At 49.5% G+C, this 288,358-nt stretch overlaps 14 protein-coding genes across 22 annotated transcripts; 5 read left to right on the top strand and 9 right to left on the bottom strand.

Moving 5' to 3' along the window:
- Positions 1–19,305: 19,305 nt before the first annotated feature.
- On the bottom strand, positions 19,306–21,340 carry LOC140104631 (vomeronasal type-2 receptor 26-like). Its single transcript, XM_072128249.1, has 4 exons — positions 21,296–21,340; positions 20,985–21,212; positions 20,418–20,541; positions 19,306–20,201 (listed from the first exon to the last, which is right to left on the bottom strand). Exons 1-4 carry the CDS (start codon positions 21,338–21,340, stop codon positions 19,306–19,308), a joined length of 1,293 nt encoding a protein of 430 aa, XP_071984350.1.
- Positions 21,341–27,185: 5,845 nt separating this feature from the next.
- On the bottom strand, positions 27,186–36,657 carry LOC140103810 (extracellular calcium-sensing receptor-like). Its single transcript, XM_072127054.1, has 6 exons — positions 36,480–36,657; positions 35,594–35,888; positions 34,115–34,927; positions 29,046–29,273; positions 28,846–28,969; positions 27,186–28,198 (listed from the first exon to the last, which is right to left on the bottom strand). Exons 2-6 carry the CDS (start codon positions 35,879–35,881, stop codon positions 27,282–27,284), a joined length of 2,370 nt encoding a protein of 789 aa, XP_071983155.1. The 5' UTR covers positions 35,882–35,888; positions 36,480–36,657; the 3' UTR covers positions 27,186–27,281.
- Positions 36,658–85,389: 48,732 nt separating this feature from the next.
- On the top strand, positions 85,390–86,370 carry LOC140104630 (olfactory receptor 4E2-like). The gene has a single exon (XM_072128248.1). It carries the CDS (start codon positions 85,390–85,392, stop codon positions 86,368–86,370), a length of 981 nt encoding a protein of 326 aa, XP_071984349.1.
- A 721-nt stretch (positions 86,371–87,091) lies between these two features.
- LOC140103840 (inter-alpha-trypsin inhibitor heavy chain H3-like) lies at positions 87,092–109,544 on the bottom strand. 2 transcript variants are annotated; one of them, XM_072127098.1, is made up of 24 exons: positions 109,388–109,543; positions 108,047–108,204; positions 107,815–107,919; positions 106,705–106,867; positions 106,522–106,632; positions 103,621–103,749; positions 102,909–103,025; positions 102,652–102,820; positions 102,068–102,193; positions 101,467–101,648; positions 101,013–101,198; positions 100,338–100,477; positions 99,746–99,903; positions 97,609–97,626; positions 97,228–97,248; positions 96,879–96,899; positions 95,495–95,515; positions 95,369–95,386; positions 93,607–93,639; positions 93,003–93,116; positions 92,005–92,173; positions 91,686–91,831; positions 87,804–87,879; positions 87,092–87,514 (listed from the first exon to the last, which is right to left on the bottom strand). In XM_072127098.1, exons 1-24 carry the CDS (start codon positions 109,466–109,468, stop codon positions 87,382–87,384), a joined length of 2,595 nt encoding a protein of 864 aa, XP_071983199.1. In that variant the 5' UTR covers positions 109,469–109,543; the 3' UTR covers positions 87,092–87,381. The 2 variants fall into 2 exon arrangements, with proteins under 2 accessions (XP_071983199.1, XP_071983200.1); XM_072127099.1 differs by lacking the exons at positions 95,369–95,386; positions 95,495–95,515; positions 96,879–96,899 and having other exon boundaries at positions 109,388–109,544.
- A 2,853-nt stretch (positions 109,545–112,397) lies between these two features.
- Positions 112,398–118,985, bottom strand: WDR82 (WD repeat domain 82). Its single transcript, XM_072129123.1, has 9 exons — positions 118,498–118,985; positions 117,936–118,033; positions 115,616–115,682; positions 115,439–115,538; positions 115,239–115,355; positions 114,775–114,930; positions 114,625–114,694; positions 114,405–114,547; positions 112,398–114,006 (listed from the first exon to the last, which is right to left on the bottom strand). The coding sequence occupies exons 1-9, from the start codon at positions 118,656–118,658 to the stop codon at positions 113,977–113,979; spliced, it is 942 nt and encodes a 313-aa protein (XP_071985224.1). The 5' UTR covers positions 118,659–118,985; the 3' UTR covers positions 112,398–113,976.
- An 86-nt stretch (positions 118,986–119,071) lies between these two features.
- Positions 119,072–123,480, top strand: GLYCTK (glycerate kinase). Of its 4 annotated transcripts, none has more exons than XM_072129120.1 (6): positions 119,072–119,127; positions 119,551–119,649; positions 119,841–120,219; positions 121,468–121,619; positions 121,929–122,104; positions 122,401–123,480. In XM_072129120.1, exons 3-6 carry the CDS (start codon positions 119,858–119,860, stop codon positions 123,265–123,267), a joined length of 1,557 nt encoding a protein of 518 aa, XP_071985221.1. In that variant the 5' UTR covers positions 119,072–119,127; positions 119,551–119,649; positions 119,841–119,857; the 3' UTR covers positions 123,268–123,480. The 4 variants fall into 4 exon arrangements, with proteins under 4 accessions (XP_071985221.1, XP_071985220.1, XP_071985223.1 ...); XM_072129119.1 differs by having other exon boundaries at positions 119,077–119,127; positions 119,538–119,649; XM_072129122.1 differs by lacking the exon at positions 119,072–119,127 and adding an exon at positions 119,154–119,304.
- Positions 123,481–132,277: 8,797 nt separating this feature from the next.
- On the top strand, positions 132,278–189,628 carry DNAH1 (dynein axonemal heavy chain 1). The gene is made up of 78 exons (XM_072127938.1): positions 132,278–132,376; positions 133,154–133,345; positions 133,423–133,495; positions 133,806–133,980; positions 137,807–137,948; positions 138,035–138,167; positions 138,875–139,018; positions 139,317–139,569; positions 141,010–141,167; positions 143,088–143,299; positions 144,800–145,098; positions 156,542–156,692; positions 156,796–156,989; positions 157,134–157,359; positions 165,652–165,771; positions 165,889–165,971; positions 166,053–166,194; positions 166,356–166,511; positions 166,616–166,814; positions 167,058–167,311; positions 167,386–167,598; positions 167,823–167,987; positions 168,097–168,218; positions 168,449–168,554; positions 168,712–168,891; positions 168,978–169,118; positions 169,253–169,416; positions 169,519–169,632; positions 169,712–169,900; positions 169,986–170,091; positions 170,220–170,333; positions 170,416–170,565; positions 170,926–171,012; positions 175,328–175,514; positions 175,620–175,711; positions 175,806–175,960; positions 176,050–176,227; positions 176,309–176,503; positions 176,950–177,069; positions 177,207–177,365; positions 177,659–177,763; positions 177,840–177,980; positions 178,059–178,219; positions 178,309–178,466; positions 178,613–178,786; positions 179,137–179,315; positions 179,403–179,633; positions 179,764–179,960; positions 180,039–180,174; positions 180,259–180,467; positions 180,541–180,712; positions 180,787–180,978; positions 181,231–181,341; positions 181,429–181,614; positions 181,730–181,921; positions 181,997–182,164; positions 182,742–182,933; positions 183,010–183,141; positions 183,239–183,364; positions 183,476–183,595; positions 183,684–183,833; positions 184,164–184,324; positions 184,497–184,722; positions 184,807–185,002; positions 185,168–185,319; positions 185,618–185,814; positions 185,918–186,062; positions 186,144–186,302; positions 186,416–186,547; positions 186,625–186,795; positions 186,876–187,055; positions 187,135–187,311; positions 187,914–188,081; positions 188,155–188,285; positions 188,360–188,504; positions 188,595–188,801; positions 188,904–189,138; positions 189,220–189,628. Exons 2-78 carry the CDS (start codon positions 133,157–133,159, stop codon positions 189,339–189,341), a joined length of 12,576 nt encoding a protein of 4,191 aa, XP_071984039.1. The 5' UTR covers positions 132,278–132,376; positions 133,154–133,156; the 3' UTR covers positions 189,342–189,628.
- BAP1 (BRCA1 associated deubiquitinase 1) lies at positions 189,564–199,298 on the bottom strand. Its single transcript, XM_072127937.1, has 17 exons — positions 199,118–199,298; positions 197,435–197,464; positions 197,177–197,231; positions 196,829–196,961; positions 196,633–196,752; positions 196,500–196,561; positions 196,116–196,258; positions 195,924–196,002; positions 195,714–195,837; positions 195,499–195,634; positions 195,170–195,309; positions 194,917–195,038; positions 194,301–194,731; positions 193,053–193,174; positions 192,874–192,966; positions 190,129–190,201; positions 189,564–190,052 (listed from the first exon to the last, which is right to left on the bottom strand). The coding sequence occupies exons 1-17, from the start codon at positions 199,218–199,220 to the stop codon at positions 189,919–189,921; spliced, it is 2,100 nt and encodes a 699-aa protein (XP_071984038.1). The 5' UTR covers positions 199,221–199,298; the 3' UTR covers positions 189,564–189,918.
- Positions 199,299–203,134: 3,836 nt separating this feature from the next.
- ACY1 (aminoacylase 1) lies at positions 203,135–216,787 on the bottom strand. 3 transcript variants are annotated; one of them, XM_072127079.1, is made up of 15 exons: positions 216,659–216,787; positions 208,617–208,701; positions 207,599–207,663; positions 207,369–207,473; positions 207,204–207,298; positions 207,045–207,121; positions 206,878–206,967; positions 206,731–206,787; positions 205,779–205,852; positions 205,643–205,692; positions 205,262–205,406; positions 205,123–205,191; positions 204,967–205,046; positions 204,826–204,886; positions 203,135–203,576 (listed from the first exon to the last, which is right to left on the bottom strand). In XM_072127079.1, exons 2-15 carry the CDS (start codon positions 208,699–208,701, stop codon positions 203,406–203,408), a joined length of 1,224 nt encoding a protein of 407 aa, XP_071983180.1. In that variant the 5' UTR covers positions 216,659–216,787; the 3' UTR covers positions 203,135–203,405. The 3 variants fall into 3 exon arrangements, with proteins under 3 accessions (XP_071983180.1, XP_071983178.1, XP_071983179.1); XM_072127077.1 differs by lacking the exon at positions 216,659–216,787 and adding an exon at positions 209,027–209,233; XM_072127078.1 differs by lacking the exon at positions 216,659–216,787 and adding an exon at positions 209,020–209,062.
- Positions 216,788–225,927: 9,140 nt separating this feature from the next.
- Positions 225,928–232,736, bottom strand: LOC140104687 (protein ABHD14A-like). The gene is made up of 4 exons (XM_072128324.1): positions 232,353–232,736; positions 231,869–231,984; positions 229,686–229,921; positions 225,928–226,340 (listed from the first exon to the last, which is right to left on the bottom strand). Exons 1-4 carry the CDS (start codon positions 232,724–232,726, stop codon positions 226,161–226,163), a joined length of 906 nt encoding a protein of 301 aa, XP_071984425.1. The 5' UTR covers positions 232,727–232,736; the 3' UTR covers positions 225,928–226,160.
- Positions 232,737–235,279: 2,543 nt separating this feature from the next.
- LOC140104688 (putative protein-lysine deacylase ABHD14B) lies at positions 235,280–244,429 on the top strand. 2 transcript variants are annotated; one of them, XM_072128326.1, is made up of 4 exons: positions 235,280–235,505; positions 237,456–237,724; positions 243,838–244,079; positions 244,182–244,429. In XM_072128326.1, the coding sequence occupies exons 2-4, from the start codon at positions 237,517–237,519 to the stop codon at positions 244,362–244,364; spliced, it is 633 nt and encodes a 210-aa protein (XP_071984427.1). In that variant the 5' UTR covers positions 235,280–235,505; positions 237,456–237,516; the 3' UTR covers positions 244,365–244,429. The 2 variants fall into 2 exon arrangements, with proteins under 2 accessions (XP_071984427.1, XP_071984426.1); XM_072128325.1 differs by lacking the exon at positions 235,280–235,505 and adding an exon at positions 236,503–236,656.
- A 706-nt stretch (positions 244,430–245,135) lies between these two features.
- On the bottom strand, positions 245,136–252,387 carry PARP3 (poly(ADP-ribose) polymerase family member 3). 2 transcript variants are annotated; one of them, XR_011850381.1, is made up of 12 exons: positions 252,141–252,387; positions 250,125–250,369; positions 249,919–250,053; positions 249,518–249,715; positions 249,272–249,398; positions 248,978–249,201; positions 248,613–248,771; positions 248,350–248,436; positions 247,631–247,808; positions 246,837–246,983; positions 246,044–246,751; positions 245,136–245,900 (listed from the first exon to the last, which is right to left on the bottom strand). XR_011850381.1 is itself a non-coding variant. In XM_072128323.1 (11 exons), exons 2-11 carry the CDS (start codon positions 250,341–250,343, stop codon positions 246,582–246,584), a joined length of 1,644 nt encoding a protein of 547 aa, XP_071984424.1. In that variant the 5' UTR covers positions 250,344–250,369; positions 252,141–252,387; the 3' UTR covers positions 245,136–246,581. The 2 variants fall into 2 exon arrangements, 1 of the variants encoding a protein (XP_071984424.1); XM_072128323.1 differs by having other exon boundaries at positions 245,136–246,751.
- A 4,541-nt stretch (positions 252,388–256,928) lies between these two features.
- Positions 256,929–264,213, top strand: RRP9 (ribosomal RNA processing 9, U3 small nucleolar RNA binding protein). The gene is made up of 15 exons (XM_072129134.1): positions 256,929–257,085; positions 257,963–258,039; positions 258,934–259,040; positions 259,127–259,188; positions 259,270–259,311; positions 259,505–259,631; positions 261,141–261,265; positions 261,347–261,439; positions 261,523–261,623; positions 261,718–261,852; positions 262,017–262,079; positions 262,180–262,325; positions 262,413–262,492; positions 263,867–263,940; positions 264,032–264,213. The coding sequence occupies exons 1-15, from the start codon at positions 257,023–257,025 to the stop codon at positions 264,117–264,119; spliced, it is 1,383 nt and encodes a 460-aa protein (XP_071985235.1). The 5' UTR covers positions 256,929–257,022; the 3' UTR covers positions 264,120–264,213.
- Positions 264,214–273,689: 9,476 nt separating this feature from the next.
- Positions 273,690–287,890, bottom strand: LOC140104629 (metabotropic glutamate receptor 2-like). The gene is made up of 7 exons (XM_072128247.1): positions 287,212–287,890; positions 281,002–281,435; positions 278,604–279,207; positions 278,012–278,203; positions 275,425–276,485; positions 274,804–274,912; positions 273,690–273,815 (listed from the first exon to the last, which is right to left on the bottom strand). The coding sequence occupies exons 1-7, from the start codon at positions 287,888–287,890 to the stop codon at positions 273,757–273,759; spliced, it is 3,138 nt and encodes a 1,045-aa protein (XP_071984348.1). The 3' UTR covers positions 273,690–273,756.
- Positions 287,891–288,358: the final 468 nt, after the last annotated feature.

Genomic DNA, 288,358 nt, shown 5'->3' with positions numbered 1-288,358 from the left:
ACTCTGCAGACACTAGAACATATAATAGATACATTAGATACTCTGCAGACACTGGTACATATAATAGATACATTAGATACACTGCAGACACTAGAACATATAATAGATACATTAGATACTCTGCAGACACTGGTACATATAATAGATACATTACATACACTGCAGACACTGGAACATATAATAGATACATTAGATACTCTGCAGACACTGGAACATATAATAGATACATTAGATACACTGCAGACACTAGAACATATAATAGATACATTACATACACTGCAGACACTGGAACATATAATAGATACATTAGATACACTGCAGACACTGGAACATATAATAGATACATTAGATACTCTGCAGACACTGGAACATATAATAGATACATTAGATACTCTGCAGACACTAGAACAGATAATAGATACATTAGATACTCTGCAGACACTAGAACATATAATAGATACATTAGATACTCTGCAGACACTGGTACATATAATAGATACATTACATACACTGCAGACACTGGAACATATAATAGATACATTAGATACACTGCAGACACTAGAACATATAATAGATACATTAGATACTCTGCAGACACTGGTACATATAATAGATACATTAGATACATTACAGACACTGGAACATATAATAGATACATTAGATACACTGCAGACACTAGAACATATAATAGATACATTAGATACTCTGCAGACACTAGAACATATAATAGATACATTAGATACATTACAGACACTGGAACATATAATAGATACATTACATACACTGCAGACACTAGAACATATAATAGATACATTAGATACTCTGCAGACACTAGAACATATAATAGATACATTACATACACTGCAGACACTAGAACATATAATAGATACATTAGATACACTGCAGACACTGGTACATATAATAGATACATTAGATACACTGCAGACACTAGAACATATAATAGATACATTAGATACACTGCAGACACTAGAACATATAATAGATACATTAGATACTCTGCAGACACTAGAACAGATAATAGATACATTAGATACACTGCAGACACTAGAACATATAATAGATACATTAGATACACTGCAGACACTAGAACATATAATAGATACATTAGATACTCTGCAGACACTAGAACAGATAATAGATACATTAGATACTCTGCAGACACTAGAACATATAATAGATACATTACATACACTGCAGACACTGGAACATATAATAGATACATTACATACACTGCAGACACTAGTACATATAATAGATACATTATATACTCTGCAGACACTAGAACAGATAATAGATACATTAGATACTCTGCAGACACTAGAACATATAATAGATACATTACATACACTGCAGACACTGGAACATATAATAGATACATTACATACACTGCAGACACTGGAACATATAATAGATACATTAGATACACTGCAGACACTAGAACATATAATAGATACATTAGATACACTGCAGACACTAGAACATATAATAGATACATTAGATACACTGCAGACACTAGAACATATAATAGATACATTAGATACTCTGCAGACACTAGTACATATAATAGATACATTAGATACTCTGCAGACACTAGAACAGATAATAGATACATTAGATACACTGCAGACACTAGAACATATAATACAGACATTAGATACTCTGCAGACACTAGTACATATAATAGATACATTAGATACTCTGCAGACACTAGAACATATAATAGATACATTACATACACTGCAGACACTAGAACATATAATAGATACATTAGATACTCTGCAGACACTAGAACAGATAATAGATACATTACATACACTGCAGACACTGGAACATATAATAGATACATTAGATACTCTGCAGACACTGGAACATATAATAGATACATTAGATACACTGCAGACACTAGAACATATAATAGATACATTAGATACTCTGCAGACACTGGAACATATAATAGATACATTAGATACTCTGCAGACACTAGAACAGATAATAGATACATTAGATACTCTGCAGACACTAGAACATATAATAGATACATGAGATACACTGCAGACACTAGAACATATAATAGATACATTAGATACTCTGCAGACACTGGTACATATAATAGATACATTAGATACACTGCAGACACTAGAACATATAATAGATACATTAGATACACTGCAGGCACTAGTACATATAATAGATACATTAGATACACTGCAGACACTAGAACATATAATAGATACATTAGATACTCTGCAGACACTGGAACATATAATAGATACATTAGATACACTGCAGACACTGGTACATATAATAGATACATTAGATACACTGCAGACACTGGTACATATAATAGATACATTAGATACACTGCAGACACTGGAACATATAATAGATACATTAGATACACTGCAGACACTAGAACATATAATAGATACATTAGATACTCTGCAGACACTAGAACATATAATAGATACATTAGATACACTGCAGACACTGGAACATATAATAGATACATTAGATACACTGCAGACACTGGAACATATAATAGATACATTAGATACTCTGCAGACACTAGTACATATAATAGATACATTAGATACACTGCAGACACTAGTACATATAATAGATACAATTAGATACTCTGCAGACACTAGAACATATAATAGATACATTAGATACACTACAGACACTAGAACATATAATAGATACATTAGATACACTGCAGACACTGGAACATATAATAGATACATTAGATACACTGCAGACACTGGAACATATAATAGATACATTAGATACTCTGCAGACACTAGAACATATAATAGATACATTAGATACTCTGCAGACACTGGTACATATAATAGATACATTAGATACTCTGCAGACACTAGTACATATAATAGATACATTAGATACACTGCAGACACTAGAACATATAATAGATACATTAGATACACTGCAGACACTAGAACATATAATAGATACATTAGATACACTGCAGACACTAGAACATATAATAGATACATTAGATACTCTGCAGACACTAGTACATATAATAGATACATTAGATACACTGCAGACACTAGAACATCTAATAGATACATTAGATACTCTGCAGACACTAGAACATATAATAGATACATTAGATACACTGCAGACACTGGAACATATAATTGATACATTAGATACACTGCAGACACTAGAACATATAATAGATACATTAGATACACTGCAGACACTAGAACATCTAATAGATACATTAGATACTCTGCAGACACTAGAACATATAATAGATACATTAGATACACTGCAGACACTGGAACATATAATTGATACATTAGATACACTGCAGACACTAGAACAGATAATAGATACATTAGATACTCTGCAGACACTAGAACAGATAATAGATACATTAGATACTCTGCAGACACTAGAACATATAATAGATACATGAGATACACTGCAGACACTAGAACATATAATAGATACATTAGATACACTGCAGACACTGGAACATATAATTGATACATTAGATACACTGCAGACACTAGAACATATAATAGATACATTAGATACACTGCAGACACTAGAACATCTAATAGATACATTAGATACTCTGCAGACACTAGAACATATAATAGATACATTAGATACACTGTAGACACTGGAACATATAATTGATACATTAGATACACTGCAGACACTGGTACATATAATAGATACATTAGATACTCTGCAGACACTGGAACATATAATAGATACATTAGATACACTGCAGACACTGGTACATATAATAGATACATTAGATACACTGCAGACACTGGTACATATAATAGATACATTAGATACACTGCAGACACTGGAACATATAATAGATACATTAGATACACTGCAGACACTAGAACATATAATAGATACATTAGATACTCTGCAGACACTAGAACATATAATAGATACATTAGATACACTGCAGACACTGGAACATATAATAGATACATTAGATACACTGCAGACACTGGAACATATAATAGATACATTAGATACTCTGCAGACACTGGAACATATAATAGATACATTAGATACACTGCAGGCACTAGTACATATAATAGATACATTAGATACACTGCAGACACTAGAACATATAATAGATACATTAGATACTCTGCAGACACTGGAACATATAATAGATACATTAGATACACTGCAGACACTGGTACATATAATAGATACATTAGATACACTGCAGACACTGGTACATATAATAGATACATTAGATACACTGCAGACACTGGAACATATAATAGATACATTAGATACACTGCAGACACTAGAACATATAATAGATACATTAGATACTCTGCAGACACTAGAACATATAATAGATACATTAGATACACTGCAGACACTGGAACATATAATAGATACATTAGATACACTGCAGACACTGGAACATATAATAGATACATTAGATACTCTGCAGACACTAGTACATATAATAGATACATTAGATACACTGCAGACACTAGTACATATAATAGATACAATTAGATACTCTGCAGACACTAGAACATATAATAGATACATTAGATACACTACAGACACTAGAACATATAATAGATACATTAGATACACTGCAGACACTGGAACATATAATAGATACATTAGATACACTGCAGACACTGGAACATATAATAGATACATTAGATACTCTGCAGACACTAGAACATATAATAGATACATTAGATACTCTGCAGACACTGGTACATATAATAGATACATTAGATACTCTGCAGACACTAGTACATATAATAGATACATTAGATACACTGCAGACACTAGAACATATAATAGATACATTAGATACTCTGCAGACACTAGTACATATAATAGATACATTAGATACACTGCAGACACTAGAACATCTAATAGATACATTAGATACTCTGCAGACACTAGAACATATAATAGATACATTAGATACACTGCAGACACTGGAACATATAATTGATACATTAGATACACTGCAGACACTAGAACATATAATAGATACATTAGATACTCTGCAGACACTAGTACATATAATAGATACATTAGATACACTGCAGACACTAGAACATATAATAGATACATTAGATACACTGCAGACACTAGAACATATAATAGATACATTAGATACACTGCAGACACTAGAACATATAATAGATACATTAGATACTCTGCAGACACTAGTACATATAATAGATACATTAGATACACTGCAGACACTAGAACATCTAATAGATACATTAGATACTCTGCAGACACTAGAACATATAATAGATACATTAGATACACTGCAGACACTGGAACATATAATAGATACATTAGATACACTGCAGACACTAGAACATATAATAGATACATTAGATACTCTGCAGACACTAGTACAGATAATAGATACATTAGATACTCTGCAGACACTAGAACATATAATAGATACATTAGATACACTGCAGACACTGGAACATATAATAGATACATTAGATACACTGCAGACACTAGAACATATAATAGATACATTAGATACTCTGCAGACACTAGTACAGATAATAGATACATTAGATACTCTGCAGACACTGGAACATATAATAGATACATTAGATACACTGCAGACACTAGAACATATAATAGATACATTAGATACTCTGCAGACACTAGAACATCTAATAGATACATTAGATATACTGCAGACACTGGTACATATAATAGATACATTAGATACACTGCAGACACTGGTACATATAATAGATACATTAGATACACTGCAGACACTAGAACATATAATAGATACATTAGATATACTGCAGACACTGGTACATATAATAGATACATTAGATACACTGCAGACACTGGTACATATAATAGATACATTAGATACACTGCAGACACTGGAACATATAATAGATACATTAGATACTCTGCAGACACTAGAACATATAATAGATACATTAGATACACTGCAGACACTGGAACATATAATAGATACATTACATACACTGCAGACACTAGAACATATAATAGATACATTAGATACACTGCAGACACTAGTACATATAATAGATACATTAGATACACTGCAGACACTAGAACATATAATAGATACATTAGATACACTGCAGACACTAGTACATATAATAGATACATTAGATACTCTGCAGACACTGGAACATATAATAGATACATTACATACACTGCAGACACTAGAACATATAATAGATACATTACATACACTGCAGACACTGGAACATATAATAGATACATTACATACACTGCAGACACTAGAACATATAATAGATACATTAGATACACTGCAGACACTGGAACATATAATAGATACATTACATACACTGCAGACACTAGAACATATAATAGATACATTAGATACATTGCAGACACTGGAACATATAATAGATACATTAGATACACTGCAGACACTGGTACATATAATAGATACATTAGATACACTGCAGACACTAGAACATATAATAGATACATTAGATACTCTGCAGACACTGGAACATATAATAGATACATTAGATACTCTGCAGACACTAGAACATATAATAGATACATTAGATACTCTGCAGACACTGGAACATATAATAGATACATTAGATACTCTGCAGACACTAGAACATATAATAGATACATTAGATACTCTGCAGACACTGGAACATATAATAGATACATTAGATACACTGCAGACACTGGAACATATAATAGATACATTAGATACACTGCAGACACTGGAACATATAATAGATACATTAGATACACTGCAGACACTGGTACATATAATAGATACATTAGATACACTGCAGACACTGGTACATATAATAGATACATTAGATACACTACAGACACTGGAACATATAATAGATACATTACATACACTGCAGACACTAGAACATATAATAGATACATTAGATACACTGCAGACACTAGAACATATAATAGATACATTAGATACACTGCAGACACTAGAACATATAATAGATACATTAGATACACTGCAGACACTAGAACATATAATAGATACATTAGATACACTGCAGACACTGGAACATATAATAGATACATTAGATACTCTGCAGACACTAGAACATATAATAGATACATTAGATACTCTGCAGACACTAGAACATATAATAGATACATTAGATACACTGCAGACACTAGAACATATAATAGATACATTATATACTCTGCAGACACTAGAACAGATAATAGATACATTAGATACACTGCAGACACTGGAACATATAATAGATACATTAGATACTCTGCAGACACTGGAACATATAATAGATACATTACATACACTGCAGACACTAGAACATATAATAGATACATTAGATACTCTGCAGACACTGGAACATATAATAGATACATTAGATACTCTGCAGACACTAGAACATATAATAGATACATTAGATACTCTGCAGACACTAGAACATATAATAGATACATTAGATACTCTGCAGACACTGGTACATATAATAGATACATTACATACACTGCAGACACTAGAACATATAATAGATACATTAGATACTCTGCAGACACTAGTACATATAATAGATACATTAGATACTCTGCAGACACTGGAACATATAATAGATACATTAGATACACTGCAGACACTAGAACATATAATAGATACATTAGATACATTACAGACACTAGAACAGATAATACAGACATTACATACACTGCAGACACTAGAACATATAATAGATACATTAGATACTCTGCAGACACTGGAACATATAATAGATACATTAGATACTCTGCAGACACTAGAACAGATAATAGATACATTAGATACACTGCAGACACTAGAACATATAATAGATACATTAGATACTCTGCAGACACTAGAACAGATAATAGATACATTAGATACTCTGCAGACACTAGAACAGATAATAGATACATTAGATACTCTGCAGACACTAGAACAGATAATAGATACATTAGATACACTGCAGACACTGGAACATATAATAGATACATTAGATACTCTGCAGACACTGGAACATATAATAGATACATTAGATACTCTGCAGACACTGGGACATATAATAGATACATTAGATACACTGCAGACACTAGAACATATAATAGATACATTAGATACACTGCAGACACTGGAACATATAATAGATACATTAGATACTCTGCAGACACTAGAACATATAATAGATACATTAGATACACTGCAGACACTGGTACAGATAATAGATACATTAGATACACTGCAGACACTGGTACATATAATAGATACATTAGATACATTGCAGACACTGGTACATATAATAGATACATTACATACACTGCAGACACTAGAACATATAATAGATACATTAGATACACTGCAGACACTAGTACATATAATAGATACATTAGATACTCTGCAGACACTAGAACATATAATAGATACATTAGATACTCTGCAGACACTAGAACATATAATAGATACATTAGATACACTGCAGACACTGGTACATATAATAGATACATTACATACACTGCAGACACTAGAACATATAATAGATACATTAGATACACTGCAGACACTAGTACATATAATAGATACATTAGATACTCTGCAGACACTAGAACATATAATAGATACATTAGATACTCTGCAGACACTAGAACATATAATAGATACATTAGATACTCTGCAGACACTAGAACATATAATAGATACATTAGATACACTGCAGACACTGGTACATATAATAGATACATTAGATACACTGCAGACACTGGTACATATAATAGATACATTAGATACACTGCAGACACTGGTACATATAATAGATACATTACATACACTGCAGACACTAGAACATATAATAGATACATTAGATACACTGCAGACACTAGAACATATAATAGATACATTAGATACACTGCAGACACTGGAACATATAATAGATACATTAGATACTCTGCAGACACTGGAACATATAATAGATACATTAGATACACTGCAGACACTGGTACATATAATAGATACATTAGATACACTGCAGACACTGGAACATATAATAGATACATAAGATACTCTGCAGACACTGGAACATATAATAGATACATTAGATACACTGCAGACACTAGAACATATAATAGATACATTAGATACACTGCAGACACTAGAACATATAATAGATACATTAGATACTCTGCAGACACTAGTACATATAATAGATACATTAGATACTCTGCAGACACTAGAACATATAATAGATACATTACATACACTGCAGACACTAGAACATATAATAGATACATTAGATACACTGCAGACACTAGAACATATAATAGATACATTAGATACTCTGCAGACACTGGTACATATAATAGATACATTAGATACTCTGCAGACACTAGAACATATAATAGATACATTACATACACTGCAGACACTAGAACATATAATAGATACATTAGATACACTGCAGACACTGGAACATATAATAGATACATTAGATACACTGCAGACACTGGAACATATAATAGATACATTAGATACTCTGCAGACACTAGTACAGATAATAGATACATTAGATACTCTGCAGACACTGGTACATATAATAGATACATTAGATACTCTGCAGACACTGGAACATATAATAGATACATTAGATACACTGCAGACACTGGAACATATAATAGATACATTAGATACTCTGCAGACACTGGAACATATAATAGATACAATTAGATACACTGCAGACACTGGAACATATAATAGATACATTAGATACACTGCAGACACTGGAACATATAATAGATACATTAGATACTCTGCAGACACTGGAACATATAATAGATACATTAGATACACTGCAGACACTGGAACATATAATAGATACATTAGATACTCTGCAGACACTGGAACATATAATAGATACATTACATACACTGCAGACACTATTACATATAATAGATACATTAGATACACTGCAGACACTAGAACATATAATAGATACATTAGATACACTGCAGACACTGGAACATATAATAGATACATTAGATACACTGCAGACACTAGAACATATAATAGATACATTAGATACACTGCAGACACTGGTACATATAATAGATACATTAGATACACTGCAGACACTGGAACATATAATAGATACATAAGATACTCTGCAGACACTGGAACATATAATAGATACATTAGATACACTGCAGACACTAGAACATCTAATAGATACATTAGATACACTGCAGACACTAGAACATCTAATAGATACATTAGATACTCTGCAGACACTAGAACATATAATAGATACATTAGATACACTGCAGACACTGGTACATATAATAGATACATTACATACACTGCAGACACTGGAACATATAATAGATACATTAGATACACTGCAGACACTGGAACATATAATAGATACATTAGATACACTGCAGACACTAGAACATATAATAGATACATTAGATACACTGCAGACACTAGTACATATAATAGATACATTAGATACACTGCAGACACTAGAACATATAATAGATACATTAGATACACTGCAGACACTAGAACATATAATAGATACATAAGATACTCTGCAGACACTAGTACATATAATAGATACATTAGATACACTGCAGACACTAGAACATATAATAGATACATTAGATACACTGCAGACACTAGAACATATAATAGATACATTAGATACACTGCAGACACTAGAACATATAATAGATACATTAGATACACTGCAGACACTAGAACATATAATAGATACATTAGATACTCTGCAGACACTGGAACATATAATAGATACATTAGATACACTGCAGACACTAGTACATAGAATAGATACATTAGATACACTGCAGACACTAGAACATCTAATAGATACATTAGATACTCTGCAGACACTGGAACATATAATAGATACATTAGATACACTGCAGACACTGGAACATATAATAGATACATTAGATACTCTGCAGACACTAGAACAGATAATAGATACATTAGATACACTGCAGACACTGGTACATATAATAGATACATAAGATACTCTGCAGACAGGAGCTGCAGACTATTTACAGTTCATCACCTTCTATTTACAAAATATTCTGCAAACTCCTGAGCTCAGAGCAAGAGAGAAGAGAACTTTGCACAAGTTTGCAGAATGTAGCAGATACTACAAACAAGTGTCCCCCATGTAATTCTGCACAGTGTCTGAGGGGGATATTGTGCAGAATTACAGGGGTGCAGCAGGAGACCAGCACTGGGGGATCCCCTCCAGGAGAAGCCCCTGCTGAGGAGGTCACTGGGTGCTGGGTGTCACACACCTGGGTGCTGCTGAGGAGGTCACTGGGTGCTGGGTGTCACACACCTGGGTGCTGCTGTGAGTGTTATCTTCATTCTGGGCTGTGGGAGAAGCAGAGAGGAGCTTGTAGCAGGATGACATGTAAGTGCCTGAATCTAACATTGCGTCTATACTGTGTTAAAGTAAAGTGATTAATAAGAGGCAGAAAATTACCTTATCACAGAGGGTTGTAGCTTGTGATAATTCTGGCAAAACAGAGCAACTACTACACTTAGGCGCACAAAAGTAATAAATGTGGCCCATAATGTATGGGGCAGATTGATTAATCTGTATGTAGTGATCTCCCCCTAGTGGTGGTGTATAATATGTATGTAGTGAGCTCCCCCTAGTGGTGGTGTATAATGTGTATGTAGTGATCTCCTCCTAGTACTGGTGTATAATATGTATGTAGTGATCTCCTCCTAGTGGTGGTGTATAATGTGTATGTAGTGATCTCCCCCTAGTGGTGGTGTATAATGTGTATGTAGTGATCTCCTCCTAGTGGTGGTGTATAATGTGTATGTAGTGATCTCCTCCTAGTGGTGGTGTATAATGTGTATGTAGTGATCTCCCCCTAGTGGTGGTGTATAATGTGTATGTAGTGATCTCCTCCTAGTGGTGGTGTATAATGTGTATGTAGTGATCTCCTCCTAGTACTGGTGTATAATCTGTATGTAGTGATCTCCTCCTAGTGGTGGTGTATAATCTGTATGTAGTGATCTCCTCCTAGTGGTGGTGTATAATATGTATGTAGTGATCTCCTCCTAGTGGTGGTGTATAATGTGTATGTAGTGATCTCCCCCTAGTGGTGGTGTATAATGTGTATGTAGTGATCTCCTCCTAGTGGTGGTGTATAATGTGTATGTAGTGATCTCCCCCTAGTGGTGGTGTATAATGTGTATGTAGTGATCTCCTCCTAGTGGTGGTGTATAATCTGTATGTAGTGATCTCCCCCTAGTGGTGGTGTATAATCTGTATGTAGTGATCTCCTCCTAGTGGTGGTGTATAATGTGTATGTAGTGATCTCCTCCTAGTGGTGGTGTATAATCTGTATGTAGTGATCTCCCCCTAGTGGTGGTGTATAATGTGTATGTAGTGATCTCCTCCTAGTACTGTGTATAATATGTATGTAGTGATCTCCTCCTAGTGGTGGTGTATAATGTGTATGTAGTGATCTCCCCCTAGTGGTGGTGTATAATGTGTATGTAGTGATCTCCTCCTAGTGGTGGTGTATAATGTGTATGTAGTGATCTCCTCCTTGTGGTGGTGTATAATGTGTATGTAGTGATCTCCCCCTAGTGGTGGTGTATAATCTGTATGTAGTGATCTCCCCCTAGTGGTGGTGTATAATCTGTATGTAGTGATCTCCTCCTAGTGGTGGTGTATAATGTGTATGTAGTGATCTCCTCCTAGTGGTGGTGTATAATGTGTATGTAGTGATCTCCCCCTAGTGGTGGTGTATAATATGTATGTAGTGATCTCCTCCTAGTGGTGGTGTATAATGTGTATGTAGTGATCTCCCCCTAGTGGTGGTGTATAATATGTATGTAGTGACCTCCCCCTAGTGGTGGTGTATAATGTGTATGTAGTGATCTCCTCCGAGTGGTGGTGTATAATGTGTATGTAGTGATCTCCCCCTAGTGGTGGTGTATAATGTGTATGTAGTGATCTCCTCCTAGTACTGGTGTATAATATGTATGTAGTGATCTCCTCCTAGTGGTGGTGTATAATGTGTATGTAGTGATCTCCCCCTAGTGGTGGTGTATAATCTGTATGTAGTGATCTCCTCCTAGTGGTGGTGTATAATGTGTATGTAGTGATCTCCTCCTAGTGGTGGTGTATAATGTGTATGTAGTGATCTCCCCCTAGTGGTGGTGTATAATGTGTATGTAGTGATCTCCCCCTAGTGGTGGTGTATAATCTGTATGTAGTGATCTCCCCCTAGTGGTGGTGTATAATCTGTATGTAGTGATCTCCTCCTAGTGGTGGTGTATAATGTGTATGTAGTGATCTCCTCCTAGTGGTGGTGTATAATGTGTATGTAGTGATCTCCTCCTAGTGGTGGTGTATAATCTGTATGTAGTGATCTCCTCCTAGTGGTGGTGTATAATGTGTATGTAGTGATCTCCTCCTAGTGGTGGTGTATAATCTGTATGTAGTGATCTCCTCCTAGTGGTGGTGTATAATGTGTATGTAGTGATCTCCTCCTAGTGGTGGTGTATAATGTGTATGTAGTGATCTCCTCCTAGTGGTGGTGTATAATGTGTATGTAGTGACCTCCCCCTAGTGGTGGTGTATAATGTGTATGTAGTGATCTCCTCCGAGTGGTGGTGTATAATGTGTATGTAGTGATCTCCCCCTAGTGGTGGTGTATAATGTGTATGTAGTGATCTCCTCCTAGTACTGGTGTATAATATGTATGTAGTGATCTCCTCCTAGTGGTGGTGTATAATGTGTATGTAGTGATCTCCCCCTAGTGGTGGTGTATAATCTGTATGTAGTGATCTCCTCCTAGTGGTGGTGTATAATGTGTATGTAGTGATCTCCTCCTAGTGGTGGTGTATAATGTGTATGTAGTGATCTCCCCCTAGTGGTGGTGTATAATGTGTATGTAGTGATCTCCCCCTAGTGGTGGTGTATAATGTGTATGTAGTGATCTCCTCCTAGTGGTGGTGTATAATATGTATGTAGTGATCTCCTCCTAGTGGTGGTGTATAATATGTATGTAGTGAGCTCCCCCTAGTGGTGGTGTATAATGTGTATGTAGTGATCTCCCCCTAGTGGTGGTGTATAATGTGTATGTAGTGATCTCCCCCTAGTGGTGGTGTATAATGTGTATGTAGTGATCTCCCCCTAGTGGTGGTGTATAATGTGTATGTAGTAATCTCCCCCTAGTGGTGGTGTATAATGTGTATGTAGTGATCTCCCCCTAGTGGTGGTGTATAATGTGTATGTAGTGATCTCCCCCTAGTGGTGGTGTATAATGTGTATGTAGTGATCTCCCCCTAGTGGTGGTGTATAATCTGTATGTAGTGATCTCCTCCTAGTGGTGGTGTATAATATGTATGTAGTGAGCTCCCCCTAGTGGTGGTGTATAATGTGTATGTAGTGAGCTCCCCCTAGTGGTGGTGTATAATGTGTATGTAGTGAGCTCCCCCTAGTGGTGGTGTATAATGTGTATGTAGTGATCTCCTCCTAGTGGTGGTGTATAATGTGTATGTAGTGATCTCCCCCTAAGGGTGGTGTATAATGTGTATGTAGTGAGCTCCCCCTAGTGGTGGTGTATAATGTGTATGTAGTGAGCTCCCCCTAGTGGTGGTGTATAATGTGTATGTAGTGATCTCCCCCTAGTGGTGGTGTATAATGTGTATGTAGTGATCTCCCCCTAGTGGTGGTGTATAATGTTTATGTAGTAATCTCCCCCTAGTGGTGGTGTATAATGTGTATGTAGTGATCTCCCCCTAGTGGTGGTGTATAATCTGTATGTAGTGATCTCCCCTTAGTGGTGGTGTATAATGTGTATGTAGTGATCTCCCCCTAGTGGTGGTGTATAATGTGTATGTAGTGATCTCCTCCTAGTGGTGGTGTATAATGTGTATGTAGTGATCTCCTCCTAGTGGTGATGTATAATGTGTATGTAGTGATCTCCCCCTAGTGGTGGTGTATAATGTGTATGTAGTGATCTCCTCCTAGTGGTGGTGTATAATGTGTATGTAGTGATCTCCTCCTAGTGGTGGTGTATAATGTGTATGTAGTGATCTCCTCCTAGTGGTGGTGTATAATGTGTATGTAGTGATCTCCCCCTAGTGGTGGTGTATAATGTGTATGTAGTGATCTCCCCCTAGTGGTGGTGTATAATGTGTATGTAGTGATCTCCCCCTAGTGGTGGTGTATAATATGTATGTAGTGATCTCCTCCTAGTGGTGGTGTATAATATGTATGTAGTGAGCTCCCCCTAGTGGTGGTGTATTATCTGTATGTAGTGATCTCCTCCAAGTGGTGGTGTATAATATGTATGTAGTGAGCTCCCCCTAGTGGTGGTGTATAATGTGTATGTAGTGATCTCCCCCTAGTGGTGGTGTATAATGTGTATGTAGTGATCTCCCCCTAGTGGTGGTGTATAATGTGTATGTAGTAATCTCCCCCTAGTGGTGGTGTATAATGTGTATGTAGTGATCTCCCCCTAGTGGTGGTGTATAATGTGTATGTAGTGATCTCCCCCTAGTGGTGGTGTATAATGTGTATGTAGTGATCTCCCCCTAGTGGTGGTGTATAATCTGTATGTAGTGATCTCCTCCTAGTGGTGGTGTATAATATGTATGTAGTGAGCTCCCCCTAGTGGTGGTGTATAATGTGTATGTAGTGAGCTCCCCCTAGTGGTGGTGTATAATGTGTATGTAGTGAGCTCCCCCTAGTGGTGGTGTATAATGTGTATGTAGTGATCTCCTCCTAGTGGTGGTGTATAATGTGTATGTAGTGATCTCCCCCTAGTGGTGGTGTATAATGTGTATGTAGTGAGCTCCCCCTAGTGGTGGTGTATAATGTGTATGTAGTGATCTCCCCCTAGTGGTGGTGTATAATGTGTATGTAGTGATCTCCCCCTAGTGGTGGTGTATAATGTTTATGTAGTAATCTCCCCCTAGTGGTGGTGTATAATGTGTATGTAGTGATCTCCCCCTAGTGGTGGTGTATAATCTGTATGTAGTGATCTCCCCTTAGTGGTGGTGTATAATGTGTATGTAGTGATCTCCCCCTAGTGGTGGTGTATAATGTGTATGTAGTGATCTCCTCCTAGTGGTGGTGTATAATGTGTATGTAGTGATCTCCTCCTAGTGGTGATGTATAATGTGTATGTAGTGAGCTCCCCCTAGTGGTGGTGTATAATGTGTATGTAGTGATCTCCCCCTAGTGGTGGTGTATAATGTGTATGTAGTGATCTCCCCCTAGTGGTGGTGTATAATGTTTATGTAGTAATCTCCCCCTAGTGGTGGTGTATAATGTGTATGTAGTGATCTCCCCCTAGTGGTGGTGTATAATCTGTATGTAGTGATCTCCCCTTAGTGGTGGTGTATAATGTGTATGTAGTGATCTCCCCCTAGTGGTGGTGTATAATGTGTATGTAGTGATCTCCTCCTAGTGGTGGTGTATAATGTGTATGTAGTGATCTCCTCCTAGTGGTGATGTATAATGTGTATGTAGTGATCTCCCCCTAGTGGTGGTGTATAATGTGTATGTAGTGATCTCCTCCTAGTGGTGGTGTATAATGTGTATGTAGTGATCTCCCCCTAGTGGTGGTGTATAATGTGTATGTAGTGATCTCCCTCTAGTGGTGGTGTACAATCTGTATGTAGTGATCTCCCCCTAGTGGTGGTGTACAATGTGTATGTAGTAACCTCCCCCTAGTGGTGGTGTATAATCTGTATGTAGTGATCTCTTCCTAGTGGTGGTGTATAATGTGTATGTAGTGATCTCCCCCTAGTGGTGGTGTATAATGTGTATGTAGTGATCTCCCCCTAGTGGTGGTGTATAATCTGTATGTAGTGATCTCCTCCTAGTGGTGGTGTATAATGTGTATGTAGGGATCTCCTCCTAGTGGTGGTGTATAATCTGTATGTAGTGATCTCCTCCTAGTGGTGGTGTATAATGTGTATGTAGTGATCTCCTCCTAGTGGTGGTGTATAATGTGTATGTAGTGATCTCCTCCTAGTGGTGGTGTATAATGTGTATGTAGTGATCTCCTCCTAGTGGTGGTGTATAATATGTATGTAGTGATCTCCTCCTAGTGGTGGTGTATAATGTGTATGTAGTGATCTCCCCCTAGTGGTGTTGTATAATGTGTATGTAGTGATCTCCTCCTAGTGGTGGTGTATAATGTGTATGTAGTGATCTCCTCCTAGTGGTGGTGTATAATGTGTATGTAGTGATCTCCCCCTAGTGGTGGTGTATAATGTGTATGTAGTGATCTCCTCCTAGTGGTGGTGTATAATGTGTATGTAGTGATCTCCTCCTAGTGGTGGTGTATAATGTGTATGTAGTGATCTCCCCCTAGTGGTGGTGTATAATGTGTATGTAGTGATCTCCCTCTAGTGGTGGTGTATAATCTGTATGTAGTGATCTCCCCCTAGTGGTGGTGTACAATGTGTATGTAGTAACCTCCCCCTAGTGGTGGTGTATAATCTGTATGTAGTGATCTCTTCCTAGTGGTGGTGTATAATGTGTATGTAGTGATCTCCCCCTAGTGGTGGTGTATAATGTGTATGTAGTGATCTCCCCCTAGTGGTGGTGTATAATCTGTATGTAGTGATCTCCTCCTAGTGGTGGTGTATAATGTGTATGTAGGGATCTCCTCCTAGTGGTGGTGTATAATGTGTATGTAGTGATCTCCCCCTAGTGGTGGTGTATAATGTGTATGTAGTGATCTCCTCCTAGTGGTGGTGTATAATGTGTATGTAGTGATCTCCTCCTAGTGGTGGTGTATAATGTGTATGTAGTGATCTCCCCCTAGTGGTGGTGTATAATGTGTATGTAGTGACCTCCTCCTAGTGGTGGTGTATAATCTGTATGTAGTGATCTCCTCCTAGTGGTGGTGTATAATGTGTATGTAGTGATCTCCTCCTAGTGGTGGTGTATAATCTGTATGTAGTGATCTCCTCCTAGTGGTGGTGTATAATCTGTATGTAGTGATCTCTTCCTAGTGGTGGTGTATAATGTGTATGTAGTGATCTCCCCCTAGTGGTGGTGTATAATGTGTATGTAGTGATCTCCCCCTAGTGGTGGTGTATAATCTGTATGTAGTGATCTCCTCCTAGTGGTGGTGTATAATGTGTATGTAGGGATCTCCTCCTAGTGGTGGTGTATAATGTGTATGTAGTGATCTCCCCCTAGTGGTGGTGTATAATGTGTATGTAGTGATCTCCTCCTAGTGGTGGTGTATAATGTGTATGTAGTGATCTCCTCCTAGTGGTGGTGTATAATGTGTATGTAGTGATCTCCCCCTAGTGGTGTTGTATAATGTGTATGTAGTGAGCTCCCCCTAGTGGTGGTGTATAATGTGTATGTAGTGATCTCCCCCTAGTGGTGGTGTATAATGTGTATGTAGTGATCTCCCCCTAGTGGTGGTGTATAATGTGTATGTAGTGATCTCCTCCTAGTGGTGGTGTATAATGTGTATGTAGTGATCTCCTCCTAGTGGTGGTGTATAATCTGTATGTAGTGATCTCCTCCTAGTGGTGGTGTATAATCTGTATGTAGTGATCTCCTCCTAGTGGTGGTGTATAATCTGTATGTAGTGATCTCCTCCTAGTGGTGGTGTATAATGTGTATGTAGTGATCTCCTCCTAGTGGTGGTGTATAATCTGTATGTAGTGAGCTCCCCCTAGTGGTGGTGTATAATGTGTATGTAATGAGCTCCCCCTAGTGGTGGTGTATAATGTGTATGCAGTGAGCTCGCCCCTAGTGGTGGCGTCTAGTGTGTATGCAGTGAGCTCGCCCTAGTGGTGGCGTCTAGTGTGTATGCAGTGAGCTCGCCCTAGTTGTGGCGTCTAGTGTGTATGCAGTGAGCTCGCCCTAGTGGTGGTGTCTAGTGTGTATGTAGTGAGCTCGCCCTAGTGGTGGCTGTAGACAGACAGAATTGAACATGCAATTTTATAATTAGTGGAGTCAAGGAGATATATTTTCACAGTTTGATGTCCCTGAATTATGATCTATTAACTACACAGCAAATGTGAACAACTAGCGAAGCTTTATAGTTTTCAAGGAGAAAAGAATCTTAGCTGGAGTTGTGATACAATAAGAAATTAGGGGCCTCGTGTTCAGAAGGTCCTTTGGTTTGAGAACATGAACATGAAGACCTTTACTGAGAAGGACACAGATGACATTTGGGTGGCACAGGTCACGGCCTCCCCCGCACGTACTGCTTTGTGTTCATGTCTGGTCTATACATGATGATGTAACATTTAGGAAAAAAGAGACATCCCAGAAGACCAGCGCTGGAGGCCAAGATGGCGAACACTTCAACCACAACCAGGTTCTTCCCCTCAGCGCTCAGGTACGCTGGAATAAAACATATCCAGACGCTGAGGAACACAAACATACTGAAGGTGATGTATTGGCCCTCGTTGAAGCTGTCCGGGAGCCGCCTGGACATGAACGCCACGATGAAGCTCACGGTGGCCAAAAGTCCCATATAACCCAACATCCCACAGAAGAAGAGGTTGGAGCCCTCGTTGCATTCTGCTATTATTGTGTCGGGCTTAGACTTCATGTTTAGTTCTGGGTAAGGTGGAGATGTCCCGAGCCAGACGATGCAGATAATGACCTGGAGCAGAGGACATGTGAACATGACCCCCTTAGAGATTCGGGAGTCAAAGCGTTTACCAATTGAGTTGGGCTTGGTGGACTGGAAGATAAGGATGACCGTAATTGTCTTGGTCAACATCCCCGAGACAACAATGGAAAAGGACACACCAAACACAACCTGGCGGAGGAGGCAGATGAACCCCAGGGGATAGCCAATAAACACGAGGGAGGAGAGGAAACACACCGCGAGTCCTACAAGGATGACGTAGCTGAGGCTTCGGTTGTTGGCTTTCACCACCGGCGTGTCGGAGAACTTTCTGAAGATGCATAAAACTAATAGGGTTATACTGGAGAAGGAAATGGAGGCAGCAGCCAAGGAAACCCCCATCAGCTCTTCGTAGGACAGGAACTGAACCATCTTCTTGAGGCAGCCATCTTGCTTCTCATTGGGCCACATATCTTCAGGGCATTTTATACAAACGGCAGCATCTAAAATCAGTCAGGATTCATTAATGACCAGAGAGAAACATGTAACACAGAAGCTTTAAAGAACACTCCAGGCAACGGTGCGCTGCGCTCCGAGGGGGAGGAACAATGATAATCATGGGCGTTCCCTGAGTTATGCTCCACCCACAAAGACCCATACAATGATACACGTGAGTCACCCAGCTTTCCAGAATGCTGATATTTAATATCCCCCATTACCAGTTTCATTGGTAATTTCTCCCATCGAGCATGGGACGCACTGGAAGCAGCACTGCGGACGCCCCTCCATGGAGATTTTACGGTTTCCTCGTTGACAACTTTCACTGCAAACCGAATGTGGAACCTGAACGTTGCGGAAATATAAAACATCTTGTAACAACAGTTTGTAGGTTTCAAGGGTTTAACACTTTCAGTCTTCTAGACCATGTGAGATGCAGACATTAACCCTATAACTGCTCCATACGACCTGATATGCAGACATTAACCCCTTCTTGCAGGAAAGTTATCATTAACCCAATTATTACTGTAGACCAGCAAAGATATAAATATCACTAAATATTACTACAACTACCAACGGTGTAAACAGTTACCCCGTTACTGAAATGGACCCCCAGGTATGTTTAACTCCATAATGTCCCCAGTAATGTTACCACGAAACCCTTGACTACCCTAGGTCCATGAGACAAGTGTCTGCTTCTTATGGATGATGCATTACATACGTGTACAAAGATATAAAGGAATGGAGTCTGTATAGAGTTAGGAGCCCCAGCATGGGAATACAGTCACCTCCGTAAACTCCTGGTTCCAGTTGATGGCCCCAATATCCAGGGAGATCTGCTGAGTGGTGGTGGCCCAGGACTCGTATCTCCCCACCTTCACCAATCTGTACTGATTATTAGGAAATATCTGCAGGTTCATTATATCGAATGTGGCTGGAACTTCCCCGACGTCATTAAAGAAGATGTCCTCTCCTGAAGGAGTCTCAAAGGAAATGCTCTTCAGATAGCGGTAAACCTGGAAGAGCGACAACCAGAGGTCACATGACAGACGCAAGATGACCAGAACCAGTGACAAAACTCCTAGTGCCAAGCTCTGACTGAAAGGTCGGTGTCACAATCCCAGATAACCCCCAAATCTACCATAATGACATAAAAAGGTGAAGCCCAATCCCATCATCTACAGCTCATACGTAGTGTAAAAAGCTCCAAATATGACCGACCCATTCAACATACATTACCCAGACCATCTATTCTCCATGAACTTTCATTAGGATAATGGTTGATTTGGGACCCTAAACCAACTTAAGGACCTGTGGTTTACAGTCCCAAATCGACCTGTATGAGGGCTGTACGTGGACAATATTTTCAAAAATAAACTTTTATACCTAGAAGTGACTCTGATGAGGAACATTGAACTTACATCTTCAGATCCCGTGCCGGCACCTCTTCCGATGCAGGAAGTGAATCTGGGACAGTATCCCAGCTTCACTGCACATGGGCCGTACAAGGTGTACTACATTGGCTTCACTGCACATGGGCCGTACAAGGAGTACTACATTGGCTTCACTGCACATGGGCCGTACAAGGTGTACTACATTGGCTTCACTGCACATGGGCCGTACAAGGTGTACTACATTGGCTTCACTGCACATGGGCCGTACAAGTTGTACTACATTGGCTTCACTGCACATGGGCTGTACAAGGTGTACTACATTGGCTTTACTGCACGTGGGCCGTACAAGGAGTACTACATTGGCTTCACTGCACGTGGGCCGTACAAGGTGTACTACATTGGCTTCACTGCGCATGGGCCGTACAAGGTGTACTACATTGGCTTCACTGCGCATGGGCCGTACAAGGTGTACTACATTGGCTTCACTGCGCATGGGCCGTACAAGGTGTACTACATCGGCTTCACTGCGCATGGGCCGTACAAGGTGTACTACATCGGCTTCACTGCGCATGGGCCGTACAAGGTGTACTACATCGGCTTCACTGCGCATGGGACGTACAAGGTGTACTACATCGGCTTCACTGCGCATGGGACGTACAAGGTTTACTACATTGGTTTCACTGCGCATGGGCCATACAAGGTGTACTGCATCGGCTTCACTACGCATGGGTCTTACCTACGGGGATTGTACAGTGAAGCCAGGGCGTACTACATCGGCTTCACTTGCTGCAAAGCGTAGATGCCAAGGTAATGAGGGACAAGGTGTAAAGGTGTAAAGTTAGGTTTTTTATAATCCAATGAAAAAAACATACAATATGATTTGGCATACTAAACCACTGGTCCAAAATTACCTGTAGGTGGTTTATTGGTCCAAATTGCCCTGACAGGTTCCCGTTAAGTCTAATGCATATGAATAACCTCCCCCTATGGTTACAAGCCCTTCCTGTCAATGTCCCAAGTATTTCATGGTTATAGCCCCATGACTCCTTTTATCTACTGATCCTATGCATCCAACATGTACCAAAGAGCAACGATCCTCATGCAAGACACCCTGTCGTTTTGTGTATGCAGCCCTGTAGAGTCCAACCAAGCAAGTTTATGTGATCAAGACCGAGGTGAGGGAGGATCAGGCTGCACAAGCTTTGTTTGTAGAGACTCGTAGCTCCGCTTAGGGGCTGTAGACACAAATGGTAGGAGATTTATAGTCAAGATGGTCGAGCTGCTTCAATTCCAGAAAAATTTGAAATGCAACTCTTCAAACTTTATTCAGGACCTCATCATGAGGTCAGCATCACATGACAATGAGGAACAGATTATACACCTTGGACTTTTAGTGAGCTGAGGACGTACCTGCCAGGGCAGAGGATGGTCTTCTCCGCATTTGTTGGAGCTCTGTTCCAGGCTCGTCCCATGCAGGAGGTTGTGAAGAGCATAAGCAAAGGCGTAAACCGCAATGTAAGCCTGGAAGGTGTAACTCAGATCTCCGAGCTCAAACAAACACTCCACCATGTCCTCCAAGTCTTCTTCCCCCGTGCAGTACACAACATCTTCAGTACCATTAGCTGGAGGATGACTGGGGGGCCATCTGCAATCAAATGCCATTTCCCAAAACTCCTTGATGTAAATGTCATTGGGGTATTTGTATGGGTGGATCTGTCGGAGGTAGTTGTCAAACTGGGGCAGAGGCTCACTATGGAGGACCAGACCTATTGAGCCGTTCAGTAACCTGGAAGTTCGTTCGGAGAACATACCTGGAATGAAGGTGAAGCTCAGTGTGTAGACCCAGATCTTAACCCTTGTCCCAACCGCTGACATCATATCTAGAAGAGGCTTAACGTGCATCTCCTCACAATACACCACGACCACAGCCGCCGTAGAGTTCACAACAATGTCATGAATTTTCTTGATTCTATCCATGGGATAGCGGTAATGGATCTTCTCCAGGAAATCCACACAGCCTTGGTTGCGACTGATTTCTTCTTTCAAATTTTGGCCATCTAGTGCCCCCAGATCATCATCTCTGGTCAAGATGCCCACCCACGTCCATCCAAGATGCTTCAGCAGCTGGGAGATGGCTGTGTTCTGGATGTTCTCATTGGGCACAGTGCGAAGAAATGTTGGGAATTGTTGTCTGTCATCTAAGTCTGGATCAAAAGCTCCAAAGCTTATCTAAAAAAGTGGAGAACAACGTGTCACTCAATGTCTCCAGAACAGAGAAGGGTCTTCCAACCAGGCTTCACCTTTCCATATAGGCAAAATCTCTATGAATGTCACTGTCCCCCATTGGCCCCCTCAAACATCATGGTGTGGGCATGACTGCTCCCTCTACAGTATTTAATGTATTGCCCTTAAATGATCAGTATGCATCATTACATTGCCTGCCTACAAGATACCTAAGAAATTTAGGCAGAAGAGTTGGTTACTTCTACCCATGTGTCACTAGCATCTTATAGACCTAAACCGATACCTGTGGGTAATGGTACGGACCAAGTATCCTGGCAATGGGGATGGCCAATGTGGACATGGAGTCTCCAACAATCCCAGCCAAGAACGGCTCCTTCCAGCTCCTAGTCGCCTCATAATATGGGACCTTCTCCTCCCAAAGAAGCATCAGGGTGGCCTGGATGGCCCTGGCCTCTGACACACAGGAATCAAAGATATGGAACCCAAGGGTGAGGTTTGGCAGGAGATGATTGTTCTGATTGATATTTTCTATGGCAAATATCACGGCCAGGACATCTCTGTAATACCTGATGAGAAAACTGGAGAGAAAAATGTTATCTTACATCACTGTATATTGGTCACATGGGAGGGTCTACAGTCTCACTGCATGAGTCTCCATTTTACAGAGGGTCTACAGTCTCACTCCATGGGTCTACAGTCTACACGGGGTCTACAGTCACATTGCATAGGTCTACATTCTACAGGGGGTCTACAGTCTATAGACACTTAACAGTCTACACTGGGTCTTCAGTCACATTGCATAGGTCTACTTTCTACAAAGGGTCTACAGTCACCTAGAAGAGTCTTTCGTCACACTGGATGAATCTACAGTCACTCTGGATTGGTCCCCAATCTACAGAGGGTCTACAATCACATTGGATGGGTCTACAATCACATTGGATGGGTCTACAATCACACTGGAAGGGTCTACAGTCGCATAAGATGGTCTACAATCACATTGGATGGGTCCACAATCTACAGAGGGTCTACAATCACATAAGAGGGTCTACAATCACATTGGATGGGTCTACAATCACATTGGATGGGTCTACAATCTATAGAGGGTCTACAGTCACATAAGAGGGTTTACAATCACATTGGATGGGTCTACAATCACACTGGAAGGGTCTACAGTCCCATAAGAGGGTCTACAATCACATTGGATGGATCTACAATCACACTGGAAGGGTCTACAGTCCCATAAGAGGGTCTACAATCACATTGGATGGATCTACAATCACACTGGAAGGATCTACAGTCACATACGAGGGTCTACAATCACATTGGATGGGTCTACAATCACACTGGAAGGGTCTACAGTCACATAAGAGGGTCTACAATCACATTGGATGGGTCCACAATCTACAGAGGGTCTACAATCACATTGGATGGGTCCACAATCTACAGAGGGTCTACAATCACATTGGATGGGTCCACAATCTACAGAGGGTCTACAGTCACATAAGAGGGTCTACAATCACATTGGATGGGTCTACAATCACACTGGAAGGGTCTACAGTCACATAAGAGGGTCTACAATCACATTGGATGGGTCTATAATCACACTGGAAAGGTCTACAGTCACATAAGAGGGTCTACAATCACACTGGATGGGTCTACAATCACACTGGAAGGGTCTACAGTAACATAAGAGGGTCTACAATCACATTGGATGGGTCTACAATCACACTGGAAGGGTCTACAGTCACATAAGAGGGTCTACAATCACATTGGATGGGTCTATAATCACACTGGAAAGGTCTACAGTCACATAAGAGGGTCTACAATCACACTGGATGGGTCCACAATCTTCAGAGGGTCTACAGTCACATAAGAGGGTCTACAATCACATTGGATGGGTTTACAATCACACTGGAAGTGTCTACAGTCACATAAGAGGGTCTACAATCACATTGGATGGGTCTATAATCACACTGGAAGGGTCTACAGTCACATAAGAGGGTCTACAATCACACTGGATGGGTCCACAATCTTCAGAGGGTCTACAGTCACATAAGAGGGTCCACAATCACATTGGATGGGTCTACAATTACACTGGATGGGTCTACAGTCCCATAAGAGGGTCTACAATCACATTGGCTGGATCTACAATCACACTGGAAGGCTCTACAGTCACATAAGATGGTCTACAATCACACTAGATGGGTCCACAATCTTCAGAGGGTCTACAGTCACATAAGAGGGTCTACAATCACACTGGATGGTTCCACAATCTTCAGAGGATCTACAGTCACATAAGAGGGTCCACAATCACATTGGAAGGGTCTACAATTACACTGGGTGGGTCTACAGTCCCATAAGAGGGTCTACAATCACATTGGATGGGTCTACAATTACACTGAATGGGTCTACAGTCACCATGGATGTACAGATTATATAGAGCATCAAATGACATGAAATATGGAAGAACAAAGTCGTAATTTTACAGAGTCGTTAGCAAATTCTGCACTAAGTGTAAGGAATGAGCTCTGATAATTATTAGATATAGAGATAATAGATAGAATATTCTCCATTGGTTAGATGACCGGAGATGACATCTTACTCTTCGCAGGTCGCAGCCTCTGGTTTCACCCGGTAAGTGATGTACGGCTGGTATATGGTGGAGTGTATGAGGGTGATGACCCCAAGGACAATGTCTCCTCTGGAGGAGAAAGACTCCACACTTTGCTTCTCCACGTAACATCGGTTTTGGGAAGACTCTTGGACGACTGTAATTAACCCTAGAAAGACCAAGATCTTGGATAACCTCATGGGGAGGTTGGAGGCTTTCCAGCGACTGATCAGACTCATGTGTGTGGTGACTTGGAGGGGCCGCACCTCCATCCGAATCGAGCAGCGAGGCCAGACTTATATCACATCCTCCGTCATGATCCACTCCGGTCAATTACCCACCGCGTGACAATATAATTGAGATGTTATAATGAGATAATTGAGGAAAATTGGACAAAATTGATGGAATTATAATGGGCGCGTTTCCAACGGATGATTCTATTCCTGGCGGATCTGCAGAAAGCTCCAGAGGAATGTCCAATGTTGTCCTCCTCCTCCAGGACCGTCTTGGAGACTCGTTACATCCGGACATCTGAGAATTCCACTTTTTTTGTTTTTTTATTTGAGGACACAGAGGAGCGAGACGATGATGGAAGATGAGGAGGAAGGAGACCGTCTCACAGAGTATCGTAACGACCTGGAAATGTACAGTATTAAGAAATAACAAGAAGACGAGTAGATGGTGGACAGTGATACTTTATTAGAAGTAAATCTAAAAAAGAACAAGTCCGGCACATGACATTTTATGGAATCATTTCTTTTCTCATTTATACTGTATATACTTTCCTGGGGGCGGCCATATTGGGGGTGAAACTCCATTGTCCAATAGATTATTCTCTAGATTTTATTCCCAATTTGACTCTTTGATATTAAATACTCCCTTGTGTTCATATGAGGCTTCAGGATGATTATGTGACATTTTGGGGCGAAAATGCAACAAATCAAACCAAGGCTGGATGACAGGATGGCAAAAATTTCCACGGCCACCATGTACTTGCCCTTGGTGCTGACATAGGCCGGGATGAAGGAGATCCAGACACTGGTGAACACCAACATGCTGAAGGTGATGAACTTGGTCTCGTTGAAACCATCTGGAAGGTTCCGAGCTAGAAAGGCAATGACTAAGGTCAGGAGTGCTAAGAACCCTAAGAACCCCAACATGATGTAGAAGAAGGCGATGGAGCCATCCCCGCACTCCACTGTTATGACTCCCTTTGTTGCCTTCATGTTGAGCACTGGAGATGATGGATACATGATGACCCAGGACAGGCAGATCACACTCTGGATGCTGGAACCTGTGAGGATCATGGAGTTGGGAATTGAAGACCCCACCCACCTCCGAAGGGGGCTGTTGGGTTTGGTGGCACTGAATGCAATTACAACAGTAATAGTCTTGGCAAAAATACAGGACACGCAAAGGGAAAAAATTGTCCCGAAGACGGCTTGGCGGATGAGGCAGGTGATGATGGCAGGACGGCCAATGAACAAGAAGGAGCAGAGGAAACAGAGGAGCAGGGCCACCAGCAGAAGATAGCTCAGGCTCCTGTTGTTGGCCTTTACCAATGGAGTCTCGCGGAAACGGATGAAGATGCAGAGAACTGAGATGGTAAGGAGCGAGCAGGCGCTGGTGATGGTGGACAACGCTATGCCCAGGGGTTCTTCAAAGGACAGGAACTCTATCACCTTGGGGATGCACTTGACTCGGTTCTCGTTGGACCACTGATCCTCTGGGCACCTCATGCAGTCAGCGGTGTCTGGAGAGACACAGGATTCAGAGAGTGACACAAAGTAACAAGAGATCCATCAGCTAACATTCTATAGGAATTCTATAGGAAAATAGGTCAACGTCCCAGTCCTAGGGACACAGGTGACCATCGATATGGACTCCAGAAGACCAAGATGGTGGCTTCAAACATAACCCTAGGATTATAATCTGGAGTAAGGTCTAACCTCACTACAATCACCGCCCATTGGGGCACATTGACCTATAATGTAACCAATGCAATTACTTTCGAGCACGGAGATGAGGAGGTTCCCATATAGATCCTAGATATCATGGGTGAATCGGGCAAGAGCTCCTTGTATAAGGTTATTAGGATGTTATTAGTGGAGCTCTGGTGGAGGTCCCAGAGGACATCACCACCAATGTGACTGTGTGTCCTATAAACCTGCCATCACCTTATAGATGGAAACATTGAGGAACAGGCAGGAGGCAATTGTTCTGTATATTAGTGCCACCTAGTGGTAGAGGCAGATATGTGGCAGTATATTCAGTAGTTGTACAAGTAGTAGTTTTAGTTTATTAAATATTTGGAAAGTTCATTTTTTTAACCCTTTGCATAGATTCTCAGATCATTTGGGTCATTATTAGGAGAATGTAGGTAGGTGATGGAGGACGCACCCGTCTGGTTGGAGATTTCTCCCTCTGAGCAGAGATGACAGTCATAGCAGCAGAAGGGCTGCCCCTCACGAGGAGCCTTCCTGAATCCCGGGGGGCAGCTGTCACAGCACACAGATGGGGGCACCTGGGGAGAGACAGGCATTGGTTTAGCATGCTGGGAGTTGTAGTTACATGAATGAATTAGAGCAAGATGCGTTCACCTCCTTGTATCTCTCGCCCCACACTATGCCCTTCTCATTCAGGACCAGCTTTGCACCATGGGGACCCCAGTCATCGAAGATCCCCACTTTGACGAGTTCTCCCCTCAGGTCAGGAGACACCTGCCAGTTCAGGACATCATACAGTCCCTTCAGTTCTCCCTTCTCATCAAAGGCGACCCGCTCCCCGGCCGAATTCAGGAAGTGCACTCGCTTAATGTATTGGAAAAGCTGGAAGAGGAGGAATGGGGAGATACATTGTATATATGTTATGTTATGCTGTATATAGGATATTACATTGTATATAGGATGTTACATTGTATATAGGATGTTCTGCTGTATATAGGATGTTACATTGTATATAGGATGTTACATTGTATATAGGATGTTCTGCTGTATATAGGATGTTACATTGTATATAGGATGCTACATTGTATATAGGATATTACATTGTATATAGGATGTTACATTGTATATAGGATGTTACATTGTATATAGGATGTTCTGCTGTATATAGGATGTTACATTGTATATAGGATGTTACATTGTATATAGGATATTACATTGTATATAGGATGTTACATTGTATATAGGATGGTCTGCTGTATATAGGATGTTACATTGTATATAGGATGTTCTGCTGTATATAGGATGTTACATTGTATATAGGATATTACATTGTATATAGGATGTTACATTGTATATAGGATGTTACATTGTATATAGGATGTTCTGCTGTATATAGGATGTTACATTGTATATAGGATATTACATTGTATATAGGATGTTACATTGTATATAGGATGTTACATTGTATATAGGATGTTCTGCTGTATATAGGATGTTACATTGTATATAGGATATTACATTGTATATAGGATGTTACATTGTATATAGGATGTTACATTGTATATAGGATGTTCTGCTGTATATAGGATGTTACATTGTATATAGGATATTACATTGTATATAGGATGTTCTGCTCTATATAGGATGTTACATTGTATATAGGATATTACATTGTATATAGGATGTTACATTGTATATAGAATGTTATGTTATGATGTATATAGGATGTTACATTGTATATAGCAGTGATGGCGAAGCTTTTAGAGCCCGAGTGCCCAAACTTCAACCAAAAGCCACTTATTTATTGCAAAGTGCCAGGGCAGCAAATTAAGCAGTAATTTATTTCTCCTCGTTCTTTGACAACTTTTAATTGTTCTGCCTCCTAAAGACACAAATGCATTTAAAAGGGGGAGGGCAAATTCCCCTATCATTGTAGGAAGATTCTATAGGAGTCCTGTCTGGTGAACTTCATGCTGGGGTGATGACCTGGGTGCCCACAGAGAGGGCTCAGAGTGCCGCCTCTGGCACCAGTGCCATAGGTTCACCACCACTGGTATATAGGATATTACATTGCATATAGGATGTTACATTGTATATAGGATGTTACACTGTATATAGGATGTTACATTGTATGTAGGATGTTACATTGTATGTAGGATATTACACTGTATATAGGATGTTACATTGTATATAGGATGTTACACTGTATATAGGATGTTACATTGTATGTAGGATGTTACATTGTATGTAGGATATTACACTGTATATAGGATGTTACATTGTATATAGGATGTTACACTGTATATAGGATGTTACATTGTATGTAGGATGTTACATTGTATGTAGGATATTACACTGTATATAGGATGTTACATTGTATATAGGATGTTACACTGTATATAGGATGTTACAATGTATGTAGGATATTACACTGTATATAGGATGTTACATTGTATATAGGATGTTACACTGTATATAGGATATTACACTGTATATAGGATGTAACATTGTATATAGGACATTACATTGTATATAGGATATTACATTGCATATAGGATGTTACATTGTATATAGGATGTTACACTGTATATAGGATATTACACTGTATATAGGACATTACATTGTATATAGGATATTACATTGCATATAGGATGTTACATTGTATATAGGATGTTACATTGTATGTAGGATATTACACTGTATATAGGATGTAACATTGTGTATAAGATTTTACACTGTATGTACATCGTGTTACATTGTATGTAGGATGTTACACTGTATCTATAGGATGGTGAATTGTATCTATAATATGATTGTTGTCTTATATAGGATGGTATATTCTATCTACAGGTTCATTGTATGTGTATAGAAAATACTTTGTAATGACAGGTTGTTACATTGTATACGGGATGGTACATTCAGGAGCGTAACTAGAAGAGGCAGGACCCCGTAGCAGACTTCTAAATGGGCCCCCCCTTACCCCTTAAAAACTATAGTCATATTTGAATACTCACACATGTGAGTTACAATCACACACAGTATAAACACACCATACATACATACATACAGTATAGACAAATACTTACAATACCAAATGTAGTACACACACATACAAATACAACGGCACACAGTGACCAGTCATCCAGAAGACACTTAGCAGAGGTCAGGAACATATAATAACAGATGGAAAAGCACAAAGCATAATATCACTACTACTATTACTGTTATATTACAGAACAGCGAGAATAAGATTATATAGAGTAACACATGATATAATAAAGTATAGCACTGAAGAAGATCACATAGAGTATATATATATATAGCCTCCTCCAGAGGTCGCACTAACATTTTTCCAGAAGGGTAAAGAATGATACTCCTCTCACCATTTTTGAGGAGTATTTTTACCCGAGGAGGAGTATGAAAATTTCGGTAATTCACATAGCACTCACACAACACACACACTCACAACTCACACTCCCCACTCACAGCACACAACACCGCACACACTCCCCACTCACAGCACACACTCACGGCACACACCACAACACCGCACACAACACACACTCACAGCACACACCACAACACCGCACACAACACACACTCACAGCGCACACTCTGCACACACTCACAGCACTGCACACACTACACTCACAACACACACTCACACTGCACTGCTCTTAGGCCCCGTCGATCACAAACGCAGGCAGCTGCGGGCAGGTAGAGATGGAGCATGACGGGGAACAGCAGCTTCGTGGCCCACATGCAGTGGCGTAACTAGAAGAGGCTGGGCCCCATGACAAACTTCTGCATGGGGCCCCCCTTCCCCTTAGGGCGACGTGTGCGCCGTCGTGTGCACAGCGGGCACACGGGACAGGAGGAGGGGGTGAGTGCAGCTTACCCCCTCATACATACAGCATGTACACACATACAGTATATACAGACACGCTGCATACACAAAACAAATACGCATACGTACAGCATAAACACACACAGCATATTCATACACTCACAGTGCACACACACCCGCACACACCATACACTCACACAGCATATTCATATACTCACAGTGCACACACACCATACACTCACACAGCATATTCATACACGCACAGTGCACACACACCATACACTCACACAGCATATTCATACACTCACAGTGCACACACACCCGCACACACCATACACTCACACAGCATATTCATATACTCACAGTGCACACACACCATACACTCACACAGCATATTCATACACGCACAGTGCACACACACCATACACTCACACAGCATATTCATACACTCACAGTGCACACACACCATACACTCACACAGCATATTCATACACTCACAGTGCACACACACCATACACTCACACAGCATATTCATACACTCACAGTGCACACACACCATACACTCACACAGCATATTCATACACTCACAGTGCACACACACCATTCACTCACACAGCATATTCATACACGCACAGTGCACACACACCCGCACACACCATACACTCACACAGCATATTCATACACTCACAGTGCACACACACCCGCACACGCCATACACTCACACAGCATATTCATACACTCACAGTGCACACACACCCGCACACGCCATACACTCACACAGCATATTCATACACTCACAGTGCACACACACCCGCACACGCCATACACTCACACAGCATATTCATACACTCACAGTGCACACACACCCGCACACGCCATACACTCACACAGCATATTCATACACTCACAGTGCACACACACCCGCACACGGCATACACTCACACAGCATATTCATACACTCACAGTGCACACACACCATACACTCACACAGCATATTCATACACTCACAGTGCACACACACCCGCACACGCCATACACTCACACAGCATATTCATACACTCACAGTGCACACACACCATACACTCACACAGCATATTCATACACTCACAGTGCACACACACCTGCACACGCCATACACTCACACAGCATATTCATACACGCACAGTGCACACACACCGTACACTCACACAGCATATTCATACACGCACAGTGCACACACACCGTCCACTCACAGTGCAACTGCACATACCATGCACAAACAGCCCATACTCTCACAGGGTGCACACACACCATATACACAACACAGCACACACATACACCACAGCACACACACACACCACAGCACACACACAGACACAACACACACACAGACACAACACAGCACATGCACAACACATACATAGAGGGACTTACAGTCGGCTGTCTGTCGCATTCGGGCGCAGGAGCCGGGAAGCAGAGAAGCCGAGGGGAGCGGAGGAGCTAAGCAGCGGACGAGGGGGGAGGGGGTCAGGGGATAGGGGGGAGCTGGGGAAAGAGCGGCATTGGTGACAGCCCCGCCCCCCCTTCTGATGTGCCCGGTCCCAACGGCGACCGCGGACGGTACGCCACTGCCCACATGTCTCCCCTGGGGCGGGTGCTCTCACTCCGGCCCGCCCCCAGTCACGTGTCCCGCTGAGCGGTCCAGCGCGCGCTGTGATCGCGCTACTGACATTTAACTCATTTGCAGCGCGCACTGAACCGCTCAGCCTGCGCGCTACAGGGAATAATTGCCAAGCGTAACTTTACGCATGGCAATTATTTTGGGGGGTAATGGCGCCTCATCACGCGTCTATGACGCGTGGTGAGGCGTTAATGCGACCTCTGGCCTCCTCCTTACCTGCCATGGTTGGAAATCCTCATAGTTTGCGCACATGCCGTTACGGAAGGGTGCGGCGCCCCCCTGGCAGGACAACATGTCATGTAGGGCATGCGCCACGGCATACACAGCATTGTACACGGACACGGATAATCTGAAGTTGGTGGTGTCATACACTGACTTGTCCACCTTGGTGAGGTCCTCTGCGCCGGTGCAGGACGTGACATTGGTGACGTTATTCATTCTCCACTTACAGGAAAACACCTGTTCCCAAAATTCCCTGATGAATATATCGTTGGGGTACTTTGCAGGGTGTATGGTGTACAGGAAGTCCTGAAAGCCCGGGATATTGGAGCTGTATTTGGCCAAACCAATGGTCCCATTAAGAATGGCCCAAAGATCTTTCTGGGTAAAGACGGCTGAGGGCAACCAACTTCCCACAGCAACCCAGACCTTTCCGGAGATCTTCCTGGCCACAACGGCCTGCAGGAAGGCGATGAGCTCGGTGGCGTAAGCGTACAGGACAATGACATTGGGCTTGCTTCTGAGGATGGAGTCAATGATGCTTTCTAGACTCTCTTTGCTCGGTGGAGTATTCAGGCTCTTGGCAAAAGCCACACAAATGCCGTTCTTTGCCATCTCCAGCTTCAGTTTCTGGGTTCCTTGGTCTCCATAGTCATTATTAGAAGACACGATGCCGACCCAGGACCAATTAAAATGCTTGATCAACTGAACCACAGCGACGGGCTGAGAGTCCACTGTGCCCACTGTACGAACAAAAGAAGGGAATTGGGTCTTATCAGCCAAGGTGGGAAGAGCCGAGGCGTAGCTGATCTGCCGAGAGAACCATGGAGATAGTGAGAACCTCCACCAGGGCCAACCATGACCATCACTACATGTAGGTACGGAAAGTCCATTGTCCAGAACCTACCACCAGCATCAAACTATCTGCATTGCCCCTCTAGGTACGTCATTAAGTCAGGGATCAATCTAGTTGCATGTCTGGATCAATCCTTAGTAGTTTCCCATTGGATCAACATAGAAGCTATTTAGTATCAATCAATTTGATTTCACATCTGGATCAATCTTGTTCAATGAATTTGCCATTTGAATCCATCATGTTGCCCTCGGGTGTCAGTCTAGTTGCCTACTTTGGTCAATATCCAGTAGTTTTCTGTCTGTTGTTCCCTGCTGCATCAATCTAGTCTTCTAGATACATTCTAGATACATTCTAGATGCATTCTAGGTACATTCTAGATATATTGATAGCAGATTCCCCACTTGTAAGAGCTGAGATTCCCATCTGGATCTATAAATTGCCCTCCGATATCCATCTCGTTTCCCATCAGTCTCAATGTAGTCGATGTAGTTGTGCACCCGTCACCTACCTGCCTACCTACCTGTGCCCCTCCTCAGCCTCCCGCCCTTCCCATAGTGCATTGCACCCATCACCGACTAAATCACAGACCTTTGTAATGTATTTTTCTGCTTCCTCTTTACCTGCGGGAAATTCGTGAGTCCCAGGATCCGAGCGATGGCGACCGATCCAGACGATGGCGAGTCTCCGACCACGGCGGATAATTTAGGTGGAGTTGAGCGACAGCTGTAATTGGGCACCTTGGATTGATGCCCCGACAGATAACACATGACCCCATCCAGAGCGGCCATGTCCGAGTAACAGGAGTCATAGACCTCATATCCCAGCGACACATTGGGCAGCAGCAGCGGGTTGGCGTTGATTTCATCGATGGCGTATAACATGGCGAGGACGTACTGGTATTTCTCCATGTAAAATCTGATGGAAAACACATGACAGGTAAAATGAAATGTAAGCCGAGACAATGGGGCAGATTTACTTACCCGGTCCCTTCGCGATCCAGTGGCATGTTCTCTGTGGTGGATTCGGGTCTTCTGGCGATTCACTAAGGCAGTTCCTTCGACGTAGACCAGGTGTCGCTGCTGCGCTGAAGTCCGACGAGGTCCGCCGGAGTTCACGATCCTATTCCTGGTGAAGGTAAGCGTGACCCTTTTTTTAAAAAAATGCGGCGTTTTTTCTGAATCCATCGGGTTTTCGTTCGGCCACGCCCCCTGATTTCCGCCGCGTACATGCCGGCGCCACAATCCGATCGCGTGCGCCCAAATCAGGGAAAATCGGCGCAAATCGGAAATATTCAGGTAACACGTCGGGAAAACGCGAATCGGGCCCTTAGTAAATGACCCCCACTGTATCATCCCATCATTCAGACTGGATACAATTGTATCTACTTCTCAGCTAAAGGGTTAACACGCATTTCCTATTTTCTCCAGGATAATGGAGAAGGGAGAATCTATTATAGGGATAATCACAATGTAATGTCAAGGTGAATACAATCAGGGGTTCACTTACTTTTCGCACACCCGGGGCGGGGGCTTTGCTGTGAAGTTTACTGATAGTTTGACAGTTTTCTCGTGCACAGGGATGAGGCCTCCGATGATAATCTGTCCATCATATTTATACGCTGCTAATGGAGGGTCAGAGGACTGACAGGAAGGGGGCGCCGCAGGGATCCGAATGACCCAGGACAGAACAAGCATCATCTGAGCGAAACGGGAAAAATATTGCAAAAAATTTAAAAGCGACAGAATCATTATTAAAAAAACTTCACTTTTCAAGAAAGAAAGATATGAGATAGATAGATGGATGATGGATAAAGAAGGTAGATACGTTATAAATGAGATAGATAATACATAGATATGAGATAGGAGATGATGTAATAATTGGATGCGCTATATCATTATTATATTGTTATAGTTAAAGAAGAAAATTGTTACTGAATTACAATAAATAAGGTTGGAGAAAAAAATTTGGAATTCACTTTTTTAGGATTTCTGTGTAAAATATTGTAAAACCTGGACCATCGATCATCGTACTGTTTATATAACAAAATCCTCCAAAAATCATTTGTAAACTATTGTTATTATAGACTGATTTTGCCTTTTTTTGGGCAAAAACGTGGCGATGTTAGTTAATACTGGTGCATTTTTGCAAACTTTTTCAGGCACACGTCAAAGTTCAGCACTTAGTGGTTTTGAGTGTCTGCCCCTTATCTGACACAGTGGGGCTCATTTACTAAGGGTCCCGCAGCCGCATTTTCATTGTGTTTCCCGCGAGGGGGAAGGGCCGACAAATTCGGACTGAGCGCGGGATTTAACATTTAAATTTGTGTCACATCCAATGCACTTACATGCACCGGGAGGAAGAAGGTGAACTCACAGGGCAGGGCGTCATTGTCGGAGAGTCTGGACCAGGGAACGCGACTCGGACGGGTAAGTAAATGAGCCCCAGTGAGCGGCTGTTACACTGATGTTTGTGCGGCATCTATCACTAATTTGCGCCTAAAAAGTTGCAAAAAAAATATCTACTCTGAGCAGCTGCACTTAAAAAAAATTCACTTTTCATTCCTTAGAACAAAGGTTTTCGCTTCCCAAATGAAAAATTCCCTCTACGCACCATGGAAAATCCTTCAGCTCAGTTATAAAATGTAACATTTCCCCAGTAAGGACTTCACCATTGTCTATGGGATCATCACTGTGAGTGATCATTGTCTATAGGATCATCTCTGGGAGTGATTACTGTCTATGGGATCATCTCTGGGAGTGATTACTGTCTATGGGATCATCTCTGGGAGTGATCATTGTCTATGGGATCATCTCTGGGAGTGATTATTGTCTATGGGATCATCTCTGGGAGTGATTACTGTCTATGGGATCATCTCTGGGAGTGATCATTGTCTATGGGATCATCTCTGGGAGTGATTATCGCCTATGGGATCATCTCTGGGAGTGATTACTGTCTATGGGATCATCTCTGGGAGTGATTATTGTCTATGGGATCATCTCTGGGAGTGATTAGTGTCTATGGGATCATCTCTGGGAGTGATTATTGTCTATGGGATCATCTCTGGGAGTGATTACTGTCTATGGGATCATCTCTGGGAGTGATTATTGTCTATGGGATCATCTCTGGGAGTGATTATAGTCTATGGGATCATCTCTGGGAGTGATCATTGTCTATGGGATCATCTCTGGGAGTGATTATTGTCTATGGGATCATCTCTGGGAGTGATCATTGTCTATAGGATCATCTCTGGGAGTGATTACTGTCTATGGGATCATCTCTGGGAGTGATTACTGTCTATGGGATCATCTCTGGGAGTGATCATTGTCTATGGGATCATCTCTGGGAGTGATTATTGTCTATGGGATCATCTCTGGGAGTGATCATTGTCTATGGGATCATCTCTGGGAGTGATTACTGTCTATGGGATCATCTCTGGGAGTGATTACTGTCTATGGGATCATCTCTGGGAGTGATCATTGTCTATGGGACCATCTCTGGGAGTGATCATTGTCTATGGGATCATCTCTGGGAGTGATTATTGTCTATGGGATCATCTCTGGGAATGATTATTGTCTATGGGATCATCTCTGGGAGTGATTATTGTCTATGGGATCATCTCTGGGAGTGATTATTGTCTATGGGATCATCTCTGGGAATGATTATTGTCTATGGGATCATCTCTGGGAGTGATTATTGTCTATGGGATCATCTCTGGGAGTGATTATTGTCTATGGGATCATCTCTGGGAGTGATTACTGTCTATGGGATCATCTCTGGGAGTGATTATTGTCTATGGGATCATCTCTGGGAGTGATTATTGTCTATGGGATCATCTCTGGGAGTAATTATTGTCTATGGGATCATCTCTGGGAGTGATTATTGTCTATGGGATCATCTCTGGGAGGGATTATCGTCTATGGGATCATCTCTGGGAGTGATTATTGTCTATGGGATCATCTCTGGGAGTGATTATTGTCTATGGGATCATCTCTGGGAGTGATTATTGTCTATGGGATCATCTCTGGGAGTGATTAGTGTCTATGGGATCATCTCTGGGAGTGATTAGTGTCTATGGGATCATCTCTGGGAGTGATTATTGTCTATGGGATCATCTCTGGGAGTGATTATTGTCTATGGGATCATCTCTGGGAGTGATTATTGTCTATAGGATCATCTCTGGGAGTGATTATTGTCTATGGGATCATCTCTGGGAGTGATTATTGTCTATGGGATCATCTCTGGGAGTGATTATTGTCTATGGGATCATCTCTGGGAGTGATTATTGTCTATGGGATCATCTCTGGGAGTGATTATTGTCTATGGGATCATCTCTGGGAGTGATCATTGTCTATAGGATCATCTCTGGGAGTGATTACTGTCTATGGGATCATCTCTGGGAGTGATTATTGTCTATGGGATCATCTCTGGGAGTGATTATTGTCTATGGGATCATCTCTGGGAGTGATCATTGTCTATGGGATCATCTCTGGGTGATTATTGTCTATGTGATCATCTCTGGGAGTGATTATTGTCTATGGGATCATCTCTGGGAGTGATTATTGTCTATGGGATCATCTCTGGGAGTGATTATTGTCTATGGGATCATCTCTGGGAGGGATTATCGTCTATGGGATCATCTCTGGGAGTGATTATTGTCTATGGGATCATCTCTGGGAGTGATTATTGTCTATGTGATCATCTCTGGGAGTGATTATTGTCTATGGGATCATCTCTGGGAGTGATTATTGTCTATGGGATCATCTCTGGGAGTGATTACTGTCTATGGGATCATCTCTGGGAGGGATTATCGTCTATGGGATCATCTCTGGGAGTGATTATTGTCTATGGGATCATCTCTGGGAGGGATTATCGTCTATGGGATCATCTCTGGGAGTGATTATTGTCTATGGGATCATCTCTGGGAGTGATTATTGTCTCTGGGATCATCTCTGGGAGTGATTATTGTCTATGGGATCATCTCTGGGAGTGATTATTGTCTATGGGATCATCTCTGGGAGTGATTACTGTCTATGGGATCATCTCTGGGAGTGATTATTGTCTATGGGATCATCTCTGGGAGTGATTATTGTCTATGGGATCATCTCTGGGAGTGATTACTGTCTATGGGATCATCTCTGGGAGTGATTACTGTCTATGGGATCATCTCTGGGAGTGATTATTGTCTATGGGATCATCTCTGGGAGTGATTATCGTCTATGGGATCATCTCTGGGAGCGATTATCGTCTTATTGTACAGATCTGAGAATATTATCAGACGCCATTTCCTGTACATTGTAATAAAAAAAGGCAAAGACTCATCGGAGCAAGAATTTTTTTTTCCATCTCTGTGACTTTTAGTCCCTGCAGTTACATCACCATGTGCTCCGGACATTGTACAAGCTGAGACTTTATGTGCACAGATTTTTTTTTTTTTTCTTATTTTTGTTTTTACAAAATACACAAATATATAGTTCCAAAAGCTGAACAAAAGGTAAACGGCAATTGCATTTCAATTTGTTGCATATCATGCACATTTCATGCAATGTTCACTGCGCCGTATAAGAGGTAGAAGATGTAAGAAAAGACAAGAAGAGAGTAAAAGAGAGTAAAAACAGAAGAGAAAAAAAAAAATAATATATATATATATATACATATTTTATAATTACCGTATATACTCGAGTATAAGCCGACCCGAGTATAAGCCGAGGCCACTAATTTTACCACAAAATACTGGGAAAACCTATTGACTCGAGTATAAGCCGAGGGTGGGAAATGCATTGGTCACAGCCTCCCCAGTATATAGCCAGCCAGGCTCTGCCTCAGTGTATATAGCCAGCCAGCCCCTGCCCCAGTGTATATAGCCAGCCAGCCCCTGTCCCAGTGTATATAGCCTGCCAGCCCCTGCCCCAGTGTATATAGCCTGCCAGACCCTGCCCCAGTGTATATAGCCAGCCAGCCCCTGCCCCAGTGTATATAGCCAGCCAGCCCCTGCCCCAGTGTATATAGCCAGCCAGACCCTGCCCCAGTGTATATAGCCAGCCAGCCCCTGCCCCAGTGTATATATCCAGCCAGCCCCTGCCCCAGTGTATATAGCCTGCCAGCCCCTGCCCCAGTGTATATAGCCTGCCAGCCCCTGCCCCAGTGTATATAGCCTGCCAGCCCCTGCCCCAGTGTATATAGCCTGCCAGCCCCTGCCCCAGTGTATATAGCCTGCCAGCCCCTGCCCCAGTGTATATAGCCAGCCAGCCCCTGCCCCAGTGTATATAGCCTGCCAGACCCTGCCCCAGTGTATATAGCCTGCCAGACCCTGCCCCAGTGTATATAGCCTGCCAGACCCTGCCCCAGTGTATATAGCCTGCCAGCCCCTGCCCCAGTGTATATAGCCTGCCAGACCCTGCCCCAGTGTATATAGCCTGCCAGACCCTGCCCCAGTGTATATAGCCAGCCAGACCCTGCCCCAGTGTATATAGCCTGCCAGCCCCTGCCCCAGTGTGTATAGCCTGCCAGACCCTGCAGCAGTGTATATATCCAGCCAGCCCCTGCCCCAGTGTATATAGCCTGCCAGACCCTGCCCCAGTGTATATAGCCAGCCAGCCCCTGCCCCAGTGTATATAGCCTGCCAGACCCTGTCCCAGTGTATATAGCCTGCCAGACCCTGCCCCAGTGTATATAGCCTGCCAGACCCTGCCCCAGTGTATATAGCCAGCCAGCCCCTGCCCCAGTGTATATAGCCAGCCAGCCCCTGCTCCAGTGTATATAGCCTGCCAGACCCTGTCCCAGTGTATATAGCCTGCCAGACCCTGCCCCAGTGTATATAGCCTGCCAGACCCTGCCCCAGTGTATATAGCCAGCCAGACCCTGCCCCAGTGTATATAGCCTGCCAGACCCTGCCCCAGTGTATATAGCCTGCCAGACCCTGCCCCAGTGTATATAGCCAGCCAGCCCCTGCCCCAGTGTATATAGCCAGCCAGCCCCTGCCCCAGTGTATATAGCCAGCCAGCCCCTGCCCCAGTGTATATAGCCAGCCAGACCCTGCCCCAGTGTATATAGCCTGCCAGCCCCTGCCCCTGTGTATATAGCCTGACAGCCCCTGCCCCTGTGTATATAGCCTGCCAGACCCTGCCCCAGTGTATATAGCCAGCCAGACCCTGCCCCAGTGTATATAGCCTTCCAGACCCTGCCCCAGTGTATATAGCCTGACAGCCCCTGCCCCAGTGTATATAGCCTGCCAGACCCTGCCCCAGTGTATATAGCCTGCCAGACCCTGCCCCAGTGTATATAGCCTGCCAGACCCTGCCCCAGTGTATATAGCCTGCCAGACCCTGCCCCAGTGTATATAGCCAGCCAGCCCCTGCCCCAGTGTATATAGCCAGCCAGCCCCTGCCCCAGTGTATATAGCCTGCCAGACACTGCCCCAGTGTATATAGCCTGCCAGCCCCTGCCCCAGTGTATATAGCCTGCCAGACCCTGCCCCAGTGTATATAGCCTGCCAGACCCTGCCCCAGTGTATATAGCCTGCCAGACCCGGCCCCAGTGTATATAGCCTGCCAGCCCCTGCCCCAGTGTATATAGCCAGCCAGCCCCTGCCCCAGTGTATATAGCCAGCCAGACCCTGCCCCAGTGTATATAGCCTGCCAGACCCTGCCCCAGTGTATATAGCCTGCCAGACCCTGCCCCAGTGTATATAGCCTGCCAGACCCTGTCCCAGTGTATATAGCCTGCCAGACCCTGTCCCAGTGTATATAGCCTGCCAGACCCTGCCCCAGTGTATATAGCCTGCCAGACCCTGCCCCAGTGTATATAGCCTGCCGCCGCTGCCGGACAGATCGCACAGAAGATATACAGGGGTCACCGGAAAGGTGAGTTTAGATATATTTATTTTTTTGACTCGAGTTATAAGCCGAGTTTGGGTTTTTCAGCACATTTTTTGTGCTGAAAAACTAGGCTTATACTCGAGTATATAAGGTAACTCTCTGGTGTCACCATCAAATATGAAAGAGATTTTAGGCAGTGTTCCTTTCATAGCCTGGCCATGATTTCCACAATTCGTCAAAATCATGAATCTTTATAATACCTTGTTCCCCAAGACATTTTTCCATTCTCCATGTGGAATTAACTAAAGAAATCATTTCAGTAATAGTCGGGCTGCCTTCATCCTTCCATAACTATAGCTGCTGTCAAGATTTTATTAATAACCCATTTATATTTGTGCATTTTTTTTAGTAGGTCCCTTGACACAGTGGGGGTCATTTACTAAGGGCCCGATTCGCGGTTTCCCGACGTGTTACCCGAATATTTCCAATTTGCGCCGATTGTACCTGAATTGCCCCTAGATTTTGGCGCACGCGATCGGATTGTGGTGCATCGGCGCTGGCATGCACACGACGGAAATCGGGGGGGGCGTGGCCGAACGAAAACCCAACGGATTCGGAAAAACCGCCGCATTTTAGAACGAAAAATGTGTTGCTCGGGACGCGCTTACCTTCAATCAGCCCGAGCCGGTGAACTCCAGTGCGTTCAGATGCTTTTCAGCGCAGCAGCGCCACCTGGTGGACGGGGGAGGAACTACCTTATTAAATCCCGGCCGGACCCGAATCCACCGCAGAGAAAGCGCCGCCGGATCGCGAATGGACCGGGTAAGAGTCCAAGGGAAACCCCAGCTACCAATTCTATAATTTTTCCAACACCCCTCCAGTAGCTACTTAGCTTGGGGCATGACCACAATACATGGCATAGGGTTGCTTTTTTTCCACAACGTCTCCAACATAAGTCAGATTGGTCAGAAAACATATTAGCAATTCGTGCAGGAGGAGTATACCATCCAGTGTGAATCTTAATTAAAATCTCATAATAATTTAAAGGGCACCTACCACCCCGATTCTACCTATAAAGGTAGAAGGGGTGGTAGGTGGATGGATGGGATGTGAGGATAGACCTTTTTTTGTCTTTTACAAAACTTTATTACATGTATATGCTAATTTTTTTATGCGGCTCCGGGGCCGGAACTACTGCGCATGCGCAGTAGCTGGGGGACTCAGACAAGGGCCGAAGATTACCTGCTAGGCGGAGTGACGTGGCTACTGGGGTGTGGAGTAGCTGCGACTAGTAGCCTCATGTCCGGCTACTCCACGCCCCAGTAGCCGCATAAAAAAATTAGCATATGCATGTAATAAAGTTTTGTAAAAGACGCCCGGGACGTGAGGATTAGTCCAAAAAAGGGCTCTCCTCCCGTCCCATCCATCCACCTACCACCCCTTCTACCTTTATAGGTACAATCGGGGTGGTAGGTGCCCTTTAAGCAGAACAAATGAGATCAAATCGTTTGAGGCAAATTTGGCGCAAATTTAGACGCAAATGAATCAAACATGCCACAATTCCAAAACGCATTTACTAAGGCAAAACTAAATCCTTCATAGAACCTGACACCCACTATGATTAATGTTCCCCTAAATCACAATAATTTCAGTTCCCTGCCACCATTCCATGACTCGTTCTCTTATATTCAGTCATTTCTTTTAATTGAAGGAAAATCTAAGACTTTTCTACATTTTTATGTTCTTGAACATAAACCTTATTATATAAATCTTTAACATTTTCATGATCTATGTTTGCGAATTTCTTAAAATTGGTCCCTGACATGATATAAAAATTATTCAGATTGAAGGAAATTTTTCCTTCTGATGTTTAAGAAACGATGAAAAGAGAAAAATGTGACTGAATTCTTGCAAACAAAACTTTTTCCTTTGATGAAATGATCTTTTTTACCTTCTTTTACACTTTACAGTTTTTATAGATTGACTTTTATATTTAATCTTTGGTTTGTTTGAAAAGAGAAATAATAAGGAAAAATTTTTCCTAAATCTTGATTTTATCTTGTTTTATTTAGGTAATTATTTTGTATTATTATAATTATTATTACCGGTATTATTTTATCTATTTATAAACTTTTACTCCATTTTTGTCAATATTATTTATATTAATAAAATATTATATATTATACATATTAACATTATTATCTATTAAAATTCACTTACTTTTTATCTACTGAAGTCAAATTATCTCAAAATGTTTGATAATATTAAATAATCTTCAACTGTCCCTCAATGTATTTTTGATATTTGTTAAAGTTTTTCACTTCCATCGCAGATAATAAAAAAAGCACCATTTTAAATTGGAATTTGGACATTTGAAATTAAAATCAGCAAATAAATGTTATTTTTCTAAAGTTTTAAGCATGTTAAAGAAATAATTCTCACGTGCAATTGAAAAGTGCAGAAAATAATCATAGAAAATGCAAAATGTCATCAGTTATTTGTAAATATTTGAAGGTTTCTATTGTTATTGTTACTATTTGAATATTTCTATTGTTATTATAATTTGCCATAAATCTGAATATAGAGACCTGGTATATAATGCAGGACTCACCATGTGACGCGGGGGGCAGGGGCTCCGCACGGGCATCGTTCCGTCTCCTGCAGAGCATCGCACGTTTCCTCATCATTTATAGGTTTTCCTTCTCCTCCAGGAAATCATTTGGTTTTTGTCCATCTGAGCTTTTCACTATAATGTCAGGTTCCGCTAATAACAAGGTGAGGAAGATGATTATATGGCGGATAATTACCCCTGATATACATCCCCTTCCCCATGGAGAATGTACAGATAATTCTATAACAATATATAATAACAGTTATTACACAGGAAGGAGAGAAGAAAATTAGAAGTAAATTCTGACAAACGGATTCGGGTTCCTTTAATGATGAAAATTTGGTAAAAGTTTTGGTAAGAATAAAAATGTTGTCCTGCTCCCCCCCCCACCCCCCCCCCCCCCGGCCGCAGACACAATGGGGGTCATTTTACTACATGTACAAGCAGTTTGCAGGTTTGTTCTAGTACAAATCAGAGGGAAAACTGCTGCAGCCAGAATAATAGATCTCAGGCGATGTCACACCATGCACTTACTTTGGGTTGTGAATTGCATTTCAAGTTCATCAAGTTTAGAGTGAAATGCATTCTGTAATTGGAAACACGTGTTTTGCAGCATTGCTTAGTTACCGGACGCAAGGTCTAAACATGTACATGTTCTGGTAAGAGAAGCTCCGAATGTGCGTGATATACAATTCAAGCGCATTGTGTGAACAAAGCCTTAGGAAACAGAATTAGGTAGGAACTCTTATTAAAAGCAATCAGTGCCTCTGTCATCTCCCCCTTATATTATGGCCTCTGTCATCTCCCCCTCATATTGTGGCCTCTAATCTCTTCCTCAAATTGTGGACGCACATCTCTTCCTTACATTGTAGCCTCTTATGTGCTCCTCCTATTGTGGCCCTATGGTCACCTCCCCCTCAGATTGTGGCCTCTCATCTCCTCCTCATATTGTGGCCCTTCCTCTCCCCCTCATATTGTGGCCTCTCATCTCCTCCTCATATTGTGGCCTCTCATCTCCCCCTCATATTGTGACCTCTCATCTCCTCCTCATATTGTGTCCTCTCATCTCCCCCTCATATTGTGGCCTCTCATCTGCTCCTCATATTGTGTCCTCTCATCTCCTCCTCATATTGTGACCTCTCATCTCCTCCTCATATTGTGTCCTCTCATCTCCCCCTCATATTGTGGCCTCTCATCTCCTCCTCATATTGTGACCTCTCATCTCCCCCTCATATTGTGGCCTCTCATCTCCCCCTCATATTGTGGCCTCTCATCTCCCCCTCATATTGTGACCTCTCATCTCCCCCTCATATTGTGTCCTCTCATCTCCCCCTCATATTGTGGCCACTCATCTCCTCCTCATATTGTGATCTCTCATCTCCCCCTCATATTGTGGCCTCTCATGTCCCCCTCATATTGTGACCTCTCATCTCCTCCTCATATTGTGGCCTCTCATCTCCTCCTCATATTGTGTCCTCTCATCTCCCCCTCATATTGTGTCCTCTCATCTCCCCCTCATATTGTGGCCTCTCATCTCCTCCTCATATTGTGGCCTCTCATCTCCCCCTCATATTGTGACCTCTCATCTCCCCCTCATATTGTGGCCTCTAATCTCTTCCTCAAATTGTGGACGCACATCTCTTCCTTACATTGTAGCCTCTTATGTGCTCCTCCTATTGTGGCCCTATGATCACCTCCCCCTCAGATTGTGGCCTCTCATCTCCTCCTCATATTGTGGCCTCTCATCTCCTCCTCATATTGTGGCCCTTCCTCTCCCCCTCATATTGTGGCCTCTCATCTCCCCCTCATATTGTGACCTCTCATCTCCTCCTCATATTGTGACCTCTCATCTCCCCCTCATATTGTGGCCTCTCCTCTCCCCCTCATATTGTGGCCTCTCATCTCCCCCTCATATTGTGGCCTATCATCTCCCACTCAAATTGTGGCCTCTCATCTCCTCCTCATATTGTGGCCTCTCCTCTCCCCCTCATATTGTGGCCTCTCCTCTCCCCCTCATATTGTGGCCTCTCATCTCCCCCTCATATTGTGGCCTCTCATCTCCCCCTCATATTGTGACCTCTCATCTCCTCCTCATATTGTGACCTCTCATCTCCTCCTCATATTGTGGCCCCTCTCATCTCCTCCTCATATTGTGATCTCTCATCTCCGGCTCATATTGTGGCCTCTCATCTCCTCCTCATATTGTGGCCTCTCATCTCCTCCTCATATTGTGGCCTCTCATCTCCTCCTCATATTGTGGCCTCTCATCTCTCCCTCATATTGTGTCCTCTCATCTCCCCCTCATATTGTGGCCTCTCATCTCCTCCTCATATTGTGGCCTCTCATCTCTCCCTCATATTGTGTCCTCTCATCTCCTCCTCATATTATATCCCTTCTCATCCCCCCCTCATATTGTGGCCCCTCACCTCCCCCTCATATTGTGGCCTCACATCTACCCCTCATATTATATCCCTTCTCATCCCCCCCTCATATTGTGGCCCCTCACCTCCCCCTCATATTGTGGTCTCTCATCTCCCCCTCATATTGTGTCCTCTCATCTCCTCCTCATATTGTGGCCTCTCATCTCCTCATATTGTGGCCTCGCATCTCCTCCTCATATTGTGGCCTCTCATCTCCCCTCATATTGTATCCCCTCTCATCTCCCCCTCATATTGTGGCCTCTCATCTCTCCCTCATATTGTGGCCTCTCATCTCCTCCTCATATTGTGGCCTCGCATCTCCTCCTCATATTGTGGCCTCTCATCTTCTCCTCATATTGTGGCCTCTCATCTTCTCCTCATATTGTGGCCTCTCATCTCCTCATATTGTGGCCTCTCATCTCCCCTCATATTGTATCCCCTCTCATCTCCCCCTCATATTGTGGTCTCTCATCTCCCCCTCATATTGTGACCTCTCATCTCCTTCTCATATTGTGGCCTCTCATCTCCTCCTCATATTGTGGCCTCTCATCTCCCCCTCATATTGCGGCCTCTCATTTCCTCCTCATATTTTGGACTATCTTCTCCCACTCTTATTCTGGCCTCTCATCTCCCTCTCATATTGTGGCCTCTCATCTCCCCCTCATATTGTGGCCACTCCTTTCCCCCTCATATTGTGGCCTCTCATCTCCCCCTCATATTGTGGCCCCTCTCATCTCCTCCTCATATTGTGACCTCTCATATCCTACTCATATTGTGACCTCTCATCTCCCCCTCATATTGTGTCCTCTCATCTCCCCCTCATATTGTGGCCTCTCATCTACTCCTCATACTGTGGCCTTTCATCTCCCCCTCATATTGTGGCCTCTCATCTCCCCCTCATATTGTGGCCTCTCATCTACTCCTCATATTGTGGCTTCTCATCTCCCCCTCATATTGTATCCCCTCTCATCTTCTCCTCATATTGTGTCCTCTCATCTCCCCCTCATATTGTATCCCCTCTCATCTCCTCCTCATATTGTGGCCTCTCATATCCTCCTCATATTGTGGCCTCTCATCTCCCCCTCATATTGTGGCCTCTCATCTCCCCCTCATATTGTGGCCTCTCATCTCCTCCTCATATTGTGGCCTCTCATCTCCCCCTCATATTGTGCCCCCTCATCTCCCCCTCATATTGTGGCCTCTCATCTATCCCTCATATTGTGGCCCCTCTCAAATCTCCTACATATTGTGGCCTCTCATCTCCCCCTCATATTGTTCTACCATCACCATAGAAAGGGGGCATCCTCTACACCTAGAGGAGAGGAGGTTCTACCATCACCATAGACAGGGGACTTCCTCTACACCTAGAGGAGAGGAGGTTCTACCATCACCATAGACAGGGGGCATCCTCTACACCTAGAGGAGAGGAGGTTCTACCATCACCATAGACAGGGGGCATCCTCTACACCTAGAGGAGAGGAGGTTCTACCATCACCATAGACAGGGGGCATCCTCTACACCTAGAGGAGAAGAGGTTCTACCATCACCATAGACAGGAGGCATCCTCTACACCTAGAGGAGAGGAGGTGCTACCATCACCATAGACAGGGACATCCTCTACACCTAGAGGAGAGGAGGTACTACCATCACCATAGACAGGGGGCATCCTCTACACCTAGAGGAGAGGAGGTTCTACCATCACCATAGACAGCGGGCATCCTCTACACCTAGAGGAGAGGAGGTTCTACCATCACCATAGACAGGAGGCATCCTCTACACCTAGAGGAGAGGAGGTTCTACCATCACCATAGACAGGGGGCATCCTCTACACCTAGTGGAGAGGAGGTTCTACCATCACCATAGACAGGGGACATCCTCTACACCTAGAGGAGAGGAGGTTCTATCATCACCATAGACAGGGGACATCTTCCACACCTAGAGGAGAGGAGGTTCTATCATCACCATAGACAGGGGGCATTCTCTACACCTAGAGGAGAGGAGGTTCTATCATCACCATAGACAGGGGACATCCTCTACACCTAGAGGAGAGAAGGTTCTACCATCACTATAGACAGGAGGCATCCTCTACACCTAGAGGAGAGGAGGTTCTACCATCACCATAGACAGGGGGCATCCTCTACACCTAGAGGAGAGGAGGTTCTACCATCACCATAGACAGGGGGCATCCTCTACACCTAGAGGAGAGGAGGTTCTACCATCACCATAGACAGGGGACATCCTCTACACCTAGAGGAGAGGAGGCTCTACCATCACCATAGACAGGGGACATCCTCTACACCTAGAGGAGAGCAGGTTCTACCATCACCATAGACAGGGGGCATCCTCTACACCTAGAGGAGAGGAGGCTCTACCATTACCATAGACAGGGCACATCCTATACACCTAGAGGAGAGGAGGTTCTACCATTACCATAGACAGGGCACATCCTATACACCTAGAGGAGAGGAGGTTCTACCATCACCATAGACAGGGGTATCCTCTACACCTAGAGGAGAGGAGGTTCTACAATCACCATAGAAAGGGGGACATCCTCTACACCTAGAGCTGAGGAGGGTCTACCATCACCATAGACAGGGGGACATCCTCTACACCTAGAGGAGAGGAGGTTGTGCCATCACCATAGACAGGGGGATCCTCTACACCTAGAGGAGAGCAGGTTCTACCATCACCATAGCCAGGGGGCATCCTCTACACCTAGAGAAGAGGAGGTTCTACCATCACCATAGACAGGAGGCATCCTCTACACCTAGAGGAGAGCAGGTTCTACCATCACCATAGACAGCGGGCATCCTCTACACCTAGAGGAGAGCAGGTTCTACCATCACCATAGACAGGGGGCATCCTCTACACCTAGAGGAGAGGAGGTTCTACCATCACCATAGACAGGAGGCATCCTCTACACCTAGAGGAGAGGAGGTTCTACCATCACCATAGACAGGGGAGATCCTCTACACCTAGAGGAGAGGAGGTTCTACCATCACCATAGACAGGGGACATCCTCTACACCTAGAGGAGAGGAGGTTCTTCCATCACCATAGACAGGGGGCATCCTCTACACCTAGAGGAGAGGAGGTTCTACCATCACCATAGAAAGGGTGCATCCTCTACACCTAGAGGAGAGGAGGTTCTACCATCACCATAAACAGGGGGCAACCTCTACACCTAGAGGAGAGGAGGGTCTATCATCACCATAGACAGGGGAATCCTCTACACCTAGAGGAGAGGAGGTTCTTCCATCACCATAGACAGGGGGCATCCTCTACACCTGGAGGAGAGCAGATTCTACCATCACCATAGACAGAGGGCATCATCTACACCTAGAGGAGAGGAGGTTCTACCATCACCATACACAGGGGGCATCCTCTACACCTAGAGGAGAGGAGGTTCTACCATCACCATAGGCGGGGTCATCCTCTACACCTAGAGGAGAGGAGGTTCTACCATCACCATAGACAGGGGGCATCCTCTACACCTAGAGGAGAGGAGGTTCTATCATCACCATAGACAGGGGGCATCCTCTACACCTAGAGGAGCGTAGGTTCTATCATCACCATACGCAGGGGGCGTCCTCTACACCTAGAGGAGAGGAGGTTCTACCATCACCATAGACAGGGGGCATCCTCTACACCTAGAGGAGAGGAGGTTCTACCATCACCATAGACAGGGGGGATCCTCTACACCTAGAGGAGAGGAGGTTCTACCATCACCATAGACAGGGGAATCCTCTACACCTAGAGGAGAGAAGGTTCTACCATCACCATAGACAGGGGGCATCCTCTACAACTAGAGGAGAGGAGGTTCTACCATCACCATAGACAGGAGGCATCCTCTACACCTAGAGGAGAGGAGGTTCTACCATCACCATAGACAGGGGGCATCCTCTACACCTAGAGGAGAGGAGGTTCTACCATCTCCATAGACAGGGGGATCCACTACACCTAGAGGAGAGGAGGTTCTACCATCACCATAGACAGGGGGCATCCTCTACACCTAGAGGAGAGGAGGTTCTACCATCACCATAGACAGGGGGATCCACTACACCTAGAGGAAAGGAGGTTCTACCATCACCATAGACAGGGGGCATCCTCTACACCTAGAGGAGGGGAGGTTCTACCATCACCATAGACAGGGGGCATCCTATACACCTAGAGGAGAGTAGGTTCTACCATCACCATAGACAGGAGGCATCCTCTACACCTAGAGGAGAGGAGGTTCTACCATCACCCTAGAGAGGGGGCATCCTCTACACCTAGAGGAGACGAGGTTCTACCATCACCATAGACAGGGGCATCCTCTACACCTAGAGGAGATGAGGTTTTACCATCACCATAGGCAGGGGGCATCCTCTACACCTAGAGGAGAGGAGGTTCTACCATCACCCTAGAGAGGGGGCATCCTCTACACCTAGAGGAGACGAGGTTCTACCATCACCATAGACAGGGGCATCCTCTACACCTAGAGGAGACGAGGTTTTACCATCACCATAGGCAGGGGGCATCCTCTACACCTAGAGGAGAGGAGGTTCTACCATCACCATAGACAGGGGGCATCCTCTACACCTAGAGGAGAGGAGGGTCTATCATCACCATAGACAGGGGCATCCTCTACACCTAGAGGAGAGGAGGTTCTACCATCACCATAGACAGGGGCATCCTCTACACCTAGAGGGGAGGGGGTTCTACCATCACCATAGCAAGGGGGCATCCTCTACACCTAGAGGAGAGGAGGTTCTACCATCACCATAGACAGGGGGCATCCTCTACACCTAGAGGAGAGCAGGTTCTACCATCACCATAGACAGGGGGCATCCTCTACACCTAGAGGAGAGGAGGTTCTACCATCACCATAGACAGGGGGCATCCTCTACACCTAGAGGGGAGGGGGTTCTACCATCACCATAGCCAGGGGGCATCCTCTAAACCTAGAGGAGAGGAGGTTCTCCCATCACCATAGACAGGGGGCATCCTCTACACCTAGAGGAGAGCAGGTTCTACCATCACCATAGACAGGGGGCATCCTCTACACCTAGAGGAGAGCAGGTTCTACCATCACCATAGACAGGGGGCATCCTCTACACCTAGAGGGGAGGGGGTTCTACCATCACCATAGCCAGGGGGCATCCTCTACACCTAGAGGAGAGGAGGTTCTACCATCACCATAGACAGGGGGCATCCTCTATACCTAGAGGAGAGGAGGTTCTTCCATCACCATAGACAGGGGGCATCCTCCACACCTAGAGGAGATGAGGCTCTACCATCACCATAGTCAGGGGGCATCCTCTACACCTAGAGGAGAGCAGGTTCTACCATCACCATAGACAGGGAACATCCTCTACACCTAGAGGGGAGGGGGTTCTACCATCACCATAGCCAGGGGGCATCCTCTACACCTAGAGGAGAGGAGGTTCTACCATCACCATAGACATGGGGCATCCTCTACACTTAGAGGAAAGGAGGTTCTATCATCACCATAGACAGGGGGCATCCTCTACACCTAGAGGAGAGGAGGTTCTACCATCACCATAGACAGGGGGCATCCTCTACACCTAGAGGAGAGGAGGTTCTACCATCACCATAGACAGGGGGCATCCTCTACACCTAGAGGAGAGGAGGTTCTACCACCACCATAGACAGGGGGCATCCTCTACACCTAGAGGAGATGAGGCTCTACCATCACCATAGACGGGGGGCATCCTCTACACCTAGAGGAGAGGAGGTTCCACCATCACCATAGACAGGAGGCATCCTCTACTCCTAGAGGAGAGAAGGTTCTACCCTCACCATAGACAGGGGGCAGCCTCTACACCTAGAGGAGAGGAGGATCTACCATCACCATAGACAGGGGGCATCCTCTATACCTAGAGGAGAGGAGGTTCTACCATCACCATAGGCAGGGGGCATCCTCTACACCTAGAGGGGAGGAGGTTCTACCATCACCATAGACAGGGGGCATCCTCTACTCCTAGAGGAGAGCAGGTTCTACCATCACCATAGACAGGGGGCATCCTCTACACCTAGAGAAGAGGAGGTTCTACCATCACCATAGACATGGGACATCCTCTACACCTAGAGGAGAGGAGGTTCTAACATCACCATAGACAGGGGGCGTCCTCTACACCTAGAGGAGAGGAGGTTCTACCATCACCATAGACAGGGGGCATCCTCTACACCTAGAGGAGAGGAGGTTCTACCATCACCATAGACAGGGGGCATCCTCTACACCTAGAGGAGAGGAGGGTCTACCATCACCATAGACAGGGGCATCCTCTACACCTAGAGGAAAGGAGGTTCTACCATCACCATAGACAGGGGGCATCCTCTACACCTAGAGGAGAGGAGGTTCTACCATTACCATAGACAGGGGGCATCCTCTACTCCTAGAGGAGAGCAGGTTCTACCATCACCATAGACAGGGGGCATCCTCTACACCTAGAGGAGAGGAGGTTCTACCATCACCATAGACAGGGGCATCCTCTACACCTAGAGGAGAGGAGATTCTACCATCACCATAGACAGGGGGCATCCTCTACACCTAGAGGAGAGGAGGTTCTACCATCACCATAGACAGGGGGCATCCTCTACACCTAGAGGAGAGGAGGTTCTACCATCACCATAGACAGGGGGCATCCTCTACACCTAGAGGAGAGGAGGTTCTACCATCACCATAGACAGGGGGCATTATCTACACCTAGAGGAGAGGAGGTTCTACCATCACCAAAGACAGGGGGCATCCTCTACACCTAGAGGAGAGGAGGTTCTACCATCACCATAGACAGGGGGCATCCTCTACACCTAGAGGAGAGGAGGTTCTACCATCACCATAGACAGGGGGCATCCTCTACACCTAGAGGAGAGGAGGTTCTACCATCACCATAGACAGGGAGCATCCTCTACACCTAGAGGAGAGGAGGTTCTACCATCACCATAGACAGGGGAGATCCTCTACACCTAGAGGAGAGGAGGCTCTACCATCACCATAGACAGGGGGCATCCTCTACACCTAGAGGAGAGGAGGTTCTACCATCACCATAGACAGGGGGCATTCTCTACACCTAGAGGAGATGAGGTTATACCATCACCATAGACAGGGGACATCCTCTACACCTAGAGGAGAGGAGGTTCTACCATCACCATAGACAGGGGGTATCCTCTACACCTAGAGGAGATTCTACCTTCACCATAGACAGGGGGCATTCTCTACACCTAGAGGAGATGAGGTTATACCATCACCATAGACAGGGGACATCCTCTACACCTAGAGGAGAGGAGGTTCTACCATCACCATAGACAGGGGGCATCCTCTACACCTAGAGGAGAGGAGTTGCTACCATCACCATAGACAGGGGACATCCTCTACACCTAGAGGAGAGGAGGTTCTATCATCACCATAGATAGGGGAGATCCTCTACACCTAGAGGAGAGGAGGCTCTACCATCACCATAGACAGGGGACATCCTCTACACCTAGAGGAGAGGAGGTGCTACCATCACCATAGACAGGGGACATCCTCTACACCTAGAGGAGAGGAGGTTCTACCATCACCATAGACAGCGGGCATCCTCTACACCTAGAGGAGAGCAGGTTCTACCATCACCATAGACAGGGGGCATCCTCTACACCTAGAGGAGAGGAGGTTCTACCATCACCATAGACAGGAGGCATCCTCTACACCTAGAGGAGAGGAGGTTCTACCATCACCATAGACAGGGGAGATCCTCTACACCTAGAGGAGAGGAGGTTCTACCATCACCATAGACAGGGGACATCCTCTACACCTAGAGGAGAGGAGGTTCTTCCATCACCATAGACAGGGGGCATCCTCTACACCTAGAGGAGAGGAGGTTCTACCATCACCATAGAAAGGGTGCATCCTCTACACCTAGAGGAGAGGAGGTTCTACCATCACCATAAACAGGGGGCATCCTCTACACCTAGAGGAGAGGAGGGTCTATCATCACCATAGACAGGGGAATCCTCTACACCTAGAGGAGAGGAGGTTCTTCCATCACCATAGACAGGGGGCATCCTCTACACCTGGAGGAGAGCAGGTTCTACCATCACCATAGACAGAGGGCATCATCTACACCTAGAGGAGAGGAGGTTCTACCATCACCATACACAGGGGGCATCCTCTACACCTAGAGGAGAGGAGGTTCTACCATCACCATAGGCGGGGTCATCCTCTACACCTAGAGGAGAGGAGGATCTACCATCACCATAGACAGGGGGCATCCTCTACACCTAGAGGAGAGGAGGTTCTATCATCACCATAGACAGGGGGCATCCTCTACACCTAGAGGAGCGTAGGTTCTATCATCACCATACGCAGGGGGCGTCCTCTACACCTAGAGGAGAGGAGGTTCTACCATCACCATAGACAGGGGGCATCCTCTACACCTAGAGGAGAGGAGGTTCTAGCATCACCATAGACAGGGGGCATCCTCTACACCTAGAGGAGAGGAGGTTCTACCATCACCATAGACAGGGGACACCCTCTATGCCTAGAGGAGAGGAGGTTCTACCATCACCATAGACAGGGGGGATCCTCTACACCTAGAGGAGAGGAGGTTCTACCATCACCATAGACAGGGGAATCCTCTACACCTAGAGGAGAGAAGGTTCTACCATCACCATAGACAGGGGGCATCCTCTACAACTAGAGGAGAGGAGGTTCTACCATCACCATAGACAGGAGGCATCCTCTACACCTAGAGGAGAGGAGGTTCTACCATCACCATAGACAGGGGGCATCCTCTACACCTAGAGGAGAGGAGGTTCTACCATCACCATAGACAGGGGGATCCACTACACCTAGAGGAGAGGAGGTTCTACCATCACCATAGACAGGGGGCATCCTCTACACCTAGAGGAGAGGAGGTTCTACCATCACCATAGACAGGGGGATCCACTACACCTAGAGGAAAGGAGGTTCTACCATCACCATAGACAGGGGGCATCCTCTACACCTAGAGGAGGGGAGGTTCTACCATCACCATAGACAGGGGGCATCCTATACACCTAGAGGAGAGTAGGTTCTACCATCACCATAGACAGGAGGCATCCTCTACACCTAGAGGAGAGGAGGTTCTACCATCACCATAGAAAGGGTGCATCCTCTACACCTAGAGGAGAGGAGGTTCTACCATCACCATAAACAGGGGGCATCCTCTACACCTAGAGGAGAGGAGGGTCTATCATCACCATAGACAGGTGGCATCCTCTACACCTAGAGGAGAGGAGGTTCTACCATCACCATAGACAGGGGGCATCCTCTACACCTAGAGGGGAGGGGGTTCTACCATCACCATAGACAGGGGAATCCTCTACACCTAGAGGAGAGGAGGTTCTTCCATCACCATAGACAGGGGGCATCCTCTACACCTGGAGGAGAGCAGGTTCTACCATCACCATAGACAGAGGGCATCCTCTACACCTAGAGGAGAGGAGGTTCTACCATCACCATAGGCGGGGTCATCCTCTACACCTAGAGGAGAGGAGGTTCTACCATCACCATAGACAGGGGGCATCCTCTACACCTAGAGGAGAGGAGGTTCTATCATCACCATAGACAGGGGGCATCCTCTACACCTAGAGGAGCGTAGGTTCTATCATCACCATACGCAGGGGGCGTCCTCTACACCTAGAGGAGAGGAGGTTCTACCATCACCATAGACAGGGGGCATCCTCTACACCTAGAGGAGAGGAGGTTCTACCATCACCATAGACAGGGGGCATCCTCTACACCTAGAGGAGAGGAGGTTCTACCATCACCATAGACAGGGGACACCCTCTATGCCTAGAGGAGAGGAGGTTCTACCATCACCATAGACAGGGGGGATCCTCTACACCTAGAGGAGAGGAGGTTCTACCATCACCATAGACAGGGGAATCCTCTACACCTAGAGGAGAGAAGGTTCTACCATCACCATAGACAGGGGGCATCCTCTACACCTAGAGGAGAGGAGGTTCTACCATCACCATAGACAGCGGGCATCCTATGCTCCTACAGGAGAGGAGGGTCTACCATCACCATAGACAGGAGGCATCCTCTACAACTAGAGGAGAGGAGGTTCTACCATCACCATAGACAGGAGGCATCCTCTACACCTAGAGGAGAGGAGGTTCTACCATCACCATAGACAGGGGGCATCCTCTACACCTAGAGGAGAGGAGGTTCTACCATCACCATAGACAGGGGGATCCACTACACCTAGAGGAGAGGAGGTTCTACCATCACCATAGACAGGGGGCATCCTCTACACCTAGAGGAGAGGAGGTTCTACCATCACCATAGACAGGGGGATCCACTACACCTAGAGGAAAGGAGGTTCTACCATCACCATAGACAGGAGGCATCCTCTACACCTAGAGGAGGGGAGGTTCTACCATCACCATAGACAGGGGGCATCCTATACACCTAGAGGAGAGTAGGTTCTACCATCACCATAGACAGGAGGCATCCTCTACACCTAGAGGAGAGGAGGTTCTACCATCACCCTAGAGAGGGGGCATCCTCTACACCTAGAGGAGACGAGGTTCTACCATCACCATAGACAGGGGCATCCTCTACACCTAGAGGAGATGAGGTTTTACCATCACCATAGGCAGGGGGCATCCTCTACACCTAGAGGAGAGGAGGTTCTACCATCACCCTAGAGAGGGGGCATCCTCTACACCTAGAGGAGACGAGGTTCTACCATCACCATAGACAGGGGCATCCTCTACACCTAGAGGAGACGAGGTTTTACCATCACCATAGGCAGGGGGCATCCTCTACACCTAGAGGAGAGGAGGTTCTACCATCACCATAGACAGGGGGCATCCTCTACACCTAGAGGAGAGGAGGGTCTATCATCACCATAGACAGGGGAATCCTCTACACCTAGAGGAGAGCAGGTTCTACCATCACCATAGACAGGGGGCATCCTCTACACCTAGAGGGGAGGGGGTTCTACCATCACCATAGCCAGGGGGCATCCTCTACACCTAGAGGAGAGGAGGTTCTCCCATCACCATAGACAGGGGGCATCCTCTACACCTAGAGGAGAGCAGGTTCTACCATCACCATAGACAGGGGGCATCCTCTACACCTAGAGGAGAGGAGGTTCTACCATCACCATAGACAGGGGGCATCCTCTACACCTAGAGGGGAGGGGGTTCTACCATCACCATAGCCAGGGGGCATCCTCTACACCTAGAGGAGAGGAGGTTCTCCCATCACCATAGACAGGGGGCATCCTCTACACCTAGAGGAGAGCAGGTTCTACCATCACCATAGACAGGGGGCATCCTCTACACCTAGAGGAGAGCAGGTTCTACCATCACCATAGACAGGGGGCATCCTCTACACCTAGAGGGGAGGGGGTTCTACCATCACCATAGCCAGGGGGCATCCTCTACACCTAGAGGAGAGGAGGTTCTACCATCACCATAGACAGGGGGCATCCTCTATACCTAGAGGAGAGGAGGTTCTTCCATCACCATAGACAGGGGGCATCCTCCACACCTAGAGGAGATGAGGCTCTACCATCACCATAGTCAGGGGGCATCCTCTACACCTAGAGGAGAGCAGGTTCTACCATCACCATAGACAGGGAACATCCTCTACACCTAGAGGGGAGGGGGTTCTACCATCACCATAGCCAGGGGGCATCCTCTACACCTAGAGGAGAGGAGGTTCTACCATCACCATAGACATGGGGCATCCTCTACACCTAGAGGAAAGGAGGTTCTATCATCACCATAGACAGGGGGCATCCTCTACACCTAGAGGAGAGGAGGTTCTACCATCACCATAGACAGGGGGCATCCTCTACACCTAGAGGAGAGGAGGTTCTACCATCACCATAGACAGGGGGCATCCTCTACACCTAGAGGAGAGGAGGTTCTACCACCACCATAGACAGGGGGCATCCTCTACACCTAGAGGAGATGAGGCTCTACCATCACCATAGACGGGGGGCATCCTCTACACCTAGAGGAGAGGAGGTGCTACCATCACCATAGACAGGGGGCATCCTCTACTCCTAGAGGAGAGAAGGTTCTACCCTCACCATAGACAGGGGGCAGCCTCTACACCTAGAGGAGAGGAGGATCTACCATCACCATAGAAAGGGGGCATCCTCTATACCTAGAGGAGAGGAGGTTCTACCATCACCATAGGCAGGGGGCATCCTCTACACCTAGAGGGGAGGAGGTTCTACCATCACCATAGACAGGGGGCATCCTCTACTCCTAGAGGAGAGCAGGTTCTACCATCACCATAGACAGGGGGCATCCTCTACACCTAGAGAAGAGGAGGTTCTACCATCACCTTAGACATGGGACATCCTCTACACCTAGAGGAGAGGAGGTTCTACCATCACCATAGACAGGGGGCGTCCTCTACACCTAGAGGAGAGGAGGTTCTACCATCACCATAGACAGGGGGCATCCTCTACACCTAGAGGAGAGGAGGTTCTACCATCACCATAGACAGGGGGCATCCTCTACACCTAGAGGAGAGGAGGGTCTACCATCACCATAGACAGGGGCATCCTCTACACCTAGAGGAAAGGAGGTTCTACCATCACCATAGACAGGGGGCATCCTCTACACCTAGAGGAGAGGAGGTTCTACCATTACCATAGACAGGGGGCATCCTCTACTCCTAGAGGAGAGCAGGTTCTACCATCACCATAGACAGGGGGCATCCTCTACACCTAGAGGAGAGGAGGTTCTACCATCACCATAGACAGGGGCATCCTCTACACCTAGAGGAGAGGAGATTCTACCTTCACCATAGACAGGGGGCATCCTCTACACCTAGAGGAGAGGAGGTTCTACCATCACCATAGACAGGGGGCATCCTCTACACCTAGAGGAGAGGAGGTTCTACCATCACCATAGACAGGGGGCATCCTCTACACCTAGAGGAGAGGAGGTTCTACCATCACCATAGACAGGGGGCATTATCTACACCTAGAGGAGAGGAGGTTCTACCATCACCAAAGACAGGGGGCATCCTCTACACCTAGAGGAGAGGAGGTTCTACCATCACCATAGACAGGGGGCATCCTCTACACCTAGAGGAGAGGAGGTTCTACCATCACCATAGACAGGGGGCATCCTCTACACCTAGAGGAGAGGAGGTTCTACCATCACCATAGACAGGGAGCATCCTCTACACCTAGAGGAGAGGAGGTTCTACCATCACCATAGACAGGGGAGATCCTCTACACCTAGAGGAGAGGAGGTTCTACCATCACCATAGACAGGGGGCATCCTCTACACCTAGAGGAGAGGAGGCTCCACCATCACCATAGACAGGGGGCATCCTCTACACCTAGAGGAGAGGAGGTTCTACCATCACCATAGACAGGGGGCATCCTCTACACCTAGAGGAGAGGAGGTTCTACCATCACCATAGACAGGGGGCATTCTCTACACCTAGAGGAGATGAGGTTATACCATCACCATAGACAGGGGACATCCTCTACACCTAGAGGAGAGGAGGTTCTACCATCACCATAGACAGGGGGTATCCTCTACACCTAGAGGAGATTCTACCTTCACCATAGACAGGGGGCATTCTCTACACCTAGAGGAGATGAGGTTATACCATCACCATAGACAGGGGACATCCTCTACACCTAGAGGAGAGGAGGTTCTACCATCACCATAGACAGGGGGCATCCTCTACACCTAGAGGAGAGGAGTTGCTACCATCACCATAGACAGGGGACATCCTCTACACCTAGAGGAGAGGAGGTTCTATCATCACCATAGATAGGGGAGATCCTCTACACCTAGAGGAGAGGAGGCTCTACCATCACCATAGACAGGGGACATCCTCTACACCTAGAGGAGAGGAGGTGCTACCATCACCATAGACAGGGGACATCCTCTACACCTAGAGGAGAGGAGGTTCTACCATCACCATAGACAGCGGGCATCCTCTACACCTAGAGGAGAGCAGGTTCTACCATCACCATAGACAGGGGGCATCCTCTACACCTAGAGGAGAGGAGGTTCTACCATCACCATAGACAGGAGGCATCCTCTACACCTAGAGGAGAGGAGGTTCTACCATCACCATAGACAGGGGAGATCCTCTACACCTAGAGGAGAGGAGGTTCTACCATCACCATAGACAGGGGACATCCTCTACACCTAGAGGAGAGGAGGTTCTTCCATCACCATAGACAGGGGGCATCCTCTACACCTAGAGGAGAGGAGGTTCTACCATCACCATAGAAAGGGTGCATCCTCTACACCTAGAGGAGAGGAGGTTCTACCATCACCATAAACAGGGGGCATCCTCTACACCTAGAGGAGAGGAGGGTCTATCATCACCATAGACAGGGGAATCCTCTACACCTAGAGGAGAGGAGGTTCTTCCATCACCATAGACAGGGGGCATCCTCTACACCTGGAGGAGAGCAGGTTCTACCATCACCATAGACAGAGGGCATCATCTACACCTAGAGGAGAGGAGGTTCTACCATCACCATACACAGGGGGCATCCTCTACACCTAGAGGAGAGGAGGTTCTACCATCACCATAGGCGGGGTCATCCTCTACACCTAGAGGAGAGGAGGATCTACCATCACCATAGACAGGGGGCATCCTCTACACCTAGAGGAGAGGAGGTTCTATCATCACCATAGACAGGGGGCATCCTCTACACCTAGAGGAGCGTAGGTTCTATCATCACCATACGCAGGGGGCGTCCTCTACACCTAGAGGAGAGGAGGTTCTACCATCACCATAGACAGGGGGCATCCTCTACACCTAGAGGAGAGGAGGTTCTAGCATCACCATAGACAGGGGGCATCCTCTACACCTAGAGGAGAGGAGGTTCTACCATCACCATAGACAGGGGACACCCTCTATGCCTAGAGGAGAGGAGGTTCTACCATCACCATAGACAGGGGGGATCCTCTACACCTAGAGGAGAGGAGGTTCTACCATCACCATAGACAGGGGAATCCTCTACACCTAGAGGAGAGAAGGTTCTACCATCACCATAGACAGGGGGCATCCTCTACAACTAGAGGAGAGGAGGTTCTACCATCACCATAGACAGGAGGCATCCTCTACACCTAGAGGAGAGGAGGTTCTACCATCACCATAGACAGGGGGCATCCTCTACACCTAGAGGAGAGGAGGTTCTACCATCACCATAGACAGGGGGATCCACTACACCTAGAGGAGAGGAGGTTCTACCATCACCATAGACAGGGGGCATCCTCTACACCTAGAGGAGAGGAGGTTCTACCATCACCATAGACAGGGGGATCCACTACACCTAGAGGAAAGGAGGTTCTACCATCACCATAGACAGGGGGCATCCTCTACACCTAGAGGAGGGGAGGTTCTACCATCACCATAGACAGGGGGCATCCTATACACCTAGAGGAGAGTAGGTTCTACCATCACCATAGACAGGAGGCATCCTCTACACCTAGAGGAGAGGAGGTTCTACCATCACCATAGAAAGGGTGCATCCTCTACACCTAGAGGAGAGGAGGTTCTACCATCACCATAAACAGGGGGCATCCTCTACACCTAGAGGAGAGGAGGGTCTATCATCACCATAGACAGGTGGCATCCTCTACACCTAGAGGAGAGGAGGTTCTACCATCACCATAGACAGGGGGCATCCTCTACACCTAGAGGGGAGGGGGTTCTACCATCACCATAGACAGGGGAATCCTCTACACCTAGAGGAGAGGAGGTTCTTCCATCACCATAGACAGGGGGCATCCTCTACACCTGGAGGAGAGCAGGTTCTACCATCACCATAGACAGAGGGCATCCTCTACACCTAGAGGAGAGGAGGTTCTACCATCACCATAGGCGGGGTCATCCTCTACACCTAGAGGAGAGGAGGTTCTACCATCACCATAGACAGGGGGCATCCTCTACACCTAGAGGAGAGGAGGTTCTATCATCACCATAGACAGGGGGCATCCTCTACACCTAGAGGAGCGTAGGTTCTATCATCACCATACGCAGGGGGCGTCCTCTACACCTAGAGGAGAGGAGGTTCTACCATCACCATAGACAGGGGGCATCCTCTACACCTAGAGGAGAGGAGGTTCTACCATCACCATAGACAGGGGACACCCTCTATGCCTAGAGGAGAGGAGGTTCTACCATCACCATAGACAGGGGGGATCCTCTACACCTAGAGGAGAGGAGGTTCTACCATCACCATAGACAGGGGAATCCTCTACACCTAGAGGAGAGAAGGTTCTACCATCACCATAGACAGGGGGCATCCTCTACAACTAGAGGAGAGGAGGTTCTACCATCACCATAGACAGGAGGCATCCTCTACACCTAGAGGAGAGGAGGTTCTACCATCACCATAGACAGGGGGCATCCTCTACACCTAGAGGAGAGGAGGTTCTACCATCACCATAGACAGGGGGATCCACTACACCTAGAGGAGAGGAGGTTCTACCATCACCATAGACAGGGGGCATCCTCTACACCTAGAGGAGAGGAGGTTCTACCATCACCATAGACAGGGGGATCCACTACACCTAGAGGAAAGGAGGTTCTACCATCACCATAGACAGGAGGCATCCTCTACACCTAGAGGAGGGGAGGTTCTACCATCACCATAGACAGGGGGCATCCTATACACCTAGAGGAGAGTAGGTTCTACCATCACCATAGACAGGAGGCATCCTCTACACCTAGAGGAGAGGAGGTTCTACCATCACCCTAGAGAGGGGGCATCCTCTACACCTAGAGGAGACGAGGTTCTACCATCACCATAGACAGGGGCATCCTCTACACCTAGAGGAGATGAGGTTTTACCATCACCATAGGCAGGGGGCATCCTCTACACCTAGAGGAGAGGAGGTTCTACCATCACCCTAGAGAGGGGGCATCCTCTACACCTAGAGGAGACGAGGTTCTACCATCACCATAGACAGGGGCATCCTCTACACCTAGAGGAGACGAGGTTTTACCATCACCATAGGCAGGGGGCATCCTCTACACCTAGAGGAGAGGAGGTTCTACCATCACCATAGACAGGGGGCATCCTCTACACCTAGAGGAGAGGAGGGTCTATCATCACCATAGACAGGGGAATCCTCTACACCTAGAGGAGAGCAGGTTCTACCATCACCATAGACAGGGGGCATCCTCTACACCTAGAGGGGAGGGGGTTCTACCATCACCATAGCCAGGGGGCATCCTCTACACCTAGAGGAGAGGAGGTTCTCCCATCACCATAGACAGGGGGCATCCTCTACACCTAGAGGAGAGCAGGTTCTACCATCACCATAGACAGGGGGCATCCTCTACACCTAGAGGAGAGGAGGTTCTACCATCACCATAGACAGGGGGCATCCTCTACACCTAGAGGGGAGGGGGTTCTACCATCACCATAGCCAGGGGGCATCCTCTACACCTAGAGGAGAGGAGGTTCTCCCATCACCATAGACAGGGGGCATCCTCTACACCTAGAGGAGAGCAGGTTCTACCATCACCATAGACAGGGGGCATCCTCTACACCTAGAGGAGAGCAGGTTCTACCATCACCATAGACAGGGGGCATCCTCTACACCTAGAGGGGAGGGGGTTCTACCATCACCATAGCCAGGGGGCATCCTCTACACCTAGAGGAGAGGAGGTTCTACCATCACCATAGACAGGGGGCATCCTCTATACCTAGAGGAGAGGAGGTTCTTCCATCACCATAGACAGGGGGCATCCTCCACACCTAGAGGAGATGAGGCTCTACCATCACCATAGTCAGGGGGCATCCTCTACACCTAGAGGAGAGCAGGTTCTACCATCACCATAGACAGGGAACATCCTCTACACCTAGAGGGGAGGGGGTTCTACCATCACCATAGCCAGGGGGCATCCTCTACACCTAGAGGAGAGGAGGTTCTACCATCACCATAGACATGGGGCATCCTCTACACCTAGAGGAAAGGAGGTTCTATCATCACCATAGACAGGGGGCATCCTCTACACCTAGAGGAGAGGAGGTTCTACCATCACCATAGACAGGGGGCATCCTCTACACCTAGAGGAGAGGAGGTTCTACCATCACCATAGACAGGGGGCATCCTCTACACCTAGAGGAGAGGAGGTTCTACCACCACCATAGACAGGGGGCATCCTCTACACCTAGAGGAGATGAGGCTCTACCATCACCATAGACGGGGGGCATCCTCTACACCTAGAGGAGAGGAGGTGCTACCATCACCATAGACAGGGGGCATCCTCTACTCCTAGAGGAGAGAAGGTTCTACCCTCACCATAGACAGGGGGCAGCCTCTACACCTAGAGGAGAGGAGGATCTACCATCACCATAGAAAGGGGGCATCCTCTATACCTAGAGGAGAGGAGGTTCTACCATCACCATAGGCAGGGGGCATCCTCTACACCTAGAGGGGAGGAGGTTCTACCATCACCATAGACAGGGGGCATCCTCTACTCCTAGAGGAGAGCAGGTTCTACCATCACCATAGACAGGGGGCATCCTCTACACCTAGAGAAGAGGAGGTTCTACCATCACCTTAGACATGGGACATCCTCTACACCTAGAGGAGAGGAGGTTCTACCATCACCATAGACAGGGGGCGTCCTCTACACCTAGAGGAGAGGAGGTTCTACCATCACCATAGACAGGGGGCATCCTCTACACCTAGAGGAGAGGAGGTTCTACCATCACCATAGACAGGGGGCATCCTCTACACCTAGAGGAGAGGAGGGTCTACCATCACCATAGACAGGGGCATCCTCTACACCTAGAGGAAAGGAGGTTCTACCATCACCATAGACAGGGGCATCCTCTACACCTAGAGGAGACGAGGTTTTACCATCACCATAGCCAGGGGGCATCCTCTACACCTAGAGGAGAGGAGGTTCTACCATCACCATAGACAGGGGGCATCCTCTACACCTAGAGGAGAAGAGGTTCTACCATCACCATAGACAGGAGGCATCCTCTACACCTAGAGGAGAGGAGGTTCTACCATCACCATAGACAGGGGGCATCCTCTACACCTAGAGGAGAGGAGGGTCTATCATCACCATAGACAGGGGAATCCTCTACACCTAGAGGAGAGCAGGTTCTACCATCACCATAGACAGGGGGCATCCTCTACACCTAGAGGGGAGGGGGTTCTACCATCACCATAGCCAGGGGGCATCCTCTACACCTAGAGGAGAGGAGGTTCTCCCATCACCATAGACAGGGGGCATCCTCTACACCTAGAGGAGAGCAGGTTCTACCATCACCATAGACAGGGGGCATCCTCTACACCTAGAGGAGAGCAGGTTCTACCATCACCATAGACAGGGGGCATCCTCTACACCTAGAGGGGAGGGGGTTCTACCATCACCATAGCCAGGGGGGCATCCTCTACACCTAGAGGAGAGGAGGTTCTACCATCACCATAGACAGGGGGCATCCTCTATACCTAGAGGAGAGGAGGTTCTTCCATCACCATAGACAGGGGGCATCCTCCACACCTAGAGGAGAGGAGGTTCTACCATCACCACAGACAGGGGGCATCCTCTACACCTAGAGGAGAGCAGGTTCTACCATCACCATAGACAGGGAACATCCTCTACACCTAGAGGGGAGGGGGTTCTACCATCACCATAGCCAGGGGGCATCCTCTACACCTAGAGGAGAGGAGGTTCTACCATCACCATAGACATGGGGCATCCTCTACACCTAGAGGAAAGGAGGTTCTATCATCACCATAGACAGGGGGCATCCTCTACACCTAGAGGAGAGGAGGTTCTACCATCACCATAGACAGGGGGCATCCTCTACACCTAGAGGAGAGGAGGTTCTACCATCACCATAGACAGGGGGCATCCTCTACACCTAGAGGAGAGGAGGTTCTACCACCACCATAGACAGGGGGCATCCTCTACACCTAGAGGAGATGAGGCTCTACCATCACCATAGACGGGGGGCATCCTCTACACCTAGAGGAGAGGAGGTGCTACCATCACCATAGACGGGGGGCATCCCCTACACCTAGAGGAGAGGAGGTTCTACCATCACCATAGACAGGGGGCATCCTCTACACCTAGAGGAGAGGAGGTTCTACCATCACCATAGACAGGGGGCATCCTCTACACCTAAAGGAGAGGAGGTTCTACCATCACCATAGACAGGAGGCATCCTCTACACCTAGAGAAGAGGAGGTTCTACCATAACCATAGACAGGGGCATCCTCTACACCTAGAGGAGATGAGGCTCTACCATCACCATAGACAGGGGGCATCCTCTACACCTAGAGGAGAGGAGGCTCTACCATCACCATAGACAGGGGGCATCCTCTACACCTAGAGGAGAGCAGGTTCTACCATCACCATAGACAGGGGGCATCCTCTACTCCTAGAGGAGAGAAGGTTCTACCCTCACCATAGACAGGGGGCAGCCTCTACACCTAGAGGAGAGGAGGATCTACCATCACCATAGACAGGGGGCATCCTCTACACCTAGAGGAGAGGAGGTTCTACCATCACCATAGGCAGGGGGCATCCTCTACACCTAGAGGGGAGGAGGTTCTACCATCACCATAGACAGGGGGCATCCTCTACTCCTAGAGGAGAGCAGGTTCTACCATCACCATAGACAGGGGGCATCCTCTACACCTAGAGAAGAGGAGGTTCTACCATCACCATAGACATGGGACATCCTCTACACCTAGAGGAGAGGAGGTTCTACCATCACCATAGACAGGGGGCGTCCTCTACACCTAGAGGAGAGGAGGTTCTACCATCACCATAGACAGGGGGCATCCTCTACACCTAGAGGAGAGGAGGTTCTACCATCACCATAGACAGGGGGCATCCTCTACACCTAGAGGAGAGGAGGGTCTACCATCACCATAGACAGGGGCATCCTCTACACCTAGAGGAAAGGAGGTTCTACCATCACCATAGACAGGGGGCATCCTCTACACCTAGAGGAGAGGAGGTTCTACCATCACCATAGACAGGGGGCATCCTCTACTCCTAGAGGAGAGCAGGTTCTACCATCACCATAGACAGGGGGCATCCTCTACACCTAGAGGAGAGGAGGTTCTACCATCACCATAGACAGGGGCATCCTCTACACCTAGAGGAGAGGAGATTCTACCATCACCATAGACAGGGGGCATCCTCTACACCTAGAGGAGAGGAGGTTCTACCATCACCATAGACAGGGGGCATCCTCTACACCTAGAGGAGAGGAGGTTCTACCATCACCATAGACAGGGGGCATCCTCTACACCTAGAGGAGAGGAGGTTCTACCATCACCATAGACAGGGGGCATTATCTACACCTAGAGGAGAGGAGGTTCTACCATCACCAAAGACAGGGGGCATCCTCTACACCTAGAGGAGAGGAGGTTCTACCATCACCATAGACAGGGGGCATCCTCTACACCTAGAGGAGAGGAGGTTCTACCATCACCATAGACAGGGGGCATCCTCTACACCTAGAGGAGAGGAGGTTCTACCATCACCATAGACAGGGAGCATCCTCTACACCTAGAGGAGAGGAGGTTCTACCATCACCATAGACAGGGGAGATCCTCTACACCTAGAGGAGAGGAGGCTCTACCATCACCATAGACAGGGGGCATCCTCTACACCTAGAGGAGAGGAGGTTCTACCATCACCATAGACAGGGGGCATTCTCTACACCTAGAGGAGATGAGGTTATACCATCACCATAGACAGGGGACATCCTCTACACCTAGAGGAGAGGAGGTTCTACCATCACCATAGACAGGGGGTATCCTCTACACCTAGAGGAGATTCTACCTTCACCATAGACAGGGGGCATTCTCTACACCTAGAGGAGATGAGGTTATACCATCACCATAGACAGGGGACATCCTCTACACCTAGAGGAGAGGAGGTTCTACCATCACCATAGACAGGGGGCATCCTCTACACCTAGAGGAGAGGAGTTGCTACCATCACCATAGACAGGGGACATCCTCTACACCTAGAGGAGAGCAGGTTCTACCATCACCATAGACAGGGGGCATCCTCTACTCCTAGAGGAGAGAAGGTTCTACCCTCACCATAGACAGGGGCATCCTCTACACCTAGAGGAAAGGAGGTTCTACCATCACCATAGACAGGGGGCATCCTCTACACCTAGAGGAGAGGAGGTTCTACCATCACCATAGACAGGGGGCATCCTCTACTCCTAGAGGAGAGCAGGTTCTACCATCACCATAGACAGGGGGCATCCTCTACACCTAGAGGAGAGGAGGTTCTACCATCACCATAGACAGGGGCATCCTCTACACCTAGAGGAGAGGAGATTCTACCATCACCATAGACAGGGGGCATCCTCTACACCTAGAGGAGAGGAGGTTCTACCATCACCATAGACAGGGGGCATCCTCTACACCTAGAGGAGAGGAGGTTCTACCATCACCATAGACAGGGGGCATCCTCTACACCTAGAGGAGAGGAGGTTCTACCATCACCATAGACAGGGGGCATTATCTACACCTAGAGGAGAGGAGGTTCTACCATCACCAAAGACAGGGGGCATCCTCTACACTTAGAGGAGAGGAGGTTCTACCATCACCATAGACAGGGGGCATCCTCTACACCTAGAGGAGAGGAGGTTCTACCATCACCATAGACAGGGGGCATCCTCTACACCTAGAGGAGAGGAGGTTCTACCATCACCATAGACAGGGAGCATCCTCTACACCTAGAGGAGAGGAGGTTCTACCATCACCATAGACAGGGGAGATCCTCTACACCTAGAGGAGAGGAGGCTCTACCATCACCATAGACAGGGGGCATCCTCTACACCTAGAGGAGAGGAGGTTCTACCATCACCATAGACAGGGGGCATTCTCTACACCTAGAGGAGATGAGGTTATACCATCACCATAGACAGGGGACATCCTCTACACCTAGAGGAGAGGAGGTTCTACCATCACCATAGACAGGGGGTATCCTCTACACCTAGAGGAGATTCTACCTTCACCATAGACAGGGGGCATTCTCTACACCTAGAGGAGATGAGGTTATACCATCACCATAGACAGGGGACATCCTCTACACCTAGAGGAGAGGAGGTTCTACCATCACCATAGACAGGGGGCATCCTCTACACCTAGAGGAGAGGAGTTGCTACCATCACCATAGACAGGGGACATCCTCTACACCTAGAGGAGAGGAGGTTCTACCATCACCATAGATAGGGGAGATCCTCTACACCTAGAGGAGAGGAGGCTCTACCATCACCATAGACAGGGGACATCCTCTACACCTAGAGGAGAGGAGGTGCTACCATCACCATAGACAGGGGACATCCTCTACACCTAGAGGAGAGGAGGTTCTACCATCACCATAGACAGCGGGCATCCTCTACACCTAGAGGAGAGCAGGTTCTACCATCACCATAGACAGGGGGCATCCTCTACACCTAGAGGAGAGGAGGTTCTACCATCACCATAGACAGGAGGCATCCTCTACACCTAGAGGAGAGGAGGTTCTACCATCACCATAGACAGGGGAGATCCTCTACACCTAGAGGAGAGGAGGTTCTACCATCACCATAGACAGGGGACATCCTCTACACCTAGAGGAGAGGAGGTTCTTCCATCACCATAGACAGGGGGCATCCTCTACACCTAGAGGAGAGGAGGTTCTACCATCACCATAGAAAGGGTGCATCCTCTACACCTAGAGGAGAGGAGGTTCTACCATCACCATAAACAGGGGGCATCCTCTACACCTAGAGGAGAGGAGGGTCTATCATCACCATAGACAGGGGAATCCTCTACACCTAGAGGAGAGGAGGTTCTTCCATCACCATAGACAGGGGGCATCCTCTACACCTGGAGGAGAGCAGGTTCTACCATCACCATAGACAGAGGGCATCATCTACACCTAGAGGAGAGGAGGTTCTACCATCACCATACACAGGGGGCATCCTCTACACCTAGAGGAGAGGAGGTTCTACCATCACCATAGGCGGGGTCATCCTCTACACCTAGAGGAGAGGAGGTGCTACCATCACCATAGACAGGGGGCATCCTCTACACCTAGAGGAGAGGAGGTTCTATCATCACCATAGACAGGGGGCATCCTCTACACCTAGAGGAGCGTAGGTTCTATCATCACCATACGCAGGGGGCGTCCTCTACACCTAGAGGAGAGGAGGTTCTACCATCACCATAGACAGGGGGCATCCTCTACACCTAGAGGAGAGGAGGTTCTACCATCACCATAGACAGGGGGCATCCTCTACACCTAGAGGAGAGGAGGTTCTACCATCACCATAGACAGGGGACACCCTCTACGCCTAGAGGAGAGGAGGTTCTACCATCACCATAGACAGGGGGGATCCTCTACACCTAGAGGAGAGGAGGTTCTACCATCACCATAGACAGGGGAATCCTCTACACCTAGAGGAGAGAAGGTTCTACCATCACCATAGACAGGGGGCATCCTCTACAACTAGAGGAGAGGAGGTTCTACCATCACCATAGACAGGAGGCATCCTCTACACCTAGAGGAGAGGAGGTTCTACCATCACCATAGACAGGGGGCATCCTCTACACCTAGAGGAGAGGAGGTTCTACCATCACCATAGACAGGGGGATCCACTACACCTAGAGGAGAGGAGGTTCTACCATCACCATAGACAGGGGGCATCCTCTACACCTAGAGGAGAGGAGGTTCTACCATCACTATAGACGGGGGGAATCCTCTACACCTAGAGGAGAGGAGGTTCTACCATCACCATAGACAGGGGGATCCACAACACCTAGAGGAAAGGAGGTTCTACCATCACCATAGACAGGGGGCATCCTCTACACCTAGAGGAGGGGAGGTTCTACCATCACCATAGACAGGGGGCATCCTATACACCTAGAGGAGAGTAGGTTCTACCATCACCATAGACAGGAGGCATCCTCTACACCTAGAGGAGAGGAGGTTCTACCATCACCCTAGAGAGGGGGCATCCTCTACACCTAGAGGAGACGAGGTTCTACCATCACCATAGACAGGGGCATCCTCTACACCTAGAGGAGATGAGGTTTTACCATCACCATAGGCAGGGGGCATCCTCTACACCTAGAGGAGAGGAGGTTCTACCATCACCCTAGAGAGGGGGCATCCTCTACACCTAGAGGAGACGAGGTTCTACCATCACCATAGACAGGGGCATCCTCTACACCTAGAGGAGACGAGGTTTTACCATCACCATAGGCAGGGGGCATCCTCTACACCTAGAGGAGAGGAGGTTCTACCATCACCATAGACAGGGGGCATCCTCTACACCTAGAGGAGAGGAGGGTCTATCATCACCATAGACAGGGGAATCCTCTACACCTAGAGGAGAGCAGGTTCTACCATCACCATAGACAGGGGGCATCCTCTACACCTAGAGGGGAGGGGGTTCTACCATCACCATAGCCAGGGGGCATCCTCTACACCTAGAGGAGAGGAGGTTCTCCCATCACCATAGACAGGGGGCATCCTCTACACCTAGAGGAGAGCAGGTTCTACCATCACCATAGACAGGGGGCATCCTCTACACCTAGAGGAGAGGAGGTTCTACCATCACCATAGACAGGGGGCATCCTCTACACCTAGAGGGGAGGGGGTTCTACCATCACCATAGCCAGGGGGCATCCTCTACACCTAGAGGAGAGGAGGTTCTCCCATCACCATAGACAGGGGGCATCCTCTACACCTAGAGGAGAGCAGGTTCTACCATCACCATAGACAGGGGGCATCCTCTACACCTAGAGAAGAGCAGGTTCTACCATCACCATAGACAGGGGGCATCCTCTACACCTAGAGGGGAGGGGGTTCTACCATCACCATAGCCAGGGGGCATCCTCTACACCTAGAGGAGAGGAGCTTCTACCATCACCATAGACAGGGGGCATCCTCTATACCTAGAGGAGAGGAGGTTCTTCCATCACCATAGACAGGGGGCATCCTCCACACCTAGAGGAGATGAGGCTCTACCATCACCATAGTCAGGGGGCATCCTCTACACCTAGAGGAGAGCAGGTTCTACCATCACCATAGACAGGGAACATCCTCTACACCTAGAGGGGAGGGGGTTCTACCATCACCATAGCCAGGGGGCATCCTCTACACCTAGAGGAGAGGAGGTTCTACCATCACCATAGACATGGGGCATCCTCTACACCTAGAGGAAAGGAGGTTCTATCATCACCATAGACAGGGGGCATCCTCTACACCTAGAGGAGAGGAGGTTCTACCATCACCATAGACAGGGGGCATCCTCTACACCTAGAGGAGAGGAGGTTCTACCACCACCATAGACAGGGGGCATCCTCTACACCTAGAGGAGATGAGGCTCTACCATCACCATAGACGGGGGGCATCCTCTACACCTAGAGGAGAGGAGGTGCTACCATCACCATAGACAGGGGGCATCCTCTACTCCTAGAGGAGAGAAGGTTCTACCCTCACCATAGACAGGGGGCAGCCTCTACACCTAGAGGAGAGGAGGATCTACCATCACCATAGACAGGGGGCATCCTCTATACCTAGAGGAGAGGAGGTTCTACCATCACCATAGGCAGGGGGCATCCTCTACACCTAGAGGGGAGGAGGTTCTACCATCACCATAGACAGGGGGCATCCTCTACTCCTAGAGGAGAGCAGGTTCTACCATCACCATAGACAGGGGGCATCCTCTACACCTAGAGAAGAGGAGGTTCTACCATCACCTTAGACATGGGACATCCTCTACACCTAGAGGAGAGGAGGTTCTACCATCACCATAGACAGGGGGCGTCCTCTACACCTAGAGGAGAGGAGGTTCTACCATCACCATAGACAGGGGGCATCCTCTACACCTAGAGGAGAGGAGGTTCTACCATCACCATAGACAGGGGGCATCCTCTACACCTAGAGGAGAGGAGGGTCTACCATCACCATAGACAGGGGCATCCTCTACACCTAGAGGAAAGGAGGTTCTACAATCACCATAGACAGGGGCATCCTCTACACCTAGAGGAGACGAGGTTTTACCATCACCATAGCCAGGGGGCATCCTCTACACCTAGAGGAGAGGAGGTTCTACCATCACCATAGACAGGGGGCATCCTCTACACCTAGAGGAGAAGAGGTTCTACCATCACCATAGACAGGAGGCATCCTCTACACCTAGAGGAGAGGAGGTTCTACCATCACCATAGACAGGGGGCATCCTCTACACCTAGAGGAGAGGAGGGTCTATCATCACCATAGACAGGGGAATCCTCTACACCTAGAGGAGAGCAGGTTCTACCATCACCATAGACAGGGGGCATCCTCTACACCTAGAGGGGAGGGGGTTCTACCATCACCATAGCCAGGGGGCATCTTCTACACCTAGAGGAGAGGAGGTTCTCCCATCACCATAGACAGGGGGCATCCTCTACACTTAGAGGAGAGCAGGTTCTACCATCACCATAGACAGGGGGCATCCTCTACACCTAGAGGAGAGAAGGTTCTACCATCACCATAGACAGGGGGCATCCTCTACACCTAGAGGGGAGGGGGTTCTACCATCACCATAGCCAGGGGGCATCCTCTACACCTAGAGGAGAGGAGGTTCTCCCATCACCATAGACAGGGGGCATCCTCTACACCTAGAGGAGAGCAGGTTCTACCATCACCATAGACAGGGGGCATCCTCTACACCTAGAGGAGAGCAGGTTCTACCATCACCATAGACAGGGGGCATCCTCTACACCTAGAGGGGAGGGGGTTCTACCATCACCATAGCCAGGGGGGCATCCTCTACACCTAGAGGAGAGGAGGTTCTACCATCACCATAGACAGGGGGCATCCTCTATACCTAGAGGAGAGGAGGTTCTTCCATCACCATAGACAGGGGGCATCCTCCACACCTAGAGGAGAGGAGGTTCTACCATCACCACAGACAGGGGGCATCCTCTACACCTAGAGGAGAGCAGGTTCTACCATCACCATAGACAGGGAACATCCTCTACACCTAGAGGGGAGGGGGTTCTACCATCACCATAGCCAGGGGGCATCCTCTACACCTAGAGGAGAGGAGGTTCTACCATCACCATAGACATGGGGCATCCTCTACACCTAGAGGAAAGGAGGTTCTATCATCACCATAGACAGGGGGCATCCTCTACACCTAGAGGAGAGGAGGTTCTACCATCACCATAGACAGGGGGCATCCTCTTCACCTAGAGGAGAGGAGGTTCTACCATCACCATAGACAGGGGGCATCCTCTACACCTAGAGGAGAGGAGGTTCTACCACCACCATAGACAGGGGGCATCCTCTACACCTAGAGGAGATGAGGCTCTACCATCACCATAGACGGGGGGCATCCTCTACACCTAGAGGAGAGGAGGTGCTACCATCACCATAGACGGGGGGCATCCCCTACACCTAGAGGAGAGGAGGTTCTACCATCACCATAGACAGGGGGCATCCTCTACACCTAGAGGAGAGGAGGTTCTACCATCACCATAGACAGGGGGCATCCTCTACACCTAAAGGAGAGGAGGTTCTACCATCACCATAGACAGGAGGCATCCTCTACACCTAGAGAAGAGGAGGTTCTACCATAACCATAGACAGGGGCATCCTCTACACCTAGAGGAGGTGAGGCTCTACCATCACCATAGACAGGGGGCATCCTCTACACCTAGAGGAGAGGAGGCTCTACCATCACCATAGACAGGGGGCATCCTCTACACCTAGAGGAGAGCAGGTTCTACCATCACCATAGACAGGGGGCATCCTCTACTCCTAGAGGAGAGAAGGTTCTACCCTCACCATAGACAGGGGGCAGCCTCTACACCTAAAGGAGAGGAGGATCTACCATCACCATAGACAGGGGGCATCCTCTACACCTAGAGGAGAGGAGGTTCTACCATCACCATAGGCAGGGGGCATCCTCTACACCTAGAGGGGAGGAGGTTCTACCATCACCATAGACAGGGGGCATCCTCTACTCCTAGCGGAGAGCAGGTTCTACCATCACCATAGACAGGGGGCATCCTCTACACCTAGAGAAGAGGAGGTTCTACCATCACCATAGACATGGGACATCCTCTACACCTAGAGGAGAGGAGGTTCTACCATCACCATAGACAGGGGGCGTCCTCTACACCTAGAGGAGAGGAGGTTCTACCATCACCATAGACAGGGGGCATCCTCTACACCTAGAGGAGAGGAGGTTCTACCATCACCATAGACAGGGGGCATCCTCTACACCTAGAGGAGAGGAGGTTCTACCATCACCATAGACAGGGGGCATCCTCTACACCTAGAGGAGAGGAGGGTCTACCATCACCATAGACAGGGGCATCCTCTACACCTAGAGGAAAGGAGGTTCTACCATCACCATAGACAGGGGGCATCCTCTACACCTAGAGGGGAGGAGGTTCTACCATCACCATAGACAGGGGGCATTATCTACACCTAGAGGAGAGGAGGTTCTACCATCACCATAGACAGGGGGCATCCTCTACTCCTAGAGGAGAGCAGGTTCTACCATCACCATAGACAGGGGGCATCCTCTACACCTAGAGGAGAGGAAATTCTACCATCACCATAGACAGGGGGCATCCTCTACACCTAGAGGAGAGGAGATTCTACCATCACCATAGACAGGGGGCATCCTCTACACCTAGAGGAGAGGAGGTTCTACCATCACCATAGACAGGGGGCATCCTCTACACCTAGAGGAGAGGAGGTTCTACCATCACCATAGACAGGGGGCATCCTCTACACCTAGAGGAGAGGAGGTTCTACCATCACCATAGACAGGGGGCATCCTCTACACCTAGAGGAGAGGAGGTTCTACCATCACCATAGACAGGGGACATCCTCTACACCTAGAGGAGAGGAGGTTCTACCATCACCATAGACAGGGGACATCCTCTACACCTAGAGGAGAGGAGGTTCTACCATCACCATAGACAGGGGGCATCCTCTACACCTAGAGGAGAGGAGGTTCTACCATCACCATAGACAGGAGACATCCTCTACACCTAGAGGAGAGGAGGTTCTACCATCACCATAGACAGGGGACATCCTCTACACCTAGAGGAGAGGAGGATCTACCATCACCATAGACAGGGGGCATCCTCTACACCTAGAGGAGAGGAGGTTCTACCATCACCATAGACAGGGGGCATCCTCTACACCTAGAGGAGAGGAGGTGCTACCATCACCATAGACAGGGGAGATCCTCTACACCTAGAGGAGAGGAGGTTCTACCATCACCATAGACAGGGGGCATCCTCTACACCTAGAGGAGAGGAGGTTCTACCATCACCATAGACAGGGGGTATCCTCTACACCTAGAGGAGAGGGGGTTCTACCATCACCATAGACAGGGGGCATCCTCTACACCTAGAGGAGAGGAGGATCTACCATCACCATAGACAGGGGGCATCCTCTACACCTAGAGGAGAGGAGGATCTACCATCACCATAGACAGGGGGCATCCTCTACACCTAGAGGAGAGGAGGTTCTACCATCACCATAGACAGGGGACATCCTCTACACCTAGAGGAGAGGAGGTTCTACCATCACCATAGACAGGGGGAATCCTCTGAACTAAACAATATTGTAGAGCACTACAGATCAGACTCTGCATCTCTAAAATTATTAAAGGGTCCGCATTTACTAGAAGATCAAGGCAGTGACATTAACTACAGGAAAACTGTGTCTCAGAGGTCCATGTGGCTGATGTGGATGATGTGGATGATGATGATGTGGATGATAATGATGATGTGGATGATGATGAAGATGTGGATGATGATGATGATGATGTGGATGATGATGATGATGATGTGGGTGGCCAACTCATCAGAAGTGATATAATGTAACTACAGAGCTGAGTGGATAATGATCCTGTAGGGATAATCACTAATTGTTAGTTTCCACCTGCGTCGCCTCATTATATAACGATAACCTCGGGGGCGGATAATTGGTGTTTACTCAGATTTATTAATAACTTGTCTAATTAAGAAGATTCTGCAGAGACGTAATTCCCACTGATCCCTATGGGTGTATATAAATGTAGGTTCTGATGACGATAGATTGTTCATGAAGATGGACCCCCCTCTGTCTGACTGACCCCCGGGATGAAGAGTCGTCTCAGTACTGACAGCAGAAGTCAATGGTCAAAAGGTAAAAACTCTCACACTGGATGTAAGGTAGAAACCTGTAAAAAGTACAGGAAATCATGCCCCTCCCCCACCACATCCCCCCATATATCCCCCTACAAGCATCAATTTACCTCATGTTAACCTTCCATCAACATCTCTTATACAACAACCAACCAAAACCAAACCCCTACCGAACATTGCACAGGCCCCGAACTGCACCGACAACTAGCAGAGGTCAGGGGTCAGCATGGGTGCTCTGACCCCTCTGTGACTACACCCCCCATACACAGCGAGCTGCCATGTCCTGTGTGTCCTGACACCTTTCTATCATAGCCAGCAGTGGTCAGGGGTCAGCATGGGCGCTCTGCCCCCTCTGTGACTACACCCCCCATACAAAGCGAGCTGCCATGTCCTGTGTGTCCTGACACCTTTCTATCATAGCCAACAGCGGTCAGGGGTCAGCATGGGTGCTCTGACCCCTCTGTGACTACACCCCCCATACACAGCGAGCTGCCATGTCCTGTGCCTGACACCTTTCTATCATAGCCAGCAGTGGTCAGGGGTCAGCATGGGTGCTCTGACCCCTCTGTGACTACTCCCCCCATACACAGCGAGCTGCCATGTCCTGTGTCTCCTGACACCTTTCTATCATAGCCAGCAGTGGTTAGGGGTCAGCATGGGTGATCTGACCTCTCTGTGACTACACCCCCCATACACAGCGAGCTGCCATGTCCTGTGTGTCCTGACACCTTTCTATCATAGCCAGCAGAGGTCAGGGGTCAGCATGGGTGCTCTGACCCCTCTGTGACTACACCCCCCATACACAGCGAGCTGCCATGTCCTGTGTCTCCTGACACCTTTCTATCATAGCCAGCAGTGGTCAGGGGTCAGCATGGGTGCTCTGACCCCTCTGTGACTACACCCCCCATACACAGCGAGCTGCCATGTCCTGTGCCTGACACCTTTCTATCATAGCCAGCAGTGGTCAGGGGTCAGCATGGGTGCTCTGACCCCTCTGTGACTACTCCCCCCATACACAGCGAGCTGCCATGTCCTGTGTCTCCTGACACCTTTCTATCATAGCCAGCAGTGGTTAGGGGTCAGCATGGGTGATCTGACCTCTCTGTGACTACACCCCCCATACACAGCGAGCTGCCATGTCCTGTGTGTCCTGACACCTTTCTATCATAGCCAGCAGAGGTCAGGGGTCAGCATGGGTGCTCTGACCCCTCTGTGACTACACCCCCCATACACAGCGAGCTGCCATGTCCTGTGTCTCCTGACACCTTTCTATCATAGCCAGCAGTGGTTAGGGGTCAGCATGGGTGATCTGACCTCTCTGTGACTACACCCCCCATACACAGCGAGCTGCCATGTCCTGTGTGTCCTGACACCTTTCTATCATAGCCAGCAGTGGTCAGGGGTCAGCATGGGCGCTCTGACCCCTCTGTGACTACACCCCCCATACACAGCGAGCTGCCATGTCCTGTATCCTGACACCTTTCTATCATAGCCAGCAGTGGTCAGGGGTCAGCATGGGTGCTCTGACCTCTCTGTGACTACACCCCCCATACACAGTGAGCTGCCATGTCCTGTGTCCTGACACCTTTCTATCATAGACAGCAGTGGTCAGGGGTCAGCATGGGTGCTCTGACCCCTCAGTGACTGCACCGCCCGTACACAGCGAGCTGCCATGTCCTGTGTGTCCTGACACCTTTCTATCATAGCCAGCAGTGGTCAGGGGTCAGCATGGGCGCTCTGACCCCTCTGTGACTACACCCCCCATACACAGCGAGCTGCCATGTCCTGTGTGTCCTAAAACCTTTCTATCATAGCCAGCAGTGGTCAGGGGTCAGCATGGGTGCTCTGACCTCTCTGTGACTACACCCCCCATACACAGCGAGCTGCCATGTCCTGTGTGTCCTGACACCTTTCTATCATAGCCAGCAGTGGTCAGGGGTCAGCATGGGTGCTCTGACCCCTCTGTGACTACACCCCCCATACACAGCGAGCTGCCATGTCCTGTGTGTCCTGACACCTTTCTATCATAGCCAGCAGTGGTCAGGGGTCAGCATGGGCGCTCTGACCCCTCTGTGACTACACACCCCATACACAGCGAGCTGCCATGTCCTGTGTGTCCTGACACCTTTCTATCACAGCCAGCAGTGGTCAGGGGTCAGCATGGGCGCTCTGACCCCTCTGTGACTACATCCCCCCCATACACAGCGAGCTGCCATGTCCTGTGTGTCCTGACACCTTTCTATCATAGCCAGCAGTGGTCAGGGGTCAGCATGGGCGCTCTGACCCCTCTGTGACTACACCCCCCATACACAGCGAGCTGCCATGTCCTGTGTGTCCTGACACCTTTCTATCATAGCCAGCAGTGGTCAGGGGTCAGCATGGGCGCTCTGACCCCTCTGTGACTACACCCCCCATACACAGCCAGCTACCATGTCCTGTGTCCTGACACCTTTCTATCATAGCCAGCAGTGGTCAGGGGTCAGCATGGGCGCTCTGACCCCTCTGTGACTACACCCCCCATACACAGCGAGCTGCCATGTCCTGTGTCCTGACACCTTTCTATCATAGCCAGCAGTGGTCAGCATGGGCGCTCTGACCCCTCTGTGACTACACGACTACACCCCCCATACACAGCGAGCTGCCATGTCCTGTGTGTCCTGACACCTTTCTATCATAGCCAGCAGTGGTCAGGGGTCAGCATGGGCGCTCTGACCCCTCTTTGACTACACCCCCCATACACAGCGAGCTGCCATGTCCTGTGTCCTGACACCTTTCTATCATAGCCAGCAGTGGTCAGCATGGGCGCTCTGACCCCTCTGTGACTACACCCCCCATACACAGCGAGCTGCCATGTCCTGTGTGTCCTGACACCTTTCTATCATAGCCAGCAGTGGTCAGGGGTCAGCATGGGCGCTCTGACCCCTCTGTGACTACACCCCCCATACACAGTGAGCTGCCATGTCCTGTGTCCTGACACCTTTCTATCATAGCCAGCAGTGGTCAGGGGTCAGCATGGGCGCTCTGACCCCTCTGTGACTACACCCCCCATACAAAGCGAGCTGCCATGTCCTGTGTCCTGACACCTTTCTATCATAGCCAGCAGTGGTCAGGGGTCAGCATGGGCGCTCTGACCCCTCTGTGACTATACCCCCCATACACAGCGAGCTGCCATGTCCTGTGTGTCCTGACACCTTTCTATCATAGCCAGCAGTGGTCAGGGGTCAGCATGGGCGCTCTGACCTCTCTGTGACTACACCCCCCATACACAGCGAGCTGCCATGTCCTGTGTGTCCTGACACCTTTCTATCATAGCCAGCAGTGGTCAGGGGTCAGCATGGGTGCTCTGACCTCTCTGTGACTACACCCCCCATACACAGCGAGCTGTCATGTCCTGTGACCTGACACCTTTCTATCATAGCCAGCAGTGGTCAGCATGGGCGCTCTGACCCCTCTGTGACTACACCCCCCATACACAGCGAGCTGCCATGTCCTGTGTGTCCTGACACCTTTCTATCATAGCCAGCAGTGGTCAGGGGTCAGCATGGGCGCTCTGACCTCTCTGTGACTACACCCCCCATACACAGCGAGCTGCCATGTCCTGTGTCCTGACACCTTTCTATCATAGCCAGCAGTGGTCAGGGGTCAGCATGGGTGCTCTGACCCCTCTGTGACTACACCCCCCATACACAGCGAGCTGCCATGTCCTGTGTCCTGACACCTTTCTATCATAGCCAGCAGTGGTCAGGGGTCAGCATGGGCGCTCTGCCCCCTCTGTGACTACACCCCCCATACACAGCGAGCTGCCATGTCCTGTGTCCTGACACCTTTCTATCATAGCCAGCAGTGGTCAGGGGTCAGCATGGCTCTCTGACCTCTCTGTGACTACACCCTCCATACACAGCGAGCTGCCATGTCCTGTGTCCTGACACCTTTCTATCATAGCCAGCAGTGGTCAGGGGTCAGCATGGGCGCTATGACCTCTCTGTGACTACATCCCCCATACACAGCGAGCTGCCATGTCCTGTGTGTCCTGACACCTTTCTATCATAGCCAGCAGTGGTCAGGGGTCAGCATGGGCGCTCTGACCCCTCTGTGACTACACCCCCCATACACAGGGAGCTGCCATGTCCTGTGTGTCCTGACACCTTTCTATCATAGCCAGCAGTGGTCAGGAGTCAGCATGGGCGCTCTGACCCCTCTGTGACTACACCCCCCATACACAGCGAGCTGCCATGTCCTGTGTGTCCTGACACCTTTCTATCATAGCCAGCAGTGGTCAGGGGTCAGCATGGGCGCTCTGACCCCTCTGTGACTACACCCCCCATACACAGGGAGCTGCCATGTCCTGTGTGTCCTGACACCTTTCTATCATAGCCAGCAGTGGTCAGGGGTCAGCATGGGCGCTCTGACCCCTCTGTGACTACATCCCCCATACACATGGAGCTGCCATGTCCTGTGTGTCCTGACACCTTTCTATCATAGCCAGCAGTGGTCAGGGGTCAGCATGGGCGCTCTGACCCCTCTGTGACTACACCCACCATACACAGCGAGCTGCCATGTCCTGTGTGTCCTGACACCTTTCTATTATAGCCAGCAGTGGTCAGGGGTCAGCATGGGCGCTCTGACCCCTCTGTGACTACACCCCCCATACAAAGCGAGCTGCCATGTCCTGTGTCCTGACACCTTTCTATCATAGCCAGCAGTGGTCAGGAGTCAGCATGGGCGCTCTGACCCCTCTGTGACTACACCCCCCATAAACAGCGAGCTGCCATGTCCTGTGTGTCCTGACACCTTTCTATCATAGCCAGCAGTGGTCAGGGGTCAGCATGGGCGCTCTGACCCCTCTGTGACTACACCCCCCATACACAGCGAGCTGCCATGTCCTGTGTGTCCTGACACCTTTCTATCATAGCCAGCAGTGGTCAGGGGTCAGCATGGGCGCTCTGACCCCTCTGTGACTACACCCCCCATACACAGGGAGCTGCCATGTCCTGTGTGTCCTGACACCTTTCTATCATAGCCAGCAGTGGTCAGGGGTCAGCATGGGTGCTCTGACCCCTCTGTGACTACACCCCCCATACACAGCGAGCTGTCATGTCCTGTGTCCTGACACCTTTCTATCATAGCCAGCAGTGGTCAGGGGTCAGCATGGGTGCTCTGACCCCTCTGTGACTACATCCCCCATACACATGGAGCTGCCATGTCCTGTGTGTCCTGACACCTTTCTATCATAGCCAGCAGTGGTCAGGGGTCAGCATGGGCGCTCTGACCCCTCTGTGACTACACCCACCATACACAGCGAGCTGCCATGTCCTGTGTGTCCTGACACCTTTCTATTATAGCCAGCAGTGGTCAGGGGTCAGCAGTGGTCACTGTAATAATACCGTAGATACTATGGCCCACATTTATTGAAGTGTCTGCACTAGTTTTCTGTCTCAGTTTGCACTGAAAAGAACATGGAAACTGCTTCACATGTACTTATGAAGCATGCGCACCAGTATTATGTCACGGACATGCCACAAAATTTTGCACCTAAAGACGGGGGGTTCTGTTGCAGAGTCGGACCCAGCACCACATTTATTACTACGACTCAAAAGATTTGTGTTGCACACTCCGGGCCCCATCTGTTATTGGTATCATGTGCAGTTTGCATGACTATCATGCAGCTGGTTCTTGTTGGACTTCCGACATAAATGTGGTCATGGTGTAAATGCGCAATGGAACGGCTCATGACACAAGAGCAGAAACACTTTATAAATACATGTGGGGGCGGCAGATTCATACGGATCGTGCATCAGTAATCTGGTGCCCCCTGCACACTCCACAGGCAAAGTGCAGATAACAACTTCATTTGATAAATGTGGCCCCAATATATAAGATTGAGGTCTAAAGGGCAGCGCAGTGGCTCAGTGGTTAGCACTACAGCCTTGCAGCACGGTGGCTCAGTGGTTAGCACTACAGCCTTGCAGCACGGTGGCTCAGTGGTTAGCACTACAGCCTTGCAGCACGGTGGCTCAGTGGTTAGCACTACAGCCTTGCAGCACGGTGGCTCAGTGGTTAGCACTACAGCCTTGCAGCACGGTGGCTCAGTGGTTAGCACTGCAGCCTTGCAGATCTGGGGTCCTGGGTTCAAGTCCCACCCAGGTCAACATCTGCATAGTGTTTGTATGTCCTCTGTGTGTGGGTTTCCTCCAAGTCCTCCAGTTTCCTCCCATGCTCCGAAAACATACTGGTAGGTTGATTAGATTGTGAGCCTCATTGGGGACAGAGACTGATTTGGCGGCTCTGTGCAGCGCTGCGTAATCTGTGTGCACTATATAAATAAAGAATTATTATTATTATTATAAATGTTTTGCTTTAATTTTTTGATCCTTTTTTCTTTAGATGAACCTTCATGAGTCTTTTGTAGACGTGAACCGGAGCTCCGTGCAGGAATTCATCCTCTCCAGTCCCTCCGTCTTTGAGCTCCAGATTGTCTTTTTCGTGAGTTTTCTCGCCTTCTACCTCCTGACACTGCTGGGCAATGCTCTGATCCTGGTGGTGGTCCGGCTGGACGTGGGTCTCCACACTCCCATGTACCTGTTCCTGAGTCACCTGTCCTTGCTGGATATCTGTTACTCCTCGGTGACGGTCCCTAAGCTGCTGGATATCCTCTCGTCGGATGAGCGCAGGATCTCCTTCTATGGCTGCATCGCTCAGATGTACTTCTTCCATGTCCTGGGGAGCTCGGAGATGTTCCTCCTGGCCGCCATGGCTTATGATCGCTTTGTGGCCATATGTAACCCCTTGCGATACGCAGTCCTCATGCGGAAGGTGGTCTTCGTACCTTTGGCCGGTTGCGCCTGGTTCGGGGGTTTCGCCCATTCCACGTTCCACACCGGCTTCCTCCTGAGACTTTCCTTCTGTGGACCCAATCAGCTGGATAACTTCTTCTGCGACGCCACGCCGCTCCTGAAACTGTCGTGCTCAGACACAAGGGTGGATGAGATCCTGCTGATCGCCACGCCGGGGGTCCTGGGGCCCACATGCTTCACCCTCATCCTGATCTCCTACAGCCGCATAGTGAGGAGCATCCTGAGGATCAGCTCCCGCGAGGGCCGGCACAAGTCCTTCTCCACCTGCGCCTCACATATCATAGTGGTCTCCATCTTCTACGGGACGGGGATCATTGTGTACGTGCAGCCCATGTCCATCTACGCGTCAGCAAACCAATTCATCACCGTGTTCTACGCCGTGATCACGCCCATGATCAACCCCCTCATCTACACTCTAAGGAACAAGGAGGTCAAGGGGGCCCTACGGAAACTAATGATACCCCCTAAGACACCCCAGATAAAGAGCAGCAGAATAAGCAGCATCTTCTAATGCTCCAGTCACATCCAAAGCTGTAACATATACTGCATTCACCTCCAAAGCTGCTGATACAATTCCATTTCTGTGTTATACTCTTATCACATGTAAAGCTGCAGGCTAGCAGAGAACTCAGCTCCCACAATGCACTGCAATTCAATAATTGGTCTATACATTGTATAATAAGATCTAACTATTGGTTATTAAATGTCATTATAAATTAGAATTATTATAAAATTATTATCAATTTTATATTTTAAATAAAAAATCTAAAATAGAATAAAAGGGAATTATTTAAAAATAAAATGTAGTAAAGAGTCTTATTATATATTATTATTATTGCACTGATGTTACTGTGTGGACCACGGACCCCCTGATACTGATGGAGACCCCCTTCCGCTTCAGATAAGATCCACTGATCCCATTGGAAGAAGAACCCAAAAGTCGCCGTGTAGGAATCCAATTCTTTGGTCAACGAGGGGTTAATTATTTCCAGTTATTTTGTACTTCTTGGAGTCAGTGAGCGCAGCTCTGGAGGACACATACTTAATGCTGCCGGCTGGTGTATACAATGTAGTAACAGGACTAATCCTAGCAGGTCACATGACCGGCTGTCTCCACCACCGACGGTTCTCACCCAACTTTCCTAAACCCTTAAATGGAAAAGCTGAGTGATCTACAAGCTGTCACCCTTCCAGGATAAGTGGAAAACACAGAACCTTATTAAAACAATGGATCGGGTCTCTAAAACTTTATTCAGGGGTCAGAGGTCACAACGCGTTTCAGGCATAAGTCACATGGACAAGTGTCATTCAGATCCTCAGTTCTCCCCCTATTGGATTATTCGCGGGGGTGCATTGTTGTTTACATTCGGTAAATGTTTAGGCCTAATCTCTGCTGGGGGTTTGTTACAATGTTACAGGATGGTTTCTAGACAAGAGAGAAACACAGAAGAACAGCAACAGCAAAGGAGGAAGAGACATAGCACCCAGGATAAGACAGGGGGGTATACAATGTATCAGGGCATTACTGAGGGGGGGTGAAGATGTCTGACACAATGTATCCGGCTCCTCCCAGCAGGTTGTCGGGCCGGAGGCGGGCGTGCTGGCACTGGCCCTGGCGAGCCTCCCCATGGGGTGTGAAATCACAGCTGCTGGCCCTAAAAACAAGATGTTACAGATGAATGTGATATCCCTGGTCACATGGTCTGTGCAGGGGACATAGGACTGGATGGTGTCTACCTCCCATCTATAGGGGGCAGGAGGGGCTAACCCCGGGAGTCACAGGTCACAACCTTTACATTCCGGGTACAGATCAATCCTCTATACTGAAAAGCAAAATCAGAGGACTGGGCCCCGCCCCACTGGAAACGCCCCTTTCAATCTGAGCCCCGCCCCCTGATTTATAACCCCAAACATGTGGAAATATTAATAATGTGATGCTTGTACCTGTTTAATGGGATGACCTGAGCCCCAATGCTGTAAGAACCTGAGCTCCGTCTGACATCAACATTAACAAACTGACCTGAAAATCAAGAAGCGATAAATAACAATTTTGTTATATTCTCATTAGAGGAAACCGTCAGCAGGAGTCATACTGACTGCAGCCAGTGCTATGTACTGTCCCTGGAGAGATGTGTAATCAGACCTCACACTGCTGTGCTCTGTGCTCTCTGCAGCCAGTGTTATGTAATGTCCCTGGAGAGATGTGTAATCAGACCTCACACTGCTGTGCTCTGTGCTCTCTGCAGCCAGTGTTATGTATTGTCCCTGGAGAGATGTGTAATCAGACCTCACACTGCTGTGCTCTGTGCTCTCTGCAGCCAGTGTTATGTACTGTCCCTGGAGAGATGTGTAATCAGACCTCACACTGCTGTGCTCTGTGCTCTCTGCAGCCAGTGTTATGTATTGTCCCTGGAGAGATGTGTAATCAGACCTCACACTGCTGTGCTCTGTGCTCTCTGCAGCCAGTGCTATGTATTATCCCTGGAGAGATGTGTGATCAGACCTCACACTGCTGTGCTCTGTGCTCTCTGCAGCCAGTGTTATATACCGTCCCTGGAGAGATGTGTAATCAGTCCTCACACTGCTGTGCTCTGTGCTCTCTGCAGCCAGTGTTTTGTATTGTCCCTAGAGAGATGTGTAATCAGAACTCACACTGCTGTGCTCTGTGCTCTCTGCAGCCAGTGTTATGTATTATCCCTGGAGAGATGTGTAATCAGACCTCACACTGCTGTGCTCTGTGCTCTCTGCAGCCAGTGTTATGTATTGTCCCTGGAGAGATGTGTAATCAGACCTCACACTGCTGTGCTCTGTGCTCTCTGCAGCCAGTGCTATGTATTATCCCTGGAGAGATGTGTGATCAGACCTCACACTGCTGTGCTCTGTGCTCTCTGCAGCCAGTGTTATATACCGTCCCTGGAGAGATGTGTAATCAGTCCTCACACTGCTGTGCTCTGTGCTCTCTGCAGCCAGTGTTTTGTATTGTCCCTGGAGAGATGTGTAATCAGAACTCACACTGCTGTGCTCTGTGCTCTGTGCAGCCAGTGTTATGTATTATCCCTGGAGAGATGTGTAATCAGACCTCACACTGCTGTGCTCTGTGCTCTGTGCAGCCAGTGTTATGTATTGTCCCTGGAGAGATGTGTAATCAGACCTCACACTGCTGTGCTCTGTGCTCTGTGCAGCCAGTGCTATGTATTGTCCCTGGAGAGATATGTAATCAGACATCACACTGCTGTGCTCTGTGCTCTCTGCAGCCAGTGTTATGTATTGTCCCTGGAGAGACGAGTAATCAGACCTCACACTGCTGTCCTCTGTGCTCTCTGCAGCCAGTGTTATGTATTGTCCCTGGAGAGATGTGTAATCAGACCTCACACTGCTGTGCTCTGTGCTCTCTGCAGCCAGTGTTATGTATTTTCCCTGGAGAGATGTGTAATAATACCTCACACTGCTGGGCAGCCAGTGTTATGTATTGTCCCTGGAGAGATGTGTAATCAGACCTCACACTGCTGTGCTCTGTGCTCTCTGCATCTAGTGTTATGTATTGTCCATGGGGAGATGTGTAATCAGACCTCACACTGCTGTGCTCTGTGCTCTCTGCAGCCAGTGTTATGTATTGTCCCTGGAGAGATGTGTAATCAGACCTCACACTGCTATGCTCTGTGCTCTGTGCAGCCAGTGTTATGTATTGTCCCTGGAGAGATGTGTAATCAGACCTCACACTGCTGTGCTCTGTGCAGCCAGTGCTATGTATTGTCCCTGGAGAGATATGTAATCAGACATCACACTGCTGTGCTCTGTGCTCTCTGCAGCCAGTGTTATGTATTGTCCCTGGAGAGACGAGTAATCAGACCTCACACTGCTGTCCTCTGTGCTCTCTGCAGCCAGTGTTATGTATTGTCCCTGGAGAGATATGTAATCAGACATCACACTGCTGTGCTCTGTGCTCTCTGCAGCCAGTGTTATGTATTGTCCCTGGAGAGATGTGTAATCAGACCTCACACTGCTGTGCTCTGTGCTCTCTGCAGCCAGTGTTATGTATTGTCCCTGGAGAGACGAGTAATCAGACCTCACACTGCTGTGCTCTGTGCTCTCTGCAGCTAGTGTTATGTATTGTCCCTGGAGAGATGTGTAATCAGACCTCACACTGCTGTGCTCTGTGCTCTCTGCAGCCAGTGTTATGTATTGTCCCTGGAGAGGTGTGTAATCAGACCTCACACTGCTGTGCTCTGTGCTCTCTGCAGCCAGTGTTATGTATTGTCCCTGGAGAGATGTGTAATCAGACCTCACACTGTTGTGCTCTGTGCAGCCAGTGTTATGTATTGTCCCTGGAGAGATGTGTAATCAGACCTCACACTGCTGTGCTCTGTGCTCTCTGCATCCAGTGTTATGTATTGTCCCTGGAGAGATGTGTAATCAGACCTCACACTGCTGTGCTCTGTGCAGCCAGTGTTATATAATGTGCCTGGAGAGATGTGTAATCAGACCTCACACTGCTGTGCTCTGTGCTCTCTGCAGCCAGTGTTATGTACTGTCTCTGGAGAGATGTGTAATCAGACCTCACACTGCTGTGCTCTGTGCTCCCTGCAGCCAGTGTTATGTATTGTCCCTGGAGAGATGTGTAATCAGACCTCACACTGCTGTGCTCTGTGCTCTCAGCAGCCAGTGTTATGTATTGTCCCTGGAGAGATGTGTAATCAGACCTCACACTGCTGTGCTCTGTGCTCTCTGCAGCCAGTGTTATGTATTGTCCCTGGAGAGACGAGTAATCAGACCTCACACTGCTGTGCTCTGTGCTCTCTGCAGCCAGTGTTATGTATTGTCCCTGGAGAGATGTGTAATCAGACCTCACACTGCTGTGCTCTGTGCTCTCTGCAGCCAGTGTTATGTATTGTCCCTGGAGAGGTGTGTAATCAGACCTCACACTGCTGTGCTCTGTGCTCTCTGCAGCCAGTGTTATGTATTGTCCCTGGAGAGATGTGTAATCAGACCTCACACTGTTGTGCTCTGTGCAGCCAGTGTTATGTATTGTCCCTGGAGAGATGTGTAATCAGACCTCACACTGCTGTGCTCTGTGCTCTCTGCATCCAGTGTTATGTATTGTCCCTGGAGAGATGTGTAATCAGACCTCACACTGCTGTGCTCTGTGCTCTGTGCAGCCAGTGTTATATAATGTGCCTGGAGAGATGTGTATGCTGTTAGTAGCAGCAGGACTGTGATATATGGATTTATATTCCAGGATTGCACTGTGGGTGTCCTCACACTGCTGTGCTTTTGAATTAGCTACAATCCTGGAACATAAATCCATATTTCACACAGAAGTATGGTTACAAATCTCTTGGACAATACATAACACTGGCTGCAGAGAGCACAGAGCACAGCAGTGTGAGGTCTGATTACACATCTCTCCAGGGACAATACATAACACTGGCTGCAGAGAGTACAGAGCACAGCAGTGTGAGGTCTGATTACACATCTCTCCAGGGACAATACATAACACTGGCTGCAGAGTGCACAGAGCACAGCAGTGTGAGGTCTGATTACACATCTCTCCAGGGACAATACATAACACTGGCTGCAGAGAGTACAGAGCACAGCAGTGTGAGGTCTGATTACACATCTCTCCAGGGACAATACATAACACTGGCTGCAGAGAGCACAGAGCACAGCAGTGTGAGGACACGCCCCCAGTGCGCTCGGAGAAGCTACAATCCTGGAACAAAATAACCTGTTCCCATGTATCTTCCTCTCCATCCATCACCTGCTTGGCCCCTCCTTTCTGCCCCTTTACTCCTCCCATCACCTGTGTGTATTTTGGGTACCACTTACCGATGACCCCGCTGGTGTGATTCCCCGCTGAGTACGTGTTGTCTATGTAGAAGGACGGGTGCAGTGAGTTCCCGCTGAGGGAGATGGTGACGTTGGCCCCGACATCCAGGGGAAAGGTCAGCCGTTTCTGGTTTGTTTTCCGAATTCTACAAAAAAACCCACAAATCATAAATCTTCAGACAGTAAAACAAAAGACCAGCAGGGGGCAGAGCGAGGCGTGAGCAGACACCCTGTCCATCCAGTCTGTCCGCTATCCCACTGCAGTACCACATGCAGCCTGTGGACAGGGGTGGCGCTGTCCATGGAATGAGATACTGACCCCGGGCTGTCAATGGCTGCCGTCCAGGCGTAGGTGTCGCTGCGCTGCCCCTGTGTGACGCTTATATTGTCTGCGCTGACATCAACCTTCAGCTTCTCCATCTTATTCTCCAGACCAAACCGGACAAATCCTGCTCCGTCCTCGCTCAGCTGCCCGTTCACCGCAACGCCTGGGGAGAAGACGGGGGGAGAGAGGTCACCATCACCTGCCCCCTTATAGTCAGGGGATAAGCGGCGCCGGGGGATCAGTGTCTCCTGTCTATATACAGATTCAGAGGAGGAGGTGACAGCGCACCCTCTACAGCAGTGATGGCAAACCTTTTAGAGACCGAGTGCCCAAACTACAACAAAGACCCGCTTATTTATCGCAAAGTGCCAACACAGAAATGTAATTAGTGATTTATACTCCCTTCTCTGTCACAGCTTTCATTGATACCAGCCCCTGAGGACACCAATAAAGCAGAAAATAGTCTCAGGTAGAGCTGTCACTTTAAAATAGCTCCGTGCACAGCAAGTCCTGGGCTGTCTGGGACTGCAGGAAGATACCTGGAGTCATCTCTGGTGATGGCCTGAGTGCCCACAGAAAGGACTCCGAGTGCCACCTCGGGCACCAGCGCCATAGGTTAGCCATCACTGCTCTACAGTAACACTGCTTCCCCAGAATGTGCTGGGTACCCCTCCTCCTTCTAATTTGTGGGTGCTAGGGATTCCCCTACAATGTGTGAGTGCTGGGGATCCCCCCGGAATGTGTGAGTGCTGGGTAACCCCCCTCCCCCCAGCAATGTGTGGGTGCTGGGGATCCTTGCAGAATTTGTGAGTGTTGGGTACCCTTCCCCCCCTGTAATGTGTGACTGCTGGGAATCCCCCTGGAATGTGTGAGTGCTGGGTAACCCCCCTCCCCCCTACAATGTGCGAGTGCTGGGTATCCCCCTGGAATGTGAGTGGTGCAGGTCCCCCTGCAATATGTGAGTGCTGGGGATCCCACACATTCTCACTTACCGGTCTTGTCATTGTTATACAAGTTGACTGTAACATTCTGGGCCTCGGTGATTCTGAAGCAGATTCTTTCCAGGTCTCCCGGATTCCCTAATAAAACCTGGAAAGTCTCACAAACTGGAGGAAAAAGAGGGCAAAAGAAAAGTCACATGTGCAGCTTCCCCACTGGGGGGCAGTGTTTGGGGGCAGAGCCTGAATATATAGAACTGTTCTGTCTAGAATGTTCTGAGCGGCCAACCAAAGACAACCTGCAAAGCCTCAGGAAACTGCCAAAAGTTATTCCATAATGTAAACAAAATGACTTAACCCTTAGGTTACAAACCGACGGACACATAAATGATGCACATGGTAGAGACCTATGCTCGCTACGTGGTGGTGGTACCCTGCAGTCTTACAACGGGGAATAATTATAGTCATATGGATCCTGGAAATGTAAAGATAGGACACTTGATTGAGGAGCGCAGCGGGGGGATCATTCCCATTAGGTTTCTTTGACAAGAACTTCAGGACTAAATTTAGTTAGGGCGAGTATATTACACATGGATGCCCCTCCTCCTTGTATGTAATCTTCAGTAATAGTTGTATATACAGACATAATAGAACTTACACTGCTCCGCTAGCCCCACGTCCATGATGAGCTCTACAACAGAGAAGGAGAGAGAAGATGACAACGGCGTCCACATTGAGAAACACCTCCTCCAGGTCCTGAGGCTTCATTCTCTTCCTGGTCCTAAGGCTACACTGTACTCCTGGTCCTGAAGCCCTCCTCCTGGTCCTGAAGCCCCTCCTCCTGGTCCTGAAGCCCCTCCTCCTGGTCCTGAGGCTTCACCCTACTCCTGGTCCGGAGACCCCAACCTCCTCCTTATCCTGAGGTTCCACCCTCTTCCTTTACCTGAGTCTCCACCCTACTCCTATTCCTGAGGCTCCACCCTATTCCTATTCCTGAGGCTCCACCCTACTCCTATTCCTGAGGCTCCACCCTCCTCCTATTCCTAAGGCTCCACCCTCCTCCTATTCCTGAGTCTCCACCCTACTCCTATTCCTGAGGCTCCACCCTACTCCTATTCCTGAGGCTCCACCCTACTCCTATTCCTGAGGCTCCACCCTACTCCTATTCCTGAGGCTCCACCCTACTCCTATTCCTGAGGCTCCACCCTACTCCTATTCCTGAGGCTCCACCCTACTCCTATTCCTGAGGCTCCACCCTACTCCTAGTCCTGAGGCTCCACCCTACTCCTAGTCCTGAGGCTCCACCCTACTCCTAGTCCTGAGGCTCCACCCTACTCCTAGTCCTGAGGCTCCACCCTACTCCTAATCCTGAGGCTCCACCCTACTCCTGGTCCTGAGGCTCCACCCTACTCCTAGTCCTGAGGCTCCACCCTACTCCTAGTCCTGAGGCTCCACCCTACTCCTAGTCCTGAGGCTCCATCCTACTCCTGGTCCTGAGGCTCCACCCTCCTCCTAGTCCTGAGGCTCCACCCTACTCCTAGTCCTGAGGCTCCACCCTACTCCTGGTCCTGAGGCTCCACCCTCCTCCTAGTCCTGAGGCTCCACCCTACTCCTAGTCCTGAGGCTCCATCCTACTCCTAGTCCTGAGGCTCCACCCTCCTCCTAGTCCTGAGGCTCCATCCTACTCCTAGTCCTGAGGCTCCACCCTACTCCTAATCCTGAGGCTCCACCCTACTCCTAGTCCTGAGGCTCCATCCTACTCCTAGTCCTGAGGCTCCACCCTCCTCCTAGTCCTGAGGCTCCACCCTACTCCTAGTCCTGAGGCTCCACCCTACTCCTGGTCCTGAGGCTCCACCCTCCTCCTAGTCCTGAGGCTCCACCCTACTCCTAGTCCTGAGGCTCCATCCTACTCCTAGTCCTGAGGCTCCACCCTCCTCCTAGTCCTGAGGCTCCATCCTACTCCTAGTCCTGAGGCTCCACCCTACTCCTAGTCCTGAGGCTCCACCCTACTCCTAATCCTGAGGCTCCACCCTACTCCTGGTCCTGAGGCTTCACCCTCCCCCTGATCCTAATGCCCCAACCTCCTCCTTATCCTGAGACTCCACCCTTTTCCAATCCTGTGGCTCCACCCTCCTTCCGGTCAATACTGGCTGAATATGGGCAATATGGGAATGATACTGTCCCCACAGGAGTTGTATGGAGGGCACCAGGGGGTATTATACATCCCCCACAGATGAGAACTATCACTGTGTGGTGGTATTGAGGCACTGGGTGAGGTTAATGGGGACATAGATGGGGATGTTCTGACCCACTTCTGCACCCTGAGCTCTGGGCCCCCAGTGGATTAGATCCGGCCGTGGTCCTGTCCTGCAGGTTACCATGAAGCCCTTATACCAGGAGGTCACCTATGGGCTCCTCACCGCTCTTTAATTGTAGATCTGAAATGAAAAATTATTGTGTGACACCTACAAAAATGTCAAAATAGATGAGTAGAGGAGTAAGGGGGGTGTAGGTGGGTGTAGGTGGGTGGGGGTGGGGGTACACACCTGACTCCATATCATAGTGTCCTGGGGAGAGGAAACACACAATTACATGGAGGTCATCACACATGCAGGAGATCTCATGCTACAAGAACCTGACTCTATGGGCAGGGTACGGCACATGGCGGTATTATATATAGTGTGTGCGCACAGTATGGCGGTATTATATATAGCGTGGGGCACAGTATGGCAGTAGTATTAGCTCTGCTAGTATGGCGGTATTATATATAGCGTGGGGCACAGTATGGCGGTATTATATATAGCGTGGGGCACATGGCGGTATTATATATAGCGTGGGGCACAGTATGGCGGTATTATATATAGCGTGGGGCACAGTATGGCGCTAGTATTAGCTCTGCTAGTATGGCGGTATTATATATAGCGTGGGGTACAGTATGGCGCTAGTATTAGCTCTGCTAGTATGGCGGTATTATATATAGCGTGGGGCACATGGCGGTATTATATATAGCGTGGGGCACAGTATGGCGGTATTATATATAGCGTGGGGCACAGTATGGCGCTAGTATTAGCTCTGCTAGTATGGCGGTATTATATATAGCGTGGGGCACATGGCGGTATTATATATAGCGTGGGGTACAGTATGGCGGTATTATATATAGCGTGGGGCACAGTATGGCAGTATTATATATAGCATGGGGCACAGTATGGCAGTAGTATTAGCTCTGCTAGTATGGCGGTATTATATATAGCGTGGGGCACAGTATGGCGCTAGTATTAGCTCTGCTAGTATGGCAGTATTATATATAGCGTGGGCCACATGGCGGTATTATATATAGCGTGGGGCACAGTATGGCGGTATTATATATAGCGTGGGGCACAGTATGGCGCTAGTATTAGCTCTGCTAGTATGGCGGTATTATATATAGCGTGGGGCACATGGCGGTATTATATATAGCGTGGGGCACAGTATGGCGGTATTATATATAGTGTGGGGCACAGTATGGCGCTAGTATTAGCTCTGCTAGTATGGTGGTATTATTTATAGCGTGGGGGCACAGTATGGCGCTAGTATTATGGATGTTCATGTGGTATAATATGGCAGTGTTGGTAGTATGTGCACATTGCACTGCCGGCTTTAGATTACAGTCTGGCGGTATTATGTCACACTGTAGGTCAATATGTGTGGACGTGCATGAGCTGATGATAACAATCATTTGTGCAGAGTGGGGCAGTATTATTACAGGACACGTACGTTGCCATTATTAGTCTATGGCAGTTATGCTGGCACATTGTGGGGGTAGTATATGGCTCAGTATGGCGGTATTACTTATACTGCTGCCACTTGCTTTATGCTGAGATTATTTTGCCAATTATCAATTCAATAGAAACTGGAAAAAGAAAAAAAAAGAAAAGAATGTGCAGCTCTTACCGTAATAGTGGGAGTCGAGGGCTGTGAAATAATTGTATATTGTTAGTCACACAATGGATCAGCGCCTACATGATGTGTACAGTATGAGCTGCACATCTAGACGTCTACACATCTCCTGCTCCGCTGAGGCTGGGTTTCTTCACCTCGTGCCCCACCTCCAGCCCCGCCCATGCTTAGTTCTCCAACAATATGTATCCCTGCAGCAGGGAGGGGGAGGAGCATGACATCAATCATATTTCTATGCATACAAAAGTTCTAATTATTTACTCCAATTGGACCCAGGAGCCCCTCCCACTTTACTGCGCTATAGAGGGGCGACAGATCAGTACAGAGAGATATCAATACATACCAGAAGACGTGTAGTCATAATCTGCAAACAAAAATAAAACTCAGGTCACACAAGGCAACAAACTTGTCCTGGAGCTGTGCATCTGCTGCATCAATAATGGAAACCATCAGCAAGCAGGCGAGCGCAAGGTGAGACTCGGCACAAGCTTAGCCAGGAACAGCGCCACCCTCTGTGTAGAGGTCAGGTTGGGTTACTGCAGCCCCCATTCACTTTAATGTTATAGGGTGCAATGTGGCCTCTCATTCGGCTGGGAGGGGGTTCCCAGGATAATAATTAGGATCCGTATCACAATCCTGGGATCCTCGTTATTCAGTGATGACTTTAAGTAATAAATTTGACATAAAACCAGGAGTGATGAGGAGAGGAAGATGAGAGACGTACCATCAGCTGCATCCAGTCCTGCAATATAAAATACAAGCTATGAGCGGGGGAGGGGACCAGGACCGCGACACTGTAATCCTCTCACATATAATCACCAGATCACAGTTATGGCCACAGCCACCACTGGGGGGCGCTCCCTGAGCATGATCATTATGTTCAAAGGAGGATGTATATGTCTTATGGTAGGAGCTCCCCCCAGTGGTGGCAGCCGGCGTATCTAATATATTACTGCATGGAGGGAGAAGAAAGAAAAGGATTGAAGGAAAGAGAAAAACGGAACGGAGAGAACATGAGGGGAGGAGCGATGAGAGGAGGCCAGGTGAGGAGAGAAGAGGATGGATGAGAGGAGGCCAGGTGAGGAGAGAAGAGGAGAGATGAGAGGAGGCCAGGTGAGGAGAGAAGAGAGGAGGCCAGGTGAGGAGAGAAGAGGAGGGATGAGAGGAGGCCAGGTGAGGAGAGAAGAGGATGGATGAGAGGAGGCCAGGTGAGGAGAGAAGAGGAGAGATGAGAGGAGGCCAGGTGAGGAGAGAAGAGAGGAGGCCAGGTGAGGAGAGAAGAGGAGGGATGAGAGGAGGCCAGGTGAGGAGAGAAGAGGAGGGATGAGAGGAGGCCAGGTGAGGAGAGAAGAGGAGGGATGAGAGGAGGCCAGGTGAGGAGAGAAGAGGAGCGATGAGAGGAGGCCAGGTGAGGAGAGAAGAGGATGGATGAGAGGAGGCCAGGTGAGGAGAGAAGAGGAGGGATGAGAGGAGGCCAGGTGAGGAGAGAAGAGGGGAGGGATGAGAGGAGGCCAGGTGAGGAGAGAAGAGGGGAGGGATGAGAGGAGGCCAGGTGAGGAGAGATGAGGCCAGGTGAGGAGAGAAGAGGAGGGATGAGAGGAGGCCAGGTGAGGAGAGAAGAGGAGGGATGAGAGGAGGCCAGGTGAGGAGAGAGGAGGCCAGGTGAGGAGAGAGGAGGCCAGGTGAGGAGAGATGAGGCCAGGTGAGGAGAGATGAGGCCAGGTGAGGAGAGATGAGGCCAGGTGAGGAGAGATGAGGCCAGGTGAGGAGAGAAGAGATGAGGCCAGGTGAGGAGAGAAGAGATGAGGCCAGGTGAGGAGAGAAGAGATGAGGCCAGGTGAGGAGAGAAGAGGAGGGATGAGAGGAGGCCAGGTGAGGAGAGAAGAGGAGGGATGAGAGGAGGCCAGGTGAGGAGAGAAGAGGAGGGATGAGAGGAGGCCAGGTGAGGAGAGAAGAGGAGGGATGAGAGGAGGCCAGGTGAGGAGAGAATAGGAGGGATGAGAGGAGGCCAGGTGAGGAGAGAAGAGGAGGGATGAGAGGAGGCCAGGTGAGGAGAGAAGAGGCCAGGTGAGGAGAGATGAGGCCAGGTGAGGAGAGATGAGGCCAGGTGAGGAGAGATGAGGCCAGGTGAGGAGAGATGAGGCCAGGTGAGGAGAGAAGAGGAGGGATGAGAGGAGGCCAGGTGAGGAGAGATGAGGCCAGGTGAGGAGAGAAGAGATGAGGCCAGGTGAGGAGAGAAGAGATGAGGCCAGGTGAGGAGAGAAGAGATGAGGCCAGGTGAGGAGAGGAGAGATGAGGCCAGGTGAGGAGAGGAGAGATGAGGCCAGGTGAGGAGAGGAGAGATGAGGCCAGGTGAGGAGAGATGAGGCCAGGTGAGGAGAGATGAGGCCAGGTGAGGAGAGAAGAGGAGGGATGAGAGGAGGCCAGGTGAGGAGAGAAGAGGAGGGATGAGAGGAGGCCAGGTGAGGAGAGAAGAGGAGGGATGAGAGGAGGCCAGGTGAGGAGAGAAGAGGAGGGATGAGAGGAGGCCAGGTGAGGAGAGAGGAGGCCAGGGGAGGAGAGAGGAGGCCAGGTGAGGAGAGAGGAGGCCAGGTGAGGAGAGAGGAGGCCAGGTGAGGAGAGAGGAGGCCAGGTGAGGAGAGAGGAGGCCAGGTGAGGAGAGATGAGGCCAGGTGAGGAGAGAAGAGGAGGGATGAGAGAAGACCAGGTGAGGAGAGATGAGGAGAGATGAGGTCAGGTAAGGAGAGGCCATGTTAGTGGAGGAGAACGAAGGGAGGCAAGAGGATGGGATAGAGGATGATGGAGAGGAAGTAAGATACCTGACCCCTACCTGTTGGAGTTTGCTCGGATTATACACTCACCCTCTTCGCTCGGTTTATTAGCCACCAGCTCGTCTGATTTCTGCTCCTCCGGGGGAGTCACTACCATTGAGGTTAATGGTGTCACAAAATTGTATTTCAGGGATAAGTTCAGAGCCTTCTCTGTTATGTGACGTCTCTCTTCACCTTCAGCTGAGATTCTACAGATAAGACAATGGTATCTGTTACTTCTGCACACAGACCTCCACCTCCGGCTCCTCCTCTTTGTATCCCAGGAACTTATTGCAACAATGTATCAAATGTATAAGATCATTGTGTCTCCAAGGAAACAGACGACACACAAACCTGCTGTAGTCTGATCGAGGAGTCAGGGGTGTGGAAGTCGGTCACATAAAGCCCTGGGTCTTAGATAAGATCCTGGAGATACCTGACAGCAAGATATCTATTTATTACCGCCCCCACAGGAGAAAAGAGGTATTACACAATGGCCTGGAGGTATAATGTACAGGTGCACCAGGCCCCTCACAAGCGGAACATGCTTTAGGTGCTAGATTTACATATAACGGGGTGTGTGGGAATGGGTTCATGTGACAACAAACATACTGCAGTAACATAAGTATAGATGTCTCCGTACTGTTGGGTCAGCAGCTGCTCGATGGTCAGATAAGCCCACAGCCTCTCGGTGAAGTTTTCGAATATGTAACGCTGCTCCCTGGACACCTCGTCCTCCTCCCGGACCTCGGCCTCCACAGTCACGGAGAACGGCTGCAAAAGCTTCAGAAAAAAGACAAAACATTCAGGTCACTTCCGGAATCTTCTCTATGGACTTGTATACAAGTAATTATCCTTCCAGAACCAGAGCCCAAGCCGGAGAAGTAAAACTAAGACTATCGAGTGTTATGTAGCAGATTTGCTGGATTCCCATTGGTTTCCTTTGGGGTCTGGTCTGAGGTATTCTATACATTTTGGGGTCTGGTCTGAGATGTTCATTATATCTGAGGTTCTAGGATTTCTTCACTGATTTTAGGGTCTTCTGTCCTTATCATTGTAGGTCTCTGGTTTGGGGTCTTTCTTCATTTTGGAGTCAGGTCTGGGGTCTTCATAATTTAAAGGTCTTATCTGGGATCTTCATAATGGGATTTCTACTCTCCAGTCACTCGTAGCTCTATAATTTCCCACCTTAGTGTATAGCACCTGATATAACCCTGCATCTCCCAGGATGCACTGCAGCAGACAATGACCAGGATAGACCTGCACCATTAGACCCCCTGGAGCAGCCCCCCCCCCCCCTGCACCTACTGATACCTACGCCCTGTGCTTTGACCTCTGCAGTGAGGGTCTCCGCGCTGTTATTGGCTATCCGGCCGGCTACAATGATTTCCGACCCCTGGTAATAATGCTTGAAGCTGCTCCGAGTCACAAAATCCACAGAATTCTCCAGGTACTGCAGCTCCACGTCCAGGAGCATTGGGTTCGCCACCTCATTGTAGAAGCCCTGGAAGACACGGGAGAGTGAGAGTTATGGTGCTTGTAGTCCAAGGACTATGAGGAGGCCCGGTTCACGCTAATATTATCCCATATTTTCTGAATTCCCATTAGGAAGCAAGGTGGATAGATGGGAAGAGGATGGTGGAGGAGCCGACAGAACCATAAACCTCCCTTCCCTTGCAGAACCACCTGGTGCTCTACAAACCAGCCAGATCTGTCCCCCAGGGCCATGTCCCCAAATCTCCCCAAAACTCAGATCACACGAGGCCGATCACCTGTAACTGCAGCGCAGAGTCCGAGTCCTCGTATATGCGACGTGCCAAACCTCCATTTTCCAAAGCCAATTTTTCCAAAAAGTTGTAGTCCACTCCGCTACCGAATCCCAGGCAGTACAAGGCGGCCTGCCCTTCCAGCGAGCGCTTCACATTGTCTATGATCTTCTTGTGGTCAGTGGTACCTGCGGAATTGCATTAAGGGTTAATGAGGAAGACGGTGGTCATTTCATGTCCGCTCTATTGTCAAGAGATAGACAAGGGTGACCCGAAGAACATGGCGACAACTTACTGTAGACTCCAGAACCAAGGACTTGTGAGGGAGGAGGGTGCAGGGGGGCAGTGGACATAACAGGGGTCATCTTAGGGAGTAGTGGACACGATGGGAGTCATTCTAGATAGGACTGAGGTGTGCAGGGGTGTGATAGGGGTCATTCCAGACAGTATTGATGGATACGGTGGACCCTGATATGGGCTGATCTCTGGGCTCCTGCCAGGTACAATATGGCAGCAGAACCAATTCTTTAGGGATGTAAAATAGTACTAAAATAGTAAATGAAGGTGGATCCTGTAGCATTACCCCCGGTTATGAGCCACCACTCACCTGATGTGGGTTCCCCATCGGAGAGGAATAATATCATGGAGGCGCTGGTGGCGGGCAGAGAGTTATTGATGGTGGCATTTGTCAGCATTTTCACTGCGCTAAGCAAAGCCTTATTGATGTCCGTCCCTGCAGAACAATATGATAAAGGGTTAATTCAAAGCTGTGATCCCCTAAAACAGTGGTGGCGAACCTATGGCACGGGTGCCAGAGGAGGCACTCAGAGCCCTCTATATGGGCACCCTTGCCATAACCCCAGGGTAGAGTTTGCCAGACAGGACTCAAGTCCTCCTGCAATCACAGGCAGCCCAGGACCCTAGAAGGAAGCTACAATGATGATCCAAACTTTTTCTCCTTCTTTCTCCTGTATTGGTGTCCTCAGGTGCCTATACAATTTAAACCTGTGAAAAAGCAGGGAGTAATAAGTCACTGCTTAAATTGTTGCATTGGCACTTTGCAAAAAATATATGTGGGTTTTGGTTGTAGTTTGGGCACTCGGTGTCTAAAAGGTTCACCATCACTGCCCTAAAACATGAGCCCTGACGTGGTCCCTGCCCCTTTCATGCATCGTGACGTTGTACTTTTACCTCCTCTTGCAGACATCTTTTTCACAAACTCCTTGGCCTTCTGGATGTTCTCCGGGGAGGCTCTGACCAGACTCTTCTTCCAGTGATCGACTTTATCATCAAATATGAGAATCCCCAGGAAATCCTCCGGCGGCATCTCCTCCAGGATCTTGGTGAAAGCCTCGTAGGTCTAATGATAGAGGTGGTAATGTCCAGGTAGAGACGTGGGGGGGGGGGGGGGGGAAGAAGCCCCGGGGCAGTCACTCCGGGATTGTTACCTGCTTGATCTTGTTCCCATACATGGAGCCGCTGTGGTCGATGACAAACAGCACATTTTTCGGAAGGCGCTTAAGGTTGGATGGAGCAAAGTAATGAACAAAGTATCCATTGACAATCTGTGAGACACAACGGAAGAGAAACAAACATCATGTAACTGTGAGGATTCATCATGTAATTGTAACGACTTATCATAAGACGAACAACAAATTGTAACAAATGGTCAAGGAACTCAATGTGGTTCAATGTGACTGTAACGACTTATCATGTAGCTCCAATAACTCAATGTGACTGTAACGACTTATCATGTAGCTCCAATAACTCAATGTGACTGTAACGACTTATCATGTAGCTCCAATAACTCAATGTGACTGTAACGACTTATCATGTAGCTCCAATAACTCAATGTGACTGTAACGACTTATCATGTAGCTCCAATAACTCAATGTGACTGTAACGACTTATCATGTAGCTCCAATAACTCAATGTGACTGTAACGACTTATCATGTAGCTCCAATAACTCAATGTGACTGTAACGACTTATCATGTAGCTCCAATAACTCATTGTGAATGTATGAACCCGTCAGTGTAATGTCTTGTATCTACCATGACTTATCATCTTACTGTAATGATTGCGCTTATACAAATGCTGTAACTACACATCATATAAGTGTAATGACTCTACATGTATATGGAAGGTCTCCACCAATCACCTGCACTTTCCCCGCAGAAGCTTCTCTCCTGACATCATACGTTATCTTTAAGTCTCCGTCCAGGACACTGTCAGGACACTCCGGGCACCGGCGCTGCTGCTCCAGGGACGGCTGAAATTCTATATGAGCCTGAAAATAAGAGGAAATGTTGTCCAATAAATTGCACTCTCCCCTCCTGTATTATCTCTCCTGCACTCTCCCCTCCTGTATTATCTCTCCTGCACTCTCCCCTCCTGTATTATCTCTCCTGCACTCTCCCCTCCTGTATTATCTCTCCTGCACTCTCCCCTCCTGTATTATCTCTCCTGCACTCTCCCCCCTGTATTATCTCTCCTGCACTCTCCCCTCCTGTATTATCTCTCCTGCACTCTCCCCCCTGTATTATCTCTCCTGCACTCTTCCCTCCTGTATTATCTCTCCTGCACTCTCCCCTCCTGTATTATCTCTCCTGCACTCCTTCTCCTGTATTATCTCTCCTGCACTCTCCCCCCTGTATTATCTCTCCTGCACTCTCCCCTCCTGTATTATCTCTCCTGCACTCTCCCCTCCTGTATTATCTCTCCTGCACTCTCCCCTCCTGTATTATCTCTCCTGCACTCTCCCTCCTGTATTATCTCTCCTGCACTCTCCCTCCTGTATTATCTCTCCTGCACTCTCCCTCCTGTATTATCTCTCCTGCACTCTCCCCCCTGTATTATCTCTCCTGCACTCTCCCCCCTGTATTATCTCTCCTGCACTATCCCCCCTGTATTATCTCTCCTGCACTCTCCCTCCTGTATTATCTCTCCTGCACTCTCCCTCCTGTATTATCTCTCCTGCACTCTCCCTCCTGTATTATCTCTCCTGCACTCTCCCTCCTGTATTATCTCTCCTGCACTCTCCCTCCTGTATTATCTCTCCTGCACTCTCCCTCCTGTATTATATCTCTCCTGCACTCTCCCTCCTGTATTATATCTCTCCTGCACTCTCCCTCCTGTATTATCTCTCCTGCACTCTCCCTCCTGTATTATCTCTTCAGCACTCTCCCCCCTGTATTATCTCTCCTGCACTCTTCCCTCCTGTATTATCTCTCCTGCACTCTCCCCTCCTGTATTATCTCTCCTGCACTCTCCCTCCTGTATTATCTCTTCTGCACTCTCCCCTCCTGTATTATCTCTCCTGCACTCTCCCCTCCTGTATTATCTCTCCTGCACTCTCCCTCCTGTATTATCTCTCCTGCACTCTTCCCTCCTGTATTATCTCTCCTGCACTCTCCCCTCCTGTATTATCTCTCCTGCACTCTCCCTCCTGTATTATCTCTTCTGCACTCTCCCCCCTGTATTATCTCTCCTGCACTCTCCCCTCCTGTATTATCTCTCCTGCACTCTCCCTCCTGTATTATCTCTCCTGCACTCTCCCCTCCTGTATTATATCTCTCCTGCACTCTCCCTCCTGTATTATCTCTCCTGCACTCTCCCTCCTGTATTATCTCTTCAGCACTCTCCCCCCTGTATTATCTCTCCTGCACTCTTCCCTCCTGTATTATCTCTCCTGCACTCTCCCCTCCTGTATTATCTCTCCTGCACTCTCCCTCCTGTATTATCTCTTCTGCACTCTCCCCCCTGTATTATCTCTCCTGCACTCTCCCCTCCTGTATTATCTCTCCTGCACTCTCCCTCCTGTATTATCTCTTCTGCACTCTCCCCCCTGTATTATCTCTCCTGCACTCTCCCTCCTGTATTATATCTCTCCTGCACTCTCCCTCCTGTATTATCTCTCCTGCACTCTCCCTCCTGTATTATCTCTCCTGCACTCTCCCCTCCTGTATTATCTCTCCTGCACTCTCCCCTCCTGTATTATCTCTCCTGCACTCTCCCCTCCTGTATTATCTCTCCTGCACTCTTCCCTCCTGTATTATCTCTTCTGCACTCTCCCTCCTGTATTATCTCTTCTGCACTCTCCCCCCTGTATTATCTCTCCTGCACTCTCCCTCCTGTATTATCTCTTCTGCACTCTCCCCTCCTGTATTATCTCTCCTGCACTCTCCCCCCTGTATTATCTCTCCTGCACTCTCCCTCCTGTATTATCTCTCCTGCACTCTCCCCTCCTGTATTATCTCTCCTGCACTCTCCCTCCTGTATTATCTCTCCTGCACTCTCCCTCCTGTATTATCTCTCCTGCACTCTCCCCTCCTGTATTATCTCTCCTGCACTCTCCCTCCTGTATTATCTCTCCTGCACTCTCCCTCCTGTATTATCTCTCCTGCACTCTCCTCCCTGTATTATCTCTCCTGCACTCTCCCCTCCTGTATTATCTCTCCTGCACTCTCCCCTCCTGTATTATCTCTCCTGCACTCTCCCTCCTGTATTATCTCTCCTGCACTCTCCCTCCTGTATTATCTCTCCTGCACTCTCCCTCCTGTATTATCTCTCCTGCACTCTCCCTCCTGTATTATCTCTCCTGCACTCTCCCCTCCTGTATTATCTCTCCTGCACTCTCCCTCCTGTATTATCTCTCCTGCACTCTCCCTCCTGTATTATCTCTCCTGCACTCTCCTCCCTGTATTATCTCTCCTGCACTCTCCCCTCCTGTATTATCTCTCCTGCACTCTCCCTCCTGTATTATCTCTCCTGCACTCTCCCCTCCTGTATTATCTCTCCTGCACTCTCCCCTCCTGTATTATCTCTCCTGCACTCTCTCGGTATTCACCATTTACCCTCTACCTGACATCCAGCACCAACGAAAGGACCAGACTCCGCCCACTTATGAGTCTTCCTCCACTACGTGGTCATGTGACCTTTGATCTATTCATCTTTCTCCTTCAACCTGACCTGCTAATGAGGGTTCATAGGGGAATCCCTATGGTGAGACTGCAGGGAAGTTCTTCTTGACTTTCTTCCTATGATAAGATTTTGCTGTTACCTTATTTTCTGTGCGGTTTGTTCTGACCACATTAGAGAGCTCATTGGTCATAAATGTTCCGACCGTCTCCAGAAAGCTAATTCCTTGTGGTTCCACGATATCCACGGTGATCTGCAAGACATTGATATGTAATCCGTGCAGCTCCGGCTCTCGATCCTGGAGGCACTAGATGCAGATACATACCTGGAAGTTCTCCACCAGCTCCTTGGGTCGGATTCTTAGGTATAATTCATATTTCCCCAGCTGTCGCTTCAGTAACTCCTCATAGACCAGCTTGAACGTGGCTGTAGAAGATGGTCCCACATTCGCAGAGATCTTAAAATTCTCCATTTTCCGTCCAGTAGATCTGTAAAAAGATCATCCGTGAGTCCTCAGGACAGGACTCGCAGGAAGCGAGGGGCAGCAATAAACCACTCACAAGACAACATAACACCATAGAGCAGATACCAGGACTCCATCCATAAGACAACATGGAGCAGACCCCAACGACTGCATGGACTAGACAACGTCACCATATAGCACCATGACCCCATGGCCCAGACAACTTGCAGCCATGGAGCAGACACCATAACACAATGGACTAGACAACATACCATTATTAAGCAGACACCATGACCAAAAATCCATCAGGCAATATGCCACCATGTAGTGGACACCATGACTCTACTATAGACCTTACATCAGACCACCATAGACGGGACAAGGACATGGATCAGACAACATGTCACCAAGGAGCAGACACCATGACCCCATTGACAGCAAGCCATAATACCATGGACAACACCATGACCCCATGGACTAGACAACAAGCCATAATACCCTGGACCACAGCATGACACCATGGACTAGACAGCATGTCACCATGGAGCAGACACCATGACCCCATGGACTAGACAGCAAGCCATAATACCATGGACCACAGCATGACCCCATGGACTAGACAACATGTCACCATGGAGCAGACACCAGGACTCTAAATAGACCTTACACCAGGCCACCATAGACAGGACAAGGACATGGATCAGACAACATGTCACCATGGAGCAGACACCATGACCCCATGGACAAGACAACATGTCACCATGGACTAGACAACATGACCCCATGGACATTTGGGGTCTTTGAGATCGGAGACAAGGCCTGGAGATCTCATTCCCCTTGGATTATTGGGGTCTGTTAGGGTAACGGTAAGATCACGGCCCTGGAGGCCCAACCTTTGCACCCTCCTTCTTCCTAGAAATACTTTTCTAAGTTTCTGGTCCATGATGCGTAGCGCCCCCCGGTGATACATACTGGACCAGGCCGGCGCTCTGACCCCGGGACACGGCTTTCTGATATTTTTTCTTCGCCTCAGCTTTTTCTTTGATAATCCCAAGATTTGTAACATTGTCAATGATCCTATAGGGACAGAAGCTGAGTATTAGATACACTGTATCACTCAATGAGTATTAGATACACCACATCACCCAAAGACATAAAGCCCCCGACCCCCCACTCAGAATCCTGGAAGATTCCTACCACTCACATGGTGAAGTTGGTGATGAAGGCCGTCTTTGGCAGTTCCATTTCGAAGATAACTTCTTGGGAAGAATTTAACACGTTCTGGATGACGGTGGTGACTGAGGTCCGGGCAAAGCGGGACGAGACCCTGCTGTGTATGTGCACGCTGTGGACCACCATCTTCTGCAAGAGGAAAATGATTATGTCCCAGCGCTCGCGGCTCCTGACAATCTCTGCATAGAATTACTCCACAGCCCCTGATGATCTGCGCAGCTATGGGGGGTGCGGACACTTACCGTACACAGCGTGTGACACAATTGTGATGAGTCGCAGTAATAAATAGTCAAAACTCCAATTAAGCAGTAACAAGCACTGCGACCCCAATGTACTGTGTGACCCCAGTGTAGTGTGTGACCCCAGTGCAGTGTGTGCACTAGTGAAGTATATTACCCCAGTGCTTTGTGTGACCCCAGTGTAGTGTGTGACCTCAGTGCAGTGTGTGACCCCAGTGTAGTGTGTGACCCCAGTGTAATGTGTGACCCCAGCGTAGTGTGTGACCCCAGCGTAGTGTACGACCCCAGCGTAGTGTGTGACCGCAGCGTAGTTTGTGACCCCAGCGCAGTGTGTGACCCCAGCGTAGTGTGTGACCCCAGCGCAGTGTGTGACCCCAGCGTAGTGTGTGACCCCAGCGCAGTGTGTGACCCCAGCGTAGTGTGTGACCCCAGCGTAGTGTGCGACCCCAGCGTAGTGTGTGACCCCAGCGTAGTGTGTGACCCCAGTGTAGTGTGTGACCCCAGTGTAGTGTGTGACCCCAGCGTAGTGTGTGACCCCAGCGTAGTGTGTGACCCCACGTAGTGTGTGACCCCAGTGTAGTGTGTGACCCCAGTGTAGTGTGTGACCCCAGCGTAGTGTGTGACGTCAGTATAGTGTGTGACCCCAGTGTAATGTATGACCGCAGCGTAGTGTGTGACCCCAGCGTAGTGTGTGACCCCACGTAGTGTGTGACCCCAGCGTAGTGTGTGACCCCAGCGTAGTGTGTGACCCCAGCGTAGTGTGTGACCCCAGCGTAGTGTGTGACCCCAGTGTAGTGTGTGACCCCAGCGTAGTGTACGACCCCAGCGTAGTGTGTGACCCCACATAGTGTGTGACCCCACGTAGTGTGTGACCCCAGCGAAGTGTGTGACCTCAGTGTAGTGTACGACCCCAGAATAGTGTGTGACTCCAGTATATTGTGTGACTCCAGTGTAGTGTGTGACCCCAGTGCAGTATCTGACCCCAGTGCAGTATCTGACCCCAGTGCAGTATGTCCCCCCAGAGAGCTCCAGTCTTTGTGTGTACATATAGATACACAATGGATATTACTGACCGTTCCCCCGTGACATGACGGCAGAAGACACAGGATGACCAGGGCTGCTCCCAGCAGACTCCAGCAGTGCAGAGCCCCCATGTCCGCTCCTTCTCCAATCACTTTCTAGATTAATGGGTAACTCGCTGCTCTGGAAGTTTGGGCAGAAACAAACAGGAAAGTCAAACATTTGTGTCCTAAATAGGGATTCTGCAACCTGGGGGTCACGTGGGGTCCAAATCTCAGCTGCTCCAGCCTGAAGGGTCAATACCTGCAGCCTCTTGTGTTTGCTCACATGTGACACATCCTCTCAGAGCTGCGGATACAAAGTTACCCCCCAAGGCCCCTCCTCAGGGGGCAATAACACCCCTCTGCTACCCACACAACATTACAGGAAGGGATCTTCTGAATTGGTTCATACCCCAAGTCATGTCACAAGACGTCTCAAACATCACAAGGAGATTCCCTCCAGACGGGGGCGCTAGAGGAACAGATCTGTTCATATCATTATCAGTAAGCTCAGCCCAGAGAGGATGTTATTCCACATATAACAGCTGGATGATGTGCTGTACACATAAATGATAAATAATACATGGTTCCTCATGGGCGGGGCTTCTTTCTGCCCCTTGGCTCTGATTGCACTAATCTAAACTGCCTGGGATTGGCTGGAGGATACAGTTCCATAAGCCTCTCATAAAACAAAAGGGGACTGTGTACACAATGTAATAACTGGATAATTAGCAGAGGACTATAATACAAGACTCCCCAAGGGCTTATTACTTCATAGCATTTTTCTAATCTGCACTACCTAGAAGGAACTGGGTGAGAGCCTCCTCAGGGGCAGGGCTTGTTACTTCATAGTATTACTATCTGCATTACCTAGAATGTATTGGATGTGAAGATCCTCAGGGGCAGGGCTTGTTACTTCATAGCATTATTATTTGCACTACCTAGAATGTACTTTGTGTGAACGTCCTAAGAGGCAGGGCTTGTTACATCACACCATTATTCTCATATGCACTACCAAGAATGTATTAGGTATGAACATCCTCAGGGGCAGGGTTTGTTAATTTATATCATTTTTTTTCCACTGCACTACCTAGAACATGCATTATTCTCATATGCACTGCCTAGAAGGTACTGGGTGTGAGAATCCTCTTGGGCAGGGCTTACTACTTCATAGCAGTATCATCTGCACTACCAATTATGTACTGGGTGTGAACGTCCTCAGAGAGAGCGATTGTTAATTCATAGCATTATTCTCCCCATGGACTACCTCGCCTGTATTGGGAGTGGACACCCTCAGGGGCAGGGCTTATTACTTCATAGCATTATTCTCTACCTAGAACATATGGAGTGAGCATCCGCAGGGGCAGGGCTTGTTACTTCCCAGAATCATTCTTACCTGCACTAACTACATGTAGTGGGTGTGAGCTTCATCAGGGGAAGGGCTTGGTACTCCATATACATATACACTACCTATAATCAGGGTCAGCTTCAGGTTTCAGTATGCCGCTGGGCGACAGAGCCTCAGTGGGCCCCTTTGCAGTGAACTCACATGGCATTAATAATTCTGAAACTAAAGCAGGCTCCTGTTCTGTAAAATATCCCATAATTAATCATACCAAACAGCCCTCCTCCCCCCATGCATTCCTTATTTTGCCCCCCCCCAAGCAGCCCTGGGTTCCATAATTTGCCTGGTGCTGGCCCTGCCTAGAATGTACTGGATGATGGAACCCTCAAAGGCTTATTAGTTCATAACTGCACTAACTAGAATGTATTGAGTGAAAGCATCCTCAGGGGCAGGGTTTATTATTTCAGAGTTTAATAATATGCACTACCTAGAATGTACTGCGTATAAGCATCCTCAGGGGAGGGCTTGCTACTTCAAAGCATTATTCTTACCTGCATTAACTAGAATGTCTTGGGTTTGAGCATCCTCAGGGGCAGGGCCTCGTACTTTATAGCATTATTTTCATTTGCACTATTTGGAATGTGCTGGAGCACACGGCTCCCAATAAGCATCTTGTGAAGCGCATGTACATGAATGATGAGCTCTGGGCATGAACCATTGTGTGAGACTCCATGGTTCATTGATCGATCTGAACTGTGACTCTTCAGGGGTAGGTCTTGTTACTTCATAGCTTCTTTCTCATCTGTACTATTGGGGATATACTGAAATATAAGGCCCAAAGCCTCTGATAAAGCTAAGAGACTGTGTGGCAGATTTACTTACCCGGTCCATTCGCGATCCAGCGCCGCGTTCTCTGCGGTGGAATCGGGTCTTCCGGCGATTCACTAAGGTAGTTCCTCCGACGTCTACAAGGTGTTGCTGCTGCGTTGCTGGGTGCAGGTAAGTGCGTTCCAGCGACACTTTTTTTTTTTTTAAAAAATGCGGCAGTTTCTCGGGATCCATCGGGTTTTCGTTCGGCCACGTACCCCCCCCCCCATTTCTGTGGTGTGCATGCCAGCACCGATGCGCCACAGTCCGATCCCCTGCGCCAAAAACCCGGGGCAATTCAGGGAAAATCGGCGCAAATTGGAAATATTTGGGTAACCCGCCGTAAAAACGCGATTCGGGCCCTTAGTAAATGACCCCCCTGTATGGATACTATGACAACTGGACAATGAGGCAAGGTGCACGAGTCCTCAGGGGCGGGGACAATATCTTCAAAATTGCTCTGATTATTCCCATGCATCCCATTCTGGATTGGTTGTGGAAAGAGCTCAAAACTTCCCTCTATAAAGTCAAGACAGTATGTAGGCACTTCTGGATGAGGAGATGCTTTATACATGAACCACACCTGTATACATGCGGCATTGTAAGATTCCTCATGGGCGGTGCTAATCACTATAAGCTCTATAGAAATGTTCACAAGCAGCAGCCTCATTGGCTAAACTACATTCTGTTCATTTGAATAAATCAATCTCTTTCATGGGAGTTGGATTTCAGATAGATGTGGGGCCCCTTTTATGTCAGAGTACTAGACCCCCCCCCCCCCCCCCCGCACTGACCAGACAATAGACATAATAATAGAACATATTACCATTGTTTTATTTTTTTTTGTAAAAAAAATATATACAAGGAACTTGGTGAACAGTAATGTGCTGGATTGTCCACACGTGTCTGAATACAAGCCACGGGGAACACTGGGGGTGATACAATACTGGAAGATGGCGAGAATGTACGTTGGGGGTCCCGTGTCCACACTGTGATCTAACGCTGCCTCTATCTCAGGCTGGGGGAGAGGTTTACATCCCCCCCGGATCAGCACACGAGACCCTCCTACATGTCACATATCAGCCCAGTTGTCAGGGTTACTGGCCCTTTAAGAGAATACACAAGTAATGCCTCGAGCACAACACTATCGCATTTCGGTCTCAGTTTTTTTGTTGGATAAAAATCATAAGTTTCAGACCAACAGGAAAAAGAAAAATGCAACGAAATTCATTGAACATGAAATGAACAAACATTAAAGGAACATCCAGCACCAGGATGAAGGACTGTAAACCAAGCACTGACACTGGTGAGCGCCGCCTCGGGCAGGATCTGCTCTATTGGCTTATGGAGACCTTGTTTTTATTAAAAAAGAAAGTTTTAAAAGCTATGCAAATTAACCTCAGGGGCTCCGGGGTCAATAGAGGTCAATGGAGCCTCAGGTTCATTTCGATAATTTAAACTTTTTTTCCCTAAAAACAAGGTCCAAAGAAGCTTAAAGAAGAGCAGATGCTGACAGAGGGGGCACCTACCTGCATGTAAGTGCTCCAGTTACAATCCCTGATCCTAGAGGTCATTTCCTTTATACGTGACAACCAAATGGAAGAACAGAACCTTCCAGAACCTTATAAAACCTCTGATGTACATCGCACCCTGTACTGACACTGAGCTGCCACATCCCAGGAGCCCAGAGGGCCGCAGCCAACAATCCATAGTGCAGCCACTTCTCAGGCCCACCCCCCTGCAGGACACCCACTGCTGTGAGACACCACAACCTCAGGAGGGACCCCCAGGCTGGTCCTAGCGGGGGCAGTGCGGCCGCCATTACTCCTGCTCTACACATTGCACCTTACGTTACAGATACAAACCCCAGGGGGGCACCTGCAGCTGTAATAGGGGCAGGATCAGTCCAGCTGCTGCCTGTAACACAGATCTGCAGGATCCACATCCGGTGCTGCTGCAAAAACTGCACCAAAAACATCGACAAATATTTATCCGCGAGACCCAAACCTCAAGCAGAAGAATAACTGAGCCCATAACCCGGCGGCCGGATGCAGGGATAAAGGGGATTAACACAAACCGAAGCACAAACCTCCCCACATAGAGGAAATGCTGGTGCTAACGGGTCAGGACTCGCTGTGAGGTGGATCCGCTCCCCCAAAAGTCTATGCACACCCCAGACCCACAGGAAGAATTCTTCATTCATCAAGTACTGCAGAGCGGTGGGACCCCAACATGACACCGTCCAAGGGAAGGAGTGAGGGGGTTAAAAATGAAAAAAATCTCAGAAATAAAAAGGAAACTTCCTCCACAGGAAGGAGATGCTGGAATCATCCAATCACGTAGCACCGGAGCGGCGAGGGTCCCAGTTATCCAGGGCAGGGGGGAGACATTAGTCATCAATGGTCGGGAGCCAGAAAGCCTGAGGAGCAGAAGAGACAATTACCAGACATTGCAGGGGGCGGGCAGAGGGGGAGGGGCGGGCAGAGGGGGAGGGGCGGGCAGAGGGGGGCGAGCGGCCATGGATCCCTACAAAGTGCGGCCAACATACAGGAAGTGTCTCACACACTGACGGAGCTGAACTCACAAGGACTGAAGCCCCAGAGGTGGCACCTAGGGCACACAGCAGGGTAGTGGGGCGTCTGCAGGAGCCCGGGGTCACGTCCTAGGCCTCTATGACTCTGGATCGTGATATAACCATATTGAGAGATGTGGGATTGTCTGCATTCAGCTCACAGCCGGCAGGTGTGTGGTCTGTGTCCTAGTGGTGACAGGACTAGTGACAGACGTCTTTTAGTATGGGACATGCTGGGTCCTCACCATATTCGAGCAGGCACTGGCAAAGGTCATGAACTTGGGGTTAAACTGCAGGCAGGTGATGGGCCCGGTGTGCTTCCCGTCCAGCACGGCCACCTTCATGCCACTCTCTCCATTCCACACGTGGATCTTCCCATCTTCTGATCCTGCAGAGACATAAGACACATCAGTGGTCGTCCCAGGAGCCAGAAGACGAGACGGACGCCTTGTGCCGCCATCTTACCGATCATCAGGAACTGAGAATCCGGGGTGAAGGAAGCCTCCAGGGTGACCCCTTTACTGTTGTTATAACCCTGCCAGGAAGACACAATCATCATCATCATCTGCACCATCACCCCCACCTCTGCAGTCAGATCTGCCTCCTCCTACTCACCCCAAACGTGTGCAGCACCGCCCCTTTAAAGGCGTCCACAAGCCGCAGGAAGCCGCCGTTGGTCGCCAGGAGTATTAATTTCCCATCATTGCTGAATTTCAGCGACGTCCACTCGCAGGTCCGGTCATAATTCATCTTAAAGGTGGCGAACGGACCCTGCGGGAAGGGAGGGAAGTGTCTTACCAAGAGCGGAAGCTTCAGGGAGAATGTGCACGGATCAGAATCTGCTGCAGAGAAGTATCATCCGTACACGAATCACAGGAGGGGAGACCATCTCTGCAGCAGGTTCATAAACCACTGAGGCCTCAGTAAGAGGAGAAATTCCCGGCAAAATCCACAGTGAATCCATATGTTTTACTTGCCCTTGGATATATGAGCTCTCAACCAATAGGGTAGCGCTAGAATTAGGACAGCAGCTTTAGATGTGATTAGAGGACTCGGATGCTCCAGTAACATGCACCTACCTTATCAAATGAGCGCAGGTCGTAAAGCTTCACCATCTCAGAGTTCACTCCTGCAGCAAAGATAAGACCCTCGGGGTCAAACGAACACACGGGCTTCCCCTGCAGGTGCATCAGACCCTGTGAGAGGCAAGAGGTGGAGCCCATCAGCAGGTAGGTTACCAGCAATGACATGAGAATACAGAGGAGGCGAGGACACCCACCTGACAGTTGGGAGAGCGCAGGTCCCATAACCTGATGGTCTTATCCAAAGAACCGGAAATAAAGGCGTCATCCACAGGAGACATGGACAGAGCCACAACCCTGCAGAGAGGAACCAACAGTGAGACACAGAAGAGAGCGGGAGGAGCACCTACAGGAGCAACAAAGACTTCACCTACCTTTTACTGTGACCTGGAAAATACCGGATATACTTGTTATCATGGAGAGACAAGTATCTGATCGTATCTGTACAGGAAAGTGGAAATGTTATAAATCATATACATCCTGTATTATACCCCAGAGCTGCACTCACTATTCTGCTGCTGGTGCAGTCACTGTGTACATACATGACATTACTTATCCTGTACTGATCCTGAGTTACATCCTGTATTATACCCCAGAGCTGCACTCACTATTCTGCTGCTGGTGCAGTCACTGTGTACATACATGACATTACTTATCCTGTACTGATCCTGAGTTACATCCTGTATTATACCCCAGAGCTGCACTCACTATTCTGCTGCTGGTACAGTCACTGTGTACATATATGACATTACTTATCCTGTACTGATCCTGAGTTACATCCTGTATTATACTCCAGAGCTGCACTCACTATTCTGCTGCTGGTGCAGTCACTGTGTACATACATGACATTACTTATCCTGTACTGATCCTGAGTTACATCCTGTATTATACTCCAGAGCTGCACTCACTATTCTGCTGCTGGTGCAGTCACTGTGTACATACATGACATTACTTATCCTGTACTGATCCTGAGTTACATCCTGTATTATACCCCAGAGCTGCACTCACTATTCTGCTGCTGGTGCAGTCACTGTGTACATACATGACATTACTTATCCTGTACTGATCCTGAGTTACATCCTGTATTATACCCCAGAGCTGCACTCACTATTCTGCTGCTGGTACAGTCACTGTGTACATATATGACATTACTTATCCTGTACTGATCCTGAGTTACATCCTGTATTATACTCCAGAGCTGCACTCACTATTCTGCTGCTGGTGCAGTCACTGTGTACATACATGACATTACTTATCCTGTACTGATCCTGAGTTACATCCTGTATTATACTCCAGAGCTGCACTCACTATTCTGCTGCTGGTGCAGTCACTGTGTACATACATGACATTACTTATCCTGTACTGATCCTGAGTTATATCCTGTATTATACCCCAGAGCTGCACTCACTATTCTGCTGCTGGTGCAGTCACTGTGTACATACATGACATTACTTATCCTGTACTGATCCTGAGTTACATCCTGTATTATACCCCAGAGCTGCAGTCACTATTCTGCTGCTGGTGCAGTCACTGTGTACATACATGACATTACTTACCCTGTACTGATCCTGAGTTACATCCTGTATTATACCCCAGAGCTGCACTCACTATTCTGCTGCTGGTGCAGTCACTGTACATACATGACATTACTTATCCTGTACTGATCCTGAGTTACATCCTGTATTATACTCCAGAGCTGCACTCACTATTCTGCTGCTGGTGCAGTCACTGTGTACATACATGACATTACTTATCCTGTACTGACCCTGAGTTACATCCTGTATTATACCCCAGAGCTGCACTCACTATTCTGCTGCTGGTGCAGTCACTGTGTACATACATGACATTACTTATCCTGTACTGATCCTGAGTTACATCCTGTATTATACCCCAGAGCTGCACTCACTATTCTGCTGCTGGTGCAGTCACTGTGTACATACATGACATTACTTATCCTGTACTGATCCTGAGTTATATCCTGTATTATACTCCAGAGCTGCACTCACTATTCTGCTGCTGGTGCAGTCACTGTGTACATACATGACATTACTTATCCTGTACTGACCCTGAGTTACATCCTGTATTATACCCCAGAGCTGCACTCACTATTCTGCTGCTGGTGCAGTCACTGTGTACATACATGACATTACTTATCCTGTACTGATCCTGAGTTACATCCTGTATTATACCCCAGAGCTGCACTCACTATTCTGCTGCTGGTGCAGTCACTGTGTACATACATGACATTACTTATCCTGTACTGATCCTGAGTTACATCCTGTATTATACCCCAGAGCTGCACTCACTATTCTGCTGCTGGTGCAGTCACTGTGTACATACATGACATTACTTATCCTGTACTGATCCTGAGTTACATCCTGTATTAGACTCCAGAGCTGCACTCACTATTCTGCTGTGTATATTCACTGATCGGTTCCTCGTGTAATATTCTGCCACAATATAACATTATAATATATCTTGGTGTCGGGGAGGTCTCGGTCGCTGTGCTGTGCCTCGGGCAAGGCAGTAGCCTGTACAGTTATCTCCAACTGCGGGTGATGTCACAGACCCTCAAACTGTACAAACAACTACCTCAGCCCGGGGCCACGCGCTCCATCTTCTCTGAAGCCATTGACCTAAATATAGAGTAAAGCCTGTGAGTTCTTGGGGGGCTCCATAGTGGGGGGCTCATACCATCTATCTTGTTGGAGCTGTAGACCACGGTGTTGGCAGCGTGTGTGTAGCGGATCAGGTCTACGCCGTACTTCTTGCTGTATAATGTCCTCTTGGGCCTTCAAAGATAAAACAGAAGATTAGTGACCAAGTCCTGAGAACACAGCTGAGGGTCTGTTACTATTGTATCCAGTCTAGAAAATGCTGCACCGTTACAATGTGTCAGTGCAGCTGCACCTGTGCTCTCCTATTAAGGGGCGTCCGCCCCCCCCTCCATCACTGCATCCGGAGCAGCAGAGCTCACGTGCGGCCATCACCCCAATCACCCCCCTATTACACTCAGGGTCTATGGGGGTCCTCAGTATGTGATAGCGGGGTCCTGCACAGCCCCCTGCAGCCGCTGGACACCAGGAGTGGACATATCGAGCACAATCAGAGCTGCGGAGCCCCCTTTCACCATACTGAGAACGCAACATAAAACCGGAACAATGTGAACGCGCCTCTAAGTGGCGGCAGGGGTCAGCGCTGGTCACTACGGTAACCCTGCAGCGCAGCGCCCCTCCTCCTCGCCTGCGCCACTCACTTCCCCTCCTGGCAGTCGTATAACACGATGGAGTCGTCGTCGCTGCTGGAGATCACCGTTTCGCCGGTCGGACTGAAGTCGAAGCAGTTGATCTTGTCGGAATTTTCTCTGAAAACTTTGGCGACGCGAAAACTGCGCAAAACATTGTCGGTCAACTTCATGGCGGCCCCCGGGGTGGGGTGAACCCCCCTGAGAGGTCACAGGGGCAAAGGGGAGAGGTCAGAGCTCCAGGGGCGGCAGGAAGGGGTTAATACTGGCTGATCACTGCGCCCGGGTGTGCGAGGCCCCTCCCGGTGACGGGTCAGCGCTGCTCCGGGTCTACAGCGCGCGCGCCTCCAGGGTCACTCGGGTGTTGGGCAGCGGGCGGGGGCCGGGTCACTCGGGTGTAAGGGCTGCGGTCGCCTCAGATTTGGCGCCTCTCGGCCGCTCTCATTGTCTCCGCCATGTTGCTGTGGAGCCGGGGGGAGGAGCTACCACGTTCTAGACACATAATAAGTACAACGCTTCCTATTGGTTCTAGAAGGGGTGACGTCAGACGTAGCGTCCATGTTGCGTGTGGAAGGTCAGGACGTGCACGTCCGGGGGTGGCCGCCATCTTGTGTGTGGCACGGTTACCTCTGGGCGTCACGTGTGAGTGTCATGTGCTGGATAATGGGGTGCGGGGATCCCACAGATGTGCAGATAACTGCCTACATGTACAGTTACTTCTTACAGGAGCAGCCAGTGTTCACTTCTAACCTTTGTGACACAGAGAAATGGGGTAACCCTCTGCTGCAGCTTCGTGCACAGAGCTCAGAGCACAGCAGTGTGAGGACACAATCCTTTTACATGGGTTTTACGTATTCTAATAATGTGTGTTAATGATCTTTCTAATCCACGTGTTTCTGCTCCACAGATGGAGGGGGAGGAATGTGTCATGTTTTTGGCAGGAATCCCCCCAATATACGCTGTCATGTGACGGCCCCTCCCCGGGGCTCCGGACCCCCTGCCCACCCCCAACCCCAGTGATCCCTGAGATAATCATTAATACATTGTGACAGTTTCTTTCTTCAGGAGAGTAAACTAAACGCTGGACTTTATCCGCTGCTGAGCGCCGTCCGGAGACCCACCGCGTGCTGCGTATAATGACTGCACCTGAATAGTGCGGAGGAGGTAAATCTGGGGACTTCATGTCCTCACACTGCTGTGCCACCAGCGCTCTGTATCCCAATACCACAGCAGTGACTGCACAGAGCACAGCAGTGTGAGGACAATGAATGATACTTTCTCCCTTCCTCCATTATTGATGTTCTCTTGAGGTTTTGGTTCTGATGTTTTGGACTTGCTGTTCTCTCTGCCCGCAGGCGTCCGCTGCCCCTCTATGGCCGGATTGTTCCGGGTCACTGTCCGGCGCCTCATCTCCTCCCGGACGCTGATCCCTACCAGAAGCATGGCCGCCCTACAGGATGACGCCCATCGTATATTCTGGAGCGCCGTGTCGGCCGTCCTACCTCCCCGCATGTTACGCAGAGCTCTGACCGTCAGGGAGACCCCCGACTCCTCGCTCCTGGAGTGTGGGGGAAGGGCGTACACCCTGCAGAAGAACCTGTACCTGGTGGGGTGCGGGAAGGCCGTGCTGGGGATGGCGGCAGCCGTGGAGCAGATTATTGGAAGCCATTTGGTAGAAGGAGTGATCAGCATCCCGCGGGGGATGGAGAAGAGCCTGAGGGAGGCCGGAAAGAGGTAACTGCACAGCCCTGGGGGTACAGCACGGGGTAGAGGTCAGAGATCGGGGGTGGGACCTGCCCTGGAGCGGCGTGTAGTCTGGGAATCCTTTTATGTGCAGAGGACAAACAAGCTTTGCTTTACCTGGTACATACCTGACTAGATACCCGCGCATCCCCGGCCCTACGCCCGCGCATCCCCGGCCCTACGCCCGCGCATCCCCGGCCCTACGCCCGCGCATCCCCGGCCCTACGCCCGCGCATCCCCGGCCCTACGCCCGCGCATCCCCGGCCCTACGCCCGCGCATCCCCGGCCCTACGCCCGCGCATCCCCGGCCCTACGCCCGCGCATCCCCGGCCCTACGCCCGCGCATCCCCGGCCCTACGCCCGCGCATCCCCGGCCCTACGCCCGCGCATCCCCGGCCCTACGCCCGCACATCCCCGGCCCTACGCCCGCACATCCCCGGCCCTACGCCCGCACATCCCCGGCCCTACGCCCGCGCATCCCCGGCCCTACGCCCGCGCATCCCCGGCCCTACGCCCGCACATCCCCGGCCCTACGCCCGCACATCCCCGGCCCTACGCCCGCACATCCCCGGCCCTACGCCCGCACATCCCCGGCCCTACGCCCGCACATCCCCGGCCCTACGCCCGCACATCCCCGGCCCTGCCCCTGTCTCTACGCCTGCACATCCCCGGCCCTACACCTGTCTCTACGCCTGCACATCCCCGGCCCTGCACCTGTCTCTACGCCTGCACATCCCCGACCCTATACCTGTCTCTACACCTGCACATCCCTGGCCCTATACCTGTCTCTACACCTGCACATCCCTGGCCCTATACCTGTCTCTACACCTGCACATCCCTGGCCCTACACCTGTCTCTACGCCTGCACATCCCCGGCCCTACGCCTGCACATCCCTGGCCCTATACCTGTCTCTACACCTGCACATCCCTGGCCCTACACCGGCACAACCCTGGCCCTACACCTGCACATCTCTGGCCTCATACCTGTCTCTACACCTGCACATCTCTGGCCCTATACCTGTCTCTACACCTGAACAACCTGGCCCTACTCCTTCACAACCCTGGCCCTACACCTGCACATCTCTGGCCCTATACCTGTCTCTACACCTGCACATCTCTGGCCCTACGTCTGCACATCCCTTGCCCTCTACCTGGCCCTACGCCTGCACATCTCTGGCCCTACGCTTACCAGGCTGTTGGTGGCCCCTGGTAATGTTGGGCCCCTGTCTGTGTTTGCAGGGAGATGCTGCTGAGCCCGGACTCCAGGATTCGTGTGATGGAAGGAGCCGCTAATAATTTGCCAGACGAGGAGGCGATGCTGGCGGCCGGGGAGATCCAGAGACTGGTGGAAAAGCTGGAGGAGAAGCATCTACTGCTGGTGCTGATCTCAGGTGAGCTCCGGCCGCTGGGCCCGTTATTATAGACCCTGGTAGTAGCTCTAGAAAGGTTTAATCATATAATATTCTAATCATTATAACTAAGGGCATGTCCTCACACTTCTGTGCTCTTATCTATCTATACGTCACAGCCCATCCCCTTTTCTCCATCCTTCTGCACCATCCTACCTAAAGCATACTACAGCTTTTACTGAAGGGACCGTGGAGAAATTTAGTACAGAGAGCACAGAGCACAGAAGTGTTAGGAAGCGCCCCCAGTTATGAAGGCATGACTAGTGGCTCAGGTCTCTCCCCTTCCCCTAGGTGGCGGCTCAGCACTTCTGCCCGCACCCGTGCCCCCCCTCACCCTGCAGGATAAACAAGCTGTGACCAAGCAGCTGGCCCTGAAGGGGGCGACGATACAGGAGCTGAACACCATCCGCAGAGCCCTGTCACAGCTGAAGGGCGGGGGGCTGTCCAGGGCGGCGTACCCAGCACAGGTCAGTACATGGAATACGGGTGTTTGTAACAATGTATCAGTCTGGAGGCCAGGACATTTCTCATGCAATAGTAACAAACCCTCAGCTGTGAGAAGCCTTAGCTTATACACAACTTATATTATGTCCTATACTGTAGTCACACCCAGAGCTGCAGGCAGATGAGGATGAATACACTGGTCACACCTGGAGCTGTAATAACAGTTCTGCTGCAATTATATTAGGTTATTAACCATGGCTGTTCAGTGACAGCCAGCAGAGATCTTACAGCTGAGGAGTCTGTGTTTCTTGCCCTGCAGGTGCTCAGCCTGATCCTATCGGACGTCGTTGGGGATGACCTGGATGTAATCGCTAGCGGCCCCACGGTCACCAGCGCTGTCACAGCGGAGGACTGCCTGCGGATCCTGAGTAAATACGGTCTGAGGGTCCCGGCGGTGGTGGAGGAGGTCCTGCTGTCCGGAACCCCGGCAGAGCCTTTCCAACATCCTGACCGCGTCCACAATGTCCTGATCGGCTCCAACCTCATCTCCCTCCGTGAGGCAGAGCGGGAGGCGCAGGGGTTGGGGTACGTCACCTCGCTGCTCTCCGCTGCCATTAGTGGGGATGTTAAAGTGGTCTCCCGCTTCTACGCCCTCCTGGCTGAAGTCATATGCTCCTATCTCCTGTCTGCCCCCCAGTGGCCGGAGCTGGAAGAGAAGATCCTGGCCCTGGCCTCGTCTCTGCACATTCCTGACCTAAACCTTGCTGACTGTTTCCAGAAGCTGAAGGAGGCCGGGGAGGTGGAAGCCGTCTGCCTGCTCTGCGGAGGAGAAATCACAGTGCAAGTGCAGGGGGAAGGCCTGGGGGGCAGAAACCAGGAGCTGGCCCTGCGCGTGGCGTCAGAGTGGCATCAGTCCCCCATGCAGGGCTGTGAGGTCATGTTCCTGAGCGGGGGCACAGACGGGCAGGATGGACCCACACAGGCCGCAGGCGCCGTCTCCTACCCACAGCTGGTGGGACAGGCACAGCAGAGCGGTCTGGACGTAGAGACCTTCCTTCATGACAGCGACTCCTACGGCTTCTTCAGCCAATTCCAGAATGGCCACCGGCTCCTGGTGACCGGACTGACCGGCACCAATGTGATGGACGTGCAGGTCCTGCTGGTGCGGAGGCGCAAGGACCCATAAACACAAGGGGGAGCGGAGGTCCCATTCTGTGCTCGGGTCACACACAGAGCTGCCATAACAGTTATGTCCTTTCTATTATGTCTTCTACTCCAATCACATCCAGAGCTGACGTTACATTTATGTGCTTGTATTATGTCTTGTACTCTAATCACATCCAGAGCAGCATTCTCTGTAACCGTTCTCCAAATACATTATAGACCTGTCACACCCAGAGCTGCAGCTGCGATTCTGCTGTTACTTACTGTGGTTACTTCCGGAGCTGTGGTTCTCTATACTTTGGTCACACTTAGAGCCGTAGTCACAATTCTGCAGTTATAATATGTGCATCTAGTCTTATACTCTGAATGCATCCGGAGCTGCATCCGCTGCTAACATCATCCCTTCCCCCCGGGTATCCATATTACTGGTGTAAATGGTGCTTAGTTTTACTGTAGGCTGTAAATTGAGATGCTCAGTTGTGGACAGCAGTGTCCAGGGTGTGGGGTGCTGTATCCTCAGTTTCCACCAGGGGCAGCAGTGTCCAGGGTGTGGGGTGCTGTATCCTCAGTGTCCACCAGGGGCAGCAGTGTCCTGGGTGTGGGGTGCTGTATCCTCGGTGTCCACCAGGGGCAGCAGTGTCCAGGGTGTGGGGTGCTGTATCCTCGGTGTCCACCAGGGGCAGCAGTGTCCAGGGTGTGGGTTGCTGTATCCTCAGTGTCCACCAGGGGCAGCAGTGTCCAGGGTGTGGGGCGCTGTATCCTCAGTGTCCACCAGGGGCAGCAGTGTCCAGGGTGTGGGGTGCTGTATCCTCGGTGTCCACCAGGGGCAGCAGTGTTCAGGGTGTAGGGTGCTATATCCTCAGTGTCCACCAGGGGCAGCAGTGTCCTGGGTGTGGGGTGCTGTATCCTCAGTGTCCACCAGGGGCAGCAGTGTCCAGGGTGTGGGGCGCTGTATCCTCAGTGTCCACCAGGGGCAGCAGTGTCCAGGGTGTGGGGTGCTGTATCCTCGGTGTCCACCAGGGGCAGCAGTGTTCAGGGTGTAGGGTGCTATATCCTCAGTGTCCACCAGGGGCAGCAGTGTCCTGGGTGTGGGGTGCTGTATCCTCAGTGTCCACCAGGGGCAGCAGTGTCCAGGGTGTGGGGCGCTGTATCCTCAGTGTCCACCAGGGGCAGCAGTGTCCAGGGTGTGGGGCGCTGTATCCTCAGTGTCCACCAGGGGCAGCAGTGTCCAGGGTGTGGGGCGCTGTATCCTCAGTGTCCACCAGGGGCAGCAGTGTCCAGGGTGTGGGGCGCTGTATCCTCGGTGTCCACCAGGGGCAGCAGTGTCCAGGGTGTGGGGTGCTGTGTCCTCGGTGTCCACCAGGGGCAGCAGTGTTCAGGGTGTAGGGTGCTATATCCTCAGTGTCCACCAGGGGCAGCAGTGTCCTGGGTGTGGGGTGCTGTATCCTCAGTGTCCACCAGGGGCAGCAGTGTCCAGGGTGTGGGGTGCTGTATCCTCAGTGTCCACCAGGGGCAGCAGTGTCCAGGGTGTGGGGCGCTGTATCCTCAGTGTCCACCAGGGGCAGCAGTGTCCAGGGTTTGGGGTGCTGTATCCTCAGTGTCCACCAGGGGCAGCAGTGTCCGGGGTGTGGGGTGCTATATCCTCAGTGTCCACCAGGGGCAGCAGTGTCCGGGGTGTGGGGCGCTGTATCCTCAATGTCCACCAGGGGCAGCAGTGTCCTGAATGTGGGGTGCTGTATCCTCAGTGTCCACCAGGGGCAGCAGTGTCCGGGGTGTGGGGTGCTGTATCCTCAGTGTCCACCAGGGGCAGCAGTGTCCAGGGTGTGGGGTGCTGTATCCTCAGTGTCCACCAGGGGCAGCAGTGTCCAGGGTGTGGGGTGCTGTATCCTCAGTGTCCACCAGGGGCAGCAGTGTCCTGGGTGTGGGGTGCTATATCCTCAGTGTCCACCAGGGGCAGCAGTGTCCGGGGTGTGGGGCGCTGTATCCTCAGTGTCCACCAGGGGCAGCAGTGTCCAGGGTGTGGGGTGCTGTATCCTCAGTGTCCACCAGGGGCAGCAGTGTCCAGGGTGTGGGGTGCTGTATCCTCGGTGTCCACCAGGGGCAGCAGTGTTCAGGGTGTAGGGTGCTATATCCTCAGTGTCCACCAGGGGCAGCAGTGTCCTGGGTGTAGGGTGCTATATCCTCAGTGTCCACCAGGGGCAGCAGTGTCCAGGGTGTGGGGTGCTGTATCCTCGGTGTCCACCAGGGGCAGCAGTGTTCAGGGTGTAGGGTGCTGTATCCTCAGTGTCCACCAGGGGCAGCAGTGTCCAGGGTGTGGGGCGCTGGATCCTCGGTGTCCACCAGGGGCAGCAGTGTCCAGGGTGTGGGGCGCTGTATCCTCAGTGTCCACCAGGGGCAGCAGTGTCCAGGGTGTGGGGCGCTATATCCTCGGTGTCCACCAGGGGCAGCAGTGTCCGGGGTGTGGGGGTGCTGTATCCTCAGTGTCCACCAGGGGCAGCAGTGTGTGGGGCGCTGTATCCTCGGTGTCCACCAGGGGCAGCAGTGTCCAGGGTGTGGGGTGCTGTATCCTCAGTGTCCACCAGGGGCAGCAGTGTCCAGGGTGTGGGGCGCTGTATCCTCAGTGTCCACCAGGGGCAGCAGTGTCCGGGGTGTGGGGCGCTATATCCTCAGTGTCCACCAGGGGCAGCAGTGTCCGGGGTGTGGGGTGCTGTATCCTCAGTGTCCACCAGGGGCAGCAGTGTCCGGGGTGTGGGGTGCTGTATCCTCAGTGTCCACCGGGGGCAGCAGTGTCCTGGGTGTGGGGCGCTGTATCCTCGGTGTCCACCAGGGGCAGCAGTGTCCAGGGTGTGGGGTGCTATATCCTCTGTGTCCACCAGGGGCAGCAGTGTCCAGGGTGTGGGGTGCTGTATCCTCAGTGTCCACCAGGGGCAGCAGTGTGTGGGGCGCTGTATCCTCAGTGTCCACCAGGGGCAGCAGTGTCCGGGGTGTGGGGTGCTGTATCCTCGGTGTCCACCAGGGGCAGCAGTGTCCGGGGTGTGGGGCGCTGTATCCTCAGTGTCCACCAGGGGCAGCAGTGTCCGGGGTGTGGGGCGCTGTATCCTCAGTGTACACTAGGGGCAGCAGTGTCCGGGGTGTGGGGCGCTATATCCTCAGTGTCCACCAGGGGCAGCAGTGTCCAGGGTGTGGGGCGCTGTATCCTCAGTGTCCACCAGGGGCAGCAGTGTCCGGGGTGTGGGGCGCTATATCCTCAGTGTCCACCAGGGGCAGCAGTGTCCAGGGTGTGGGGCGCTGTATCCTCAGTTTCCACCAGGGGCAGCAGTGTCCTGGGTGTGGGGTGCTGTATCCTCAGTGTCCACCAGGGGCAGCAGTGTCCGGGGTGTGGGGTGCTGTATCCTCGGTGTCCACCAGGGGCAGCAGTGTCCAGGGTGTGGGGTGCTATATCCTCAGTGTCCACCAGGGGCAGCAGTGTCCGGGGTGTGGGGCGCTGTATCCTCAGTGTCCACCAGGGGCAGCAGTGTCCGGGGTGTGGGGCGCTGTATCCTCAGTGTCCACCAGGGGCAGCAGTGTCCAGGGTGTGGGGCGCTGTATCCTCAGTGTCCACCAGGGGCAGCAGTGTCCAGGGTGTGGGGCGCTGTATCCTCAGCGTTCACCAGGGGCAGCAGTGTCCAGGGTGTGGGGTGCTGTATCCTCAGGGTCCACCAGGGGCAGCAGTGTCCTGGGTGTGGGGTGCTGTATCCTCAGTGTCCACCAGGGGCAGCAGTGTCCGGGGTGTGGGGTGCTGTATCCTCAGTGTCCACCAGGGGCAGCAGTGTCCAGGGTGTGGGGCGCTGTATCCTCAGTGTCCACCAGGGGCAGCAGTGTCCGGGGTGTGGGGTGCTGTATCCTCAGTGTCCACCAGGGGCAGCAGTGTCCAGGGTGTGGGGCGCTGGATTCTCGGTGTCCATCAGGGGCAGCAGTGTCCAGGGTGTGGGGCGCTGTATCCTCAGTGTCCACCAGGGGCAGCAGTGTCCAGGGTGTGGGGCGCTATATCCTCGGTGTCCACCAGGGGCAGCAGTGTCCAGGGTGTGGGGTGCTATATCCTCGGTGTCCACCAGGGGCAGCAGTGTCCGGGGTGTGGGGGTGCTGTATCCTCAGTGTCCACCAGGGGCAGCAGTGTGTGGGGCGCTGTATCCTCAGTGTCCACCAGGGGCAGCAGTGTCCGGGGTGTGGGGTGCTGTATCCTCAGTGTCCACCAGGGGCAGCAGTGTCCTGGGTGTGGGGTGCTGTATCCTCAGTGTCCACCAGGGGCAGCAGTGTCCTGGGTGTGGGGTGCTGTATCCTCAGTGTCCACCAGGGGCAGCAGTGTCCGGGGTGTGGGGTGCTGTATCCTCAGTGTCCACCAGGGGCAGCAGTGTCCTGGGTGTGGGGCGCTGTATCCTCGGTGTCCACCAGGGGCAGCAGTGTCCAGGGTGTGGGGTGCTATATCCTTGGTGTCCACCAGGGGCAGCAGTGTCCAGGGTGTGGGGTGCTGTATCCTCAGTGTCCACCAGGGGCAGCAGTGTGTGGGGCGCTGTATCCTCAGTGTCCACCAGGGGCAGCAGTGTCCGGGGTGTGAGGCGCTGTATCCTCAGTGTCCACCAGGGGCAGCAGTGTCCGGGGTGTGGGGTGCTGTATCCTCGGTGTCCACCAGGGGCAGCAGTGTCCGGGGTGTGGGGCGCTGTATCCTCAGTGTCCACCAGGGGCAGCAGTGTCCGGGGTGTGGGGCGCTGTATCCTCAGTGTCCACCAGGGGCAGCAGTGTCCGGGGTGTGGGGCGCTGTATCCTCAGTGTCCACCAGGGGCAGCAGTGTCCAGGGTGTGGGGCGCTGTATCCTCAGTGTCCACCAGGGGCAGCAGTGTCCGGGGTGTGGGGCGCTATATCCTCAGTGTCCACCAGGGGCAGCAGTGTCCGGGGTGTGGGGCGCTGTATCCTCAGTGTCCACCAGGGGCAGCAGTGTCCGGGGTGTGGGGTGCTGTATCCTCAGTGTCCACCAGGGGCAGCAGTGTCCTGGGTGTGGGGTGCTGTATCCTCAGTGTCCACCAGGGGCAGCAGTGTCCTGGGTGTGGGGTGCTGTATCCTCGGTGTCCACCAGGGGCAGCAGTGTCCAGGGTGTGGGGTGTTATATCCTCAGTGTCCACCAGGGGCAGCAGTGTCCGGGGTGTGGGGCGCTATATCCTCAGTGTCCACCAGGGGCAGCAGTGTCCAGGGTGTGGGGCGCTGTATCCTCAGTTTCCACCAGGGGCAGCAGTGTCCGGGGTGTGGGGCGCTGTATCCTCAGTTTCCACCAGGGGCAGCAGTGTCCGGGGTGTGGGGTGCTGTATCCTCAGTGTCCACCAGGGGCAGCAGTGTCCTGGGTGTGGGGTGCTGTATCCTCGGTGTCCACCAGGGGCAGCAGTGTCCAGGGTGTGGGGTGCTATATCCTCAGTGTCCACCAGGGGCAGCAGTGTCCGGGGTGTGGGGCGCTGTATCCTCAGTGTCCACCAGGGGCAGCAGTGTCCAGGGTGTGGGGCGCTGTATCCTCAGTGTCCACCAGGGGCAGCAGTGTCCAGGGTGTGGGGTGCTGTATCCTCAGTGTCCACCAGGGGCAGCAGTGTCCGGGGTGTGGGGTGCTGTATCCTCAGTGTCCACCAGGGGCAGCAGTGTCCTGGGTGTGGGGTGCTGTATCCTCGGTGTCCACCAGGGGCAGCAGTGTCCTGGGTGTGGGGTGCTGTATCCTCGGTGTCCACCAGGGGCAGCAGTGTCCAGGGTGTGGGGTGCTGTATCCTCAGTGTCCACCAGGGGCAGCAGTGTCCGGGGTGTGGGGTGCTGTATCCTCAGTGTCCACCAGGGGCAGCAGTGTCCAGGGTGTGGGGTGCTGTATCCTCAGTGTCCACCAGGGGCAGCAGTGTTCGGGGTGTGGGGCGCTGTATCCTCAGTGTCCACCAGGGGCAGCAGTGTCCGGGGTGTGGGGTGCTATATCCTCGGTGTCCACCAGGGGCAGCAGTGTCCGGGGTGTGGGGTGCTGTATCCTCGGTGTCCACCAGGGGCAGCAGTGTCCGGGGTGTGGGGCGCTGTATCCTCGGTGTCCACCAGGGGCAGCAGTGTCCTGGGTGTGGGGTGCTATATCCTCAGTCTCCACCAGGGGCAGCAGTGTCCTGGGTGTGGGGTGCTGTATCCTCGGTGTCCACCAGGGGCAGCAGTGTCCAGGGTGTAGGGTGCTATATCCTCGGTGACCACCAGGGGCAGCAGTGTCCTGGGTGTGGGGTGCTGTATCCTCAGTGTCCACCAGGGGCAGCAGTGTTCAGGGTGTGGGGTGCTATATCCTCGGTGTCCACCAGGGGCAGCAGTGTCCGGGGTGTGGGGTGCTGTATCCTCAGTGTCCACCAGGGGCAGCAGTGTCCGGGGTGTGGGGCGCTGTATCCTCAGTGTCCACCAGGGGCAGCAGTGTCCGGGGTGTGGGGCGCTGTATCCTCGGTGTCCACCAGGGGCAGCAGTGTCCTGGGTGTGGGGCGCTGTATCCTCGGTGTCCACCAGGGGCAGCAGTGTCCTGGGTGTAGGGTGCTGTATCCTCAGTGTCCACCAGGGGCAGCAGTGTCCGGGGTGTGGGGGTGCTGTATCCTCGGTGTCCACCAGGGGCAGCAGTGTCCAGGGTGTGGGGTGCTGTATCCTCAGTGTCCACCAGGGGCAGCAGTGTCCTGGGTGTGGGGCGCTATATCCACAGTGTCCACCAGGGGCAGCAGTGTCCTGGGTGTGGGGTGCTGTATCCTCAGTGTCCACCAGGGGCAGCAGAGTCCGGGGTGTGGGGCGCTATATCCTCAGTGTCCACCAGGGGCAGCAGTGTCCGGGGTGTGGGGCGCTGTATCCTCAGTGTCCACCAGGGGCAGCAGTGTCCTGGGTGTGGGGCGCTGTATCCTCAGTGTCCACCAGGGGCAGCAGTGTCCTGGGTGTGGGGTGCTGTATCCTCAGTGTCCACCAGGGGCAGCAGTGTCCGGGGTGTGGGGTGCTATATCCTCAGTGTCCACCAGGGGCAGCAGTGTCCTGGGTGTGGGGCGCTATATCCTCAGTGTCCACCAGGGGCAGCAGTGTCCGGGGTGTGGGGTGCTGTATCCTCAGTGTCCACCAGGGGCAGCAGTGTCCAGGGTGTGGGGTGCTATATCCTCAGTGTCCACCAGGGGCAGCAGTGTCCTGGGTGTGGGGGCGCTATATCCTCAGTGTCCACCAGGGGCAGCAGTGTCCGGGGTGTGGGGCGCTGTATCCTCGGTGTCCACCAGGGGCAGCAGTGTCCGGGGTGTGGGGTGCTATATCCTCGGTGTCCACCAGGGGCAGCAGTGTCCAGGGTGTGGGGTGCTGTATCCTCGGTGTCCACCAGGGGCAGCAGTGTCCGGGGTGTGGGGTGCTGTATCCTCAGTGTCCACCAGGGGCAGCAGTGTCCTGGGTGTGGGGCGCTATATCCTCAGTGTCCACCAGGGGCAGCAGTGTCCTGGGTGTGGGGCGCTGTATCCTTAGTGTCCACCAGGGGCAGCAGTGTCCTGGGTGTGGGGCGCTATATCCTCAGTGTCCACCAGGGGCAGCAGTGTCCGGGGTGTGGGGTGCTGTATCCTCAGTGTCCACCAGGGGCAGCAGTGTCCAGGGTGTGGGGTGCTATATCCTCAGTGTCCACCAGGGGCAGCAGTGTCCTGGGTGTGGGGGCGCTATATCCTCGGTGTCCACCAGGGGCAGCAGTGTCCGGGGTGTGGGGCGCTGTATCCTCGGTGTCCACCAGGGGCAGCAGTGTCCGGGGTGTGGGGTGCTGTATCCTCGGTGTCCACCAGGGGCAGCAGTGTCCGGGGTGTGGGGTGCTGTATCCTCAGTGTCCACCAGGGGCAGCAGTGTCCAGGGTGTGGGGCGCTGTATCCTCAGTGTCCACCAGGGGCAGCAGTGTCCGGGGTGTGGGGTGCTGTATCCTCAGTGTCCACCAGGGGCAGCAGTGTCCAGGGTGTGGGGCGCTGTATCCTCAGTGTCCACCAGGGGCAGCAGTGTCCGGGGTGTGGGGTGCTATATCCTCAGTGTCCACCAGGGGCAGCAGTGTCCTGGGTGTGGGGTGCTATATCCTCGGTGTCCACCAGGGGCAGCAGTGTCCTGGGTGTGGGGTGCTATATCCTCAGTGTCCACCAGGGGCAGCAGTGTCCTGGGTGTGGGGTGCTGTATCCTCAGTGTCCACCAGGGGCAGCAGTGTCCAGGGTGTGGGGTGCTGTATCCTCAGTGTCCACCAGGGGCAGCAGTGTCCGGGGTGTGGGGTGCTATATCCTCGGTGTCCACCAGGGGCAGCAGTGTCCAGGGTGTGGGGTGCTGTATCCTCAGTGTCCACCAGGGGCAGCAGTGTCCTTGGTGTGGGGTGCTGTATCCTCAGTGTCCACCAGGGGCAGCAGTGTCCGGGGTGTGGGGCGCTATATCCTCAGTGTCCACCAGGGGCAGCAGTGTCCGGGGTGTGGGGCGCTATATCCTCAGTGTCCACCAGGGGCAGCAGTGTCCGGGGTGTGGGGCGCTGTATCCTCAGTGTCCACCAGGGGCAGCAGTGTCCTGGGTGTGGGGTGCTGTATCCTCAGTGTCCACCAGGGGCAGCAGTGTCCGGGGTGTGGGGCGCTGTATCCTCAGTGTCCACCAGGGGCAGCAGTGTCCGGGGTGTGGGGCGCTATATCCTCAGTGTCCACCAGGGGCAGCAGTGTCCGGGGTGTGGGGTGCTGTATCCTCAGTGTCCACCAGGGGCAGCAGTGTCCAGGGTGTGGGGTGCTGTATCCTCAGTGTCCACCAGGGGCAGCAGTGTCCGGGGTGTGGGGCGCTGTATCCTCAGTGTCCACTAGGGGCAGCAGTGTCCTGTGTGTGGGGCGCTATATCCTCAGTGTCCACCAGGGGCAGCATTGATCAGCGGGTTTGGTCTCCGATGCTAATCATCAAGGGGCGGGACGTGCCGGTAAGCAGGGGGGTGTGGCTACTGAGGTTCCTCCTCCAGCATGTGACTTGTTATCTCCTTGGATACGGCGTCCTGTTGCCTGGAGACGGCCGGGAGCGCGGAAAGCAGGTCGTGATTTCTGTGGCTGCGGGTCCGGTGCTGATTTCTTCTTGTGAGGAAAATTTCCCGACCCGACATCAGATGAGTAAGTGTGGCAATGATCTGCAGAGCTGGGGTCAGCACGGTGCGATCATCTGCAGAGCAGGATGTACCCTGGTATAACCACAGAATGAAATGATCTGCAATTGTTGGAATTGAGGAAAACTTTACAGGTAAAGGTACATGGTGAGATGTTCTGCAGCTGTAGAGAGAAGGTGAGATGTTCTGCAGGGAGAGGGTGAGATATTCTGCAGCTGTAGAGAGAAGGTGAGATATTCTGCAGCTGTAGAGAGAAGGTGAGATGTTCTGCAGCTGCAGGGAGAGGGTGAGATGTTCTGCAGCTGCAGGGAGAGGGTGAGATGTTCTGCAGCTGCAGGGAGAGGGTGAGATGTTCTGCAGCTGCAGGGAGAGGGTGAGATGTTCTGCAGCTGCAGGGAGAGGGTGAGATGTTCTGCAGCTGCAGGGAGAAGGTGAGATGTTCTGCAGCTGTTGCGAGACGGTGAGATGTTCTGCAGCTGTAGGAAGAAGCTGCAATGTTCTGCAGCTGTAGGAAGAAGCTGCAATGTTCTGCAGCTGTAGGAAGAAGGGGAGAAGTTCTGCAGCTGCAGGGAGAGGGTGAGATGTTCTGCAGCTGCAGAGAGAGGGTGACATGTTCTGCAGCTGCAGGGAGAGGGTGAGATGTTCTGCAGCTGAGGTGAAGAGACTGATGGATCTGTATAATTTTGGATGTGGGGACAAGGTGCAATGCTCTGCAGCACAGGATGTAATGCTCTGCAGCAGTGTGTAATGCTCTGCGATGGTGGCTTCTGTGTCTCCTCTATAGGGGATGATGGAGCCGGTGGCGGCAGACACCCCCCGTTCTCCGGTGAGGACCCCCCATGTGGCGCTCCCCGGGTGGTCCCCGCGCCCCCTCGCCCCGGTGCTTCCCACAGGGAACGTACGGAAATACCCGGTCATCAGACAACGCGGCTTCTACTCTGACATCCTGAGCCACAGCGCCGCCCCGCTGGTCACAGTGAGTACTGCAGTGTGTCAGTCTGGAGCCCAGCGCTGGACTGCGATACCATATAACGCTGACCCGGTATATTCCAGGAGGGGAACACCGGACCGGACCTACAGCCGGATCTCACCAGACAAGCGGATCAGGAGCCCAATACACCCAAAGGTGAGCGAGGGGTCTGTCCTGTCACACTGTAACGCCTCCTCTGCAGTGGGGGGATCCTCTCCTCCTCATGTCCTGTCACACTGTAACGTCTCCTCTGCAGTGGGGGGATCCTCTCCTCATGTCCTGTCACACTGTAACGTCTCCTCTGCAGTGGGGGGATCCTCTCCTCCTCATGTCCTGTCACACTGTAACGCCTCCTCTGCAGTGGGGGGATCCTCTCCTCATGTCCTGTCACACTGTAACGCCTCCTCTGCAGTGGGGGGATCCTGTCCTCCTCATGTCCTGTCACACTGTAACGTCTCCTCTGCAGTGAGCAGCTTTGCGGTGCCCTCTGACCTCGGCAGGGTCCTGGAGAAGCAGGTCTATGGTCCCACCACTGAGGTTCTGCTGAAATCCGACTTCTCCAGGAGGGGCTACGAGCCCAAAGTCCAGCTGCCCTTCACCGTGCCCCCCGGGCAGTGCCCCCGGAAGATCGAGCTGGAGAGGTGAGACACTGTAACGACTGAGTACACTGACCATAGGTTGCACCAGAGCCTGATGATCACAGCTGAGGGTCTGTTTCAATTGTATCCAGTCTATATAATCCTCTGTATGCAAAACACAGAAGCGACACAAATCCCTCACTGACAGGTTGTTACAATGTGTCAGTCTGTTACCTGCTCTCCGGCGCCTTGTAGTACCTGCGTCCGGTGCACGGATAAGTCCCGGTGCAGCAAAAAGCATCTGATCAACACGTTCCGGCTGGAACCTTCCTGAATACCAAGGACACAAACCACAACATGTGAGACAGAAACATGCGGCACTGAGTTTATGTTCTTATGACTAAAAAACAATATAAAACATGGTCTTCCTGACAGGTACTAGATCATGTGACCTGGGAGAGCAGGTACTAGATCACGTGACCTGGGAGAGCAGGTACTAGATCATGTGACCTGGGAGAGCAGGTACTAGATCATGTGACCTGGGAGAGCAGGTACTAGATCATGTGACCTCAGAGAGCAGGTACTAGATCATGTGACCTCAGAGAGCAGGTACTAGATCATGTGACCTGGGAGAGCAGGTACTAGATCATGTGACCTGGGAGAGCAGGTACTAGATCATGTGACCTGGGAGAGCAGGTACTAGATCATGTGACCTGGGAGAGCAGGTACTAGATCATGTGACCTGGGAGAGCAGGTACTAGATCATGTGACCTGGGAGAGCAGGTACTAGATCATGTGACCTGGGAGAGCAGGTACTAGATCATGTGACCTGGGAGAGCAGGTACTAGATCATGTGACCTCAGAGAGCATGTACTAGATCATGTGACCTCAGAGAGCAGGTACTAGATCATGTGACCTGGGAGAGCAGGTACTAGATCACGTGACCTGGGAGAGCAGGTACTAGATCACGTGACCTGGGAAAGCAGGTACTAGATCACGTGACCTCGGAGAGCAGGTACTAGAGCACGAGACCTCGGAGAGCAGGTACTAGATCACGTGACCTGGGAGAGCAGGTACTAGATCACGTGACCTCGGAGAGCAGGTACTAGATCACGTGACCTGGGAGAGCAGGTACTAGATCACGTGACCTGGGAGAGCAGGTACTAGATCACGTGACCTCAGAGAGCATGTACTAGATCACGTGACCTCAGAGAGCAGGTACTAGATCACGTGACCTCAGAGAGCAGGTACTAGATCACGTGACCTCGAAGAGCAGGTACTAGATCACGTGACCTGGGAGAGCAGGTACCAGATCACGTAACCTCGGAGAGCAGGTACCAGATCACGTGACCTCGGAGAGCAGGTACCAGATCACGTGACCTCGGAGAGCAGGTACCAGATCACGTGACCTCGGAGAGCAGGTACTAGATCACGTGACCTCGGAGAGCAGGTACTAGATCACGTGACCTCGGAGAGCAGGTACTAGATCACGTGACCTCGGAGAGCAGGTACTAGATCACGTGACCTAGGAGAGCAGGTACTAGATCACGTGACCTCGGAGAGCAGGTACTAGATCACGTGACCTCGGAGAGCAGGTACTAGATCACGTGAACTGGGAGAGCAGGTACTAGATCACGTGACCTGGGAGAGCAGGTACTAGATCACGTGACCTGGGAGAGCAGGTACTAGATCACGTGACCTGGGAGAGCAGGTACTAGATCACGTGACCTGGGAGAGCAGGTACTAGATCACGTGACCTGGGAGAGCAGGTACTAGATCACGTGACCTGGGAGAGCAGGTACTAGATCACGTGACCTGGGAGAGCAGGTACTAGATCACGTGACCTGGGAGAGCAGGTACTAGATCACGTGACCTGGGAGAGCAGGTACTAGATCACGTGACCTGGGAGAGCAGGTACTAGATCACGTGACCTCGGAGAGCAGGTACTAGATCACGTGACCTCGGAGAGCAGGTACTAGATCACGTGACCTGGGAGAGCAGGTACTAGATCACGTGACCTGGGAGAGCAGGTACTAGATCACGTGACCTGGGAGAGCAGGTACTAGATCACGTGACCTGGGAGAGCAGGTACTAGATCACGTGACCTGGGAGAGCAGGTACTAGATCACGTGACCTGGGAGAGCAGGTACTAGATCACGTGACCTCGGAGAGCAGGTACTAGATCATGTGACCTCGGAGAGCAGGTACTAGATCATGTGACCTCGGGGAGCAGGTACTAGATCATGTGACCTGGGAGAGCAGGTACTAGATCATGTGACCTGGGAGAGCAGGTACTAGATCATGTGACCTGGGAAAGCAGGTACTAGATCATGTGACCTCTAAGAGCAGGTACTAGATCATGTGACCTGGGAGAGCAGGTACTAGATCATGTGACCTCGGAGAGCAGGTACTAGATCATGTGACCTCGGAGAGCAGGTACTAGATCATGTGACCTGGGAGAGCATGTACTAGATCATGTGACCTCAGAGAGCAGGTACTAGATCATGTGACCTCGGAGAGCAGGTACTAGATCATGTGACCTCGGAGAGCAGGTACTAGATCACGAGACCTGGGAGAGCAGGTACTAGATCACGTGACCTGGGAGAGCAGGTACTAGATCACGTGACCTGGGAGAGCAGGTACTAGATCACGTGACCTGGGAGAGCAGGTACTAGATCACGTGACCTGGGAGAGCAGGTCCTAGATCATGTGACCTCTAAGAGCAGGTACTAGATCATGTGACCTGGGAGAGCAGGTACTAGATCATGTGACCTCGGAGAGCAGGTACTAGATCATGTGACCTCGGAGAGCAGGTACTAGATCATGTGACCTGGGAGAGCATGTACTAGATCATGTGACCTCAGAGAGCAGGTACTAGATCATGTGACCTCGCAGAGCAGGTACTAGATCATGTGACCTCGGAGAGCAGGTACTAGATCACGAGACCTGGGAGAGCAGGTACTAGATCACGTGACCTGGGAGAGCAGGTCCTAGATCATGTGACCTCTAAGAGCAGGTACTAGATCATGTGACCTGGGAGAGCAGGTACTAGATCATGTGACCTCGGAGAGCAGGTACTAGATCATGTGACCTCGGAGAGCAGGTACTAGATCATGTGACCTGGGAGAGCATGTACTAGATCATGTGACCTCAGAGAGCAGGTACTAGATCATGTGACCTCGGAGAGCAGGTACTAGATCATGTGACCTCGGAGAGCAGGTACTAGATCACGAGACCTGGGAGAGCAGGTACTAGATCACGTGACCTGGGAGAGCAGGTACTAGATCACGTGACCTGGGAGAGCAGGTACTAGATCACGTGACCTGGGAGAGCAGGTACTAGATCACGTGACCTGGGAGAGCAGGTCCTAGATCATGTGACCTGGGAGAGCAGGTACCAGATCATGTGACCTCGGAGAGCAGGTCCTAGATCATGTGACCTGGGAGAGCAGGTACCAGATCATGTGACCTCGGAGAGCAGGTACCAGATCATGTGACCTGGGAGAGCAGGTACCAGATCATGTGACCTCGGAGAGCAGGCACCAGATCATGTGACCTCGGAGAGCAGGTACCAGATCATGTGACCTCGGAGAGCAGGTACCAGATCATGTGACCTCGGAGAGCAGGTACCAGATCATGTGACCTCGGGGCTGAGCTTTTTGCTGTACGGTGACCTGTGAGGATGTAACAGAGCTGGGAAATGGTCCTTGTGCTCCAGTCTGTAATTGTAACAACCCCTCAGCTGTGAGAAGTATCAAGCTGCTTGATTTGGTAGGACAGTTTGTGTATGACGGGACACAGGGAGTGAAGTGCGTGGATCCATCCTGTGTACATGGCCACGGCGCGTGTCCCTGATATATACATGACGCATTTAACCCCTGCCTCCCCAGGAGAAGACGCGAATACCTGAACCTGGATGTATCTCAGCTGCTGGAGAACGAGGGCGTGGACTCAAATCTGCTGGTGCCCCGCAGCAGTGACCCCAGCACCCAGAACAGCGGCCACCTACTTCCTCCATACCTACCCCTAGAGGTAAACAGCACTGCCCCCTACAGGACAGGATGAAATAAAAACCCAGAGCAGGATTGTTGTTACAGTGTTCCATATCCTGTCAACAGGTGTTTGATGATGAAGAATTTGATATTAGGACCTGGGCTGATTGGCTGAGCCTGGGGTACGAGGAGGGGTCAAGTGTCAGGAAACCCGTGCCAGGGCGAGCGCTTCTCCCAGTGGATGATGTCCTGGGGCACAGTAAGTTATTACATCTGTGATGTATCATACCCCAGAGCTGCACTCACTATTCTGCTGTTGGTGCAGTCACTGTGTACATACATGACATTACTTATCCTGTACTGATCCTGAGTTACATCCTGTATTATACTCCAGAGCTGCACTCACTATTCTGCTGCTGGTGCAGTCACTGTGTACATACATGACATTACTTATCCTGTACTGATCCTGAGTTACATCCTGTATTATACTCCAGAGCTGCACTCACTATTCTGCTGCTGGTGCAGTCACTGTGTACATACATGACATTACTTATCCTGTACTGATCCTGAGTTACATCCTGTATTATACCCCAGAGCTGCACTCACTATTCTGCTGCTGGTGCAGTCACTGTGTACATACATGACATTACTTATCCTGTACTGATCCTGAGTTACATCCTGTATTATACTCCAGAGCTGCACTCACTATTCTGCTGCTGGTGCAGTCACTGTGTACATACATGACATTACTTATCCTGTACTGATCCTGAGTTACATCCTGTATTATACCCCAGAGCTGCACTCACTATTCTGCTGCTGGTGCAGTCACTGTGTACATACATGACATTACTTATCCTGTACTGATCCTGAGTTACATCCTGTATTATACCCCAGAGCTGCACTCACTATTCTGCTGCTGGTGTAGATTATTGTTAACCCTTTATCTTCCTTCCTCACTCTCTGTAGAAGACCCTAAGAACCCGCAGTTGCAGTATAAATGGTGTAACGTTGGGGTCCTGGAATACGATGAAGAGAAGAAGTTGTTCTTAGTCCATAAGTCCACAGACATGCGGCTGATGACTGCGGCAGACTGCAGAGCGCCACACTCAGGTACCCGGGAGTATTACACTTTATATACAGGGGTTGTTGTTCTCGGGTAGGAAACCTCCTCACTGCTTGCTGTCACTGAATGGGAGCAGTGTAACTTACCACAAAAGGATGAAATCTCATCGTGACTGTAAACTTTGTACAGTTGATGGTTTGTTACATTGTATCATGTCCTAGCAATGAGCTTTGTTTCCCGTCTCTATTCCTGCGCTGAGACATTGTAACAAACCCTCTGTAAGAGCCATGAGGTCCATGTGGGTGACATTCATTGAGGTCCTGCATACATTTCCTTACATTTTAGGGGTGCCCTCCCCGACCTCCTTCCAGTACTGGGTCCCCCGGATCAGGCTGATGTTTTGCGCTGAGAATCCGCGGTGGTTTGCGCAGAGGATTGTAGCGGCGGGTCAGCTGCGGAGGAAGACGGAGGCGCTGCTCCTGTATAACCTGTACGTGGACTGTATGCCGGCCAGCGGGAGCCGCAACGTCACCGCCGAGAGTCTGCACCGCATGAGGGAGCGGCTGCTGAGCACGGCACGCCTGAAGAAGGACGACGCGTATGTATGACGCCTCACACTGCTGTGCTCTGTGCACTGAGCCTCTACAAAGTCCTCTGCTCTGAGTTAAAGGGTTTGGATTGGGATATTTCAGATTATTGCCTTCTGAAGTTATAGAAATAATATATAGAGAGCATACTCCCCTCGCTCCACGCCCCCGCTACAGCAGCAGTTACCGGCCGCACTGGGTGTGCACTCTCCCTGTGACCTCACAGTCAGCCTCAATGTATCTGACATTTCCTAATCCCAGACAACCCCTTTAAACAGAGGGCTGTACAGATGTTCAATGCACAGAGCACAGCAGTGTGAGGTCTGATTACTCATCTCTCCAGGGACAATACATAACACTGCTGCAGAGAGCACAGAGCACAGCAGTGTGAGGTCTGATTACACATCTCTCCAGGGACAATACATAACACTGGCTGCAGAGAGCACAGAGCACAGCAGTGTGAGGTCTGATTACACATCTCTCAAGGGACAATACATAACACTGGCTGCAGAGAGCACAGAGCACAGCAGTGTGAGGTCTGATTATACATCTCTCCAGGGACAATACATAACACTGGCTGCAGAGAGCACAGAGCACAGCAGTGTGAGGTCTGATTACACATCTCTCCAGGGACAATACATAACATTGGCTGCCGAGAGCACAGAGCACAGCAGTGTGAGGTGTGATTATACTTCTCTCCAGAGACTATACATAACACTGGCTGCAGAGAGCACAGAGCACAGCAGTGTGAGGTCTGATTACACATCTCTCCAGGGACAGTACATAACACTGGCTGCAGAGAGCACAGCAGTGTGAGGTCTGATTACACATCTCTCCAGGGACAATACATAACACTGGCTGCAGAGAGCACAGAGCACAGCAGTGTGAGGTCTGATTACACATCTCTCCAGGGACAATACATAACACTGGCTGCACATAACACTGGCTGCACTGGCTGCACAGAGCACAGAGCACAGCAGTGTGAGGTCTGATTACACATCTCTCCAGGGACAATACATAACACTGGCTGCAGAGAGCACAGAGCACAGCAGTGTGAGGTCTAATTACACATCTCTCCAGGGACAATACATAACATTGGCTGCAGAGAGCACAGAACACAGCAGTGTGAGGTCTAATTACACATCTCTCCAGGGACAATACATAACACTGGCTGCACAGAGCACAGCAGTGTGAGGTCTGATTACACTGTTGCAGTGACAATAACCAAAAATGTTCAAGTTTGCTACCCCATAGTATTATACATACAGAGTTGCAACGGTCAGAACTTCTGCTGTTATGGAGAGACGGTCACACTGGCTGATCATCAATAATCTAGGACATGTGATTTTCACCACCTACCTGCTACCTACCCTCTTTCCATGGATGGATTCTAATATGATTGGACATTTCTGGTGAGGGGGACACTACTGTATGAATATTATATTTCCCAGCATGCATCAGATGATGAGACACCTGGAGATGGAGGTCGGCCTGGACTATGAGCGCACAATGAATAAGCTGATCTTTGATCGACTCGTCTCCTCCAAACCTCACAAGTTTTCCTACATGACTCTCCCAGACAAGGCCGAGGAGCAGATCCAGCGGAAAGGTAGAGGTTCTGTAACTGTGTGGTACGTGCGCTGATACATTGTAACAGACAGTCAGGACACAACCTGCGCTGATACATTGTAACAGACAGCCAGGACACAACCTGCGCTGATACATTGTAACAGACAACAATAAACAGCCTGTGCTGATACATTGTAACGGACAGTCAGTATACAACCTGCGCTGATACATTGTAACAGACAGCCAGGACACAACCTGCGCTGATACATTGTAACAGACAGCCAGGACACAACCTGCGCTGATACATTGTAACAGACAGCCAGGACACAGCCTGTGCTGATACATTGTAACAGACAGTCAGGACACAATCTGCGCTGACACATTGTAACATACAGCCAGGACACAACCTGTGCTGATACATTGTAACGGACAGTCAGTATACAACCTGCGCTGACACATTGTAAAAAACAGCCAGGACACAACCTGCGCTGATACATTGTAACAGACAGCCAGGACACAACCTGCGCTGATACATTGTAACAGACAGCCAGGACACAGCCTGTGCTGATACATTGTAACGGACAGTCAGTATACAACCTGCGCTGACACATTGTAACAGACAGCCAGGACACAACCTGCGCTGATACATTGTAACAGACAACAATACACAGCCTGTGCTGATACATTGTAACGGACAGTCAGTATACAACCTGCGCTGATACATTGTAACAGACAGCCAGGACACAACCTGCGCTGATACATTGTAACAGACAGCCAGGACACAACCTGCGCTGATACATTGTAACAGACAGCCAGGTCATAACCTGCGCTGATACACTGTAACAGACAGTCAGTATACAACCTGCGCTGACACATTGTAACAGACAGCCAGGACACAACCTGCGCTGATACATTGTAACAGACAGCCAGGACACAACCTGCACTGATACATTGTAACAGGCAGCCAGGACACAACCTGCGCTGATACATTGTAACAGACAGCCAGGACACAACCTGCGCTGATACATTGTAACAAACAGTCAGGACACAACCTGCACTGATACATTGTAACAGGCAGCCAGGACACAACCTGCACTGATACATTGTAACAGACAGTCAGGACACAACCTGCGCTTATACATTGTCACAGACAGTCAGGACACAACCTGCGCTGATACATTGTCACAGGCAGTCAGGACACAACCTGCGCTTACACATTGTCATAGACAGTCAGGACACAACCTGCGCTGCTACATTGTCACAGACAGTCAGGAAACAACCTGCGGTTATACATTGTCACAGACAGTCAGGACACAACCTGCGCTGATACATTGTAACAGACAGTCAGGACACAATCTGCGCTGCTACATTGTCACAGACAGTCAGGAAACAACCTGCGCTGACACATTGTAACAGACAGTCAGGACACAACCTGCGCTTATACATTGTCACAGGCAGTCAGGACACAATCTGCGCTGATACATTGTCACAGTCAGTCAGGACACAACCTGCGCTGATACATTGTAACAGACAGTCAGGACACAATCTGTGCTGCTACATTGTCACAGACAGTCAGGAAACAACCTGCGCTTATACATTGTCACAGACAGTCAGGACACAACCTGCGCTGATACATTGTAACAGACAGTCAGGACACAACCTGCGCTTATACATTGTCACAGACAGTCAGGACACAACCTGCGCTGATACATTGTAACAGACAGTCAGGACACAATCTGTGCTGATACATTGTAACAAACAGTCAGGACACAACCTGTGCTGATACATTGTAACAGACAGTCAGGACACAACCTGCGCTGATACATTGTAACAGGCAGCCAGGACACAACCTGCACTGATACACTGTAACAGACAGTCGGGGCACAACCTGCGCTGATACATTGTAACAGACTGTCGAGACATAACCTGCAGCCTCATCTTCGTTTCTTGTCCGTCGTAGGGTTAATTGATATTCCCAAGTATCCGTTCTCCAAGAATCGGTCCGCGTTCACCTTCACCACCCTCCTGACCCGGTCAGAGGTCATCACCTCCCTCTGCAAGGTGCGAACCGAATGCAACAAGGCGGCGGCCATGACCCTGTTCCACTCCACCCTGACCAAGTGCGCACGGCTGGAGGAGTTTGAGCAGACGCAGTCACAGACCTTCTCCCAGGTACCTGCTGTCCTCACTTATCCTCTAGTCACATCCAAAGCTGCAGCTACATTACTGACAGCAGCCCAGACACAACACAAGGGACATGCTGGCGCTGAAGCAGCTGAGATCCATTGGGCCTGTGCGTAATGCCACAGAATGGGAGACCCAAGCTGCCACTTTGCGATGTTACACTGCTGTGCTCTGTGCTCTCTGCAGCCAGTGTTATGTATAGTCCCTGGAGAGATGTGTAATCAGACCTCACACTGCTGTGCTCTGTGCTCCCTGCAGCCAGTGTTATGTATAGTCCCTGGAGAGATGTGTAATCAGACCTCACACTGCTGTGCTCTGTGCTCTCTGCAGCCAGTGTTATGTATTGTCCCTGGAGAGATGCGTAATCAGACCTCACACTGCTGTGCTCTGTGCTCTCTGCAGCCAGTGTTATGTATTGTCCCTGGAGAGATGTGTAATCACACCTCACACTGCTGTGCTCTGTGCTCTCTGCAGCCAGTGTTATGTATTGTCCCTGGAGAGATGCGTAATCATACCTCACACTGCTGTGCTCTGTGCTCTCTGCAGCCAGTGTTATGTATTGTCCCTGGAGAGATGTGTAATCAGACCTCACACTGCTGTGCTCTGTGCTCCCTGCAGCCAGTGTTATGTATTGTCCCTGGAGAGATGTGTAATCAGACCTCACACTGCTGTGCTCTGTGCTCTCTGCAGCCAGTGTTATGTATTGTCCCTGTAGAGATGTGTAATCAGACCTCACACTGCTGTGCTCTGTGCTCTCTGCAGCCAGTGTTATGTATTGTCCCTGGAGAGATGTGTAATCAGACCTCACACTGCTGTGCTCTGTGCTCTCTGCAGCCAGTGTTATGTACTGTTCCTGGAGAGATGTGTAATCAGACCTCACACTGCTGTGCTCTGTGCTCTCTGCAGCCAGTGTTATGTATTGTCCCTGGAGAGATGTGTAATCAGTCCTCACACTGCTGTGCTCTGTGCTCTCTGCAGCCAGTGTTATGTATTGTCCCTGGAGAGATGTGTAATCAGACCTCACACTGCTGTGCTCTGTGCTCTCTGCATTCAGCTGCTCCACGGTCACTCCCCTCTACTCTAAGTAAGTGTTGCTGTATAAATACTATAGCAGTTACGCAGAGAGGAGGGGTTGTTGAGCAGATCCAATATGGAGAGTACAGAGCACAGCAGTGTGAGGACCCGACCCTAGTGCACTGGAAAAGCTACAATCCTAGAATATAAATCCACACCATGTCCATCTTTTTCGGGACATTTCCTAATTTTGGGTGCGGTCTTCTTGGTCTCTGACAGTTTCCCTTTATACAATGTAAATTTCTATTCACTGACCAGAAGCAGAGATCCAGTATGAAGTTGTATAACCTCTCATATTATCCGTCCTGTGAGGTTCTGATACAGTCCAGTACACAACGCACACAGCAGGAGAACAAGCAGGGGGCGCGAGGCTCCATCACTGGACTCAGGACCTTCCTCTTCTCGTTGTTCCAGGTCCAGTTGTTTCTGAAGGACAGCTGGGTCAGCACCCTGAAGAACGCCGTGCGCAGCAGCCTCCGAGACGTCGGGAAAGGCTGGTACGACCTGAGCGAGTGCAACTGGGAGGTGTACACCATGTCCAAGCTCCGCCAGCTGATGGAACTCATCAAGTTTAACCTGCAGGACTCCCTGCGCTTCCTGGTGCAGGACTCCATCGTCAGCTTCACCCAATTCATACTGGATGCTTGTCACAGCGTCTTATCCTGTCCTGAGGAGCTGCAGTGGGGGGGAGACCTCATCAACAGCCCCTACAAGTAAGACCCCACCCATCCTGTATCATACCCCAGAGCTGCACTCACTATTCTGCTGCTGGTGCAGTCACTGTGTACATACATGACATTACTATCCTGTACTGATCCTGAGTTACATCCTGTATTATATTCCAGAGCTGCACTCACTATTCTGCTGCTGGTGCAGTCACTGTGTACATACATGACATTACTTATCCTGTACTGATCCTGAGTTACATCCTGTATTATACCCCAGAGCTGCACTCACTATTCTGCTGCTGGTGCAGTCACTGTGTACATACATGACATTACTTATCCTGTACTGATCCTGAGTTACATCCTGTATTATACTCACTATTCTGCTGCTGGTGCAGTCACTGTGTACATACATGACATTACTTATCCTGTACTGATCCTGAGTTACATCCTGTATTATACCCCAGAGCTGCACTCACTATTCTGCTGCAGGTGCAGTCACTGTGTACATACATGACATTACTTATCCTGTACTGATCCTGAGTTACATCCTGTATTATACTCCAGAGCTGCACTCACTATTCTGCTGCTGGTGCAGTCACTGTGTACATACATGACATTACTTATCCTGTACTGATCCTGAGTTACATCCTGTGTTATACCCCAGAGCTGCACTCACTATTCTGCTGCTGGTGCAGTCACTGTGTACATACATGACATTACTTATCCTGTACTGATCCTGAGTTACATCCTGTATTATACTCCAGAGCTGCACTCACTATTCTGCTGCTGGTGCAGTCACTGTGTACATACATAACATTAGTTATCCTGTACTGATCCTGAGTTACATCCTGTATTATACCCCAGAGCTGCACTCACTATTCTGCTGCTGGTGCAGTCACTGTGTACATACATGACATTACTTATCCTGTACTGATCCTGAGTTACATCCTGTATTATACTCACTATTCTGCTGCTGGTGCAGTCACTGTGTACATACATGACATTACTTATCCTGTACTGATCCTGAGTTACATCCTGTATTATACCCCAGAGCTGCACTCACTATTCTGCTGCTGGTGCAGTCACTGTACATACATGACATTACTTATCCTGTACTGATCCTGAGTTACATCCTGTATTATACTCCAGAGCTGCACTCACTATTCTGCTGCTGGTGCAGTCACTGTGTACATACATGACATTACTTATCCTGTACTGATCCTGAGTTACATCCTGTATTATACCCCAGAGCTGCACTCACTATTCTGCTGCTGGTGCAGTCACTGTGTACATACATGACATTACTTATCCTGTACTGATCCTGAGTTACATCCTGTATTATACTCCAGAGCTGCACTCACTATTCTGCTGCTGGTGCAGTCACTATGTACATACATGACATTACTTATCCTGTACTGATCCTGAGTTACATCCTGTATTATACTCCAGAGCTGCACTCACTATTCTGCTGCTGGTGCAGTCACTGTGTACATACATGACATTACTTATCCTGTACTGATCCTGAGTTACATCCTGTATTATACCCCAGAGCTGCACTCACTATTCTGCTGCTGGTGCAGTCACTGTGTACATACATGACATTACTTATCCTGTACTGATCCTGAGTTACATCCTGTATTATACTCACTATTCTGCTGCTGGTGCAGTCACTGTGTACATACATGACATTACTTATCCTGTACTGATCCTGAGTTACATCCTGTATTATACCCCAGAGCTGCACTCACTATTCTGCTGCTGGTGCAGTCACTGTACATACATGACATTACTTATCCTGTACTGATCCTGAGTTACATCCTGTATTATACCCCCAGAGCCGCACTCACTATTCTGCTGCTGGTGCAGTCACTGTGTACATACATGACATTACTTATCCTGTACTGATCCTGAGTTACATCTTGTATTATACCCCAGAGCTGCACTCACTATTCTGCTGCTGGTGCAGTCACTGTACATACATGACATTACTTATCCTGTACTGATCCTGAGTTACATCCTGTATTATACCCCAGAGCTGCACTCACTATTCTGCTGCTGGTGCAGTCACTGTGTACATACATGACATTACTTATCCTGTACTGATCCTGAGTTACATCCTGTATTATACCCCAGAGCTGCACTCACTATTCTGCTGCTGGTGCAGTCACTGTGTACATACATGACATTACTTATCCTGTACTGATCCTGAGTTACATCCTGTATTATACCCCAGAGCTGCACTCACTATTCTGCTGCTGGTGCAGTCACTGTGTACATACATGACATTACTTATCCTGTACTGATCCTGAGTTACATCCTGTATTATACCCCAGAGCTGCACTCACTATTTTGCTGCTGGTGCAGTCACTGTACATACATGACATTACTTATCCTGTACTGATCCTGAGTTACATCCTGTATTATACTCCAGAGCTGCACTCACTATTCTGCTGCTGGTGCAGTCACTGTGTACATACATGACATTACTTATCCTGTACTGATCCTGAGTTACATCCTGTAGATCTTTTATTTTATATAAAAGTAAAAAACATAACACAAACCAAACATAATACATAATATATACAAAATATATACAATATCTTACCTGCTGGTCCAGCCCCATTCATACCTAGCAAAAATAATAACTTACAATACACCAAAATGAATAAACACCAAATACCACAACCCCCACCCAACCGATTATTACATCCTAAACCAAACCAATAACAAACAGAAGCCACACCCACAAATAAACATAAATGACCATAAATATACATAAACCCACCCCACACCCTCTAATAACAAACCACCCCACACCCATTTTTTTTTTTTTTTTTTTTTTTTAAATATATATAATAACAAACACAGAATACACATAACACTACACTAAACTAAATCCCTCGCCCGCACCCTCCCCTTCCCCCCAGACACTGGTCTAACGTCTAAAGTTTGCGTTAAGTAGTCCAGACCAGTGCCCAAGGTCAGTTCATAAGTCCCACCACCATCACCCCCCTCCCAACCTAACACTATGTCCCAAACCCAACTATATACAATATATACAGTAATTACAACATAACATAAAGAAAACAGAATACAAATAAAGTCTAAACAACATCAATCAAAACCACATAAAGCCCAGGTTCGGCACCTGCAAGCCCAACATCACTACATGCTCAGAACACAAAACAAAAATCTACAGTGCAGCATCAGCCCAACACCAGGAGCGGAGATGACAGACTAAGGGACACTAAAGGAGAACCCCCTCCAAAGGAGAGAGGCCCTCCCCGTGCCCAGCCTCTCATACTCCAGAGAGCGCACCTTCACCAGGTGGGAGAGGACGGACTAAGGGACACTAAGGAGAGAGGCCCTCCCCGTGCCCAGCCTCTCATACTCCAGAGAGCGCACCTTCACCAGGAGGGGAGAGGACAGACTATGGGACACTAAGGAGAGAGGCCCTCCCCGTGCCCAGCCCCTCATACTCCAGAGAGCGCACCTTCACCAGGTCACCCAGAATGTTCCTAACCACCTCATCCACCGGGAGGATTTTACGCTGCGTCGAAACTAAGCACCGTGCGTTCCACGTGTGGTACCTGACCACTAGACTGACTAGGAATAACGTGCAGCGGTCCCGGCCACCCAGGCCTCTGAATGCTCCATAGGCCCACTCCGCATAGGAGAGACCGGCCAACCCGGGCCAATGGATGGAAGCACCCACCCGGTTGTACACCTCTGTGTTAAAGGGGCACTGAAGCAGGAAGTGGTCCATGCTCTCCAGCAGGCCACCGCACTCCTCCCGGGGACAACCCCTTTCCTCAGAGCTCCTACACTTCAGATTGTCCCTCACACACAGCTTTCCATGGAAGCAGCGCCAAGTCACGTCCCAAAACTTCAAGGGGATCCTGATGGAATTCAATAAACTCAAACCCACCCTCAGATCCCGACTTGGGCAATCCCTGAGGGCCAGAGGCTTCTGGAAATGGGTCAACAGAACCCTTTTGTCAAGGATTTTCCTCGACAAGGTCCTGATCTCCCACATTCCCAGACCCCACCGGCGAATCACCTTCAGAACCGGGGTAGCGTAAGCCGGAAGATGCCCATGCGGTGTACGGAGATCCTTCACGTGTCCTCCTGTCTCCCATTCCTCGAAGAAAGGCCGAAACCATCCCCTGCAGGAGTATACCCACGGAGGAGCCCTCTCTTTCCAGAGGTTTGCTACATTGATCTTAAGAAAGGTATTCACTAGGAACACCACAGGGTTGACCATACACAACCCTCCTTGTCTCCTCGTGCGGTAAGTAACCTCCCTCTTGATAAGGTTCAGCCTATTCCCCCATAACAGCTGGAAGAACAGACTGTAGACCCGAGTCCAGAGGGGTTCTGGCAACATGCACACACTGCCCAGATAAATCAGTAACGGGAGCAGGTAAGTTTTGATCAGATTAACCCTTTCTCTGAGGGTCAAAGACCAACCCTTCCACTGGTCCACCTTCTGAGCGGCGATCTTAAGGCTGCCGTCCCAGTTTTGCATGGGGTAATCCCCCTGGCCGAATTCGATGCCGAGAACTTTGGCAGAGTCCTGGGGCCCTGGAAGAGTGTCCGGGAGATCAAAGCCTGGATCCCCCTCTCCCAGCCAGAGATTCTCACACTTATCCCGGTTGATCTTGGACCCAGAAACCTCTGAGTAGCGGTCAACCTCTGACATCACCCATTGCGCCTCCCCTCCCGAGGACACGAAAACGGTGACATCATCAGCATACGCTACCACCCTTAGAGTGGCTTCCGGTGCTGCCCGATCCATCCCGACTCCCACCAACGGCCCACGATCAACCCTCTTAAGGAATGGGTCAATCGCGAACACGTATAAAAGTGGGCTCAGAGGACAACCCTGGCGAACACCAGACCCGACCTCAAAAGAGCGGCCAATCCAACCGTTCACAAGCGGGAAACTCTCTGCCCCTGCGTACAAAACTTTCAGCCAATTGACAAACTCCCCCGGCAGGCCATACCTCAGAAGGACAGACCAGAGGTACTCGTGGCTAACCCGATCAAACGCTTTTGCCTGATCCAAGGACAGCAAGTACCCCTTCCAGTTACCAGCCCTGCCCTGCTCCACTGCCTCCCGGACACAAAGCACAGCACTAAATGTACTGCGGCCTGGAACAGAGCAGTGCTGGGTCCCCGAAAGGAGCCGGGGCGCAAACTGCACCAGCCGATTAAACAGCACCTTTGCCAAAACCTTTCTGTCCGTATTGAGAAGCGCTATGGGTCGCCAGTTCTCAATACGAGATCGGTCCTTACCCTTTGACAGGATGATCAGGGCAGACCTCCTCATTGACTTCGGCAGAACGCCCGAGGAAGGACACTCATTGAATACCTCAGTCAAGAGGGGAACCAAGGCGTCCTTAAAGGTCTTATAAAACTCAGATGTTAAGCCATCCGGACCCGGCGATTTCTTGAGGGCGAGCCCTTCAATCGCCCGGCTGACTTCCTCTTTCCTGATCATCTCTGTCAAAACATCAAGAGAGGGGTCTACTCCTGGCTCAGGGACAGTTTCAGCCAGGAAAGCCGACATCACATCCCGATCTAGATCCTTCCTGCCCAAGAGGTGCGAGTAGAAGGATCTGACGACCTCCAGGATCCCTGATCTGGACCTTTTCAGGGATCCCGTACTGTCAACCAGTCCCGTGACAACTTTACCATTCACTGACATCTTGCAGTTTCTGTAAGGGTCGGGCGAGCGGTATTTCCCGTAATCCCTCTCAAAAACCAAAGATGCGTGTCTATCGTACTGACACCTCTTCAGCAAGGATTTCACTCTGGAGATGTCCTCACGACGACCTCCAGTCGAGACGAGATGCTCGAGTTTCCTCCTCAGGCCCTGATGCAGGCGGTACCTGTCCAGGCTCCTGAGGCTCGAGAGCTGGCGGAAGAATCTCGCCACCCTTTTCTTGAGCATCTCCCACCACTCTGACTTACTGCTACAAAGGCCCAGCAATGGTACCTGGCTCTGAAGAAAGTCCTCAAAGGATTGTCTGATCTCCGCTTCTTCCAGGAGAGACGAATTGAGCTTCCAGTAGCCTCTTCCCATCCGGGGGGTCTCTGTAACATTCAGAGAAAACAAAATTAGACAGTGGTCCGAGAACTCCACCTCAACAACGGACACTGGTGAAGAAATGGCTTCCTCCTTTAAATAAAACCTGTCTATTCTAGACCTGCAGCTACCCCTATAATAGGTGAACCCCGCGTGGCCTGGGGTGTGCCGGATGTGGACATCCACCAGGCGAGCCTCACTAGCTATGCTATTAAGAGCGACGCTATCATAAGTCAGCTTGTCTCTGGAACCTCCCCTATCCTGGGACCTCGTGACAGCATTGAAGTCCCCTCCAAAGACCACCTGCCGACTTGTAAAAAGGTAGGGCTTGATCCTCATAAAGAGACACTTCCTGTCCCACTTGGACTGGGGACCATAGATGTTAATTTGGCGAAGTTCTTGTCCCTTCATGAGGACATCCAGGATCAGGCACCTCCCCATTTCTAACTCAATAACTCGTCGGCATTCTACCGGTGCGGTAAAAAGGACCGCCACTCCGCTATACGGCTCGGCCGCAAGAGACCAATAGGAAGGCCCGTGTCTCCATTCCCTCTTAGCTTTAAACACGGCCGCCAAATCTGGCAGCCTGGTCTCCTGCAAAAATAAAATGTCGGCTTCAACGCGGCCAAGAAAATCAAAGGCCGCAAATCTAGCCGCATCAGACTTAATGCTGGCGACATTAATGGACGCCAGCGTCAACGGAGTGGGTGCCGCCATCATGAGTGATTGAGTTAGACGGCTTTCTTTTTACCCATCTTACCACCACCCTCGGGAAATGAACACCCCCTTTTTAGACATATTGTGGTGTCCATCTCCCGCACCTCTGATGCTTCAGGGGCAGATCCAGAACCTGCCCCCTCATCCTCGTCTCCAGACTCTGCGCCAGTCTCCCCTCCTGAGGACCCTGACTCCCCAGGGGGAGACTCGGCACCCCCTGCAGGCTCCGCCACCTCTGGCCCTTCACCCTCAGCCCCTCCATCGGCAGGAGAGGCTCCATCCAGGGCCAGGAATCGATTTGAAAGTTCGACCAGCGGGGGGTCGGTTGCACCTTCCTTGGGTACCTTAGTCAGGGAGGGAGAAGATCTTACACCTCCCTTCTTTTTACCCTTTTTCTTCTTTTTGGCGCCACGCTTACGCTTTTCCTCTAGCCACGCCCTATTATCCTCGTCCATACTCTCATAATGGGAGGAGTCTGAGGACGTGGCACCTTCCTCTCTCTCGATCCTCCTGACCTCCTCATCCAGTACATCATCCCCTGGGGCCTCAGCGACAGGTGTGGTCTCCAGGACAGCGCCAGAGGTTGTCCCAGCAGCCCGAGACTCCCCCCGCTCTCTCTCCTGTTGACGCTTCTCTAGACGCCTTAGCTGGGCAGGCGTCTTTTTCCTGTCTTTCTTCCCTGGCCCCTCCATTCCTCTGCCTCTGCTAGTCCCCTCCCCAGCAGATTCAGCCTCATGGCTTTCATCCGCTGAGGTTGAGCCCGCATTAGCGAAGTAAAGAGGACAACGACTGTACGGGTGACCGAGATCACCACACAGGTTACACCTAATCTGCCCTGTACAGGATGCAGCGAGATGGCCGACACCCCCACACAACGCACACTTCTGCACGGTGCAGTTTGCGCTGAAATGTGTGGGGTCACCGCACCTGTGACACAGCTTAGGCTGCCCCCGGTAGAAGATCAGGATCCGATCCCTCCCCAGGAAGGCTGATGAAGGGATGTGGGCGACTGAGTTACCTGAACGCCTCAACTTTACCATGAAGGTCCAGGCCCCTGACCAGATACCAAACTCGTCTCGATTTTTCTCGGGTACTCCCAGTACCTCTCCATAACGATTCATCCAGGTCATGATGTCAAAGCAAGATAGTGATTCGTTACGGGTAAGAACGGTCACTTTCTTGAGTTCGCTCTGGCGGGACACTGCTTGCACAGCAAAGTCCCGCCACTCGGGCTCGTTGTATCTCAGCTCATAGTTGGACCAGAAGAGCTCAAGCCCCTCCGGCCGAACAAAGCTGATATCAAACTCAGATGTACCATAGGGATGGATCAAGGCAAAGATGTCAGCCGCCTTGAAGTCCATCTTCAGCAGCAGCTCAACTACCCGTGCCCGAGGGACACACACATCACTGCCACGCCACCGAAGACGGACCACATTCCTACGGTTAGCACCCGGCCCGGTTGTCGGGAGCGACCATGATGTCTCCCTGCCTCTTTGCTCTCGGAAGGCAGACAGGCCGTGCCTCTCTATCCAAAACGACAAATCAACCTCCTGCCCCGCTACATTGATCGCCCTTTCTCCCTTCTGTAAGGCCTGCAGGAGGCGCCGTTGCAAAAAGCCGTCCCCAGAGCCCAGAGACGAGGATGATGGAACCCTACTTCCCCCAGCAGCGACACTGGCATAGCTCTTAATAGGGGCCGCCACTGGGGGAGCAACCGGACCAACCCCTGCATCCACCACATTAACACTACCCACCTGCATGTTACACTCAGCCGCGCCACTCACACCACCAGTCACTCCATCACCCACCCCCAAAGCTGGAAAAGATTCTCCACCACTCACACCATTCACATTATCCACCACAACATTACTGACTCCACTCACACTGGCTGGACCAGCAACAACATTAGGGGACATGACCACCTCCGCATCTTCAGGCACAAGGGACGGGGGTCCCCTCGCAGAGCATCGCCCAGAGGGGACCCCGACTTGTGTCACACTTGTGCCCTCCGCATCATCGGTAGCAGATGTTATTTTACTTTTCTTAGGGGAAGGTAAGAGTCGCCGCTGATCTTTGGCCAGTGTGAGGCGCCGCTGATCCCCACCTTCCTCAGCACTCGTCTGCAGACTATCTCCAACACCGACACAAAACAGGACTTTAGGTTTAGGTTTGGGAGGTCCAGAGCCCTCAGCCTCAGCGACCCCTCCACGCTGCCGCCGCCCCATAACCAAGTGATCAGCGGCAACAGCATGAAGAGGCACCGGAAGCTGCCACCAGTGCCGGGCTATCCCCCCCTCCCACTGGGGGACGCACCACAGCACTGGATTTGGATGGTGTCGCCACTGCCGAGCCGCCCTTACTGTCCGGCCTTGCGGCCGATGCCTCCCCTGCTCCCCCACTGTTACCACAAACAGAGACGGAGCCCATCGCCACATCAGATGTCACACCTGTAATCTCCCCGCTCCCTGGCACTGAGTCCACTGCAGGACCCGCGCTGGGCTGGGTAACGGGGCTCGCACAGTGAGCTGACCCTGCGGCCGACTCGGGTTTTACGGGGAGGGGGCTGTAGACTAGACTCACCACTTCCACGGATTTGGTCTTCTTCTTTCGTGCTTTGCTGCCCCCCGGTGCATCCTCCGGCAGATCGTCTCCAAAAGTAAAGTCCTGGAGGTGCACAGGGGACTCGAGCCGTCGGATCTCCTCCATCAGCGCCCCTCCCTGGTGGCTGTCACTATCCTCACCCGGGCCGGCAGAACCGCAGCCAGATGACATAGCCGCTTGTCCTGCAGGGGGCCCACTGTACGGCACCGGACTTTCCTCCTCCGTCTGACTCTCAGGCTGAAGCCCCATCAGCCGCCTCTGCTTCTCCTCCTCCATCTCCCGGAACCGCTCATCATTAAGAATTTTTTCTTTAAACGGACCGCTCCTCTCTAGCAGGTAAGCCTTCCTCTCCTCCAAGGCCTGGATGTCAGTCTGGAGCCTGGAAATCTCTGTCAGAATCTGCTCCTTCCTCCTCTTCTGGGCAGAGCTTGCCCTGGCATGGGCGCACCTGAGCTCCTCCCGCAGTCTCCTCACCGTCTTGCTGGCTTCTTCGTACTCAGAGAGGTGGCCCAGAGCCCGGGAGGCATAGGTGGAAATAGACTCCCGGGTCCTCAGCATTCCCCAGCCCTTTTCACTGAGGTCAGCCTCACCTCTCTGAGCACTCAGCTTTCCTGCGGTATCCATCTTTCCCGAGGTACCCAGCTTTCCCGAGGTATCCATCTTTTCTGAAATCTTGCTGCTTTTTGAAGCCTTAGCTGGCCTGGGGGTACTTGGAGCAGCATTGCTGCTGTTCCTTGCAGATCTTCTTACCCCCAAGGCTTCTGCAGCGCTGGCCGGTTCCTGGCTACCCCTGCCCCCCGCCGGCCTAGACCGGGAAGCAGGAGCCTGGGACTTGCTGCCCTGGCTCATGCCTGGAAACCCACTCCCTCCCTGGGAGAGGAGAGAGCAGGCCCCAGGTGGAGGTGGTTTTCCCTGGAGCTCAGGAGCAGCAGCAGCACACAGCCTCTCACAGCAACAGACAGCTAACGATGTAACGAGATACACCTGAGATGCACTCACTATCTGCTGCTGGTGCAGTCACTGTACATGCATGACATTACTTATCCTGTACTGATCCTGAGTTACATCCTGTATTATACCCCAGAGCTGCACTCATTATTCTGCTGCTGGTGCAGTCACTGTGTACATACATGACATTACTTATCCTGTACTGATCCTGAGTTACATCCTGTATTATACCCCAGAGCTGCACTCACTATTCTGCTGCTGGTGCAGTCACTGTGTACATACATGACATTACTTATCCTGCACTGATCCTGAGTTACATCCTGTATTATACTCCAAAGCTGCACTCACTATTCTGCTGCTGGTGCAGTCACTGTGTACATACATGACATTACTTATCCTGTACTGATCCTGAGTTACATCCTGTATTATACCCCAGAGCTGCACTCACTATTCTGCTGCTGGTGCAGTCACTGTGTACATACATGACATTACTTATCCTGTACTGATCCTGAGTTACATCCTGTATTATACCCCAGAGCTGCACTCACTATTCTGCTGCTGGTGCAGTCACTGTGTACATACATGACATTACTTATCCTGCACTGATCCTGAGTTACATCCTGTATTATACTCCAAAGCTGCACTCACTATTCTGCTGCTGGTGCAGTCACTGTGTACATACATGACATTACTTATCCTGTACTGATCCTGAGTTACATCCTGTATTATACCCCAGAGCTGCACTCACTATTCTGCTGCTGGTGCAGTCACTGTGTACATACATGACATTACTTATCCTGTACTGATCCTGAGTTACATCCTGTATTATACTCCAGAGCTGCACTCACTATTCTGCTGCTGGTGCAGTCACTGTGTACATACATGACATTACTTATATCCTATACTGATCCTGAGTTACATCCTGTATTATACCCCAGAGCTGCACTCACTATTCTGCTGCTGGTGCAGTCACTGTGTACATACATGACCTACTTATCCTGTACTGATCCTGAGTTACATCCTGTATTATACCCCAGAGCTGCACTCACTATTCTGCTGCTGGTGCAGTAACTGTGTACATACTTAACTTTAATTACAATTTAACATTTTCTTTCTCCTTGTCCCTTGAAGACCTCGGAAAAATCCCATATTCCTCCTGGACTTGGTGCTGGACGGTTCGGGGGCACACTTCAGCACTCCGCTGGAGAACTTTGAGGCGACTCTCATGACTTTGTTTGATAAAGGGATCCTGGCGACTCACAGCGTCCCCCAACTGGAGAAGGTGAGTGTTACTGAATCTCCATGGCCCGGAGGGTTGTATCCATATCTGACTTCCTGGAGCCGCCCCTGAGTCTGGTGTTTGGCTCTTCCATGTTTCCCTTTAGTTTGTGTTAGAGGACCTCTTCATTAGTGGGACCCCGCTGCTGGAGTCTGTGGGTCTGCACGAGGCTGCGGTGGAGGAGCTGCGCACCAATATTCGCTCTGCCATATGTAAAGCCCTGATACCCCTGAAAGCCTACGCCAAACAATACGAGAAGTATGTGGAGCTGAACAACACCGATGTGGAGACTTACATGAAGTGAGTACACCCCCATGGGGGGCCATGAGGAGGAGGGGCTAGTCACTAGAGCTCCGTCTCTACGAGTAACATATATATTGCTCCACCTACTCCTATGGTTACATTGTATCATGTGACTGAATCATGTTCCGGGGCTCCCTGCAGAGCCTTCCGAGCCAAGAACCCCACAGCCCCGGAGGTGAGACAAGCAGCCGAGGACCACCTACAGGAGAAGGAGCGGCTGGACAACGCTCTCCCCAACTCCATCATAGTCGGACCCTTCCAGATCATGATCGAAGGGGTCAAGCAGAATCTGTCCCGGAAAAGAAAAGCCTTGTCCAATGCCCTGCTCGAGTTATTCGCTAAAAACGTGCACAAGGAGGTGGAGGAGGTAAAGTCCAGGCTTCAGATTTCTACATTCACCTAAATGCACCTGCTGTTAGCTCTCAGGATGCCTCATCTCTCTATGTTCCTCCTGTATGGTGCACACTCTGCTGTTAGCTCTCAGGATGCCTCATCTCTCTATGTTCCTCCTGCATGGTGCACACTCTGCTGTTAGCTCTCAGGATGCCTCATCTCTATCTGTTCCTCCTGTATGGTGCACACTCTGCTGTTAGCTCTCGGGATGCCTCATCTCTCTATGTTCCTCCTGTATGGTGCACACTCTGCTGTTAGCTCTCAGGATGCCTCATCTCTATCTGTTCCTCCTGTATGGTGCACGCTCTGCTGTTAGCTCTCAGGATGCCTCATCTCTCTATGTTCCTCCTGCATGGTGCACACTCTGCTGTTAGCTCTCAGGATGCCTCATCTCTCTATGTTCCTCCTGTATGGTGCACACTCTGCTGTTAGCTCTCAGGATGCCTCATCTCTCTATGTTCCTCCTGCATGGTGCACACTCTGCTGTTAGCTCTCAGGATGCCTCATCTCTCTATGTTCCTCCTGTATGGTGCACACTCTGCTGTTAGCTCTCAGGATGCCTCATCTCTCTATGTTCCTCCTGTATGGTGCACACTCTGCTGTTAGCTCTCAGGATGCCTCATCTCTCTATGTTCCTCCTGTATGGTGCACACTCTGCTGTTAGCTCTCAGGATGCCTCATCTCTCTATGTTCCTCCTATATGGTGCACACTCTGCTGTTAGCTCTCAGGATGCCTCATCTCTCTATGTTCCTCCTGTATGGTGCACACTCTGCTGTTAGCTCTCAGGATGCCTCATCTCTCTATGTTCCTCCTGCATGGTGCACACTCTGCTGTTAGCTCTCGGGATGCCTCATCTCTCTATGTTCCTCCTGTATGGTGCACACTCTGCTGTTAGTTCTCAGCATGCCTCATCTCTATCTGTTCCTCCTGTATGGTGCACACTCTGCTGTTAGCTCTCAGGATGCCTCATCTCTCTATGTTCCTCCTGTATGGTGCACACTCTGCTGTTAGCTCTCAGCATGCCTCATCTCTATCTGTTCCTCCTGTATGGTGCACACTCTGCTGTTAGCTCTCAGGATGCCTCATCTCTCTGTGTTCCTCCTGTATGGTGCACACTCTGCTGTTAGCTCTCGGGATGCCTCATCTCTCTATGTTCCTCCTGTATGGTGCACACTCTGCTGTTAGTTCTCAGCATGCCTCATCTCTATCTGTTCCTCCTGTATGGTGCACACTCTGCTGTTAGCTCTCAGGATGCCTCATCTCTCTATGTTCCTCCTGTATGGTGCACACTCTGCTGTTAGCTCTCAGCATGCCTCATCTCTATCTGTTCCTCCTGTATGGTGCACACTCTGCTGTTAGCTCTCAGGATGCCTCATCTCTCTGTGTTCCTCCTGTATGGTGCACACTCTGCTGTTAGCTCTCAGGATGCCTCATCTCTCTATGTTCCTCCTGTATGGTGCACACTCTGCTGTTAGCTCTCAGGTTGCCTCATCTCTATCTGTTCCTCCTGTATGGTGCACACTCTGCTGTTAGCTCTCAGGATGCCTCATCTCTCTGTGTTCCTCCTGTATGGTGCACACTCTGCTGTTAGCTCTCAGGATGCCTCATCTCTCTGTGTTCCTCCTGTATGGTGCACACTCTGCTGTTAGCTCTCAGGATGCCTCATCTCTCTATGTTCCTCCTGTATGGTGCACACTCTGCTGTTAGCTCTCGGGATGCCTCATCTCTCTATGTTCCTCCTGTATGGTGCACACTCTGCTGTTAGTTCTCAGCATGCCTCATCTCTATCTGTTCCTCCTGTATGGTGCACACTCTGCTGTTAGCTCTCAGGATGCCTCATCTCTATCTGTTCCTCCTGTATGGTGCACACTCTGCTGTTAGCTCTCAGGATGCCTCATCTCTCTGTGTTCCTCCTGTATGGTGCACACTCTGCTGTTAGCTCTCAGGATGCCTCATCTCTCTATGTTCCTCCTGTATGGTGCACACTCTGCTGTTAGCTCTCAGGTTGCCTCATCTCTATCTGTTCCTCCTGTATGGTGCACACTCTGCTGTTAGCTCTCAGGATGCCGCATCTCTCTGTGTTCCTCCTGTATGGTGCACACTCTGCTGTTAGCTCTCAGGATGCCTCATCTCTCTGTGTTCCTCCTGTATGGTGCACACTCTGCTGTTAGCTCTCAGGATGCCTCATCTCTCTATGTTCCTCCTGTATGGTGCACACTCTGCTGTTAGCTCTCGGGATGCCTCATCTCTCTATGTTCCTCCTGTATGGTGCACACTCTGCTGTTAGTTCTCAGCATGCCTCATCTCTATCTGTTCCTCCTGTATGGTGCACACTCTGCTGTTAGCTCTCAGGATGCCTCATCTCTATCTGTTCCTCCTGTATGGTGCACACTCTGCTGTTAGCTCTCAGGATGCCTCATCTCTCTGTGTTCCTCCTGTATGGTGCACACTCTGCTGTTAGCTCTCAGGATGCCTCATCTCTCTATGTTCCTCCTGTATGGTGCACACTCTGCTGTTAGCTCTCAGGTTGCCTCATCTCTATCTGTTCCTCCTGCATGGTGCACACTCTGCTGTTAGCTCTCAGGATGCCTCATCTCTCTGTTCCTCCTGTATGGTGCACACTTTGCTGTTAGCTCTCGGGATGCCTCATCTCTATCTGTTCCTCCTGTATGGTGCACACTCTGCTGTTAGCTCTCAGGTTGCCTCATCTCTATCTGTTCCTCCTGCATGGTGCACACTCTGCTGTTAGCTCTCAGGATGCCTCATCTCTCTATGTTCCTCCTGTATGGTGCACACTCTGCTGTTAGCTCTCAGGATGCCTCATCTCTCTATGTTCCTCCTGTATGGTGCACACTCTGCTGTTAGCTCTCGGGATGCCTCATCTCTCTATGTTCCTCCTGTACGGTGCACACTCTGCTGTTAACTCTCGGGATGCCTCATCTCTCTATGTTCCTCCTGTATGGTGCACACTCTGCTGTTAGCTCTCAGGATGCCTCATCTCTCTATGTTCCTCCTGCATGGTGCACACTCTGCTGTTAGCTCTCAGCATGCCTCATCTCTCTATGTTCCTCCTGTATGGTGCACACTCTTCTGTTAGCTCTCAGGATGCCTCATCTCTCTATGTTCCTCCTGTATGGTGCACACTCTGCTGTTAGCTCTCATGATGCCTCATCTCTCTATGTTCCTCCTGTATGGTGCACACTCTGCTGTTAGCTCTCAGGATGCCTCATCTCTCTATGTTCCTCCTGCATGGTGCACACTCTGCTGTGTGCTCTCGGGATGCCTCATCTCTCTATGTTCCTCCTGTATGGTGCACACTCTGCTGTTAGCTCTCCGGATGCCTCATCTTTCTATGTTCCTCCTGTATGGTGCACACTCTGCTGTAAGCTTTCAGGATGCCTCATCTCTCTATGTTCCTCCTGTATGGTGCACACTCTGCTGTTAGCTCTCAGGATGCCTCATCTCTCTATGTTCCTCCTGTATGGTGCACACTCTGCTGTTAGCTCTCGGGATGCCTCATCTCTCTATGTTCCTCCTGTATGGTGCACACTCTGCTGTTAGCTCTCGGGATGCCTCATCTCTCTATGTTCCTCCTGTATGGTGCACACTCTGCTGTTAGCTCTCGGGATGCCTCATCTCTCTATGTTCCTCCTGTATGGTGCACACTCTTCTGTTAGCTCTCAGGATGCCTCATCTCTCTATGTTCCTCCTGCATGGTGCACACTCTGCTGTTAGCTCTCGGGATGCCTCATCTCTCTATGTTCCTCCTGTATGGTGCACGCTCTGCTGTTAGCTCTCAGGATACCTCATCTCTCTATGTTCCTCCTGTATGGTGCACACTCTGCTGTTAGCTCTCAGGATGCCTCATCTCTATGTTCCTCCTGCATGGTGCACACTCTGCTGTTAGCTCTCAGCATGCCTCATCTCTCTATGTTCCTCCTGTATGGTGCACACTCTGCTGTTAGCTCTCAGGATGCCTCATCTCTCTATGTTCCTCCTGTATGGTGCACACTCTGCTGTTAGCTCTCGGGATGCCTCATCTCTCTATGTTCCTCCTGTATGGTGCACACTCTGCTGTTAGCTCTCGGGATGCCTCATCTCTCTATGTTCCTCCTGTATGGTGCACACTCTGCTGTTAGCTCTCGGGATGCCTCATCTCTCTATGTTCCTCCTGTATGGTGCACACTCTTCTGTTAGCTCTCAGGATGCCTCATCTCTCTATGTTCCTCCTGTATGGTGCACACTCTGCTGTTAGCTCTCAGGATGCCTCATCTCTCTATGTTCCTCCTGTATGGTGCACACTCTGCTGTTAGCTCTCGGGATGCCTCATCTCTCTATGTTCCTCCTGTATGGTGCACACTCTGCTGTTAGCTCTCGGGATGCCTCATCTCTCTATGTTCCTCCTGCATGGTGCACACTCTGCTGTTAGCTCTCAGGATGCCTCATCTCTCTATGTTCCTCCTGTATGGTGCACACTCTTCTGTTAGCTCTCAGGATGCCTCATCTCTCTATGTTCCTCCTGCATGGTGCACACTCTGCTGTTAGCTCTCAGCATGCCTCATCTCTCTATGTTCCTCCTGTATGGTGCACACTCTGCTGTTAGCTCTCAGGATGCCTCATCTCTCTATGTTCCTCCTGTATGGTGCACACTCTGCTGTTAGCTCTCGGGATGCCTCATCTCTCTATGTTCCTCCTGTATGGTGCACACTCTTCTGTTAGCTCTCAGGATGCCTCATCTCTCTATGTTCCTCCTGCATGGTGCACACTCTGCTGTTAGCTCTCAGGATGCCTCATCTCTCTATGTTCCTCCTGCATGGTGCACACTCTGCTGTTAGCTCTCAGGATGCCTCATCTCTCTATGTTCCTCCTGTATGGTGCACACTCTGCTGTAAGCTTTCAGGATGCCTCATCTCTCTATGTTCCTCCTGTATGTTGCACACTCTGCTGTTAGCTCTCAGGATGCCTCATCTCTCTATGTTCCTCCTGTATGTTGCACACTCTGCTGTTAGCTCTCAGGATGCCTCATCTCTCTATGTTCCTCCTGTATGGTGCACACTCTGCTGTTAGCTCTCCGGATGCCTCATCTCTCTATGTTCCTCCTGTATGGTGCACACTCTGCTGTTAGCTCTCGGGATGCCTCATCTCTCTATGTTCCTCCTGTATGGTGCACACTCTGCTGTTAGCTCTCGGGATGCCTCATCTCTCTATGTTCCTCCTGTATGGTGCACACTCTGCTGTTAGCTCTCGGGATGCCTCATCTCTCTATGTTCCTCCTGTATGGTGCACACTCTTCTGTTAGCTCTCAGGATGCCTCATCTCTCTATGTTCCTCCTGCATGGTGCACACTCTGCTGTTAGCTCTCAGGATGCCTCATCTCTCTATGTTCCTCCTGCATGGTGCACACTCTGCTGTTATCTCATAGGATGCCTCATCTCTCTATGTTCCTCCTGTATGGTGCACACTCTGCTGTAAGCTTTCAGGATGCCTCATCTCTCTATGTTCCTCCTGTATGTTGCACACTCTGCTGTTAGCTCTCAGGATGCCTCATCTCTCTATGTTCCTCCTGTATGTTGCACACTCTGCTGTTAGCTCTCGGGATGCCTCATCTCTCTATGTTCCTCCTGTATGGTGCACACTCTTCTGTTAGCTCTCAGGATGCCTCATCTCTCTATGTTCCTCCTGCATGGTGCACACTCTGCTGTTAGCTCTCAGGATGCCTCATCTCTCTATGTTCCTCCTGCATGGTGCACACTCTGCTGTTATCTCATAGGATGCCTCATCTCTCTATGTTCCTCCTGTATGGTGCACACTCTGCTGTAAGCTTTCAGGATGCCTCATCTCTCTATGTTCCTCCTGTATGTTGCACACTCTGCTGTTAGCTCTCAGGATGCCTCATCTCTCTATGTTCCTCCTGTATGGTGCACACTCTGCTGTTAGCTCTCGGGATGCCTCATCTCTCTATGTTCCTCCTGTATGGTGCACACTCTTCTGTTAGCTCTCAGGATGCCTCATCTCTCTATGTTCCTCCTGTATGGTGCACACTCTGCTGTTAGCTCTCAGGATGCCTCATCTCTCTATGTTCCTCCTGTATGGTGCACACTCTGCTGTTAGCTCTCGGGATGCCTCATCTCTCTATGTTCCTCCTGTATGGTGCACACTCTGCTGTTAGCTCTCGGGATGCCTCATCTCTCTATGTTCCTCCTGCATGGTGCACACTCTGCTGTTAGCTCTCAGGATGCCTCATCTCTCTATGTTCCTCCTGTATGGTGCACACTCTTCTGGTAGCTCTCAGGATGCCTCATCTCTCTATGTTCCTCCTGCATGGTGCACACTCTGCTGTTAGCTCTCAGGATGCCTCATCTCTCTATGTTCCTCCTGCATGGTGCACACTCTGCTGTTAGCTCTCAGGATGCCTCATCTCTCTATGTTCCTCCTGCATGGTGCACACTCTGCTGTTAGCTCTCAGCATGCCTCATCTCTCTATGTTCCTCCTGTATGGTGCACACTCTGCTGTTAGCTCTCAGGATGCCTCATCTCTCTATGTTCCTCCTGTATGGTGCACACTCTGCTGTTAGCTCTCGGGATGCCTCATCTCTCTATGTTCCTCCTGTATGGTGCACACTCTTCTGTTAGCTCTCAGGATGCCTCATCTCTCTATGTTCCTCCTGCATGGTGCACACTCTGCTGTTAGCTCTCAGGATGCCTCATCTCTCTATGTTCCTCCTGCATGGTGCACACTCTGCTGTTAGCTCTCAGGATGCCTCATCTCTCTATGTTCCTCCTGTATGGTGCACACTCTGCTGTAAGCTTTCAGGATGCCTCATCTCTCTATGTTCCTCCTGTATGTTGCACACTCTGCTGTTAGCTCTCAGGATGCCTCATCTCTCTATGTTCCTCCTGTATGTTGCACACTCTGCTGTTAGCTCTCAGGATGCCTCATCTCTCTATGTTCCTCCTGTATGGTGCACACTCTGCTGTTAGCTCTCCGGATGCCTCATCTCTCTATGTTCCTCCTGTATGGTGCACACTCTGCTGTTAGCTCTCGGGATGCCTCATCTCTCTATGTTCCTCCTGTATGGTGCACACTCTGCTGTTAGCTCTCGGGATGCCTCATCTCTCTATGTTCCTCCTGTATGGTGCACACTCTGCTGTTAGCTCTCGGGATGCCTCATCTCTCTATGTTCCTCCTGTATGGTGCACACTCTTCTGTTAGCTCTCAGGATGCCTCATCTCTCTATGTTCCTCCTGCATGGTGCACACTCTGCTGTTAGCTCTCAGGATGCCTCATCTCTCTATGTTCCTCTTGCATGGTGCACACTCTGCTGTTATCTCATAGGATGCCTCATCTCTCTATGTTCCTCCTGTATGGTGCACACTCTGCTGTAAGCTTTCAGGATGCCTCATCTCTCTATGTTCCTCCTGTATGTTGCACACTCTGCTGTTAGCTCTCAGGATGCCTCATCTCTCTATGTTCCTCCTGTATGTTGCACACTCTGCTGTTAGCTCTCAGGATGCCTCATCTCTCTATGTTCCTCCTGTATGTTGCACACTCTGCTGTTAGCTCTCCGGATGCCTCATCTCTCTATGTTCCTCCTGTATGGTGCACACTCTGCTGTTAGCTCTCGGGATGCCTCATCTCTCTATGTTCCTCCTGTATGGTGCACACTCTGCTGTTAGCTCTCAGGATGCCTCATCTCTCTATGTTCCTCCTGTATGGTGCACACTCTGCTGTTAGCTCTCAGGATGCCTCATCTCTCTATGTTCCTCCTGTATGGTGCACACTCTGCTGTTAGCTCTCAGGATGCCTCATCTCTCTATGTTCCTCCTGTATGGTGCACACTCTGCTGTTAGCTCTCAGGATGCCTCATCTCTCTATGTTCCTCCTGTATGTTGCACACTCTGCTGTTAGCTCTCGGGATGCCTCATCTCTCTATGTTCCTCCTGTATGGTGCACACTCTGCTGTTAGCTCTCAGGATGCCTCATCTCTCTATGTTCCTCCTGTATGGTGCACACTCTGCTGTTAGCTCTCAGGATGCCTCGTCTCTCTATGTTCCTCCTGTATGGTGCACACTCTGCTGTTAGCTCTCAGGATGCCTCATCTCTCTATGTTCCTCCTGTATGGTGCACACTCTGCTGTTAGCTCTCAGGATGCCTCATCTCTCTATGTTCCTTTTGTATGGTGCACACTCTGCTGTTAGCTCTCAGGATGCCTCATCTCTGTGCCTCCATAGTCGTCTTCTCACTTTTGCTATGGCTTTTTCCAGATTTCTGAGCAGTTCCGGGTCATTAGTCGCAAACTGTATGAGAAGCCGAATAGTGTGGAAGAGCTGACTGAGCTGCGGGAGTGGATGAAGGGGATCCCAGAGCAGATGAAGTCTCTGGAGGTGAGACGCCTCCTCCTATGTGTATGATATGGAGCCCCTGCACCATACAGCGCCCCACCCAAACTCCACCCGTGCACCGCGTCTTCCCTGCCCCATTCACTCGTTTTCTCATTTTAGGAACAAATAGCCAAAGTAGTGGGTGACTACGAGGTCATGGATGACTTCCTCTACAGCTTGTCCCAGGACGACTTCAATGCCAAGTGAGTGCACAAGTCCATACAATCTCTCTCTCTTGCAAACAAAGGATCTCATTGGACGTCCCCTTATTCCTCCATGGGTAGGTGGTCCATCATTGCCTGGCCCCATAAGATATTGACAACCATGGAAACCATCCGGGAGCAGCACCTGGAGGACGAGGAGAGGTTCCGGAAGATCCAGGTTATGGATCAGAACAATTTCCTGGAGAAACTGGACACCTTGCAGGTCAGTATATCACCTAAGATTTGGGTTGATCTGCTCCCTACAACGAGCTGCTGCTGACCCCGTCATGTTGGGATGATGGGAGATCTTTTTGCTCATCTCATGGTGTATTCTGTATATGTTATAACATTTTTAGACTAATTTCTTCTTGATATTATCCCTAGATGGTTGTCGCTGGCTTCTCCACCCACGTCGAAATAAATCGCGCTCACGAAATCGCCAACGAGGTGCGAAGGGTTCACAAGCAGCTGAAAGAGTCTCAGCAGCTGGCGCAGCTCTACAACACCAGGGAGCGGCTCTTTGGCCTCCCAGTCACCAATGTAAGTGTCACCTCTCATTATCATCTTAAATTGTAAGCTCCACCCATAGGAGGGCGACCGCCATATGATCTCTATGTCCACAATCTTTCTTCCATGTCGGACAGTATGACAAGCTCTTGAGACTGGTGAAGGAATTCCAGCCTTTCCGGGACCTGTGGACCACCGTCTCTGACTGGATGCGATGGTACGAGAGCTGGATGAATGACCCCCTTTCCACCATTGATGCCGAGCAGCTGGAAAAGAACGTGATGGAGGCTTACAAAAACATGCACAAGTGTGTCAAACATTTCCGAGACATCCCAGGTGGGTTCACAGAGCGGATCTCCACCTGTGGAGCTGCTTTATCTAATATCCTTTTGCTTGTTGTAAAAGTTGCAGGGTGGTGGAATTCCCATTGCCTCTCGCTTCTGTTACCCGGAGAAAGAATGTGATCAAAAATCAGCGCTACATATCTGCATTCCCATTGGCCCCAGGGTGTGACTTTCCATGGTTCTGTAGGCATCTTCTGTCGTGACACCTTTCTTTCTTTCTTCCTTCCGTCTGCAGCGTGCCAGGAGGTGGCCCAGGACATCAAAGGGCGCATTGAAGAGTTTAAGCCCTACATCCCCTTAATACAAGGCCTGAGGAACCCCGGGATGAGGAATCGGCACTGGGAGATATTATCCGAGCAGATAAAGATTAACGTCAAACCCAAGTCCAACTTGACCTTCACCCGCTGCCTGGAGATGAAGCTCCAGGACCACATCGAGAGCATCGCTAAAGTGGCGGAGATTGCAGGGAAGGAATTCTCCATCGAGCAGGTGATGGGATCTCCCTGTGCTGACGTCACTCTCCTCTGTGCATCGATGATCGTGTAACACAACTTCTTTTTCAGGCTCTGGACAAGATGGAGGGTGAATGGTCTTCTGTACTCTTCAATATCCTGCCCTACAAAGAGACCGGGACGTTTATCCTGAAGAGCCCAGAAGAAGCCTCTCAGTTGTTAGATGACCACATTGTTATGACCCAGAGCATGTCCTTCTCTCCCTACAAGAAGCCCTTCGAGGAGCGCATCAGCACCTGGGAGAGCAAACTCCGCCTGACCCAGGTGACGTATGAGGCTCCAATGGGCCCGACTATGAGGCAGATTACTTATAGTACATACACACAATTTACTTATCTGCTCCCCAGTGGCTTCTGAAGATTGTGGTGGAATCTTAAACACAGAAGGACCTCACCATGATCTGAGTTTTCCAAGTTTTCTTGGCCCGGGCCTGATGACATCCTCATATCCCATCCTGATTCCCAATATCCCCTTTCTGCTCCCCTCAGGATGTCTTGGAGGAGTGGCTCACCTGCCAGCGCTCCTGGCTCTATCTAGAACCAATATTCAGCTCTGACGACATCAACAGACAGCTGCCGGTGGAGAGTAAGCGTTATCAGACCATGGAGAGGACCTGGAGGAAGATCATGCGCAATGCCGAGGAGAATAAACAGGTATGAGGGGGAGCTGGAGCATCTCCATATGAGCCATGGGCTGGTAAGGTGTGAGAGATTGTGTGTAGACATCTCTGGAGACATGAGCCGAGACTCTTCTTTCTGCCAGGTCATTTCCTTGTGCCCAGATCCTCGTCTCCTGGAAAGTCTGAGAGAATGCAACAAGCTGCTGGAATTGGTGCAGAAAGGACTCAGTGAATACCTGGAGACCAAGAGGGGAGCGTTCCCCAGGTAAGAAGCTACAAGTGGTGAGGGTCCGATTACAAGCCTGGGTATTACACTAAGCATCAGGCTGAATACATGGTATTATACTGAGCCTCTTGCAGAGGGTCTGAGGATCAGGCATGTATCCATGTTTAGAGGTTGAGGACTGCGGTGAGGGTCTGAGCACCACCAGAGATATGATGAATAGATGTATTAGGCCAAGTCCTCGGTGACGCTGACATCTTTGCCTCCTTTAGGTTCTACTTCCTTTCTGATGATGAACTGCTGGAGATCTTGTCCCAAACTAAGGATCCCACCGCCGTGCAGCCGCACTTACGCAAGTGCTTTGAGAATATTGCCCGGGTGAGACCAAGGATCTACAATCTGATTATTTTGCAGTGATTGTCACTTTGTGGAGCACATAGTAGCTGGATATGATCAGTAATGTTTGGGTTCCTACATGATGGAAATGGCTTGTGTTGTGGCAGACGTCTCCTCACCTCCTCACTTCTTCTTCCAGCTATTGTTCCAGCCCGATCTCCAGATCACCCACATGTACTCCGCTGAGGGAGAGGAGGTGCAGCTCTCCAGAGCCATCTACCCAACAGGCAATGTGGAGGACTGGTTACTGGAGGTGGAGAAGGTGATGAAGGCCAGCGTGCGGGATTACATAGAGAGGTCTATAAAGGTTTATCCTGAGGTATAACCTGCAGGGGCTCCTCTGGTCCTCCTTGTCTTCTGGTCCTCCATGGTGACCACAGCTAATTCTCAGCATCTTATTTCCAGACTCCTCGCTCAGAATGGGTGATGAACTGGCCAGGTCAGGTCACCATAGCCGGGTGTCAGACATTTTGGACCAAGGAAGTGTCTGAGGCTCTGGAGGCTGGAGATCTGTCCAATAGGCTCTTCCCACAGCTGGAGGCTCAGGTTAGTGGTGGCCTCACACTGGTCCCATGCACACTGATATATCGGGGAATATACATCCATCTATGACCTGAACCAGGGGCATTTTACATTCCTCCGGTGACAGGATGGTCATTAATGATGGTCTCTCCCTGCAGCTCAGTGACCTCGTGGCTCTGGTCCGGGGTAAGCTGTCTCGCATGCAGCGCTCCATCCTCTCGGCCCTCATTGTGATTGAGGTCCATGCCAAAGATGTCGCCGCTCGACTGATTGAGGAGAACGTCAATGGCGTCAATGACTTTGAGTGGATATCCCAGCTCCGGTAGGGACACACACTAGAAATCTTGTTACTTGCTCTGTCCAGGGTCTTGGATCAGTATAATAGCGTGGAAACTTCCCCAATGCTCTCTCTATTATCTTGCAGGTATTACTGGAGCCGGGATGACCTCTATGTAAGAGCCGTCAATGCCGAATTCCTTTACGGCTATGAATATCTTGGAAACACGGGGCGCCTGGTCATAACACCGCTGACTGATAGGTACATGCACCTTGTAGTACAGAGGAGATCCTACTACCCAAGGGCAGAACAATAATCCGCTGTCCCGTTGTCATTGTAGGTGCTACCTGACACTCACAGGGGCCCTACATTTAAAGTTTGGGGGTGCCCCTGCTGGACCCGCTGGAACAGGGAAGACGGAGACCACAAAGGATCTGGGTAAAGCCCTCGCAATCCAAACCGTTGTGTTCAACTGCTCCGACCAGCTGGACTTCATGGCCATGGGCAAGTTCTTCAAGGGATTAGCCAGGTGTGTCTTGTGTTACACGGGAGCAGGGGGTCTCATTGTACCAGCCTTACCCTGTGCATGCCAACCTTCTCCTGTCCGCCTGCAGCTCTGGAGCCTGGGCCTGTTTTGATGAATTCAACCGAATCGATATCGAGGTTCTTTCTGTGGTCGCCCAACAAATTACCACAATCCAGAAGGCTCAGCAGCAACGAGTAAGAGTCTCCAGAACCTCAGACGTGGTCTCCAACCTGTGGCTAAACTACAACTCCCAGCATGCCCAGGCTGCAGGCCACTGCTCAGATCAGGGACTCTGCATTCACCTCATGCTTTCCTCATCCAGGTGGAGCGCTTCATGTTTGAGGGTGTGGAGATCCCGCTGGTCGCTACCTGCGCTGTTTTCATCACCATGAATCCTGGCTATGCCGGTCGTACAGAATTACCGGATAACCTGAAGGTGGCGCCACGCTCTTCCCTCCGGGGTCTATGGGATGCCTCTGTCTATGGAAGCTGTTATCATCTGTCTGCCTTCCCTCTAGGCCCTATTCCGTCCCGTGGCGATGATGGTGCCAGATTACGCCATGATTGCTGAGATCTCATTGTATTCATTCGGATTTAACAACGCCAAGATCCTAGCGAAGAAGATTACGACAACCTTCAAGCTTTCGTCTGAACAGCTGAGTTCCCAGGTGACCTATTACCCTGTTGTACGAGTTTCTAATACACTCGTTCAGATCTCTGCTTGCTTTAGTGAATGAAAACTTTGTTCTTTGCAGGAAACAAATCTCCTACTTCTCACAGCTGAGGGTTTGCTACAATTCTGTGTAGTCTGATCAATGCCATAGACTCCTTTCTGCTAACAGATTGTTGCAAATTCCAGGTTCTGTGATGCAAACCCTCAGCTGTCAGATGTATCCGGTCTGGGCAGTGTTGTAGCCTTTGAACGCATTTCCATTCACTGACAGCAAGTAAATGTCGTGAAAGTTTGTCTATTTCCATCTTTTCTCTATCTTCCTGCTCATATTGACCGCAGACTCGCTCTCTTGCAGGATCACTACGATTTTGGGATGAGAGCCGTAAAAACCGTCATTTCTGCTGCCGGAAACCTGAAACGAGAGAATCCGACCATGAATGAGGTGACGCTGTAATTATTATGTTTGAGCCACGTGCACTTGATTTTTTTTTCTGCAAAAAATATCACAGTGTGAGATGGTCTGCAGGATGCTGGGGGATATGGCAGCCTGTGATGGCCTGATCCATGTAGACTGCCATAACCTGCACTCAGCGTGACTCTTCCTGTAGCACAGGGTGAGATGGTCTGCAGGATGCTGGGGGATATGGCAGCCTGTGATGGCCTGATCCATGTAGACTGCCATAACCTGCACTCAGCCTGACTCTTCCTGTAGCACAAGGTGAGATGGTCTGCAGGATGCTGGGGGTTATGGCAGCCTGTGATGGCCTGATCCATGTAGATTGCCATAACCTGCACTCAGCGTGACTCTTCCTGTAGCACAGGGTGAGATGGTCTGCAGGATGCTGGGGGTTATGGCAGCCTGTGATGTCCTGATCCATGTAGACTGCCATAACCTGCACTCAGCGTGACTCTTCCTGTAGCACAGGGTGAGATGGTCTGCAGGATGCAGGGGGTTATGGCAGCCTGTGATGTCCTGATCCATGTAGATTGCCATAACCTGCACTCAGCGTGACTCTTCCTGTAGCACAGGGTGAGATGGTCTGCAGGATGCTGGGGGTTATGGCAGCCTGTGATGTCCTGATCCATGTAGACTGCCATAACCTGCACTCAGCGTGACTCTTTCTGTAGCACAGGGTGAGATGGTCTGCAGGATGCTGGGGGATATGGCAGCCTGTGATGGCCTGATCCATATAGACTGCCATAACCTGCACTCTGCCTGACTCTTCCTGTAGCACAGGGTGAGATGGTCTGCAGGATGCTGGGGGTTATGGCAGCCTGTGATGGCCTGATCCATGTAGACTGCCATAACCTGCACTCAGCCTGACTCTTCCTGTAGCACAGGGTGAGATGCTCTGCAGGATGCAGGGGGATATGGCAGCCTGTGATGGCCTGATCCATATAGACTGCCATAACCTGCACTCAGCGTGACTCTTCCTGTAGCACAGGGTGAGATGGTCTGCAGGATGCAGGGGGTTATGGCAGCCTGTGATGGCCTGATCCATGTAGACTGCCATAACCTGCACTCAGCGTGACTCTTCCTGTAGCACAGGGTGAGATGCTCTGCAGGATGCTGGGGGTTATGGCAGCCTGTGATGGCCTGATCCATGTAGACTGCCATAACCTGCACTCAGCGTGACTCTTCCTGTAGCACAGGGTGAGATGGTCTGCAGGATGCTGGGGGTTATGGCAGCCTGTGATGGCCCGATCCATGTAGACTGCCATAACCTGCACTCAGCGTGACTCTTCCTGTAGCACAGGGTGAGATGGTCTGCAGGATGCAGGGGGTTATGGCAGCCTGTGATGGCCTGATCCATGTAGACTGCCATAACCTGCACTCAGCGTGACTCTTCCTGTAGCACAGGGTGAGATGCTCTGCAGGATGCTGGGGGTTATGGCAGCCTGTGATGGCCTGATCCATGTAGACTGCCATAACCTGCACTCAGCGTGACTCTTCCTGTAGCACAGGGTGAGATGGTCTGCAGGATGCTGGGGGTTATGGCAGCCTGTGATGGCCCGATCCATGTAGACTGCCATAACCTGCACTCAGCCTGACTCTTCCTGTAGCACAGGGTGAGATGGTCTGCAGGATGCTGGGGGTTATGGCAGCCTGTGATGTCCTGATCCATGTAGACTGCCATAACCTGTACTCAGCCTGACTCTTCCTGTAGCACAGGGTGAGATGCTCTGCAGGATGCTGGGGGTTATGGCAGCCTGTGATGGCCTGATCCATGTAGACTGCCATAACCTGCACTCAGCGTGACTCTTCCTGTAGCACAGGGTGAGATGCTCTGCAGGATGCTGGGGGTTATGGCAGCATGTGATGGCCTGATCCATGTAGACTGCCATAACCTGCACTCAGCGTGACTCTTCCTGTAGCACAGGGTGAGATGGTCTGCAGGATGCTGGGGGTTATGGCAGCCTGTGATGGCCTGATCCATGTAGACTGCCATAACCTGCACTCAGCGTGACTCTTCCTGTAGCACAGGGTGAGATGCTCTGCAGGATGCAGGGGGTTATGGCAGCCTGTGATGGCCCGATCCATGTAGACTGCCATAACCTGCACTCAGCGTGACTCTTCCTGTAGCACAGGGTGAGATGCTCTGCAGGATGCAGGGGGTTATGGCAGCCTGTGATGGCCTGATCCATGTAGACTGCCATAACCTGCACTCAGCCTGACTCTTCCTGTAGCACAGAATATCACAGTGTGAGATGCTCTGCAGGATGCAGGGGGTTATGGCAGCCTGTGATGGCCTGATCCATGTAGACTGCCATAACCTGCACTCAGCCTGACTCTTCCTGTAGCACAGGGTGAGATGCTCTGCAGGATGCTGGGGGTTATGGCAGCCTGTGATGGCCTGATCCATGTAGACTGCCATAACCTGCACTCAGCCTGACTCTTCCTGTAGCACAGGGTGAGATGCTCTGCAGGATGCTGGGGGATATGGCAGCCTGTGATGGCCTGATCCATGTAGACTGCCATAACCTGCACTCAGCGTGACTCTTCCTGTAGCACAGGGTGAGATGCTCTGCAGGATGCTGGGGGTTATGGCAGCATGTGATGGCCTGATCCATGTAGACTGCCATAACCTGCACTCAGCCTGACTCTTCCTGTAGCACAGGGTGAGATGGTCTGCAGGATGCTGGGGGTTATGGCAGCCTGTGATGGCCTGATCCATGTAGACTGCCATAACCTGCACTCAGCCTGACTCTTCCTGTAGCACAGGGTGAGATGGTCTGCAGGATGCTGGGGGTTATGGCAGCCTGTGATGGCCTGATCCATGTAGACTGCCATAACCTGCACTCAGCGTGACTCTTCCTGTAGCACAGGGTGAGATGCTCTGCAGGATGCTGGGGGTTATGGCAGCCTGTGATGGCCTGATCCATGTAGACTGCCATAACCTGCACTCAGCCTGACTCTTCCTGTAGCACAGGGTGAGATGCTCTGCAGGATGCTGGGGGTTATGGCAGCCTGTGATGGCCTGATCCATGTAGACTGCCATAACCTGCACTCAGCCTGACTCTTCCTGTAGCACAGGGTGAGATGCTCTGCAGGATGCAGGGGGTTATGGCAGCCTGTGATGGCCCGATCCATGTAGACTGCCATAACCTGCACTCAGCCTGACTCTTCCTGTAGCACAGGGTGAGATGCTCTGCAGGATGCTGGGGGTTATGGCAGCCTGTGATGGCCTGATCCATGTAGACTGCCATAACCTGCACTCAGCGTGACTCTTCCTGTAGCACAGAATATCACAGGGTGAGATGGTCTGCAGGATGCAGGGGGTTATGGCAGCCTGTGATGGCCTGATCCAAGTAGACTGCCATAACCTGCACTCAGCGTGACTCTTCCTGTAGCACAGGGTGAGATGCTCTGCAGGATGCTGGGGGTTATGGCAGCCTGTGATGGCCTGATCCATGAAGACTGCCATAACCTGCACTCAGCGTGACTCTTCCTGTAGCACAGTGTGAGATGCTCTGCAGGATGCAGGGGGTTATGGCAGCCTGTGATGGCCTGATCCATATAGACTGCCATAACCTGCACTCAGCGTGACTCTTCCTGTAGCACAGGGTGAGATGCTCTGCAGGATGCTGGGGGTTATGGCAGCCTGTGATGGCCTGATCCATATAGACTGCCATAACCTGCACTCAGCCTGACTCTTCCTGTAGCACAGGGTGAGATGGTCTGCAGGATGCAGGGGGTTATGGCAGCCTGTGATGTCCTGATCCATGTAGATTGCCATAACCTGCACTCAGCCTGACTCTTCCTGTAGCACAGGGTGAGATGGTCTGCAGGATGCTGGGGGTTATGGCAGCCTGTGATGTCCTGATCCATGTAGATTGCCATAACCTGCACTCAGCCTGACTCCTCCTGTAGCACAGGGTGAGATGGTCTGCAGGATGCTGGGGGTTATGGCAGCCTGTGATGGCCTGATCCATGTAGACTGCCATAACCTGCACTCAGCGTGACTCTTCCTGTAGCACAGGGTGAGATGCTCTGCAGGATGCAGGGGGATATGGCAGCCTGTGATGGCCTGATCCATGTAGACTGCCATAACCTGCACTCAGCGTGACTCTTCCTGTAGCACAGGGTGAGATGGTCTGCAGGATGCAGGGGGTTATGGCAGCCTGTGATGGCCCGATCCATACAGAATACAGACTATACTCAGCGTGACTCTTCCTGTAGCAGGAATCTTCCCTCCTCCTTCCCTCTATTATTACATTCTTCATGAAACTAATGTCACATTTTGGGGTCTCTGCAGGAACTTATCTGCCTCCGAGCCATCCGAGATGTCAATGTTCCCAAGTTCCTCCAAGATGACCTGAAGCTCTTCAGTGGGATCGTGTCTGACCTCTTCCCAAGGATTGAGGAGGAACCCATTGACTATGGCAGCTTGGAGGAGGCCATCCGGAAGACCTGCACCCAGAGAAACCTAAAGGATGTGGATGGTGAGACAATATCAAGACAATATCCTGTAGACAATATGTCCGTGTTATCAGCCATATCTGCGTCCACCCTGTACAGTTATATCATTGCTTATCTTCTTCTATCAGGATTTGTGACCAAGTGCATCCAGCTCTATGAGACCACCGTGGTGCGACACGGCCTGATGCTTGTGGGACCGACAGGTTCAGGAAAGTCAGAGGTTTGTGGAAGCCATATGTATTATATATTATATATATAGTAGGAGTGACCCTATATATAGGGGCAGGGCTTATGCGTCAGTCCTGTCTCCACAGTGCTACAAGGTCCTGGCAGCTGCTATGTCATCCCTTAAAGGTCTCCCGTCGGTCAGTGGAGGGACCTACGAGACCGTTCACTACTATGTCTTAAATCCCAAGTCTATCACTATGGGTCAGCTGTATGGAGAGTTCGACCTTCTCACCCATGAATGGTAAAACCATGGCTTCCATCACAGATTATTGTGTCTCCCTCTCAATGTCTCTGTGAACATGCTCTTGGTTTTCTGTACTGACTATGTAGGACAGACGGGATCCTCTCATCGCTTATCCGAGGTGGCGCCTCGTCCTCAGATCCGGACAAGAAGTGGTACATGTTCGATGGCCCCGTGGACGCAGTCTGGATTGAAAACATGAACACGGTGCTGGATGACAATAAGAAGCTGTGTCTGAGCTCGGGAGAGATCATCAAGCTCACAGAGGTGACCCCAAAATACTTAGAGGTGAAGAACTGTCTCCATGTATTGGCAGATGTGCTGACAGATCATCGTCTTCTTCTTTAGGCCATGACCATGATGTTTGAGGTGCAAGATCTGGCTGTGGCGTCCCCGGCCACCGTCTCCCGCTGTGGTATGGTCTATCTGGAGCCCAGTATTCTCGGACTCGCCCCATTTACTGAATGCTGGCTCCGGCGTCTTCCCTCTGTCTTGACACCATATGCAGAGCAGCTCAAGTCTTTGTTCTCGCGCTTCCTTCAGGTAAAAATCATTGTTGTTGTCAATTGCACCTCAACTTCTGCAAGTTTCCTTAACAGGTAGGTTAACCGGAATGTGCCCCAGTCTCTGGTTCTTCCCCTTATAGATGCAGGCTTCATTCTGCACTTAGTCACTGAGCCAGTCCCTGGTCTCCGCTCTGTCTGAATGAACGGCATGTGATTCCCGAGTCCAGATTATCCTTCAGTGGTGTTATGCACCTAACATCACCATTGCTGGTCACCAGAAGAACCTGACGACCCCTTTAAATTGCATTTCTTGCATTGACTTTATACAACATCAGTCAATGTAAACTTCAGAGCTACAGTGTAATATATGGGTGGAAAGATTTCAGAATTTGGACAACCTAGGACCCTCCGAGACATTGATCATAGCTGTAGCCAGTGATCTGGGTTCCATCAGTCATCTAACGTCCCATCCCTCGTCTTCAGGACTCCATCCAGTTTGTACATCGTTCAGTGAAGGAAGTTGTGGCCTCCACCTCCAGTAACCTGGTGATGAGTCTCCTGAAGCTGCTTGAGTGTTTCTTCCAACCTTTCATTCCAAAAGAGGTAAAGCCATTGCCGGTATCTGACACTCACCGAGATAATGTCCCTTCAAGGAGAGTGGAAATGTGTGACCTAAATCTCCTTTATCTATCCAAACATTATAACTTGTATAACATTGGGATATTCATCTACTTCTGCAGGGAGAGAGGATGATCCCCCAGGAGAAGCTGCAGCGCCTCGGGGAGCTGGTGGAGAGCTGGTTCATCTTCTCATTGATCTGGAGCGTGGGAATCACCGGGGACTCCGATGGTCGTGTCCTGTTCAGCAAATATTTGAGGGACAAGATGATCGCTGAAAAGGTAACACTCTGCAGCCTGTACTGTACCCAATGCCCTCAGCCCCCCTGTGATAGGTGCAATGGGTCTCCAAACTACCAGATGCTTCTTAATGGTGGCTTCTGTGTGCATCTTCATTACAAGTCGTCATACATGTACAACATCTACATTACAAGACCTCGCATCAGGCTCTGGGACAAGTAGTATTATCCCATTTCTACACCCGCCCCACCCCAGCTTTATCCAATGTTCATGGACATCTATCCCATTCCACCTGCATTGTACAGCGTCTTCCACGTCTGTTAATCTCTATATAGGTGACAATACTCCTCCCAGAAGACGGTCTGGTCTATGACTACGTGCTGGACGATGCAGGGATAAGCAGTGTAGCGGAGGAGGACGATGAGGATACAAAGAGAAAGGTGAGGCCTCTGTGACCCTATGACTGCTGGAGCCACCGTGTGATTCCTTCTTATTACCTGGGTGCTCCACTTCCAGGTGCGCTGGGTGAACTGGATGGAGTCCTCTGCTCCGTTCTCCATTGCTCCTGACACCAGCTATGCGGACATCATTGTACCGACACTGGACACTGTACGAATGTCTCATCTACTGGGGATGCTGCTGACCAACAAGAGGCCGGTGAGTCCAGTGAGGCCATTATAAGAACACCCGTGTGGCTGTAGCTGTGTCTGGACCTATATTGTATCGTGTCTACAGGTCCTGTGCGTGGGTCCTACAGGGACTGGGAAGACATTGACCATCTCTGATAAACTGCTGAAGAACATGCCGCAGGAATACATCAGTAACTTCCTCATGTTCTCTGCCCGAACCTCGGCCAACCAAACGCAAGATCTGATCGACAGCAAACTGGACAAGAGGCAAGAGGAGTCTCTGGGGCGATTATAAGTAGGAGGGGCAATTAATATGCAGAATGGGGTCATGGATTGCATCTTTTACTATATTATAGGAGGAAGGGGGTTTTCGGACCCCCCCTAGGGCGCTACTTTATCTTCTTCATTGATGACATGAACATGCCAGCCCTGGAGACATATGGAGCACAGCCACCTATCGAGCTGCTGAGGCAGTGGATGGACTACGGGGGATGGTATGACCGCAAGCAAATAGGTAAGGACCCACCATACATGTCCTCCACACATGGACCGAGGACCCCTAGAGTACACTAGGTAAAATGTAATATATTGCAAAACCTCAGGGTCCAGGGATGTCAAACTAAGATTGACCAGTGTCCTGTAATCTTTCTATTGTGCCAGGGGTCTTCAAGAAATTGGTGGACATTAACTTCCTGTGTGCCATGGGACCACCCGGAGGAGGCAGGAATCCAGTGTCCCCTCGTCTCACACGTCACTTCAACTACTTGTGCTTTACCGAGATGGGGGACAGCAGCATGAGCCGCATCTTCTCCACCATTCTGGGAAGTTGGATGGGTGAGTGACGGAGGGCGAGGGATGAGGGGATCAGGATGGAGATGTGGAAGGACGGTAACTGCCCATACGTAAGAGATTGTATTTCTGTAGAACATTACAGATGTGCAATGGTTCAGAATACAATGCTTGAGGTAGATGGTGCTGGTAACAGTGATGTCCATGCCCCTATGTTCTGCTGTCGTCCTCTGGCCCTTAGGCTCTTACTGCTTATGGGTCAGAAATCCTCGTAACTGTTCTTATTTGGTGCATATGGAACATCAGAAGCGATGATTGCATGTCCTGTCTCCTGCACTGGATCTCACCAACCCATCGCCCTTAGATCTTCATCAGTCGTCTTTCCTCTCTTGCAGCGGGGGCTCCGGCAGTCCAGCACCTCACAGAGCAGCTGGTAGAGTCTACCATTAAAGTATACAACACAATCACATCTCAGCTGCTCCCCACCCCAGCAAAGTCTCACTACACCTTCAATCTGCGAGATCTGTCCAAGGTTTTCCAAGGGATACTGATGGCTGACCCAGCTAAGATGGAGGTGAGCGTCCACGATAGTCTCCGTCTTTGGTAGATTCCCCCATATTGTTTGTATCAGTCACCGATGTGTCTTCTTTCCCTGTTGCAGGATAAGATTTGCCTGCTGAAGTTGTGGTACCATGAATCGTGCCGGATTTTCCAGGACCGGTTGGTGAATGATGAAGACCGCAGATGGTTTGATGACCTCATGAAGGGTCGGATGCAGGAATTTGGAGCCACCTTCGAGGAGGTGATACCACAGCAGCCTGTACTGTACGGAGACTTCATGACCTCCGGATCAGATTCCAGATCATATCAGCTCATTGAAGACCGGGAGAAGGTATCCATCAATCTGTAGGGCTTTGCTTGTTCTGATGCTTTGGCTTATGCAGCGCAAGTCTGTCCATATAGGACCTTGTGTCTTGTTATAGTTCTGGTTCCCATCTGCTCAATTCTGTGTTTTCCATCAGCTCCTTCGTGTCATGGCCGATTACATGGAAGATTACAATCAGATCAACACAACGAAGATGAAGTTGGTTCTTTTCCTAGACGCCGTTCAACATATTTGTCGTATCAGTCGGGTCCTGCGCCAACCACTTGGCAACGCCTTGCTGTTAGGTGTGGGAGGAAGCGGGAGACAGTCCCTGACCAGACTAGCCAGTCACATGTAAGAATAGCATCAGATCCCGGCTTATCCAGACAATGTTCTCCTTCTGGTTTATAACATCATGTCTGATGACTGCAGGGCAGAATACGAGTGTTTCCAGATTGAATTGTCCAAAAACTATGGAATCCCGGAGTGGAGAGAAGATATTAAGGGGATCCTGCTGAAAGCCGGGCTGCAGAACACCCCCATCACTTTTCTTTTCACAGACACCCAGGTAAGTTACCGTCATCTTTTCTACAAATATAAGCAACAATTCATTTCCCAATAATTTCACTAACCTAAATCTTTTCTCTTTAAGATTAAGAATGAGTCATTCCTTGAGGACATTAACAACATCCTGAATTCAGGAGATGTCCCCAACCTGTATGGACCGGAGGAGCAGGATCAGATCGTCACAGTCATGAAACCAGTGGTACAAGACATGGGACAACAGCCCACCAAAGCCAACTTAATGGCGGCCTACACCCGACGTGTGCGGGGCAACATTCATACAGTCCTCTGCATGAGGTAGGCTCCCCAGCACCCTGTCCTGGCTGGTGCTAGACTAGGGGCCGGTGCTCATCCTCGTTCTCCTCTACAGTCCCATAGGCGAGGTCTTCCGCTCACGTTTGAGGCAGTTCCCATCCTTGGTGACTTGTTGCACTATCGATTGGTTTGACGAGTGGCCGGCTGAAGCCTTACAATCTGTAGCCTCCTCCTTCCTGATGGAAATCCCAGAACTGGAGTCACAGGACTCTGTTGTCCAAGGCATGGTAGGTCAGAGACACTGGACGTCTCCAGTGTATAAAATAGATTCATCCTATTTCACCGCATCTTCCTGCTACAGATCCAGATGTGCGTGGAGATGCATCAGTCAGTCGCTGTGAAGTCCAAGCAATATTTAGCGGAGCTGTCTCGACATAATTATATCACACCCAAGAGTTACCTGGAGTTGTTGGGTATATATTCCAGTCTGATCGGTAAGAAACTGATGGAGATCAAGACTGCCAAGGACAGGATGAAGAGCGGCCTCGATAAGGTGAGGAGGAAGAAAGGATAATTGGGCTGAGCCGGTGGGCATCATAGTCATCTCTCAACTCGTCCACTAGGTGCAGCCAGGTCATGGTGCCGGTTACCTCCTATTACAGAGCCGCCATGGACTGTAGCACTTCTCCACCTATCCCTAGCTCTAGTTATAAGGCACCTTCCCCCATGGGATGGTAACTTAGCAAAAGGTTCCTTATCGAGTCGTATTCACACAAAGGTGTTTGTATAAATTTGTATTCCTCAGCTCCTACACACAGCCGAGGACGTGGCCAAGATGCAAGAAGAACTGGAGGTCATGCGGCCATTGCTGGAGGAGGCGGCGCAAGACACGGTCACCACCATGCAGAAAATTGAGGTTAATTAATCTCTGTCATTAAACCTTCTCCATCTCCTTGCAGAATTTTTTTAAAATGTTTTTGACGTAAATCGCTTCATCTTGTAGGAGGACACGGTGGTCGCTGAAGCCACCCGCGCCTCTGTGCAGATAGAAGAAGCAAAGGCCATGGAGAAGGCCGGCAAAGCTCAGGAAATCGCAGACGATGCCCAGAAGGACCTGGACGAGGCTCTGCCCGCTCTGGATGCCGCTCTCGCCAGTCTCAAGTCGCTAAACAAGAATGATGTCACTGAGGTGGGGGCGGGGCTAATGAGCGATTGATGAGTATAACCGGGTTAAGGTGTACGATGATGTGTATAAGGATAGGATTATAACAGTTAATGAATCTCTATGTTGGTTCTTCCCTCAGGTCAGGGCCATGCAGCGCCCCCCGGTGGGAGTAAAACTTGTGATTGAAGCAGTGTGCATCATGAAAGGCATCAAACCTAAGAAAGTGGCCGGAGATAAACCTGGAAGTAAAATAGACGACTACTGGGAGCCGGGGAAAGGTCTTCTGCAAGACCCGGGCAAGTTCCTGGATGGGCTATTCAAATTTGACAAGGTAGGAGCAGATCATACATTAAAAGAAGACTGAAAAGACAGACCTGACGAGCTGCTCTTCCCTCCCTGTTACCAGGACAATATTCCCGATGCCGTTATTAAAGCCATTCAGCCGTACATCGATAATGAGGAGTTCCAGCCGGCGGCCATCGCCCGAGTGTCTAAGGCCTGTACCTCCATCTGTCAGTGGGTTCGGGCCATGCACAAATATCACTTTGTGGCTCGAGGCGTGGAGCCTAAAAGGGTAAGCATGGAAGGCACCAAAAGAGCATCAGGGATGTCCTCCAAGAACAGTGCCATACCCGTTTACAGGCGGCTTCTGGTATTGCAGCTCATTGGGTTTCAATGTCCGACAGAACCTGTAGACATGCAGGCATGAGAGCAGCCACATTATTCAACTGCTGGAAGACGCCTTCAAGACATTTTGTCTGCAGAGCAGAGTCCCGTGTCCCATGGGAGTGGCCAGTGAGAAGCGGTTTCCCCTCCACCCTCGGAAAGCAGATGTAACATGTTTCCATTTCAAATAGGAGGGATATGTTTTTTTTTAAATTGAAATGGACGCATGATGGAGCGGTTTCCCGAGGGTGGGGAGAAGCCGATTCTCACTGGCCACTCCCATGGGACACAGGACACTGCTCTGCAGAGAGAAAGGTAAACTTTCATCTAACTTTTCTTTTTATTGGGAAAATCCAGTTTTATTATAAAAACACTTTGGCAATGTGCACATTATTCTCTTTGGGGACATGGGGGAGTCAGAGAAAGGGCTCCTGATGACAGGTTCCCTTTAATTCTTGGTGCTGTATATTCTCTGTTCCGTGTAGCAAGCACTAAAAGAAGCTCAGGAAGATTTGGCCGTGACACAGAAAATCCTGGATGAAGCCAAAGCCCGGCTGAATGAGGTGGAGGAAGGGATCGCAACACTACAGGCCAAGTACAGAGACTGCGTGTCCAAGAGGGAAGAGCTGGAGCAGAAGTGCGACCAGTGTGAACAGAAGCTGATCCGGGCTGACAAGGTACAGCACCGACTTACCTCTACCTCACACGCCTCTGGCTTCATATTGGCTTCATTCTTGGCTTCTCTTCTCGTAGCTGATCACTGGCCTGGCTGATGAACGTCAACGCTGGCAAGATACAGTCTTAAACCTGGAGAACCTACTGGTCAATGTCACAGGAGATCTGCTGCTGTGTGCCGGCTTCCTGGCTTATCTAGGACCATTCACGGTGAGAATTTGGTATAACCTCTCAGTATCGAGTGCAGTAAATTACATGTCATTGGTGTCCATCATGTACATGTCATTTGTGTCCATCCTGTTCTCAGGGACCGTACCGGACTGCTCTGTTTGAGCAATGGACCAAGAAGCTGAAGGATCTAGAAGTGCCATGTACACAGGAGCCATCACTGATAGGGACACTAGGGGACCCAGTGAAGATCCGCTCCTGGCAGGTGAGACCCTGATGTTTAGGTTGTTACTGACCTCTCTTCTGAGCATCCTCTAATCCTCTGAATACTAGAGGCATTGATGAACTAAATCCCTTCTTACACTTTTTTTTGCAGATTGCAGGACTTCCGAATGACACTTTATCGGTGGAAAACGGGGTCATAACTCAATATTCACAGCGCTGGTCTCACTTCATTGACCCTCAGGGTCAGGCCAACCGCTGGATCAAGAACTTGGTGGGTTGACTTGTGAAAACCAAGGGGGACGTTTCATGAAAGGCATGTTTATGTTAGAGATCTGTGGCATTGGTTCTCTTGTATACAGGAGAGGGACAGTGGCCTGGACGTCGTGAAGCTTAGTGACCGGGACTTTCTACGCAGTTTAGAGAATGCTATTCGCTTTGGAAAGCCGTTCTTGTTGGAGAATGTAGGAGAAGAGCTGGACCCTGCACTGGAGCCGGTGCTTCTCAAACAGGTAAATCACTGATCTGGTCCAAGGTCACCATCAGTTTTGATGGGATCCCTAGCTATTGTTGAGGCTTAGAGTCAGAAGTACCCAGGCGAGTCTGTTTTACCTTTGGAGGTGATCGGATATTGGGAAGAGAGGCTGCATCCTGGCTTATCGAAGGAATAGGAGTCTGTACACAGCGCTCCCATCTCTGATGGCTACAGAAGGCATAACTTCCGTCTTCTGCCCTTTATCTCAGACCATCAGTCATCAAAAAAATCTGACATTTTCAGTCAAGTTTTTTCTATAACCGGAGAGCAACTTTTATCTTCTGATTCTCCCTCATCCTGTTCACAGACCTACAAGCAGCAGGGCAGCACCGTCCTACGCCTGGGTGACGCCGTCATTCCGTATCATGAGGATTTCCGGATGTACATCACAACTAAACTGCCCAACCCCCATTATCCACCCGAAATCAGCACCAAAGTGACTCTCATCAACTTCACACTCTCCCCCAGGTAATGGACATATAACATGTGACATCTTCAGCCTGGCGCATGGCTCCATGTGGTTGTCCATGGATTCCCATGGATTAGGTATATTTGGGATTGTAGAATCATCCGATTGGATTCCTAAGGTCTTTGATCACTAAATGTTCTATTTGCTCTTCTCCTGTCCCTCTCTATCCAGTGGTCTGGAGGATCAGCTCCTTGGACAAGTCGTGGCTGAAGAACGTCCAGATCTAGAAGAAGCCAAGAACCAGTTAATTCTCTCCAACGCTAAAATGAGGCAAGAACTGAAGGAAATAGAAGACCAGATCCTCATGCGCCTCAGCTCGTCACAAGGAAACCCGGTGGATGACGAAGACCTGATCAAAGTGCTGGAGGCCTCAAAGGTGAAAGCTGGTGAGATCAAGGTGAGTGAGCAGCACAGGTACATGGCACATCTTCAACAGGTTGATATGTGATGACTTTCTGAATATATCTTCTCTTTCCTACAGGCTAAAGTCCAAGTAGCGGAGCAGACGGAGCGGGACATAGATATCACCCGGCGACAGTACGTTCCTGTAGCCGTCAGGACGCAGATCCTGTTCTTCTGTGTCTCAGATCTGTCCAATGTGGACCCCATGTATCAGTACTCGCTGGAGTGGTTCCTGGGTATCTTCTCTGCTGCCATTGCCAATTCTGAGAGGGCAGGTAAGAAATCTCCAGGTCCATCTTATCCCCATGGAAGTTAGTGCCCGGTATTTGTCCTATTTAATTCAGTCTTCTCCAGCTATTTGGGTCACTACATTGCATCTAATTTCTTCTTCATGCACAACTTGTGCATCATAAAACATGACTTAAGGCTGGTTGTTGCAGAAACGGTGGACAAGAGAATCGACAACATCAACACATATTTCACCTTCAGTCTCTACTGCAACGTCTGCCGGAGTCTCTTCGAGAAGCACAAGCTCATGTTCTCCTTCCTGCTGTGTGTGCGGATTCTCATGGACGAGGGGCTCATTAATATGGTGAGGACACAATACTAAATGTCTCGAGTCTTCTGATCTACACAGAACCAGCTAAATATCAGGAACCCTATAGCTGCTCCTCGTACATCAATGCTTCAGTCAATATTGTTCCAAATCTTGCTGCCCCCCCAGCAGCAACAGGACGCAATGAGCTAAATTCATTGGACACGTCTGTTGTCTTCCACCATCTCTGCTTGATAGTTGTCAGATAGTCGTCATCTAGGTCCTCTCCATGTAACTGAAAGGAGATGTCAATGATGCTTCATGGTGCTCAGTCAGTATTGTATAATGTGTGCAGGACGAGTGGCGCTTCTTGCTGTCTGGTGGCACAGCCCCCACGCTGGCGGAGAACCCGTGTGCCGAGTGGCTGACGGAGCGAGCGTGGAGGGACATCCAGGCCTTGAGCACCCTCAGCAACTTCAGTAGCATCAAAGAACAAATCATCCAGCACCAGGAGGACTACAGAAGGATCTGTGACAGCTCTGAGCCGCAGCGGTGAGCAGACCACTACTTGCATCACACCTCATCGTATGTAGAGATCCACGGCGTAGGATCACCCAGCCTGGACACACCATGACCAGTCTTGTTCATTTTCTAGGGAGCAGCTTCCTGGTGAATTGGAGCAGAAATTAGACTCCTTCCAGAAGATACTGATCCTGCGATGTCTGAGAGGGGACAAGGTAACCAATGCCATGCAGGACTATGTGTGCCAGCACCTGGGGCAAAGGTTCATTGAACCCCAGGTAAGTGATGAGTGGTCAGACCTTGCGTTAGTCACCTCTTGTTTTGGCTCCGTACAAATAATTGACTCTATTTGACTCTAGACAGCAGACTTGGGTGCCGTCTACCGTGAGTCTTCACCTGTGACTCCACTGATCTTCATCTTATCGCCCGGCACTGACCCGGCCGCGGATCTCTACAAAATAGCAGAGGAGATGAGGTTTTCCAAGAAGCTAAGTGCAATCTCACTGGGCCAGGGCCAGGTACGTGCCCACACACTCCCATCTACACTCATCTCTGTACCTTCCCGTAGAGACAAGGGTCAGTATAATATGCTCTTGGCTTTACTTTAGATTTCCATTTTCTCCATCTCTAGGGTCCTCGGGCTGAGGCCATGATGCGAAACGCCATGGAACGTGGCAAGTGGGTATTTTTCCAGAACTGCCATCTGGCCCCAAGCTGGATGCCCTCACTAGAAAGGTTAATAGAGAGCATAGACACAGATAAGGTAGGTACTAGAGATCACCAACCTCGTCTCCCCCATACTGTGCTGCCCACTGTCTTACGCCTTGATCGTTCTTGAAGGTTCATCGTGACTTTAGGCTTTGGCTCACCAGTATGCCCAGTAACCAGTTCCCAGTATCCATCCTGCAGAATGGCTCCAAACTCACCATTGAGCCTCCACGTGGTGTAAAGGCAAACCTTTTGCGTACCTACCATAGCGTGACTGATGCACAGCTTAATGACTGCAGGAAGGCGAGTACCTACATTGCTGAGAGTAGCCCAGATTGTATGACTTGCTCCTCTAAGGCTTCTGCGCACGTATGTCCCACCAGGCTCCTGAGTTCAAGTCTCTGCTGCTGTCTCTCTGCCTTTTCCATGGAAGCATACTGGAGCGGCGCAAGTTTGGACCCTTAGGCTTCAACATTCCTTATGAATTCACAGATGGAGATCTCAGGATTTGCATTTCTCAGCTGCGAATGTTTCTTGAGGAATACACAGACATCCCGTACAAGGCGAGACTATACAATTACATGCAGAAGGTCGTCCATAGACGAGAATGTGTAGAGATAACACGTTGTGTTCTCGCTCCAGGTCCTGCGTTACACCGCCGGTGAGATTAACTATGGCGGCCGGGTTACAGATGACTGGGATAGGCGCTGCCTCCTGAACATTTTGCAGGACTTCTACCAGCCACCGGTTCTAGAAGAAGGATACAAGTTCTCAGAGTCCGGAGTGTATCAGCAGATTAGTCCAGCCTACGACCTCAATGTAAGCCTCCCTCAATGTGATCATTGCTCTGTGCGTCTTCTGTATAATAACCAGGCGCATGTAGATATCTAGGTTCTGACATGACTGGTGGACGGTAATATTCTAATCGGCCACTATCGTGACACAGTCTCCATTGTGGCTTGCTCCAAAACCGAGCCCCTTAAAAGGAGCTTCCTGGGATTTCCCTATTAATCAATCAATATCACATCAGTAGCGGCCCAACACCCAGCATCCCCCACAATCAGCAGATTGAAAAGACCACCATGACTTTTTGGTCTCCATTTCTTACCAGGCACAGTGCTGTACATTTTATAGTGGTTGTGCTTGGTATTTCTATTCCCACCTACCAGCTTGAATGAGACTTAAAGGGGGTTTTCCCACAGACAAAAGTTATGCCCTATCCTCGTCCCATGGTCCCTGCACCTTCTCCTCGTACTGTGCTCCCCGCGCCCTCTCCTCGTCTCGTGCCTCCTGCTCTCCGTGCCCTCTCCTCGTCCCATGCCTCCTGCTCGCACCGCCCTCCCCGTACACTGTGCCTTCTCCGTGTACCGCTTTCTCGCTTGTGATGCAGCTATGACCACGTCTCTCCTCTCCTGTGGCAGGGTTATCTGCAGTACATTCGATCCCTTCCTCTAAACGACATGACAGAATTATTCGGACTCCATGAAAACGCAAACATCACCTTTGCTCAAAATGAAAGCTTCGCCCTGTTGGGATCTCTGGTGACCCTGCAGCCACGAACACAGAGTACAGGAGGTAGCCGCGATGCGGTAAGTACTACCTCTGCCACATACCATCCACCCAATGAGATGGTGCCAATAACTATCATGTGTATTTCCATAGATGGTTGAAGAAATCGCAGAAGGAATCCTGAAGAAGATCCCGCAGCTCATCTCCGTACAGGACGTGATGGCCAAATATCCGGTCATGTATCAGGAGTCCATGAACACTGTGCTGGTGCAAGAAGTCATACGGTAAGGACCGGGCCGGCTGCAGGACCTGCTGTGGATGTGTATTGTGCTCACTACATTCGTCTCTGTCCCCTCAGGTATAACAGACTACTGGGCGTCCTCTTCCAGACCCTGAGAGATCTGCTGAAGGCCATGAAAGGCCAGGTGGTCATGTCCTCCCAGCTGGAGCTCATGGCCAACAGTCTATATAACAACTCTGTGCCAGAGCTCTGGAGGGCAAAGGTGAGCGTCCCGCCCGAGGTACAGCCCCCCAGGTCAGGACCCTGGTACAGGCGTCTCAGGGTATCACAGGGAAATCTCATCTCTTTGCAGGCGTATCCATCGCTGAAGCCTCTGGCCTCCTGGGTCATAGACCTTCTACAGAGAATAGAGTTTCTTCAGAAGTGGATCACAGATGGGATCCCTGCCGTCTTCTGGATCAGTGGATTCTTTTTCCCTCAGGCGTTCCTGACTGGAACTCTGCAGAATTTTGCGCGGAAAAATGTGATTTCCATCGACACAATCTCCTTTGATTTTAAGGCGAGTCCATCCTCTGGCGTCACCAGATCTTGGCCATCGTGCAGTCTGCACACAACTATCTCTACTAGAAGGTCTGACAACGTGTTTTTGTTTCCGGTCCAGGTACTCAGCGAGTCGGTGGCGGATCTACCAGTGCGCCCCTCGGAGGGATGTTATATCCATGGCTTGTATCTAGAAGGAGCATTCTGGGATAAGACTACCATGCAGCTGGCAGAATCTAGACCCAAGGAACTCTACACGGAGATGGCCGTCATTTGGCTCCTCCCTGTGGCTGACCGCAAGCCGCCCGTATCAGGGACGTACCTGTGCCCCATCTACAAGACGCTGACACGGGCAGGTAAGGGGATAGATGACCCCCATGTATAGAGAACAATCTCCACCATTATGTGTCGTCACAGAGTCGTCTTCTTCTTCCTAGGAACACTCTCCACCACCGGACATTCCACCAATTACGTCATCGCTGTGGAGCTGTCCAGTCCTCGGCCCCAGTCACACTGGATAAAGCGAGGAGTGGCCCTAATCTGTGCCCTTGACTACTGATGAGGATCTCATAGGACGCCCCATCTCTAAAAACTGCACCCCCAGAAACACAGACTTCTTCCTACAGTCAAACCAGACGCAAAACTAGTCTGAACACAATGCGGTATCTCCATCACCGATGGCAGCCATGTATCCAAGAGTCATTCTGTGAGCACGCTACCTCCACAGCAGGATGCTGGGAGTCGTACTTCCTATCAGCAGATCCAGGACACATGATACAGATCGGTTTTCATGCATCTTAGCATTTTTCCTGTTTATTACGTCACATAAAACACATGTGTAATGTTCAGCTGCTTCCATCATCGTGTGATCAGGATGCAATGGATCCAGCCAGTCTGGGACCTGCCCACAGCGCTATACCAGGGGGTTCTGCGGTCATGTGACAAGGGATCTGTCGCTAAATAACGTGGGTGGGGGGGGGTACAACTACAAAGCCATGATAGTATACAAGCTGGAGCGTGAGTATACAGAAGAGATATAAAAACAGTTATGTACATCATATACATGGGGTGATGGAGGGGGATCCCATATATGATCCTGCGGGGGGAGGGGTTAGGGAACACTATCTACCCTGGTATCACTGGCGCTTGGCCTTGTAGGGGCGAGAGCGCTTGCGGCGGTCCGGCTTCCTCTGCTTGTGCAGGCGACCGATGCTGACCCCCTGCCGTCTCCTCACCGATATGTTCTGCTCCACCAAACTGGCCAGCATCCCTGGAGAGGGAAGGAGGGGGTTAATACTCTGAACCACACTCCATCCCAAAGCACCTACCCGGGGCCGGACACTTACCTTCCTGAGCCAGCATGGAGATGAAGGCGCAGATGAACTCGTCGTAGTTGTGTGTCCTCCTCTGGTCATCGATCTGGAAAAACAGAACAGAAATGGATCAGGAGGAGGAGGCGGAGACAACCGCGACAAACGGATCAGGAGGAGGAGGCGGAGACAACCGCGACAAACGGATCAGGAGCCAGAGGAGGAGACAACCGCGACAAACGGATCAGGAGCCAGAGGAGGAGACAACCGCGACAACCGCATCAGGAGGCAGAGGAGGAGACAACCGCGACAACCGCATCAGGAGGCAGAGGAGGAGACAACCGCGACAAACGGATCAGGAGGCAGAGGAAGAGACAACCGCGACAAACGGATCAGGAGGCGGAGGAGGAGACAACCGCGACAAACGGATCAGGAGGCGGAGGAGGAGACAACCGCGACAAACGGATCAGGAGGCGGAGGAGGAGACAACCGCGACAAACGGATCAGGAGGCGGAGGAGGAGACAACCGCGACAAACGGATCAGGAGGCGGAGGAGGAGACAACCGCGACAAACGGATCAGGAGGCGGAGGAGGAGACAACCGCGACAAACGGATCAGGAGGCAGAGGAGGAGACAACCGCGACAAACGGATCAGGAGGCAGAGGAGGAGACAACCGCGACAAACGGATCAGGAGGCAGAGGAGGAGACAACCGCGACAAACGGATCAGGAGGCAGAGGAGGAGACAACCGCGACAAACGGATCAGGAGGCAGAGGAGGAGACAACCGCGACAAACGGATCAGGAGGCAGAGGAGGAGACAACCGCGACAAACGGATCAGGAGGCAGAGGAGGAGACAACCGCGACAAACGGATCAGGAGGCAGAGGAGGAGACAACCGCGACAAACGGATCAGGAGGCAGAGGAGGAGACAACCGCGACAAACGGATCAGGAGGCAGAGGAGGAGACAACCGCGACAAACGGATCAGGAGGCAGAGGAGGAGACAACCGCGACAAACGCATCAGGAGGCAGAGGAGGAGACAACCGCGACAAACGCATCAGGAGGCAGAGGAGGAGACAACCGCGACAAACGCATCAGGAGGCAGAGGAGGAGACAACCGCAACAAACGCATCCGGAGGCAGAGGAGGAGACAACCGCGACAAACGCATCCGGAGGCAGAGGAGGAGACAACCGCGACAAACGCATCCGGAGGCAGAGGAGGAGACAACCGCGACAAACGCATCCGGAGGCAGAGGAGGAGACAACCGCGACAAACGCATCCGGAGGCAGAGGAGGAGACAACCGCGACAAACGCATCCGGAGGCAGAGGAGGAGACAACCGCGACAAACGCATCAGGAGGCAGAGGAGGAGACAACCGCGACAAACGCATCAGGAGGCAGAGGAGGAGACAACCGCGACAAACGCATCAGGAGGCAGAGGAGGAGACAACCGCGACAAACGCATCAGGAGGCAGAGGAGGAGACAACCGCGACAAACGCATCAGGAGGCAGAGGAGGAGACAACCGCGACAAACGCATCAGGAGGCAGAGGAGGAGACAACCGCGACAAACGCATCAGGAGGCAGAGGAGGAGACAACCGCGACAAACGGATCAGGAGGCAGAGGAGGAGACAACCGCGACAAACGGATCAGGAGGCAGAGGAGGAGACAACCGCGACAAACGGATCAGGAGGCAGAGGAGGAGACAACCGCGACAAACGGATCAGGAGGCAGAGGAGGAGACAACCGCGACAAACGCATCAGGAGGCAGAGGAGGAGACAACCGCGACAAACGCATCAGGAGGCAGAGGAGGAGACAACCGCGACAAACGCATCAGGAGGCAGAGGAGGAGACAACCGCGACAAACGCATCAGGAGGCAGAGGAGGAGACAACCGCGACAAACGCATCCGGAGGCAGAGGAGGAGACAACCGCGACAAACGCATCCGGAGGCAGAGGAGGAGACAACCGCGACAAACGCATCCGGAGGCAGAGGAGGAGACAACCGCGACAAACGCATCAGGAGGCAGAGGAGGAGACAACCGCGACAAACGCATCAGGAGGCAGAGGAGGAGACAACCGCGACAAACGCATCAGGAGGCAGAGGAGGAGACAACCGCGACAAACGCATCAGGAGGCAGAGGAGGAGACAACCGCGACAAACGCATCAGGAGGCAGAGGAGGAGACAACCGCGACAAACGCATCAGGAGGCAGAGGAGGAGACAACCGCGACAAACGCATCAGGAGGCAGAGGAGGAGACAACCGCGACAAACGCATCAGGAGGCAGAGGAGGAGACAACCGCGACAAACGCATCAGGAGGCAGAGGAGGAGACAACCGCGACAAACGCATCAGGAGGCAGAGGAGGAGACAACCGCGACAAACGCATCAGGAGGCAGAGGAGGAGACAACCGCGACAAACGCATCAGGAGGCAGAGGAGACAACCGCGACAAACGCATCAGGAGGCAGAGGAGACAACCGCGACAAACGCATCAGGAGGCGGAGGAGACAACCGCGACAAAGGCATCAGGAGGCGGAGGAGACAACCGCGACAAACGCATCAGGAGGCGGAGGAGACAACCGCGACAAACGCATCAGGAGGCGGAGGAGACAACCGCGACAAACGGATCAGGAGGCAGAGGAGGAGACAACCGCGACAAACGCATCAGGAGGCGGAGGAGACAACCGCGACAAACGGATCAGGAGGCAGAGGAGGAGACAACCGCGACAAACGCATCAGGAGGCGGAGGAGACAAACAGATCAGTGGGCGGAGGCACCTTGAATTTCTTGCGCTTTTCCAGCTCTTCCCTCAGACAAGCCTCGGAGGTGGAGATTTCCGCTTCCACGCACTTCAGCAGAGCCAGGAGCTCCTGGAGGACGAGAGCCAAACATTAGAGATGAGAGTGCAGCGTCCTATCCACACAACATCGCAGTGACCCACACCCCAAGCCCTCACCTTCGGAGAAAACCTGTCCCCTACTGGAGCTTCCGGGGCTTTGCAGCGCAAGGATCCGTCCGACTCCGACGTTTCTCTTCCTTCTTCCAGTTTACTGATTTTAGGGGAGATTTTCGAGGAATCTGACAATAATGAATATAAAATCAAGATTCATTCAGTCTTATGGAGCCGATCCAGGGGTATGGACACCCGGGCCCCGCACTAGGAGGGACAACGGGGCCCGGGTGTCACATGATCTGATCCCACAACCTCTCCCGATACAGCTAAAGGACATTTCAGAGGATCCTACCAATGTAGGGAGCAAAGGTCAGAGCAGAGCAGATCGTTTACCTCTACTTTTGTATTTTTATTCCTGTATTATAACCAGGAGTGCACTTACCTCTCAGCACTCCACAGCTCCTTCCCTACAATCCTAGAATATAAATCCATAGATCACAGTCCTGCAGCTACTAACAACATACCCAACACATCGATTACACATCTCTCCAACACTATCTGCACAGAGCACAGCAGTGTGAGGTCTGATTACACATCTCTCCAGGGACAATACATAACACTGGCTGCAGAGAGCACAGAGCACAGCAGTGTGAGGTCTGATTACACATCTCTCCAGGGACAATACATAACACTGGCTGCAGAGAGCACAGAACACAGCAGTGTGAGGTCTGATTACACATCTCTCCAGGGACACTACATAACACTGGCTGCAGAGAGAACAGAGCACAGCAGTGTGAGGTCTGATTACACATCTCTCCAGGGACAATACATAACACTGGCCGCAGAGAGCACAGAGCACAGCAGTGTGAGGTCTGATTACACATCTCTCCAGGGATAATACATAACACTGGCTGCAGAGAGCACAGAGCACAGCAGTGTGAGGTCTGATTACACATCTCTCCAGGGACACTACATAACACTGGCTGCAGAGAGAACAGAGCACAGCAGTGTGAGGTCTGATTACACATCTCTCCAGGGACAATACATAACACTGGCTGCAGAGAGCACAGAGCACAGCAGTGTGAGGTCTGATTACACATCTCTCCAGGGACAATACATAACACTGGCTGCAGAGAGCACAGAGCACAGCAGTGTGAGGTCTGATTACACATCTCTCCAGGGACAATACATAACACTGGCTGCAGAGAGCACAGAGCACAGCAGTGAGTATAATACATAACACTTGCTGCAGTCTGTACAGTGACACCTGTAGATGTAGAAGTAGATGCATGACCCCCTCCTCATACCCACCGATTCGGCTGAGTGTACAGAGGTGCCCGTCTCGGCTGAGGTGCAGGATCCCGGTCCCCACCAGCGGTCCCAGCTCCCGCACCGCACGGTTGTAGCGAACAGAGTCTAAACGTGAGAGGGGCTCCTCCTCCCCAAACAGGACCTTAGAGAGGTGCGAGGTGACGGGGCTGGAGGGGCGGGTGGGGTTGGCTGACCTCAGAGGGGAGCGCAGGGGGGAGTTGAAGGCGCTGCCGATTTCGGAAGCCGTGTCTGTACTCTCGTTGCTGGGGGTCGGGGACGGCTGAGAGTGCGGAGCAGTGGGGGGCGCCGTCTTTATAGAGAGGGGGGAGGACAGTTCTTTCTGCGTTTCCTTCAACTTCTCAGCCAAGACGTTAGCGGGAAGGTCAGGACCTGGAGGCGGCGGCAGAGACTCCGAGCTCCTCCTCTTGTACCTGCGGGAGATCAGCAAATCTGTATAAAGGGGCTCCCTGCAGCGCATCCCATTCCCGCCCACCCCCAGGGCTCTGCAGAGCATTCCACCTCCTGCCTACCCCCAGGGCTCTGCAGAGCATCCCATCCTCTTCCACCTCATATAAATAGGGGGGATTTGCTGGAGGAAAACTAGGACATGTCTCACCCTTGCAGGTTGGGGGGTCTTGCAGTTGTCTCCGTTTCCTCATCCTCCTCTTCCTCAGAGTCTGGGGAGGGCGGTGGGATTCCTCGGGATCTTCCTACACCTGCCGCCAAATCTTCTTCTTCCTGTGTCGTGATTGAAAGGGAATTAGGTGTGGAAGAAAACGGCGGCCCTTTCCCCCTCCCCCGACAAGTGGGACAGGCCTAAGGTGTAACCCCAACCCCATCCATACCATGTGACACAGGCCGGCACTCACCTGCATGGGTGACTTGGCGTAGTTGTGGTTATCCAGGAATGCGGGGAGCCGGGGGGGCTGTGCCGTGGCCCCGTTATGAGGAGCCGCGTGTTTACTGTAGGTGTTTGTGGTAGGTCCCCGCAGGACCGGTCCGGCCACATCTACATCAGACATAATTGGATCAGTTCTATAGGCTCCTCCTGCCCCAGAACAATAGTAGCTCCTGACACATGGTTGCTAAGGAAACACCGCCTGACAATGCTGAACTTGTTACAATGTATCCATAACAACCAGACTACGACTACATTCATCTGAAGGGGCGGATTTCCATGTACACGGACACCACCTACCTGCAGGGTTACTCGCTGGATTGGCCGTGTTTGCCCCCTCCTGGTTTGCAGCAGACTTTGCCTTGGACTCCTCAGTGTTCTGACTCTCGGAGGGTTTCTGGGTCTGGATCAGTTCTGGCTGCGTCACCCGGATCAGCTACAGACAGAAGGATGAGAGGAGGGGGTGAGAATGTAATGGTACGGGGTCTTACAAGACTGCGGGGTCCTCCCAGCACCTGCTGTAACGCCTCCAGCACCGTCTGGCGGTTCATCTTTAGGATATTGAGGCGACTCTCGTACTTCAACCTCCGGTCGGGGACCACGGCCATCAGATTGAAGCGGATGTCGTGATACGGCTCCCTGTGCGGGGGAGATACAACGTGATAGGGTGGAGCCCACTGAGAAGGTCTGAGGATTAGGACGTCATGGACCGGCCGCCCCCTTACCCTGCTGTGGCCAGGCCGATCCTCTCCATGATCACCCTACGAGCCTTGTCCGTCCACTCCTCGTCCTCCGCCCAGGGACCTAAGGACAACAACTGCAGGGTGAGGAGGGGGGGTCACATCCTGCACATGGGGCCCCAAGTGCTGACACCACCAAGGGGCCCAGGACATACTAGAGGCGTCCTATAACCTCACCGTGATCTATAGGGTAAACCTTTAGGCCGTCCAGCTCGAATAGTCGCCCCTTAATGGGGACGTAACTGACAAAGTGAAAGGCCTCCATGGTGCGCACCGCGCTGATGCCGTTCTGCTTCTCCGGCAGATGACGCGGCTCCGGCCTGTGAAAGGAAGGGTTAAACGTCAGTCCTGACAGACAGCGAGGTCGCCCCATTCACCACCTCTGCTTCCTGTCTCTGAACTCCCATCAAGAGAATGAAGAGGGCTGAAGGGTTGGGACAATGTATCAGTAGAGGAGCCCTTGATGTGGTAGTATAAGTCTATGGGGAGGACACTGATGGAGACCCTCACACATCATGACAAGACCCCCGTGTCAGTGCGGGGGCGATGCCGCAGACTCACCTGGCATGGCTGTTGTGCGCTTTGGCGAGCTCCGGAGCGTTTCCAATGGCGTAGCCTTTACTCTGAGGAAGAGGAGGAGAAGGTGAAGTGAGGTCACACTACAACTCCCAGCATGCCCCTCCAGCACTATTACCTCCGGGCTGAAGCCCTTGGTGAAGTCCTTGATGCGGCTGAGCGTCGGCCCCAGGTGCACCCCGCTGCAGTTCAGGAGGACACTCAGGAGGGCGTGGGTGGCGCAAGAATTAGGGATCAGCTGGAGGACAAGGGTGAGGAGGACAAAGGTTAGAAAAGGACAAGGTACAGGATGACCTCATCGCACCGATACCCACCTGATGGGCGAAGAACATGTTGTTGACCACCTCGTCCTCCATGACCGAGGTGTCGTCCAGCAGCGTGGACACCTTCCTGCGCGAGCGACGCTCCTCGATCCATTTAAATAAGAAGATGAAGCCATAAACCGGCCTGTGGGGGAGGAGAGTGGTCAGAGGTCAGGGGGCACAAAGGGGCCAGAGGTCAGGGGGCACAAGCGGCCTGTGGTCAGAGGTCAGGGGGCACAAGAGGCCATGAAGGAGGGGAGGAGAGTGGTCAGAGGTCAGCGGGCACAAAGGGGCCAGAGGAAAGGAGAGCAGTGAGGGGGCAGAGGTCAGGGGTCACATACAATGACAGAAAGCTCTTACCCCGGGCACTTGCTCTGCAGGTCATAGATCTCCTCCACCTGGACGCCCTTCACACCTGGGGGAAATAGAGGGGCAGGTAAGTGGATCCCACCCTGAGGACACCCGGTACCTACACAGACCAAAAACAGCAGCTCCGGGCACTACAAGTCCCAGAATACCAGAGGAGAGGCAGCAGCCAATCGCCATCACCGTGCAGGCTCCGCCCCTGCCACAAGGCTGAGATGATTGGTGCATATAATAAGTACAATAAACACTCACCAAAATCCTCCACCAGCAACGTGAAGAGCCCTGAAATACAGGAAGAGGAGGAGCCAGGATTAGATACCTCCCGCGCTGTCAGGGACGGGGTTAGATACATCCTGTGATGTCAGTGATGAGGTTAGATACCTCCTGTGATGTCAGTGATGGGGTTAGATACATCCTCTGATGTCAGTGATGGGGTTAGATACCTCCTGTGATGTCAGCGATAGGGTTAGATACCTCCTGTGATGTCAGTGACAGGGTTAGATACCTCCTGTGATGTCAGCGACGGGGTTAGATACATCCTGTGATGTCAGCGACGGGGTTAGATACATCCTGTGATGTCAGCGACGGGGTTAGATACCTCCTGTGATGTCAGCGACGGGGTTAGATACCTCCTGTGATGTCAGCGACGGGGTTAGATACCTCCTGTGATGTCAGCGACGGGGTTAGATACCTCCTGTGATGTCAGCGACGGGGTTAGATACCTCCTGTGATGTCAGGTATGGGGTTAGATACATCCTATGATGCCAGGGAGGGGTTAGATACCTCCTGTGATGTCAGCGACGGGGTTAGATACCTCCTGTGATGTCAGTGACGGGGTTAGATACCTCCTGTGATGTCAGTGACGGGGTTAGATACCTCCTGTGATGTCAGTGATGGGGTTGGATACATCCTGTGATGTCAGTGATGGGGTTGGATACCTCCTGTGATGTCAGTGATGGGGTTAGATACCTCCTGTGATGTCAGTGATGGGGTTAGATACATCCTGTGATGTCAGTGATGGGGTTAGATACCTCCTGTGATGTCAGTGACGGGGTTAGATACCTCCTGTGATGTCAGTGACGGGGTTAGATACCTCCTGTGATGTCAGTGACGGGGTTAGATAACTCCTGTGATGTCAGTGATGGGGTTAGATACCTCCTGTGATGTCAGTGATGGGGTTAGATACCTCCTGTGATGTCAGTGATGGGGTTAGATACATCCTATGATGTCAGTGAGGGGTTAGATACATCCTATGATGTCAGGGAGGGGTTAGATACATCCTATGTCGTCAGGGACGGGGTTAGATACATCCTATGATGTCAGGGAGGGGTTAGATGCATCCTATGATGTCAGTGATGGGGTTAGATACCTCCTGTGATGTCAGTGATGGGGTTAGATACCTCCTGTGATGTCAGTGATGGGGTTAGATACCTCCTGTGATGTCAGTGATGGGGTTAGATACCTCCTGTGATGTCAGTGATGGGGTTAGATACATCCTCTGATGTCAGTGATGGGGTTAGATACATCCTATGATGTCAGTGATGGGGTTAGATACCTCCTGTGATGTCAGTGATGGGGTTAGATACCTCCTGTGATGTCAGTGATGGGGTTAGATACATCCTGTGATGTCGGTGATGGGGTTGGATACCTCCTGTGATGTCAGTGATGGGGTTAGATACCTCCTATGATGTCAGTGATGGGGTTAGATACCTCCTGTGATGCCAGGGATGGGGTTAGATACCTCCTGTGATGTCAGGGATGGGGTTAGATACCTCCTGTGATGTCAGTGATGGGGTTAGATACCTCCTGTGATGTCAGGGATGGGGTTAGATACAGCCTATGATGTCAGAGAGGGGTTAGGTACATCATCAGACGGTTAGTTGGCTCTTGTGATGTCATAAAGTCCCTATGACGTCAGTTTCTGTGTCCCGGTACCTGGGTCGCTCTCCAGCTCTAGCCAGCCTTTATTCATGTTGTCTCCTCCATGCCTCCCAGGCTCTGACGTCACTGCGCGCCGGAAGCAAAGAGATAAACACATACCAGTGACGTCACCTCTCCGCTGCGCGCGGTAGAGCTACAACCACCTCCTCTGCGGCCGCCATGTTTGCGTCGTCTGCTGTAATAGCTGCAGCGGCTCAGACCTTCAACAAGATGGCGCCCGAATCTCCTCCCGGTCCTGTGCTGCGTCTCTAGTGGCGGCTCTTCGGGTCACGTGCTCACAGGAAGCGTCGCTGCCGCCATATTGACTAAGGGTAGATTGCCATCACTCCTGATTTATCCTGATTTTGTGATTTTATTTTTAAGTCACCAGTTGACACTGAATACTTATATGTTGTAGCATTGGTGGGCAGAACGCTTCAGGTTTAGGTTATACATTATAAATGTGGTGCTTGTCTCCGGAATAGGTGACTTGTGACTTCTTGTCAGGTACATGTGCAGAATACACAGTACACAGGACAGCAGGTGATCTGTGTATAACCCACGCGGAGAAGATAGTGAGCAAACAACCAAGGCCGGAGGAAGTGAGGGTGAGAAAGGGGGAGAGCGGGGCAGAAACAGAGGAATATCAGAGGCCTGGTGAGACCCCCGGCACATAGAGAAGGTCTACGGGGGAGCGGACCCTTGTGCCTTCTGATGAGTCCAGCACCGCCACGTACAGCGCTTATCTGTGCCCGTCCCTGGTGGCGCCTCAGTCATATAGATACCATACATAGAGAGTGTCTGTAACTGTAAGAAGATCCCTATAAAGGGAACCTACCATCACAGATCAACCTATTAAGGTAAAAGGATAGGATCAACCTATTAAGGTAAAAGGATAGTCCTTTTTAGGCCCCAGTAGCCTCGTTGATCCTCCTACCAGATATATTCAGTGCGCTGCTACGGGAGCTGCGAGCACTCGCCTGCGAAGCTGAAGTTCTGCACATGCGCAGTAGCTCAGGTTCCGGAGCCCAAGATGCGCATGCACAGAACTTCGACTTCCCAGACGAGGGCGCACAGCTCCCGTAGCAGCGCACTGAAGATATCTGGTAGGAGGATCAAAGAGGCGACTGGGGCGTGAAGTACTCGCCCCGTGTAGCCTCAGCTCCGGCTACTCCACGCCCCAGTAGCCTCTTAGAAAATTAGCATATTCCCAGATTAAAGATAATAAAAGATATAGTGGACTAAAGGATTAGCCCTAAAAAGGACTATCCTTACATACATTAGATGCACCTACCACCGGATCTACCTTAATAGGTCAATCCGTGGTGGTAGGTTTCCCTTAACTGAGTTTTAACATTCCTGCCCTTTGTAAGGCACAATCCTTGTTTATCACCATCTCTTTAGTGTTGGAGATGTTACCTCAGGAAATGACCCGTCAACCATGTGACACTGTGGGAGGCATCATGGGATTGATAGCAAGGCTTTAATAATACAGGCGGTCCCCTACTTAAGGACTCCCAACTTACAGACCTCTGGTGACCTCTCTGGATGTTACTATAGTCCCAGACTGCAATGATGAGCTGTAAGGTGTCTGTAATGAAGCTTTATTCATAATCCTTGGTCCAATTACAGCTAAAAATGTTTAAACTCCAATTGTCACTGGGGCCAAATTTTTTTTTGTCTGGATCTACAATTATAAAATATACAGTTTCGACTTGCATACAAATTCAACTTAAGAACAAACCTCCGGACCCTATCTTGTATGTAACCCGGGGACTGCCTGTAACCCAGTAATAATCTCCACTTCAATAAGAAGGAAACGTGATGCAAGTCTCTCACCCAGCATCGCGTTCTGGTGTCGCTGTGATTATGAATTGGGAGGGAGTGGGTTAAAAATGCTTGTGAGTAAATAAAATATTACCCGATATCATCAACATTGTGATCCATTGACCCGTAAGTCTAAGATTGCGTAAAGATTTACAGAGTTACTTATTACCAGGTGCAACCGTAACAGAGACTGCGGGATCAAAAGTCACCCAGGGAGAGGAGGTCACTGTGTACATCCTGTATTATACCCCAGAGCTGCGCTCACTATTCTGCTGCTGGTGCAGTCACTGTGTACATACATGACATTACTTATCCTGTACTGATCCTGAGTTACATCCTGTATTATACCCCAGAGCTGCGCTCACTATTCTGCTGCTGGTGCAGTCACTGTGTACATACATGACATTACTTATCCTGTACTGATCCTGAGTTACATCCTGCATTATACTCCAGAGCTGCACTCACTATTCTGCTGCTGGTGCAGTCACTGTGTACATACATGACATTACTTATCCTGTACTGATCCTGAGTTACATCCTGTATTATACTCCAGAGCTGCACTCACTATTCTGCTGCTGGTGCAGTCACTGTGTACATACATGACATTACTTATCCTGTACTGATCCTGAGTTACATCCTGTATTATACCCCAGAGCTGCACTCACTATTCTGCTGCTGGTGCAGTCACTGTGTACATACATGACATTACTTATCCTGTACTGATCCTGTGTTACATCCTGTATTATACCCCAGAGCTGCACTCACTATTCTGCTGCTGGTGCAGTCACTGTGTACATACATGACATTACTTATCCTGTACTGATCCTGAGTTACATCCTGTATTATACCCCAGAGCTGCACTCACTATTCTGCTGCTGGTGCAGTCACTGTGTACATACATGACATTACTTATCCTGTACTGATCCTGAGTTACATCCTGTATTATACCCAGAGCTGCACTCACTATTCTGCTGCTGGTGCAGTCACTGTGTACATACATGACATTACTTATCCTGTACTGATCCTGAGTTACATCCTGCATTATACCCCAGAGCTGCACTCACTATTCTGCTGCTGGTGCAGTCACTGTGTACATACATGACATTACTTATCCTGTACTGATCCTGAGTTACATCCTGTATTATACCCCAGAGCTGCACTCACTATTCTGCTGCTGGTGCAGTCACTGTGTACATACATGACATTACTTATCCTGTACTGATCCTGTGTTACATCCTGTATTATACCCCAGAGCTGCACTCACTATTCTGCTGCTGGTGCAGTCACTGTGTACATACATGACATTACTTATCCTGTACTGATCCTGAGTTACATCCTGTATTATACCCCAGAGCTGCACTCACTATTCTGCTGCTGGTGCAGTCACTGTGTACATACATGACATTACTTATCCTGTACTGATCCTGAGTTACATCCTGTATTATACCCAGAGCTGCACTCACTATTCTGCTGCTGGTGCAGTCACTGTGTACATACATGACATTACTTATCCTGTACTGATCCTGAGTTACATCCTGCATTATACCCCAGAGCTGCACTCACTATTCTGCTGCTGGTGCAGTCACTGTGTACATACATGACATTACTTATCCTGTACTGATCCTGAGTTACATCCTGTATTATACCCCAGAGCTGCACTCACTATTCTGCTGCTGTTGCAGTCACTGTGTACATACATGACATTACTTATCCTGTACTGATCCTGAGTTACATCCTGTATTATACCCCAGAGCTGCACTCACTATTCTGCTGGTGCAGTCACTGTGTACATACATGACATTACTTATCCTGTACTGATCCTGAGTTACATCCTGTATTATACCCCAGAGCTGCACTCACTATTCTGCTGCTGGTGCAGTCACTGTGTACATACATGACATTACTTATCCTGTACTGATCCTGAGTTACATCCTGTATTATACCCCAGAGCTGCACTCACTATTCTGCTGCTGGTGCAGTCACTGTGTACATACATGACATTACTTATCCTGTACTGATCCTGAGTTACATCCTGTATTATACCCCAGAGCTGCACTCACTATTCTGCTGCTGGTGCAGTCACTGTGTACATACATGACATTACTTATCCTGTACTGATCCTGAGTTACATCCTGTATTATACTCCAGAGCTGCACTCACTATTCTGCTGGTGTATCTTTCCTCTGCATACAAATGAATCAATACTTTCATTATAAGCAGAGATTTATTGGTTCTGTATCTTGCAGGTCCGGATACAGATCCTCCTGGCGTTGTGCGGTTTGTGGCACCTGGAAGCGGTTGGTTCCTGTTTCGGTTGTGATTCGGAGGTGATGATTACATTTTTGGATTCTGTGATTTCCTGAGAATTCTTCACAATCAGCGTCATTCTCCAGAGGTTAAAGCTATAATCTTGAAGGTCAGAGGTCAGTCCCTGAGAGTAGATGATAGAACGGGTGACACACATACATGTGCGCCCCTAGTGCGACTGTTCTTCAGGTAATGGGGGGACACTGGCCAGTGATCCGATGATCCGGGTATAAATCTGGATCCCATGGAGGAAGACATCTTCATTTAAATACTCATTGTGATCATGAAGCAAAATAGGCGTGTTATTCATGGGGGAGAAGCCAAGCGCATCGAATCCGGCCTGTGCAGAGAGAGGGTTCAGGTAATGTCCAGATAATACTAATATCACTGAGAATACAGCCTATCCATCGCTAGAGAGCAGCGGCGCCATCACTGAGAATACAGCCTATCCATCGCTAGAGAGCAGTGGTGTCATCACTGAGAATACAGCCTATCCATCACTAGAGAGCAGCGGTGCCATCACTGAGAATACAGCCTATCCATCACTGAGAATACAGCCTATCCATCACTAGAGAGCAGCGGTGACATCACTGAGAATACAGCCTATCCATCACTAGAGAGCATCCGCGCCATCACTGAGAATACAGCCTATCCATCACTAGAGAGCAGCAGTGCCATCACTGAGAATACAGCCTATCCATCACTAGAGAGCAGCGGCGCCATCACTGAGAATACAGTCTATCCATCACTAGAGAGCAGCGGCGCCATCACTGAGAATACAGCCTATCCATCACTAGAGAGCAGCAGTGCCATCACTGAGAATACAGCCTATCCATCACTAGAGAGCAGCGGCACCATCACTGAGAATACAGCCTATCCCTCACTAGCGAGCAGCGGTGCCATCACTGAGAATACAGCCTATCCATCACTAGAGAGCAGCGGCGCCATCACTGAGAATACAGCCTATCCATCACTAGAGAGCAGCGGCGTCATCACTGAGAATACAGCCTATCCATCACTAGAGAGCAGCGGCCCCATCACTGAGAATACAGCCTATCCATCACTAGAGAGCAGCAGTGCCATCACTGAGAATACAGCCTATCGATCACTAGAGAGCAGCGGTGCCATCACTGAGAATACAGCCTATCCATCACTAGAGAGCAGCGGTGCCATCACTGAGAATACAGCCTATCACTAGAGAGCAGCGGTGCCATCACTGAGAATACAGCCTATCCATCACTAGAGAGCAGCGGTGCCATCACTGAGAATACAGCCTATCCATCAATAGAGAGCAGCGGTGCCATCACTGAGAATACAGCCTATCCATCACTAGAGAGCAGCGGTGCCATCACTGAGAATACAGCCTATCCATCACTAGAGAGCAGCGGCGCCATCACTGAGAATACAGCCTATCCATCACTAGAGAGCAGTGGTGCCATCACTGAGAATACAGCCTATCCATCACTAGAGAGCAGCGGTGCCATCACTGAGAATACAGCCTATCCATCACTAGAGAGCAGCGGTGCCATCACTGGGGATATATTCTATCCATTAAGCGGTTATATTTTCTGGATGTAGTTATTACTCACTGTTCTGATATAGCGGCTGTCAGTGGCTGCAGGGAATATTTCAGGTTTTAGCTTTAACCCCCTGGAAAACACAATAAAATTTGGCTTATTTTCTGGGGTCAGACACGGCTCGGACCTCCTGCCCCTGTCGCCCCCACTCACAGCTCTTTGCAGGGGTCACTGAACGCTTTCCACCAGGGGTTGGAGTCTTCTGGGGTCGTGATCCTTCGGTTCATACATTTCTGTAAGACATGAAGATACATGAAGCAGAGGACGTCCACCACCACGAGGAGACCTCCGTCATCTGGAGCTTCTTACCTGATGATACTCGTAGGTGACTTGATCTCCAGCCGCCCGGCACCAGTTTTCTATCCGGAGCTCAAACTCCTGCAGAGACAGAGGACCTCAGGTCGGTGGAAACGAGACGAGAAGCTGCCGGAGCTGGAGGCCGACTTACCTTCAGGTCTACGGTGGGTGGGATCCGCAGGTCAAAGGTTGCAGACATCTCGCTTGGGATGACGTTGCAGGAGACGCCGCCGCTGACCTTCGTCAGGTTGACCGTGGTGACATCTCCAAGGGTGAAGTTGGGGTTGGACTCAAATCTGAGACAAGACAGAGAAGATGGAGATGGATTCCAGGAGAAACCTGATGAAGGATCCCATAACCGGCACCTTGTATAACGTGAGAGCAGCGTCTCCTCGGTCCCTCCAACCCACAACTACAAATCAGGACCTCTAACATAAGAGTGTAAGGAGCCACCGGGGTCAGTAACCCCCCCCCCCCCCTCTAAAAACAATGGCCGCCATCTCGCTACAATTTAAAGGGGAAGTAACTTTACCTTTTCTTCTCCTTTTCTCGGAAGTCCAGGAAACTCGTGATCACGGAATGCTGAAGGAAATGAGAAGGAGAATTCACAAACCGGAGAAAACCGAGAGACAATAACCGAGGTTGTAGGAAGATGGAGGAGAACTCACCAACTTAGCGGCCGCGGAGTTCTCTATGAAGCGAGAGCCGTGTCCTGGGTCGCCCTTACAGTGGACCGTGATCCCTGAGGGGTACAGTAAGGGTCACGTCTGGATCAACAGGTAGAAAGGTCTCTGCACCCAATATCAGAGCCTTGTCCAAGGTGCGGACCACCCTACCCTACACATCCACCCTATAGAATACCTATAGACATTGCAACCAATAGGCCCCTTTAAGTACTATTTAAAGAGAACCTATCACCAGGTTTTACCCCACTAAAGTACCATCTTCCTTCAGCTCGGGGATGAAATGTCCTTTCTCAAATTCCCTCTTTTATGTGAAATATCACCTATTTACTTATAAAGTCAGGCAAATATGACTCTTCTCATCTCATTTTCATGTAAGAGGAGACAATTTTAGTGATTGCAGGGGGAGGGTCACTTCAGAAGCACCTAGAGGCACGCTGCTGGTGTCATATTAAAGATAAGGATCTTATCTTTCTGATGTCACCAGGCTTGACTTTGTGAGCTACAGAACCAGGGATTTATGCAGTTAAAAACATAGTTGGAAATGCAAGCTGCAGATAAAGATCCAGTTCATCGCTCGGTTTTTAGATGCCTGTATGTCCATTACTTTAGCTCACAGAACCATAAACCAAATCTAATCTGGAGATGAGAATTTTATCTTTAATATTCCACCAAAACCCTGTTCTATACGCTATAGCACAGAATGTAGGGACTTGTGAAGTTACTCCCAATGCAACCACTAAACTTGACTAATCTCATGTGAAAAAGAGTCATATTTGTCTGACTTAATAGGGTAAGGGATTTTTATAGGTAAATATTTGAGATTTCATATAAATTAGGGAATTGTAAAAAGGATATTTCATACCTGATCTGAGGGGACTAGTAATTTAGTGGGGTAAAACCTTGTGACAGGTTCCCTTTTAAGGGAAGAACTTACACCAGACGCATTTCTCTCCATAGAAAACGCTGAATTCATTCTTCGGGTTTGCAAGACCTAAAGAAATACAGAGAGCGGGTCAGAGAAGAGTCAGCATGAGGCGAGCCAAAGGGGATCAACAACAGAGGAGCAGAAGACTTCCCAAACCTTCATCGAGGGTGATCCCAGGATTCAGGGCCCGGAATTCCGGTTGATCCACAAAGATCTCCATCCCGGTGTGACCCCCGATTTCCTCATCTGTCACAGAAGAACAAGCCAAGCTCTTATCACCTGCAGCTGCAGGACCCTGAGCGAGGACCACAGTCAGGACCTACCTGGGACCATGGTGAGGTGTATGGTGCGTGGGAATCGCCGCCCCTCTGATTTCATCTGGCGGATAGCTTCCAGGTACCTGCAATCACAGGAGCCATAGTCATCGTCCAGGATATCGGGGATTTCCGGGTCCTTACGTCTCGGGGGCCCCTGTTACTTACTGGATAGTGACAGATTTCATGTCCTGTGTCCCTCTTGCATAGATTTTTCCGTCTTTGTCCTTATGAGCATCAAATGGTGGATAAGTCCAGAACTCCTGGAAAGGAAGAAAACTTTATTGACTCCACTCCGGATCCCCTCACCCCTCCCCCAATGTCCGGCCGCACCTCAAAGACTGGGACCACGTCTGTATGGGAGTTCAGAATGATAGATTTCAGCTGCGGCTGTGTCCCCCTCCACGTGAGGATGACTATGGCTCTACCGGGGGCGAACTAGAAGGAGGAAGACAAAAATCTGATAACCTGTAGGAAGAGACCACCTACCTGCAAATGCAGGGGTCAAAGGTGAACACACAATCCGGGCGTGTGCAGAGACCCCATCACAGTGCCCTTTTTACCTCCAATTTCTTCTTCTCCAGCCCAATCTCATCCGCCATCCTGAATAGGAAGTGCACAATTCCATCTGGAACACACAGGAAGGCGTTAATTAACCCCGGGCAGGGTCACATGGGGGCAACGATGGAAACACAGAGCAGGTAGGTCATTGTGGATAACACTGGGCACACCAGGCACTGTCACACTGGGCGCAGCGGCAGGGACACCCACTAAAGGCGCGAGGGGTTAAGTTACTCTTGTGTTACTTTGTATCATTATTTCTACAACATTCATCCTGATTGGATGAGAATTTATCCTAACAATATGAAGCTTGTGATTGGCACGTAGGTCCCGACACAGGGGGAGGGAACGGGATAGATCCAGTCCATAAGGCCAGGGATCATGTGACTGCTACAAGTCTAACCCCAACAAGACATGAGACATTTTGAGATTATGAGCCTTTGATATAGTGGCTACTACTCCCTGCTGTCCCTGTTAGGACTGGGGTGACCCTGCAGAATAAAGGTCATTGCTCTTCCATGATTAGTGACACAGCTGGTCTTTTCTAGTCCTTAAGAACCCCCCAGACTCCAGCTCTCCTCTAATCCAGATCTAGCTTTGTTCCCCATTATAAGGGGCACATTTTCTGATGAACCCAGCCCTGGCCCCGGCACCTCCACAGACACGGGTGGCCCCGGCACCTCCGCAGACACGGGTGGCCCCGGCACCTCCGCAGACACGGGTGGCCACGGCACCTCCCCAGACACGGGTGGCCCCGGCACCTCCCCAGACACGGGTGGCCCCGGCACCTCCGCAGACACGGGTGGCCCCGGCACCTCCGCAGACACGGGTGGCCCCGGCACCTCCGCAGACACGGGTGGCCCCGGCACCTCCCCAGACACTGTGTGAAGCTGGAACAGTGTAACAGGTTATTGTCACATAGAAGGGGAGCGGTGAATGTGTCCTGCCCCTCCCCGGGCCCCCCCTTCCCCCGTGCTGGGCACATTGGGAGTTAGGGGTGTCAGGGGGCTGCGCTGTTACCATAGTCCGGCTCTGGCTGGACGCTCCGGATTCTCAGATATTCCCGGAATCTGGTGGTTGACGGGTTCTCAGCTGCTGGATCCATCTGCAGAACAAGATCATGTTTAGAACAAGTCCCAGCACCGGCCCGATGTGCCCCGCACTGATCCGGGAGGTGCACGGGTAATCCCTGCATTAACCACTTCACTGCCACGAAAGACTCTGCACCACTGCAGCTGCTGGGACTTGTAGTTCTGTAGTAGGGTAGAAAGTAGTTGGGACAGTTAACCCTTCACCTGATACAACGTATCCATGTCACCTCTTCCTGTCACAATGTTACGAGCTGCAGCTGTGCAGACTGTGTCATGTACATTGTAACGACACCGCAGCTCACAATAGGGTGTCAGTCACAGCACCCCCTCACCCGCTACCTGATGTCTCTTTGTCCCTCCGTCCCCGGCTCCTGCAGATCTCTGCTCCCTCTGAAGAGCCTCGGGAGAGTATATAGGAGCCCACAGGCCAGACCTGAGCAATCCATCCCCGAGCACCCACCCAGGCTGAGCCCAGAGCAATCCACCCTCAGGATCCCTGATCTCAGGATGGGGGGTTTCCGAATTTTTCATGAATTTCGTAGTTTTGTTACTAATAAAGGAATAACTTGGCGCAGATTCATAGGGAAGTATGAAAGTTTCTTTCTGATTTGTGACAGTAAAGTAAAGGAGTAAAATGGATGGAGATAAGAGGCAGGAAAAGTCATGTGACCGCGGCACCGTATACGCCACACGCCCTATACAGCTGGGGGTTATTTAAAGTTTGCTTATTCAGCTGCATGTGGTTTATTTTGTAACCGTAAACTGCTGATACATCAACTTGTAAAGAATCACATGCACCCCCGGCCCGAGGGGGGGGGACACAGGAGCAGCAGTGCTATGATGTCATCACCACAGTCTATATGTAGGAGCAGTGATGTCAGCGGAGTGCTATGATGTCATCACCACAGTCTGTACATAGGAGCAGTGATGTAAGCAGAGTGTTATGATGTCATCACCACAGTCTGTATGTAGGAGCAGTGATGTAAGCAGAGTGCTATGATGTCATCACCACAGTCTGTATGTAGGAGCAGTGATGTAAGCAGAGTGCTATGATGTCATCACCACAGTCTGTATGTAGGAGCAGTGATGTAAGCAGAGTGTTATGATGTCATCACCACAGTCTGTATGTAGGAGCAGTGATGTAAGAGGAGTGCTATGATGTCATCACCACAGTCTGTATGTAGGAGCAGTGATGTAAGCAGAGTGTTATGATGTCATCACCACAGTCTGTATGTAGGAGCAGTGATGTAAGCAGAGTGTTATGATGTCATCACCACAGTCTGTATGTAGGAGCAGTGATGTCAGCAGAGTGCTATGATGTCATCACCACAGTCTGTACGTAGGAGCAGTGATGTAAGCAGAGTGCTATGATGTCATCACCACAGTCTGTATGTAGGAGCAGTGATGTAAGAGGAGTGCTATGATGTCATCACCACAGTCTGTATGTAGGAGCAGTGATGTAAGCAGAGTGTTATGATGTCATCACCACAGTCTGTATGTAGGAGCAGTGATGTCAGCAGAGTGCTATGATGTCATCACCACAGTCTATTATGTAGGAGCAGTGATGTAAGCGGAGTGCTATGATGTCATCACCTCAGTCTGTATGTAGGAGCAGTGATGTCAGCAGAGTGCTATGATGTCATCACCACAGTCTGTATATAGGAGCAGTGATGTAAGCGGAGTGCTATGATGTCATCACCACAGTCTGTATGTAGGAGCAGTGATGTAAGCAGAGTGCTATGATGTCATCACCACAGTCTGTATGTAGGAGCAGTGATGTCAGCGGAGTGCTATGATGTCATCACCACAGTCTGTATGTAGGAGCAGTGATGTAAGAGGAGTGCTATGATGTCATCACCACAGTCTGTATGTAGGAGCAGTGATGTAAGCAGAGTGCTATGATGTCATCACCACAGTCTGTATGTAGGAGCAGTGATGTAAGAGGAGTGCTATGATGTCATCACCACAGTCTGTATGTAGGAGCAGTGATGTAAGCAGAGTGCTATGATGTCATCACCACAGTCTGTATGTAGGAGCAGTGATGTAAGCGGAGTGCTATGATGTCATCACCACAGTCTATATGTAGGAGCAGTGATGTAAGCAGAGTGCTATGATGTCATCACCACAGTCTGTATGAGGAGCAGTGATGTAAGCGGAGTGCTATGATGTCATCACCACAGTCTATATGTAGGAGCAGTGATGTAAGCGGAGTGCTATGATGTCATCACCACAGTCTATATGTAGGAGCAGTGATGTAAGCGGAGTGCTATGATGTCATCACCACAGTCTATATGAGGAGCAGTGATGTCAGCAGAGTGCTATGATGTCATCACCACAGTCTATATGTAGGAGCAGTGATGTAAGAGGAGTGCTATGATGTCATCACCACAGTCTGTATGTAGGAGCAGTGATGTAAGCGGAGTGCTATGATGTCATCACCACAGTCTGTATGTAGGAGCAGTGATGTAAGCGGAGTGCTATGATGTCATCACCACAGTCTGTATGTAGGAGTAGTGATGTAAGCTGAGTGCTATGATGTCATCACCACAGTCTGTATGTAGGAGTAGTGATGTAAGCAATGTGTTATGATGTCATCACCACAGTCTGTATGTAGGAGCAGTGATGTAAGCGGAGTGTTATGATGTCATCACCACAGTCTATATGAGGAGCAGTGATGTAAGCAGAGTGCTATGATGTCATCACCACAATCTGTATGTAGGAGCAGTGATGTAAGAGGAGTGTTATGATGTCATCACCACAGTCTATATGAGGAGCAGTGATGTAAGCAGAGTGCTATGATGTCATCACCACAGTCTGTATGTAGGAGCAGTGATGTAAGCGGAGTGCTATGATGTCATCACCACAGTCTGTATGTAGGAGCAGTGATGTAAGCGGAGTGCTATGATGTCATCACCACAGTCTGTATGTAGGAGCAGTGATGTAAGCGGAGTGTTATGATGTCATCACCACAGTCTATATGAGGAGCAGTGATGTAAGCAGAGTGCTATGATGTCATCACCACAGTCTGTATGTAGGAGCAGTGATGTAAGCAGAGTGCTATGATGTCATCACCACAGTCTGTATGTAGGAGCAGTGATGTAAGAGGAGTGCTATGATGTCATCACCACAGTCTGTATGTAGGAGCAGTGATGTTAGCGGAGTGCTATGATGTCATCACCACAGTCTGTATGTAGGAGCAGTGATGTAAGCAGAGTGCTATGATGTCATCAACACAGTCTGTATGTAGGAGCAGTGATGTCAGCGGAGTGCTATGATGTCATCACCACAGTCTGTATGTAGGAGCAGTGATGTAAGAGGAGTGCTATGATGTCATCACCACAGTCTGTATGTAGGAGCAGTGATGTAAGCGGAGTGCTATGATGTCATCACCACAGTCTGTATGTAGGAGCAGTGATGTAAGCAGAGTGCTATGATGTCATCACCACAGTCTGTATGTAGGAGCAGTGATGTAAGCGGAGTGTTATGATGTCATCACCACAGTCTGTATGTAGGAGCAGTGATGTAAGCGGAGTGCTATGATGTCATCACCACAGTCTGTATGTAGGAGCAGTGATGTCAGAGGAGTGCTATGATGTCAACGCCACAGTCTGTATGTAGGAGCAGTGATGTAAGCAGAGTGTTATGATGTCATCACCACAGTCTATATGAGGAGCAGTGATGTCAGCAGAGTGCTATGATGTCATCACCACAGTCTATATGAGGAGCAGTGATGTCAGCAGAGTGCTATGATGTCATGACCACAGTCTGTATGTAGGAGCAGTGATGTAAGCAGAGTGCTATGATGTCATCACCACAGTCTGTATGTAGGAGCAGTGATGTAAGAGGAGTGCTATGATGTCATCACCACAGTCTGTATGTAGGAGCAGTGATGTAAGCGGAGTGCTATGATGTCATCACCACAGTCTGTATGTAGGAGCAGTGATGTTAGCGGAGTGCTATGATGTCATCACCACAGTCTGTATGTAGGAGCAGTGATGTAAGCGGAGTGCTATGATGTTATCACCACAGTCTGTATGTAGGAGCAGTGATGTTAGCGGAGTGCTATGATGTCATCACCACAGTCTGTATGTAGGAGCAGTGATGTAAGCAGAGTGCTATGATGTCATCACCACAGTCTGTATGTAGGAGCAGTGATGTCAGCAGAGTGCTATGATGTCCTCACCACAGTCTGTATGTAGGAGCAGTGATGTAAGCGGAGTGTTATGATGTCATCACCACAGTCTATATGTAGGAGCAGTGATGTAAGCGGAGTGCTATGATGTCATCACCACAGTCTATATGTAGGAGCAGTGATGTAAGCAGAGTGTTATGATGTCATCACCACAGTCTGTATGTAGGAGCAGTGATGTAAGCGGAGTGCTATGATGTCATCACCACAGTCTGTATGTAGGAGCAGTGATGTAAGCAGAGTGCTATGATGTCATCACCACAGTCTGTATGTAGGAGCAGTGATGTAAGCAGAGTGCTATGATGTCATCACCACAGTCTGTATGTAGGAGCAGTGATGTTAGCGGAGTGCTATGATGTCATCACCACAGTCTGTATGTAGGAGCAGTGATGTCAGCAGAGTGCTATGATGTCATCACCACAGTCTGTATGTAGGAGCAGTAAGAGGAGTGCTATGATGTCATCACCACAGTCTGTATGTAGGAGCAGTGATGTAAGCGGAGTGCTATGATGTCATCACCACGGTCTGTATGTAGGAGCAGTGATGTTAGCGGAGTGCTATGATGTCATCACCACAGTCTGTATGTAGGAGTAGTGATGTAAGCAGAGTGCTATGATGTCATCACCACAGTCTGTATGTAGGAGCAGTGATGTAAGAGGAGTGCTATGATGTCATCACCACAGTCTGTATGTAGGAGCAGTGATGTCAGCGGAGTGCTATGATGTCATCACCACAGTCTGTATGTAGGAGCAGTGATGTAAGAGGAGTGCTATGATGTCATCACCACAGTCTGTATGTAGGAGCAGTGATGTCAGCGGAGTGCTATGATGTCATCACCACAGTCTGTATGTAGGAGCAGTGATGTAAGAAGAGTGCTATGATGTCATCACCACAGTCTGTATGTAGGAGCAGTGATGTAAGCAGAGTGCTATGATGTCATCACCACAGTCTGTATGTAGGAGCAGTGATGTCAGCAGAGTGCTATGATGTCATCACCACAGTCTGTATGTAGGAGCAGTGATGTAAGCAGAGTGCTATGATGTCATCACCACAGTCTGTATGTAGGAGCAGTGATGTAAGCAGAGTGCTATGATGTCATCACCACAGTCTGTATGTAGGAGCAGTGATGTAAGCGGAGTGCTATGATGTCATGACCACAGTCTGTATGTAGGAGCAGTGATGTAAGCAGAGTGCTATGATGTCATCACCACAGTCTGTATGTAGGAGCAGTGATGTAAGAGGAGTGTTATGATGTCATCACCACAGTCTGTATGTAGGAGCAGTGATGTAAGAGGAGTGCTATGATGTCATCACCACAGTCTGTATGTAGGAGCAGTGATGTCAGCGGAGTGCTATGATGTCATCACCACAGTCTGTATGTAGGAGCAGTGATGTCAGCGGAGTGCTATGATGTCATCACCACAGTCTGTATGTAGGAGCAGTGATGTCAGCGGAGTGCTATGATGTCATCCCAGCAGACATACGATGTGATACTCTGTGAATGCTCTGCAGGATTCTTCTTGTTACTTTGTTCCTTTCTTCTCTCCTGTGTTTATGTTGGATCTCTCTCCGGTTCCGCCCTCATGTGACCCAGTGTAACGCCGCAGCCAAAGTCCATAGTCCGGCCTGTTAATGGTTAGATCCTGGCTCGGACCCCGCTGCAGATTATCTACTTGACTGCGAATGGATGTAATGGAGCGCCGCAATGTCTGTAAGATCTCTGCTTGCTGTCAAGCACTGAATCTTTATTACTTAAATTGCAAGTCCATTACGTGATTCCTTCATTCCCTGTGAATCACACTGCTGTACACTGTGTAGTGGCCGTGCTTGGTATTGCAGCTCAGACCAATTCACCCGAATGGGATTGCAGTATATATATATTATAGTGCAGAAATGATGAGTCTCCATGGTGACAGACTACAAACAAGCCCCTGTTGTCAGATTCACTCCCGGTCACATGTCCCTGATTTCCTCCTGGTGCACATTTATTACATTGGAAAGAAATAGAAGGGGAGGAGAATGCAGGATCTGACTACACTACTGTTTGTAGTCTGTTACCATGGAGACACAGAGTGATGAAAAGGAGCTGTAGACAATAATTCTTCATAAATGAAAAGGGGTAGCCTTAGACTGCTGAGAGTTTGTTACAATGTAGCAATCTGTTTCACTTCTCTCAGGTCTCCACTAGAGATGCAGCAGAACCCAACTAATGCAATAGTCCCTGATGGACTCACCCCACCTGATCCTAGAGAAAAAGGTTTCTGAATGTGAATTAAAAGAAACTTTGTAGCAAACTTCATGTTCCACTTTCTCACCGTTCTCCAGATTTCTGCTTCTCTTTCACCCAGCTGATTGTTTGTTACGTTGTATCAGCCTGGAATCCATGATACAAAATCTACAAGCAGGACTGACCTGCCATAGGATCCTCCCAGGGATCTGGGGCCACATGGCACCGAAGGCGACTCCCTCAAGAGACTACACCGATATAACTGTGACAAACCCCCAGCTGTGAGCAGGGCCAGCAAAGGCTATGGATGTGATGAATGATGGCGCATTGTAGAATGAAAAATTCAGGTGAGACGCAGCAGAACTTCATATACAGATCCAAGACCCGTAACGATCCAGCAGAGCGTCCCCCATCACCGCACCCCGAGCCGCCATCGCTGGATCATATCCGATTCTTCAGGAGATCCAACTGCTCCGGGAGATCCAGGTCACACATTCCCAGTGTCCACAGTTATGTATCTCCCCATAGAGAAGACAATGATGGAGCGAGGAGGAGCGGACAAATACTTACCATACACAATATACGTCAGGCAAGTTATCCAAATGAGAAAATCAATGATCACTACATACAGATTATACACCACCACTAGGGGGAGATCACTACATACAGATTATACATCACCACTAGGAGGAGATCACTACATACACATTATACACCACCACTAGGGGGAGATCACTACATACAGATTATACACCACCACTAGGGGGAGATCATTACATACACATTATACACCACCACTAGGGGGAGATCACTACATACAGATTATACATCACCACTAGGGGGAGATCACTACATACACATTATACACCACCACTAGGAGGAGATCACTACATACAGATTATACACCACCACTAGGAGGAGATCACTACATACACATTATACACCACCACTAGGGGGAGATCACTACATACAGATTATACACCACCACTAGGGGGAGATCACTACATACACATTATACACCACCACTAGGGGGAGATCACTACATACACATTATACACCACCACTAGGAGGAGATCACTACATACACATTATACACCACCACTAGGGGAAGATCACTACATACACATTATACACCACCACTAGGAGGAGATCACTACATACACATTATACACCACCACTAGGAGGAGATCACTTCATACAGATTATACACCACCACTAGGAGGAGATCACTACATACAGATTATACATCACCACTAGGGGGAGATCACTACATACACATTATACACCACCACTAGGAGGAGATCACTACATACAGATTATACACCACCACTAGGAGGAGATCACTACATACACATTATACACCACCACTAGGAGGAGATCACTACATACACATTATACACCACCACTAGGAGGAGATCACTACATACACATTATACACCACCACTAGGAGGAGATCACTACATACAGATTATACACCACCACTAGGAGGAGATCACTACATACACATTATACACCACCACTAGGGGGAGCTCACTACATACACATTATACACCACCTGTCAGGTTCGCTAGGGAGATTGCTGGGACTTCTGGTTCTTCTGGTGGTACCAGCAGCGTTCTCCGAACCCCGGCGCGTATCCGCGCAAACTCCACCTCTCGTCCTGGGCAGCGGCTGCTAAGATCTCGCGCTGTCTAGGAGTGGCTGGGACTTTGAACCTCTGCTTGGTGCTTGGTTGTTTCTGCACCATGAGGGGTTAATTCCCAGATGCTGTCCAGCACCTATCAGGTTCTGGAGGTGGAGTTCTGGCTGCATAAATTGCAGCTTCACTAGTCACCAGTGCCAGTGTTTGAAAATCCCTTTCTCCACCTGGTTGCTGCTAGTTTGTATTGCTCTGTATCTGTATCTATATTGTTGCTAACTCGGCTAGTTTTGGACTTTGACTCTTGCTTACTGATTCTGCTTTTGACGTACCCTCTAGTTGTGACTCCGGCTTGTTTACTATTCTTTTATGTTTTATGTTTGTCAGTCTGTTTGTGTTCCCCTTCCCACACTTACCCAGAATATTTCGAGTCTTCAAGTAGTCGCCCCACGGTTTAGCGTGGGGGGGCTATAGGAAGGGACAGAGGTTGGGGCAAGCTCAGGGCACACTATCCCCTGTCTTTTGTGTACCAATCCTAACAGAAACACTGGCCACACATAGGTCTGCATCCTGTATCCGACCTGCTACATTCTCTCCTTCCATGGAGCCTTTGTCAGCTGTGGTCGCTCAGGTCCAGACCCTAACTCAGCTTGTTCAGGATCTAGCTTCCCGTCTCCAAATTCAGGAATCTATGCAGGTTCCACGGCAGACATCACCGCAGGATCCACTGCCACCCACACCTGAACCTAAGGTTCCTCTCCCTGACGTGTTTTTTGGTGACCGTAAGAAATTTTTTTCATTTCGGGAGGGCTGTAAACTTTACTTTTCTTTACGCCCTCGTTCATCGGGCACAGAGATTCAAAGGGTGGGCGTGGTAATTTCCCTGTTGCGTGGGGATCCGCAAAATTGGGCTTTTTCTCTCCCACCTGACTCTCCATCCCGTTCTTCTCTTGACGCTTTTTTTTCTGCTTTAGGCCAGATTTATGACGAACCTGACCGGCGAGCACTTGCAGTTTCCCACCTTAGATCTCTGTGTCAGGGAAAACGGACAGCAGAAGATTATTGTGCCCAGTTCAGACAGTATGTGACTGACTCTCAATGGAATGACTGCGCCCTAAAAGACCAATTTATGTCCGGACTGTCAGACAGAGTACAGGACTTAGTCTTAGCTTATGCCGAGCCTCAGACATTAGATGATGCTATGACTCTGGTCATCCGAGTTGATCGTCGCCTAAGATCCAGGCGATCACCTCGGGTGTCCTCGGACTGTCAGCCAGCGGCCAGTCCGTCTCCAGGTAGTCCAGAATTGGAATCCATGGAGCTGGATAGCATCTCTCCTGCACAGCGGAAGCAACATCGAATAAGACGCCATCTTTGTTTCTACTGTGGAAGTCCTGATCATCAGATCAACACCTGTTCCAAGGGGCAGCAGCAGGAAAACTTCCGCTCCTAAGCAGTAGTCGGGGGGACTGCTTAGGAGCTCAGGTACTCCCTATTGTGTCTAGAATGTATTTACCTTGTACGGTTAAGTTTCAGTCTGTTTCCTGCACTGGTCGCGCCTTTTTGGATTCAGGTGCTGCGACTAATTTAATCGATTATAAGTTTGTCTCTCAGTTTTGCATGTCATTGATTCCATTGTCCACTCCTATCCAGATGTCGGGTGCGGATTTGACCCCTCTACAGGCAGGGTTGATCAAATTCCGAACCCCGCAGATAAAGCTTATGGTAGGAGCTATGCATGAAGAATGGTGTTCTTTTCTAGTTATGGAAAACCTGTCTGAAAATGTCATTCTTGGTCTACCCTGGCTCCGGATCCATAATCCGGTAATTAATTGGGAAACTCTGGAGCTGGTTCATTGGGGTCCTCTCTGTAAGGAGCACCTGACCAGAGTTTCACTATGTACAGTAGTGACGGAAGATCAGGGTCTTCCAGGTTTTCTCTCGGACTACTCAGATGTGTTTTCAAAACCCTTGTCCCAAGTCCTTCCTCCTCACAGGGAGTTTGATTGTAAAATTGACCTTCTTCCTGATGCTAGATTGCCAAAGGGTCGTATATATAACTTGTCGGTACCAGAACGGGAGGCACTGAAGAGTTATATTGATGAGAGTTTGGCAATCGGACATATTCGTCCCTCTGAGTCGCCCACTGGGGCCGGGTTCTTTTTTGTTGAGAAAAAAGATGGTGGTTTACGGCCGTGTATTGACTATCGAGAATTAAATAAGATAACGGTAAAAAACTCAGGTCCCCTCCCCTTGATCCCGGATCTCTTAAATCAGGTTTCTGGGGCCCAAGTTTTCTCTAAATTAGATCTCAGAGGGGCTTATAACCTGATTCGGGTCCGAGAAGGGGATGAGTGGAAAACCGCATTTAATACACCTTTGGGGCACTTTGAATACCTGGTTATGCCCTTTGGTTTGAGTAATGCCCCAGCGGTTTTTCAAGGCTTTATGAACTCCATTTTTCATGATTACATCGGTGTGTTTATGGTGGTGTATCTAGACGATATTTTGATTTTTTCTCCTGATATGGTTTCTCACCAGCAACATCTCCGCCAAGTACTTACCAGGTTGCGCAAAAACCACCTCTTCGCTAAGCTGGAAGTGTGTTTTTTGCGTCCAGAAGGTTTCCTTCTTAGGTTATGTTGTGACTCCCTCTGATGTACAGATGGATCCGAGTAAGGTTCAGGCGCTCACGGACTGGGTTCGGCCTACCAATCTTAAGGCCCTACAACGATTTTTAGGTTTCGCTAACTATTATCGGAACTTTATAAAGAACTTTTCTGTGATCGCCAAACCCCTCACGGATCTAACCCGTAAGGGTGCTGATCCAAACAACTGGTCCCCTGCCGCTTGCTCAGCGTTTGAAACTTTAAAAGCGGCATTCTCGTCAGCCCCAGTTTTGGTTCAACCTGACCTCTCTCTACCGTTTGTTGTGGAGGTTGATGCCTCCGAGGTAGGAGTAGGTGCAGTGTTGTCTCAGGGGTCCTCCACTCTCACCAGACTTAGGCCCTGTGCATATTTCTCTAGAAAGTTTTCCTCTTGTGAGAGGAATTATGATATTGGTAATCGAGAGCTCCTTGCCATTAAGTGGGCATTTGAAGTCTGGCGACACTTTTTGGAAGGAGCTCTTCATCCGATAACTGTGCTCACAGATCATAAGAACTTAGTATATTTGGATACTGCTAAGCGTTTGAACTCACGTCAGGCTAGGTGGGCCTTGTTTTTCTCTCGCTTTAATTTTGTGGTCACCTACCGACCTGGGTCAAAAAATGTGAAGGCTGATGCCTTGTCCCGTAGCTTCGGGACTCCTGAGCTTCCAGCGACTACGGACAGTAATATTTTGTCTCCAGGTGTTGTGTTGGCAGCTGTCTCCTCCCACCTCTCCTCTCAAATTTTAGCAGGACAAAAATCTGCACCCAAAGACCTTCCGGAAGGCAAATTATTTGTTCCTCTTTCTTGTCGTTTGAGAGTGTTGGAGGAGACGCATTGCTCAGTGTTGGCAGGTCATCCGGGAATGCGGAGTACCTTGGATCTCTTAAAGAGAAGTTACTGGTGGCCTCACATGACTAATGATGTGCACGCATTTGTCCAAGCCTGTCAGGTCTGTGCGCGAGGAAAGACTCCCAGGAGACGTCCTGAGGGGCCTCTTCTTCCGCTTCCAGTTCCCACCAGGCCATGGTCTAAAGTGTCAATGGATTTTGTCACTGATCTGCCAGCATCTCAAGGCTATACAGTGATTTGGGTGGTAGTGGACCGTTTCTCCAAGATGGGACACTTTGTTCCATTAAAAAAGTTGCCTTCAGCTGAAGAATTGGCTGATTTGTTTATACAGAACATTGTACGCCTCCATGGTATACCAGATGATATTGTGTCTGATAGGGGCGTACAATTTGTTTCCAAATTTTGGCGAGCATTTTGTTCTAGACTGGAAGTTAATCTGTCGTTCTCCTCAGCGTTTCATCCTGAGTCTAATGGTCAGTCCGAGAGAATGAATCAGGAGATGATTCAATATCTGCGACTCTTTGTCTCGGACAGTCAGGACCAGTGGGTGAAATTCCTTCCGTTGGCAGAATTTGCTATTAATAACCACTGTAGTTCGTCCACACAGGTATCTCCGTTTTTCTGCAATTATGGTTTTCATCCACGTTTCTCTTTTTCATCTGTGCCTGTCTCTAATATTCCTCGAGCGGAAGCCATTACATCCAAGTTGCGCTCGCTCTGGTCACAAGTTCGGGAGAATATTCAGAGGGCACAAAATTCTATGGTCCAACAAACTGAAAGAAGGCGCACTAAATCTGATACGTTTGTGGTGGGGGATAAAGTGTGGTTATCAACAAAAAACCTTAAATTGAAGGTCCCCTCTTTGAAGTTTGCGCCCAGGTTTGTGGGTCCGTTTGTTGTTACTCATATTGTTAACCCGGTTTCCTTCAAGATTACACTTCCAGCAGGGTGGCGGGTCCATAACACCTTCCATAAGAGTCTTCTGAAGCGCTATGTTGAGCCTGTTTTGCCTCTTTCTGACCCTCCTTCTCCATCTATTGTGGAGGGGAATCTGGAATTTGAGGTGGAAAAGGTGGTCAATTCCAGATGGGTAGGTAACTCCCTGCAGTACCTGGTCCATTGGAAAGGTTTTGGTCCTGAGGATAGGTCTTGGGTTCCGGCTAGAGATGTTCATGCTCCACGGTTACTCAGGTTATTTCATCAGACCTACCCTCAGAAGCCATCTTTAAGATCTAGGGGTCCGAAGGCCCCCCGTCAGGGGGGGGGGGTACTGTCAGGTTCGCTAGGGAGATTGCTGGGACTTCTGGTTCTTCTGGTGGTACCAGCAGCGTTCTCCGAACCCCGGCGCGTATCCGCGCAAACTCCACCTCTCGTCCTGGGCAGCGGCTGCTAAGATCTCGCGCTGTCTAGGAGTGGCTGGGACTTTGAACCTCTGCTTGGTGCTTGGTTGTTTCTGCACCATGAGGGGTTAATTCCCAGATGCTGTCCAGCTCCTATCAGGTTCTGGAGGTGGAGTTCTGGCTGCATAAATTGCAGCTTCACTAGTCACCAGTGCCAGTGTTTGAAAATCCCTTTCTCCACCTGGTTGCTGCTCGTTTGTATTGCTCTGTATCTGTATCTATATTGTTGCTAACTCGGCTAGTTTTGGACTTTGACTCTTGCTTACTGATTCTGCTTTTGACGTACCCTCTAGTTGTGACTCCGGCTTGTTTACTATTCTTTTATGTTTTATGTTTGTCAGTCTGTTTGTGTTCCCCTTCCCACACTTACCCAGAATATTTCGAGTCTTCAAGTAGTCGCCCCACGGTTTAGCGTGGGGGGGCTATAGGAAGGGACAGAGGTTGGGGCAAGCTCAGGGCACACTATCCCCTGTCTTTTGTGTACCAATCCTAACACCACCACTAGGGGGAGATCACTACATACAGATTATACACCACCACTAGGAGGAGATCACTACATACACATTATACACCACCACTAGGAGGAGATCACTACATACACATTATACACCACCACTAGGAGGAGATCACTACATACACATTATACACCACCACTAGGGGGAGATCACTACATACACATTATACACCACCACTAGGGGGAGATCACTACATACAGATTATACATCACCACTAGGGGGAGAGCACTACATACACATTATACACCACCACTAGGGGGAGATCACTACATACACATTATACACCACCACTAGGAGATCATTACATACACATTATACACCACCACTAGGAGGAGATCACTACATACACATTATACACCACCACTAGGAGGAGATCACTACATACACATTATACACCACCACTAGGGGGAGATCACTACATACACATTATACACCACCACTAGGGGGAGATCACTACATACACATTATACACCACCACTAGGGGGAGATCACTACATACACATTATACACCACCACTAGGGGGAGATCACTACATACACATTATACACCACCACTAGGAGGAGATCACTACATACACATTATACACCACCACTAGGAGGAGATCACTACATACACATTATACACCACCACTAGGAGGAGATCACTACATACACATTATACACCACCACTAGGGGGAGATCACTACATACAGATTATACACCACCACTAGGAGGAGATCACTACATACAGATTATACACCACCACTAGGAGGAGATCACTACATACACATTATACACCACCACTAGGAGATCACTACATACACATTATACACCACCACTAGGGGGAGATCACTACATACACATTATACACCACCACTAGGAGGAGATCACTACATACACATTATACACCACCACTAGGAGGAGATCACTACATACAGATTATACAACACCACTAGGGGGAGATCACTACATACAGATTATACACCACCACTAGGGGGAGATCACTACATACAGATTATACACCACCACTAGGAGGAGATCACTACATACACATTATACACCACCACTAGGGGGAGATCACTACATACACATTATACACCACCACTAGGGGGAGATCACTACATACACATTATACACCACCACTAGGAGGAGATCACTACATACACATTATACACCACCACTAGGAGGAGATCACTACATACAGATTATACACCACCACTAGGGGGAGATCACTACATACACATTATACACCACCACTAGGGGGAGATCACTACATACACATTATACACCAACACTAGGGGGAGCTCACTACATACAGATTATACACCACCACTAGGGGGAGATCACTACATACACATTATACACCACCACTAGGGGGAGATCACTACATACAGATTATACACCACCACTAGGAGGAGATCACTACATACACATTATACACCACCACTAGGAGGAGATCACTACATACACATTATACACCACCACTAGGAGGAGATCACTACATACAGATTATACACCACCACTAGGGGGAGATCACTACATACAGATTATACACCACCACTAGGGGGAGATCACTACATACAGATTATACACCACCACTAGGAGGAGATCACTACATACACATTATACACCACCACTAGGAGGAGATCACTACATACACATTATACACCACCACTAGGGGGAGATCACTACATACACATTATACACCACCAATAGGAGGAGATCACTACATACAGATTATACACCACCACTAGGGGGAGATCACTACATACACATTATACAACACCACTAGGAGGAGATCACTACATACAGATTATACACCACCACTAGGGGGAGATCACTACATACACATTATACACCACCACTAGGAGGAGATCACTACATACACATTATACACCACCACTAGGAGGAGTTCACTACATACAGATTATACACCACCACTAGGGGGAGATCACTACATACACATTATACACCACCACTAGGGGGAGATCACTACATACACATTATACACCACCACTAGGAGGAGATCACTACATACACATTATACACCACCACTATTGGGAGATCACTACATACACATTATACACCACCACTAGGGGGAGATCACTACATACACATTATACACCACCACTAGGAGGAGATCACTACATACAGATTATACACCACCACTAGGAGGACATCACTACATACACATTATACACCACCACTAGGGGGAGATCACTACATACACATTATACACCACCACTAGGAGGAGATCACTACATACACATTATACACCACCACTAGGAGGAGATCACTACATACACATTATACACCACCACTAGGAGGAGATCACTACATACAGATTATACACCACCACTAGGAGGAGATCACTACATACACATTATACACCACCACTAGGGGGAGATCACTACATACACATTATACACCACCACTAGGAGGAGATCACTACATACACATTATACACCACCACTAGGAGGAGATCACTACATACAGATTATACACCACCACTAGGAGGAGATCACTACATACACATTATACACCACCACTAGGGGGAGATCACTACATACACATTATACACCACCACTAGGGGGAGATCACTACATACACATTATACACCACCACTAGGGGGAGATCACTACATACAGATTATACACCACCACTAGGGGGAGATCACTACATACACATTATACACCACCACTAGGGGGAGATCACTACATACACATTATACACCACCACTAGGGGGAGATCACTACATACACATTATACACCACCACTAGGGGGAGCTCACTACATACACATTATACACCACCACTAGGAGGAGATCACTACATACAGATTATACACCACCACTAGGAGGAGATCACTACATACACATTATACACCACCACTAGGGGGAGATCACTACATACACATTATACACCACCACTAGAGGGAGATCACTACATACACATTATACACCACCACTAGGGGGAGATCACTACATACAGATTATACACCACCACTAGGAGGAGATCACTACATACACATTATACACCACCACTAGGGGGAGATCACTACATACACATTATACACCACCACTAGGAGGAGATCACTACATACACATTATACACCACCACTAGGGGGGGATCACTACATACACATTATACACCACTACTAGGAGGAGATCACTACATACACATTATACACCACCACTAGGGGGAGATCACTACATACACATTATACACCACCACTAGAGGGAGATCACTACATACACATTATACACCACCACTAGGGGGAGATCACTACATACAGATTATACACCACCACTAGGGGGGATCACTACATACACATCATACACCACCACTAGAGGGAGATCACTACATACACATTATACACCACCACTAGGAGGAGATCACTACATACACATTATACACCACCACTAGGGGGAGATCACTACATACACATTATACACCACCACTAGGAGGAGATCACTACATACACATTATACACCACCACTAGGGGGAGATCACTACATACAGATTATACACCACCACTAGGGGGAGATCACTACATACAGATTATACACCACCACTCGGGGGAGATCACTACATACAGATTATACACCACCACTAGGGGGAGATCACTACATACAGATTATACATCACCACTAGGAGGAGATCACTACATACAGATTATACACCACCACTAGGGGGAGCTCCTCTCATACTACTCTCTGCTGTGGATTTGGAGCTGTGTATCAGTAACCTCTGACCACTATAAGATTACATGAAAATAAATCTGCACAGAGGTTTGTATTTCAAAACAACAAAGTGAGAATCTTTATTTAAATTTTATTTCCTCCCCGTGTTTTCCACCTTTAGCCTGGAGTCCTTGATGATGTGACAGATTCTGGACAATGCTTGGACCCTCATATTCTCCATCTTGCCCACTTACCTTTCCCCGCCCTGCAGTAGGTACATACTTTAGGTCACCCATGTCCAGGCTACACTTATATCCCGCTGGGCCGAGTCCTCTCATCTCATTAGAGTTTGCTGAGGAACATTAGGAGCGCGGTGTGGAACTCCTCGGGTCTGTCCATGTAACACGCGTGTCCCGCTCCTCTCAGGGGGCTCAGTGTGTGGTTCGGCAGGTGCTGGAGGCTCTCTAGGGACTGGGTGCCCAGGGTCATGTCCTCTGTGCCGTATACAATAAGGGTGGGGACCTACAGGGAACAGGAAATGTAATGAGTATACAGTACAAGACCCCACCCCCTGCCTGTATATCCTGTGTGAGAGGTAGTCACAGCCCCTCCCCCTGCCTGTATATCCTGTGTGAGAGGTAGTCACAGCCCCGCCCCCTGTCTGTATATCCTGTGTGAGGGGTAGTCACAGCCCCGCCCCCTGCCTGTATATCCTGTGTGAGGGGTAGTCACAGCCCCGCCCCCTGCCTGTATATCCTGTGTGAGGGGTAGTCACAGCCCCGCCCCCTTCCTGTATATCCTGTGTGAGAGGTAGTCACAGCCCCACCCCCTGCCTGTATATCCTGTGTGAGGGGTAGTCACAGCCCCGCCCCCTGACTGTATATCCTGTGTGAGAGGTAGTCACAGCCCCGCCCCCTTCCTGTATATCCTGTGTGAGAGGTAGTCACAGCCCCGCCCCCTGTCTGTATATCCTGTGTGAGAGGTAGTCACAGCCCCGCCCCCTGCCTGTATATCCTGTGTGAGAGGTAGTCACAGCCCCGCCCCCTGCCTGTATATCCTGTGTGAGAGGTAGTCACAGCCCTGCCCCCTGCCTGTATATCCTGTGTGAGAGGTAGTCACATCCCCGCCCCCTGCCTGTATATCCTGTGTGAGAGGTAGTCACAGCCCCGCCCCCTGCCTGTATATCCTGTGTGAGAGGTAGTCACAGCCCTGCCCCCTGCCTGTATATCCTGTGTGAGAGGTAGTCACAGCCCCTCCCCCTGCCTGTATATCCTGTGTGAGAGGTAGTCACAGCCCCGCCCCCTGACTGTATATCCTGTGTGAGAGGTAGTCACAGCCCCGCCCCCTTCCTGTATATCCTGTGTGAGAGGTAGTCACATCCCCGTCCCCTGTCTGTATATCCTGTGTGAGAGGTAGTCACATCCCCGCCCCCTGCCTGTATATCCTGTGTGAGAGGTGGTCACAGCCCCGCCCCCTGCCTGTATATCCTGTGTGAGAGGTAGTCACAGCCCCGCCCCCTGCCTGTATATCCTGTGTGAGAGGTAGTCACAGCCCTGCCCCCTGCCTGTATATCCTGTGTGAGAGGTAGTCACATCCCCGCCCCCTGCCTGTATATCCTGTGTGATGCCCCGCCCCCTGCCTGTATATCCTGTGTGAGAGGTAGTCACAGCCCTGCCCCCTGCCTGTATATCCTGTGTGAGAGGTAGTCACATCCCCGCCCCCTGCCTGTATATCCTGTGTGAGAGGTAGTCACAGCCCCGCCCCCTGCCTGTATATCCTGTGTGAGAGGTAGTCACAGCCCCGCCCCCTGCCTGTATATCATGTGTGACAGGTAGTCACAGCCCCTCCCCCTGCCTGTATATCCTGTGTGAGAGGTAGTCACAGCCCCTCCCCCTGCCTGTATATCCTGTGTGAGGGGTAGTCACAGCCCCGTCCCCTGCCTGTATATCCTGTGTGAGGGGTAGTCACAGCCCCGCCCCCTTCCTGTATATCCTGTGTGAGAGGTAGTCACAGCCCCGCCCCCTGCCTGTATATCCTGTGTGAGGGGTAGGCACAGCCCCGCCCCCTGCCTGTATATCCTGTGTGAGGGGTAGTCACAGCCCCGCCCCCTGCCTGTATATCCTGTGTGAGAGGTGGTCACAGCCCCGCTCCCTGCCCGTATATCCTGTGTGAGAGGTAGTCACAGCCCCGCCCCCTGCCCGTATATCCTGTGTGAGAGGTAGTCACAGCCCCGCCCCCTGCCTGTATATCCTGTGTGAGAGGTAGTCACAGCCCCGCCCCCTGCCTATATATCCTGTGTGAGAGGTAGTCACAGCCCCGCCCCCTGCCTGTATATCCTGTGTGAGAGGTAGTCACAGCCCCGCCCCCTGCCTGTATATCCTGTATGAGAGGTAGTCACAGCCCCGCCCCCTGCCTGTACATCCTGTGTGAGAGGTAGTCACAGCCCCGCCCCCCGCCTGTATATCCTGTGTGATGGTAGTCACAGCCCCTCCCCCTGCCTGTATATCCTGTGTGAGAGGTGGTCACAGCCCCGCCCCCTGCCTGTATATCCTGTGTGAGAGGTAGTCACAGCCCCGCCCCCTGCCTGTATATCCTGTATGAGAGGTAGTCACAGCCCCGCCCCCTGCCTGTATATCCTGTGTGAGAGGTAGTCACAGCCCCGCCCCCCGCCTGTATATCCTGTGTGAGAGGTAGTCACAGCCCCGCCCCCTGCCTGTATATCCTGTGTGAGAGGTAGTAACAGCCCCGCCCCCTGTATATCCTGCAGGTAGTCACAGCTCCGCCTCCTGTATATCCTGTAAGTAGTCACAGCCCCGCCCCCTGCCTGTACATCCTGTGTGAGAGGTAGTCACAGCCCCGCCCCCTGCCTGTATATCCTGTGTGAGAGGTAGTAACAGCCCCGCCCCCTGTATATCCTGCAGGTAGTCACAGCCCCGCCTCCTGTATATCCTGTAAGTAGTCACAGCCCCGCCCCCTGCCTGTACATCCTGTGTGAGAGGTAGTCACAGCCCCGCCCCCTGCCTGTATATCCTGTGTGAGAGGTAGTCACAGCCCCGCCCCCTGCCTGTATATCCTGTGTGAGAGGTAGTCACAGCCCCGCCCCCTGCCTGTATATCCTGTGTGAGAGGTAGTCACAGCCCCGCCCCCTGCCTGTATATCCTGTGTGAGAGGTAGTCACAGCCCCGCCCCCTGCCTGTATATCCTGTGTGAGAGGTAGTCACAGCCCCGCCCCCTGCCTGTATATCCTGTGTGAGAGGTGGTCACAGCCCCGCCCCCTGCCTGTATATCCTGTGTGAGAGGTAGTCACAGCCCCGCCCCCTGCCTGTATATCCTGTGTGAGATGTAGTCACAGCCCCGCCCCCTTCCTGTATATCCTGTGTGAGAGGTAGTCACAGCCCCGCCCCCTGCCTGTATATCCTGTGTGAGAGGTAGTCACAGCCCCGCCCCCTGCCTGTATATCCTGTGTGAGAGGTAGTAACAGCCCCGCCCCCTGTATATCCTGCAGGTAGTCACAGCCCCGCCTCCTGTATATCCTGTAAGTAGTCACAGCCCCGCCCCCTGCCTGTACATCCTGTGTGAGAGGTAGTCACAGCCCCGCCCCCTGCCTGTATATCCTGTGTGAGAGGTAGTCACAGCCCCGCCCCCTGCCTGTATATCCTGTGTGAGAGGTAGTCACAGCCCCGCCCCCTGCCTGTATATCCTGTGTGAGAGGTAGTCACAGCCCCGCCCCCTGCCTGTATATCCTGTGTGAGAGGTGGTCACAGCCCCGCCCCCTGCCTGTATATCCTGTGTGAGAGGTAGTCACAGCCCCGCCCCCTGCCTGTATATCCTGTGTGAGAGGTAGTCACAGCCCCGCCCCCTGTGTACCTGGATCTGTTGGTATTGTTGAGGTTTGAAGCCCTTTGTTCCCACAGGAGCAACTGGAACGAACCCGTGGAGGCGCTCGGGGTGCTGCAGGACGAGGGGTAAGGAGAAGAGGCCGCTCATAGAGGGACTGAGGAGGACCGGCTGCCGCGTGCCCAGAGCGTCCATGATCCGGAGCAGATACTCCGTGCGGCCCTTCTCCGAGGACATCGGCTGCGCCTGTAAGGACTCCCCATAACCTGGAGATCGGGGGACAGGAAAGACAAGATGTGAGACAAGGAGCAGAGGGAACCCCACATCCTGCGGTACCGGGAGCAGGGGGCACCCCTACAGGGGCAACGGACAGTATTCACACCACTTACTTTTCTCACTCATTACTTTTTTCACCCCCCCCATGTGCTGTGGCTACCTACATACTGGGGAGGCATGTGCTGTGGCTACCTACATACTGGGGAGGCATGTGCTGTGGCTACCTACATACTGGGGAGGCATGTGCTGTGGCTACCTACATACTGGGGAGGCATGTGCTGTGGCTACCTACATACTGGGGAGGCATGTGCTGTGGCTACCTACATACTGGGGAGGCATGTGCTGTGGCTACCTACATACTGGGGGGGGGCATGTGCTGTGGCTACCTACATACTGGGGGGGGGCATGTGCTGTGGCTACCTACATACTGGGGGGGCATGTGCTGTGGCTACCTACATACTGGGGAGGCATGTGCTGTGGCTACCTACATACTGGGGAGGCATGTGCTGTGGCTAACTACATACTGGGGAGGCATGTGCTGTGGCTACCTACATACTGGGGAGGCATGTGCTGTGGCTACCTACATACTGGGGAGGCATGTGCTGTGGCTACCTACATACTGGGGGGGCATGTGCTGTGGCTACCTACATACTGGGGGGCATGTGCTGTGGCTACCTACATACTGGGGGGCATGTGCTGTGGCTACCTACATACTGGGGGGCATGTGCTGTGGCTACCTACATACTGGGGGGCATGTGCTGTGGCTACCTACATACTGGGGGGCATGTGCTGTGGCTACCTACATACTGGGGGGCATGTGCTGTGGCTACCTACATACTGGGGGGCATGTGCTGTGGCTAACTACATAGTGGGGGGCATGTGCTGTGGCTACCTACATACTGGGGGCATGTGCTGTGGGTACCTACATACTGGGGGGCATGTGCTGTGGCTACCTATCTACTGGGAGGCATGTAGTCAGGATTTGGAGTAGTGAACCCCCTGGACCACCGCGGACGATTATGTAAGCCGACACCTGGGACCGGAATCTAAGTGGCACCTAGTCTTCACGTCTGCAATGTGGTACCACCAGGTCTTTCCACAGACGTGACTTGTCCGCGGTGGCTGCCAAGGTCGAGGCAGATCACTAGGCTGTTTCGTGGTCAGGACAGGCGGCAATGGATCAAGGTCAGGGACGGAGCAAGAGGTCAGGGCTGGCAGCGAAGGAGCAGAATCAGGAACAGGTCCGGGGTCACAGCGGGAAGTCAACACTTAGGAATGAAACACTGTGGAAAGCTTCCGCATAGACATGAAGCACTAAGTTCTGGGGAATGCTGGGAGACGCCGGTCTTTATAGGAACCCGGGAAGTGGGCAGCGCCAATCAGCGGCGCACTGGCCCTTTAAATCGGCGAGTGCCGGCTCCTTCGTGCTGGAAAGTCGGGACGGGAGCATGAACGTGGAGAGGTGAGTGAGCTCGTAAAGGGGCGCTGCCACGGGAACTACCTATTTACTGGGGGGGCATGTGCATATTGTACGGCTCTTACGGAATAACATTTTATAATATGTGGCGTTCATGGCTCTCTCAGCCAAAAAGGTTCCTGACCCCGGCTCTAGACCCTTCATAGAGGGTTCGCGACTTCCCCTAACAGCTCCTGACCTGGAGAGGGCGCTATTCGCAACTATCAGCCTGACTATGCATTGGCCGGGGTGTATTGAAACAATTCAAAAATTTAACGGGGTCTGAATACTTTCCGTGGGGAATACTATCCTGCAGTGCCGGGGAGGCTCATCCTGCAGTGCCGGGGAGGCTCATCCTGCAGTGGGGGCGCTATGGAGCTGGTGGGTAGTAGGACCCTATAATAAGGCGGTGACAGGTTTGGGTCCCGTTCCTCTGCTCCTTGTATCCAGGACAGGTCGGGACCCCTCACCCCCCGCTCACCTGGCAGGTCGATGGCCACCGCCCGGTATCCATGCTCGGAGAGGATCTGCAGCGTCCCGAGCTCTTCCCAGGTCTTGGAGGTGAATGAGCGGCCGTGTAATAACAGCACCGGGAACCTGGAAACAAGAGGAAGATCCGTCACATCCTGATCCATGACGTGTCCGGAGCTTCTGCCAGGAGAGAAACTCTAGACACAGATCCACCACCGCAGCCACATAGGACGAGCATCCGGGGACTGCCGAAGCCTCTCGTCAGGAGGGAAGACACGGACAATGTGCACAGCGCCTTATCTCCGCATCAGTCCCGGGCACATACTGGCCCCCATCATCCGGACAGCACAGACACAGGGTGCCCCCTAAGAAGCCCACCTGTCCGCTGCTGCCCCCTCCAGGCTGCCCCGGGGCACATGCCGGACCATATGGAGAACAAACTGACCCCCATCATCCGGACAGCACAGACACAGGGTGCCCCCTAGGAAGCCCACCTGTCCGCTGCTGCCCCCTCCAGGCTGCCCCGGGGCATGGCCTCCCTGTAGAAGGTGGGCCAGTCTCCGCTCAGGGTGGCGGTCCGCACAGTGAAGTTCATGTTGTTGTCCTGGGGTTCGGCCCGGGGGGCTTCAGCTTTGGGCTCCTCTCTCTCAGGCCTGATGGAAGGAAGAAGCAGATACAGAAGAACGGACACAGACAGGATCAGAACCAGAACAACGAGCTTATGGCGGCCCAGACCCATGATCCTGGAGACGTCTGCACCATCACATCCAGCTGCTGCTGCCTCCCCCGCTGCTATGTTATCCCTGCTACTATCTCCTCCTCCTCTCACTGCTGCTCTATGGACAACCCTCCCCATCATCCGCACCATGTGACTGAGCACAGAGTCACATTACCAGGGTCTGACTCCTCCCCCTGTATCTCCTACTGATAGAGTGTCAGCTCCTGGGCTCAGGACTCCTCCTCCTCCGGTATCTCCTCCTTATAGAGTGTCAGCTCCTGGGCTCAGGACTCCTCCTCCTGTATCTCCTCCTTGTAGAGTGTCAGCTCCTGGGCTCAGGACTCCTCCTCCTGTATCTCCTCCTTATATAGTGTCAGCTCCTGGGCTCAGGACTCCTCCTCCTGATAGAGTGTCAGCTCCTGGGCTCAGGACTCCCCCCCCTCCTGTATCTCCTCCTTGTAGAGTGTCAGCTCCTGGGCTCAGGACACCTCCTCCTGTATCTTCTCCTTATAGAGTGTAAGCTCCTGGGCTCAGGACTCCTCCTCCTCCTGTATCTCCTCCTTATAGAGTGTCAGCTCCTGGGCTCAGGACTCCTCCTCCTCCTGTATCTCCTCCTTATAGAGTGTCAGCTCCTGGGCTCAGGACTCCTCCTCCTCCTGTATCTCCTCCTTATAGAGTGTCAGCTCCTGGGCTCAGGACTCCTCCTCCTGTATCTTCTCTTTATAGAGTGTCAGCTCCTGGGCTCAGGACTCCTCCTCCTCCTGTATCTTCTCCTTATAGAGTGTCAGCTCCTGGGCTCAGGACTCCTCCTCCTCCTGTATCTCCTCCTTATAGAGTGTCAGCTCCTGGGCTCAGGACTCCTCCTCCTGTATCTTCTCTTTATAGAGTGTCAGCTCCTGGGCTCAGGACTCCTCCTCCTCCTGTATCTTCTCCTTATAGAGTGTCAGCTCCTGGGCTCAGGACTCCTCCTCCTGTATCTCCTCCTTATAGAGTGTCAGCTCCTGGGCTCAGGACTCCTCCTCCTATATCTCCTCCTGATAGAGTGTCAGCTCCTGGGCTCAGGACTCCTCCTCAAATATCTCCTCCTGATAGAGTGTCAGCTCCTGGGCTCAGGACTCCTCTTCCTGTATCTCCTCCTGATAGAGTGTCAGCTCCTGGGCTCAGGACTCCTCCCCCTCCTGATAGAGTGTCAGCTCCTGGGGTCAGGACACCTCCTGTATCTCCTCCTTATAGAGTGTCAGCTCCTGGGCTCAGGACACCTCCTGTATCTCCTCCATATAGAGTGTAAGCTCCTGGGCTCAGGACACCTCCTGTATCTCCTCCTTATAGAGTGTCAGCTCCTGGGCTCAGGACTCCTCCTCCTGTATCTTCTCTTTATAGAGTGTCAGCTCCTGGGGTCAGGACTCCTCCTCCTGTATCTTCTCTTTATAGAGTGTCAGCTCCTGGGCTCAGGACACCTCCTGTATCTCCTCCATATAGAGTGTAAGCTCCTGGGCTCAGGACACCTCCTGTATCTCCTCCTTATAGAGTGTCAGCTCCTGGGCTCAGGACTCCTCCTCCTCCTGTATCTCCTCCTTATAGAGTGTCAGCTCCTGGGCTCAGGACTCCTCCTCCTCCTGTATCTCCTCCTTATAGAGTGTAAGCTCCTGGGCTCAGGACTCCTCCTCCTGTATCTTCTCTTTATAGAGTGTCAGCTCCTGGGGTCAGGACTCCTCCTCCTGTATCTTCTCTTTATAGAGTGTCAGCTCCTGGGCTCAGGACTCCTCCTCCTGTATCTTCTCTTTATAGAGTGTAAGCTCCTGGGGTCAGGACTCCTCCTCCTGTATCTTCTCTTTATAGAGTGTCAGCTCCTGGGGTCAGGACTCCTCCTCCTGTATCTTCTCTTTATAGAGTGTCAGCTCCTGGGGTCAGGACACCTCCTCCTCCTGTATCTCCTCCTTATAGAGTGTCAGCTCCTGGGCTCAGGACTCCTCCTCCTGTATCTCCTCCTTATAGAGTGTCAGCTCCTGGGCTCAGGACACCTCCTGTATCTCCTCCATATAGAGTGTAAGCTCCTGGGCTCAGGACACCTCCTGTATCTCCTCCTTATAGAGTGTCAGCTCCTGGGCTCAGGACTCCTCCTCCTGTATCTCCTCCTTATAGAGTGTAAGCTCCTGGGCTCAGGACTCCTCCTCCTGTATCTCCTCCTTATAGAGTGTAAGCTCCTGGGCTCAGGACTCCTCCTCCTGTATCTCCTCCTTATAGAGTGTCAGCTCCTGGGCTCAGGACTCCTCCTCCTCCTGTATCTCCTCCTTATAGAGTGTCAGCTCCTGGGCTCAGGACTCCTCCTCCTGTATCTCCTCCTTATAGAGTGTAAGCTCCTGGGCTCAGGACTCCTCCTCCTGTATCTTCTCTTTATAGAGTGTCAGCTCCTGGGGTCAGGACTCCTCCTCCTGTATCTTCTCTTTATAGAGTGTCAGCTCCTGGGCTCAGGACTCCTCCTCCTGTATCTTCTCTTTATAGAGTGTCAGCTCCTGGGCTCAGGACACCTCCTGTATCTCCTCCTTATAGAGTGTCAGCTCCTGGGCTCAGGACTCCTTCTCCTCCTGTATCTCCTCCTTATAGAGTGTCAGCTCCTGGGCTCAGGACTCCTCCTCCTGTATCTTCTCTTTATAGAGTGTCAGCTCCTGGGCTCAGGACTCCTCCTCCTGTATCTCCTCCTTATAGAGTGTAAGCTCCTGGGCTCAGGGCTTGTATGGTTTCCTTATCTTGTATTCCCGCACAGGACGCGCTGGGTGTTGTAGTTCTCCTGCAGCCTCTTCCCTGGACTGCGCAGCAGGAGGAGGTGTCATTCCCGATGTGTCCACTGGGGGCAGCGCTGAGGGACTGTACTTTCTCATAAAGTTTCTGCTTCCTGTTAGAACTTTGTATTCTGCCTTCAGGACACAAGGTAAGAGCTGAGGATCCGTCACTCTGTACTGCACAGTCTCAGCTCTGCTACATGCATCCTCTGCACAGTCTCGGCTCTGCTACTGCTACATGCATCCTCTGCACTGTCTCGGCTCTGCTACTGCTACATGCATCCTCTGCACAGTCTCAGCTCTGCTACATGCATCCTCTGCACAGTCTCGGCTCTGCTACTGCTACATGCATCCTCTGCACTGTCTCGGCTCTGCTACTGCTACATGCATCCTCTGCACAGTCTCAGCCCTGCTACATGCATCCTCTGCACAGTCTCGGCTCTGCTACTGCTACATGCATCCTCTGCACAGTCTCGGCTCTGCTACTGCTACATGCATCCTCTGCACAGTCTCGGCTCTGCTACATGCATCCTCTGCACAGTCTCGGCTCTGCTACATGCATCCTCTGCACAGTCTCGGCTCTGCTACATGCATCCTCTGCACAGTCTCGGTACTGCTACATGCATCCTCTGCACAGTCTCGGCTCTGCTACATGCATCCTCTGCACAGTCTCGGCTCTGCTACATGCATCCTCTGCACAGTCTCGGCTCTGCTACATGCATCCTCTGCACAGTCTCGGCTCTGCTACATGCATCCTCTGCACAGTCTCGGCTCTGCTACATGCATCCTCTGCACAGTCTCGGCTCTGCTACATGCATCCTCTGCACAGTCTCGGTACTGCTACATGCATCCTCTGCACAGCCTCGGTCTCTTCCCTACACTCTCTATAACAGAAATGGAGATGCTGAGCATGGAGTAGTACTCTCATCATGCACACTGGGGTTGTAGTTTATGTATATAAAGCTATACTGTGGAGTAGTACTCTCATCATGCACACTGGGGCGCTGCTATTTATGCCTGTGGCTTTATCCCAGCCATGTAATGATGGGAGTTATAGTCTTGCAGGGAGTAACTATCAGGTGATGTCACTGCACAGAATCTGATTGTGAGTTACACAAAAGCCGTAATCCTAATCCCGGGATCCTGTGTCCATGTATCGCACACGGGAAAGCTGGGTGACAGCCTCTGCCGCCAGCACCAGGGTCACCCCGATATTCCAGAACTACTAGGGCAGTTTCATGTCATACAAGTCACAGCACCCCGACATCTCACCCAGTGACCCCTGTGGACTCTCCAATGTGTAAGCACATACACACATATACATACATATACATACATATACGGAGCTATACATACATATATACATATACAGAGCTACATATATATACTAATATACATATACACACATACATACACAGAGCTAAATACACACATACATACACAGAGCTATATACACACATACATACATATACACACATACATACATATACACACATACATACACAGAGCTATATACACACATACATACACAGAGCTATATACACACATACATACATATACACACATACATACATATACACACATACATACATATACACACATACATACACAGAGCTATATACACACATACATACACAGAGCTATATACACACATACATACATATACACACATACATACATATACACACATACATACATATACACACATACATACATATACACACATACATACATATACACACATACATACACAGAGCTATATACACACATACATACACAGAGCTATATACACACATACATACATATACACACATACATACACAGAGCTATATACACACATACATACATATACAGAGATACACATAAATACTCATATACTGTACATACATACATACATACACATACAGTTCATAAAGTGGCACACGTGTGTAGTATGTTTATCAGTGGGTCCCTTGTGGGTGACATCAGATAAGGGGCCGCCTGTCCTCGCAGATAGCCCAGGACATGGGGGTGAGGCCGGGAGGTCGCTGACCTCTTACCTCTGCCCCATAGACTTCTGCTCCGTGTTTCGCACTATAAAATCCTTTGTCGCTCCTCAGTCCCCGCCCAGGACTGGAACAGGAACCGAATCCCGGAGCTGCAGTGAGGACTGACACAGACATGGCCGAGGCTCAGCCACAGGACGGATCCATCACTGTCCTCGGACAGAAGTTATTCTACCGCCAGGTGGTCCCAGCGCAGACCTCCCCCCTACCGCCCGTCCTCCTGCTACACGGCATCAGGTTCTCCTCACAGACATGGCTGGAGCTGGGAACTCTGCACAAGCTGGGGGCCGCAGGACATCGCGCCGTGGCTATAGATCTACCCGGTGAGAGGCTGTATAACCTGTATGTAGTGATCTCCTCCTAGTGGTGGTGTATAATGTGTATGTAGTGATCTCCCCCTAGTGGTGGTGTATAATCTGTATGTAGTGATCTCCTCCTAGTGGTGGTGTATAATGTGTATGTAGTGATCTCCCCCTAGTGGTGGTGTATAATGTGTATGTAGTGATCTCCCCCTAGTGGTGGTGTATAATGTGTATGTAGTGAGCTCCCCCTAGTGGTGGTGTATAATGTGTATGTAGTGATCTCCTCCTAGTGGTGGTGTATAATGTGTATGTAGTGATCTCCTCCTAGTGGTGGTGTATAATGTGTATGTAGTGATCTCCTCCTAGTGGTGGTGTATAATGTGTATGTAGTGATCTCTCCCTAGTGGTGGTGTATAATGTGTATGTAGTGATCTCCCCCTAGTGGTGGTGTATAATGTGTATGTAGTGAGCTCCCCCTAGTGGTGGTATATAATGTGTATGTAGTGATCTCCCCCTAGTGGTGGTGTATAATGTGTATGTAATGATCTCCCCCTAGTGGTGGTGTATAATGTGTATGTAGTGATCTCCTCCTAGTGGTGGTGTATAATGTGTATGTAGTGATCTCCTCCTAGTGGTGGTGTATAATGTGTATGTAGTGATCTCCCCCTAGTGGTGGTGTATAATGTGTATGTAGTGAGCTCCCCCTAGTGGTGGTGTATAATGTGTATGTAGTGAGCTCCCCCTAGTGGTGGTGTATAATGTGTATGTAGTGATCTCCTCCTAGTGGTGGTGTATAATCTGTATGTAGTGATCTCCCCCTAGTGGTGGTGTATAATGTGTATGTAGTGATCTCCCCCTAGTGGTGGTGTATAATCTGTATGTAGTGATCTCCCCCTAGTGGTGGTGTATAATCTGTATGTAGTGATCTCCCCCTAGTGGTGGTGTATAACCTGTATGTAGTGATCTCCCCCTAGTGGTGGTGTATAATCTGTATGTAGTGATCTCCTCCTAGTGGTGGTGTATAATGTGTATGTAGTGATCTCCCCCTAGTGGTGGTGTATAATCTGTATGTAGTGATCTCCCCCTAGTGGTGGTGTATAATGTGTATGTAGTGATCTCCCCCTAGTGGTGGTGTATAATCTGTATGTAGTGATCTCCCCCTAGTGGTGGTGTATAATCTGTATGTAGTGATCTCCCCCTAGTGGTGGTGTATAATCTGTATGTAGTGATCTCCTCCTAGTGGTGGTGTATAATCTGTATGTAGTGATCTCCCCCTAGTGGTGGTGTATAATGTGTATGTAGTGATCTCCTCCTAGTGGTGGTGTATAATCTGTATGCAGTGATCTCCTCCTAGTGGTGGTGTATAATCTGTATTTAGTGATCTCCCCCTAGTGGTGGTGTATAATGTGTATGTAGTGATCTCCCCCTAGTGGTGGTGTATAATCTGTATGTAGTGATCTCCCCCTAGTGGTGGTGTATAATGTGTATGTAATGAGCTCCCCCTAGTGGTGGTGTATAATGTGTATGAAGTGAGCTCCCCCTAGTGGTGGTGTATAATCTGTATGTAGTGAGCTCCCCCTAGTGGTGGTGTATAATCTGTATGTAGTGATCTCCCCCTAGTGGTGGTGTATAATGTGTATGTAGTGATCTCCTCCTAGTGGTGGTGTATAATGTGTATGTAGTGATCTCCTCCTAGTGGTGGTGTATAATGTGTATGTAGTGATCTCCCCCTAGTGGTGGTGTATAATCTGTATGTAGTGAGCTCCCCCTAGTGGTGGTGTATAATCTGTATGTAGTGATCTCCCCCTAGTGGTGGTGTATAATGTGTATGTAGTGATCTCCTCCTAGTGGTGGTGTATAATGTGTATGTAGTGATCTCCCCCTAGTGGTGGTGTATAATATGTATGTAGTGATCTCCCCCTAGTGGTGGTGTATAATCTGTATGTAGTGATCTCCTCCTAGTGGTGGTGTATAATGTGTATGTAGTGATCTCCTCCTAGTGGTGGTGTATAATCTGTATGTAGTGATCTCCTCCTAGTGGTGGTGTATAATGTGTATGTAGTGATCTCCCCCTAGTGGTGGTGTATAATATGTATGTAGTGATCTCCCCCTAGTGGTGGTGTATAATATGTATGTAGTGATCTCCTCCTAGTGGTGGTGTATAATGTGTATGTAGTGATCTCCTCCTAGTGGTGGTGTATAATGTGTATGTAGTGATCGCCCCCTAGTGGTGGTGTATAATCTGTATGTAGTGATCTCCTCCTAGTGGTGGTGTATAATCTGTATGTAGTGATCTCCTCCTAGTGGTGGTGTATAATGTGTATGTAGTGATCTCCTCCTAGTGGTGGTGTATAATGTGTATGTAGTGATCTCCCCCTAGTGGTGGTGTATAATGTGTATGTAGTGATCTCCCCCTAGTGGTGGTGTATAATGTGTATGTAGTGATCTCCCCCTAGTGGTGGTGTATAATGTGTATGTAGTGATCTCCCCCTAGTGGTGGTGTATAATCTGTATGTAGTGATCTCCTCCTAGTGGTGGTGTATAATCTGTATGTAGTGATCTCCTCCTAGTGGTGGTGTATAATGTGTATGTAGTGATCTCCCCCTAGTGGTGGTGTATAATGTGTATGTAGTGATCTCCCCCTAGTGGTGGTGTATAATGTGTATGTAGTGATCTCCTCCTAGTGGTGGTGTATAATGTGTATGTAGTGAGCTCCCCCTAGTGGTGGTGTATAATGTGTATGCAGTGATCTCCTCCTAGTGGTGGTGTATAATCTGTATGCAGTGATCTCCTCCTAGTGGTGGTGTATAATGTGTATGTAGTGATCTCCCCCTAGTGGTGGTGTATAATCTGTATGTAGTGATCTCCCTATAGTGGTGGTGTATAATGTATATGTAGTGACCTCCTCCTAGTGGTGGTGTATAATGTGTATGTAGTGATCTCCTCCTAGTGGTGGTGTATAATCTGTATGTAGTGATCTCCCCCTAGTGGTGGTGTATAATGTGTATGTAGTGATCTCCCCCTAGTGGTGGTGTATAATCTGTATGTAGTGATCTCCCCCTAGTGGTGGTGTATAATGTGTATGTAGTGAACTCCTCCTAGTGGTGGTGTATAATGTGTATGTAGTGAGCTCCCCCTAGTGGTGGTGTATAATCTGTATGTAGTGATCTCCTCCTAGTGGTGGTGTATAATGTGTATGTAGTGAGCTCCCCCTAGTGGTGGTGTATAATGTGTATGTAGTGAGCTCCCCCTAGTGGTGGTGTATAATGTGTATGTAGTGAGCTCCCCCTAGTGGTGGTGTATAATGTGTATGTAGTGATCTCCCCCTAGTGGTGGTGTATAATGTGTATGTAGTGATCTCCTCCTAGTGGTGGTGTATAATCTGTATGCAGTGATCTCCTCCTAGTGGTGGTGTATAATCTGTATGTAGTGATCTCCCCCTAGTGGTGGTGTATAATGTGTATGTAGTGATCTCCCCCTAGTGGTGGTGTATAATGTGTATGTAATGAGCTCCCCCTAGTGGTGGTGTATAATGTGTATGAAGTGAGCTCCCCCTAGTGGTGGTGTATAATCTGTATGTAGTGAGCTCCCCCTAGTGGTGGTGTATAATGTGTATGTAGTGAGCTCCCCCTAGTGGTGGTGTATAATGTGTATGTAGTGATCTCCCCCTAGTGGTGGTGTATAATCTGTATGTAGTGATCTCCCCCTAGTGGTGGTGTATAATGTGTATGTAGTGATCTCCCCCTAGTGGTGGTGTATAATGTGTATGTAGTGAGTTCCCCCTAGTGGTGGTGTATAATGTGTATGTAGTGATCTCCCCCTAGTGGTGGTGTATAATGTGTATGTAGTGATCTCCCCCTAGTGGTGGTGTATAATCTGTATATAGTGATCTCCTCCTAGTGGTGGTGTATAATCTGTATGTAGTGTTCTCCTCCTAGTGGTGGTGTATAATCTGTATGTAGTGTTCTCCTCCTAGTGGTGGTGTATAATGTGTATGTAGTGATCTCCCCCTAGTGGTGGTGTATAATGTGTATGTAGTGATCTCCCCCTAGTGGTGGTGTATAATGTGTATGTAGTGATCTCCCCCTAGTGGTGGTGTATAATGTGTATGTAGTGATCTCCCCCTAGTGGTGGTGTATAATGTGTATGTAGTGATCTCCCCCTAGTGGTGGTGTATAATGTGTATGTAGTGATCTCCTCCTAGTGGTGGTGTATAATGTGTATGTAGTGATCTCCTCCTAGTGGTGGTGTATAATGTGTATGTAGTGATCTCCCCCTAGTGGTGGTGTATAATGTGTATGTAGTGATCTCCTCCTAGTGGTGGTGTATAATGTGTATGTAGTGATCTCCTCCTAGTGGTGGTGTATAATGTGTATGTAGTGATCTCCCCCTAGTGGTGGTGTATAATGTGTATGTAGTGATCTCCCCCTAGTGGTGGTGTATAATGTGTATGTAGTGATCTCCCCCTAGTGGTGGATGTATGTGTATGTAGTGATCTCCCCCTAGTGGTGGTGTATAATGTGTATGTAGTGATCTCCCCCTAGTGGTGGTGTATAATGTGTATGTAGTGATCTCCCCCTAGTGGTGGTGTATAATGTGTATGTAGTGATCTCCTCCTAGTGGTGGTGTATAATGTGTATCTAGTGATCTCCTCCTAGTGGTGGTGTATAATGTGTATGTAGTGATCTCCTCCTAGTGGTGGTGTATAATGTGTATGTAGTGATCTCCCCCTAGTGGTGATGTATAATCTGTATGTAGTGATCTCCTCCTAGTGGTGGTGTATAATGTGTATGTAGTGATCTCCCCCTAGTGGTGGTGTATAATGTGTATGTAGTGATCTCCTCCTAGTGGTGGTGTATAATGTGTATGTAGTGATCTCCCCCTAGTGGTGGTGTATAATGTGTATGTAGTGATCTCCTCCTAGTGGTGGTGTATAATCTGTATGTAGTGATCTCCTCCTAGTGGTGGTGTATAATCTGTATGTAGTGATCTCCCCCTAGTGGTGGTGTATAATGTGTATGTAGTGATCTCCTCCTAGTGGTGGTGTATAATCTGAATGTAGTGATCTCCCCCTAGTGGTGGTGTATAATCTGTATGTAGTGATCTCCCCCTAGTGGTGGTGTATAATGTGTATGTAGTGATCTCCCCCTAGTGGTGGTGTATAATGTGTATGTAGTGATCTCCTCCTAGTGGTGGTGTATAATGTGTATGTAGTGATCTCCTCCTAGTGGTGGTGTATAATGTGTATGTAGTGATCTCCCCCTAGTGGTGGTGTATAATGTGTATGTAGTGATCTCCTCCTAGTGGTGGTGTATAATCTGTATGTAGTGATCTCCCCCTAGTGGTGGTGTATAATCTGTATGTAGTGATCTCCTCCTAGTGGTGGTGTATAATGTGTATGTAGTGATCTCCTCCTAGTGGTGGTGTATAATGTGTATGTAGTGATCTCCCCCTAGTGGTGGTGTATAATGTGTATGTAGTGATCTCCCCCTAGTGGTGGTGTATAATGTGTATGTAGTGATCTCCCCCTAGTGGTGGTGTATAATGTGTATGTAGTGATCTCCTCCTAGTGGTGGTGTATAATCTGTATGTAGTGATCTCCCCCTAGTGGTGGTGTATAATGTGTATGTAGTGATCTCCTCCTAGTGGTGGTGTATAATCTGTATGTAGTGATCTCCCCCTAGTGGTGGTGTATAATGTGTATGTAGTGATCTCCTCCTAGTGGTGGTGTATAATCTGTATGTAGTGATCTCCTCCTAGTGGTGGTGTATAATCTGAATGTAGTGATCTCCTCCTAGTGGTGGTGTATAATGTGTATGTAGTGATCTCCTCCTAGTGGTGGTGTATAATGTGTATGTAGTGATCTCCCCCTAGTGGTGGTGTATAATGTGTATGTAGTGATCTCCCCCTAGTGGTGGTGTATAATGTGTATGTAGTGATCTCCCCCTAGTGGTGGTGTATAATGTGTATGTAGTGATCTCCCCCTAGTGGTGGTGTATAATGTGTATGTAGTGATCTCCCCCTAGTGGTGGTGTATAATGTGTATGTAGTGATCTCCCCCTAGTGGTGGTGTATAATGTGTATGTAGTGATCTCCACCTTTCTGTCCGTGATTCCGGTGCTTCTCTCCTGTAGGTCTTGGGCGCTCGTCCGATGCCGCCGCCCCCAGTCCATTGGGGGAGCCGGCTCCTCCCACCTTCATTAGCGAGGTCCTGTCCTCATTAGGCCTGGAGCGGGCGGTGATCGTTAGCCCCTCGCTGAGCGGCATGTACTCTCTGCCCTTCGTCCTGAATAATCCGCAGAGCGTGGCTGGGTACGTGCCGGTCGCCCCCATCTGTACGGACAAGTTCACGGCGCAGGATTATGGACGCGTTCAGGTAACGGTTACGTGGCACCCATGTGGCACCCGCGGGTGAGGGCAGCAGACACTACACAGATCTTTTACTTGTGAATTTTCTGTTTTCCGCTTTGTTCCCCAGTTTCCGGTCCTCATCGTCTATGGCGATGGCGACGAGCAGCTCGGTGAAGTCTCGCTGCGAAACCTGAAGAACCTGCCCAATAGCAGCGAGCTGTGCATGAAGGGGGCGGGGCATGCGTGTTACCTGGACGACCCCGACACCTGGCACCGCGGCCTCCTAGACTTCCTGTCCGGCCTCCAGTGACTAGAAGATCTCCCCGGATCACCACCAGTCCCGGTACTGACCCAAAAATAAAGATCCTCCCCATTCCTGACGTGTCTGTGGTTTATGTGGCGTCAGCCCCGTGTCCTCGGGGTCACAGTCAAGTATCCAGGTACAACGGGGGGCGTCTATGACAACGACACCAGGAATTGTCACCCCGCCAGGTGATGGCGCTGTACGGTGCAGGACTGGACTTCACACATGATCCAGAACCAGATACACAAAGAGGCGGAGCTCCAGGGAAGAAGGGCGGGGCCTTCATTATACATCATTTATTACACAATATTATAAATCATCACAAGTAGAAAAAGATGAAACCAAAACTAAGATGTAAACAGGGGCGAGCGCCGTCACTGCATCGTCACACGGGGGTCCTGCACATCGGGGGGTGTTCTGCACATTGGGGGTCTCAAACCCCATTTGCCCCGGGGGCCGCCGGAGGTAGAGTCTGGACAGATTTTATGCGTTTTCTTGTGTTCTCCATTGTTGCTGCTTTTATTTTGCTTCTTTGTAATGAAAATTCTTTTCTACCTGAAAAATATTTTCCGCTTTCTGAGGGCGATAACTTTCTCGGACTTTGGGGTTCGGACCCCTCGTGCGCTATTTTCCGTCACGGTGTTCACACCCGGGAATAATCTTTTTTATATTTTGAGGGATCGGGCATTTTGGGACGCGGCGATACTCATCATGATTGTGATTTTTACGGTTTGTTAATTTTTTATGTGATCTAGGGAAAAGGCGGGTGGGGATAAACTTTTACTTTTTAAAATTTGTGTTGTATTTTTAATAAAGTTTTTTTTCTTCATTATTTCTAACCCTCCGGGGTACTTTAGCCCTGCGGGGTCTGATTGCTAATATTGTATTGCAGTATATACCAATATTACTGCTGATCTCGAATAGCTGCCACCTGTTGGCTATCAGAGACCATTACACATTGAAAGAAGACGCAATGAGACTGTAGGCTACCATGGCAACTGATAGCCGCTCTCCGATGACGTCCAGTCTCTACCCCTCACTCCAAGAGTCACACAGGATATACAGGCAGGGGGCGGTGACCACCTCTCACACAGGATATACAGGCAGGGGGCGGGGCTGTGACTACCTCTCACAGGATATACAGGCAGGGGGCGGGGCTGTGACTACCTCTCTCACAGGCTATACAGGCAGGGGCGGTGACCACCTCTCACACAGGATATACAGGCAGGGGGCGGGGCTGTGACTACCTCTCACACAGGATATACAGGCAGGAGGCGGGGCTGTGACTACCTCACACAGGATATACAGGCAGGGGGAGGGGCTGTGACCACCTCTCACACAGGATATACAGGCAGGGGGCGGGGCTGTGACTACCTCTCACACAGGATATACAGGCAGGGGGAGGGGCTGTGACCACCTCTCACACAGGATATACAGGCAGGGGGCGGGGCTGTGACTACCTCTCACACAGGATATACAGGCAGGGGGTGGGGCTGTGACCACCTCTCTCACAGGATATACAGGGGGCGGGGCTGTGACTACCTCACACAAGATATACAGGGGGCGGGGCTGTGACTACACAGGATATACAGGCAGGGGCGGGGCTATGACTACACAGGATATACAGGCAGGGGCGGGGCTATGACTACACAGGATATACAGGCAGGGGGCGGGGCTATGACTACACAGGATATACAGGCAGGGGGCGGGGCTGTGACTACACAGGATATACAGGCAGGGGGCGGGGCTATGACTACACAGGATATACAGGCAGGGGGCAGGGCTATGACTACACAGGATATACAGGCAGGGGGCGGGGCTGTGACTACACAGGATATACAGGCAGGGGGCGGGGCTGTGACTACACAGGATATACAGGCAGGGGGCGGGGCTATGACTACACAGGATATACAGGCAGGGGGCGGGGCTGTGACTACACAGGATATACAGGCAGGGGGCGGGGCTGTGACTACACAGGATATACAGGCAGGTGTTTACATGATCCAGTAATGTTATAGTGTAATATCTATATGTGATGAGCCCCATGTCCCCCCTATACACAGCGCTTACATTGGAGGCTGAGTGCTCCGGGTGATGTCAGTGCAGGCTGTAGCCTCCTGTTTGTAGCCCCCAGAAGAGGCCTGTACATTCATATTGAGGGTCTGGAGATAGCGATAACCTGGGGGTAGGGTAGGCGGAGCCTTGAAGTGCAGGAGGCGGAGCCTAGAAGTGCAGGAGCAGGAGGTAGCGGAGTCGGGCCTGGCTCTCCCTGTACACCAGGTACTCGCTCTGGGAGAAGCTCGAGTTCTTGTACTCCGCGATGCTGATGGGTTTTCCTTGAGGCACAATGATCTTCCTCCCATCCAGGATCAGCTCCTGGTCCTTGGAGGGGTCTGAGGAGACAAGTGTGACAGGTGTGATGTGCTGCAGAGGAGGTGCCTCCATGATAGTCTGCAGGGGGCGCTGTGATGTACGCACCTGGCTCGCTCAGTCCTCGCGCCACCACGCTGTCGTACCCCTTTGGAGCCGCTTTTAGCGTGTGATCGTCCATTGTGATGTGAAGCTCCTTCCCCAAAGCCACTTCATTCAAGAACATGATTCCCAGCCGGCTGGAGGTGCAGCCCACTGCAGAGGGAGGGGGGGAGAGGGACGAGGGAGGGAGGAGAGGGAGGGGGGAGAGGGACGAGGGAGGGGAAGGTGAGAGAGACGAGGGAGGGGAAGGTGAGAGAGACGAGGGAGGGGAAGGTGAGAGAGACGAGGGAGGGGAAGGTGAGAGAGACGAGGGAGGGGAAGGTGAGAGAGACGAGGGAGGGGAGACACACCAGAGAGGTGAGAGAGAAGAGGGACCAGGGAGAGGAACGAGGGAGAGGGACGGAGGACAGACCGAAGAGGAACCAGGGAGAGGAAGGTGAGAGAGAGAAGGACAAGACAAGGGAGGTAGGGAGGACAGACCGGAGAGGGGAGAGACACCAGAGAGAGAAGAGGGAGAGGGGAGAGAGACACCGGAGAGAGAAGAGGGAGAGGAAGGTGAGAGAGATGAGGGAGGGGAGAGAGACGAGGGACCGGAGAGGGGAGAGACGAGGGAGGGGAAGGTGAGAGTGAAGAGGGAGACATGAGGAAGGGGAGAAGGGTGAAAAGAGACGGGGGAGGGGAGAGAAGTGAAGGAGGGAGGGGAAGAAGGATAAGGGAGGGGGAGGAGTGAGAGGGAGGGGTTAGATCCCTTATTACATCTGTTTACGACCTTGTGATGTTTTTTGGCTCCTCCTCCTCACCATATCCGGCAGATTTGCTGTTCTCTGAGGCAAAATATATCCCCCTCCCCACGCGGCCCCCTGAGTGCGGCATGATGCGGAGGCCACTCTTCAGGATTGCCGCCACCACTGCCACGTTCGTGCCGTGCCACAGCAGGCGGCGGTTGTCAATGTCCTTGTGGGCGCTCAGCCGCTCCTCCTGGTGCAGGAGACACAGAAGTCGGGGAGTCAGAGGCGAATGTTGGGGGCTCATAAATACTAGCTGTAATACTGGATGTGCGACTAATATGTGACCGCCCCCTGGTGGCTGCGGTGCACTACTGCTACCATATGATTGGGGTTTAAAGGGGTCTCCTAAGGCTAGTGATGTAACTAGGAAGGGTTAACAGTGAATATTTATTTCCAGGTCTGCCTTTTCTATCTGTGTGCAGCCAAACATGAGCGGCATGGGAGGAGCCAGAGGATTTACACTTGATGGCTGTTTCCTACAAGCAACATCATGCCTTGCATGTACATCTATCTCATTGCTGTGTGCAGTCTCCTCCCACCTAAATATACACAGTAACCCAACATATAGTGGCCCCGCTCAGCGGTCAGCAGCTTCCCCTTCCCTCCCGGCTCGCTCAGCAGCTTCCCCTTCCCTCCCGGCTCAGAGGCCAGCCCCCCACACACATGTGAGCGGTCAGGACCCGGCTGTTATATGTTCCCTGTCAGCTCTGGAGCGGTGTCCTAGGACTGACCTCACTTTCACGGTCCACGCGCCAGACGTTCAGGATCTTCAGCTTGCAGTAGGTGGAGCCTGTGCATTTCACGTAAGTGTCAATCACCTGCAGAACAAGACAAAGATCCGGGAGATGTCGCTCTGTGTAATAGGACACGGGCTGCAATGTCTGGTGGAGTCTGTAGTATCTGAGATCTCACTCTGCTTTACACTGCAGCTCAAGCTGCTTGCTGGGTCATTAGACCTGGGGTCATTGGGGGCGCTGTGCAGCTTTAGGATTACCTTGTATTCCTCAGACTTGGTGTCCAGGAGGCTGAGATGACACTTGAGCAGCTGATAGTCCACGTCCAGGGGGTGAGGGACCTCGGCCATCTCCTCCTCCTCCTCCTGCTTCACCTTGTCCGCCTGGAGGGTCTGCGCCAGCTCAATATCTGCAAGGACCTGAGGGAAGGAACCAGAGAGAAGAACTCACCCCCTGAGCCCGAGAGAAGGTGCATGGAAGGAGCCGGAGACGGGGAGCAGACAGCGCCGCGCTCTGTGTGGTGGCAGAACTGAGTCACTGCAGCTTGCATGGCAGCTGATGGGCGCTGTCTGCCTCCTGTCCCCTGCTCTGCGGGGGGTGTGGGGTCTATCCTGAGGTCCGGTACCAGGAGCATGTCCTTCTTGGCTTGCAGGACCTCCTGGGTGTTAATGACGGGCGGCGTCTGGCGTCCGAAGTTGTGTGGGATGATGGTGTAGAAGCGGGAGGACAGCTCGCTCAGCGCGCTCTTGTTGGCTTTGCGCTCCAGCGCGGCCTGAAGTTCTTCCAGAGCCTCGAAGCCCTTGGCGATCTGCGCTTTACTCAGCTTCCCCAGCGGCATCTTCTTTATATCTGAAATACAAGGAGATGAGGCTGCAGCTGGTGAGGGGGCGCAGGCCGCCCCTCCGCGGACCCCCCATACCCAGGTTCATGGTCTGCATGGCGTCCTTAAACATGTCGCTGCTGAATATCAGGGACACCAGGTCCTGCGTGGGCTTGTCCAGGGAGCAGGGGCGGATCTTCTTGGGCAGTCCGTCTACAGTGTCCACCTATGGGAGAGGAGGGGGAGGGGTCATGAATATTCTGACTCCCATGTGACATCTGAGGGAATCAGCTGACAAGTAGATTGTGAATGGAGTTCCCCTTTAAGCAGACAGTTGTCCCTCACCTTGACCACGGCCTCGCCGCCTTCCTCTTCGTCGTCGTCATGCTCCACCTCGATCATCGTGTACTTCCCAGGATGTGCAGTGAAGTTCTCCCGCTCCGACCAGTTGTTTTTGGTTTTATCCTTAAACTTCTTCTCAAAGTCTTTCTTTGCCGGGTCCAGAGCGGAGAACGGGGTCAACTTAGACTGACCGACCTCTCCCTGCAGGGGGCGGGACACAAGAGCCGTGTAAATACATCCCCCCCGTGAGCAGATAATGGAGCAGTCCAGACAAGCATTGCAGGTGTGTGACCCGGGAGGCAGCAGAACTATGAGCGCAGCTCCGGGAGTCAATGGGTGAAGGTGGTGCTCCTGAGAGCGGAGAGGAAAGCAGCAGAATTATAAATGCAGCTCTGAGTACTTACCACCCGGCCCCAGCGGTTCCAGCAGTAGTAGGTGGGCTTCTTGTCGGTGCTGTGAATGAGTTGGATGATGTAGAACTTGTTGTTGTTGTGTCCGATGTTGGTTTGGTTTAGCATACAGTCGTAATCCTCGTGCACCTGATGAGGAGATGGCGGTATAACATGACCTCACCCTGACCTCTCCCCCCGCGCCCCCCTCCGTCACTCACCTCCATGTTGCTCTGCCCACTCAGTGAGCAGGACGCGTCTATCTTGGCCTTCCCTTTCTTCCCCGTTGCAGCTTTAAGAGCCTGGACCGCGCTCTGGAAACGGTCCGGCGCCTTGATGACCTCTTCCTGCTCCTCTTCCTTTACCTCCTCCTTGACCTTTGATCTCTTCCCTTTGGCCGAGCTCTTGGCCTGAGCCGCTGTCTTTCTCTTCGGGGCCATTCTTCGGGGTTGGTTTGGAGCTTCCCCTTTAAGAAGCAGTCAGTATCAGGTAAGTGGTAACGGAGAGGGCGGGGCGGCCGCGTAGTAATAACATAGTAACATAGTATCATCCTTGTAGTGACAGTGACAGGCGGTAAATTCCCCGGGACGCTGCGGCTTCTAATGACTGACGCCGGGGACAATGTTTGCAGATTGTCAAGGAAACACAAGAAAAGGAAATAACGATAAGTCAGGATCCATGCGGCGACTTACCTCTCATAGATCATGTGACCCGCCCCTCCCCCACACCCCTCTCACCTGTCAGCTCTGCTGCACCTGTAGCCTCCGCAGGGATGACCCTTGTCCTATAGAGAGATCTCCTCCTGCCTGTGCGCACGGTATATATATATCCCCGGGGCGACTATGGTGGAGGCGGAGGCCGCAGCATCATCAGTGTCACACGCCCAGAGCTGTGCATCCTCATAATACTGCTATAATACTCATATACTACACCACACACCGTACAGCATCCTCATAATACTGCTGTAATACTCATATACTACACCACACACCGTACAGCATCCTCATAATACTGCTGTAATACTCATATACTACACCACACACCGTACAGCATCCTCATAATACTGCTGTAATACTCATATACTACACCACACACCGTACTGCACTATAGTAATACCGCACACCATACTCATATACTACACCACACACCGTACAGAATCCTCATAATACTGCTGTAATACTCATATACTACACCATACTACACTATAGTAATACCGCACACCGTCCTCATAATACTGCTGTGATACTCATATACTACACCACACACCGTACAGCATACTACACTATAGTAATACCGCACACCATCCTCATAATACTGCTATAATACTCATATACTACGCCTCTCCCGGCCGCCGGGGCGCCCCCCTCTCCCGGCCGCCGGGGCGCCCGCCTCTCCTGGCCGCCGGGGCGCCCGCCTCTCCTATCTAGCAGGGTGCCCACCTCTCCTATCTAGCAGGGTGCCCACCTCTCCCGGCCGCCCACCTCTCCTATCTAGCAGGGGGCCCACCTCTCCCGGCCGCCGGGGCGCCCGCCTCTCCCGGCCGCCGAGGCGCCCGCCTCTCCTGGCCGCCGGGGCGCCCGCCTCTCCTATCTAGCAGGGTGCCCACCTCTCCTATCTAGCAGGGTGCCCACCTCTCCCGGCCGCCCACCTCTCCTATCTAGCAGGGGGCCCACCTCTCCCGGCCGCCGGGGCGCCCGCCTCTCCCGGCCGCCGAGGCGCCCGCCTCTCCTGGCCGCCGGGGCGCCCGCCTCTCCTATCTAGCAGGGTGCCCACCTCTCCCGGCCGCCGGGGCGCCCACCTCTCCTATCTAGCAGGGGGCCCACCTCTCCCGGCCGCCGGGGCGCCCACCTCTCCCGGCCGCCGGGGCGCCCACCTCTCCCGGCCGCCGGGGCGCCCACCTCTCCCGGCCGCCGGGGCGCCCACCTCTCCCGGCCGCCGGGGCGCCCACCTCTCCCGGCCGCCGGGGCGCCCACCTCTCCTATCTAGCAGGGTGCCCACCTCTCCCGCCCTCCGGGGCGCCCGCCTCTCCCGCCCTCCGGGGCGCCCGCCTCTCCCGCCCGCCGGGGCGCCCGCCTCTCCCGGCCGCCCACCTCTCCCGGCCGCCGGGGCGCCCACCTCTCCCATCTGCTCAGATCTGGGACTTGCAGTTGGGAAAGTTTGTGATGTGCAGGTAAGTTGTGTAGGTGCACACCCCCTCCCCCACCCCTGTGACCCTGTGCACCCCGTATACCCTGTACCTGCTGCAGGTGCTGCGGATCAGCTGCGGTGTCACACTCAGGGCCTGCGGCTCAGGACTACAGACACCAGGGCAAGTCCCTGCAAGCCTGCGCCTCCGCCTCCTGCTCCCTCCTCCTGGAAGACGCATCATCAGCTGCTCCGGCCCTTAAAGGGCTCCTCCAAACACACGGGAAGTCCTGCCTCTTCTCAGACTCTGAGCTTGTCCTCACTGTTCTCCCAGTCCTCTGCTGGCTGTCAGTGACTGGAAACACCACTGATTACATCCTGACCTCCACCTGCTTCTCGCTGCTGAGGTCACGCGCTGAGGGAGAAAGAGCGTCCAGTCCCCTCCAGCGCTACTGCCCCCGGGGAGATATGTAATCAGACCTTTGTGTATGTTGTTAGTAGCAGCAGGACAGTGATATATGGATTTATATTCCAGGATTGCAGCAGGTGCATTGGGAGTGCGTCCTCACACTGCTGTGCTCTGTGCATTAATCTGCTCCACACCCCTTTGTTAGTAAGACCAATAGGGATTTTCTGTGGTGCAGCACAGCAGTGTGAGGACACAGGCCCAATGCACCTGCTGCAATCCTGGAATATAAATTCATTTATCACACTCCTGCTGCTACTAACAACATACATAAAGGGCTGATTACACATCTCTCCAGGGACAATACATAACACTGGCTGCAGAGAGCACAGAGCACAGCAGTGTGAGGTCTGATTACACATCTCTCCAGGGACAATACATAACACTGGCTACAGAGAGCACAGAGCACAGCAGTGTGAGGTCTGATTACACATCTCGCCAGGGACAATACATAACACTGGCTGCAGAGAGCACGGAGCACAGCAGTGTGAGGTCTGATTACACATCTCTCCAGGGACAATACATAACACTGGCTGCAGAGAGCACAGAGCACAGCAGTGTGAGGTCTGATTACACATCTCTCCAGGGGTAATACATAACACTGGCTGCAGAGAGCACAGAGCACAGCAGTGTGAGGTCTGATTACACATCTCTCCAGGGACAATACATAACACTGGCTGCAGAGAGCACAGAGCACAGCAGTGTGAGGTCTGATTACACATCTCTCCAGGGACAATACATAACACTGGCTGCAGAGAGCACAGAGCACAGCAGTGTGAGGTCTGATTACACATCTCTCCAGGGACAATACATAACACTGGCTGCAGAGAGCACGGAGCACAGCAGTGTGAGGTCTGATTACACATCTCTCCAGGGACAATACATAACACTGGCTGCAGAGAGCACAGAGCACAGCAGTGTGAGGTCTGATTACACATCTCTCCAGGGACAATACATAACACTGGCTGCAGAGAGCACAGAGCACAGCAGTGTGAGGTCTGATTACACATCTCCCCAGGGACAATACATAACACTGGCTGCAGAGAGCACAGAGCACAGCAGTGTGAGATCTGATTACACATCTCTCCAGGCACAATACATAACACTGGCTGCAGAGAGCACAGAGCACAGCAGTGTGAGGTCTGATTACACATCTCTCCAGGGACAATACATAACACTGGCTGCAGAGAGCACAGAACACTGCAGTGTGAGGTCTGATTACACATCTCTCCAGGGACAATACATAACACTGGCTGCAGAGAGCACAGAGCACAGCAGTGTGAGGTCTGATTACACATCTCTCCAGGGACAATACATAACACTGGCTGCAGAGAGCACAGAGCACAGCAGGGTGAGGTCTGATTACACATCTCTCCAGGGGCAATACATAACACTGGCTGCAGAGAGCACAGAGCACAGCAGTGTGAGGTCTGATTACACGTCTCTCCAGGGACAATACATAACACTGGCTGCAGAGAGCACAGAGCACAGCAGTGTGAGATCTGATTACACATCTCTCCAGGGACAATACATAACACTGGCTGCAGAGAGCACAGCAGTGTGAGGTCTGATTACACATCTCTCCAGGGACAATACATAACACTGGCTGCAGAGAGCACAGAGCCCAGTAGTGTGAGGTCTGACTACACATCTCTCCGGGGACAGTACATAACACTGGCTGCAGAGAGCACAGAGCACAGCAGTGTGAGGGCTGATTACACATCTCTCCAGGGACAATACATAACACTGGCTGCAGAGAGCACAGAGCACAGCAGTGTGAGGTATGATTACACATCTCTCCAGGGACAATACATAACACTGGCTGCAGGGGGCACAGAGCACAGCAGTGTGAGGTCTGATTACACATCTCTCCAGGGGCAATACATAACACTGCCTGCAGAGAGCACAGAGCACAGCAGTGTGAGGTCTGATTACACATCTCTCCAGGGACAATACATAACACTGGCTGCAGAGAGCACAGAGCACAGCAGTGTGAGGTCTGATTACACATCTCTCCAGGGACAGTACATAACACTGGCTGCAGAGAGCACAGAGCACAGCAGTGTGAGGTCTGATTACACATCTCTCCAGGGATAATACATAACACTGGCTGCAGAGAGCACAGAGCACAGCAGTGTGAGGTCTGATTACACATCTCTCCAGGGACAACACATAACACTGGCTGCAGAGAGCACAGAGCACAGCAGTGTGAGGTCTGATTACACATCTCTCCAGGGACAATACATAACACTGGCTGCAGAGAGCACAGAGCACAGGAGTGTGAGGTCTGATTACACATCTCTCCAGGGACACTACATAACACTGGCTGCAGAGAGCACAGAGCACAGCAGTGTGAGGGCTGATTACACATCTCCCCAGGGACAATACATAACACTGGCTGCAGAGAGCACAGAGCACAGAAGTGTGAGGGCTGATTACACATCTCTCCAGGGACAATACATAACACTGGCTGCAGAGAGCACAGAGCACAGCAGTGTGAGGTATGATTACACATCTCTCCAGGGACAATACATAACACTGGCTGCAGGGGGCACAGAGCACAGCAGTGTGAGGTCTGATTACACATCTCTCCAGGGGCAATACATAACACTGCCTGCAGAGAGCACAGCAGTGTGAGGTCTGATTACACATCTCTCCAGGGACAATACATAACACTGGCTGCAGAGAGCACAGAGCACAGCAGTGTGAGGTCTGATTACACATCTCTCCAGGGACAATACATAGCACTGGCTGCAGAGAGCACAGAGCACAGCAGTGTGAGGTCTGATTACACATCTCTCCAGGGACAATACATAACACTGGCTGCAGAGAGCACAGAGCACAGCAGTGTGAGGTCTGATTACACATCTCTACAGGGACAATACATAACACTGGCTGCAGAGAGCACAGAGCACAGCAGTGTGAGGTCTGATTACACATCTCTCCAGGGACAATACATAACACTGGCTGCAGAGAGCACAGAGCACAGCTGTGTGAGGTCTGATTACACATCTCTCCAGGGACAATACATAACACTGGCTGCAGAGAGCACAGAGCACAGCAGTGTGAGGTCTGATTACACATCTCTCCAGGGACAATACATAACACTGGCTGCAGAGAGCACAGAGCACAGCAGTGTGAGGTCTCCACATCTCTCCAGGGACAGTACATAACACTGGCTGCAGAGAGCACAGAGCACAGCAGTGTGAGGACTGATTACACCTCTCTCCAGGGACAATACATAACACTGGCTGCAGGGAGCACAGAGCACAGCAGTGTGAGGTCTGATTACACATCTCTCCAGGGACAATACATAACACTGGCTGCAAAGAGCACAGAGCACAGCAGTGTGAGGTCTGATTACACATCTCTCCAGGGACAGTACATAACACTGGATGCAGAGAGCACAGAGCACAGCAGTGTGAGGTCTGATTACACATCTCTCCAGGGAAAATACATAACACTGGCTGCAGAGAGCACAGAGCACAGCAGTGTGAGGTCTGATCACACATCTCTCCAGGGACAATACATAACACTGGCTGCAGAGAGCACAGAGCACAGCAGTGTGAGGTCTGATTACACATCTCTCCAGGGACAATACATAGCACTGGCTGCAGAGAGCACAGAGCACAGCAGTGTGAGGTCTGATTACACATCTCTCCAGGGACAATACATAACACTGGCTGCAGAGAGCACAGAGCACAGCAGTGTGAGGTCTGATTACACATCTCTCCAGGGATAATACATAACACTGGCTGCAGAGAGCACAGAGCACAGCAGTGTGAGGTCTGATTATACATCTCTCCAGGGACAATACATAACACTGGCTGCAGAGAGCACAGAGCACAGCAGTGTGAGGTCTGATTACACCTCTCTCCAGGACAATACATAACACTGGCTGCAGAGAGCACAGAGCACAGCAGTGTGAGGTCTGATTACACATCTCTCCAGGGACAATACATAACACTGGCTGCAGAGAGCACAGCAGTGTGAGGTCTGATTACACATCTCTCCAGGGACAATACATAGCACTGGCTGCAGAGAGCACAGAGCACAGCAGTGTGAGGTCTGATTACACATCTCTCCAGGGAAAATACATAACACTGGCTGCACAGAGCACAGCAGTGTGAGGATACATAACGCTGACTGCAGTCTGTGTGGCGGTGGTTTAGTCGCGGTTGTACAGGGACATCTAGCGCCATCTCTCTTTATAGCAGCTGCAGTACAGTTCGGTGTATGATGGGAGTTGTAGTTTCTCCGGTTTTTTACTACCAGCGGCAGATCACATGACGCGATATTAGGAGTTGTTGCTAGGTTACCGCAGACGCATCGCCAAAGCTACTTCCGCCATACAGTGACGTCATCACAGGGCGGGCTTACCCACCAACCAATCACAGTGTCAGAACGAGGAGCGTAGCCAATGGACATCTAGTGGCGGAGTTGGAAAAGTTTCTACCCAATGGAGACAAAGTGGGCGTGACCGGAAGCCGGGTAGTGAGGATCACACGTGGGTCCGGTGCTGTCTGATCATGTCTGGCCTCTTCATCAAGAAGAAACCGGCGGCGGCGCCCGGGAAGAAGCGGCGGGGGGAGGTCAGTACCGGGGGATGTGGGGGAGTGGGGTCAGCACCGGGGGTGGAGTGTGGTCAGTACCGGGGGTGGAGTGGGGTCAGCACCGGGGGAGGAGTGTGGGTCAGTACCGGGGGAGGAGTGTGGGTCAGTACCGGGGGAGGAGTGTGGGTCAGTACCGGGGGAGGAGTGTGGGTCAGTACCGGGGGAGGAGTGTGGGTCAGTACCGGGGGTTGTGGGGGAGTGGGGTCAGCACCGGGGGAGGAGTGTGGGTCAGTACCGGGGGAGGAGTGTGGTCAGTACCGGGGGTTGTGAGGGAGTGGGGTCAGCACCGGGGGAGGAGTGTGGGTCAGTACCGGGGGAGGAGTGTGGGTCAGTACCGGGGGTTGTGGGGGAGTGGGGTCAGTACCGGGGGTTGTGGGGGAGTGGGGTCAGTACCGGGGGGAGGAGTGTGGGTCAGTACCGGGGGAGGAGTGTGGGTCAGTACCGGGGGTTGTGGGGGAGTGGGGTCAGTACCGGGGGGAGGAGTGTGGCTCAGTACCGGGGGAGGAGTGTGGCTCAGTACCGGGGGAGGAGTGTGGCTCAGTACCGGGGGAGGAGTGTGGCTCAGTACCGGGGGAGGAGTGTGGCTCAGTACCGGGGGAGGAGTGTGGGTCAGTACCGGGGGTTGTGGGGGAGTGGGGTCAGTACCGGGGGGAGGAGTGTGGCTCAGTACCGTGAATATCCGGAGGATCAGGATTTTGTCCTCCCAGATGTCTGGAACAACTTCCCTGCGGAGATCCCAATAGTCTGTGACCTGTGATCCCCTGAAGGCAATGAGGGAGGTCACCCCACATATCGCCCCTGCCCCATCGCTCTTGTGTTGTCTCTTTCCGCTCTCACAAATTGTTGATTATTTCAGGAGAGAAAACCGGCAGGAAAAAGGAAGAATAAACCGCAACTGAACGAGGAGATCGAGAGCGAATCAGACACTGAAGTGTGAGTATCGTCCTAAACCTGCGCCCCCTCCCTCCCGGGGCTGTACACCCTGCGCCCCCCTCCCTCCGGGGCTGTACAACCTGTGCCCCCTGCGCCCCCCCCCCTCCGGGGCTATATCCTGGCGGCCCCCTGCGCCCCCTCCCTCCCGGGGCTGTACACCCTGTGCCCCCTGCGCCCCCTCCCTCCCGGGGCTGTACACCCTGTGCCCCCTGCGCCCCCTCCCTCCGGGGCTGTATGCTGGCGGCCCCCTGCAACCCCCCTCCCTCCGGGGCTGTATACTGGCGGCCCCCTGCAACCCCCCTCCCTCCGGGGCTGTATGCTGGCGGCCCCCTGCAACCCCCCTCCCTCCGGGGCTGTATACTGGCGGCCCCCTGCAACCCCCCTCCCTCCGGGGCTGTATACTGGCGGCCCCCTGCAACCCCTCTCCCTCCGGGGCTGTATACTGGCGGCCCCCTGCAACCCCCCTCCCTCCGGGGCTGTATGCTGGCGGCCCCCTGTGCCCCCCCTCCCTCCGGGGCTGTATGCTGGCGGCCCCCTGCGCCCCCCCTCCCTCCGGGGCTGTATGCTGGTGGCCCCCTGCGCCCCCCCTCCCTCCGGGGCTGTATGCTGGCGGCCCCCTGCGCCCCCCCTCCCTCCGGGGCTGTATGCTGGCGGCCCCCTGCGCCCCCCCTCCCTCCGGGGCTGTATGCTGGCGGCCCCCTGCGCCCCCCCTCCCTCCGGGGCTGTATGCTGGCGGCCCCCTGTGCCCCCCCTCCCTCCGGGGCTGTATGCTGGCGGCCCCCTGCAACCCCCCTCCCTCCGGGGCTGTATACTGGCGGCCCCCTCCCTCCCTCCGGTGCTGTATACTGGCGTCCCCCTCCCTCCCTGTAACATGTGACTGCTCCTTCCCTGCAGAGCGCCGAGCCGAAAGAAGGAACATGTGGAGGAGGAGCCGGATGAGACTCCGCAGGAGAAGAAGCTGCGTCTGGCTAAGGAATACCTGCGGCAGCTGCAGGAGCAGGGTGAGGGGAGGGGCACTGGTTTCCATGGCGATCGCCATATTGTTCCAGAACTTTGTGATGTGATTGGGGTTTTGTGCCCCCTATAGAGGACGAGCGGCTGGAGGACGAGGTGGAGGACGTGGTCGCCCATAGACTGCAGGAGAATGTGGTAAGTGGATGCTGGGGGTGACCAGGGGTCAGGGGTCGGGTCACTATGGGGGAGGTCACAGTATTTCTCTTCTCTTTGCAGCTGGAGCAGCGAGGGAGGCTGCAGCGCCCAATGGCCAAGGAGGTGAGTGCCGCATGTGACTGTCAGCTCTTCTGTCTAGTATTACTTCACACTGACCCCGAGCTCCGTCCTCTATTTGCTTCCTGTAAATATCGTGCTCTGGGGCTGCAAGATAAAAAATTCTTCCATTTGTACATTTTTCTCTTGAACCTCCGGATCCGACTCCTTCTATATCCTGTTACTTTCTCCTCTGCAGTTATCTCCTCCAGATCCTGCGGAAATCCGTCTCCTCCGGGGACACCAAGGTCCAGTCACCTGCCTGGTCATCACACCCGACGATAAACACGTCTTCTCCGGGTCCAAGGACTGTTCTATCATCAAATGTAAGATTATATACAAATGTGTATGTGACAGGTCAGAGCTGCACTCACTATTCTGCTGGTGCAGTCACTGTGTACATACATGACATTACTTATCCTGTACTGATCCTGAGTTACATCCTGTATTATACCCCAGAGCTGCACTCACTATTCTGCTGCTGGTGCAGTCACTGTGTACATACATGACATTACTTATCCTGTACTGATCCTGAGTTACATCCTGTATTATACTCCAGAGCTGCACTCACTATTCTGCTGCTGGTGCAATCACTGTGTACATACATGACATTACTTATCCTGTACTGATCCTGAGTTACATCCTGTATTATACTCCAGAGCTGCACTCACTATTCTGCTGCTGGTGCAGTCACTGTGTACATACATGACATTACTTATCCTGTACTGATCCTGAGTTACATCCTGTATTATACTCCAGAGCTGCACTCACTATTCTGCTGCTGGTGCAGTCACTGTGTACATACATGACATTACTTATCCTGTACTGATCCTGAGTTACATCCTTTATTATACCCCAGAGCTGCACTCACTATTCTGCTGCTGGTGCAGTCACTGTGTACATACATGACATTACTTATCCTGTACTGATCCTGAGTTACATCCTGTATTATACTCCAGAGCCGCACTCACTATTCTGCTGCTGGTGCAGTCACTGTGTACATACATGACATTACTTATCCTGTACTGATCCTGAGTTACATCCTGTATTATACTCCAGAGCTGCACTCACTATTCTGCTGCTGGTGCAGTCACTGTGTACATACATGACATTACTTATCCTGTACTGATCCTGAGTTACATCCTGTATTATACTCCAGAGCTGCACTCACTATTCTGCTGCTGGTGCAGTCACTGTGTACATACATGACATTACTTATCCTGTACTGATCCTGAGTTACATCCTGTATTATACTCCAGAGCTGCACTCACTATTCTGCTGCTGGTGCAGTCACTGTGTACATACATGACATTACTTATCCTGTACTGATCCTGAGTTACATCCTGTATTATACTCCAGAGCTGCACTCACTATTCTGCTGCTGGTGCAGTCACTGTGTACATACATGACATTACTTATCCTGTACTGATCCTGAGTTACATCCTGTATTATACTCCAGAGCTGCACTCACTATTCTGCTGCTCGTGCAGTCACTGTACATACATGACATTTCTTATCCTGTACTGATCCTGAGTTACATCCTGTATTATACCCCAGAGCTGCACTCACTATTCTGCTGCTGGTGCAGTCACTGTGTACATACATGACATTACTTATCCTGTACTGACCCTGAGTTACATCCTGTATTATACTCCAGAGCTGCACTCACTATTCTGCTTGGGGTGGATTACTTGTCCTTGCTATGTCTGTACACTTGGTCTCTTCTCCTCTAGTGTTGAGCATCCTCTCTCATGGAGATCCCTCACTTGGGCTCGTGCTGGTCACTTGGTTTTTTCACCATGTGATGTGATCTCATTAGATCTTCTCTCCTTTAGGGTCCATATCTGATGGAAAGAAAGTCCACAAGATCCCGGGGGGGAGGAAGGGCTGTGAGGACCGTCACATAGGACACACCTCCCATGTCCTGTGCATGGCGCTGTCCTCTGATGGGAAATACCTGGTAGGTCTCTCGGTGGGGAGTGAAGGCAGAACGGGGGGAGGTTGGTCGTTCGGCTTTGACCTCCTGGTGATTATTTATTAGGCGTCGGGAGATCGGAGTAAACTGATCTTCATCTGGAACGCAGAGACCTGCGAGAACCTCCACAAGTTCCAGGGACATCGGGATGCTGTGTCTGTGAGTCGTCTTCTTCCTCCTCTTGGTTTGTGGATGTTTCCCGTGGCTTTGGCTCATCTCTCCTTCCTTTATATCCCTCTCAGGGACTCTCCTTCCAGAAGGGAACCTATCAGCTCTTCAGCGCATCCCACGACCGCTCCATCAAGGTCTGGAACGTGGCAGAGAACTCTTACATCGAGACCCTGTGAGTCCGGACTGTGGTTTAACAGAGGATGATGGGGATCATGTGGTGGTGTCCTCTCTGAGATGTAACTTCACGTTGGGTTTATTCTTTGTAGGTTTGGCCACCAGGAATGTATCACGAGTATAGACAGCCTGAGCCGGGAGCGATGTGTAACGGCCGGGGGCAGGGACGGAACCGTGCGCGTCTGGAAGATCGCAGAAGAGTCGCAGCTCGTCTTCAGTGGACAGGAGTGAGTGGGGTGTGCGGGGAGGAGGAGAGGCATGCTGGGAGTTGTAGTTCTGTGGCTTAGTAGTGTGTTGGCTGTGGCTACCCATGGAATGCTGGGAGTTGTAATTCACCAAAGCTCGGCCTGTATGAACATGTGGTTTACGTTACCTGGTTCCGTTCTTCCAGAGGGTCCATTGATTGCATCCGTCTCATAAATGAGGAGCACATGGTGACCGGAGCAGATGATGGGTGAGTTGTCCTGTGTCAGCGATGAACACTCCTACATTCTTGTGTTGTGGCTGGTGCTGATGGCTCCTTGCTGATCCTCCTCATCTTCGCTCTTCTTCAGGTCTCTGGCCTTATGGAACGTGTCTAAGAAGAAGCCTCTGGCGCAGATGAAGCTGGCCCACGGCAGCCAAGGAGAGGCCGGCCTGGAGCAGCCATGTTGGGTGGCCTCCGTGGCCGCAGCCTTGAATAGTAACGTGGTTGCATCTGGTAGGGGGATCTTCTGCTCTTACCTTGTGATTAATATTCGTGTTTGCCCCGATCTCGTGTAATATTATGTCTCCTGCTGTGCTCCAGGGTCACAGGATGGGAACGTGCGGGTCTGGCAATGTCCTGAAGGTTTCCGGGGTCTGCAGCCCCTCTTCAAGATTCCCCTGGTCAGTGGTTTGTTATTGAGGGTCTCTGCACCTCCTCCTCCTCTCTGCGGCCACATTTATTATAGTCTTACTATGATTGTCAGGGGGAATGGACTGCTATTTAACCAAGTGACACCTACTGTGAAGTCAATAAAACTCAGGTGCGGGACTGCTACCAAGAAAGCCAAACTTATCAAGGGCTCTGCCTGGAAGTGTGACCCTGAGACTGCAGTCAGTGCTATGTATTATCCCTGGAGAGATGTGTAATCAGACCTCACACTGCTGTGTTCTGTGCTCTCTGCAGCCAGTGTTATGTACTGTCCCTGGAGAGATGTGTAATCAGACCTCACACTGCTGTGCTCTGTGCTCTCCTCTGCAGCCAGTGTTATGTATTGTCCCTGGAGAGATGTGTAATCAGACCTCACACTGCTGTGCTCTTTGCAGCCAGTGTTATGTATTGTCCCTGGAGAGATGTGTAATCAGACCTCACACTGCTGTGCTCTTTGCAGCCAGTGTTATGTATTGTCCCTGGAGAGATGTGTAATCAGACCTCACACTGCTGTGCTCTGTGCTCTCTGCAGCCAGTGTTGTGTATTGTCCCTGGAGAGATGTGTAATCAGACCTCACACTGCTGTGCTCTTTGCAGCCAGTGTTATGTATTGTCCCTGGAGAGATGTGTAATCAGACCTCACACTGCTGTGCTCTTTGCAGCCAGTGTTATGTATTGTCCCTGGAGAGATGTGTAATCAGACCTCACACTGCTGTGCTCCGTGCTCTCTGCAGCCAGTGTTGTGTATTGTCCCTGGAGAGATGTGTAATCAGACCTCACACTGCTGTGCTCTTTGCTCTCTGCAGTCAGTGTTATGTATTGTCCCTGGAGAGATGTGTAATCAGACCTCACACTGCTGTGCTCTGTGCTCTCTGCAGCCAGTGTTATGTATTGTCCCTGGAGAGATGTGTAATCAGACCTCACACTGCTGTGCTCTGTGCAGCCAGTGTTATGTATTGTCCCTGGAGAGATGTGTAATCAGACCTCACACTGCTGTGCTCTGTGCTCTCTGCAGCCAGTGTTATGTATTGTCCCTGGAGGGATGTGTAATCAGACCTCACACTGCTGTGCTCTGTGCAGCCAGTGTTATGTATTGTCCCTGGAGAGATGTGTAATCAGACCTCACACTGCTGTGCTCTGTGCTCTCTGCAACTAGTGTCATGTATGGTCACACCGCTGCAGTCCTGAATGGTCTTACATCCGCATATTTTATTTAAGCCTCTTATAACGCGGAGCTCTGCTATGGGCTTTGGCTGCGGATGGTTTGCGTCTTCCTCCCGGTTTATCAGTTTCTTGCTGTTTCCCTTGTTCTTTGGTGACGTCTCCTCGTTCGCTCCGTCTCGCAGGTCGGGTTCGTGAACAGTTTGCAGTTCTCCAGCTCGGCAGATTTCCTGGTGGCCGGAGTGGGGCAGGAGCACAGGTGAGGCCAAGGCTACGGGAGATGGATCCATGGATTGTGTGTCTTTAGGTTTTTTTTAAAATATATATTATAATCTTTATATACATTTCAGACTCGGGCGCTGGTGGAGATTAAAAGCGGCCAGGAACGGTCTGTACATCGTTCCCCTGAAGAGGAAGCCGACGCCTGAAGACTCCTGAGGTCTCCGCCGTCTTCACGTCAATTCTGGTGTTTTTGAAACTTTTTTTTTGTTAAATATTCAGATTTTATTATATAAATGTTCTGGACCCGATAGATGTTTCTGTTCACTATTATTGGCTGGATGTCGTCCTGATGCATTATGGGTAGGAAAATGGAAACGACGTGAGAGGAGTCCACATGGGTCACGCTAGACGTACAGGGCGTTCTGATGGCGTCTGTGTGAACATACCCCAAGGCTTATGGGGAATAACAAGCACACCTGCATGCAAGGGTCTTCTAAAGTGTATCGGACCCTCCAGTGCCGCTTACGGGGTGTGGCCAGTGTCCTCCGCAGCCGGCCCTACCTCCTTGCAGGACCCGCCTGTAACACACTGAGCATGCTCAGTGCAGTCTGTTATATGCACAGTGAAATACATCTGCATTAAAGCTTAAAGATAACAATTAGAGCATCACTTGTTAAAGCCTACCTGTAAAAAAAAAAACCCCTAACATATACTAAAACTGTGTATATGTATAACGCTTAATTTTTTGAAAAAATAAATGGGGAATTTACACTATACGTATCTAACAGAGTACAAAATCGCAAAAAACCCCACGTATTTGGTATCGCCGTGTCGGTAACAATCTGCACAATAAATCGGTAACATCACTGGGCCCACCAGATGAAAGCTGTATAAAAAAAAAATAACTTGAAAAACTTGCCAAACTTTTTTTTTTCATTTTTAAAATCCCTTCACAAAAAAATGTTCTATAATGTAATTGCAAAAAAGTTATGTGCGCCAGAATGTTACCACTGAAAAGGACAGAACGTGTACAAAGTAAGCCATAAACCGAAATATTAGTTATGTCTCCGGAAAGATGGCGATAACGAAAACAGAGATTCTCTGTATTACAATTTTATTGAAGAAAAAAAATGTAAAAATATATAAAATAACTCTATTAATTACACCGTAATCACCGTAATCGTAGTGATTCATATAATAAACATAATGTATTTTTATGTTAGGGTGAACGTCCCCCAAAGAAATGCAAAACCAGAATTGATCATTTTCTCTTAATCCATACATTCAAGAGTTAATAAAATCTCATTATAAGCTAAAGACCTACTAAAAATGAGAAGTTTTAAAGTGCATCAAATTTCACAGAATATAATGTCCAAATTGCCCAAAAAAAAAAATTGTAAAACCTTAAAAGTGCCAATGTAAATCTGCTGTGAATGGCGCAGCTCCCCCCCCCCCCCATGCCCCGGCCTGCGCCCGTACCGCAGTCACCACCACATATGGGGGGATTGTGATACTCAGAGAGATTGGGGATCAAACTTCGTGGAGCGTTTTGGTATTTTATCCACTGAGAATGTGAACTTTTTTGAAAAACGCTTTCATTTAGCCAAAAAAAATTAATATTTCAAAATTGCACCTGATTAATTGTTTTACAGGGGTTAAAACGAAAAGGGTTAACAAACTTCCTAAAAGTTATTTTGCATACGTTTAGGGGTGTATTATTTAGGCCTTTCAAAGTGACTTGAAAGCAGAGCCGGTCCCTCAAAAGTTTGATTTGAAGTTTTGTTTTTTAATTGCACCTAAAGTTCTAAGCCCCACAACATCCTACAAAAACAAGAGGAGGCATAAAAAGCCGCGTCGTCATAAAGCAGAAATTTGTGAAATGTAAGTAATTTTGCGGCTATGACGGTGTAAAATTTTTCTAGCATTTTTCCAACTTTTTGCCAAACATCGTTTATTTCCATAAACAAAAGCCAAACCCAAAACCCAAAGTTTTCAGCTAACATGAAGTACAAAAGCAAAATAAGTTATAGCGTTTCAAGATTATAACCAATTATAGTGACACGTGGCGAATTTGAAAAAAAAAAATGGTCCGTATCCGGAACGTGAAAAGTGGCTTTGGCGGCCAAGGGGTTAAGCGATTAGAAAGAAAAGTCTGAATTCTATCCGGATGCTGTGAGGGTCCTGCGTGTGATGTGCGACTCCGTCCTATTACAATCAATGAGACAATCGAGAGACTTTCTGCTGACGTTTTCTTCCGGATTTCCATTAAGTCAGTTGCCGACTTCCAAAATCCGGATGAAAAACTTGTCACTTGGATATTTATTTGGAATTTTTTTTCCAGGGTTGATGGATCTTGTGATGTAGGGGACACGATCGTTAGAAATCTTTACGTGCAAAATCTGCTTCATGATTTTACCTCTTGGAGCAGACAAGACGGCGCCAAAATCTCCCCCGATGGGAACCTCTGTGCCTGATCCCATTCATCCTGCCAATAGGAAATATCTCCGAACCACTTTTCAGATTCAGACCGATATTCTACACGATTAGTTCAGACGTATCCAATTCGGAATAATGGCGGCGCCCAGAGAGATCACAGAAATAGTGATAAATCTAAGAGCAGCTCTTCACCTACAGGGAATGTTAGTGGTTCCATTCTATAAATGATTGGCCGATTGTGTCCCAGACCAGGGAACATCTCATCCAGATCTCATCCAGCATCTTCAGGTGGATTTTTCACACCTTGATGGAGCATAAATCTCATCTCCAACTCCATTCAAATTCTGGTCTTCATAATAACTTCACATCCCATGACTTTGAAGATTTCAGGAATCCGACTTCAGAAGATTATCTCCAGTGTTTCTTCTCTAATATCGGCCCATACAGTCTCAGGCGATAAAGATACTGCACCTTACTGACACCATAGGAAATATGTTTTTATCAACCAGTTCTTTTCAGACAATGGGGGAGATTTACTTACCCAATCGACTTGAGTTCACCTAAAATGCATTGTCTTCTGCGATTCACAAAGATTGTGTGTCTGATATCCGGCATGTGTCGCTTCCCCGCTCAGGTCCCCAGAGTTCACCACCTTCTTCCTGGTGCATGTAAGTGCATTGTCCGTGTATAATGCGCTGTGCGGGGAGTCGCTAAGATCCTGCGCCCGATATCCTGCATGTGTCGCTTCCCCGCTCAGGTCCCTGGAGTTCACCTTCTTCTTCCTGGTGCATGTAAGTGCATTGTCCGTGTATAATGCGCTGTGCAGGGAGTCACTAAGATCCTGCGCCCCGATATCCTGCATGTGTCGCTTCCCCGCTCAGGTCCCCGGAGTTCACCTTCTTCTTCCTGGTGCATGTAAGTGCATTGTCCGTGTATAATGCGCTGTGCGGGGAGTCACTAAAATCCTGCCCCCGATATCCTGCATGTGTCGCTTCCCCGCTCAGGTCCCTGGAGTTCTCCTTCTTCTTCCTGGTGCATGTAAGTGCATTGTCCGTGTATAATGTGCTGTGCGGGGAGTCACTAAGATCATGCACCCGATATCCTGCATGTGCCGCTTCCCCGCTCAGGTTCCTGGAGTTCACCTTCTTCTTCCTGGTGCATGTAAGTGCTTGATCTTGCGACACAATTTGAAAGTTAAATCCCGTGCTCAGTCCGAATCAGTTGGATCATCCGATGGCCCGCCCCGCGATTTCTGTCGCATGAAAGCTGATGCGCCAAAATCTAATCACGTGCAACACAATCCAAGCACAGGCACCTGTTAAATACCTGTCCAAGCTGCGCAAATCCCGAAAACATGGAAAAAACCACAAAAGTGCGGCCGCGTACCCTTAGTAGATAAGCCCCAATGTGTGAATACAAACGGACTACCGTGCATCTGTATAATGGTTAAACAAGCAAGAAGGAACCAGGAGGACTCCTCTGGCTGCAGAATGCAGCTTTCTTATCTTTGGAGATCCTCATCTCTATATTCTACCAGACTGGGTCATTCTAAGGAGCAATCCAGGATTCCTGCCAAAAGTAGCATCCATGTACAATATACAACAGGAGATTGTCTCACCGTCCTTCCTTCCTGATCCAGAAGACGACCTACAATCCTACCTTCATACATTGGATGTCGGGGGAGCTATAGGAACTTAAAGGAAACCCTTCCTCTCAGAAGCTCAGATGTCCTGTTCCTTTTATATATTATGGAGTTTCCAAAGGTCAAAACACCAGTAAGTCCTCCCTTACCTGCAGTATTATAGATCTGATCAGAATGTGTTATTCCTTTGCTGGTAAGGATCCTTCAGAACATCTTGGAGCACACTCTACTCGCTCTACATCCGCCTCTTGGGCAGAATTTAGTCTTTGCTTCAGATATGCAAAGCGGCCGCTTGGTCTTCTCCGCCCAATCACGGACGTAACTGCTATAAAGAATCGGTGTTCTAGAATAACTTTGAGTGGTGGTGATGTAGGGAGAGAACTGCAGGATGACGCTTTGATATTTGACCTTCATTGCTCATGGATTGGCTCTTGTATAAATCCTGTAGGAATGGAGCAGCGTCTTGTACCCTCCACAATGATCACATGGAAGACTGGCGACATAGATGCTGCCAAATCGGGGATCATTGGTTTCATGGAAAAAAAAAAAATCTTGTTTCACCTGGTTTACCGCGGAGATGTTCCGAATATGGAATTATCACTCCATGCTTATTAAGAGAACTCTTGAAGATTTCAAGAACATAAGTGTCTACTGATTTGGTGAACGAGATCCATAACTGTAGAAAAAAATGAAAGGGGGTTTGCCAAGTTCTTAAATTTTAACCCCCCTAGTGATTACACAATAAAACTAGTTTTTAACCTTACTTTACAAAGTTACTCAGTGTTATTGGTGTTTTAGCTCCTATCACTCAGTGATAGTCGGTGCAAGATTCCAGAGTGTGAGCGGGGACTCTCTGAGCAGACACTTCATGATACCTCTGTGCTATGAGACCCTGTGAGCTGACAATGTGCTTAGATTATCAGGGTACAGGGTTATATACACTTTCATTTTAGCTTTTGAAGATTCTAATAATATCTAAGAGAAAAAGAGATGTGAAAGATCAGAGTCTTGAGATTGATGTAAGAAACACTGACACACTCAGCCCTGCTACCTCACCTAATCAATAAAACACACAGTCAGCTCTGCTATGCTCCTTTCCCTTGGGATCCAGAGCTGATCTTGTCTGTGGAGCTTCTGCTGGAAGGGAAGTGCCTATGGCTGTAGTACTTTCTGTCTCCTGCCCCCTACGGTTTCACAAGAGGGGAGGGGCTTATCATCATAGAGGAGGAGGTCATGTGACAGTGCTTTCTGTGTATGTATCAGAGCTGAATGTGTACAGGACTGTGGATGCAGATGTCACTTGCACAGAATAAGAAATACTGGAGCGACAGTATCAAACTTTATTTAAATATTTTACACAAAACATCAAATGGACAAAAAATAAAAACAATTAAAAGAAGGGATACAGACTAGTTTCACCTACACAGAATAGTGAGGTACAAGATCTTCCCTGTTCCATCCCGGTCTGATTCTACAGAACTGTCTCTATGCCTCTGCACCTCCTGCACCCCCTCCCCCACCTCGTTATCCGCAGTATCAGGTTTGTCCAGAGAAGCTATTAAAGGGATTTTCCTCCCACGAAAACAATTTTCTTACATGTACTCAGGATAACAAAAGAACACACTCTAATTCACTATTAACAAAAATGCAATAAGTCAAACCTGTCTCTATCAGTCCTGCTGTACACAATTTCAGTTTCCTCTAGACACGACCCTGTAACTTCTGACTTTGGGTCGGGGACGCCATCTTTGATTTCTGTGTGATATCGTGCAGATGAGATTTCTGTCTCTCTCTGCTGTGAGCCTGTAGCCCCGCCTCCTGCACGGAGCTCAGAGACGCTCACTGATCACTTCCTGCCAGGAGACTGTTAGCATAGAGAGAGGCTACAAGGAGATAAGTGATCCAGGGGATGTAGAAGGCAGGCACATGTCTATGAGATGCAGCAGAGCTCACAGTGTAACAGTGTAAAAGTCTGTCTGTCCTGCCTCTGTGTAATCTCATGCATCTCTCCTCTCTTGATGTGTCAGTGTTTTAGTACAATGTCAGAAGCCAGATGAAAATGTATTTACACCTGTACCCTGATAATGTAACCACATTGTCACCCTACAGAACTAGATGTATTATAATGTTTCTGCTTAGAGAGGCCCCGCCCACAACCTGGGAATTTGTACTGAGCAGCCTATGGAGTGATAGGAGCTACAACAGCAATAACACTGAATAAAGTTGTAAAGTAAGGGGTTATTGCGTTAACATCACTAGGGGATTGAGAATTTTCTTGTGGGAAAACCCCTTTAACCCTTAGTCATCACAAAGCACATGTTATTTAACTGTTTTACTTATGATTTACTTATGAAGCTGCCAGGGTGTCACCATGTGCATCCTGTATGTGCTCTGGGCATTGTTCAGTGGATTTATTTGTGGGAATCTTACTGGATTTGCTGATAAATTACTTTGAGAACACAAGGCATCATGGGATCTGTGGGCAGAGTGAATTGGACTCGGCTTTAGGCCAGATACAGAAAGAGGTTAGACTCCACCCATTTCACCCCTGGTGAGAGATTTCTGTCAAACACTTGAAGAACAGAAAGTGTTTCTTTGGAAAGAAAAGGGCGAGCAGATATGGGCTTCATGCTGTTTGTTTTTAAAGGGGGAATAGCATATGAGAATTTGGTATAATCTTTAACTTTACAGTTACGCTTTCAGTATTTTGTCTTCATGGGAATATCCCTTTAAGAAAGGGATGTGTGGAAAGAGTCTTGTATAGCAGTTGGCTCTGTGATCCTGTAGCGCCTTTTATCTGAATGTCTTCTCTCGGGGTTATTCCTTCTGCGATACAATTTCCTTTTGTACAGAGGATGAAGCTTTTCTACATTGGAGCAAAGTGATGATGCTTTTCCTTCAGGCTTAAGTAGTTGTTTTTTTCTCTTATCAATAACGTGGGATTCCCACAGCAAACAGGATAAAGTCAAGCAAAAGAAACCGACAAACACCTTCGATAAATCGATAAACACCTTCCCGAATCTCTGAAGAAGGACCTTCTGATGCTGTAACAAAGGACACTGCGCTTCACCTTTTCTTTATGGGCATCACTTGTCTAAATTTGTAAAATTTTTAAAAACTTCACATTCCACTTCTATATCTTCTGTTCCAGATTGTCTTCCTTATATAGACTTGTTTGAGTTTATCTGGTCAATCCGGTCCGAGGGGGACAGATCTTGTACTTCATGGAAGGTAACGATTCATGTATCTATCGTGTATTCTGCTCACAAAAATCACAACCCAATCATGTAATACAATGTAGCTTTATTAAAGCACATCTCTCAAAAAACAATTAAAACTGCAGAGTGCATATACATGGGTCTGGTAGCAATAAACCAGTGTAACCCGAACCTTCCCCACCCAAATAACACCAGATGTGCTGCGACAACTGACCATTCAATATATAAAGTTCCAATAAACCAACATCATGTGCAAAATACAAATACCCAGAATAACTCGGTAAAGGCAGAAAATGACTTAATGTTAAATGAAAATGAAGATGGTCTGATGCAAAAAATGATGCTAGATAAATGGCTCAGTCACCAGCCAATGTCCAAAGATGGGGGTGGGGAGGGTCAAGACGGCCCCACACGTTCTGCCATGTATGGGGGCTTCCTCAGGAATCTCGAAGATTTCTGTACCTCTAAATGAAACGCCTGCTCCTCTCGGCAGGGATTTTGGGCCGCTCCTCATGAGCTGCTCCAGTGTCTGGGGTTTGGAGTCCGAAGGCAGCACAAGACCCCTCTAATAAAATCTTTTTTGCTGCATTATAATACCCTGTGGCTGGTCCCTGTTCCCGCTATATGGGGTGGCAAACCGTGTGATTGGCTGAAAGTCAATTAGATAATTAAAGGTCTATTGTTTAACCTGTCTGTTCTGGTTGTACCTTGGGGCAAAAACCCAATTGTATTTGCTGCCTCAGACTCCAGGAAACAAAAATTCTGGTAAGAAGAATTTTACACTATTTTTACTTTTGTCAGATTTTTGATTTCTGTGACCATTGTGGATTTTTCTTTGATTAAGTGCGAGGTGCCAACAATCTTTGTCACTTTCTCATACAAAGTTCAGGGTTGCACAAGAACTAGAGAATGGCCCTGACGACCCGGCCGTACCGGCCTAAATACAATTTTTAACTTCTTCATAACAATGTGGGTATTTTCCTCGCCCCCCCCTTCCCCATTACTGCCACGTAATTTGCTAGTTACCCAAATTGTGAAAGGAAATGTGGATTGGAGCTAAAGAACTTATAGGGTCAGTTCTGCTTAGAAAATATCATCACAGAACCGAGCTCCTTTGGATACGTAAGGCGTCATAGCCTCAAAGAATCATAGGTATCCATTATCTACAAAATCCTTCCACCACTTGGTCCTTATTTCATAGACTGTCCTCATGAAAGCCTACAAACACAGCCCTGTACAGCCTCCACGATAGGCGAAGGAAGGGATCTTTACCAGAGAGTTGAAACGGATTTGTTCTAATAGCTCTACATAAAGGCACATGAAAACATAATTGTAGCACATTTTATCTGTAAATTTACATGAGATAATCTGTTATGGATTACAGTAACTTCAAGTAGCTGCCATGTGCACACTAAGAAGTGATATCACGTGTTAATGGATCCTCTGGTTCTGCAGCAGATTCCTCCTCTCTATAATATCCTTTATGCAGTGATTTTCAACCAGTGTGCCGTGACACATGGTCGGGTGTGCCGCGTGGAAATTTCCCCAAACTATGGTGCCCCCTGTGTTTTGTTTCCCGGCAATGTGCAGCGATGCGCAGTCACGGCTTCTTACAATGTAGGAGACGTGTACAATAACACATGTGCAAGCTTTGAACCTCGCACGACAAAATGACGTCACTGAGGCCGGCACATCATCCTGAGAGCGGAGAGACTCTCGCATTTGCCCACCGCCAAGGTAATGCCCGCCAATAATGCTGACTATATGAGCTTTTGTCTGAGTATATGATATGTTGGCAGAATACTCAGCATATGAGCTGGTACTTGTAGTACTCCAGCAGTATACTGCATATAACAATGAGAAATGTAAAATGAGAAATACTATAGTCATGAGGCTGGAGTACTACAAGTACCAGCAGAGTATATGAGCTGGCACTTGTACTCTGGCCTCATGGCCATAGTTCTTCTCATTGTACCCCTTTATTTTGCAGTATATGAGTCACATAATAAGCAGCACCATATACTAAAAACAGGGAGAAACAGAGAACTGTTGAGGAAGAGCTTCGTGTGTGTCTTTCCACCATTCCTGCCAGGATATCCCTTTTGTGTTTATCAAAACAGGCCCAGGTTTCACACTGAGTAAAATAAATTTTGAATCTATATTATTAACTATATGTATAATATGACTGTTTTAGTGTCGTTTTGTGCTATTTTGGTTGGTGGTGTGCCCCAGGATTAAAAGGATTATAAAAAGTGTGCCGCGGCTCAAAAAAGGTTGAAAATCACTGCTTTATGTACCCTAAGCAGAATTAAAATCTGGGCTACTTCTGTATTACAAAAAAAACCCCTTTTTGATGACTTTTGTTGCAGCATTATACTACATGTGCAGTCACCTTTACACAAATACAAATCTAATTACATTTAAACAGGCAGCAATAAAGGATTGGGACAGAAACCAGAGGTCCTTCTCTCTCTGGAGACCCTTGTAAAATAGGCAAGTCGAAGCATTCGAGAGACCTCGACAATGGCAGAACTGTGATGATGAGGACTGGACTAGATCATCTCCATAAGGGAAGGGCTTGTGGGGGTAAACTAGTGGGGGTAAAATGTGATACAAGGGAAATGCATTAAGGATTTGATGGTTCTGGTCATGGCTAATGTGTGTGCTGATCGTGCAGATGCATTGTTGTAGGGAAATTGGCCAAACTCTGTCTTGAGAGATTCAAGAACAACGCAGACATTGAAGCCTCTACATTAGGCTGCTCAGGGTCCACCGTGCCCTCTGCTGCAGGTTCGCTGCCCGAGTGTAGGAGTTGAGGAGACTTCATGGAAGTTGCACATTTTATAATGGGCAAATATTGTTGCCCAGAGCAATAGTTCCCAAACTTTCTGATGATGCAACCAAATTTAAGGTAACGTCATTGTACACGACCCAACCTCCCCGTATACTGGTGGATTTGGTTCTGGGGATGGACAGGGACGTGATATGGAGATTGGAAATAACTGGAAGATGAAGAACACAACGGACACAACACGGCAGAAGACACGGACATGAGCGGAGTTACACACGGATTAGGATTCTACATAAGTCCTCGCCCTAATACAGGGGAGCGAGATACATCTCCCATCATATACCAGACTATGCATAGGTTACTATGTGTCATAATGACCCAGTGATGTCACTGCGGGGTCATGTGACTGGGGTCAGGCTTCAGGTCATGCAGGGATGATATTGGGGTCATGCTTATAGGATGATGCAGATTATAATATGGCGGATGCTTCTTGCTAATGATTGGTCTCCACCTCGTAACCTATTGATAGGACATTTCTTCTTTCAATGAGATAATAAAACTTCCCCAGTCGTACCTATAAAAAAGATATATATGTATGAGTCTTTGCATATGGAGGTTATACTGTGACTGGAATTGCCACAAGCCATGGGGCTCCAATATTGGACTTGTGAGCATATGATGGTTTATGGAATTTTCTAACCGTGAAATGGAGCCAAATGAGGATATAATGTGCTGTTGTGTAAGTCCCTTCACATAACTCACCATGTGATGTCTCTGTATGACTGGAGGGTTTCACACACTTTCCTCTCTTTACATTTTTCTCCGGGTGACAGAAGATGATGTAAAGTTTGGGCACAAAAAGACCTCCAAGTATAACAAGAGCGCAGAGACTGATGGAGGCGCAGAGAGCGGTGACCTGAACCTGTAGGAGATACAAGACACACAATGTCATCATAGTCTCGACGGCAACTTCCTATAGCAGCAGTCCCCAACCACCTGGCCACGACCCAAGACCGGTCCTTAGCTTCAGAACTTCAATTTTAAAAGGATAAACTCTATAAGTGCCCCCAGCTTCTCCTCTTACTGGCGTCGTTCCCGCGTGCATACACTATGAAGCGGCGGTGTCGCAGCCACATGATGTCTTAATTTGTGCTTGTGGGCAGGATGCCAGGAAGAGAAAAAGACAGAGGTAAGTATAGAGGTTTTTTTGGGGTCTTGAGTCATTGAGGGTCTTCAGTACAACCTCTATAGTCTGGAGTCCTCAGTGGATGAGTCTGTACATCTTGGTGCTTGGTCTACTGACGTCTAGTGCTACTCAATTGGCTTACTAAAGTCAAAGGTACAAAGGGACATGAATAGAAGTTTTGTGAGGCTACGAACTAAAACTTTACATAATAGTTTCAAGTTATCTTTAAGTCTTATTTTCCATTTTACCTTGGGGTGATCAGAGGTGACATAGAAGACGGGCACGGAGAACAACCAGATGATGCAGGTGGTGTACATGGTGAATCCAATACATTTTGCTTCATTGAAGTTTTCCGGATACTCGCGGGTCTTGAAGGCGTAGACTGTGCAGAGGAGAATGAGGAGGACATTGTACACCAGGCAAAGAAATATCCTGATATCTCCTGATTTACACTTCAGAATCATATATAGTTTATCTGAAGATACAGACTCAATGACCTCAGCCGGGTCTACAATCAGCCATATCACCAGCCCCAGGATCTGGCAGGTGATGAGGGCCAGGCAGATAGACAGCTGGGACGCCAGGTTGATGTAACGCGGCGGTGCAATCCCCTTCTGGGCGCTGGTGAAGATGCGGGTGATACGATTGGTCTTGGTCAATAAGGCAGAATAACAAATAGCGAACGATGTGGCAAGTCCCAGGCGTCGGAGACCACAGATGACAACAGAAGGACGAGCAATGAAGATAAAAGTCATGATATAGAGGAGCAGGACTCCACTCAGCAGGATGTAACAGAACTCTCGCCCCGAGGCCTTCACTATTGGGGTGTTGTTATTCCATAACAGGACTCCGCCCACAAAGACGGTGGAAAGTATTCCCAGGCCGGAGAAACAGAGCGATCCGATAGCCAGTCCATTCCCCCACTGGATGTAATGTACAGGGAGCTTAGAGCAGTTATTGTGGTCTTTGTTGGGCCAGTGTCCTGGTTCACAGGCTTTACATGTGGTCTCATTTATTACAATCCTATTTGGTAAACATTCTGTGCAATCCCAACAGCAAGGATTCCCCTGGTCAAACTTCTTCACTTGATGTTTACCACAAGTTTTACCACAGTGAGATTCAGGCACCGTGTTGCTTTCCCACATGCTGTGACTGGTATTGAGTGTCAGCTTCTCTGCCCAGGATCCAATCTGCTGGTACTGGTGGCGCCCATGGATCTCCTGGATGGTGAAGATGTTGTATCTCGCAGGCCCATAACCGTCCTCATCAAATCTCACAGTGTACTGTACATCCGGAGGTCTGAACGGAGCTGAGGAGGAGACACAATGTGCAGTTATAGAAGATATTATAGATACTGTAGAGTCTAATACATCACATTATCCGCTGTAAAGTCTCATCTATTTCCTATCATCACCCCAACAATGTCCAGTCTAGTTATAGAGGCAATGTACGGCTGGAGAAGCCCGAGCTCGGTAAAGACACTTTACGTAGATTCATTCAACTACTATTCAACCTGAAAGACGATTGGAGAGAGTTAAAGAGATATTAAAGTAATAAGCAGAATTGGTCATTAAAATATTTTTAAATTTTACATTTTTTTCCCCTAGCAAAGAAATGTTGTGGACTATAATGAAGAATTAAAATACTACTGACCCTTTAATTAGTCCATTGATTTTGTCCTTGTGAAGTTGACACAGGACAGAGAATGTCTCTTTTTTCATTAGGTAGGTACTAAGCGTTATGTAAACTACAAGAGTAGACATTTCTAGAAATGGATCAGCAATTTACCTCGCACTAAGAAAAAATTTAACTTTAGAAACCTCTTTTTTAAAGACAAGCTGCTATATTAAAAAGGAAGAAAACAAAAACGTTTTAATTGTAATTTAATAACAATTTATGACAAAGTTAAAGATTCACTAATAATTTAAAAAAACATTGGTATCATTTTTAAATCTTTAATACCTGATGCTCAAAGAGTAACTTATAGGAGTGGCCTGACCTGGAAAATGTAAGGCTGCCAACCAATGGAAACCACACGAGACTGATGGGGTCACGGGATTAGGCTCTTCAGCATCTACCTCGAAAGTAAAAGATGTGGATGGAAACGGCGCCTTTGCTTTTAAGAAATTACCCATATTTCTGCCAAAAAGATCATTACTCAATATATTGTGTATCATAAGCCTTTTATTGGACTGTTCCCATGGCATAAAGTAAAGAAGATCTACTCGCCTTATACCAGAGACAGTTTAATCCTTTCATTTTGCTGTAGAAGCTTTTTTTGACCCTCATAAGCTTCCATAGCTTGAGAGATTTGTATGGCCCACTATTGTTCTATTAATCTTTCCAAAAAGGTTGGTGAATTTCAAAAGTGTTCGAGCCAACATGGTGCCCACAAGTCTAGGCCAAGCCTTCCAGCATCGGCCACTGAACACATGAGAATGAGACTTTTATAAGAGAACAAGTTTATTATTCATTTCGTTCTCTTCCATATAACAACCCATGTAACCCGACGTCTGTCTATACCTGATGTCACTCGATTCTAGTTCTGCCAAAGATGTTTGATAGACCCGAGGCTCAGTCCACACTGAACAGACCTGGCAAAGCTGGAGAATGCAACATGCATTGTCATTGTTATATTTCCTTCCATCTTTTTAGCAATCATTAATAAGAAAAGGAGATTTATTGGGGGATTTAACACTTCCTAATGTGGAACCAGCACCGGAGGCCCAAATGTCCATTTTTTCTGATATCTGTCCCCTACACTGATACATCCCAGACCTGACATCAGATTCCCCCTGCCCCCAGTGTAATAACCTCTGGACGTCCCATTCTCACCGGTAAATCTCGTCTTTCTTAGAAACGTCATGAAGGTGTCATTGTTCTCCCTCACACAGTCCGCGCTCATATTGGGGCAGGTGGAGGAGGACATGTTCTGCAGGGCGTGAGCGATGGCGTACACTGCGTTCACTACAGACTGGATCTTTGGAGAAGAGCGAAATTTTTCTTTGACTTCCTTATTTCTACGAACTAAATTAAAACAAAATTCACCAGAGAACAAGGATTTGTACAATTTTTCTTTGTTTTTACAGAGTTGATAAAAACAACACTGGTCCATCAAGTCTCACCTACAGCTCTATAGCGCAATTCTCCGGTAAAATGTACCGGTGGAAAATGTAATCTCAGCTTGAAATGTTACATGCGGAATAATAAATGGATCCATGTCTTATATCTATTTACCTTAACTTTTACCAAAAACAAAATAAAAGGTTGGTCAGAGCTTCTCTAACCCTACGATTTGAACCGTTTCCTTTTATAGATGTTCTACGTCCTTTTTCCTCCTGGCTCTATGTACAGTTACTGGAAAGAATAGATTGTGATAGATATTTATATAGACCATACAATTATTAGAACCGGTAAATCGGGTTACCTTTTTGTTGTTCCCTTCTAATCACTTTTAATAAACTAGCTCGAATAGTCTCCATCTCGAGTTTGTCATAAAACCTCATAAAATGTTTATTGATCCTCGGCAGGGGATAGGACTGAGTGTCCACACCGATGACCCGTCCTACAGCTTTGTGATATTTCTCCACTATCTTCTCTGTTGATCCCCAGGTAGTGTTGACCACCCAGGTGTAGGATGCATTGTGTCTAAGAGCAACGGACAGGAGATGTTCCAGATCCTTCAGATTAACAATCAGAACCACCACCCGAGCCCGGGAATGTTTCTGTAGGTTCATGATGTCCTGTGTGTAGTCTTCCCGGTAGCACATAACTACACTGGTAGCGATACAGATGTTGTGACGTTCAGCTTTTCTCTTGAATTCCTCCATGACTGAAATAAAAGTGGGATCGGAAGACGCCACAATGGAGACATAGGTCCAGTTATAATGGATGAGGAGATCTATAATAGCTTTAATCTGATACTGGTCAGGGGGCATCATGCGCAGGAGGTAAGGACGCTTGTCTTGTTTTAAAGCTGTGGCAGAACAACCGATCACTGGGATTTCTGAACCTCGGAGAGAATCCAGAATCTGAAAATAAATAAGGAAAGTGAGGAGAAGACCAGGAAAAACTAGACCAATGACCAACATAATCCCCACAATGCTCCAGTGCTATAGAGAAAGCTCATTAATTTCATTACAAATCTATAATCCTTAAAGGTGTTTTCTATAAATTATTTTAAAACACAAGAGAAGCGGAGAGGGTGTAAGGGGAAAAGACTCGTGTAGTTACGCTGCTTCATGATCACGTTCTGTACCTTTTCCTTTCATAAGGTTGGAAGTATCTGCAGACACATGACCTGCTGTGGCCAATTAGTGTCCGTTGTGATGGTTCTGCTATAATATAAATAAATTACGCTGCAGTTTGCCTAATTTTTAACATGATTACGAATTACAATGGATATTGTGCCCCCATAATAAATTATCCCTCCCTATATGTGCTTCCCCCATTGCGATGACATCATGACGTATCCTGTGGCTTGTGTCTTAAAGGGAACCTACCACCCCGATTCTACCTATAAAGGTAGAAGGGGTGGTAGGTGGATGAATGGGACGAGAGGATAGCCCTTTTTGGGCTAATCCTCACGTCCCGGCTATCTTTTTATAAAGTTTATTGCGGGCATATGCAAATATATTTATGCGGCTACTGGGGCGTGGAGTAGCCGGACATGAGGCTACTAGTCGCGGCTACTCCACGCCCCAGTAGCCACATTACTCCGCCTACCATTTAATCTTCAGCGCGCAGCTCCTCATAGCTGCGCGCCCTTGTCTGAGTCCCCTGCGTTCTGCGCATGCGCAGAACCCAGGCCTTTGGCTGCGCAGCCGCGGCTCCGGGGCCGGAGCTACTGCGCATGCCCAGTAGGCCGCAGATGCCGGGGGACTCGGACGAGGGCGCGCAGCTACGAGGAGCTGCGCGCCGAAGATTAAATGGTAGGCGGAGTAATGTGGCTACTGGGGCGTGGAGTAGCCGCGACTAGTAGCCTCATGTCCGGCTACTCCACGCCCCAGTAGCCGCATAAATAAATTTGCATATGCCCGCAATAAACTTTTCTAAAAGATAGCCGGGACGTGAGGATTAGCCCAAAAAGGGCTATCCTCACGTCCCATTCATCCACCTACCACCCCTTCTACCTTTATAGGTAGAATTGGGGTGGTAGGTTCCCTTTAAATCAGCACCACTTCTGATCCTCATCAGCTGTTCCAGTCTATAAGATAGTATATATGTCCGGCCTTTCAGGGTCTCTTTACCTAAAACTACAGGGAGGCATGGTTACGCCCAGTTGGCTGAGTACATCCGAGAGATGACTTAGAAGCCGCTCTATATCCCGCCTCCCTCCTTTCTCTACCACTCCTACCCTGCCCTCGTCTTGTCTCGTTTGTCTTCCTCTGTCCGTCTTTAGTTTGTTATCTTGCCAGTGGATAAAGTGCGGGAAATCCCTACAACATGCTACGATTACGTCCATCGCCCCAACACATTACTACAGCATATTAACCTGTTTTAACTTGATGCTGGTTATGTTGTTGGGGTCCTACGACCCTTCATACGATGAAAACTATGTATGTACATGCTGTTTTCCTTTAATAAACGTGGATTAAACATAAAAGACAGTACATATGATACTTAAGCCTCCGGTAAGTTTAGTACATGAGCCTTTTTTAGCCACATCGAGTACTAAAGTAACGGGTCAATGCCCCCCTGTGTTTAGCGCCCGCCATCGTTCTGCCCCTGGGCGATTATTTTCTAGCCGTGGAATCTGGAGGAAAATGAAACCGAAATACATTGAGAAGGACATGACATTGTTTCCATCATGGATGACGTCCTACCTTGTCTGATATGAAATCATCTGCGGTCTCAATCACAGCCGCTATAGTATTTGATTTCATTGTGTTATTCACTTCCTGTTGTATCCTGTGATATCTACACAAGACTTTGGGGGATGAGACCAGTTTTATCTCTGGAAGAAAAGTGGAATTTCTATTGATTTCTTCTATAGTGAACTTCATGGCTTCCATCAGCTGAACGCTTTCATACAGTTTTGATCTTTTGATATACATGCGATAAGACCCATAACATTCATCACGAACTGGGAAGAGCCCCGCAATCTCCAGTACTGATTTTGAAGGTTCACCCCCAGAAATGTTCTCCCCTTTACTGCACAGAACCACCAGCGACAGAAGAGTCCAGGACAAGGCGGCCATCACATGGAAGGAAAGATCTGGGCTTTGTATAGAGAGGAATTTTTCTGCCAGACTCGAGCCTAAAAACAAAAGAGATGAATTGTGCATTAACTTCCAAAACTCTCTACAAAACATGCAATCCTAAGAAATTACAGGACACAATAATCCATAATCTTCACACAGCTGCACAGAAATATGTTGAAGAAAAACAACCCAAAAAAGGGCAATGTGGGGGTAATTATTATAACACAGCAGGTGGATCTGGGGTCACAATTTTCATTACATATTGATGGAACCATGTTGAAAAAACCCCCCACACAATTGATATTGGAATACAATTGATACAGGAATCATCTGTTCTTCCCGGCACTACAACGTGGCCTCAAGTACATTTATTAGGACTATGCAGTTCGGCTTCTTTGTGGACTCAATAAACATAAATGGTGTTGAAGTGAAACATAATATTCAGAGAAGTCTGGAGCTTGGTATAAATCTGGTGTTTGCCGGATAACAGACGGGAGGAGGACACAGGATGGATTAGTAAAGGGAGTTACATTTCATGCAGTTAGTGAGTGCGATATATCTAACTACAGAGATGGGTTTTAAGAGCACATTGGACGCTTTGGAGGGTGGGTATTAGTCTGAGAGCCCAGGGAAGGGCATTCCAGAGAATTGGAGTGACTCGGGAGAAGTCCTGGAGACGTGCGTGAGAGGTTCAAATTAAGGTAGAGATTAATCTAATATCACTGGCAGATGGAAGAGCACGGGAAGGGCGATAGACTGAGATGAGAAGAGAGATAGGTAGATCTGTGTAGCGTTTGGTATGAAAGACGAGCCTGGCCGCTGCTTTGAGAATAGATTGTAGAGGAGAGAGTTTAGCGAGTGGAAGATGATTAGTAGGGAGTTACAGGAGTCTAGTGGAGAGTGAATCAGAGCGACATTTAGCATTTTAGAAGTTTCAATTGTCAGAAATGGTCGGATTCTGGAGATGTGTCTGAGATGCGGCAAGAGCAAGCAAGAGATTGAATATGTGGTTTAAAGGAGAGGTCAGAGTCCAGCACAACCCCAAGACAATGGCCTGCTACATTGGTGCTATGGAGAACCCACAGACCGAGATGGCGAAGTCAGGGTTGGGTCGGTTAGTAGATGATGGAAAGACAAGAAGTTCAGTCTTAGAAAGATTAAGCTTCAGGCAGAGAAAGGACATGATGTTAGAGACAGCAGAGAGACAGCAGTCACTAGTGTTCTGGGGTAAGGCAGGAGTGATGTTACATACAGAAGTATATAGCTGGGGGCCATCAGCAGAGAGATGATACTGCTGATGCTTTGTCCAATGGGGGCAGTATAGAGGGAGAAGAGAGAGGACATGATGTTAGAGACAGCAGAGAGATGATACTGGAAACCAAATCTGCTGATGGTTTGTCCGATGGGGGCAGTAAAGAGGGAGAAGAGAAGAGGACCTAGGACTGAGCCCTGAAGACCTGGACACTGAGAGGAAGAGGAGAAGAGAAAGATCCAGAAAAGGAGACACTAGTAGTGTAGATTTGTACTGTGTTAGCCATGGAGAGCAGAAGAAGAGTGAAGAAATCATACGATACCTTTTTGAGTACATTTGATGGTGAAGCTTTGGAGAATACTAGTTCTCCTCGTCAAACATGTTATGCATGAAACAGAAAATTCACAGCATTTTATACACACTAGGCAGTGATCATCAAAGGATATTTAAGAAAACTTGAAGGAGACACTGAAAGTGCGGTCATAGAGATAGGAAGAAAACCAGGAGACTGCAGGGTCCTTCAGGCCAATGGAGCGAAGTCCCTGAGGAGGAGCTGGTGGTCCACAGTATCCAACGCCGCCGATAGATCCATAAGAATAAGGAGAGAATAGTCACCTTTTTGCAGTGAGGAGATCATTGGAGACTTTAGAGCAGTTTCAGTGGAGAACATAAAGCGGAAACCAGATTGTAGGGGGCCAAGGAGGGAGTTAGCTGAGAGATAGCGGGTTATAGAGAATAGACCGGGCGTTCCAGGAGATTGGAGATGAAAGGGAGATTAGACACTGGTCTGTAGTTAGTAGCACTGGATGGGTCCAGGGAAGGTTTCTTTAGTAATGGGGTGACAGCTTGAAAGAATGAAAGAAGAGGGGACGACACCAGAAGAGAAAGAGAGGTAGAAGATGTTAGTGAGGTGATAAGTGACTGCTGGGGAGAGAGACTGTACCAGATGTGAGGGGATGGGGTCACTGATGCAGGTAGTGGGGTGAGGGGATGGGGTCACTAGTGCTGGTAGTAGGGCGAGCAGAGGAGAGGAGCCTGGACACTTCTTCCTCTGTGATCGGCTCAAAGGAATAGAGGTAAAAGGGTAAGGCACCGGTGGGAAGGGGATTAGTGGGGGAGAGGATTGAGCAGTTATTTCATAGTGAATGCAATCAATTTTATCTTTAAAGTAGTCGCCAGATCTTCAGCCCCAAGGTCTGTGACCGGTGGCTGCACCTTTGGTGTTAGTAAGGAGTGAAGAGTATCAAAGAGCCTTTTGGGGTTGTTAGAGAGAGAGGATATGAGATTAGTAAAATAGACCTGTTTAGGGAGGTGAAGGGCAGAGTTATAAGTTTTTAGCATAAAGTTGAAGTGTAGAAAGTCTGCAGATGTGCGCCATTTTCTCCACAGACATTCGGCAATCCTGGAGAACTGCCGAAGGAAACAAGTTTTGTCCTTTCATCAACGTTGCCTGCGTCTGTGTTGAAAATTTTGGAAAGCCAGCGCATCCTCAGCCGTACTTCACATATGACTCCGGCACAGATCTTACACTCCTTTATAAGACCCATTGCCTCTTTCTCTACAGCTGACAATTGTTTAGCCCAATAGTATTTGATGACTCTGTACAGCGTAGTGTGATGCGCGTGCACGGGACGGAGCCCCACAGTCTGACCAATGTCACTATGTGGATGTATCAATCTTCTAATGTAGATTGTTGGCTTCCAGGTGCTGGAGATTGACTCTTTCCATATAATAAAATCTGCTGAAGCCGAGTGTGAAACGCGCTGCTCATTACAGAGTGCGGCCGTCTTATATTCCTTCCGGGTTTGGATTGATTTCAGGGTAACGTACGATTCTGTAACTTATTTTGGTTCATTAAGAGTCAAGCAGTGACAGGAAGGAAAAGATACAAATTAGAATGTGAATGTGAATGGAATCATGGAAATATGATTTGAGAAAAAGTAATTTTTTTTTGCGTTGAAGTTGATCTGTTCTGTGTACCGGAATCTGATGTATCTACTTTATGTTACTTACTAATGATGATAATTGTTTCTCCATTAGCCAGGCTGACTGTGTCCTGATCGCTGGGGCTCGCCATTCATGGTGATACTAACAAACTTCTAACAAGCAGCTTTTTCACCTAGTTACCAGAACCTCTCTGTGCTGCAGGACTCCTCTCGTGCTGCACCTACTGCTGGATTTTCCCTTCTCCATCGGGATCATACAAGTTCCTCCATGATCTGTCATGAGAATTGAAGAATTCATTCTGCACATCAGTAAATGGATGAAGTGACCTGCATCATAGACCTGACTTACTGAACATAAAATAATGGCATGAATGCTTAGAAACCTTTATATTACAATGTAAAGTAGCATTTCGGTGCACTGTAGGTGGGGAAACAAGGTTCAGTGCCCCCTGTTTCTGACCCAGGACATCCCACCTGGGGATAAGAGTTCTTTGCTCCCCCTTAAATACTGGGTAATAAAAAAAGTGCACCAAAATGTATAGAAATAACAATGAAGATCTCCAAATTCAGATAATGGACATTCCAATAAAACCGCAGTGTATGAGACAGGACGCTTCTTGTATAATGTGACAAGTTACCTTAAAAAACAGTTCAGTATAATGAGCCGGATAATATACACATGATGTTATCATAGAGATCCTGTTTTGTATATTGTCTTTACCCTATTGTATGGATTATCCCATACAGAACCCAAGTAATTTCTTGGGGTCCCAGAGATTAGGGAGGGGGCAAACTTTGGTGAGATCCGTGTGCGTCCTCCTACGGGTCACAGCTATTGCAGGTGCCTTGTTGGTTAATAACTGTGCACTAGGAGCCCCAGACATCACTACAACGGGACCCCACATCCACCCTTCACCTCTGACATTACGATGGATATAGAAACCATATAAATAGATCAAAATATAAATAATAATATGATTATAACAAAAAGAATTGATTGTAAAAATTGATATCCTTACATACGTCCGCACCTTTCAGATGAGGCTCCGGGGCTGAAGTCTGGACGTGACTTTTCCTTCCTCTTCCTCCTCCGGAGTCTCTGGGAATCAGAGAGAATTCAGCGTCTTGTATATTCTCCTTATACAGAGGGAGGTGTATACAGGCAATTACTGACCCCCCCATTACTAATACATTATATCCATCTCTGATACATTATATCCATCTCTGATACATTATATCCATCACTGGATTCTCCGAGCTCAGGATGTGGACACAGATTTCTAGGGAAACATTAAAAGTCAATATTATCCATCAGATTAATAATTTATATAACATAACACAAACAATTATTAGGGAAACTTAACACTTCAAAGAGAAGAAGATTACACTCTCCAAGATAACTTAACTCCCTACTAATTTCAAACTAGAGGAATCACAACAATAGACGTGGCCTAGAACAATCAGCCGTCGTTCACATGGCGCGTTTGCATTATAACTTGCAAACACATTGGGAAGAGCATATCACATGCATTGTGTAAGAAGCAACACATTAAAAATGATTAACAATGGAAACCATATTTGCAACTGCCTCCAAGTGAAGGAGAAAGATATGTGGCACTCACCAATACTGTGAAGTATCTTTATTTCGGGTGCATAGTACATGGAGGTGCGGGACCTGGCGACGGGCCGTTTCGCGCCTACTGGCGCATCATCAAGCCAATGACGTCACTCGCCCGCGTCGCGCACAATATATGTGTCGACGCCGGCAAGCATCGCCATGGAAACAGTACACACACACCAGAGCTACAAGTAAAGTGCATGGTGAATATTAATAAAACAACTTACAAAATGTATAAAAACAAAGCAAGGCGATATGCACATGTAGTAGCATCGACAGATGAAAGGTACGAAGTAAACATTATCTTATAATCAGCAGCATACAAGACCTTCATACCTCTAATTGTAAACACTAATATATGTATATATAAAAAACAGAGTGAGTATGAAAAGGCAAACTGGAATTATTAAGAGACAATTACAAGAATACACTATAATCGTTTTTATCATTAAGTCCTAAGATGCCTGTTGCATCAAAACCGATTATCTGCCTACTTTCCTCTCTCAAAAGACTACGATTCCTGTCTCCTCCAAGGGGGTTAACTTTAACCTGTGTGATTCCTGCAAACCTCAAAACTTCAGGGTTGCCATCATGACATTTTCTCTCATGTTCAATAAGTCGGGGACAACCGTTTCCTGTACCTATCGACTTGTAACGTTCCCTGAATCTTATATACAATCTTTGTATAGTCTTACCAATATAAAACCGTTTACAAGGACAAAAAACGATATATACAGCATAAGTGGATTTACATGTAATGAAGGAGTTAACACTGCGAGACACGCCCCCAAATTCTATCGATTTTAATTGGCTATTATAGGCACAAAATCTACAGGAGCCGCATCTATAGTTTCCTTTAGGGATGCTTCTTTCTAGCCATGTAGATTGTGTGGTAGAAAACCTGCTCTTTACTAGTGCCTGTTTAATTGTGGGGCACCGTCTAAAGGCCACTACAGGATGTGTAGAAGTAATGTCCTGAAGTTGGGGGTCCTGACTCAGGATACCCCAATTCTTACGGCTGGCCTGACGGATAATGCCTTCGCACAGACTATATTCAAAGGATAAAGCAAACTTCTTATTGCCGCTAACAGTCTCGCCGTGACCTCTACGGCCTCTCCGTCCCCTGCCACCAACCAACAGAGCCTCCTGAGATAAGGCAATGACTTTTTGGTATGCCTCTTGGAGTATATTTTTAGGGTATCCCCTCGCTAACAAGCGTTTGGTAAGATCCTCAGCCTGACAAAAGAATTGAGTATGTGTACTATTGATTCTTCTAAGACGAAGAAATTGACTATATGGCAGGCTGGTTTTGGTGTGAGTAGGGTGGAAACTGTCGAAATGCAAAAAGGAATTGGTAGCCGTAGATTTTCTGAAGGCGGATGTACATAATTCGTTTCCTATCTCTCTGCCTTTAACGTCTAGAAAATCTAGTTCCTTCTCTCCATATACGGCTGTAAATCGCATGTTCATCTGGTTAGTGGTATTCAGATACTCAACAAAATTGAAAAATTGGGTACGGGTCCCCTCCCAGACTATAAAAATGTCATCCACATAGCGTAGAAATGCCTTCATGTTTGAGACAAAGGGGTTGTCCAGAGAAAAGATACAACGATTTTCAAGGCACGCCAAAAATAAATTGGCAAAAGTACCCATCGCCGTACCAGTTCTCTGGACAAACCATCTGTCATCAAACATGAAGGCATTGTGGGACAATACAAATTGTAAGCCTGAACACACAAAATCGACATATTGGGGGCTCTTTTGAGCGTTCACTAGTATATCATGAATACATTGTACTCCCAATTGTTGGGGAATACGGGTGTACAAACTTTCCACGTCTATGGATGCCAGTGTGTAAGTGCTGTTCCAGTGTATATCCCTAATGGCCTTAAGGAAGGAATTAGTATCCTTTAAGTAGGAAGGAATGTCTGTCAACAGAGGGCGGAGAAGCCAATCGAGGTACTGGGATAGCGGTTCTGTTAGTGAGCCAATTCCTGCTACAATTGGCCGGCCAGGGGGGGGGGGGCGACATCGATTTATGCACTTTAGGTAAAAAATACCAAGCCGGATGTTTTGGACATTCCGGCAACAATTTAGTGGCAGTTCGCTCAGAAAGGATCCTCCTGTAGATTTTGTGCCTATAATAGCCAATTAAAATCGATA

This window comes from Engystomops pustulosus, chromosome 10 (assembly GCF_040894005.1).
Source record: "Engystomops pustulosus chromosome 10, aEngPut4.maternal, whole genome shotgun sequence".
Classification (NCBI taxonomy): Eukaryota; Metazoa; Chordata; class Amphibia; order Anura; family Leptodactylidae; genus Engystomops; species Engystomops pustulosus.
Note: the sequence above shows the minus strand (reverse complement) of the source record. Positions and strands in the feature narration are given on the sequence as shown.

What these genes read in the sequence shown, in the direction of transcription:
- LOC140104631 (XM_072128249.1), bottom strand. Translation starts at nt 21,340, where the DNA reads ATGGTAGATTTGGGGGTTATCTGGGATTGTGACACCGACCTTTCA. An exon ending in ATTGTGACACCGACCTTTCA is followed by an intron (nt 21,213 to 21,295) that starts GTCAGAGCTTGG and finishes TCGCTCTTCCAG; the next exon opens with GTTTACCGCTATCTGAAGAG. An exon ending in GGAACCAGGAGTTTACGGAG is followed by an intron (nt 20,542 to 20,984) that starts GTGACTGTATTC and finishes CGCAACGTTCAG; the next exon opens with GTTCCACATTCGGTTTGCAG.
- LOC140103810 (XM_072127054.1), bottom strand. Translation starts at nt 35,881, where the DNA reads ATGGAGAAATACCAGTACGTCCTCGCCATGTTATACGCCATCGATGAA. An exon ending in GACTCACGAATTTCCCGCAG is followed by an intron (nt 34,928 to 35,593) that starts GTAAAGAGGAAG and finishes TTCTCTCGGCAG; the next exon opens with ATCAGCTACGCCTCGGCTCT. An exon ending in GGGGCGAGAGATACAAGGAG is followed by an intron (nt 28,970 to 29,045) that starts GTGAACGCATCT and finishes GTCTCTCCCCAG; the next exon opens with GTGCCCCCATCTGTGTGCTG.
- LOC140104630 (XM_072128248.1), top strand. Translation starts at nt 85,390, where the DNA reads ATGAACCTTCATGAGTCTTTTGTAGACGTGAACCGGAGCTCCGTGCAG.
- LOC140103840 (XM_072127098.1), bottom strand. Translation starts at nt 109,468, where the DNA reads ATGGGGGCTCTGCACTGCTGGAGTCTGCTGGGAGCAGCCCTGGTCATC. An exon ending in CGTCATGTCACGGGGGAACG is followed by an intron (nt 108,205 to 109,387) that starts GTCAGTAATATC and finishes TTCCTCTTGCAG; the next exon opens with AAGATGGTGGTCCACAGCGT. An exon ending in TTATGACTACACGTCTTCTG is followed by an intron (nt 96,900 to 97,227) that starts GTATGTATTGAT and finishes ATTATTTCACAG; the next exon opens with CCCTCGACTCCCACTATTAC.
- WDR82 (XM_072129123.1), bottom strand. Translation starts at nt 118,658, where the DNA reads ATGAAGTTGACCGACAATGTTTTGCGCAGTTTTCGCGTCGCCAAAGTT. An exon ending in ACCTGCGCTCATTTGATAAG is followed by an intron (nt 114,931 to 115,238) that starts GTAGGTGCATGT and finishes CCCTTCCCGCAG; the next exon opens with GGTCCGTTCGCCACCTTTAA. An exon ending in CCAGTGCCTGCTCGAATATG is followed by an intron (nt 114,007 to 114,404) that starts GTGAGGACCCAG and finishes TCTGCTCCTCAG; the next exon opens with GCTTTCTGGCTCCCGACCAT.
- GLYCTK (XM_072129120.1), top strand. Translation starts at nt 119,858, where the DNA reads ATGGCCGGATTGTTCCGGGTCACTGTCCGGCGCCTCATCTCCTCCCGG. An exon ending in CTGAGGGAGGCCGGAAAGAG is followed by an intron (nt 120,220 to 121,467) that starts GTAACTGCACAG and finishes CTGTGTTTGCAG; the next exon opens with GGAGATGCTGCTGAGCCCGG. An exon ending in ACTGCTGGTGCTGATCTCAG is followed by an intron (nt 121,620 to 121,928) that starts GTGAGCTCCGGC and finishes CCCTTCCCCTAG; the next exon opens with GTGGCGGCTCAGCACTTCTG.
- DNAH1 (XM_072127938.1), top strand. Translation starts at nt 133,157, where the DNA reads ATGATGGAGCCGGTGGCGGCAGACACCCCCCGTTCTCCGGTGAGGACC. An exon ending in CGCCTGAAGAAGGACGACGC is followed by an intron (nt 139,570 to 141,009) that starts GTATGTATGACG and finishes TATATTTCCCAG; the next exon opens with CATGCATCAGATGATGAGAC. An exon ending in AGCTTAATGACTGCAGGAAG is followed by an intron (nt 186,796 to 186,875) that starts GCGAGTACCTAC and finishes ATGTCCCACCAG; the next exon opens with GCTCCTGAGTTCAAGTCTCT.
- BAP1 (XM_072127937.1), bottom strand. Translation starts at nt 199,220, where the DNA reads ATGTGTTTATCTCTTTGCTTCCGGCGCGCAGTGACGTCAGAGCCTGGG. An exon ending in CCAAGGGCTTCAGCCCGGAG is followed by an intron (nt 196,562 to 196,632) that starts GTAATAGTGCTG and finishes CCTCTTCCTCAG; the next exon opens with AGTAAAGGCTACGCCATTGG. An exon ending in CTCCATGCTGGCTCAGGAAG is followed by an intron (nt 190,053 to 190,128) that starts GTAAGTGTCCGG and finishes TTCCCTCTCCAG; the next exon opens with GGATGCTGGCCAGTTTGGTG.
- ACY1 (XM_072127077.1), bottom strand. Translation starts at nt 209,218, where the DNA reads ATGAAAAATTCGGAAACCCCCCATCCTGAGATCAGGGATCCTGAGGGT. An exon ending in TCACCTACGAGTATCATCAG is followed by an intron (nt 205,047 to 205,122) that starts GTAAGAAGCTCC and finishes CATGTCTTACAG; the next exon opens with AAATGTATGAACCGAAGGAT. An exon ending in AGTGACCCCTGCAAAGAGCT is followed by an intron (nt 204,887 to 204,966) that starts GTGAGTGGGGGC and finishes TGTGTTTTCCAG; the next exon opens with GGGGTTAAAGCTAAAACCTG.
- LOC140104687 (XM_072128324.1), bottom strand. Translation starts at nt 232,726, where the DNA reads ATGGTGCGGATGATGGGGAGGGTTGTCCATAGAGCAGCAGTGAGAGGA. An exon ending in GAGGGGGCAGCAGCGGACAG is followed by an intron (nt 231,985 to 232,352) that starts GTGGGCTTCCTA and finishes TCTTGTTTCCAG; the next exon opens with GTTCCCGGTGCTGTTATTAC. An exon ending in AACAATACCAACAGATCCAG is followed by an intron (nt 226,341 to 229,685) that starts GTACACAGGGGG and finishes TGTTCCCTGTAG; the next exon opens with GTCCCCACCCTTATTGTATA.
- LOC140104688 (XM_072128325.1), top strand. Translation starts at nt 236,595, where the DNA reads ATGTCATACAAGTCACAGCACCCCGACATCTCACCCAGTGACCCCTGT. An exon ending in CCCTGTGGACTCTCCAATGT is followed by an intron (nt 236,657 to 237,455) that starts GTAAGCACATAC and finishes GTCGCTCCTCAG; the next exon opens with TCCCCGCCCAGGACTGGAAC. An exon ending in AGGATTATGGACGCGTTCAG is followed by an intron (nt 244,080 to 244,181) that starts GTAACGGTTACG and finishes TTTGTTCCCCAG; the next exon opens with TTTCCGGTCCTCATCGTCTA.
- PARP3 (XM_072128323.1), bottom strand. Translation starts at nt 250,343, where the DNA reads ATGGCCCCGAAGAGAAAGACAGCGGCTCAGGCCAAGAGCTCGGCCAAA. An exon ending in GGAACCGCTGGGGCCGGGTG is followed by an intron (nt 249,716 to 249,918) that starts GTAAGTACTCAG and finishes CGCCCCCTGCAG; the next exon opens with GGAGAGGTCGGTCAGTCTAA. An exon ending in GCGAGGACTGAGCGAGCCAG is followed by an intron (nt 246,752 to 246,836) that starts GTGCGTACATCA and finishes TTGTCTCCTCAG; the next exon opens with ACCCCTCCAAGGACCAGGAG.
- RRP9 (XM_072129134.1), top strand. Translation starts at nt 257,023, where the DNA reads ATGTCTGGCCTCTTCATCAAGAAGAAACCGGCGGCGGCGCCCGGGAAG. An exon ending in CCTCTGATGGGAAATACCTG is followed by an intron (nt 261,266 to 261,346) that starts GTAGGTCTCTCG and finishes ATTATTTATTAG; the next exon opens with GCGTCGGGAGATCGGAGTAA. An exon ending in AACTCTTACATCGAGACCCT is followed by an intron (nt 261,624 to 261,717) that starts GTGAGTCCGGAC and finishes TATTCTTTGTAG; the next exon opens with GTTTGGCCACCAGGAATGTA.
- LOC140104629 (XM_072128247.1), bottom strand. Translation starts at nt 287,890, where the DNA reads ATGTTTGATGACAGATGGTTTGTCCAGAGAACTGGTACGGCGATGGGT. An exon ending in CATTATCCGTCAGGCCAGCC is followed by an intron (nt 281,436 to 287,211) that starts GTAAGAATTGGG and finishes TTTTGTTTTTAG; the next exon opens with GCTCGAGTCTGGCAGAAAAA. An exon ending in ATGATTTCATATCAGACAAG is followed by an intron (nt 279,208 to 281,001) that starts GTAGGACGTCAT and finishes ATTTATTTTCAG; the next exon opens with ATTCTGGATTCTCTCCGAGG.